Here is a 288,358-nt window from a genome sequence, read left to right on the forward strand (position 1 = left end):
AGACCCCATGCAACATGACCTTCCAAACCAACCTAATTTGTAGAATCTTATCAATACCTTGCTGGAATTATTTATATACAACATCCAGAGCTCTGTCCTTGTCAACCTTCTTGGTTACATCTTCAGAATACTCAATCAGATTTGTGAGACGTGACTTTCCACTTCCAAAACTTCTTTCTAATTAGCCTTTATCCATTCAACTGCATGAATAATGAGTCAATTAGGTACGATTAAAATGGTTTTCAACCTTTTCCTTTCCACCTACATACTACCTTAAGCAATCCCTTACTAATCACAGAACACCTATGGCATAGGGAACATTTAAAGTGGTATGTGAGTGGAAAGAAAAAGGTTGGGAACCACTGGTTTAATACATGTGGCCAATTTCACATTTCAGTCAATGGTAAAGCAATGATAATATTTCTCCCCCTCATTTATAAAGAATCAACCTACCATTGTCCTCAAAATACTCAATGACTATGCTTCCATCGTGAAGTTCTGTCCTTAACTTCACCAGTGGGTGTAGTGGAATGGGACATGTCTCCTGCATGTAACTTCCACAACTGCCCCTTCAGGATATTGTAATAATTCTGCTGGCTTCGACAAAACTGAAAGTGTGGGTCATCATGGATTGTTACCCCATGTTTGCACAGAATTATTTTCAATTTGAGTTTAATTCCAATTCAGAAAGGTTTAGTTAAAATTTAGCTATTGTGGGAGTTGTGTGCAAAATGAGTTTGGAAAGATTCAAAACTCTTTGTTTCATGATAGTGTGCATTGACCAGCTGCCCATAATTGAGAAACAATTTAGCTTTAAATAAGTCATCTCAGATGTTGTAAGAGAGATGTAGTGAAGATTCTTCAGAAAGGCAGATTTTCAGAATTCTTCAAACCACACACATCATAAAAAAAAAGAATATTTTAAGTGATTGTTTTGTGGCAAGTGGGTGTTAATAGCCAGGCCATCATCTATTCTCAATCCTTGCTTGTCTGTGGGGAAATAGTGCTGAGTGTTCTTAAATCCCTGTAATCTATGTGGTGAAGTTGTGCTCACAGTGCCATTGCATTCCATACTCCTGTTTACCCTTGGACTTCCAGGTGAACTAGGTTATGACTTTGGCAATGTTATCAAAGGAGCTACTTTTCAATCCAGACTTTTATTTTGGTTATCCTGTTATAATGATATATTCCAGGATATTGATGGAGGTTGATCTAATGGCAGTAACACTGTTGTAAGTAGGAGAAAAATGTTAAGACTTGTGTTGTAAAATGGCTGTGTCCTAGAAACTCTGTCCTTGAAAGTTACTTTTAAATTATCAACTACAATCTGGGTGTTTTTTTGTCTTGCAACATGCAAGCAAAATTGCTTTGTATCTGAAGAGTTATGAATGGAATCAAAACACTGTGCATTCAATTGGCCTTGAATATTTCCAATACTAACGTTAAGGTAAGAGGAAGGTCTTCAATGAAGCAAATAATAGCGGTTAGGTTGGCGAGAGTATTCTAAGCAATATTGGGGACTTAGATTATTGGTCTGCACCTATTTATTTTTACTTCATGTCACATCTTTAACCAGTGGAGATCTTTGCTCCTATTCTCTATTTACATCTCTTTTGGTTGAACTCCCCTATCAACTACTCTGAACGTTCATTCCCGCCACCATCAGCACACAGTGGCTGCAGTATGTACAATTCACAAAATTCTCTGTAGTTTCTCATCCTGCTTCTGCAACAGCACTTCTCCAAACCCCTTACCTCCACTGCCAGGCAGGTCAGTGGTAGTAGGAGTAAGGTAACAGCATCAACTGTAGATTTCAAACCATTGCAATGAGGAAATATGCCACTGAGCATTGCTCCTTCATCACTGAGCCCAAATCCAAAACTCCATGGCTAATGGCCTCTTGAACCACTGCAAAAGGTGTAGTGTTTCAAGGAGGTGAGCTCACAATCATCTTCTTGAAAGTAGTTATGAATGGGTGAGAAATGCTGGCCTGTAAACAAATCCAGAAAATAAATAAAACTCACTTCTTTTGCAGATCTAGAATCTCTTGTCCATGTTTCAATAAGACTGAGATTAACTGATTCTTACATCACTCAGACCAAATAATTGTGAGCAATAAGTGCTTTATGGTTGAACCATGATGATATCCAAAATCACTTTGATTATGATTGGGTAGAATGGACAGCAATTATCCAGATTTCATTTTTTTTTGCTGGAGAGGACATATTTGGGTTATGATCACATTGTAATTTATGTTCCTGATTTGCATTTTGAGTGCTTGCTAGTGTAGCGAGCTGCACTGATCCGCAAGCAAACCGGGTCATGGAGATGCAGGCTTGCATTGCGCTGACATCACAATAGTCCCGGTGGGAGCGCAAAGGATCATGGGAGTCTTGCTGATAAGCTTTTGGAGAGTTCCTGTAAAGTCATGTGGTTGATTCAACTCACTCATAGCTTCTGTATGGTTTTTGTCTTTTGTTCATTGCATAGCACAATGACCTCAATAGATATTTATAAATATAGTAATAAGTTTGAGTTTTAAAACCAATTCACCAAACTAATATCTGAAATTATGTATCAACAATTACTTTCATTAGAGAGTTGAAATAAAAAACAAACATTTTGAACTGATGATTTCCATTATAGGTTGAATGTTGGAGTGGTTGGTGTCTGGAATGGGCTCGTTGTATTGGTGGAAGCGATATGATGGTAGTGTTTAAAAGACATATGAATGGAGGGATATGGATCATGAGAGGTTTTGCTTAATTTGGTACTGTGGCTGAAAATACTTCCTGTGCTGTTCTGTTATTTGTTCTATCTGCAACCCAATGATAGAATTCTGATGGAGAACACTACTCATCCCATTGTGTCTGTGCCAAACAAAGGGGCACCCCATCTAATCCTTCCTTCCAGGATTGGACTTGTAGCTCTTTAAGTTCAACTTCAAGAACTATTCAAATATGATGAGACTTTCTACTGCTCTCATCTTTTCAGACTGTGAATTCCAAACTTTTGCCACCATTTGGATGAAAAATATTCTCCCCACTTCCTTTCCAGACTTTCTACAATTATTTTAACTTCATAGCAATTTCCAATTTTTATTTACTCTATCGAGGCCACCTAGGACGTTTATACACCTCATTTCAACATAGACTAGCAGTTTAGTGCTGAAATTAGGAGAAATTACTTCACTTAGAGTGTAAACCATACAGTTCCTCAGTATAGTAGGCTGTGGAGGCTCTGTTACTGTGTTCATTCAAAAATTTTGATAGATTTCTGGTCATTAAGAGAATAAAATGATATAGGATAATGCTGGAAAATGCCATTGAGACAGAAGTTTAATCATGATTTTAATGAAGGCCCAGATGACCTATTTCTGCACCTGTTTTTAATGTTGTTATGTGACATTCAAGTCAAAATGATCAATATAACAAAAAGTGGGGGACCAAATACTGAGCCAAGTGGAACCCCATGGATCACAAAATAACCTCTCAGGCATCATCCATGATGAGGGATCCACAGTTATAAGAATGATTCTAGAAATAGTTTTGAATAACCGCTGACCTAAAAGTTGGATGGTAATAAAGAAAGAAAGTTTTCACTAGTGTGAAAGATCCATGTAAGGAAAATTGTGATGCTAGTGGAGGTGGTGGGTGGATTAGATTTTGCATTTAAGACAAGAGTGGATTGGTACATGGATGGGAGGGTCAAGTTAGGGCTACAGATTGATGGGACTCAGCAGAATAAAGTTTGGCACAGACTAGATGGGCCCAGGGGCCTGTTTCTGTGGTGTAGTGGTCAATGTATACTTTCACAGTGGTTCTCAACCTTTTCCTTTCCACTCACATTCGACCTTTAGCAATCTCTAACTAATCATAGAGTGCCTATGGCATAGGGATTCCTTGAAGTGATATGTGAGTGGAAAGAAAAAAGGTTGAGAAGCACTGGCTTAGACCAGTGTCATGAGATTTGTAATATCCAGAATCTGCCTTCTCAGTTCTTTCAGGTCAGTATTAGTTTCCCCCTTCACAATTCAATCTTTGGCAATACCAGTCTTTATATGCTCTTCAACTGTGTGCCTTAGAAGCATAAGAAATCAAGTAAACATTTTCAATCAATCTATTCTATCTCTATTTGTCACCTGTACTGAAATTTTGCTGTTTCTTTTCCTGGCTATTAACAAGTGCACCTTGCTCAGTTAATGGTGCATGTGAATCAATCTTGTAGAATCAAGTTCAGCTGTAACCGGTTATAAAGAGTTATTGTCTCAGTGCCACACAGAAAGTGGCTATTTGGATTGGGTAGAATAATCAAGTGGTATTTATGGTTTGTACACAAAATTAAGCATCTTCACAAAGGGGAAAAAAAATGGAAATAAATTTGGAAAATTAGACATGACTCTAGTAGCCCCTGGATATGATTCTTGGTCTTTGATCATCCACCTGCTTTTGAGCTCAGATGTAAACATTACAGTTTGCCTTTGTGAGGTAAGAAAGAATAATCAATCAGCCCTGTTTTGTTCATGCTGATTATTTCAAGGGTTTTTTTGTTGCTTCAGTGGATGTGGGTGGGGTCAAAATTGCCCTTTTTTTGTGATACTGAATAAAATAACGGTAAGCCATACTTGTAGTTTAAGGATTAAATGTGGGAAAAGTCGATATCTATTTCTTTGTACATTTTGCAGGTTAAGTATCTTAAATATGTAATTCAGGTTATTTTTTAAATGTGACACCACAAGTTTCTGACCCCACTGTTCCTATGTCACTCTCTACAAATCTTTCTACCAATTTAATTAAAACCATTCTCCCAGTTATCAACCACTTCTACTGCCCAATCTATAAGGAGGACGCTGTCTATTCACTATCAGCTAAACCATTAGACCAGGACAGAGTATATATTAGAAAGGTTGTTGCCCATGGTAGGAGAGTCTAGGACAAACGCACACAACCAAGATCAAAGGAGGTCTCCTTAGAACAGAAATGTCTTTAGCCTGAAGTGGTAAACCTGTGGAACTTGTTGCCACAGATGATTGTAGAGGCCAGGTCATTGGGTATATTTAATACAGGTTGATTGATGCCCTGGTTAATCAAGAACCAATGGTTATGGGGAGAAGGCTGGGCAGTGTAGCTGAGTGGGAAAATAGATCAGCTCATGTCTGAATAATGGGACAAATTTTAAGTGCGGAGAAGCCCATTACTGCTCTTAAGTCTTGTGGTCACCAGCATCAGTTGCTTCTCCTTGGAGAATGTTACTTCATTCCTAACTTAGCCAAAAGACTGTTCCTTAAGGAATGGAGGAAAGTCAAGAGCTATTGATATGTTAAATTTAGGCAGTGATTGCTGGATTCTCACAGGTGTGTTTTTTCATGCCCTTGGCATTTTGCAGACAAATTGAAGTCATAAATCAGTGGTTCTCAACCTTTACCTTTCCACTCACATACCATTTTAAGTAATCCCTATGCCATTGGTGTTCTGTGATTAGTAGGGATTGCTTATGGTGGTATGTACGTGGGAAGGGAAGGTTGAGAATAGCTACTCTAGACCCAATTGTTATTTTGTTTGAGAAAATTGTTATTGGCCCACTTCCTTTGGAGTTATGAGACTGGGCACATAATGAGTCAATTAGGTATGATTAAACCAGGGGTTTTTAACCTTTTTCTTTCCACCTACATATCACCTTAAGCAATCCCTTACTAACACAGAGCACATTTGGCATAGAGAATACTTAAAGTGGTACATGAGTGGAAACAAAATGGTTGAGAACCACTGTCCTAAATACAATAAAATGTCAACATCCAATATTTTGCAAATCCTGACAATTCTATGCTTGTTAGACTGGATGTGAGTAGGCCTCAGAGTATGAGGATTTAAACCACATCCAGGGGTCTGATCTGAGGCCTGGACAGACTGTAGGTCAGATGTGGCTGCAGCTCACTTCTGGGTCAGAAACATATGATGTCAGGAATATGGTCAGATGGGGTAGTATTATAGACCACCCAATCGTCAAAAAGAATTGGAGGAGCAAATCTGTAGAGAGACAGCATTCAACTGCAGGAATCTATAAGGTTGTGATAGTAGGAGATTTGATTTTTCCATCTATTGACTCAGACTCCCATACCATAAATGGGCTGGCTGGCTTGGAATTTGTCAAATGTGTTCAGGAAAGTTTCTAAATCAATATATAAAGGTACCAACTGAAGAGAATGTAATACTGGATCTTCTATTAGGGAATGCGATGGGACAGGTGACAGAAGTAAATCTAGGGGAACAGTTTGGGTCCAGTGATCATAATTCCATTATTTTCAAGTTAATTATAGAGAAGGATAGGTCTGGGTCTCAGGTAGAGGTTCTAAATAGGAGAAAGGCCAATTTTGAGGAAATGAGAAAGGATCTAGATTGTGTGAATTGCAATAAGTTGTTTTCTGGCAAGGATGTGTAAGGTAAGTGGAAAACTATCAAAGGTGACATTTTGAGAGTATAGAGTTTGTATGTTCCTGAAAGGATTAAAGGCACAGTTAACTGACATAGGGAACCTCGGTTTTTGAGGGTTATTGGGGATCTGGTTTGGAAGAAGAGAGGGGTATATAACAGGTATAGGCAACACAAGAGTAAATTGGGTACCTGAGGATAAAAAAAAATGCAAGACAAAACTTAATGAAGAAATCAAGAAGGCTAAAAGAAGACATGAGGTTGTTTTACCAGACAAGGTGAAGAAAAATCCAAAAGTTTATACAGGTATATTAAGAGCAAAAGGACAAAAGTGGTCCCTTTGAAGATCAGAGTGGTCAGCTATGTATGGAGAAAAAAGAGATGGTAGAGAACTTAAATGATTTTTTAATATCACTATTTACTCAGGATATTTGCACAGAATCATGGGAATTGATACAGATTAAGGCAAATAAAGGGGGTTAAATTCCCAGGGTCTGGCAAGATATTCCCTTGGTCCTTGAAGGAGGCTTATGTAGAAATTGCAGGGGCTCTGGCAGAAATATTTAAAATGTCCTTAGCCATAAATGTGGTGTCAGAGGTTTGGAGGGTGGATCGTGTTGTTCTGTTGTTTTTTGTAAAAACAAAGTCCAAAATTATAAGCTGGTGAGCCTGTCATCAGTAGCAGGTATATTAGAAGGTGTCATAAGAGATCACATGTACAAGTATTTGGATAGTCAACATGACTTTGTGCATGGTAGGTCATGTTTAACTAATCTGATAGTTTTTCGATGGGTTACCAGGAAGGTTGATAGAGGAAAGTCTGTGCATGATGTCTACATGGATTTTAGTAAGGGCTTTGACAAGGTCCCACATAGGAGGTTAATCAGGAAAGTTCAGCTGCTCAACATTTATGGTAAGATAGTAAACTGGATTAAAATTGGCAATGAAGGAGAAGCCTTCATTTCTTCTCAGACTGGAGGCTGTTACTAGTGATGTTCCTCTGTGATCGGTGCCGGGACAATTGTTGCTTGTCATCTATACCATTGATCTGGATGACAATGTGGTAAATTGGGTCAGAAAGTTTGCAGATGACTCCAAGATAGGAGGCATTGTAGACAGTGAGGAAGCTTTTAAAAACTTGCAGTGGGTTCTGAACAAGCTAGAAAAATGGGAGATGGAATTTATTGTAAACAAGTGTGAGGTCTTGAATTTTGGAAGGACCAACCAAGAAAGGATGTACACAGTAAATCGTAGAGCATGGAAAAGTGAGATAGAACACAGGGAACTGAGAAAGTGAAATCACAGATTGATAGGGTTGTAGAGACCTTTTGGTATATGGGCCTTGTTCTGAAACTGCCAAAATGTTTGGCCTGGAAGTCAGCCTGAAGAAAACTGAGGTCCTCCATCAGCCAGCTCCCCACCATGACTACCAGCCCCCCCACATCTCCATCGGGCACACAAAACTCAAAACGGTCAACCAGTTTACCTATCTCGGCTGCACCATTTCATCAGATGCAAGGATCGACAATGAGATAGACAACAGACTCGCCAAGGCAAATAGCGCCTTTGGAAGACTACACAAAAGAGTCTGGAAAAACAACCAACTGAAAAACCTCACAAAGATAAGCGTATACAGAGCCGTTGTCATACCCACACTCCTGTTCGGCTCCGAATCATGGGTCCTCTACCGGCACCACCTACGGCTCCTAGAACGCTTCCACCAGCGTTGTCTCCGCTCCATCCTCAACATCCATTGGAGCGCTCACACCCCTAACGTCGAGGTACTCGAGATGGCAGAGGTCGACAGCATCGAGTCCACGCTGCTGAAGATCCAGCTGCGCTGGATGGGTCACGTCTCCAGAATGGAGGACCATCGCCTTCCCAAGATCGTATTATATGGCGAGCTCTCCACTGGCCACCGTGACAGAGGTGCACCAAAGAAAAGGTACAAGGACTGCCTAAAGAAATCTCTTGGTGCCTGCCACATTGACCACCGCCAGTGGGCTGATAACGCCTCAAACCGTGCATCTTGGCGCCACACAGTTTGGCGGGCAGCAGCCTCCTTTGAAGAAGACCGCAGAGCCCACCTCACTGACAAAAGGCAAAGGAGGAAAAACCCAACACCCAACCCCAACCAACCAATTTTCCCTTGCAACCGCTGCAATCGTGTCTGCCTGTCCCGCATCGGACTGGTCAGCCACAAACGAGCCTGCAGCTGACGTGGACTTTTTACCCCCTCCATAAATCTTCGTCCGCGAAGCCAAGCCAAAGAGACAAGACTTGACTAACAGAAATTACGTGACACCATTGAAATTCACAAGGGTCTGTGGGGCAAACTCTTTTAAAAATGCTACTTGCCGGCCTTCCTCATTTGAAACTTTAGATACACACACCTACCAGTTAATGGGTGACAGGAGAATCTATTTCCAGTTTAAGAACAGAAAGCCAACGACAATGGAGATTTTCATCCGGCTAGACTATTTTTGTTATCAACAAACCTTTCATTTGCAAAACATCCAATGCTGCTTGTCACAGCAATGTAAAGGTAATTGATGTGTTTATTCATAGTTTACTGCTACGATCCTTTTTTTTCCTGCAGAGTAGAATGGGCATTCCTTTCACAAAACTTTACCATAAAGTACAACTTAGAGGAGACTGAGACAGGGTGTGGTCTGTGCTGTAAACAATGAGGTAAACTTTCTGGTATTCATTCACAAATACCTTTCAATACTCACAAGCCAAGTCTAGCTTCAAGAAGGTGATACTTTTCAATAGAATGTGAGAAAAATTGTAACTTGGGAAATTATTAAAATTATTTGTATTTTATAAGTTTGTTCAGTGGAAATCCTAAGTTAATGTCATCCAAAAGTTTTGCTTATCCTTCCAATGCTATCTTCTGACATACAGATCATAAACAGATATTGTTGAACCAAATACTGACAGGAAGTAACTGAAAAGCAGTTCTGAATGTTTCATACCTTGTGCCAGAAATATTGGTTATGTACCTGCTGAGTTTCTCCAGGATTATGTTTTTACTTCAACCACACTGCCTGCAGACTTCTATGTTTTACTTCTGAATGTTTTGATGTTGCAGTATGTATTCTTCTGATTTTTATCTGTGTAATTCACAATTTGCTTTTAACTTACAAAATAACAAACTTGTGATTATTCTTGAAGCATTGAATATTTCTGAGCCATTTTCCCACCAGCTACTTTAGGCTTGAGACTTGAGGCATAAAATGGTCAGACAGAGATTGTATTACACATAATACTCAAACATGTGTTGATATAAGTATAAATAATGGATTTCATTTGTCAAAATGATTATCAGGGAAGTCTGAATAAATAATAGCAATAACTAATGAATTCCTTTGTTACTCAATGTAGCCCCTTGCCTGCGTAATCTTGATGCTGGTTGGCAATACAAATTACCAGAAGTATGAGGCGATATGTCATAAGTAAAACACAAAAGTCTGCAAACACCATGGTTGAAGTAAAAACACAATGCTGGAGAAACTCAGCTGGTCAAACAACGTACATTATATAGCAAAGCTAAAGTTGAATAATCAACATTTTGCTTGAGCCCTTCATCAAGGTATGGACAAAATGTGGGCGGGAAGAGAACAAAATTGGGAGGGGCAGTGGGAGCAACACAGTATCACAGGCAGGCGGTAATGGATGGATAAGAGAGGGAGGGCACATCTGCAAACAGAGAGGGGGTTGGCTCTGTGAATGGAGAGGGAAGGGGCTGGAGAGCTGGAGGTACGAACACAAAGGGATGGAGAAGAGAGAAGAACAGGGAGTAGGCAAGCAGAAACCAGACAAGTTGACATTAATGAAAACTGACAGGAGAGTTCTGAGATGGAAAATTAGGAGTTGCTCTTCCAGTTTACGGGTGGTCTTGGTTTGACGGTACATGAGGTCATGGATAGACATGTCAGCACAGGAGAGGGGAACAGAAATGAAATAGTTGGCCACTGGGAGATCCTTGTCATTGATGTGAACAAAGCAAAGGTACTCAGTGAAATGATCTACCAGTCTGCATCCAGTCTCTCCAATGTAGAGAGGGCCACAATGGAGCACCAAATGCACTAAAAATATGCCAATAGAAACTGGGCTCTTGAAATCCAAGTGAACAGGGCAAAGATACTTGGGATGGATTTCCAGATTCATATCCTAAGAGAAAAAAAATTGTGATTAAGAGTGCAAAACAATGAGCAGGAAATGTAAGTTTGCAGAAATAAATAGATGCTCCAGTTGTCTGACAGAGTTGTTCGGCTGGGAGTTGGAGGAGGAGCTTGGAGAGAGTCGGACTGTGAGTCAGAGGAGGAGGAGCTTGCTGAAAGTGAGCCAGAGGAGGAGGAGCTTGCTGAAAGTGAGGCAGAGGAGGAGGAGCTTGCTGAAAGTGAGGCAGAGGAGGAGGAGCTTGCTGAGAGTGAGCCAGAGGAGGAGGGGCTTGCAGAGAGTGAGCCAGAGGAGGAGGGGCTTGCAGAGAGTGAGCCAGAGGAGGAGGGGCTTGCAGAGAGTGAGCCAGAGGAGGAGGGGCTTGCTGAGAGTGAGCCAGAGGAGGAGGGGCTTGCGGAGAGTGAGCCAGAGGAGGAGGAGCGGCTTGCGGAGAGTGAGCCAGAGGAGGAGGAGCGGCTTGCGGAGAGTGAGCCAGAGGAGGAGGAGCGGCTTGCGGAGAGTGAGCCAGAGGAGGAGGAGCGGCTTGCGGAGAGTGAGCCAGAGGAGGAGGAGCGGCTTGCGGAGAGTGAGCCAGAGGAGGAGGAGCGGCTTGCGGAGAGTGAGCCAGAGGAGGAGGAGCGGCTTGCGGAGAGTGAGCCAGAGGAGGAGGAGCGGCTTGCGGAGAGTGAGCCAGAGGAGGAGGAGCGGCTTGCGGAGAGTGAGCCAGAGGAGGAGGAGCGGCTTGCGGAGAGTGAGCCAGAGGAGGAGGAGCGGCTTGCGGAGAGTGAGCCAGAGGAGGAGGAGCGGCTTGCGGAGAGTGAGCCAGAGGAGGAGGAGCGGCTTGCGGAGAGTGAGCCAGAGGAGGAGGAGCGGCTTGCGGAGAGTGAGCCAGAGGAGGAGGAGCGGCTTGCGGAGAGTGAGCCAGAGGAGGAGGAGCGGCTTGCGGAGAGTGAGCCAGAGGAGGAGGAGCGGCTTGCGGAGAGTGAGCCAGAGGAGGAGGAGCGGCTTGCGGAGAGTGAGCCAGAGGAGGAGGAGCGGCTTGCGGAGAGTGAGCCAGAGGAGGAGGAGCGGCTTGCGGAGAGTGAGCCAGAGGAGGAGGAGCGGCTTGCGGAGAGTGAGCCAGAGGAGGAGGAGCGGCTTGCGGAGAGTGAGCCAGAGGAGGAGGAGCGGCTTGCGGAGAGTGAGCCAGAGGAGGAGGAGCGGCTTGCGGAGAGTGAGCCAGAGGAGGAGGAGCGGCTTGCGGAGAGTGAGCCAGAGGAGGAGGAGCGGCTTGCGGAGAGTGAGCCAGAGGAGGAGGAGCGGCTTGCGGAGAGTGAGCCAGAGGAGGAGGAGCGGCTTGCGGAGAGTGAGCCAGAGGAGGAGGAGCGGCTTGCGGAGAGTGAGCCAGAGGAGGAGGAGCGGCTTGCGGAGAGTGAGCCAGAGGAGGAGGAGCGGCTTGCGGAGAGTGAGCCAGAGGAGGAGGAGCGGCTTGCGGAGAGTGAGCCAGAGGAGGAGGAGCGGCTTGCGGAGAGTGAGCCAGAGGAGGAGGAGCGGCTTGCGGAGAGTGAGCCAGAGGAGGAGGAGCGGCTTGCGGAGAGTGAGCCAGAGGAGGAGGAGCGGCTTGCGGAGAGTGAGCCAGAGGAGGAGGAGCGGCTTGCGGAGAGTGAGCCAGAGGAGGAGGAGCGGCTTGCGGAGAGTGAGCCAGAGGAGGAGGAGCGGCTTGCGGAGAGTGAGCCAGAGGAGGAGGAGCGGCTTGCGGAGAGTGAGCCAGAGGAGGAGGAGCGGCTTGCGGAGAGTGAGCCAGAGGAGGAGGAGCGGCTTGCGGAGAGTGAGCCAGAGGAGGAGGAGCGGCTTGCGGAGAGTGAGCCAGAGGAGGAGGAGCGGCTTGCGGAGAGTGAGCCAGAGGAGGAGGAGCGGCTTGCGGAGAGTGAGCCAGAGGAGGAGGAGCGGCTTGCGGAGAGTGAGGAGAAGGTAAGCTATTAAAGTCAGGGGCTTACCGGGGCTTGGGCCTACTTGGTTCGGCTAGGAGTCAGAGGAGGAGCTTGGAGAGAGTCGGGCTGTGAGTCAGAGGAGCTTGCTGAAAGTGACAGGGTTAATTGGTCAAGGGGCCAATAAAAGGAGTGAAAGGGGAGGGAGCGGCCAGCGAGACTTCCTGGCTTTGGCTTATCAGGCTTCGTCGAAAGCAGACAAGGAAAAAATGTAAGCTGAGTTATTTGCCTTCATATTCAGAGTCATGCCAATAGGGTTAGTGCTCTGTACTGGGTGTCAGATGTGGGAACAATTGGTGACCTCCACCCTCCCAAATGGCCACATCTGCACCAGGTGTACCGAGAAGCAATTACTAAGGGAGCGAATTAGGGATATGGAGTTGCAGATTGATGACCTGTGGTTTGTAAGGGAGAGTGAGGAGTTAAATGACTCAACTTTCAGGGCGATAAATACTCCAGAACCCGTGTCAGGTAAGTGGGAAACTGTCAGGGGGGGAAAGAAAAAAGCGAGAAAAACGGAGAGCACACCAGTGATTATCCCACTCAGCAACAGTTATGTTGTGTTGGATTCTGTTGAAGGAAATGACCGGACAGAAGATGGCCACGGGCAATGAGCCTGGCAGAGTGGTGCAAAAGAAAAGGAAAAGGAGAAATGCAGTAGTTATTGGGGACTCCATTGTCAGGGGTACAGACAGGAGGTTCTGTGAGCCAGATAATTATACCCACATGGTGTGCTGCCTCCCTGGTGCAAGGGTACGAGGTATCACAAATCGGGTCCAAAATATTCTGAGAGGAGAGGGAGAGTAGCCTGATGTCTTGGTACATGTGGGTACAAACGACATTGACAAGAAAAGGGAGGAGGTAATGAAAAGGGATTACAGTAAGCTGGGACGAAAGCTGAAAGACGAATGCTAGGGTGGTGATCTCGGGATTACTACCTGTTCCAAATGCAAGTGGTGAAAAGAATGTGAGGATAAGGAAAATGAACATGTGGCTGAGGTGCTGGTGTATAAGGCAAGGATTTGGCTTCTTGGATCATTGGGATCTCTTTTGGGGAAGGCATGATCTTTACAAGAGGGTCAGGTTGCACCTAAATCCAAAAGGTGTCAACGTTTTGGCAAGTATGTTTGGTACAGCAGTGGGGCAGGTTTAAACTAATTTGGCAGGGGTATGGGAACTAGAGTGATAGGGAAAAGGGTAGGGAAGATAAAGTAATGGCCAGGAAAAGTAAAATAGGAAAAGTAATGTTGGGAGGAGAAAGTAAAAAATCAGATGGTGCAGTGAGTTTTCAGGTCAATGATAGTGTTAAGAAAATTACAAAGAAAAATAGTGGGCAGAAAAATCAAAAGAAAAGGTTACAGAAGTCACTAGATATTAAAAGGACAAAGAGCATAAGGGCACATTATCTGAATGCCCGCAGTATTAGAAATAAGGTTAGTGAACTTGAGGCGCAAATCGGTACCCATGCCTATGATTTGGTAGCCATCACGGAAACATGGCTACAAGGTGACCCTAAATGGGAATTAAACTTTCAAGGGTATCAGGTGGTGCAAAGAGATAGACAGGATGGTAAGGAAGGTGGAGTTACACTCTTAATCAAAGATGAGCTCCAGGCAGTAGTGAGGGATGATATAAGATCTAAAGAGCATAAATGTTCAGTCCATTTGGGTAGGGATAAAGAATAACAAAGGGACAAAATTATTGGTGGGTGTTGGCTATTGCCAACCAAATAACAATAGATTAGTGGCACAGGAAATAAATAGAGATAAGTGAGGCATGTAATAATGATACGGCAGTAGTCATGGGGGACATAGATTGGGAAAATCAAATTGGTCATGGGAGTCTGGAAGAGGACTTCATAGAATGCATCCACAATAACTTTCTTGAGCAGCATGTTAAGGAACCATATAACCACTTACAGCACAGAACAGGCCAGTTCGGCCCTACTAGTCCATGCCGTTGCAAATCCCCACTCTCCTAGTTCCACTGACCAGCACCCGGTCCATACCCCTCTAGTCCCCTCCTATCCATATAACGATCCAGTCTTTCCTTAAATGTAACCAATGATCCCGCCTCGACCATGTCTGCCGGAAGCTCATTCCACATCCCCACCACCCTCTGCGTAAAGAAATTTCCCCTCATGTTCCCCTTATAATTTTCCCCCTTCAATCTTAAACCATGTCCTCTAGTTTGAATCTCCCCCTTTCTTAATTGAAAAAGCCTATCCACATTTACTCTCTGTCCCTTTTAAAATCTTAAACACCTCTATCAAGTCCCCTTTCAATCTTCTACACTCCAGAGAAAAAAGCCCCAGTCTGCACAACCTTTCCCTGTAACTCAGACCCTGAAATCCTGTCAACATTCTCATGAACCTTCTCTGCACTCTCTCTATTTTGTTTATATCTTTCCTATAATTTGGTGACTAAAACTGTACACAGTACTCCAAATTTGGCCTCACCAATGCCTTGTACAATTTCATCATAACCTCCCTATTCTTGAATTCAATACTCCGATTTATGAAGGCCAACATTCCAAATGCCTTCTTCACCACACCATCTACCTGAGTATCAGCCTTGAGGGTACTATTTTCCATAACTCCTAAATCCCTTTGTTGCTCTGCACTCCTCAATTGTCTACCATTCAATGTATATGACCTATTTAAATTTGCCTTTCCAAAATGTAGCACCTCACGTTTATCTGTATTAAATTCCATCAGCCATTTCTCAGCCCACACCTCCAGCCTTCCTAAATCACCTTTTAATCTACGGTAATCTACCTCACTCTCCACAACACCACCAATCTTTGTGTCATCCGCAAACTTGCTTATCCAATTCTGTACCCCTACGTCCAGATCGTTAATATATATAACAAATAATAGTGGACCCAGGACCGAACCCTGAGGAACTCCACTAGTCACCGGCCTCCAATTGGACAAACAATTTTCTACCACTACTCTCTGACACCTTCCATCCAACCACTGCTGAATCCATTTCACTACCTCCTTATTTATACCTAATGCCTCCACCTTTTTTCCTAACCTCCTGTGGGGAACTTTGTCAAAAGCTTTACTAAAGTCCAAATAGACAACATCCACAGCTTTCCCTTCATCAACCTTTTTTGTAACCCCCTCGAAGAACTCAATCAGGTTTGTCAAGCATGATCTACCCCTGACAAAACCATGCTGATTACTCCCTATCAATCCTTGTACCTCCAAAAATTTGTAAATAGCATCCCTCAGAACACTTTCCATCAACTTGCCCACCACAGACGTCAGACTTACAGGCCTATAATTCCCAGGTTTGCATTTGGACCCTTTCTTAAACAGAGGAACCACATGCGCCACCCTCCAATCCTTTGGTACCCCCCCCTCCCCCGTGGCCAGTGACATCCTAAACATCTCTGTTAATGGCCCCACTAACTGTCCACTAGCCTCCCTGAGTGTCCTAGGGAATATTTTGTCCAGTCCGGGAGATTTATCCACCTTTATTTTTTTTAACACAGCCATCACTACCTCCTCGGTTATCCTTATATGCTTCATGACCTCCCCACTATTTTTCTTTACTTCATCTGGTTCAACATTTTTTTCCCTAGTGAATACAAGAGAAAATGCTCTCCTGGATCGAGTGTTGTGCAATGAGATAGGTAGAGTAAATGATGTAATAATCAGAGACCATCTGGGAAATAGTGATCATAGTTTGATTGAATTTCTCATTCAGATGGAAGGGGAAATAGTTAGATCTAAAACTAATATATTATGCTTAAACAGGGGTGACTACCATAGGATGAGGGAGGAATTGGGCAGAGTGGACTGACAGCACAGGCTAATTGACGAACAGTGGAAGATTTTCAAAGAAATATTTTGTAATGCTCAACAAAAATATATTCCGGTCAGGAAAAAGGGCAGCAAGGGAAGGAAAAATCAACCATGGTTAACAAAGGAAATAAAGGAGAGTATAAAATTGAAGGTGCAGGTGTACAAAGCTGCAAAGAGCAGTGGGAAACTGGAAGATTGGGAAAACTTTAAGAGACAACAAGGGGTTACAAAGCAGGTAATAAGAAATGGGAAAAAGGATTATGAAAGTAAATTGGCACAAAATATAAAAACAGAAAGCAAAAAATCTTATAAAACGGAAGAGGGTGGCCAGAGTTAACATAGGAATGAGAAAGGAAAATTTGTAGGAAAAAATGAGGAAATGGCGAAGGCATTAAACAAATATTTTGTGTCAGTCTTCACGGTGGAAGACACGTCCAGCATGCCCAAGTGCGGAGTTAAGGATGCGAATGTTGGGGAGGGCCTTGATAAAATAGTTGTTACAAAGGAAGTAGTGATGGAGAAACTAATGGGACTAAAGCCAGACAAATCACCTGGTCCTGATGGTATGCATCCAAGGGTCCTGAAGGAAATGGCAGAAATTATAGTTGATGCATTGGTGGTGATATACCAAAATTCCTTGGATTCTGGGCAGGTCCCGGCAGACTGGAAGACAGCAAATGTCACGTCACTTTTTAAGAAGGGATGTAGGCAGAAGAGTGGAAATTATCGGCCAATTAGCTTGATGTCTGTAGTTGGAAAAATGCTTGAAGCTGTCATTAAAGATGAAATAGTGAAACTTTTGGAACGTAAGGGTTCAATCAGGCAGACGCAGCATGGTTTTAGAAAGGGAAGATCTTGTTTGACAAACTTGTTAGGATTCTTTGAGGATAAAATGGGTGCGGCAGATAGAGGGGAACAGGTTGATGTTGTATATTTGGATTTTCAGAAAGCGTTTGATAAGGTTCCGCACAAGAGACTTATCAGTAAGTTACAGGAAAGTGGAGTCCGGGGAAGTATATTGGCCTGGATTGAAAATTGGTTGTCTGACAGGAGGCAGAGAGTCAGGATAAATGGGAGTTTTTCAGGTTGGCAGAGAGTGTTAAGTGGGGTGCCGCAGGGGTCGGTGTTAGACCCACAACTGTTCATCATTTACATTGATAACTTGGAGGAGGGGACAAAATGTGGTGTAGCCAAGTTTGCGGATGACACCAAATTGAGTGGAAGAGCAAATTGTAATGAGGATGTGGAGAGTCTGCAGAGGGATATAGTTAAGCTGGATGAGTGGGCAAAGGTCTGGCAGATGGAGTACAATGTTAGTAAGTATGAGGTTATCCACTTTGGCAAGAAAAATAAAAGAGCTGAATATTTTTTAAAGGGTGAAAAACTACAGCATGCTGTTGTGCAGAGGGAGTGCTTGTTCATGAATCACAAAAAGTTGGGTTGCAGGTGCAGCAGGTTATTAAGAAGGCAAATGGAATGTTGGCCTTCATCGCTAGAGGAATTGAATTCAGGAGTAGGGAGGTAATGTTGCAACTGTAAAAGGTACTGGTGAGATCACACCTGGAGTACTGTGTCCAGTTCTGGTCTCCATATTTGAGGAAGGATATACTGGCTTTGGAGACGGTCCAGAGGAGATTTACTCGGTTGATCCCTGGGATGAAGGGGTTGACTTATGATGAAAGATTAAATCGTCTCGGATTGTATTCGCTCGAGTTCAGAAGAATGAGAGGAGATCTTATAGTAACATATAGGATTATGAAGGGTATGGATAAGATAGATTTAGGAAGGTTTTTTGAGCTGGCTAGGAAAACTAAAATGAAAGGACACAGTCTCAAGATTCGGACAGAGATGAGGAAAAATAGTTTTTCCCAGAGAGTAGTGAATGTTTGGAATTCTCTAACCAGGGAAGTGGTTGAGGCATCCTCATTAAACATATTTAAAATTCGGTTAGATAAATTTTTACATGATAGAGGAATTAGGGGATATGGGGAGAAGGCAGGTAGGTGGAGTTCGGTCATAAATTAGATCAGCCATGATCGTATTGAATGGCGAAGTAGGCTTGATGGGCCATTTTTGGCCTACTCCTGTTCCTACTTCCGATGTTCCTAATACGTTGATGATCATGTATTGCCCCTATTTGACATGGGTGGTAGAATCTGAGTGGCACTGATTGGAATATAAAATAGGATCAAGTATTAATGGGTTCTTGGATGTCACCATGAACTCTGAAGACTCTAGTACCTGTTTCAGAGCTTAAATATTGTGTGTAATTCTATTTACCGCAGTAATGCGATTGCACTGTAGAGAGTACAGAGGAGATTCATTATGATTTTGCTTGTGAGAACAGACAAGATGGGCTGGGTTTGTTTCCTTGGACTTGATGAATATACAAAGTTTGAAGATGCAAAGATAGGATAGATGGTTTTTAAAAAAAACTATGGCAGGATATCTAAGATTAGGCAGAGCATGGGTTTAAGGTGAAGAATAGGAAGTTTAGAGGGGATATGAGGAAGAATTTTATTTAGTTGCAGTTGAAAACTCATTGTGTGTGTGACAATGTGGGGGATACCGGTACTCTCATCGTATTTAAAACACATCTGGATGAGCACTTGAAATGCCAAGGCACAGAGGCACTAGACACAGGGGTAGTAAATAGGATTAATATAGATAGGCACTTGATGGTTGATGGCAATGTGATGAATCTGTTTGTAAGCTCACTCTGTGACTGACTCATTGGCCTGTAACTGATCAAACCAGGGGAATGAATTTAAAAAAATTGTCTTTCTACCCAATATGTCCAGCATCTCCCACCCCAACTATGACACATTCATCAGAGCCCAGTTAGTCTCATTGGCACCCATTGAGTAGGAGTTGCCCTTGTCCCCAAGCAACTAAGTGAGGGGAAAATATGGTGATAGACAGCTTCATGTAGAGACCAATAGGTCTATTGTGTTATTTTGTGGGTGTACAACATGAGTAATTATCTTTGTAAGTCTGGTGGGTTAAAAGGGAATTGCATAAATTTAATTTTTTTAACTAAAAATCTTTTTTATTTAAATGGACATTCCGAAGGTAACAGGCCAGCGCCTCCCAAATACTACCAATGAACCAACAACACCTATATGTTTTGAAGGGTGGGAGGAAACCAGCGCACCTGGAGGAAACCCACATAGACACGGGGAGAATCCTTGTGAACAGTGCTGGATTCTAACCCAGGTCACTGGCACTCTAATAACACTATCCGGTACACTAACCATGCGCATCAGTTATTCAACAGTCCTTGGGAATGTTATTGAAATGATGCATTCTTTTCAGGCCTAGCTCCAGTAGAATCAGGGTGTCATCACACAAATCCCTGGTGAAATTCTGAAGGATTCAACCAATTTTAATGATTTATGATGGAAATTCTAGAGCTAAAATTGTTTTGCTGGTGTTTTTGGTTCTTACTGAATTTTTAGGATATGATTGCAGATACTTGGGATGGATTTCCACAGGGAGCATTGCAAATTAAAACTTGTGAAAGAGTTTTTTGTGTTAAAGATCTTGTGAGAAACTGCTGTTCTGGAATAAGTCGGGTTTGGTTACTTGCAGTTCATTCACAGTATTTTTTTTAAAACAAACATAAAGCTGTGGCTTAGCTAGCCCATTTTATTTTTAAGCATAAGACACAAGGAAAGGTGAATACCAGCTTTCAAAGTTTCAAGGAGTTCAAGAGTTTGATGCTCAAACCCGTGACGTGTATTACTAATCAGGAAAAAAGGTTTCCCTTCAAATCACATTCCATTCCTCTTGAACATCATTCTGTGGAATCAAAATTCTGTGCTCTCAGATAGGACTTCACTGTGGGACTACTGTCCCACCACCTTTAACAAGGATAGTTAAGGTTAGCAGTTAGTATTGACCTTGTGAATGAGCAAAAAAAGGCTTTTGAGCAGCAGGTGACTGATGCTGCACTGAAACATATTTGAAACTGCATTTGATGAATTTATTCATGCCACATAATTAATTATGGGTAAAAAATAATGGGAATACAATTATGACTTAAAAAGTCCAAGTTTTTTTTCATTAAATGCATTTTATTTTGGGGGGCGGGGGGCGGTGGGGGGGGATAGTCAAGGGGAGATGGTGAATAGTCAATGTTTCAAGGCCAAAACTCTTTGTCAAGACTGGGGAAATTATAAAGGTTGACCATTATTTTTCTTTCACTGGTCCTCTGATTGTGGACTTTAGGAGGAAGTAGGAACACAAACAAGCCCTAATCAAGGGGTCAGCAGTGGAGAGGGTCAAGAACTTCAAATTCAACATCTCTGAGGATCTTTTCTGGAGCCTCCATGTTTTTTGCAATCACAAAGAAGGGTTGTCAACGGGCTGCTATCCTTTATAAGGAGATTGAGGAGATTTGGTATGCCAGTGAAGACTCTCGTAAACATCTACATGTATACTGTGGAGAGCATTCTGGCTGCTTGCATCACTGCCTGATATGGAGGTGCCAACTCTCAGGACAAGAATAAATTCCAAAGGATTGTTAACTAGCCTGTGACATCACAGGCACCAGTCTTCACTCCATCGAGAACATCTACAAAGAGTGGGGTCTTCAGATAGCACCTTCTATCCTCCAGGACCCCCACCACCCAGGCCATGCCCTCTTCACTTTGCTACCATCAGGGAAAAAGGTGCAGGAGCCTGCAGATGAGCACTCAGCGGCACAAGAAAAGAAGGATTCTTCCCCCTGCCCGCCATCAGATTCCTGAATAAGCAATGAACAACAGACACTGCATTACTTTGTCTTTTTCTTTTCCTTGCCCTATTTGTATTTATTTTGCAAGGTGGTTTATATAAATGTTTGCACTGTGATGTTGCTGCAAAGCAATGAATTTTGTGACATGTTCATAACAATAAATTCTGATTGATCTGTTGAGTTTCTTCAGCAGATTCTTTTTGGCTTCAGATTCCCACATCTACAATCCCCTGTATGTCTTCAGTAAGCATTCCCTGTCTTGGTAGGCAGGATGATTATAGCTGAGACCAGTTCTGTCCTCTTTTGATGTCCTCGCCTGCATGATTCTAGCAGGGGTATTTGGAATTGTGTATATGAACCCTGCCTGATTTCCAGCCTTCCTAATAGAAGCTCAAAACCTAATACACTTTAACTTTTTTTCCCCTCTGCACCCCAAATAAGATTGGCTATCTCATCTGGAACAAAATGAAACTTCTGTCTTTTTTCCATAAATTTATAAAATGGACCCAATGGGGAAAAACATTTATTTGTTCAGCATTTACTTTTCTTTAAAATGACAGTACACCAAAGTGCTACAGAGCAGAGCTACTGCATTTCATGAATTAGAACATACACAGCTCCTTTATTTGAAAAGACAATTGTCATTAGTAATACGTTGCATGCTGACATTGCGTGGTTTATAGATGTACAAAAAGAAAACCAATCTTGTTCTTTGATATTTCACTGTCCACACTTTTTGCTGCAGGAAACTGAAGCTGTGTAAAACTTGCACCAATGACAAAGACATCACGAGTTCATGTCCATTTTGTACATGGTTTAGATGCCAATTGTGTGTTTCATTGATGCGAAATTTCACAGAATCTCTCACATTTGAGGGAAAACCTTTGCAACATAGACTGTAGAAGTCACGTAAATCGTATATTTCAGAGCAGCTCAGCATGGTCAATAATAAAATAGGTGTCGCATCATTCCAAGAACCTGCAGATTGTGTGGAGCTGCTCATCCTTGAACTTATGATTGTGATGCCAAAGAAATGAGGTCAGTTCCTGGATGGCTTTTGTAGTCATCTAGGTATTGTGTAAGATGCTATTTTTGCCTTTCAATACAGCTAATAGCTTTTGTTATGTTGCAATGGAAATTCTATTTGGGATATGATGTCAGCTAATTGAGAGAGGTCCTGTGAACACTTAATAAATACTAAGAGTGTCTGTGTTATAGACAAGGAGATGGTGATAGAAGATCAGAAAACATATTTATTGTTGCAGGGGCTTTGTTTTGCAAACCTCTCCTATTGATCTACAAAATATTCTAACTTGTGTACTCAAAATGAAACAAATGAATTGTTTCATTGTTATCTATTTTCCAGAAATTTATTTAATTAAAAACCGCTTGATGTGCTGCACAGTAACAGGCCCTTCTGGCCCATGAGGTCATGCTGTCCAATTAACCTTCAACCCCATACATTTTGAAGAATTAGAGGTAACCAGAGCACTCAGAGGAAATCGATGAATAATATTTTAATTGAAACATCGATAGAACGAATTTGTGTATGGGGATTTGTGCTGTTTTTAATGTTCTGCAGATTTAACCAGAGCTTATGGGTTGCTCATAACCTTGTCAAATTTACTAAAGTAGGCTATCATCCTCATATTTGTGAGAAATAGCTGCTTATGCCCTGCAGATAAAGGTGGACAGACACCAACACTATTATAGAGATACATCAATAGTAATGGTGCAAAGAATAAATCTTATTGCATGCTTAGTAAATCTTTCTATTCCTGGTGGTGACTAGAACCAATGATCATTTATAAAAGGGACATAAATATACACAAATCAGATGCAAATTTTAGCAATAAATAAATACATGGTGAAGAAACCTGTAACAGAAGGAAGGATAATGGAGAGGATTGGTTAGTCTGGTCATTTCACCTCTGAAACTTGCTGAAGAATCTAATTCAAACTGTTAGAATAAAATAGCTGATTCACTGATCAGGGGACTCTAGCAAGGAGCCTACTCGCAGGAAACATTAGTTGATAATCACCAGTCTGTAACTCCTGATTTTTCATCCATCTAAATTAGTGGTGAAAAATCGAGGGCTAAGAACTTGTGATTCCCCAGCTAATACTCTTACCAGGAACTGCTTCTCATTTGAAGTATCTGATCAAGGACTAATCATTCAGGTCTGTTCTTTTTGACAGCTGTTCGAAATAAAGCCACAGAATGCAATTTGTGCATGATGGCATCCAGAAATGCCTTACTAACAGCGAGATGAGGGAAAACCTGGGATCATGTGTTCTAATGGACTGTGTATTGATTTATTACCTGTATTTCCCTTGATGTAATGAAATGCAGGCAATAAAAGGTTTTTTTTTTTAAATTTCCATTCTTCGTCTTGTTTTTTATATAATCCAGTTTGTATGTTACATTTAACCTGGAAGAATGCAGTTTGACAATTTATTTTGATTTCACATGCCAGTTGTTTCTGAAACTAGTTTAACTGTGCATTGTTCTGGACCCACTGTAGTACAAGATTGTTATAGCTTAAATTTGATAAATCTGCAGAATGGATAAATAGTATGAGAGGGAAAAAGAGGAAGTGTTCAGGAGCCAATTGGTAGAATGCTGTCCAGTTTCAATGTATTATGGTTTCCTACTTTCTATATTAGCAGGATGTAGTCAGGCAATGGAGGACCAATCAGTACCCTGTTGTAGCCAACAATGACCTGCCACCCTTTCACATGGGCTGGTGGAATGTCAAATGTCTTGAAAGCTGAATAAGACACACATGTGGTGGTGAAGGAAAGAGAACCTGGGGGTAGGTGTGTGTTTTTAGTAAGGCATCCAGCCATTTCTTTTGTTTTGTGTCATCCCATAAAGATGATATTGGTCACGATTGGCTCTATACTATTTATGGCAGTGCAGTGGTAATGTAACTTGACTAATAATTGGGTAAATTTGAGCTCTTCTCCATAAATATTTGATTTTGAGAGTGCTACCTGCCTAGGAAAATTGTTGATGGTTCTCCACAGAAAGGCCAAAAAATGAAATTGTGCTCATTTGATATTTAAGTTTGAATTAAACAATCTATCTGAATAGTCCAGTCTACAGTTGATGTCATTCCACAATGATCTTTGGTGTTATTTTTTTTCTCATTTTTAACAGATTTTTAAAAAAGGGTAGAATTTCTCAAATGTTTTCATGAAATTTTCCTCTGGCAATTTGTAGAGGACCTCACACAGGGGGAGGACATCAGTGGTTGGTAAATTACTAGAGGGTATTCTCAGGAGGTTGTGTGTCTCAAATCTAAAGTTTATTTACGCTATTGACAATCTTTTTGGTCACTTCTATATTTCTCCACCTCATTTGATGAAGGTTCTGCTTGTAGGCTGCTCTGGAATTGGTTTGCCTGCAGAAACCAGAGGCTAGTAGTAGATGGAAAGCATGCTGCCTGGAGGTCAGTGACTAGTGGTGTTTCTCAGGGATTTGTTCTGGGACCGCTTCACTGTGTGATTTTTATAAATGACTTGGAGGAAGAAATGGAAGGGTGGGTCAGTATGTTTGTAGATGATACAAAAGTTGGAAGTGACGTGGAAGGTAGTCATAGATTACAACAGGTTATAGACCTGATGCAGAGTTGGGTAGAGAAGTAGAAAATGGAATTCTATCCAGATAAGTAAAGTGATGCACTTTGGAAAGTTGATGGTGGAATATGTAGTTAATGGCAGAATTCTTGACTGTGTGGATCCCTCAAGTTTGCTATGCAAATTGATAGGGTGGTTAAAAGGGCAGATGATGTTTTGGTCTTTGTTAATTGGGGAATTGAGTTCAAGAAGCAATGTTGCAGCTCTATAAAACCTTGTTTGGAGTATTGGTCACCTTGAAAGCTGAATAAATGTTTCTAGAAATAATGCAGATATTTTGGAGAGGGTGCGGAGGAGATTTACCAGGATGTTAAAGTAATAACACAATGCTGGAAAAACTTAGGAGGTCAAACAATGTACTTTATTTGGCAAAGATAAAGATACATAACCAAAGTTTTGGGCTTCAGCCTTTCATTAAGGTATGAACAAAATGTAGGCAAATGACTGAACAAAATGGTGGAGGGAGGGGCAGGAGATTATCTTTATCATTGTGAGATAAATACACTGTTTGACCTGCTAAATTTCTCCAGTATTGTGTTTTTACTTTAATTGCAGTCCTGTCTACTGTAACACTGTGAAATTTCCTCAAGGGATGCCTACCCTGAAGAAAGTTTTCCTTTGCTCTCCACAGGGAGTTCTGTGGGATTCTTTCACTGCTCCTCATCTGCACTCCCTGCTGCTCTCAAGATCAATGACCATGTACTCACCCAGATTTGCTTCTACAGCCACATTACCTTCCTCTCTACTTGCTTCCGCCACTCCCTGCCCCCCACCATATTGTTTGTTTGGGTGCCTGCACACATTTTGTTCACACCTTGATGAAGGGTTCAAGTTCAATGTTGGTTTTGTATATATCCTTGCTACATAAAATAAACTGTTTGACCTGCTGAGTTTCTCCAACATTCTCATTTTACTTCAACCTTGGTGTCTACAGACTTTCGTGTTTTACTCCTCTTTATCAGGATATTGCCTAGATTGGAGAACATGGAGCAAGGTTGATGGCTTTTGGATGAGAGGTGACTTCATAGAGGTATATAAGATTATGAGGGGCTTAGATAGGGTGGACAGATAGCACTTTTTTTCATGGCACAACAATAGCAAATACAAGAAACATTTATTTACACTGAGTGGAAGAAAGTTGAGGGGAGATGTTAGCAATAAGTTTTTAACATAGAGTGGCACCTGGAGTAAGTTTTTAACACTGAGAGGGTACCTGGAGTGCTTTGCTGGGATGGTGGTGGAAGCTGGTACAAGTGGGACATTCAAAAGACTCCTATACACATGGATGTAAGATAAATAGTGTGTGATGGGTGTAAGGAAGGGAAAAATTACACTGTGAGGTAGGTTTATGCAACATTGTGGCTGAATGGCCTGCACTGTGCTATAATATTCTATGGAGAGAAATTTGGCTTCATGGGAAAAAAGAGGGTGATGGTGGAAGGTTGTTTTTTGGACTGGAGGTCTGTGTCTAATATTATGCCATAGGGTTCAGTGTTGCTGCTTGTCATCTACATCAAAGATTGAGATGAAAGCAGGCATGATTAGCAAGCTTGTGAATGTCACTAAAATGTAAGTTGCACCATGATCTTGTTCACTTGGTCAGGTGAGCAGTGAAATGGTTGATTTGTGTGCTGTTGCATTTTGAGATGTCCAACGTGGCTAGGTCCTACACAGTGAATGGTAGGAATCTGTGGAGTATTGTAGGACAGAAGTACAGGTACATAGGTAGATAGTCATAAAAGCTTTTGGCACACTTAATCAGTTAAAGTATTGATTATAGAAGTTTGGAGGTCACTTTGCAGTTGCATAAGCCATGGTGCATTCCATTCAATATTGTAGATCAGAAGTATAGGTATATAAGTGGATATATTGAGCAGGCTCATGCTCTAATCCTTGGAGTGCAGGAGGATGAGGGATACAAAATCTTGAAAGGAATAGATTGGGGAATGCACAGACCCTTTTGTCCAGAGGAGGGGAATCTGCGGGATTTTCTTTTTACACAGAGAATGATGAGTGTATGCAGTGGACTGTTAGAAGAGGAGGTGGTTGAAGCAGGCACTATTGCAATGTTTAAGAAAATACGAACAGATACATGGATAGGATAAGTTTAGAGGGATGTGCGCCAAATGCAGATAGGTGGGATATTTTGGGCAGAGTTGGCAAGTTGACCTGAAGGGCTGTTTCCATTCTGTATCACCCTATGACTACATTTTTAAAGAACTCGATTCCTGATCTTGTCACATTTTTTACAGTATTATTTTCTGCATAATTTTTAACTGTCATTGTTCTTTAGGTTGAAGTTTTTTTTTCTATTCAGTAATCTCTCTTGTAAATGACCGATTAATACATTTTAAGTGGGGGGGAAAAAATATTTTGTTGAATAAAGTCCACATTTTTTATGACCTAGAATTATATAAATATTGAAGATGAGATGAGAGATTCAGGCCAAAATGTGTCATTTTCTATATTTATAAAAAAGTTATTAAAATCAAATTTGATATTTTTAAATATCTGCATAGGTCATTAAACAAAGGAAGAGATTGGCAGGATCTTACACTAGGTTTTGGTTTCTAAAATTTTTCATAATTATTATGAACTATCTGTGCAACTAAAAAAAAATAGAATAAGGTGAACACAATGTGCCTAATCTACTGACTAGCTGGCTGATCTAAAATGATCTACATTTTATTTTAAAGCACTTAACTGTGCCAAAATTGAGGTGTCTGAAGTGCAATCTTCCATTGTGGGTTAATTGTTACCCGAGAACATCTGGGTTGTGCTGGTAGATTTCTTCTGATGACTGAAGAGTTAATGTACACCTTCTTGATTTTTGTTTTCCCCATTCATGAGCTGGAAAGTTTGCCTGTTAAATGTGTGGCAGGAAGTACAAAGCTCCCTTGCTATCAAATAGCAATAACTATCAACAGATTGGTAGACAACTGTTCCATTAAATTAAGAAAATTAACAGCTTCTGAACATTTGAATCTTTAAGATTGGGGACTGTGGGAACAAACTGCGAGTGAGGGGTGGGATTGGTATGTGTACTTTTGGATCTCTCCATTGGCCAATTAACTCCAACCAATTTTTTTTTAAAAGAGGGGAAGCACAAGTGGAGTGGCCATTGTGAGAGTCACTCATGGTAGAAGTCAGTCTTTGAGGCTTTGGCTTGCAAGGCCTCGGCAAGAAACTGAGGGGGTGGTGCAGGAGTTTAATCAAGCAACAAAAAGGATAAAGCAGATAGGCACAGATAAGGGCAGGCTTTTGTGTATCCTATATTTATTTTCCTTTAGTCATAGACAGTAGGAATGGCACCCAGGAGAGGGAAGCCAGAATTTTCCTGATTATTTCATCTGCGAGAACTGCATTCAGCTCAGCTCCTTCCAAACAGAGTTAAGGAATTGGAGCTGGAATTAGATGAACTCTGGATCATTTAGGAGGATGAGGGGTTCATAGACAGCAGTAACAGGAATGCTATCACACCTTGGTGGCAGGAGGAGGGTAGCTAGGAGAGGGAAAGGGAACCGGCAGTCAGTGCTGGGAACCCCTGTAGCCATTCCCCTCAATAACAAGTTTACCATTTTCCAAACTGATGGAGGGAAGGGTGGGAAACAACCTACCAAGGACATGCCACAGTGATCAGATCTCTGACACAGAGTCTGGTAGCTAAGGAGGAGAAGAGGCAAGCTGCAGTGATGGGTGATTCCAAAGTTGGGGCAGAAATAAATTCTGTGGAAGGGATCGAGATTCTTGGATGGTATTGGTGCCAGAGTCCGAGATCTCCGAGTTCATGGCATTCTCAAGAGGGAGGGTGAGTAGCCAGATATTGTGGTCCATGTAGGGACCAACGAAGCGGGTACAAAGAGTGATGAACTCCTGCAAGGAGAGTTCAGGGAATTGTGTGCTAAGTTGAAGGACAGGACCTTCGGAGTTGTGATCTCAGGATTGCTACCAATGCCACATGCAAGTGAGGTTAGGTATTGGAAGATAAAGTAGCAAAACACATGACTAAATATATGGTGCAGGTTTCTGTATCATTTAGCTCTCTTCCAGGGAAAGTGGGGCCTTTTCCAAAGGAATAGTTTGCATATGAACTGGAGGGGTCTAATATCATTGCAGGATGGCTTTCTAGTGCTGTTTTGGGGAGTTAAACTGGATATGGAGGGGGATGGGAACTAGAGTGCCAGAACAGATCGTGACCTGCAGGAGGTAAAAGATGAAGTGATAATTTTGTGCATGTGGTGGAAACTTTCTCAGGTGTCAATGCAAGACGTGTTGCAGGAAAGGTATATGAGTGTGGATTGGCAAGTGGAATTATGACATTGTGACATTAGTGTAACTTGGTTGCAGGAGGGGTGGGGCTGACGGATCAATGTTATGAGCTTATGCTGCTTTAGACATGATAAAGCAGGGGTTGGGGGGTGAAATGAAAGGAGCAGGGGTGGCATGCATTGCTCATCAGGGAAAATACCACAGCTGTGCTCAGGCAAGATAGACCAGAGGGCTTATCAATTGAGGCTATATGGGTGGAGCTGAGGAATTGGAAAGGTATAACCACACTCTTATATAACCACACTATTATAGACCACCCAAGAGTCAACAAGAATTGGAGGAACAAATCTGTAGAGAGATAGCAGACAGATGCAGGAAACAAAAGCTTATGAGAGCAAGAGATTTTAAATTTCCACATATTGACTGATATTTCCATACTGTTAAAGGGCTGGATGGCTTGGACTTTGCCAAATATGTTGAAAGTTTTCTAAGTCAATATACAGAGGTACTAACTAGAGAGTGTGCAATACTGGATCTCATATTAGGGAACGAGAGAGGACAGGTGACAGAAGTATGTGTAGGGGAACATTTTGGATCCATTGATCATAATGCCATTAATTTCAAGTTAATTATGGAAAAGGACAGGTCTGAGCCTTGGGTTGAGATTCTAAATTGGAGAAAGGCTATATTTTGAGGAAATGAGAAAGGAGTGAGAATACGTGGATTGGTATAAAGTTGTTTTCATGCAAGGTAAGTGGAGGAACCTTCAAAGGTGACATTTTGAGAGTACAGGGTTTGTATGTTCCTGTCAGTATTAATGGCAAGATTAGCAGGCATGGGGGACATTTGTTTTCAAGGGACATTGGGGATCTGGTTCAGAAGAAGAGAGAGAGATATAGACAACATGGAGCAAATTAGGAACTTGATGCTTTTCTTGCATTTATATAAAAAAAAAGCTCCTCAAGAAAGGAACGGGAAGGCTAAAAGAAGATATCAGACTGCTTTGGCAGACAATGTGAAGGAAAATTGTTATGGTTTCTACAGGTATATTAAGAGCAAAAGCATAGTAAGGGACAAAATTGGTCCCTTTGAAGATCAACATGATCAGTTTTGTATGCAGCCAAAAGAGATGGGGGAGATCTTAAATGGTTCTTTTGCATCAGTATTTACTCAGGAAATGGGCAGAGTTGTGGGAAGTAAGGAAAACCAGCAGTGAGGTCATGGAACCTATACAGATTAAAGAGATGCTCGTTGTCTTAAAGAGGGGTGGATAAATCCCAAGGACTGACAAGGTATTCCCTTGGAAATTGAGGGCAGCTAGTGTAGAAATTACAGGGGGTCAGGCAAAAATATTTAAAATGTTCTAAACCACAGTTGTGCTGCTGGAGGATTGGATGGTAGTTCATGTTCTGTGTTTTTTAAAAAAAAAAGGTCCCAAAGGTAACCCTGGAAAGTAAAGGCTGGTGAGCCTGACATCAGTAGTAGGTAAATTATCAGAAGGTGCTCTAAGATCAGATATACATTATTTGGATAGCCAAAACATGATTAGGGATAGTCAACATGACTTCATACATTGTAGGTTGTGTTTAACCAATCTTGTTGAGTTCTTCGAGGTTAACAGGAAAGGCTGTAGATGGATTTCAGTAAGGCCTTCAACAGCATTAGAAAATTCCTGACTAACTTCCCATGTGGAACACTAAGGTGTTTATGGTGAAGTAGTGAACTGGATTCAACAATGGCTGGATGGGAGAAACCAAGAGTAGTGGTGGATGATTGCTTCTCAGACTGGAGGCCTGTGACTAGAGTTATGCCTCGGAGATCAGTGCTGGGACCATTGTTGTTTATCATCCAGATCCCTGATCAAGATGACAATGTGGTAAATTGATTCAGCTAGTTTACAAATGACACTAAGATTGGAGGCATTGTGGATAGCAAAGAAGGTTTTCAAAGCTTGCAGAGGAATCTGGACCAGCTGGAAAATGGGTTAAAAAATGGCAGATGGAATTTAATGCAAGCAAGTGTGAGGTGTTGCAATTTGGAAGGACAAAAGACATGCATTGTAAATGTTAGGGCACTGAGGAATATGTTAGAACAGTGGGATCTGAGAATACAGATACATAATTCCCTGAAAGTGGTGTCACAGGTGGATAGGGTTGTAAAGAGAGCTTTTGGCATTTTGGCCTTCAAAAATCAAAGTATTGAGTATAGGAGTTGAGATGTAATGGTAAAGTGAAAAGACATTGGTGAGGCCAAATTTGGAGTATTGTGTGCAGTTTTGGTCACCTAACTACATGAAAAATTCAATAAGAATGAAAGCATACAGAGGTGATTCAGGAACTGAGTTGCAGGGAAAGGTTAAACAGGTTAGGACTTTATTCTCTGGAGTGAACATGGCTGAGGGGAGATTTGATAGAGGTATTTAAAACTGAGGAATATAGACAGTAAATGTAGGTATTTTTTTCCCCCACTGAGGGTAAGTGAGATACAAACCAGAGGATATGGGTTAAGGGTCAAAGGGGAAAAGTTTGGGGAAACATGGGGGGGTGGGGTGGAACTCCTTCAGACAGAGAGTGGTGGGAGTGTGGAATGAGCTGCAAGCTGAAGTGGTAAATGTGGGCTCAATTTCAACATTTATAAAGAATTTGGACAGGTACATAGATGGGTGGGGTATGGACAGGGTGGAGGTCAGTGGGTCTAGAAAGAATAATAGTTCAGGACTGATTAAAAGGGCCAAAGTACTGTAATCTTTTATTGTTCGACGTAAAGACATTAATAGTGACAGACAAGATGTCAACACCCTACCAGCTGTCAGAAGTTGAATCACAATTCTGGCCCTTGCCAATCACAATACTGGTCATTGCCTCTGCAGAAGACTCTGCCTGGGTTCATACTGGTTAAAAGAGTGAGATCCTAGGACAGGCAGCAGACCAGTTGAGCAGTTTTACCTTTCTTTCAGTGAATAAGTTTGACTCTTGTAGTAGGATACAAAGACCATTAATTTCCTTCTTTACTACATCTGTGCTTTTTTATATAAAAAAAAGCAAGAAATGCTTGCTCAATCTCCTTAACGCTGTCTAACATCTCAAATGTGTTAACAAAAACAGGGCTCATGATTCTGTAGAAATAAAAGAAAAAAAATTCTTCAGAACCAACTCACACCTGTCAGTCAGTGGTTCTCTTTTGTGATTTCCGTTGCTATGATTCATTCTGTGTATGGATTCTTGTGTCTTGTATCTCCTTTTTCCATCTAAGTATCCATTCTTTATGTGTGAATCTAGATGGAGTTTGGCAAATTATTTGGGGGATAGATAATGCTGACTTCTCCACCTATCTTATTATCCATCTATCTTCAAGACGGCATCAATGGATAACAACCAGCAACCAAGAGTGACTGGTGTTCTTTCCCAGAACTAGACCTTGTACAATAAGGTCAAATTGTAGAATTGTCACCTTTGCTTCAGTCAACATGGTCAGTTTTGTATTTGTTTTTAAAATTTTTTAGATTAAAAAATGTTAAGGGGTGAATATAGTCATCTGATCACATTTCTCTTTATAATTTGATGAACAATAATAAATGCTGTGTTTGATTTATACCAGGCATACAGAGTCTGTAATCAAGTATGATGGTTTGGTACATGTCGAAGGCCAGTAATGTTGTGTTTGTCATTCAAATGAGTTCTGTTCATCAAAGATCATTTGCAAGTGCCTGTGCCCTAAGGTAAGATTTATTATACCAGCAACACTGTTAAATAGCTGCCCTCATTTCCTTTGGGGGGAAAAAAAATCTTTTGGTCCATCTACAAGAAGTTTTCAGTTGGAAAATAAGAAACTTTTTAATAAAAATCTCTAGACCTGCAATCTCTGGGAATGCTCTCAGCATTTCTAGTACAATATTTAAGTTGAATAAGCTGCCTTCATAATGGTGCAAGATAATTTCCTGGTTCTGGAAGCACCAAATTAGCTGAACCATCTTTGGGTGACTGAATTTGATTTTTCCACTCTAGCTTTAAAGACGATCATCAGCACTGTTCAATACAGGTCAAGGGAAATTGGGATATTGTCAATTTCTCTCTGAGACAAAATGGAACTGTGGATATAAATACCATTGTCTCTCTGTGAATCAAAAAGCTCCAGGCAGCTAAAGGACTAGATAACATAAAGCGACAAGCACCAAACTTGCTGTTTTTGATGCTTTGAAGGTAGTTGAATAAACCCTTCACTGTGTTGCTGGAAAGTCTGACCCATCAGCATGTAGCAGTTGAAATGAATGGTGAAACGTTCTGATAAAAATACACTGAGGTGTTTCACGTAGTAGAAAAATAATTTTGCAAATTAGCCATGGGCAGGATATTGAACCAGAAATTGTACCCTTTAAAAGTGTGCATTTGGCAAACAAGCATGCTAAGATTAAGATGAAACATTTTGAAAGCATATATTGAATGGTTAAAATATCATGTTACCATAACAGATTTAGAATGGCAATTAGCATGCAATATTTATATACAAAATCTGAATAGTTATTTTAAACTATCCTGCTATCTTGGGTGAAGACATCCTTTGCAGTAGTGATCTTTGCTATTTCCTTGAGAAACAAAGTAGTAAATCACAGGACAGACTGAAACTGTTCATTCTGAAATTTTGAATTGGTCTAGTCTGGGACTGCTCCTCCAGTGCTTTAAATTTTGCCTTCGCTAACATTAAGCACATCAAGTTAACTTTAGAAAGCTACAATCGAATCTGCTTTAATCATCCAGTAAGTGGCTTGCTGAGTGTATAGATATTTTAAAAATTATCAATGAAGGTAAATATTCCAATAATTTTGGTGCACTATATGAAATGGTACTGATCATAAAATATTGATGAAATAGTACTTTGTGTACTGAGATCATTCTCTATCAATGGTGCTTTTTTTTTTGAAACATTTTAAAAGCATGGGAACTGCTCCACTGTATAGCACTTTCTGAAAATAGTTTATTGAACAGATCTGGATTAATTTTGTCATGTTAAGCCAACCTAATTTAACCAATCAGATATTGTGGAAGACTATACAAGTTTATTAACCACACATGCAAAGATGGAATTTGAAGAAGTGGCAACCAGATGTGTTCTGTAGGTTATTGGATACTGCAGAGCAGGTGCCATGGATTATCCATGCAGAAATGAGCCTTCAGAAGGTATGTGGAATCTGATTTAAGTTTTACCTCTGAAATTTTGCTGTTGTAAAGCTTGTAGATAGGGTAACATTGAAACATATGGTAAAAACAAACTTGTTGCATCTTTTCCTTAAACCTATATTATTCAGCCCCATTTCCAGATTGTGACCCTGACACCAACCTGCCCCCAACTTCAGATTTCTCTCACTGTGTATCTGACTCCTTTTAGTTTGCAACACGTTATTTTCTTGCACTTACTCCACTGTGGTAGAAAGGCTTTGAGGATTGTTAGACATGCAAAACCATGCTTCTGTTCGTATTATCTAAACAGATGTTTGCAACTGCAGATGCTTTCAAAGAACACAGACTGCCCTGCATGTACAATGTAATTTTCAGAGCAACGAAGATTTCTGGGCCAAGTTTTGTATCTCTAACATGACTACTAATTCCGGTTTGATAAGTTGTATTAATTCTCAGCAATCCTGCTAAATGAAAGAGCAACTGGAATAAAGGCATGACCATGTAATCTCATGAAGTGGATTTCTACCATTCACTCCAGCTGAATCACTTGGCCTGGCTGAGAGCATCTAACAAAAGTATGGCAGAAAATAAGTTCCTTATAAAGTTGGCCACTTGAAATGTTCTGGGTTTTCCCCACTGTTATGGAGTGCAAGACATGGAAACGTAGCAGAGAGATTAGTTTACTATCTGAACTGCAGTTTCTTGCAGCCTCTTTGTTCTTGTATTTTGCTGAATGGTATTTTGGGGGAAAAATGGTAGAGAGTTTAATTTTGTTGCCAGCAGTTGCATCGTTTGCAACGGTACTTCAGAAAATTTTGTTGGCGATTCATAGGGGAACCTGCCCACCCAAGTCTTGATCCCTTCTGTTGTGCAGCAGGATAAGCTGACATCTGACAAACTGCTTCAGAAACCACTTTCTTTAATATTTTTCACATCTAATAATAGGATTGAAATCCTGCCGCATGATACCATTAATACATTTTCTGGTATATTCTGTATGAAATTCTTGTGCTATTAAAGACATTGTTAACATTTTAGTTTCAATAGAAGACAAGGAATTCCCTACAACCATGTCTAATGTGACATGAATGCTCCTTCCAGATTTGCTGCACATTAAAGTTTAATATCTTTAATTGCTCTCACTTTAGCCCTCTGTCCTAGTGACAAGAAAGCATTTGTGAAAATGAATAGCTTTAAGGCAAAAATTGCCTCCTCAACATTTGTCAAAAGGTTAAAGCTGGGAAGGTAAATCTGCCATAAGAGATAAATGTGTGTCATCCATAAACTGCATACCAATGCCACATGTACCAACAATAAGTTTCATTATTTAATTGTTATATGCCATCATAGAAATGATAACTGTGCAAATAATTTGTCTACAGTATATTTAATTTAGATCAGTAGTGGGGAGGGGAAGATTGCCTTCGCGTTTCAGGAATAACTACTTCTAATGATGTCCTAATGTGATTCTGGTCATGTTTTTACCTGATTTTTTTTTTTCTGATTATGATTGTAAGTGGTGAGGAAGGCCATGAACTGGGAAATACCAGTTTTCCAATGTGTGCTTTCGTTGGTAAGATTCTAGCGGAAAGTGACTCTTAGAGTGCAGCTTGTTCATAATTCCTTGTTCTCACTTGAAGAGAAAAATGGATATGGCTTTTTTTCTTAACTCCTAGTCCTTTTGATGATCGAAGTAACGAAGCCAGTCTTAGGAGGTGGTGCCTTCAGCATTGGAGCTTGGTTCTTGTGATTAATTGTAATCTGTGGGAAACAGAAATAGAGGGAGGAGATTGGATAATGAAATTAATATTCAAGCTGTTACATAAAGTCATAATTGATTGGTGATTCATTTGAGTAATCAGATATTCAAGTCAATCTTTAGAATTGGATTCTTCATTTCAGTCCTTTGGTTATGCTAGATATTCCCTTCCCTTTCTGGGTCACGTGAATAAATGAGGGTTATCAACTGCAGTTGGCATTTTTGAATTATTCAGTTACATATTTATATATTGGCAGAATTATTGACCTGTATGTTATTTATTTAAACAATGCTACAAGGTGTAGGTTTTTCTGAAATAAAAGTAGTTGCTTCAGTAATTTTGCCCAATATTTGAAATGTGTTTTATCTAGTTATTATGGGGGGGAAAAAAAATCAAGGACTAAATCCTTTCCATAATTTTTAATGAAAGGGGATGAATTCCTCCCTATTACAATTTAACTGATATTGAAATTAATCACATCAGTAAAGTGTTTTTCTGATTATTAACTTAATCTTTCTGGACCTGCATTCTACCCTGAAACATCTGGACTGCAGAGACATTTATGGATTATAGCTCTGCCTTCAACACCACTGAACCAAACAAACTCATCCCAAAACTCCAGGACCTTGACATCAACATCATCAATTGGATCCTCCACTTCCTGGCCTGCAGTCCACAAGCTTTGAGGACTGGTGACAACACTGCCTTGCAAGACTACAAAATCAACTCCTTACTCTACTCCCTATACACTCACAACTCTGCTCTAACTCTTTTAGCTTGCATATAACCCCAATGCCGTAGACTGAGCTTTTCATGGCATGATATCAAATTAACCACCTCTCTCTCAATGCCAACACCATGAAGGAGCTGGTCACTGATTTCAGAAAACAGAGGAGCAAATTCATTCAATTCAATTTTTGCCAGCAGGATATAAAAGTGGTTTGTTTCTTCCAGGTTTTCAGCAGATCATTGTTGTGGTCAAGCTTGCTCTTTCACGCCTGGCACTTTAGAAAACTAGCCATCTTTCATATTGTTTATCAGTAGACATATTTTAATGCACATTTCATTTGATTCTGTTTCAATCCATATTATCATTAACCTTCATTGAAATGTTACCCAAATGCTTTGCACATTTTTCTTTATGGAAAAATGAATAATTTATAAGCTTCTTGTGGTCAGATGTCTTAACTATGTTAAGATAATAATTGGAATATTTTCCCTTAATTACTTTTGTTCTTCTTTGGCTTATGTTTAGATAATGATCTTAAGGAACTAAAAGACAAATGGTTGAATTGTCTTCCTTTTCTAGCTCTTTTTGGAAATGGTCACATTACCATGAATCTGCTACTTATTTCATTTTTGTGTTATTTAATGGAGATGATGCTTTATGGGGAAAAGAATCTTGGATGATGATTTTAATTTGTTTTCAAGAACAGTTGCATCAAAATGTGCTAAATCTAATCATATTATCTCTGCAATCAGAAGTAATGAACATCAACTCTAGTTGGAACATAGCAATTAAAGTATTCTTTCACACCATTAGACCAGGGACATTATTGTGTCATTGCAATTCTATAACCTGCTATGAAAATGACAGAAATACAAAATTAAAATAAATGATTAATGGTATTTTTCCATGTTTTGTACTAATAGGTATCCCTGAGCCTTGAAATTAATAGACCTGTCAAGCTTCAGGTTGTTATAGATGGAGTGCTGAACAAAAATGGAAATTAAATATTCTTCAGACACTACGACACGACACTTCTGAATATTTTAAATTTAATTACTAGTTACTGAAATTTTATCTTTTATCACAATTTAAATGTTATAAATTAATTAAAAAATTGACCGTTATTTGTCCAAAGTGTTAAAGCACACATTGTAAATTGCACGTCAATAATTTTGTAAACAACTATTAATATAATTAATAGAACTATTTACCTCCTTTTCTGGTTCTCACCAGAACACAAATTTCATTTGGGTATTTTAATTAATGTGTTTTTTTTTAAACTGATGGTCACTTTAGAACTAATTTCAAAATTTGAAACAAATGGTGGACAACAGTCAGTAAATTGTCTGTTACTAGGACATTTATGTGACTTAAATAAAGTTTCAGGTACAACGAATGAACTTTCAAAGAGTTGGGCAAATAGAAATCCCCAAGATTTTGCCAGGTGTTTTATGTCCTCAGTTCAGCTTTTCACCTTAACCTTTCTTCCAAAATATCACAATCATTAGGATTAATTAGACAATTGAAAATATGCTTTCAGGCTGACAAACTTTCTTTCCAACTTCTTAATCAAAAATGTTACATTAATTCAAGATTACAACATTTTCAATACTAACAACACCTTTGATAAAATAAACATCTATGTTGGGAATATCACATTTTGGACTGAACGTTCTAAAGTTGGTTACATGCACAGGCATATACACTAAAGTTGTGTCAACTGCAGATTCATGCAGCAACACCAGTAATCACTGACAACAAGGTTTTGATTTACGGGTAGACCAGCTATCCTCCGCTAAATCATTTACAGCAATTTGGAAGACTTTGGCTTAATCCCATGTGCAAGTTAAAATGTTTTATGGGATAGAAAACAAACCTCTATCTTGCTACATTAACAAGTATACTTCATTCATCTGCATCTCTTATGGTTAGTATCATATTCAGAGACACCATATACAACACTGGAGAAAGTATTATGCTCAGTTTTTGACTGTTACAATTGTATATTGAGAGGAATTACTGAAATTGTTTTTTTAGGATTGAGGTGTACCAGAATAATTTGTTCAAGTCCCCAGATTAATCCTACTTGTTCACAGGTACTTAAATATCAAAGCTTACTATTAAACTATCAATTCAGATGTATTTTTCACTATAAAAACTGATATTTAATTAAAATAGCTGTAAAATCAAAAAAAATGTTGATTTCTGTGGCATTTTAGAAGTAAAAATCTAGTTTGAGAGCTCTCCATGCACTACTAATCATGCTGACTCACTAGCAGTTGTAGGATATCCAGTGTCCATTTGGAAATGAAAATTGTTAGCAATGTTGATCTCAAATCAACAGAGGGTTGACATTTCATATTCAAGGTTATCTTTCACTTATTTTAGCATTCAGGCTACTAACATTTATAGATTCCCTGAACGTTATATCAAGTGGACCACACTTTACCGTATCATGGATTCCTTCCAAACTTTGCTAATTTTAACTTCATGGCTATCTTATTTTCAGCTGCAAAACCATTGACCATGTTTTGAATTTCTGCCCCGTTATCTCTGTTCAAACTAATCCAGGCTGTAGATTAAATATATGGAATGTTGCAAAGATGATTTAAATCAGTGGTTTGCAAACTTTTTCTTTCCACTCACACATCACCTTAGTAATCCCTAGCCCATAAGTGCAAAAGGCATTGCATCAGGTGGTATGTAAGTGGGGAAAAAAGGTTGAGAACTACTCCTCTAGAACCAATTGTTATTGAAATATTTTACTTGATAGAAATTGTCATTGGCCCATTTCCTTTGCAGTTCTGAAACCGTGCACATAATGAGTCAATGAGGTACAATTAAAACAGTGATTTTCAAACTTATTCTTTCCACTCACATACTTTTAAGCAATCCCTTACTAATCACAGAGAACCTATGGCATAGGGATTGCTCAAGGTCATATGTGAGTGGAAAGAAAAGTTTGAAAACTACTGATTTAAATCATCTTTGCAACATTCCATATATTTAATCTGCAGCCTGGATTAGTTTGACCACTTTATATCTAACACTTACAAAGGAAAAGCAGGGGTTTAGTTACAGTAAGACCTACACTATCTGCTCATTTCTATGAATCATACCCAAGGAAATCTGAGGAATATCTGAATAATTAGGGTCAATGTAAGAATACAAAATCGGACACATTTAAACCATAGCAGCATAAGAGGCATTAAATATGAAAACAAAAATTGACAAATAAACCAAAACATGCTAATAGAAAAAAAACATTAACCAAATACAATTTCAACAAGAATAATGGATTAAATTTTAAAGAAATAATTATGGGGCAATTAACAAAAATAGAGTAATTATAATGCCTCAGAAATTTTAAAGATTTGAGCAGAACTCCATTCAATTCATGGGGACTGAAATATCTATTGGAATTGTGGATGAGAAAATATGTATGATGTGAGTATAGGCATCAAGAATTAAGGTAGATTAATTCCTTTCTCATCTAAAAAACATAACAAAAGCAATCAAGTTCAGTAGCTGAGGAAGTCATCTGATGAAATATTAAGTTTTTCTATCTCCACTTCACAATTAGTTATATCCATTTTATTCTTCACATCATAATGACTTCAAAGAATATCTACAGCAGAAGCTTTGAAAGTGGTCAGTAATGATGACACATGACAAACCATTCCTGTCCAAGTGAAGCTGTGCTAGAACAATTGTAATGCTGGCATCTCCCTGACAATGTGGGGCAGTATCCAGGAATGCCCTGCTCAATCTTGGTCATTACTGACCAATTAATTTCACTCATTTGATGATACTTGCTCAAATAGCACTTAATTGTCTACAAAAACAGTTCAATTTTTTCTGGAACTGCAAAGCTTCAAACCTCATCACAGCTTCAGTCCAAACAAGAGTTAAATTCTAAAGCTGAGGTATATATGAGGTGAAGTGTTGCATTTTGGTAAAAATAACCAGAATAGGATATATTCTGTTAAGGGGAGGTCATTGAGGCATGCAGAGGAGCAAAGGGATCTGGGGGTTTTGGTACAGAGTTCACTGAAGGTGGATTCCCATGTAGACAGGGTGGTTAAGAAGGCATATGGTATGCTGGCTTTCATAAATCATAGTATAGAGTATAGGAGCTGGGAGATGATGCTGCAGCTTTTTAAGGCATTGGTGAGGCCAGGTTTGGAGTACTGTGCTCAGTTCTAGTCTCCAAATTATGGAAAGGATATAGATAAGTTGGAAAGGGTACAGAGAAGATTTACAAAGATGTTGCCTGGCTTACAGCATCTGGATTAAAGAGAGAGAGATTAAGGAGACTGGGACTTTATTCATTGGAACATAGACGACTGAGAGGGGACTTGATAGAGGTATTTAAAATTATGAAAGGAATAGATAGACTAGACATAAACAGACACTTTCCCCTGAGGGCAGGGGAGGTAGGAACAAGAGGCCATGAGTTAAGGGTAAGGGGACCACACTTTAGGAGAAATATTAGAGGTGGCTTTTTCACTCAGAGAGTGGTGGCAGAATGGAATGAAATTCCGAATGAGATTGTTACGTCAGGGTCCTTCTGTCATTTAAGAGAAGGTTAGATGTGTACATAGAGGTGAGGGGGTTGGAGGGTTATTGGCAGTGAGCAGAAAGTTTAAGCTAGTGGAGTTGTTCCAGTGAACAGGTGCAGACTCCAAAGGCTGACATGGCCTGTTTCTGCTTCGTAAATGGTTATATGGTATTGGCATCCCAAAGCTCTGGTAAATCTGTAGTCAATAAGTATCATGGAAAATATTCCAATGATTTTTGGATTTGTATGTTGAAACAGGAAGATGTTGGAGTCAGTCATCACAACTTCTGGAAATTGCAGGAGATCTTTGTGGAAGTGACCCAGACTCATTTATCATCAACCACAATCTTTTTCCCGTCATATGTTAAGAAGTGAAGATAACCAGTGATGTGTGTACAATATTCAGTTCTATTCATAACTCCTCAACAAATTTAGTAGTTCACATCTACATGCATAAAGGCCCAAGATAATGTTCAGGCATGGGCTGATAAGTGACAAGTAACATTTGTCCCACAAAAATGTTGTGACCTTCTCTGACTCACCTTGACATACATAAATCAAATGTGTTTAGTAGCTACAAGAGTACAAGCCAAGTATTCTGAAAGCAAATGACACACCAAAACCTTTCCACTCTCTCTACTGATGAACAAGTCAGGAGAAGAAAAGAATAACTTCTATTTGCCAGAAAGAGTGCAACTTGAACAATTCTCAAAAGCTCAACTATCATCTCAAGGGAAATTATGAATGGGCAACAAATGTTATCCTTGTTGGTAATACCCACTTCCTGATTTTTTTTTTTCTTATGCCAGTTAATCCAGGTCAAAGCAGCCCATTTAATTGGCACCCCATCAACATCATTCATGCCCTTTATTAACATAGAGTAGCAACAAAAATAAACTTTAGTTATCTACCTCAGCTACTCTAACAGTACTCCTTCATGACTTTTCTCACCCAAAAGAACAAAAGCAATGAATGCCTGGAAAGATAACCATTGAAGATTCCCCACTTTGTTGCATATCATCCTGATTTTGGAATACTATACATCACAGAGTGAAAATCCTGGAATTCTCTACCCAACAACAACATGAGAGCACCTTCACCAGAAGGACTACAGCAGTTCATGAAAGTAACTCAACACTACCTTCTCAAGGGTAATATCATCCATGAACATACATAATTTGAAAATATTTTGTGCCAGTTAATAGAAAGAACTGTCATTTTATACATCTACAGACTTATTCAACCTGTAATTTATTTTGCAGCTTCTAACCTCAGATTCTTTTTTTGTAAGGAATATTTTATTATTATCACATTCTGCCATTTAATATGTTTCCCAGTAGGGATTTTTATCTGTGATATGCAAGCTGAATGAAGGGAAGATACAGCAATGCATTACTAAGACTCATTTCTAATGGAGGAAATCTAATTACACAGGTGATCATTAAACAGGGCTTGTTTCAGAAGATAGCACAGAAAAGTGGCACTGAGGCAAAAGATCACCGTGATTCTATTGAATAGGAGAGTAAATATAAGAGAGAGGCCTAAGGATGAAACTAGAATCTGAACCCAAACCTCCTAATGCCAAGGAATTTGGACATAATTGAAACCCAGCAGGGTCACAGTTAACCACTGAAAGAGAAAGATGAAAGGCAAACTGATTAAAGACTTCTATAACATTTGTCCTGATAATAACTTTACAACATATCTGTAATAATCAGTAAATAACAAGATCATCAATCCTTTAGAACATTTGATAAATGCAAAACCAACACAGTTATTTGATATTCAGCATAATATTGCACTTTAAAATATTGTGAATATTATAACCACATACAAAGTCATTTCCTGGGAAGAGAGGCAGTACAATAAGAACAATTTGTATATGTGGTGCGCTATTAGCCAGAATCAGACACACACAAAGATAAAGACTGTACAACAGGCTTTAATCCACAAAGAATTCCATAGAGCCAGGCTGGCTGTGGCTGCAGCAACTCTGAGTGAGGCCTCGGGAGGCCAGCACAGGCTTGTATCCAGGAGGGTGATTGACATCCGACTGGGTGGGGCTTAAACCATTCAAGCTGACTGATTGACAGCCGGCCAGGTGTTGTCCTGTCCCCTTACACTCCTGCAGGTACAGAGGTTGCCCCCTGCAGTAGGCCAGTGGCAGTATAGAATAACCAAAGCCTCTCTGGAATATTGAAAAATAAGATTGACATTGAAATAAACAGAACCCTGATGCTTCCCATCATTTTGAGAACTGATAGAGAACTTGGAGACATGGTCTTAGAATAAGAGCTATACATTTAGGACAAAGGTCATGATAAATTGCTACACTTAGGGAGTAACTCATAAGGATTCCCTCTCTGAGCAGGTTATGAATGCTTAGTTGTTAAATATACAGGTATTCAAGACTATAATTGATAAGACATTGGAAAGTAAGAATCCAAGGGTTTGGGGCTAGGGTGGAAAATTAAAGTAGAAAATCAACACTGATATTTCCTGGTTACACAGTGGATTACAAATGCCTGTTGCTTAGGTTATTTCTGGAAACAAAAATCATATCCTGTAAACTTTAATACTAAAAAGATGATTAAGTTCACAACTATAGATTCCTCATGTGATTTCTATTTTTTCCCCTTTATATACCTGCTTTTAAGTTAAATTTCTCTTAATATTCCAGCAAATATAGAATCAGTCAGTTGATCATAGGACTTTCTGATTTACACTTATCCTAACTTTCACTTTAAAAAAAAAATAGACAAACACATGAATGAGGAAGTTGTAAAGGCCTGACAGATAGACTTTGGGAGGAGGTTCATGAAGACATAAATACTGGCATGCACAGTAGGCTGAAGGGTCCGTTTGTGCAGAGCTCATTCAATGAAATTCTATATAATTAATACTATGTCCTTCCTGCCCCCCTCCAGGAAGTACCAAGCGTAGTGGCATGCCTAAATCTCTCTGCTGGATCTGCCTGCTGTAGTGAGTCATTCTGAGGAATTATGTGGATTATCCCCTGCTTCAGAAATCTTGGACAAGTTATTTAACAGCTGCTAAGGAACTTTCATTTTTGCTTTATGGAGAACCTGTAGTGAAAATGGGAGTTCAAAGGGCATGAAAATAGTGTCAATCTTCAGTCATTTAATATACAGTATCTCTCCCATGTGTGAAGGTCTATTAAAAAGGTTACCTCACTGTTCAAGTTATTAAAGTTTTAAACATATAGATCATCAACTTTTGGATGATATCGGAGAAGTTTGGCCTTTTGCTGTTGGTTGAGGAGCGGGCAGTTACAACATGAACAGCTGAGGGACACCAGGCATCAGGGCGGTCAGCTGAAGGAAAAAAACAGCGGAGAGGAAAGGAGCGAGGAGCCGAACAAGGGTGACCGACAACAAGAGGATCAACAGCAGGAGGCCAGACAGACAGTCTGCAGACCAACAGCAAGAGACCCAGCAAGAGGAGGCCAGACAAAGACATAGAAGTAATTCATCAGGAAAAACAGAAGAGACACAGATACAAAGAAGAGAAGAAGATACAGATACAGAAGAAGAGGAAGAAGAAGACTAAGATCTTCTCAGGGAAATAGAAGGTAAAACAGATGGACAGAATATAGATAAAGCCTTTTTTGAAGAACAAATGAGATCTTTAAAAGAATGGTTATCATTAGAATTTAGTGCAATTAAAAGAAAAATGAAAAGAGCAGAAGACAAAATGCAAAGTTTAGAACTGGTCATGACAGAAATAGGGAAAAGAGTAGAAAATGTGGAGGAGCAGGAAATGGCTGTAGAATTGGAAGTAGATAATTTAAGAGAAAAATTGGAAGAAAGTGACAAAAAAAATTAAAGAGATACAAGAGTTGTTATATCAGAAAACTGATATTTTGGAAAACTATAGTAGGCAAAACAACATAAAAATAGTGAGCCTGAAGGAGGAGGAAGGTGGCGCAGACTTTATATGTCTTTATATAAGGAATTTATAAAAGGATGGATCCCGAAGGTTTTGGAAACGACAGAATTACATCAAGAAATGGAAGTAGAAATGGCATACAGAGCACTAGCTCTGAAACCACAGACACATCAAAAACCAAGATCAATCTTAGTAAAATTTTTAAGATATATGACAAGAGAAAATATACTGGAGCGGGCAAGGAGCAAAGTTAGAGAATATAATAAGCCGTTGGAATATAAGGAACGAAAAATAATTTTTAACCCAGACAAGTTTTGGACTCTTAAAGAAGAGGAAGGAATTTAATACAGCAAAAATGATTTTATGGAAAAAAGGTTATAAATTTATGTTAAGATATCCAGCCGTACTTAAAATATTTATACCTGGGGAGCAAAACAGACTGTTCTCGGATCTGGAAGAAGCACAATAATTCGCAGAGCATTTTCAGCACAGAAGAAGAGAAGAAGAGATGTAACAAGAAAGAAGACCGGCGATAAAGTATAAATAAAGATGTAAAAATAATGTATATGTAAAGATCTAAAAATAGAAAAGAGAAGGAAAGAAGGGGGGGGAGAAAGAGAGAGCTTTGTTATATGTATAAAAAGTGTTTTTTGGGGGTGGAGAGAATAACTGTCACTGCAAAATCAGTTGACGCTTGCGAGCAAGATCACAAACCAAATGGAAAGGGGAGTTGTGGTTGCCCGGCAAGGGATAAGAGGCAACTCAGAGACGGGGGGGGGGGGGTGCATTTGGGGTTAAGGTGTTATTGGGTGTGGAAAATGTTGGAGTATTTTATGTTTTAAATGTGTTGTCATACATTGAGTTTCAAAAGGGAAAACTAAAAGATACAAAGGGGGAAAAAGGGGAATGGAGGTGGTGAGGAGGCGGAAAAGAGGTATAAACAAGATATAAGATGGCCACGTTGAACTATATGATGAAAAACATTAATGGAATACATAACCAAATTAAAAGGAAGAGGCTACTAAATTTACTGAAAAAACATTGATATAGCATTTGTGCAGGAAACACACCTAACTGAAGTGGAACATAATAAATTGAAGAGAGATTGGGTAGGACACATAATGGTAGCATCCTATAACTCAAAAGCTAGAGGTGTAGCCATATTAGTTAACAAAAATGTACCAATCAAGATAGAGGAGGAAATAATAGATTCTGCAAAGATGTATGATAAAAGTGTCAGATATACTCAGAATTTTGGAATTTACTCAATATATATGCATCTAACGAGGAGGATCAAAAGTTTATGCAGGATATATTTTTTTGAAGATTGTAGATACTCAAGGAAATATATTGATAGGAGGGGATTTTAACCTTAATTTGGATCCATTGTTGGATAAAACTGGACAAAAGACAAGCAAAAAGAATAAAGTAGCCAAATGTATGGTTAAATCACTGCAGGAAATGAAACTTATGGATATATGGAGGAGACAGCACCCAAAAGAGAAGGAAAATACATATTATTCGAGAATGCATAAAACATACTCAAGGATTGATATGTTTTTGTTGTCATATTCAAGGAAGAGTAAGGAAAACTGAGTATAAAGCTAGACTACTTTCAGATCATTCATGCCTGTTATTAGCAATAGAACTGGAGGACATCCCACCAAGAACATATAGATGGAGGTTAAACTCCATGCTACTTAAAAGGCAGGAATTTAGAGAGTTTATTGAACTCCAAATTAAAACATATTTTGAAATAAACACAGAATCAGTGAAAAATAACTTTATACTATGGGACACAATGAAAGCTTATATTAGACAAAAGTTAATAAGTTATGTAACAAAGATGAAAAAGGATTGCAATCAGGAAATAGAGCAGCTGGAAATGGAGATAGCATGTATAGAAAAGGAACTAGTGAAAAGGGACGATATAAAGAAAAAGAGAGAATTGACAGACCATAAAATGCAAAACATTACAAATGTACAAGGTGGAGAAGAGCATAATGAAAACAAATCAAAAGTATTACGAATTGGAAGAAAAAACACAAAATATTGGCCTGGCAACTTAAAACAGAACAAGCTAAAACAACCGTATTGGCATCAAGGAAAAAGGACAAACAAATCCTATTAATGAAAACTTTAAGAAATTTTATGAACAATTATACCAAACTGAGAATTAGGGGAAAGGTGATAAAATAGGAGAGCTTTTATCTAAAATTGAACTGCTTAAGTGGAAAAAGAACAAAACAAACTGATAAAACCATTTGAAATAGAGGAAGTACAGGATATATAAAAAAGCTGCCGAACAATAAAACACCAGGAGAGGATGGATTTCCAATAGAATTTTATAAAATATTTAAAGAGTTATTAATTCCTCCTCTCCTGGAAGTAATGAATCAAGTAGAAGAAACACAAAACTTGCCAGACTCATGTACGACAGCAATAATTACAGTAATACCAAAGAAGGGGAAGGATCCATTAACACCAGCATCATATAGACTACTTAACTCAGATTATAAGATAATAGCAAAATTATTAGCAAACAGACTTTGTACCAAAAATAGTTAAACAAGATCAAACTGGATTTATTAAGAAAAGATGAACAGCGGATAATGTCTGTAAACTTATTAATCTAATTCATGCAGCTCAAGGAAATAAGAAACCAATGGTGGCTGTTACCTTAGATGCAGAAAAAGCCTTTGACAGGGTAGAGTGGAACTACTTATTTTAGGTATTACAGAGGTTAAATCTGCCAGAAAAAAATATATTAATTGGCAAAGGTAGCAGTAAATAGACATATATCGAACCAATTCAAATTAAGTAGATCAACTAGGCAGGGTTGTCCATTATTCCCCTCATTGTTTGTCTTAGCAATAGAACCATTAGCAGAGCTGATAAGAATACAAAACAAAATAAAAGGGATAAAAATAAAGGAGAAGGAGTACAAAATCAATTTATTTGCAGATGACATCATAGTATACCTAACAGAACCAGAGATATCAATAAAAGAATTATACAAGAAATTGAAGGAATATGGAGATCTATCAGGGTACAGGGTCAACACAAATAAAAGTGAAGTGATGCCAATGAGTAATGCGGATTACACAGAACTTAACAAAGAATCACCATTTAAATGGGAAGCTCAAGCAATCCGATACCTAGGAATCAGGTTAGACAATAACTTAACCCACTTGTACAAACTAAATTATCAGCCACTAATAAAGAAAGTGCAGGAAGACTTAGAACATTGGAAAGAACTACTGCTAATGTTGATAGGGAGGGTGAACTGCATTAAAATGAATGTGTTCTCAAGGATACAATACTTATTTCAAACATTACCAATTAACAGAGAAATTCTTTGATGAACTAAAGAGAATAATAAGGAAATTCTTGTGGAAAGGAGGGAAACAGAGGGTAGCGTTAGATAAATTAACAAAGAGGTATAACCAGGGTGGTTTGCAGTTACCAAACTTCAGAAATTATTATAAAATCACACAATTAAGGTATTTATCAGATTTTTACCAGACGAGAGAAAAACCAGACTGGACTAAAATAGAACTAGATAAAATAAGGGAGAAGGTACCGGAACATATACATTATAAGTGGGATGAAAAGCTGGTGCAATATAAAAGCTCACCAGCATTGCATCATTTACTTAATATATGGAAGAAGATCCAACTGGAAAGGAAAAAAATGGATTAACAAATACCAAAATTGTTATTGATGCAAAATCCACTAATCACTTTTACAATACATAACCTTTCTTTAGGGAATGAGAGAGAAAAGGAATCAAAATAATAGAAAATTGTTTTTTTGGGAAATAATTTATTGACATTTGAACAGTTGAAGGACAAATATGGAATAAGTCATGGTACAGTGTTTACATACCATCAACTTAAAGCTTATTTAAAGGATAAATTGGGAAACAAATTGAGATTACCAGAAGGAAGCGCTTTGAATATGTGATTACAGATACAAATATAATTAAAAGATTTATAACAAATATGTATATAAAACTGCAAGGTAAGGAAAATGAATAAATAAGCTATAAACCTAAACAAAAGAGGGAAAAGTATTTAAACAAAAGATAAAGAATGAAGCATGGGAAAAGTTACGTTCTGGAACTATGAAGAATACAATAAACACAAGGTTACGCGTGATACAGTATAATTGGTTACACAGGTTATATATCACTCCTCAAAAATTGTGATCCAATATTATCAGATAGATGTTTTCGCTGCAAGAAGGAAATGGGAACAACAATACATGCAATTTGGGTATGTACGAAAGTGAATATGTTTTGGGAAGAACTAAATCAGATAATAAATAAAATCACAAAAAACAATATACCAAAAAATCCAGAGATCTTTCTTTTAAGTAACACAAGAAATAAAGAATTAGGCCTTAAATTGGATAGAGTGCAAAAAAAAATTATGACAGCCTTAGCAATAGCAAAAATATGTATAATGTCATCTTGGAAAATGGAAAAGAGACTGAGAATACAGCAATGGTACATGGAAATGAATAAATGTATTCCATTGGAAAAAAAAATATAATTTAAAAAATAATGTTATATTGTTTGAACAAATTTGGGAACCATACATGGAACATAACAGAGAGCTTGTCTCGAACCTTCATCCTCTAAAATGATAAGACAAAACTATTTGATTTAGTATATAAGAGTAGATGACACATTTTTCTGCCTTATTTTTCCTTTGTATGAAGACATTGTTTTATGGTTTTATTGCATTGTAAATGTTGAATATTTATTGGTCTTGGAGGGGGGTGGGAAGTGGGGGGAAGGGGGAAAATGCCATTGTGTATATTTAATGAAAAACGTTTGTACATATTTTGGTTATTATGGTTCACAGTGTGAAAAATAAACAAATGGATAAAGTAGAATTATAAATGTATTCCTTTGAATCATTTGTCACAGGGTAGCAGCCTTCATGATTGTAAAACTGGATGGTTAAGCTATGATATGTTATAATGGAAAACGAGGGAGCAGTCCAATTACAAGGATCCCACAAAAAAACAATTAAATGTCAACATGGAAACAAGCACTTGCCCAATTTGTCTATTCTGACCAATCTAATCCTATTTGCTTGCCCTTGGCCCGTATCCTTCTAAACCTTTCCTGTCCACATACCTGTTGAAATATCTTCTGAACGTTTCGACCACTTCATCTGGCAGCTCGTTTCATTTACCCACCGTATTCTAGGTACCTCTCAGGTTCCTTTTGAATTATTCCCCCTCACCTTAAATCTATACCCTTGAGTTTTAGATTCTCCTACCCGAGGAAAATGCCATCTATTGTGACTATCTCACTTTACAATTGCTCGGACAGCATGCAGATGATTGTGTTTTGACTCATTAAATGAAAAGTCTGTACTAAAGAAGCATTGAGTTTTTCACTGTTTATTAGAACTTTATGCATTAATAACTTTGATAAAACAATTAAACTATACTTAAAACAATTAATAAAACATTAATACGTTCAAAAATTATCCAGACCATTTTCATGCTCCATGGGCCTAAACAATACAAATCAAAGCTTGAAACTAAATTGTTTATTTTACACACACAAGCTAGCTAACCTTGGAATTAGCTGTTACTAGGCTACAAAGTCATGGAATTCGTAAACAATATTCGCCAGCTGGTTTCTTAAAAAAATGTTTGTAAGTCATTTTAACCTTGCACCATTGACTATTTACCTTATTCCTAATGATTTTATAAACTTATATAATGCCCTCACTTAGCTTCCTATGCCCCAGTGAGAAAAGGCCTATCCAGTCTCTCGTTATAATTCAAGCCCACCAATTGCAACTCTTTTATGCATCATTACCAGCTTAATTATATCCTTCCTATTGCTCGATACTGAAAAAAAATGTGCATAATACTTTCACAATACAAACATCTTGTACAGTTGTTACGTGGTGTCCCTGCTCCTGTACTCAAATGTTTTGTTTGATGAATGAAAGCGTGCTGAACAGCGTCTACACCACATTGTTTATCTGTGTCACGACTTCCATGGAACTATGTATCTGTATTCCCCAAGTTCTTTGTTATACAGCACTCTCCAGGATCCTGCTTGCCCAGGTTTACTCTATCAAAGTGCCAAACCTCACCCTTGCCCAAAGTTAAACTGGTGTCAGCAAGGATGAAAATGTTTGGTGCAAAGCCTGGTGGGAGAGATCCCCTGAGATATCTCAGTGTGAAAAGCACTTGGTGAGCAGAACAGAGCTTTGATTTTAAATCAGATGCCATAGGGAAAAGGGCAAATGAGGTGCTTAAATGAGAAGAAATGTCTGAAGAGGCTTGTTGGGGGTATAGAATGGGCCACATGTCATTTGGGCTGATAAGGACTGCAAAGCCACTCTAATAGTGTGAGCAAGAGAAGAGATGGAGTGTAAATGCTTCATGTAAGAGGGAAGCATCATCATCCATTGATTAGATTTTTGTCAAGGCAGTGATATCATGGAAGATCGTGGATGGCAAGAGCTTCAACTTGAAGTGAATGGCATTCTGGTAGGTTGGGAAAGAGGTAGAGGTGGTGACAGATTTGATCTTGGAAGTGTTGAGAGGAAGGTTGATAAGATTGGTCCCTAAAAAGCAAGTGTAAAGTTACTGAATGCACTCAGAGACAAGTGAGAAGTACAAACAGGCAGTACAAATAGCTTATAATCAATGGCCAGTAGACACAATAGTCCTCAGGTGAATCTGAGGGAAGGCATAAAAACCAAGGTTTACATTGGAGTAGGTGAGGGTGGAGCCAGGGGAAGAGCCAGCCATCTGAACAATACATTGACAGTGAATTCCAGTTCACTGCAGCAGAGAGGTCAGTCAGGACATGGGATGGAGCACTGGAGGTGGTGACTGATCCCTTGGGAATTTCTTTGGAGGACACCAAGAGGGACAATGACAATGTAGGTTCATCAAGAAGAACTGGCAGGAAAATTGGAGGGGTAAGAACTACTGAATGATTGGAAAGTATCTGAGAGAGAATAAATGAAGATAAATGTATCAAGAGAGAAAAGTATGCAAAGAGAAAAATAAGCAAACAAAATTCTAAAAGTGGAAAATTAATGATAGGTCAGAGTGTGCAGCTGCAGTCAAAAGTGCAGGCAGATGAGTTTGGGCTGAGCAAGTTAAAAGAAAATCAAATAACATATAACCATATAACTATTACAGTATTGAAAATGGCCATATTGGCCCTTCCAGTCAGCACCGATTTAAGTGAACTCCATTAGTTCCACCTACCACTCCCTGCCCATAACCCTCCAAACCTCTCACATTCATGTACTCATCAAACCTCCTCTTAAATGACAAAATTGACCCTGCTGCAACCACCTCTTCTGGAAGGTCATTCCAGTCAACCACCACTCTCTTTGTGAAGAAGCTTCCTCTTGTTACTTCTAAAGTTTTGCTCTCTAACCCTTAACTTATGACCCCTCGTTCCAATCTCTCCTAACCTCAAGGGGAATAGCCTATTCACATCTACTCTATCTATTCCCCCCATAATTTTATATACCTATATCAAATTTCCCCCTCAACCTTCTACACTTCATGAATAAATACCCAGTCTATTCAATCTTTCTCCTTATACAAATATCCTGGGAAATAAGGTAAGAGTTTCAAAGCTATAACAGGATTGGTTATTAACGATGACAGCTGAAGTATGGGATGAGAAATAAAAAGGAAATTGAATCAGTTTTATATTTGAGGGATAAGAAAACATTATATGACATAACCTAACAGACAAAAGCAGGCCTCTTGTGTGATAAGAGGGTGACTGAACTGCTCTTTAGATTTAACTCCATTTTTCGGCTTGGTCCTCATAAACTTCTGACTTTAGTAAAAAAAACTATTTCCGCCTTGGAAACTGCATTACGATTAACATCCACAGCTCGCTGAGATCAGGTATTCTAAAGATTCACAACTCAACTCTGAAAGAAGAAACTCCTCATTATTGAAAGCCCTGATTGAAACCATGAACCCCTTTCTCTTGTTCTGTATTTCCCCATCAAGTAAACATTTTCAAAGTGTCTACCAGGTACTAGATAAAGATCTTGCACGTTGCTCTGAGATCACCTCTTTTTCTGAATTCCAGTCACCCTTTGGGCTATTCTTCTTAACATTTCATTGCAAAACAATTCCCTCACCACAGGGGCCAATTCAGTGAACCTCTGCTGCATTACTTCCTAAAAGATACCCTTCCTTAAACATAGGGACCAAACTGAAGAAGAGTCTCTGTGAAATTTTGCATTTGCTTGTAACCAATTATCCTTGCAACAGAATAAAAGTCATGACAGGGTGTAAATAACAGCTAGAACACTATAGATCATGGTATTTCTTAGAAAAAGAAATCACAGTTCCTGTGATGCAGTTTAAATTCTAATTCCTATTCCTGACCCTCCATACCCTTTGTTTTCGTTTGGGCCTGGAATTGCAGGAGAGAAAATGCCAAATTAAGAACCAGGAGATCTGGCCAAGGCCACAGTCTTCGGGAGACATTGCTGCTGGGACTGGGGTCATGACTGATTGCTGGGGAGTAACTCCAAAGAGAACAAAGCAGTGGCAGTCAGTAAGCGGTCTCTCTGTTGGCACAGGAGATCAGGGGAGTCCAGAGGAAAAGCAGGAGGCAAGGGCGAACAGGGAAGGAAAAGCAGGAGGCAAGGGCGAACAGGGAAGGAGGATACCACCAAAGATAGAGGCCCACCTTGATTGAGAAAATCCTGAGACACAAAGACTTTTTCCATTGTGTTGAATTTGGGGTGAATTGATGGAGAACCTCAGGACAATAATCCAACAGCTATGATAAGTTGTTTCCCCTGGTGAAATAGTTGCATCAGAACACATTTTCACTGAAAGAATTACATGGAATGTTAAAAAATAATCTTTATAAATGGTGGTTTGAAAGTTGATTTCTCTTGGGCAAATCAATGAAGACGACTTAGAGGTTAAACTAATTATTTAAAAAGACAATATTTATAGGCAGCATAGAAAAATCACAGTGCATTTAATTGGAGAAAAGTTTTGTTACAACCAAGGATCCTAAATCTTGCCATGTCAGCTGACAGTATCTCCTTCATATCAGCTTTGGATATTTGTAGCCTTCAGTACATTCATGCTAGTTCCTGTGATGCAGTTTAAATTCTAATTCCTATTCCTGACCCTCCGTACCCTTTGATTTTGTTTGGGCCTGGAATTGCAGGATAGACAATGCCAAATTGAGAACCAGGGGATCTGGCCAAGGCCACAGTCTTCGGGAGACATTGCTGCTGGGACTGGGGTCATGACTGATTGCTGGGGAGTAACTCCAAAGAGATCAAAGCAGTGGCAGTCAGTAAGTGGTCTCTCTGTTGGCACGGGAGATCAGGGGAGTCCAGAGGAAAAGCAGGAGGCAAGGGCTAACAGGGAAGGAGGAAAATGAAGTCAAGGAAGCTATAGGAGAGTGACCAAAGGAGAGGAATAAAAATAATGAAGACAATTAGTGGAAGAAGAAGAGCAGTAAGAAAACTGAGGAATATGGTTCTGAGTGAGGGTGAGGTTTGCAAGGGGTTGTTGAGGAAATGTGTTACTGTGTCTCAACCTATACATGTTTTCCATAGAATTACAGCAAACAACTGGGCCCTCCTCCAGTTCTACATGCTAACCATCATGTATCTATTTGTCCAAATCAAGTTTCTCCTTTCGCAATGTCATCACATTTCTGCCCCAACCCACGCTAGGACAATTTAGGGAGAAAATTAACCTATCAACCTGTCCAAGGGAGGAAGTCAGAACACCCAGAGGAAGCCCAAATAACACACAAACTACACAGACAGCACTCCAATTGGCTGGTTGTACCTGTGGCCCCTCCCCACATGTTCCTGTATAAAGGTGACTGTTCCACAGCCCCCTGTTTCCCCTATACTTTTCAATTGCAATCTATGTCCTCTTATTTGAATCTCCTCCACTCTCAATGGAAAAAGCCTGTCCACATTTGACTCTATCTGTCACCCTCATAATTTTTAATACCACTACCAAATCACCCCTCAATCTTCTACGCTCCAGGGAATAAAGTCCCAGCCTGTTCAACCTTTCCCTGTAACTCAAACCCTGAAACCCAGCCATCATTCTTGTAAATCTCTATTTTGTTGATATCCTTTTGAATTGTACATTACAATATATAACAGTACTATTCAATTTTGCATAATATAAACATCAATAAAAATATTTTAAAAAGGAAGAAGATTCACGAATGTGAGAGTATACACCACCAGATTCTTTCCCACCATCATCCAAATTCTGAATGAACACTACACGAGTCAAATAATGTTGCCTTTGCTCTGTTCCAACTGATCTCTGTGATTCTGTACTCTGCACTGTTTTATTGCCATAGCATGTATGTATTGACTAGCTGGATTGCTCACAAACAAACTTTTTCATTGCACCTCAATACACAAGACAACAAACTTAATTCTTGCTAGTGGAACTAAACCTCATTCGGTCAAGATGATACATTAACTGATACAACAGCAACTACTTGTGAAAATAATTAGTGTCCAGGCACCTCATAACTGGAATGAATGTAAATCAGCTTCAATCCTGAAGGATGGCTGAAGAACAGGAGCAGTCTTTTTTCCTCAAGGGAAGGCTTGCCATGGTATCTAGATATCCAAGCCTTCATCTTACCTTTGGGAACATTTTCTGAATGCAGGAAGGGTCACTGGGCAACACCTTGGACTATTTCAAGACTTTCATCAACACCCTGATTTTCAGTCCAGCAGACTTCATGCTCACTGGGGAAAAAAAACAACAATCTATCCCAAGAAAGCTGATTAAATACTGGGATTTCTTTCCCTTCCAATAATCTTCAATAGCCTTAGGCTCCACAGTTGGAGTAAAAATGTGGCCCCCAATTTTCCACCAGTCACATAAGGACCTTCAGAATAACAATTAGTTAATGTCTTTGCTCTCAAGATTTAAAAAAAAAAATTATCTTGTCATTGGGAATGTGAAAGAGATCCGGTTGTTATCGTCATAAATATGGGCAATGCAGCTTCCTTTATCATTTCGTGCATCAGTTTGACATTAAGTATTCCACAGAGATTGGCCACTAGATACAGCAAATCTTTATAATTTTGGAGCTTTTTAAAAAAAAATAACACAGTCATTTCAGTTACATACACATTGCTAATTTTAAATTCACAAAGGCTAAAGATAAAACCTGAACACAAAGTATTCATGGGATTGACACACACTTGGAATAGCCACTGCAATCCTACACTTAGTACTTTGCCACATATTGCAATAGACGTAGTTCATAATTAACAAGTCAAAATAAACTGCATCTCAGAATATTAAAACCAATTTAGAGAAATTAATTCTTGTCTAAAATATTAATTGCAATTAAAAAGAGGTGTTTTCTTTTCATGAATATCAAAACAATCTAGTAGCCTGGTCTACTTTAAATTTCTTTGTTGTAAATTGTAAATGATGTAAATTGTTGTGAAAATCAAAACAATATCATTTAAATAATTCAAAATTTCAAAGACAAATAGACAAGCAGCACTAACCTATTTTGTAAATTGAGTGAGAGTTCTATATTGAATTGGAGAGACCTTTCAAAAAGTGGCCCAGTCTCTGGGGATATTTAATGGAAATTGTTTATTCCTCCAAAACTTTGCTACTGATGAGGAAACCCATGATTATAAAATGCCTGTCAATGTCCATACTCCACTTCCCCAGTGACAAATACTATATTGAGTCCAGAATTTGATTTGTACATGCGTCAATGTGCACTCATATTCCCATTGTTTACGCTTTGTGGTTGATTCATTAAAGAGTTTATTTTTTCCTGTACTGATATACAATTTATACATTTAACATTCCATCTCTGGGAAAAACGTAAATAGAACACACTAGAAATAATACTCCACTCAGTCTTTTAAAAACATTGTCAAATGAAATTTCTCCCACAATCCACTCTGCCTGTATACTGGTAAATACCAAGAAGCACAATTTAATGGCATGCCACCATTATTATTTTTAATATAGATTAATAATGCTTTTAAAAGCTGAAGGGAAAATGCTGATTTCTTTTCATTACACTTGACAACTGCAATATTTTTTTCTGACACAGGAGGTGAATTATTAAATGAATCTGCATATTTGAACCCAAAATGGACCGTAAACTTCAGCTTACATTTGATTAATATTTACTTAATTATGTATGAAGTTGACTGTTGTTACTTACATATTAGCATCAATGACACTTGGCTGTCCCAACACACAATTGCAAACTTCTAGTGCATTTCAACTAAAAATTCTCTATTTATCAACACAGCCGGTAATATCCAGCATGCAAATAACACAATAAAGATTATTGGCCACAAACTGTAAACTTGCTGATTATAATATCATTAAATTCTGCTTATTTCTTGAAGAAGGGCTCAGGCCCAAAACATTGGCAATATATCTTTGTCTCCTATAGACGATGAGAAGACCAGCTGAGTTCCTCCAGCATTTTGGTATGTTTTTATATTAAAAGGTAGATCATTACATCTTAGACTGACACAGCAAAGGGGAGGTCATTTGGCCTGGTATGCTCCATGATGAAACAATCTAATTTCTCTGTTCCCTCTCACCTCTCTGTACGTTTTCCATTGAGGTTTTTTAATCTATTTATTGTTTAAATTAAATTGTGTATCCCAGGTTGCCTCAGTATCCCAGGTTGCCTCAGCTTCCCAAAAATAAATGATTATTCATGTCTCTTCCGATTATTTTGATAATCTCCTTAAATATTTCCCCTAGTTCTTGACTCAATTGATTAGAAAGTTTCTTATTATGTACTCTAACCATTCATAACTTTGAAAGTCGACTGTTCATAGGAGAACAAGAGCAGACTTTCTACAGGAGTCTCCTGCCCATAACCATTCATTGCTGCTAATGTCAAGGTACGAATGCAAAAAAAATCTTAGAGGTACATTAAAATGAAGACAATGACCCACAAGTACCCAGAGCAGATATTTCCAAATATTAACCTTACCCTAGATGTAGGATACAACATACTGGTGAAGCAATGAAATCTATACTTTAATTTGGAAGACTTGAACTTTTTTTATCCCCCATCCATCACAAAATGCAAATGAGCTGCAATTTACTAAAACTCTCAAAGAAACAAAAGGAAATTTCTCTAAATTGAAGACAAATTCTAATGCATGTTCCTGGGCTGCAAGTCTTGTATTCCAGGAATATAAAAGGTGTGCTGTGAGAGTAAATATCAGTTCTGACGAGAACAGAAAAAGGAGATAAAAAAAAACAAATATGCAATGAAAGAGTATAAATATATTGTGTCTCTTCATCCATTCATTAAAAAAAAGGAAAAGACCTCTAATATTTTCTTTCAAACTACTTGCAGTGGTTGAGGATAATGGAGAACTGTCTCAGGGTCTCTCTTAGAGGATGGGTCTTATTGATGATGTGCATGGCAACCCTACAACCTCTGCATGAGTGCATATAATTCCACTATATGCAAGCCGAGGAAGTATTGACAGCTCTGTCATTAAAAAAAACATGAAGAAACTCTGAACTGAAAGAGAATGGGAATCTGAGGATATTACTGCAAAGTCTGATAGCCAAGCAACACTGATGCAAGATCTCAATGCTCCGAAGACTGACTGCCAATAAAGTCCCATATCAATGGAGGCCTCTGCATCTTAGAGGACAGCTGCTGAGCAGACACAATTATATGCAAGACTCCATGACTTGGAGTGAAACACGAAAGTCTGCAGATGCGGTAATTGTAGAAAAAACACACCAAAATGCTGGAGGAACTCAGCCAATCTTTTCAGCATCCAGAGGAGACAAAAATATATTGTCAATATTTCTAGCCTGAGCCCTTCTTCAAGGAATAAGCAGAATGAGCCAGAAGGAGAAAATCTCAGATAATGCCGGCTGGGCTAGGAATCCAGGTATATTGCGGTATGTATGGATTTAAACATAGAAACATAGAAATATAGAAGATAGGAGCAGAAGTAGGTCATTCGACCCTTCGAGCCTGCTCCGCCATTCAACGATATCATGGCTGATCTTAAAGTTCAGTACCCCGACCCGCCTTCTCTCTGTAACCTTTAATACCCTTATACTGAAGAAATATATCTAATTCCCTCTTAAATATATTTAATGAACCTGCCTCTACTGCCCTCTGTGGCAAAGAACCTGCCTCTGCTGCCCTCTGGGTAAAGAAATTCCTCCTCATCTCGGTCCTAAATGGTTTGCCTATTATCCTCAAACAATGGCCCTGGGTTTTAGATTTTCCCATCATTGGAAACATCCCATCTGCATCCATTCTGTCCAGTCCTGCCAGAATTTTATGTCTCTATGAGATCCCCTCTCAATCTTCTAAACTCCAGCGAGTACAATCCCAATTTGCGCAATCTTTCCTCATAAGTTATCCCTGCCATTCCAGGTATCAGCCTGGTGAATCGCCTCTGCACTCCCTCCATTGCAAGAACATCCTTCCTTAGATAAGGTGACCAAAACCGCACACAATACTCCAGGTGTGGTCTCACCAAGGCCCTGTACAGCTGGAGTAAGGTATCCTTGTTCCTATACTCAAACCCTCTTGATATGAAGGCCAACATACCATTTGCCTTTTTAACCGCCTGCTGTACCTGCATGCTCGCCTTCAGAGACTGGTGTATAAGTACCCCTAGGACTCTCTGCACTTCCCCATCTCTTAATCTATTGCCATTCAAATAGTAATCTACCCTCCGGTTTGTATTATCAAAGTGGATAACCTCACATTTATCCACATTGTAGTGCATTTGCCATGTATCTGCCTAGTCCCTCAATTTATCCAAATCACACTGGAGCTTCCTGACCCCCTCTTCCGTGCACACAACCCCTCCTAGCTTAGTGTCATCTGCAAATTTGGAGATATTACATCCAATCCCCTCATCCAGATCATTAATGTAAATTGTGAACAGCTGGGGACCCAGTACAGATCCCTGTGGCACCCCACTGGTCACCGCCTGCCACTCAGAAAACAAGCCATTTATCCCAACTCTCTGTCTTCTACCTGCCAGCCAGTTCTCAATACACATCAATACTTTGCCCCCAATCCCATGAGCCTTGATTTTGGAAGCCAGTCGTTTATGCGGGACCTTATTGAAGGCCTTTTGGAAGTCCAGGTACACCGCATCCATTGGCTCTCCCCCATCTATTTTACCTGTCACCATCTCAAAGAATTCCAATAGATTTGTCAAGCACGATTTACCTTTTGTAAATCCATGTTGACTCTGTCCGATCCCTTCTCTGCTAGTCGTATGCTCCGCTATTACATCCTTAGTAATGGATTCCATCATTTTGCCCACTACTGATGTAAGGCTCACCGGCCTATAATTTCCCGCTTTTTCTCTACCCCCCTTTTTAAAATAGTGGGGTAACATTAGCTACTCTCCAATCCATGGGTACTGATCCTGTGTCTATCGAGTTCTGGAAAATAATTCTTAAAGCATCTGCTATCTGAATGGCCACTTCCTTAAGTACCCTAGGATGTAGATTATCAGGCCCTTGGGATTTATCTGCCTTCAATCCCATCAATTTCCCCAAGACCATGTCCTAGAGATACTGATTTCTTTCAGTTCCTCCCTTGCATTAGTCTCTATGTTTCCCAACATCCTTGGGAGGTCCCTCTATTCATCCACACCCTTAAGTAACTGACCATTAACTCTGTACTGAGCCTTCTGGTTTATCCTTCCAAAGTACATCTCCTCACACTTATCCAGATTGAACTTATTATCCATATTGAACATCTGCCATTTTTCTGCCCAACTCAGTATCCTGTCTCTATCCTCTTGTAACCTTCAACAACCTCCACAACTCCTCCAACCTTCATGCCATCCTCAAACTTACTGACCCATCCTTTTGCCTCTTCATCCAGGTTATATATATATATTTTTTTTTAAATTATTTTTTTTAAATTTATATATAAAATCAAAGGGTAGGGGTTCCAGAACAGATCATTGTGGTACTTCAGTCCTCTCGAACCTCCAGACAGAACACCTTCCTTCCATTACTACTCTCTGCTTTCTTCCTACAAGCCAATTTTTTTTTCCCCCCACACAGTCAAGGTTCTACTCATGAGTTACCAGTTTCACAGCATTGAAACAGGCCCTTGGACCTGACTTGACCATGCCCATAAAGTTGTGCATTGAATCTAGTCCCATGTGGCCTGCATACTTTCTCATCCTTTCCTAACCATACACTTGTGTAAATGTCTTTTAAACATCATGATTTCATCCACCTTTGCAACATCCTCATTCCATTTACCCACTGGCCTCTGTGGAAAAAGGTGTCCCTAGCTCCTTTTTAAGTATTTTCCCTTTCATCTTAAATCTATGCACTCAAGTATTCCATTTCCCAACCCTTGGCAAAACAGTGAGTATTGACCTCTATATTTTATAGACCTCTATAAGGATTCTCCTCAACATCTATGCTTCAGGCAGAAAAGCCTATCCTGTTTCTACTTATTATTCATACCTTTATTCTTGTGAATATTTGCTGCACTCTTTCCAACGTAATGCTATCTTCCCTTTAGTTGGGTGACCAGAACTGTAGATAATGCTCCAAGTGTGGTCTCCCCAACGTTTTGCATAGTTATAACATTACTCCCCTACTCCTGCACTTGGTGCCCTGACTAATGAAATTATCATGCCAAATGCTCTCCTTATGGTCAGTATTTAGTTCATTTCAATGTTTCTGTGGTAATTTTTGCAGTGAAAATGTGAGATTAAGGTTGCATAACTTATTCTGTAGATTCTGCATTGAAATGAAGGTTGGAATAAGTATGCCAGTAAAACACATTGGCTTCCTGGAGATCAGAAATTTAAGCCAACTGGTCCAGATGGAATAAATGGTGCAGAAGGTGAAGGTGACTTTACCAGAAGTGGATAACAAATTCACAGCTGACAGCACATTACTCTGACATTTCAGAAAACTAGCCTCATTTTCCTCAGGATAATGTAATCTGTCCACTCATGTTCACTCACACTTGTGAAAACCTCCAGAAAGATGGACAATTAGAATCATATATCAACTTTATCTGGTTATCTGATATAAATAATTTATACAGATGTAAATTAAGTTATTAATTCATCTTCCTTTATATTAATCGAAGATACTTTTAACGACGTATTCAGAATCAGCAAATAATTAATGCTGAATTACTCTTTAAAGTTATTACTTCTAAAATGATTCAAATCAGGTAATATTTTTTCATCACTTTTGCCATTTATCTTCAATTGTTATCACCATTATCTACAATTTCTATTTTAAACAGCTCAGCCAGAATTGCAAAAATAGCCAGATTATTATTACATCATTTGTTGACGTCCACCTCAGTTACAACCAACACAAGGACTCATCATTTTCAATAGTCAGGTTATACAACTGTTCATCCTATCGTTTGTACCAAGTCCAAGCTTCACCAGTTAGTGGATAATACATGGCAGCACCTAGAATAGAATCTAATCGGCTGCACTTGTTTGAACGTAATGGGAATTATCTTTTGTTTGTAAATTAAATATAAAGAAAATTGTTCAATATTCATTGGATGAAAAATGACCTTCACATTGATAAAACTATTCTCAAGCATGTCGTGATATTATCATACATTATTCCAATATTCAGAGTGCCCTGGAATGCTCCATGTAAATGGCTTACATAACTTACCAGCCTGACTGAAGCAATCCTATTCTGTAGTAAATGACATATAATTAGGTCCACAAAAATTGACTAACACAAGATTGAAGAATATGCTCCCATATTTTAGAGACCTCACTGTACTGCATTGAATCAATTCATCAACAAATTATATTCAGAGGTCAAAGTAAACTTCAGACATCCAATTCAATGTTGTTAAAAAAAAGTTAAAATCAAGTTTTCTTTGTATATGTTGCTTGGAATGCAAATTAACCAGCTCAACCATTGTATTACTGTATATTTGTGTTATTACCCAGGTAGAACACAGTTACGTAACTATCAGAATATAGCTGGCCTACCTTGGGAGCAGTGCACTGCTGCTAAATTATTCTGCTGGATTATTTCAATATATAATTTCATCCTTTCACCCTAAATTATTTTACACATTTTTCCTAAATCTCTCAATATGTTTTTGATGCAGTCAAAGTAGACCAAAATATTTAAATGGATCAAGAAACAAATCAAGTTTTCCAACTCACTGTTCTCAACTGTCTCATTTTACCTTGAACATACAATCCCTCTGCATCTCCATCACACGTTGTCGGCCCTGGGGCCCGCTGCTGCTTCCACAGAGGCCTGTTGAGTTCCCCTCTGCAGAAGATTAGTTCTTTTGATCTTCGACTTCCACCCCAGCTTCTGCATTTAACATGTCCTCCTTTGCTATTTTCAAAAAGATTCCATTATTAGGGACATCTTCTCTTTTAGCAATTTGAAGGGACTGATCTCTATGTTTCTTGTCCATTCTTCCTTCCCAGTCATCACACTCCCTCTTATAGTACTATCCCTTTAACTGAAGATAATGTGATGCCTGTCATTTTATTTCTTCCTTTCTTACAAAATGGGGGCCAAAATAATTCTAATAAGTGAAATAGGGATTCACTTACATGTGGAATTGAAGTCAAAGGAGAAGATCATTATAACAGCCACAAAGATCACTTTCCTCCTTTTCCTCTCTATGTAGAAAGCTGGTCCCATCAGCTGTTCTGCACCTGCTACAATTGCATTTCAGCTACCATACTCGCCACAGCGCTACTGCACATGCGTGAGTCCCCGCAAAGTGCAGCAGTTAAAAAGGAGCTTGGCTGATAGCAGATGCCATTACAAGAAGCTCCCATTATTCATTGTGTTGCTTGAGTTTAACAATAAAGCATTGACTAAGGTTACCACTTGTGTTGTCTGCTTATTCGGTGCAATAACAAACATGGTGTCAGAAGTGGGATGGCGTGCATTCCAGGCCTGAAGCCTTCAAGTGAAAAATGAGTAACCAACGCCATGCTTGCAATATGTTGTAACTGCACTGGTGGATGGATTCAGAAGGCCCAACTTGCTCATGTTTGAGGGCAATGTGGCCGAGAATTTGCACTTATTTGAATGAGAATATGACATTTTTATTGTGGCGGCACATGGTGAAAAGTCTGTCCAAGTCAGAGCATACATTTTACTAAATTTGGCGAGGCCATCAAAAAGAAAAGGTCATTCGTATACACAAAAGAGGTGCGTGAAGGGGGTATCGTCATCAGCCTGGCTGAGTCTAGAGAGGACCCCAAGTGTTTAAAAAGAAAATTGTGAGAAATGTGCAATCCAAAAAAGAACTTAATGATGGAAAGGCACAGATTTAATATCAGAAACCAAAGGCCTGGTGAGTCGATTCACTCATACATCAATTACCTAAAAATCAGGGCAAAGACTTGTGACTTTGGAGCACTCTGTGAAGAGTTGATTTAAGACTGGATAGCCTATGGCATCTGCGACAAAAACATGAGAAAGGCACTGCTACTTGACAGTAAACTAACACTTGCAAAGTCCATCTACACGAGACTGGCCGACGAAGCCATGGAGGAGAATAGCAGAAAGCTGGCCCCTCCACAGCAGCAAGGTGTGAGCATAGACGCAGTCCAGGCAGGACCTGTAAATAGGCAGTGTCCAAAAGCCAGAAGAAGATGAAGCCAACCAACCTCTAATACACCATCACCTAGGACAGATTATGGTAACTGTGGCGGTGACCACGTGGCAAGATGAGAGACGCGCCCGGTATTTAGCCAACAGTACAGAGCCTGCCAGAAATTGAATCATTTTAGCAGATGCTGCAGAGCCAGGCAGCAATTCATCCCAATTGAAACCTGAGCAACAACAAACTAACTCAGATGATAAGTATTACGTTGATGGATTGACTCTGCAGAGACAGGAGACCCAACAAGAATCAGAAGGAATAATGAAGCATTTGTAACAATGAAGATTAATAGTTAAGCAACAGACATAAAAGTTGACACTGGAGCCAAATGCAACATCATGTCACAAAGAATGTTCAACCAACTGAGGGAGTCAGAACAGATCATGCACCAAGTCCATAACCCTGTGGGATTTGGGGGCAACAGAATCAGAACCGATGACACAGTGCAACTGCAGTGCTATGTACAAAGACGGCTGCACATACTAACTTTTTTTATAGTTCATAGCCTCTGTTGGGCCTGAGCGCAAGCATAGACATGGGACTTGTTTTGTTTATCAGAGAAGTACACCTGATAAGCACAGCCGAAGATGATTTGATGCACAGAATATGTTTCTGAGTACAGTGACCTTTTTACAGAGGAACTGGGGAAACTGCTGGTGATGTACTCCATGCAGCTTGACCCAGAAGTGAGGCCTGTTGTTTGACTGGCACACCATATACCAAGAGCAATGATAGATCTGGAATGTCAACCCGGGATAGGTGGAGTTCCCTCAGTAACAACCCATGAAACAAATGGTCGCACCCCTGAGACCACGGATGGCACATCCTCTCAGGCTGAAGCATCCAAAGCAAACAGTTCCACCAGTGGCCACTACATAACACTCACTGGGCGTATTTGTAAGCCCAACACAAAACATCGAGACTAAACTGGACTGGCTGTTCATTGCTGAACTATAACGGTTTTGATGTACAGCACCAACATGGATTGTGATATGTGGGGGGTTGCTCAAGAAAGGGGATGTAGACAGCTGTTCCCATTGGCTGCTCTGAACCTGCTGCAATCGCATTGCAGCCACCGTAGTCACTACTGCGCATACGTGACTCCCCGTGAGGCGTGACAGTTTAAAAAGAGGGCTTGGTTGATAGCAGATGCCATTACAAGAAACTCCTGATGTACATAGTGTTGTTTGAGTTTAACAGTAAAGTATTGACTAGTGTCTGCTTATTCGGTGCACTAACAAACACTCTATTGATGGCATTCACTAGGTCTCAAAAGGATTATCAAGGATTCCTACCATCCATTACATGGGATTTTTCACCTACTACTATCAGGAAGAAGCATCAAAATCAGGTCTGCTAAGCTTGGAAATAAGCTGCGAGATTGATGAGCGACATCCTATAACCTTGGGTTTCATATAAGTGAAACTAGGAAATTATTCCAAAATATTTATTTTATGTTTAAGTATATTTGTGATTATTATGTGCTGTGTATTCTGTGGGTGCACTGTGGTCCAGAGAAATGCTGTTTCATCTGGTTGTACATGAACAATCAGATTATAATATACTTAAACTTGAATTTCCAATCTAGTGTACTGCATTTGCTATTCACTATGTAGTTTCCTCTTCAGTGAGGACTACTGTGCAGAGGAATTGTGTTCAGTCTCAAAGAGCAATTTAAATCTCCCTGCTATCTGTTTCATTAATCTTCATCCCATTCCTACTCTCACTCATCTTGCTGTGATTTCCTGTGCTGATACAGCACCCAATGCAGGCTTGAAGAACAGCACCATATCTTCAGTCTAGGGAATGTTCTAGCATTGCAAGTGTACTGCTATAAGCCCAAAGGACCCCAAAACCCAGCAGCAATAGATATTCACCATGACAAATGGTTACTTAAACAAAAGTTGTTTTTAATTATCTTTAAATATGAAAGCAGAATCAAAGTTTAACTTTACTGCCCCCTTCTAATTCTAAGCGCGGGTGTATGTGATGTATGTGTAAATTTAAGAAAAGTTATTTGGTTCACTGTTCAATCTCACTTTTCATTCTTCCAAGTTCTCTGGTTGCAGGCAATTCTTATATACTGTGCATAGAATTTAACAGGTATAAAGGTCACCAGGCTTTAGTGCTCGAAAGGCAAATGTTTACCACTCATGAAGGTTCTTGTAGGTTTGCAGAGAGAGATGTGTTGTTCCAGGATTTCCATAACCGAGGTACCACCATGAGTCACCTTATTGTCTTGCTGATGAAATTTGCCCCATTAGGGTTCTCCAGATGATAACCTCTTTCTTTTAGGCTACCACAGAGTTCCTTTCTGTACAGATAGCACTTCTAGCAATCTGCCACTCTGTTTCAGTTCCATCTCTCTCTCTCTCTCCCTCCCTCAATCTGAGATTCCAACTGGCAGCCACATGTCCTTCTCTCTCTCACTTGTAACCCCACCCACCTTCTCCACCAAACAATAGAGTTAGTCTTCTTCTCCCATCCGTTGTTTTAGGTTTAAAAAAAAAACTCTCAATGACCTCTGAGTGAGCACTTTGCAGAGAGGTCAGAAGCCTTGCAAAAATGCCCAGCACAGATGACCTGACTCCAGTCCATTCATTTCATGACACCATTTCAATTAGCACCTACTTGTGTGTATGTATGTAACCTATTCTAATTTTACCAATTTATCTCCCAAAAAACATTTCCAAATATTCCAACACAGAACCTTCTCTCTCTATGTCAAAACTCCCTCCTCTACACTATTTCTCCATGGCATCAGCCAATCAGAGATGTTCTGTTTATTGCCCCTTTCATTCACCATCCACTCTTAAGTTTAAAACTGGCTCCCTCTGCTCCTCAGTTCTGACAAGAGTCTTTGCTCTGAAATCTTAACTCCGTTTCTCTTAGCACCACTGCTGCCTGATCTGCTGAGCGTCTCTAGCATTTTCTCTTTTTAGAATGTCTAATCATGTATACAGACACCATGACAAAGTTCCATAACAGAAATTGACACAACAATGCTGTAAATTTTAAATAAATGTTTTGGAATTATATCAAAATGTGGCTGGCCATACCAAATTAAGTAGCACTACAAACAAGATTCTTTGGGTGCAAACTTAAGTCACAAATGACAATGGATAGTAGTTAACCTTATGCAATGCATGATGAGGAAATAAACCAAATTTACCTGAGCAGTTCTCTGTTGTGAAAAGGCAAGTGCAACCAAAGGGCTGACCAAACAGATGCCTGGTATTCAAAGTCAATTCACTTTTGTCAATGATTAAAGCAGTGGTTCTCAACCTTTTTCTTTCCATTCACATACCACTTTAAGTATTCCCTATGCCATAGGTGCTCTGTGATGAGTAGGCCGCTTTTCCTTCTTGGCATGTATGGATGACGTCACGGCGATGGGCGGTGCTACTGCCCCACTAGCCATACCTCCCTTAGCTCTGGGAGAAGGCTCCCAACACTGCTGAGTTGAAAGAAATGCTGGATCTGCCTAATAGGTCTTCTCCATAAAAAAGATAAGTTCGACTTATTTTCTTTTCATTGCACCGCTGCTTTCCACTATAAAAAACACCTCATGAAACAGTCAGAGGAGTTTAGCTGGGTGGTGTTTGGGGAGTTGAAGAAAGCAATGTTGTGTATAGTGAATAATAAAAGAAAGTTAACTTCATGGTGTGCTAAAGGAAATGAGTGAGTGTATTATTTATTTGTTTGTAAGCTGTGGTAAATCAGTGCCATTGCAGATACTCCTGTAACTCTTTCCAGATAGGAGCAGCTAAAATAATGCTGTGTGCGGGGTGGAAAGGATCCTCAATAATTTTTGCTCGCCCTCTTCAGACAATGATCCCAGTAGATCACATCAGTGGAGGAAAGGGAGACTCCATTGATCCTCCTTGCTGCTCTTCTGGTCTTGTGATTGACTTCCTATGTATTTCTCAGCAGCAACTGTACCACACCGTGATGCAGCCGGCCAGAACGCTCTCAATCTAGCTCCTGTAGAAGGAAGACATAATGGTGGTTGGTCGCCTTTTCCCCTTCAGTCTTCTCAAAAAGTGCAGCTGCTATTGCACCTTCCTGAAAAGTGAGGACATGTGTGTCGATGATATGTCAATAGTAAGTGACACCAAGAAACTTGGTGCTCTCCACTGCAGAGTTATTGAAGTGTAGTAGAGGGTGGTTGTTCCTGGTCATTCTGAAGTCCATGATCATCATCTCCATCTTGTCCATGTTGAGACTTAGGCTGTTATTCTCATACCATACCTCATGATTTTTCACCTCTTCTCTGTAGTCCAACTTTTTTTGGTGATAATGAGGTCAACTATTGTTGTGTCATCTGCAAATGTGATGGAGCTGGATCTGGAGATGCTGTCATGGGTCAGTAGTATGAACAGGAACGGGCTGAGGACTCGGATCTGAGATGTGACAGTGGTCTTCATGACGGTGCTTGATGTTCTGCTACTGACCCGGATAGATTGCGGGCTTTCCGTTGATAAGTCCAGAATCCAGTTACAGAGAAGGCTGTTGAGTCCCACCACCAATACTGGTGTGCAGGGACTTTAGTTCCATCTATAGAACACATGGCCTTTACTCAGCCTTGCTCAAACAACACCTCCGATTAAACCATAATCTCTACCATCAAGGACGAAAGCAAAAGAATGCAGGGGAACACCAACATATGCAAATTCACCTCTACATCACACTCCATCCAGTATGCAGAGAAATTGTCTCCTATAATCATGTAGAATTCCTTGGGAAAAGGCAATGCCTGTGTGAGAACATTGTGAAATTCACCCTGATTATGTCACTTCATCACCTGAAAATCAATTTTTGTACTATAATTCACAGCATGTGGCAGGAAAAATATTTCCAATAAACCAATCAATGCAGTGCTAATTAAATCCTTCAAAAGAGTTAGAAAAATTTTAAGTGTAGAAATGTCAAGCTTTGTAAGAATGAATGCTGAAGAGATGATTAAATCTAATTTTTCCAAAACTGACAGTAAGTTGTAAATGTTTTGACAAGAAACTCAATCAGTCAAGGGTGAAGAACAAGTAAGGAACAAATTGAACAATTGTTTCAATATCAAGAAAATAAATCTGTACTTAACCTTTACCCAGGAGATGTGGTGGGATGGTATAGTCATCTACAGGACAGACTGCACATTTTAAACAGCTGCTATTCACAGAGTTTAATACAGATATTATTGGAAGTTTATACGGATGTTATTTTAGATATTTCATTGAATGTTAAAGAAGATCATCAACATTACTTTTCATCAGAAACTATCAAACATAAATGCATTCTAAACATCAACAATAATCAAACCTGACTTGATCAAATTGAACATTTAACAATGTAACAGGAAATGTAGAGAAATAAGCCATAAGTATAAAATAGATTGAAAAGATTTCTGAAGATATGTCCGTCAACCTCCAGGTAAGATATAATCAGAAGTACTCAACATCATGTCAAAAATTCATTTAAAATTTGACTAAAGAATTTTGTGACACTGTATAGGTTGGTATGATTGTTGAAAAGCTGCTTGATTCAGTGGTTTTCAACATTTCCTCACCATTAGACCACTTTAAGTATTCCTTTACTTACCGTGCACCACCTGTAACTAAAAGACCACCAGTGGGGGAAATGGCTGACAAGATTGAGCCCCTTACAAGATCATCAATGGAGTATTTGTTTTCTTTTGGAGGCTACATTTTTTTTTAGAAGTTTTGTTTTATTTGTCATCAAATTTACAACCTTGTTTGTTTATTATATCAGAAGTATGTATCTTCACCGCATTGCCACAGACCAACTATAACAAACCGACGGACCACAGGTTGCAAAATACTTACATAGGAAATAGTCACTGGCTTTATTGAGTTCTGTGAGTCCACCACAAGGAATCTAAATACTGGAGGCCTTTTATTTCTGGTACTAATTGGGAGGCAAGATTTGTTTCTACTCCCAAAATAGGTTATGCAAGTTAAAATCTGATTCGCAGTGGGAGTTTTAGATGTTATTTGGTTCAAATCAGTGTGAGGAAATCCAGGTGGCATTTTCACACTGCTCAATAAGAAAGGATCCTGGGGAAATTGAAGATTGAGGGACAGCTAAAGATCAATATGTCCTGCTTCTGATTTTTCCTCAAAGGGCTCAGGCCTGAAATGACAGGAATATATCTTTGTCTCCTATAGATGATGAAAAGACCAGCTGAGTTCCTCCAGCATTTCGATGTGCTCACAGTTAAAGATCACCATGAATAGTGGCACAGATGCATGAAAAAGACACCATAATTTCCATGCTTTGAGGTAGATATATCCTCATCTTGGTTTCACAAATGTCACCACCAGGCCTGAAATTTGCATTTGGGTTCAAGTTAAAAAACTGTTGGCTTGACTATTCTAGATTATGTCATCATTACCACATTGATGTTTATGGGACCCTCAAGTATCCAAATTGGCTGCCGCACTTCTCACTTTACAGTATTACATTTAATTACTTATAAGTGCTCGGGGGCGTAGTCAGAGAAAAACATCCAAAGGGAAATAGTTCTTACTTCAATCTCAACATCCTTTTTCCACATGAACAGGTCAGTTGGCAAATTTCCTCTAAATATTTTGCAACAATATTTTACTCACTACAATAATTCTAGCATACCTCGAGATTGGTTAATTCTCAATACTCAAACTCTACATGAAAGGACCATTATTCCTTTGTTCATAGAAAATCAGTTTTGAATAATAGTACTTGCACATATGAAGCATTGAACACATTAAAATGTTTCAAAGCATTTTAAATAATGTGTTGGTTTAAGAGTGTTGTATTCATGATATAAATCAAAATAGTTTAAAATGAGAATTATTATTTTGCAATCATCCACATAGCTTAAAGCTGTCACAATTTATCTATCAAATACTTCACTGTTTTAAATGTTTGCCCAATTCTAATAAACTTAGCTCTTTTTTACTCCATCAAACTCATAAAATGCTGTTTGTCAATATGTCAATGGTGTTTGACGTTGTCCAGAAATTTGTAGCCTCAACAGATCTGTTGACTTGCAACACAAAACCTCAAATAATCTCTGGATACGAGTGAAATTGGAAATTTCGGTTATCCCTATAACAATGCTACAGGGGTACAGGCTAATATTGAAACTAGCATTTAAAAACAGTAAATACGCAAAACAAGAATTTGGAACATTATTCCTAAGCCATGCTCTTCTGATGAATTCCAGCAGTGATCTAATGTTGCACCACTCACAGAGGTCCAGTGGAGGAGTGAGAACAGCACTGATGCAGTTAAAGTGATTTTGTTCTTTTGAACAGAGAGGGACAGGTGCTTGGGCTGTGTATGTATATAAGGCTATTTACATATATTTGAATTAACTGGGTTTGTTTAAATGCTTTTAATTTTGTAAACATGTTTTTCCAATATAAATATTTTAATTTTACTAAGTTGTTAAGATTATCTTTATACTTACATTATATTGTTTATGAATGCCTGGGCTGAGCTGTGCAAACTCACTTTTCACCATCTTCATTTAAAAATGAGGTTTTGCACTTTCATTTCTTCTTCTCTTGGACCAGAATTCTACTGGACAAATGAGGGGCCTTCAGCACACCATATCTATCCTACCTTTTCCACCCATCTGCACTTACCCCTTTTTCCTTTCCTGGGTTTGTATACGTCAAATCTTTGCCCACTTAAAAGCCTTTCTAAGATTTTATTAGCACTATTCAACTTCACAACCAACATCCACTTACTGTGCAGGGGGTTTGCATCCAAGGTTCTCCATCAATCTGCATTGGTAGGAACTTGCTAGTTCTGAAAAACAAAGGAGTAAATGACATGGTCACAAGAAAATTATTAAAAACTCCTAGTTATATTACAGTAAAACTTTTTATTGTCTTCACCAATAATATCTCTAGCTTTGACCTTATGTGACCATTGTATTTCTGATTATTTAAATGACTCAAAAACTTTTAATCTGCACCAGTAGACAGGTCAATTTGAAAATCTGCCTGGCATCTTACCCAAGAAGAGATAGCTGTGCATTGGTGCAATTTTTAATTTAAAAAAAATCGTCGACATACAGCATGGTAACAGGCCATTCCGTACTGCCCAATTTACGCCCCCAGTACATTTTGAAGGTGGGAGGAAACCAAAGCCCCCAGAGAAACATACAAACTCCTTACAGACAGTACAGGATTTGAAACTTGGTGTGGTCCCGATAGCTGGCTCTGTAAATGCACTGCGCCAACTGTGCTGCCCTATATTGTTTTAACTTGAAAAGTTGGCAGTACAGAGGGAGAGGAAAATCAAAGTAAAAAGGACATCCCCAAATGCCAGTAATTAAGTCTATCAGCAAACAAGAGAATCAATATTGTACTTGACTTCCTTTGACATTTGCAAAACTGCTGTCGCACAGAATGACATGAAAAGAAGTAGCTTTCAGATTTATTGTCAGAGAAGATCCAGCTGCGCTGGATGGGTCACGTCTCCAGAATGGAGGACCATCGCCTTCCCAAGATCGTGTTCTATGGCGAGCTCTCCACTGGCCACTGTGACAGAGGTGCACCAAAGAAGAGGTACAAGGACTGCCTCAAGAAAGCTCTTGGTGCCTGCCACATTGACCACCGCCAGTGGGCTGATCTCGCCTCAAACTGTGCATCTTGGCGCCTCACGGTTCGGCGGGCAGCAACCTCCTTTGAAGAAGACCGCAGAGCCCACCTCACTGACAAAAGGCAAGGGAGGAAAAACCCAACACCCAACCCCAACCGATCAATTTTCCCTTGCAACCGTGTCTGCCTGTCCCGCATCGGACTTGTCAGCCACCAACGAGCCTGCAGCTGACGTGGACATTACCCCTCCATAAATCTTCGTCCGCAAAGCCAAGCCAAAGAAGAAGACATACATGACATCACAACCTTACACTGAGACTCCTGGTGTCATCTTGATGCAATATTTATTATAATGCTTATTTATAAATTCACAGCCTGTGGGCATGAGGCATTCACTGTTTTCAACCCCATGAATGAATAACTGACAAATAAGTTAAATGCAGGTTCTCAGTGTCATAGTGGCACTGTCAGTGCAGTGCATGGATGGAATCTATACATTGGGATACTCTCAGAAAGCTCAATATCCACAAAATACACAGCTGAGCTCATGCCACCTTTCTACCAGCAAACTGACGTGGCTGTTTGTTTTCATGGACAGCTAAATATATCCAAGATAGTGTTATTGAAAAGATTTGGGAGACTAGTGTCTGTTTAAAATCCAAAGGTCAAATTGGTTAACTGTTACATCAGCTAGAGGCAAGCCAGTGTTGGCCATTTCTGTGAAAATAAGGCAGCAAATACAGATCTTGTACTGCATTCATGTGGCTGTAAAAGGGGCAGTGAACCTGAGGAATTGACAGTGGGGAAAATAGCTTGGTCATGTGCTTTATTATCCTGCAGAGACTTGGCTTTATCTTCAAATACTGCACTTCTATTGAACAATTCTCATGATGTTTCCCAATCACTAATTATCAAGAAATCTCTCGGAATTAATTATCCAGACATTATTTTATTTTTCCCTACTTCACAAACAGACATAAATGAATTCATGCAAAAATATTTTAGCTATTAGTTCATTTAATCTTGACATTATGCCCATTGAAAGCAGGGTGCATGATTCAAATTCAAGCTCGCTCAAGCTGTCCAGAGGAATTGACCTTTTGGGTGATTTAATTATATACATTCTGCTCAAAGTACTTTTTTCAAAACTTTAGTCAGTGACCAGTCATTTTCAATTTTAAAAGAGTTTAAATTCAAATTTGTAGTAAGAACATAGGAAAGAGCAAATGTGAGCTAAATGTCCCTTCCTTCACGATTTGAAAAGATCCTGGCTTTTTAAAAAATTGTGGCCTTAGATAAAGATCAAAAACAAGTAGCTAGTTATTAAAAGTAATTCTAAAAAGATGTTAAAAAATGTGCCGATGTTTGGATTTTTAGCAAACCCTGAGAAACACTGTGTTGAAACACATTTCTAAACATTGAAAAGTCATAAAACAAGGCAAAAAAAAAAAAATTAAATCTTGAAACTTTCTATTTTGGCTCAGGAACCACATATTTTTCATTTAATAATTTTGCATTAATTCTGAGATTTAATGAGCCTGAGTCAGGAATGGGAATAACAAGCAACACAAGAAATTGAGAAGACTTCATTATAGTAGCCAGAAATAACTTGAGCACGACTTCTTCCTGATGCATAGGGTACAATGAAAAAAAAAATCAGCCTTCATCAGGCAACTGAAGACTACAGTTTATATCACTGCTGTATTTAAGACTTTACTTGGAAAAAAAAACTGGTGGAGTTTGCTTTATCAGCATTTAAGCATTGCCCTATTTAATAACATCAATCTACACTGCTATACCTTATAGAGCTGATGAGATCGATTGAACCATACCTGATAGTTACAAACGAGCACTGCGCCAGCCTTTTCCCTGCACTTTTTAACCCAGTGTAGATCTGTCCCATTTCCATGGCCCCTTCCAGGCCGATCACTTCAAGCAACTGGTCACTTACATCTGTAAAAGAGAAGGTAAATTTCAAAATATAGAAATGAAATAGTGGTTGGAACATGTCAAAATCCAGTCTTGTGAAAATGTTCTCCTGATTCCAATTTCCCGGATCATTATTACAAGACATTTCAGAAATTTTCATTGCATAAGGCTTCAACTTCAGTGCTACTCTTGTTGTAGCTACACAAACCTAGGGGGCTCAACTCGTGTTACTGACTGAAAATCACTGGAATTCAATTACAAATTTACCATTAGATTGAATTTGTCACTTTAGTAATTAATTCAAAATTATTTTGAACTCAAATAATTTCTGAAATGAAACACGTTATTCAAAGTTTTGCATTGTTTTCTTTTGGACCGAAATTAATAAAATTGATTGCACTGGGAACACATAGCACACTGTATATGCGCATCTATTTATTTATTTATTTAATATTTTGATGTATATAGGCAATTATTATGTACTGCGTATTGTGTGTGAATCGTATTCAAGAGAAATGCTATTTCATCAGGTTGTATGTTTGTAGTCAGATGTTAAAAAACTTGAACTTGAGTAGAAATACCTGGTTAGATTTTACAAGTTTGGTTGTTCAACCTAGAGTGATTGATTCTAAACCATAAAATATTAGGAGAGAATATTTCTCTATCTAAGCATCATCATATGTGGAAAATGAAATTTAGATCACATTATTGAATATGTCTAGGAAAAGATCATAGCGAAAAAAGTGTGTGTGTATATATCTCAGGTAGAATAATAGCTAACTTAATCACTCACCATGAAGTTGTCTAATAGAATTTGCCAGTCCATAAAGGATGATCATAGCAGGTAATTATCAGACACTCACATATTTAACAGATAAAAGCTGTGTGGTTGAGAGATAAACAGAAGTTAAATTTACAAAATGCTTTTAGGGATGAAAAATAATGAGAATTGTAGGTGCACTGTGTGTAGGGTGAGTGTGGGTAAGATGCAATGATGTGTAGGGTGTAGTGTGTGCGCGCAGTGTGCAGGATGTGATGTGTGTGGTACATCTATTGTGTGCAGTATGTCTAGTGTGGTGGTTATCAACCTGTTTCTTTCCATTCACATACCACTTTATGTATTCCCTATGCCATAGGTGCTCTGTGATTTGTAAGGGATTGCTTAAGGTGGAATGTAGGTGGAAAGAAACAGGTTGAGAATGACTGGTCTAGTGCACTTAGTGTGCTTAGTGTGTGTAGGGTGCATGTGGGGTGTGGTGTGTAGGGTGCAGTCTGTGTGTAGGCTGTGTTTGTGTGTCTATAGGGTGTGTCATGTGTAGTGTGTGCAGGGTGAAGTGTGTGTTGGGTGTATTGTATGTGTAGGGTGTAATGTGTGTGCATGGTGTAGGTGGTGTGTAGGGTATAGCCTGTGGTAAGGTGTAGTGTGTGTGTAAAGTGTAGAGCATGTACCTTCTTTTGGCTTAGCTTCGCGGACGAAGATTTATGGAGGGGTATGTCCACATCTGCTGCAGGCTCGTTGGTTACTGACAAGACCGAAGCGGGACAGGCAGGCACGGTTGCAGCGGTTGCAAGGGAAAATTGGTAGGTTGGGGTTGGGTGTTGGGTTTTTCCTCCTTTGTCTTTTGTCAGTGAGGTGGGCTCTGCGGTCTTCTTCAAAGGAGGTTGCTGCCCGCCGAACTGTGAGGCGCCAAGATGCACGGTTTGAGGCGATATCAGCCCACTGGCGGTGGTCAATGTGGCAGGCACCAAGAGATTTCTTGAGGCAGTCCTTGTACCTCATTGGTGCACCTCTGTCATGGTGGCCAGTGGAGAGCTCGCCATATAACACGATCTTGGGAAGGCGATGGTCCTCCATTCTGGAGACGTGACCCACCCAGCGCAGTTGGATCTTCAGCAGCATGGATTCTATGCTTGCGGACTCCGCCAGCTCGAGTACTTCGATGTTGGTGATGAAGTCACTCCAATGAATGTTGAGTGACAGCGCTGATGGAAGCGTTCTAGGAGCCGTAGGTAATGCCGGTAGAGGACCCATGATTTGGAACCAAACAGAAGTGTGGGTATGACAATGGCTCTGTACACGCTGATCTTTGTGTGTTTCTTCAGGTGGTTGTTTTTCCAGACTCTTTTGTGTAGTCTTCCAGAGGCGCTATTTGCCTTGGCGAGTCTGTAGACTATCTCGTTGTTGATCCTTGCATCAGATGAAATGGTGGCATGTAGAATGCAGTGTGTATGTAGTGTAGTGTGAATGTAGGGTGTGCAGAGTATAGGGTGTGTAGAGGTGTATGTAGTGTGTGTAGGGGTGTGTGTGTGTAGGGGTGTCTGTGTAGGGGTCTTTGTGTGTGCAAGGGTGTGTGTGTTGGGGTGTATATAGAGTTGTGTGTGCAGGGGTGTGTGTGCACGCATGTAAGGTGCATGGGTCTGTGTGGAGGGGTATGGAGTGGTGTGAGTGCGTATGTGTGTGAGGGTGTGTGTCCGGAGATGCACTTTTTTTGTCAGATTGTATATGTATATATAGAATCAGATGACACTAAATTTGCAGAGTGTAGTGTGTGTAGTGTCTAGTGAGGGAGAGTGTGTACATGCAGGTGAGTGTGTAGGGTGTTGGTGTGTGTAATGTGTATCCATAAGGTTTAGTGTGTGTGAAGGGTGTAGTGTGTGTAGGGTTAGTGTATGAGAGTGTATGGTGAAATGTGGATGTAGGGTGCAGTGTGTAGAGTATAGTCTGTATGTAGAGTGTATTGTGCAGGGTTTAGTGTGTTTATACAGTGTAGTGTGTGTAGGGTGTAGTATATGTGTAGGGTATGAATCGTGTATCAGGTGCTGTATGTAGGGTGTAGTGTGTTGGACTGTAAGTATAGAGTGTGTAAATACTTCCTGCAAATGATAAGTAGAGTGTGTTGGTAAATAATTCAACTGATATCACTCTCTGAAACATGCCAGGACTTTATCAAAATCTGACTGGGCAAGGTTGCAAATAATTTGTTGGTCTGTCAACAAAATCAGGAGGATTTAAAAAAAAAAATATCACCCTCAATATGCGGAGAGTGTAAAGGCACCCATATCCATTGGCATCAGGACTGGGCAGTAGTACCCTGTAGCGTTGTGGTGTAGCTCTGCTCTCCCAGGATGCACCAGTAGAATTGCTGCCATTACAGCAATTTCTGCCATTTAAAAAAAAATAATTCAACCACAGTGATCTGTGCCTAAGATGGCGGGATCTGTGCTGGCAGCATACCACAAGGGGTTGTAGGGTTTGGGGGAGCAGCAGACTGGCGCAGGCCACCAGAAACTGGGAGAACACTTCCCATTGAGAAGGAGAAACATGAGAGATGACCCTGCAGGAAAGGTGACCGGAGCAGAGGTCTAACGAGGGCTCAGCAGCTGGGCTTTGGATAGTTGGCAGCATACAGACGATAGACTAAGAAAGAGTGCAGGCTACTAGAGACCACCTCATGGGAACCAGGTATCGGGACCACAAATTCGAGAGAGTGGTGAGGGCAAGAAGGGCTCTTGAAAGGCATTGGGTGCTGAAGGCTTCCTGAACATATTGGAGGTCTGGACCTGGAGTTCGGGCTACCAATGGTGTGAAGAGAAGCCTGTGTGGTTGGAGAGGCTCTGGGAGTGCTAGAAGAGTATCCATAGTCACTCATTGTCTCTGAAAGGATTCTCTTTTTCTTTCTCTTATTGATAGGGGTGCTGGGGAATGCTCATAGCAACTCTGTTTGCCTTACAGCAAATATCATATATATATTATATTTTCATGTATTATTACATGACAATAAAAAAGGGACCTTGAAGCTTCCTTTATAAATTCACTGTATATTTTGTTTCTGCTCTGCAACACAATAGTTTCTTAAAGATTTTTGTTGACTCAGAGCTGCAAGTTGTTGATTCAGGAGAGCAAGTCTGCATCAATGAAGCAAAGTTTTTAGTGCAGAGCAGCTTCTACAACATTCAACACTAGCAGGACCTGAAGTTATGGCTCTTTGACAATTTACTTTTATTTCTATGCATCCAAAAAGCAGGTCTCTTGGACATGCTTCTTCACTTGAAAAAAAAATCTCTGGTTTATCGAATGGTGGGATACTCGTAGAATCCATGAAAACATCGCCAGATTTACTTTTTTCTCTTCAGCTCAGGTGGACACAAGGTCTTTTGGATGCACATATAACTTAGGGTTTTCTAAAAGACACCTATTGTCATTTCAAATCCATTTGCAAAGTTGAAAATGCTCCATATTGTATCTCCAATAAATGTTTGACTCTTTTGACCATTTAATTCCCCTAACAAGCTGGGATTAGTGTACCATTTCAATGCCTAAGTGAAAATTAATATATCAGAAATGTGGCTTTTGTACTAAAAATGTACCAAAATGTGTACCAGTTTTTCTCCCGCATCAAGTTTAAGCTTCTTTAACATTGGGTCAGTGCCATGCTAATGTAGCAACTCTCAATACACATCTGTCTCTTGATTTACCAAAGGTAGAAGCAAACTAAACACATTTTTAAAGTTGTACTAACATATGGCTGAGTAAGGGTGCAGTTCCTAAAAGCAAGTTTTATACAGCCAGAATGATCCCAAAATAAACATACTAGTTTTGTTCTTCCTCACAGACAGACAATTTATTCTAGCATGGTGGGGGGGGGGGGGGACACACTCATGCACCAACGGTCATTTCCCCACTAAAGCCCAAGTCTACACCTCTTTTAATTCAGTCAGACAAGAAGGATCTGTCCTCGTCAGTAAAGCAGAATGAAGTCTTAGCCTGTGTTCTGTTGGAGTCACAGTAGGAGCATCCTTGCTGTCAGCCTGTCAATAACATTTCCTCTTAATAATAAACAACTTAACAAAACGACAGGAAGCAACTTGGTCAGAAGGCTAAGAAACTGGAAATAAAATGAATCCACCCAGTTCAGAGTTGTGAAAACTGATCTAGAAAACTCACCAAAGTAGACTTAAAATTCCAATAATGAAATAGGCTTCCCAGAAATCTCAAGTACAGCCTTGAACTTGCGCCAATAAGTGGAAGCAAAACTTGCACAGAAAGTGCGTTAGGGCAGAAATGATACTGAGCAACGAAAGCTGACAAGTGGATATTGGTACAGTAATATTTTGAATAGTTGATATTCTTTATCACTATCTAGCAGTGCCAGATGGAAAGGAACTCTTCCTTTTTGTGTTACTCCTTTTTATTGTGCTGCATTTATCTACACCATTTCCCTTTTACTACCATTTTTTTCCCCACTATTGATGAAATGTTCACTCTCTTGGACAATCTCTCCATTGCTTCTTTTTACCTTTCACCTACTACTTTTGTTTATCTATCCCCATTTTTGTAATCTTTCTGTTATCCCTACTGGTTCAATCCCTTGCAGGATCCAAACTAATGGTAATGGTTGCAGTAAACCCTCTGCACCAGCAGTGAAGTCTAAATTTTTACAGCCTAAACAGTTATCTTTTCAATGCTAGATTTGGAGCTGTCCACAAGTAATTCACGACAAATGGAAATTGCAAATATTTTCAAATATTGGAAAGAATATTCGAATCAAACCAGCATCAAAATTAATGTATAAATAACAGTGGGATGAACCATGTGACCTCTTTTTTAAATAGGTATTCAATGATTTCAATGTGTGCCCAGAACAGAACTCTAAAAATAGTTGTGTGAGATATTTGATAGAACTTGTGTGGCATTAATTGAGTTTGCATGAAATGTGCAATTGCTTTGCTTGCACAATTTCTGAATGGTAGAGAGTGGATGGGGATTTGGGTGAATAAAAATAGATACAAGGCACAGTAAACTGAACTCATTCTTTTCTCTTGGTCCCACGTTTTGGCACCGGACATTTTGGCCTTCACAATTTGGCGCCCACAATTTACAGCTGACATTTTGGCAGCCACAGTTTGGCGCTGGACATTTTGACCCGCCTATCCCATTCACTGTCTGCTGACCAACTCCATCCGCCGTACTGCCTGAACCCTCGACATTGCAGTCCCTCCCCCCAGAAAACCGCCCCCCTGACAAACAAGGGCATTTCATAGATTATAGAGATATATTTAAATTATTAAGAACAGTCAGAGAACAATGAAAAACAAGGGCTTTTAGCAAATTATAATGATATATTTATTATACTTATTGTACATTTAATTACATATAATGGAATATATAATTAATTGAATTTAAAATTAATTTAAAAATTAAAATCCTCATTAAAACATTCCATTTGTGGTCAAAACAATTATTAATTGAATTATTCAAAATTGTTTATTAAGTAAATTAATCAATTTTGTCAAAATTATGGGCAAGGCCTTGTAAATACCTTGTATAATAATAAATCCCAAATTATTTTAACTGGGGAGCGATTTCCTGGGGGTGAGGGAGTTTCTGAAACGTCGAGAGTTCAGGCAGTGCGGCAGGATGGAGTCAGTCAGCAGACAGTAAATGGAGCAATAGCAGATGGTGAGAGGGGCGGGGAGCCGGGCCAGCGCCAAACTATGGGTGGCAAACTGTCTGAAGGGCTTTACCAAAGTAATTTCTTTTGCCAAAATGTCCAGCGAAAAACATCTGTCGCCAAAATATCCAGCATCAAACTGCATGCTCCAAAATTTTCGATTTTGTTCTCCAACTGCTGCAAACGCTTCTGACTACACAACTAGCTCTTAAAATTAAAAACAGACAACAAAAATTAACCACAATGCAGAAACTTCCACCTTCTTGGCCAGCAGTAACACAAAACTAATGCAGAAAATGATGCTTCTTTCTGTTACAATCTTGCTCATGAGATGTTTTGCTAAATTCCTTTTGTGATTCATTTCTTTACATGATAAGTAATTAAAAAGATGTTAAAAATACAGGTAAAAGGTCCTTTTGGCCCATGAAACCTGTGCCACCCAATTACACTCAATTAACCTACCAACCCTATATGTTTTGGAGGGTGGGAGGAAACTAGAGCTCCTGGAGAAAACCCACGCAGGACACTGGGAGAATGTACAAGCTCCTTATGGACAGTGTCAGATTCAAACCAGAGTCAATGGCACTGTCATATGATCCAATAACTGCTGGGCTAATCATGCTCCCCACTGGCAAAAACTGGCATAAAGAGTTTCAAAGTTGGGTAGCGCAGTAGGGAGTAAAGCAAATCAATAGAAAAACAAATGAATGCATGACAAGCTTCTAATCTACCATCTTAATTTTACCTCATAATTGAATATGAACATACAGAATCTGTAAGCAGTAAGTATAGCATGGCTCCGAACATTTTGGTTGAATCAGGAATCCACAGCATTTAGAAACGAAGGTAAATGCTGAATTGGGTATTTCTGTAGACATGAGACTGAATGTGCTCTAGTCCTGATGAAGAGTTTTGGCTCAAAACAACCACCATCTTTTTTCTCCCACTGCTGCAGTCTGACCCACTGAATTCCTCTAGCAGCTTGTGTTTAGCTTGGGTGTTTTTGTAAATCATTTCTGTTGATTCCTTTGTTTTTCATTTCCTTTCTTTCTCTCTCAGTGACAGCTATTAGAGTCAGTATATATTCTAATTAATATCAATAATTCAAGCTCTCAAAATTCAAATGATTTTGAATATAATTTCAAGCAGAGGAAAGATGTTATGAGCAGCTCTGATATTGTACTGACATCCATTGCAGATATTTAAACTATACTTCCCATGAAATGTATGCTTCGCATGTTGTGGTATTGCAGACCTGGTCAATTCTGCTGTAATATAACCATAACCATATAACCATTTACGGAGCGGAAACAGGCCATGTTGGCCTTTCAAGTCCGCACCGGTTCATTGATTTTGTGCGCCCCCTTCAGGCATTGGTCCCGGTAGATCTTCATTCAATAACGATGTCTGTCCTGAATCAATCAATGTTTTTTTTAAAAAAAGGCAATCACTTCACATCATCTGACAAGCCATACATTTTATTTTTCTTCTCCAAGATTCCCCTTTTTAGTTACAGAGTAAACTATAATTAAAACACTTACATCTACCAAAGAATTAGAAAAATTGTCCAGTACGTCATCGGTAAAAAAAGCTGGACGGATCTAATAGACACAATCAGTCTTCTCTCAGTCACCATGAGGGTAACGGAAGGTGTTGTTGGTCGTGTTATCAAGTGATACTTACACCCAATAGCCTTTTTGCAGATGCACCAGGATCACTTAGCTCCAAACTTGATTACAACTTTGGTCTGAACATGGACCAAATGACTAAATTGCAGAGGTAGAAGCCCCTTTTCCACTGGTACCCTGACCCAGGAATTAATTGGGAATTTACTGAGACAGGGTCCAATGGAAAAGGAATACTGTCCGAATGCTAGCGTCAAATGACATAATTTCATGCCGAGGATTAACTGCCTCTACTCCTACTCATATCCGTGGTGTTTGTTGACGCCAGTGTGCAAATAAAATCAGTGGAAAAGAAAGGGACAGCAGAAAGTCACTCGTTTCCAGTTGAAGGTAGAACATTACAATCCCAGGAATGAGTGTGTTCAGTGGAAAAGCAATTTGTGTCCCAGTTAAGGGTGGCCCAGTGGAAATGGTACAAAGGGCTTCCTATCCCTGGATGCTGCACAGCCAATTAACTGGGATGCCAGTGGAAAAGGGGCTATAGAGAGGAGAGCTAAAACTGCTCTTTTGACTGGCCAAATTTGTCCAAGAATAGTATCAAGGAGTACTGTTAAATTCAATACCAGATGTGAAGTTGAAATGTTTGAAATGTTGGGAGTCGTGCATCAGATAAAGGAAGAAGCTGCGGTTGTTGAATGTTAGTAATCGCAGCCCCAGAACATTGCTGCAGGGGTTCCTTAAGGTCATGCCCTGGGTCCAATCATCTTTAGCTGTTTCTTTAAAGATCTTCCTTCCATCACAAGGTCACAAGTGGAAACATCCAATGTGATGGAACATTATTCAAATTTGATTTACAACTTCTCAGTGAACAACTGTACACAAGACTGAGACAATATTTGAGGATAGGTTGAGTTAGCACGGAACATTTCTATTACCAAGGCACCAGACAATATCCATCTCCAATCTCAAAAGATATTCTCACCACTCATCCTTGACATTAAATGGCATTACCATTGCCGAGTCTCCAAACATCAGAATCTTGTGGATCAAAGTTGACCGTAAACTCAACTGGACCAGCCAGATACATACTGTTGCTACAGGAGCAAGTCAAAAACTGGTTACCCTGCCACAAGTGATTCTCCTCTTGATCTCCAAAAGTCCTTCTTCTTTCTGCGAGGAACAAGGCACAGCAGGGGTACACAAGGGACAGGAGATGCTGGAATCCAGAGCAAATCCCAAACTACTGGTGAAACTCAGCGGGTCGAATAACATCAGTGGGAGAAAAAAAAATGATCAATGGTTCAGGCAGGAACTCTTTATCGAGAATGTCGACCGTTCTTTTTCTCCCACTCAGCTGATTGTTTTCTTTTGCACAGGCCAAAATGCGATGGAATACTTTCTGCTTGCCTGGATGACTGTGGCTCCAACAGCGCTCAACAAGCACAAAACCATTCAGGAGCATGCAGCCCACATTTTTGGAATTTCATCGATTGTCCCAAACATTTAGCCACTCCATTGTTGGTCTATGGTAACTGAAATGTGTACCATCTACAAAAAATACTGTAACATGCAAGATTTCTAGCAAGCCCTTATACTTATTTTTGTGTAGTGGAACTCAATTTCAAGGCCTAAAAATATATTTGACTGTTGGAAAAACCCACCTGATTCATCAGTGCCATCCTTGCCAACAGTACCAGAATGTAGAGAATAAACAATAAAAATAACAAGGTGAAACTCTTGGAATAGTGACAGCTATCAAGGGTTTCTCACATTGAAGCTGGTAAAGAACCCAGAGCTGAGATGAATTTCACTTGCTGATGCACAGGATGGCAACATGTTGGTCACGTGTCTGTTGCTTTGCAGCTGCTCCTCCGATGTGTAAGTTCTGTGCTTATTCAATATGATGGCAGGGCACATAGAGAAAACCTAAGGTAAAGGAGGTTAAAAAATGCTAGCCTCCTTCTCCCTTCAAGATCATTCTTGGCATAGAAACATAGAAAATAGGTGTAGGAGTAGGCCATTTGGCCCTTCAAGCCTACACCGCCATTCATTATGATCATGGCTGATCAGTACCCGGTTCCTGCCTTCTCCCCATACCCCCTAATCCCCTTGGTCACAAGGGCCAAATCTAACCTACACTTAAATATTGACAGGGAACCAGCCTCAACTATTTCCTGTGGCAAAGAATTTCACACATTTACCACTCTCTGAGAGAAGAAATTTTTCCTAATCTCAGTCCTAAAAAAATTCCCCCTTAAATTATGTCCCCGGTTCTGGTTGTTCCCAGCATTGGAAACAACCTTCCTGAATCTAGTCTGTCTAAACTCTTAAGAATTTTATAAGATCCCCCCTCAATCTTCTAAATTCCAGAGAATACAAGCCTTATCTAGCCAACCTTTCTTCTTATGCAAGCCCCTCCATCCCCAGTATCAGCCTAGTGAACCTTCTCTGCACCCCTCCAAGGCAACAATATCCTTCCTCAGATAAGGCGACCAAAACTGCATGCAGTACTCCAGATGTGGTCTCACCAAGGCCTGTATAGCTGCACCAGGATCTCCCTACTCCTGTACGCAAATCCTCTCGCTATGAACATCAACATACCATTCGCCCTTCTCACCGAATGATGCAGAGCAACACCCAAGTCTCGCTGTAGCTCCCCTTTTCCTAAACAGATACCATTTAAATAATAATCTTCTTCCATATTCTTACCTCCAAAGTGAATAACCTCACATTTATCCACATTATACTGCATCTGACATGTCCTGGCCCACTTGCCTAACTTGTCCAAATCACCCTGCACTCTCCTAGCATCCTCCACACAGCTAACCCTACCATGCAACTTTGCATCGTCTGCAAATTTGGAGACACTGCTATCTATTTCCACATCTAAGTCATTGATAAATATCGTAAACATGCACTTCTGCATGTAATTATGAAAATAACTGAAAATAAAACAGAGCCAAATTCTTTGGATGGAAAAAAATTATTCCGCATTGTCATTAGAATTAATTACATAAGTGAATCATGAATTTATATATATATATATATATCAGTTTTTGACTTGAGGAAGTGGATTATTCAAATGTAAGCCTTGCAGATGGTGTTCAGTGCCACCAGATGTGAAGAGCTGTGTATGCTGGCCTCATCCCATTGCATAGCCAATGGTGGATCACAACATTTGAGAGGAACTGTCATCTTTCAACACTGCAGCTGGTTTTGTGAAAAATATTAATTCTGTAATATACATATACATATTATTCTGTAATATACACCATGCGAAGTAAAAGGCAATCAATGTTTCAGGCCTGGGCCCTTCATCAAGAATCTGGAAAAAACAGGTAGATGCCTGAATATGAAGGTGAGGGGAGGTGTGGGGCAGAGGGTGGAAGAGAGGAGAGGATGGAGAAAGGGAAAAGGGATGGAGCAGAAGCTAAGAAGTAATAGGTGGAAACAGGTGAGATGGTAGAAACTGAGAAGTGATAGCAGGAGTGAAGAGAATGCAAAGAAGGGTAGCTCTCTGAAAGAAGGAAGCGGGAGGGTAAACGCTGAAGAAAAGCAGGCAAAAGGCTAGGGAAGATCATGGAGGGGGTTAACAAATTGGAAACATGTGACTTACAGGATTGAATTAAAGCAACATTTTTATTGAAGCTAACCTGATGTAACATTACATCATATGAATATCTCAGGGAAAAAAAACCTTTTAAAACTTGTATTTGGTGGCATTTATGTACATTAAGTTAAGAAAATTTCAAATGAAACTTATTCTGTGATTAAGAAAACAATCAAAATAACTATCCAAAATAGATAGAGTGATTGGCCAAAAATCTGCAAATGGATTTTAATGTTGGGTAGTGTGAGGTCATGCAGTTAAACAAAAGGCAGATTATCTAAATGGAGAGAGACTTTATGAGTGGTTCAGAACCATCTACGCATAAATCACAAAAAGTTAGATGGTTGGTCCAACAAGTAGTTCAGGCAGAAAACAGAATAGGGAAATGTTATTACTGTTGTACAGGGTGTGGGTGGAGCCATTTGGAATACTGTGTACAGTTTTGGTCCTCTTACCCAAGAAAAAAGGCAGACCATAGATGATTTATCTGGCTACCTCCTTGGATGAAGGGGTTATTTTGTCAAGAGAGTTAAATTGTTTAGGTCTATATTTCATGGATTTTGGGTGAATGAGGGATAATTTTATTCAAGCATTAATTTGTAAGGTGGCTTGACAGGGTAGATGTTGAGGTGACTTCCTTCATAGGAGTGATAAGGTGACATTGCTATAAAATAAAGGGCCAGTGAGTTAAAACTGAGATGCATGGAAATCTCTGGAATTCTCTATCCCAGAGAGTAGTGGAGGTCAGTTGACTCGATGTTTAAAATGGGTATAGATAAATATTTGAAAGATTAAGGAATTGAGGGTTATGCAGAACTGGCTTAGAACAGTCTTGTTCTTAAAACTGTAGTTAAATCAGAAGATGAACATCAAGCAATTATGAACATTTTAGAGAAAGAAGGCAGAAATATATTGATATATTGGCAAAAATCAGTAGAGATGGAACTCATAGACTCTGGTAATAGCCAGGAGGGAGGTCAGAAATTGTAGAAGTGACTGAGAAAAAGGCTAGTTACCATGGGAGAAGGAGTCCTGGTGACCTTGTGGAAAACAGTTAAGGTGATTTGGCCCATTGCATTGCATTCCTAGTATTGTAGAATCCAAAATGTCACAATTCAAGTTGGATCTAGTCCTATTAAATACAAGATGTGAATGGTTGGGAGTCCTCTTCATTTTGCCCTTTTATGAATTTATAGTTTGCCTTCAGAACAAACATATCTTTGTAATAAGACAGCTGAGTTATTTAATGTTCATGTCTCTTTATTAACACAAATTTCGCTGCACTGCATGGAAGCTAAGCACAGACTGGTTGGAGGTTTCCAGAAAAGTGTTGCCATATGTCGAACATATTGGCTTTTCCAAGGAAATCGGCCTTCCCCATTGTCTCCTGGCAACACACAAAGCTGAGTAAAAGTATGGACGCACTTTTGTGTGCTGAATCCAGCTGGCCCTCACACTCCTGATGATGAAGGAAATAAAACAGAAAAAAACCCAATAATCTTAAATATGATCATTGTTAATACCTTGAAGCTTCACCATATCCCCAACTCTGATGAAATTCAGCAAATCCTGCCTTTCCTCACTTACAAGGCAATAGTAAAAATCTTCAATAAAATGAGCAATTGAACACATTTCATCCAATATTAAAGGGTAATATTAAAATCACATCTTCAAATAAACCACCCTTTTCCCAAATACATTCTTGAGACACAGTTCCATGCTTGAAAGCAAATATTAAAAAAAAACAGTTGAGGAAAATTTACCTTTTTTTAAAAAAATAAGTTTATTTCATCCCATCTGAATATTGAAAGAAAAAGCATCAGAACCCTCATCGTGTTTCCTCTATTCAAAATAAACGAGAAAGGTTAACTGAAACTAATAGGAAATGTCCCTTTTCTGCTTGTTCACAATGTGTCTGCTGTATTTCAGTCCCATTAGGCTTTGAAGGGTGGTTGTTTCTTTTTCCTCCCTCTGCTTATTTTCAATGTGAATTAGCTTGTGTGGGAATGTGTATATAGTATACAGCAGCTCCTGCCTTTTCTATAAACTCTGCTGCTCACGTGTCTCTTCACATTACTGCAGTCTGAAAACAAGGCCTGGTCTCATGAATGAGTGCTGATGTCAGCAAATTGTGAATGGCACTCACTGAGGGGAGGCTGACCTGTCAAACTCATTCCTAATGATGGGATGCAGTCACCAGGGAGACGCCCTGTTCATTTCCTCTTTAAATTTTGAAAGCCTTGCACAGTCTGCAATCAGTTCAGAAATTAGTTTGAGGCAAAAGACAAGATAAAACTTGTTTTTGGAGAATATGATGCTGAGGATCAGTATTGTTTTTGTTGGCTTCTTTGGCTGGACAGGCAAGCTACATAATGTGCTCTTTCACTTTTATTTCCCTCATCATATTTGTAATATTCAAATATACAGATCGTCAAATAAGAAACTGTTGTTCAGCAAGATCCAAAACATTCCATGGAGCTCTTTTCAAAAATCATTCAGTCATTCACCAGAACTTATCAGACATAAGGGTCGAGAATTTGTATTGCACCTAGCAATAGAGTTTTGTCATAAAATCTCTCAACTTACCATTTGGTTTCGTCTGATGCACAATCACATGAAGGTGTTTCATGATCCGCCTTGATATCCTAGGATGCACACCTTGATATCCCAGGATGCACATGAGCTGGTTGCCACTTCCATGATTTTGAATACACATGTGTGAGAGCAGATGATGTGGATCATTCCTGCATCACAACACCCGCGAGGTCTGTTTTTCTGTAATGTGAAGAGACCTGGCACTAGGACCCCAGCTCAGGTACATCTGCATCTAGTTAACGTACTTTCCCCTTTAAGGTCCTTCAGGTCATTCTTGCATGTAATGATAAAAGTTACTGAAAAGACACACTCACACACTTCTTCTTCAGGTCCTACCAGCACCACATCACCTGATCACAACCCTCATTCAATCCAAATGCAACTTGATCCCATGGCCCTCAAAGTTACCATGTGCTCCTAAAAATATTCCAATTTTTCTGAACCCCACTCACAAACTATAACTTGACACTTAAGCTTGTTGACACTTACTTCATAATTGCCCCACTTTACATACAGCCCTGAGTGTTACTAACCAAAGAAGTTTACAGCAGCTTGCTCCTGAGAAATATGTTGCCAACCTTGCACAGTCATTTAACATACCAAGCAGGCACTGAAGCATGTTTACACCAAGAACTTACACTAAGTACTTTAATTTTGCTTTTAAATGCCACCTGATGATCATTCTCCTGTCATCTCAAAATAGCTTTTTGTCATCTGAACAGTATAAATACATCCATCTTGCAAAATACATTCACATTGCTTTCTTAGTCAACTGAGCAAATGTAACAATAAAAATATAAATAATGTCCTGATCTCTTGCTTAGGATACAGAATTTTCAAAAAGTCATATTTTATGACTGTCACTCTTTTGGAGGGTGTTAACACTGTTTCAAACCGAAAGGATATTCTCTATTACATCTGAGGAACAACACATCCAATGGCTCTCAGTCCTACTTTTGGCAATCATCTGAGAAGTTTAAAAAAAAAATGTTCTATCATTTATCTTGGCAAGCTGACAATTCCACTAAGGATGCTGGATAACTGGGAAGAAAAGGTAGAGATCATTAAAAAAAAGTATTTCAGCACGTCTCTGGGCGTACTGCACGATGATCATTCAAAAATGGTGAGTTCTACTATTGGATGATTAATTAATCCTATTTGTCCAATTGTAATGATTATTTATCCTCCCTAACATAAAGCAGTATAATGTTATAAAAGATATAGACTGAACAATTGGAGTAGGCAAGGCCACTTGAAATGGGATATTATTTTTGGTAGGTACTGTATTTCATTTCTCTCCTCTTTTCTTGAAACAATTATTTCACAGCACAATAGAATAGTCTTGCATGGGAATGCAATCTGAGCCTAGATTTTATTCTCTTCTCTGATAGGTGATGTTTCCTGCTCTCATCTTCATCTAGTCCATTGGTTTTCAAACTGCTCCCCACCCCCAAACTCACATTCTACCTTAAGCCATCCCTTACTAATCACAGAGCACTGATGGTATAGGGATTGCATAAGGTGGAATGTGAGTTTAGGGGGACAGTTTGAAAACCACTGCTCTATGCTCTTACTCCTTTTATCTCTTTAAACCGTTAATTGATTTTTACATATGATCTCACCTGTCCACCACCATATCACAGAACTTTGTTTTTGATCTCTCCTTTATCCCCATTTTTAAATCTCTTTTTCCCAAAATATTCACATTGTTTCCTTCTCCACATATTCTGTCTGATCTATTCAGTATTCCCAGCATTTTTTCTTTTCTTTCATATTTCCAGAATCCATATTATTTTACATTTGCATCTGATCCTAACCAAGTCCATTCAGGTACATGCTAGTTTAAGTTTCTTCGGCGGGCAGCAACCTCCTTTGAAGAAGACCGCAGAGCCCACCTCACTGACAAAAGACAAAGGAGGAAAAACCCAACACCCAACCCCAACCAACCAATTTTCCCTTGCAACCGCTGCAACCATGTCTGCCTGTCCCGCATTGGACTTGTCAGCCACAAACGAGCCTGCAGCTGACGTGGACATTACCCCTCCATAAATCTTCATCCGCGAAGCCAAGCCAAAGAAGAAGAATCATCCAATTGCACAGATACAAGCCAACAAAGCAAAACAGCATTCTCCAAGCCTCAGTGCAACACACTGCAATCACGTATACAGACGAAACACATATCCAGCCAAACAATACATATGTACAGTACTTACATCCAAATATTAAAATAAATAATATATTATTGATAAATAAACAGTTGAGCCATGGAGGGTTTGTAAGAGCAGTTCAACAGTCATTCAGCAGTCTCACTGCCCCTGGGAAGAAGCTGTTTCTCAGCCTGGTGGTTCTAGCTCTGATACATCTGCATCTCTTTCTCGACTGGAGTAGCTAAAAGATTCTGACTGGGGATCCTCATTGATTTTGTGAACCCTCTTTAGACAATGATCGAGATAAATCCCATCAAGGTAGGTGAGTCCCCATCGATCCTCTCTGCCACTCTTATGGTCCTGTGGATTTAACTCCTATTTGATGCTCCGCTGCAATCATACCACACTGTGATGCACCCAGACAGGATACTCTGAATAGAGCTCCTTTGGGTAGTTGACAGGATGCTGGCTGGTAGCCTCACCCGCCACAATCTTTTCAGAAAGTGCAGTCATTGTTGGGCCTTCCTGACAAGGGAGGAGATGTTTTGTGTCCAGGATAGGTCAATTCCCATGAACTTGGTGCTCTTACTCTCTCCACTATGGATTATTAATATGTAGTGGAGGATGTTGACACTCGTCCTCCTGAAGTCCACTTCTCTTCATCTCCTTCATCTTGTTCATGTTGAGATTTGTATTGTTATTCTGGCTCCATTTCACAAAATTTTCCACCTCTTCCCTGGAGTGTGACTCATCATCATTGCTGATAAAGCCAACTACTGTCAATGACGCTGTTGGAGCTGGATCTGGTGTTGCAGTCATGGGTCAGTAACATTGGTCTGATCAAACAGCTCTGAGGTGTGCCAGAGCTCAGTGTGATGGTGCTAGATGTTCTGCTACCAACCTAGACAGACTGTGGTCCTTCTGTTAGGAAGTCCACAATCCAGATAAGGAGAGGGGTGTTTTGACCCAGCAAGGACAGCTTCTTCACAAGATTCTGCAGTATGATTGTATAAAATGCCAAGCTGAAGTCAATGAATAACAGCCTGGAAGGTGGGACAGGATAGAATGGAGGAACAAGGCTGTAGCATCATCAGCGCAACAGTTCTATCTGTAGATGAAATGAAATGGGTCCAGTGTCTCTGGCAGGTGTGCTTTGATGCATTCAATCACCACAAGCTCAAAGCATCTCATAATGGTGGAGGTCAGTGCAACATTTGATGCAAGAAAGTGATCAAAAGCTGATAATTCATTGCAGTTGGCTGGCTACAGACAAGGTGGAGTGCAATATTGTACTTTTCAATGCAGCCACAAATCAATACATTTAGGACTGGCTCAGGGTTACACCTGAATGTCTCAAATTACCCAACACTAATCTTGAGCAGGCAGCATGGATGATACATCCCAGTAAAAACAAATTGGATCAGTCATTGTCTTGGTAATTTTCTCATTTGTTAGTTAAACCTCACAAAGATAAGCGTATACAGAGCCGTTGTCATACCCACACTCCTGTTCGGCTCCGAATCATGAGTCCTCTACCGGCACCACCTACGGCTCCTAGAACGCTTCCACCAGCGTTGTCTCCGCTCCATCCTCAACATCCATTGGAGCGCTCACACCCCTAACGTCGAGGTACTCGAGATGGCAGAGGTCGACAGCATCGAGTCCACGCTGCTGAAGATCCAGCTGCGCTGGATGGGTCACGTCTCCAGAATGGAGGACCATCGCCTTCCCAAGATCGTATTATATGGCGAGCTCTCCACTGGCCACCGTGACAGAGGTGCACCAAAGAAAAGGTACAAGGACTGCCTAAAGAAATCTCTTGGTGCCTGCCACATTGACCACCGCCAGTGGGCTGATAACGCCTCAAACCGTGCATCTTGGCGCCTCACAGTTTGGCGGGCAGCAGCCTCCTTTGAAGAAGACCGCAGAGCCCACCTCACTGACAAAAGGCAAAGGAGGAAAAACCCAACACCCAACCCCAACCAACCAATTTTCCATTGCAACCGCTGCAATCGTGTCTGCCTGTCCCGCATCGGACTGGTCAGCCACAAACGAGCCTGCAGCTGACGTGGACTTTTTACCCCCTCCATAAATCTTCGTCCGCGAAGCCAAGCCAAAGAAAGAGTTAAATGTAGAAAATCTAATATGCCTGCAGTGCACATAAATTACTCTGGCTTATACTGTCACAGTCACATACTTAGCTTCGTTAGGAGCAGTGTAGGACACCACTGATGACATAACCAAAGTGACATACGGGAGTAATTGCACGTATGTGTGGGTGTGTTAAGCGTCAGTATACAGGTAATGGATCTCAGGTGGAGGAAGAAAGTGAGAGCGTCAGGATCACCCATGTAGCAGTGAGCCAACGAGAAGTTCAGAGGGGTTTGACTGGGTAGTGTTTGGGAGTTGAAGAATATAATGTTGTGTCTAGTGGTCAATAAAGAAAGTTGACTTCATGATGTGCTGAAAGAAATGAGTGTGTGTGTTCTTTATTTATTCATAAGCTGTGGTAAATCAGTGCGATTACAATATTTCCATGTGAATTTCTAGCCATTTCAAATAATAGAATATTAAAGGATGTTAAGTTGGATTTTGGAATGATTTAAAAAATGGATTCTTTGCACATAAGGTTCTCAATCATGTGTAAATTTAATCCCTCTTGATATTTGATTTGTTCCACATGGACCAAGGTATATCCCTGAGATAAAGCAGGATGTTGCGTTTAAGATAAAGATGAGGGTCCATCTCCTACTAACTCTGAATGTCCTGCTGTGGCAATTGACTTGGATTCGCTGGTGAGACCTCCTCCCAAGGGAATGTACGTGGCTCATTCTTAGAATTTGCATCATTATTCCCATACAGCAAGAAATAAATTGTTTAAAAGGCAGACAAAAATAATATATTTATTTTGTATTCCCTCTATTGCAAAAAAAAAGCCTTAAGTTGATGAGCTGAACAAAATTGTTGATATGAAATGCAATGTTAAGTTCAGTTGCAACACCTGCAGCCTGGGAAACAAATCATCTTGTATTTTTTTTACCCATTGTAAGTCTCCAAAATAGAATTTTTTTTCTTCATTGCTAATCTCTAACATACTTTAGGACTGGTAACTGTGCCAACCATTCCTTTTGAATCTCTAAGCAGGGACACTGATTCTCTGAATGTCAAACCATTATGGTAGTGGAAGTTTTAGGTTTTCCTGTTTCTAATGAATGTCTTTTTTTCATTATTATTGCAGCTGCTTGCATTGGAACACTAACCCAAATGTCTGCTTTTAGCACACCATTGGCCAGCATCCAGAACTCTAGCAGCGCGTGCATACTGCCCACATTGTATTTGTTTTGTACCACTGTAAACGTGCTGGGAGTATATGCGGAGGGGTGATTGCCTGCTAACTGTAGCCCTGTATGCTGGGAGAGGGTAAATTTCAGTTCATTCATGATCAGCTGCTGATCTAAATGAAAGGGTTTTGCTGTAAAGAGCTCTTGTCGTCATGGATTTCTGGCTTGCAAGGAAAGCTTTCTTTCCTTGGAAATGGTATGCTTGAAATCATCCAAAAGTGTCTTCATTGTAAAAACTGCACCAAATGCAAATTCCCTTCTCCATCTTTGATTCTCTGGACTATTTATGTACTATTTTGCAGACAATGTCCTTTTTAATTGGTGCAAATTAACTTTGAGACTTGTCATCCATTTGATTAAACTTTGGCTCTTTTTACCCATATATAGAATGAAGATTGGACAGGGCTTCAAATGTCTAATGTCTAATGGAAAGTCAACATTCTTTAAGAAATTGAATGGTACATAATAATTAAAAAAAAACTTAATTTCATTTTTATACAATTTGTATTTTCATAGCAGTGTAACAATGAAGAATAAAGAATTAAATTGCTAGTAAATAGAACTTGTTTGGGGTTGACACTCAAATTTCAATGAACAATTAATTAAAATGCATATGTGCTTCAGTGCATGGATACATTTATTCTGTAACTTTAACTGCAGGATGTCACTGAAATGACTCCACCACGCAGTCACTCAGGATTCATTTGGTTAAAAATTCAGAGGTTTCTCAAACTGATGGCAAAGAACATTTGATATCAAGTAAAGCAAAGTATTTTAATCCTCTGATAGTGTTAGGAAATTGTGTGTAAATCTTGAATGAAATTTCGTCCTAACACTAGAAAATATAATGAGAATTATTTTTTTCAATTACAGTAAAACCTCGTTAGAACGCGATAGTTGTAGTCCAAGGTTTCATACCGCGTTACAGCCAAGTCACGGAACAGATGCATATATGTCAGAGTGCCCACAGATAACTAAATATTACCAGTTTTTGAAGGATCCGCTATCCATAACTAACAATTTCAATGAAAGAAAGCAAGCACATTCTTTTAATATTGGTATTCTGAATTTTACTCAACTTATTTTACAGAAATTTGCAAAGTTTAGCTGCTTTCAGGTGGCCAAAATACCCAAATGTAAATCCGCCTAAAATATCTGAATGCGGCTGTTGGGAGGCCACCTGAAAGCAGAAAATCCATCCCCAAGAAGCACTTACTCAACCCACCTCGGGGAGGTATAATCTCTGCTTCTGAGCACTCCCACAGGCACCTGAAAGCAGCAAGGCAAAGCAACTAGCAGCTTTCAGGTGCCTAGCAGGGGGAAGGCTGATGACAGCTAGCGACCCAACTCTCCGCACCTGACAGCCCCTCTGCGCGGGGCTGGAGTGGTTGGCGCTGGACGTCAGGGGAAGGTCATCTCAGCCCTGACATCCTGTGCTGGGGTCTGTCAGGCAGTGGGGAGGGTGGCTGTCGACAGTGGGGAGAGTGTCTGTTGCCACTGCCCTGAATCAGGAGCCGGCGTTTGCTCCGTGGCACATCTTCCCGCTGCGGACCTTTCAGGTGGCAGAACACCGCCTTCAGCGCTACCACCTGAATGTCCCTCACAGACACCCACAGCCGGCTCCACATTCTCCAGGCGATTCCACCTGAAAGCAGCTTTTGGGGTCCACAGACCCGGGCGCAATCTAAACCAGACATAAAGACTGAACAGATCTGAAGGAACATATAAACAGAGGTGAAAGACATCAAAAGAATGAAAATAAACAAGAATAATTGCAAATGATAAAAGAGATATTTTTAGAATCTCCTGCAATTATAGGGTGGCATGGTTAGTGTAGTGGTTAGCACAATGCTGTTACAGTGCCAGCAATAGAGACTGGGGTTCAAATCCCCCACCATCTGTAAGGAGTTTGTACATTTTACCCATGTAGACATGTAGACTGGGTGCTTCGGTTTCCTTGCACCGTTCAAAATTTACTGGGGATGTAGATTAATTGGGTGGCACAGGTTCGTACACTGAAATGGCTTGTTACCATGCTGTATGTTTAAATTTAAACATTAAAAGAAGAAAACTGGAAATCACAACAAATATATATAAACGCAAATATAGGGAATTGTAGACAAAATGCTGGACAATGATATTAAACATGACAGTTCAGTAAGAATGAAAATAGACTTGATGGTTTGTTTGCTGGGCATTTAAATGATTAAAATTGTACACTGTGGCTAGAAGTTTTATACACAGCATTATGATTGAATTCTATGCTACTTAGAGAAATCTGTTTTTGGAGTAATTGCATTCCCCAAGTAATGGATAAAACTCTGCAAAAAGAAATACCTGCTGCATAAACATTCCTGTACCCTGTATGTATTTTTAAATACTTTTCACTCAACTATATTATGGATTAATGGCTAGAGCTGCTACGTCAATATGATTTAACCATCATTTTTTAGCTCCATATTGAATTATTAATGATGCAGGTTTAAAAATAATGACATGCTAGCCGAGTAAAATCGCAATAATAATCATTTACTTTGCTCCAATTAAGGTAATGGAGAAATTTAGTGAAAAAGTGCTGGAAGTTTGTAGGCATTGTTTGTTCATGATGATTCCTCAGGTTAGTTCAGTTACATTATTCAGTAAAACCCTGTTATCCAGAATTCAAGACACTGGCAGCCTCAAGCAATTTGAAAAAAAAAAATATCACAGAAGATTTAAAAACTTGGTGCCCCCAGCAGTCAGTTTGCCAATCCATGCAACACATAATCTCAAGCACCCAGCTAGTTCACTTATCCGGCATCTAACAATCCCATAGGTGCCGATTCCAGGGGTTTTACTGTATTATGTGAAAGTGCCAGCATGAGGGAACTGAAGAAACACCTATAATTCCGTTGATAAAACAGTCAGATGATATTTCACACCCTGCAGGTCTTATTGAATAATGTCTACACAAGTTTTTATTGACTTACTACACAATAAAACTGCTAAGCAGGCATGCCAACCTTAAAAAAATGTAATTGGTAATTATCCAAGATAGAGAATGCAATACAAAACTGCACTGATGAATTTTAAAATTTAAAAATCATATTTTTATTTTAAATATTCATTTCTGCAGCCATCTTAATCTAATAATTGTTCTATTGATTTGAGTTGAATTGTTTAGTATCAGGTGCACCAAGATACAGTGAAAAATATTGTCTTGCACGCTTTTCAGGCAAGTTTACTTAAATACCACAGGTACCAAAAGTATAGTCTACTGTAACAGAGAGAAGTAAAATTAAAACAGTGAAAACATTGCAATACAATGGAGTTATAGAGATAAGGAGATAACCTTTTACCAGTGTGACAGTTTATGTTGAGTTTGTATTGTATATAGATATGTTTTTGGGAGATAAATTGGGGCAGGTTTTTTTTTAAGTGTAGGTCACATACAAACACTTTAAAATAGATCTTATTTAAAATACTGGAGTTCTGCTGATGCTAGACATGTCAGTGTCTAAAGTTTTGCAAAAGCTTTGGAGAGTGCCCATGAGACTTCACTAATGGATTTTTGTTTACAAAAAGGCAACAGATGAAAGAACTTGTCGGAGCCAGAGCCGCAGACTGTCTGGTGTGGAACTTGCGGTTCTAAGATGGTTTGGCAAGCAGAGAGAGTCAAACAGACTTTTTCTCTGAGAGAGAGAGAGAGAGAGAGAGACAGAGACAAAGACAGAGACAGAGACAAAGACAGAGACAGAAACAGAGATCAGTTCTACAATTTTAGAGTCAGCAGCCGTAGCTAGGACTGGAACAGGACAAGCTGGCAGACTTCTGGAAAACCCCATCAAATTCTTATTTGTTTCAGCTAAATGGGTACTTGTAAAAATAAATTGATTTAAAATTAAAAGAGACAATAAATACATAAAATAATAAATATTTACAGTAATCCTAGTGCAAGAAAAACAGGGACTTGTGATTCATCATTTTTGTGCTTTTGGAGCAATCTATGATTAGTGTACCAAGGGAACATTAAAGAATCTTATAACTGTTGGAATGAAACAGTTCTTGGTTCTTGAACCTCCAAACGATTGGGCAACATGGACACATGGGCCAAAATGGTCTATAATATATAAAAAAAATTAAAAATTAATTTGCATTAAAATTTATATTAAAAATAGTTAAATAATTTCAGATTTACTGTATCACATAGGAAGTCAGAGAAACAGTAAACTAACTTTTATTACATTTAGCATGTTTAATTGCATAATGATGCTAACATTAGTTCAGTGACTTAAAAATGTGTTACCATTATTTACATTTGTAATCAGCATCTGATGCCTCTCATGCAAGTGTCTAATAATGGTCAGCCAGAATTAATAGATTCCAGTTGCCCTGATACTGCTTTCCCATGGTCGCAATGTTGTGATGAAACCTTTCACCATGTTCGTCACTGACTGATCAATATCAGCCTAGAAGACGTCCAAGTGTGAACGCAGAAAATTAATTATCAATGACATGTTGCACTTCATGGTTTTGTCTGCTTGAAGTCGACATAAAATATCACAAGAAATCACAAAAACAGGCAATGTATCTAAACAAAAAGGTACATGATAGGAAAATATCAAGGTGATTTTCGAAATCAGCAGCGAAAAATCCATAAAATATACCCAAATATATTTAGGAAACAAAATATTTGTTGCCCAGTGAAATCAATTCTCAATTCATGTCAATATATTCCTCCAATTCTACATACTCTAACCTTGTTAACCCAACCTTGTTGGTTTTCGTGCAGTTGGATAACCATGTTGAGGAACTTTGGGGGGCATCCGAGGCACTCCAGTATTTGCCTGCTCACGGTGTCGAAGGCTTTGGTGAGGTCAACAAAGGTGATGTAGAGTCCTTTGTTTTGTTCTCTGCACTTCTCTTGGAGCTGACAACGAGATAGACAACAGACTCGCCAAGGCAAATAGCGCCTTTGGAGGACTACACAAAAGAGTCTGGAAAAACAACCAACTGAAAAACCTCACAAAGATTAGCGTATACAGAGCCGTTGTCATACCCACACTCCTGTTCGGCTCCGAATCATGGGTCCTCTACCGGCATCACCTACGGCTCCTAGAACACTTCCACCAGCGTTGTCTCCACTCCATCCTCAACATTCATTGGAGCGACTTCATCTCCAACATCGAAGTACTCGAGATGGCAGAGGCCGACAGCATAGAATCCACGCTGCTGAAGATCCAACTGCGCTGGGTAGGTCACGTCTCCAGAATGGAGGACCATCGCCTTCCCAAGATCATGTTATATGGCGAGCTCTCCACTGGCCACTGTGACAGAGCTGCACCAAAGAAGAGATACAAGGACTGCCTAAAGAAATCTCTTGGTGCCTGCCACATTGACCACCGCCAGTGGGCTGATATCGCCTCAAACCGTGCATCTTGGCGCCTCGCAGTTCGGCGGGGAGCAACCTCCTTTGAAGAAGACCGCAGAGCCCACCTCACTGACAAAAGACAAAGGAGGAAAAACCCAACACCCGACCCCAACCCACCAATTTTCCCCTGCAACCGCTGCAACCGTGTCTGCCTGTCCCGCATCGGACTTGTCAGCCACAAACGAGCCTGCAGCTGACGTGGACACTTACCCCTCCATAAATCTTCGTCCGCGAAGCCAAGCCAAAAGAACCTCGTTATGAAACCTCTTATGTAAGACATTGAAAACCCTCTGAAAGTAAAATTCACTGCATCCACCTGTCCTACTACAGTGCCATCAAATCATCTAGCCTGAAACCAGGGACTAAACAGCATGCATTTAATTATTTTGTTTTAATTTTAGATAGGCCTTCTGGTCCATAAACCTATGCTACCCAAATATACTAATTCTTTAGCAAACCCAATATGATTTTGAAAGGTGGGAGGACCCACATTAGTCACGGGAAAAACATACAAACTTCTTTCAGGCAGCGCCAAATTCAAATCCGGGTCACTGATGCTATACTAACTGTGTCATCAAAATTTAAAATGGACTTAGATTAATCCATTTTATTCTCCATACATTAATATCAATAGCCTCTATCCTACCACTCATCTACACAGATGGAACAATTTTGTGATCAGTGACCAATTGAACCACAGTTGCTGGAGTTGTGAGAGAGCAGCTCTGTTAGATCTGTCCTTATCGTCACATCCTTAAAGAATTCCAGGTGATTAGTCAAATATTATTTCTTTTTCATAAATCCACATGGAAGACAGAGCAGAATACAGGAAAAGTATGGGTTATTTCTTTTGCTATTAAGATAATCAAAGTAGATTTTTTTTAATGAGCAAAAACTTGAAAATTATGTGATTCTGGAAATGTTGACAGTTAAAAGACAATAATTAAATATGAAAGTATGTCTTTTGGCTTATACTGGGAAAAAAAAAGAACATTAGAAAAAAGTACTCTGGATGGAACTTGCAGGGATTTGGTGAGACAACATTTGAAATACTGTAAGCAGATTCTAATTACACCCCCAAGGGAAAATAGAAATGTCTGGAGATGAAACTGCAAGGTTTTTCTGGATTGATTCTTCTGAAAGAGGCGTTTCTTGATAAGGAGATATGATAAACCCATTTTCAAAGAAGTACAGAAGAGTCCAACGCAAACTTTGTGGACTTGCAAGACTCCGAGAGGAATTGACAAAATGGATTCTGAGATGTTCCATACTTAGGCATAGAGTCAAACAGATGAAAACCACACCATTCATCCACTGACCATCAAGCACACACTTATAGAATTCTCCATCAATTCTATTTTATTTGTGTTACATGTAAAAACACAGAAATGCTGGAGGAACTCAGCAGGTCTCGCATGTCCATAGGTGGTAAAGATATACAACTGACATTTCAGGTATGATCCTTCTCAAGATATATCTTGAAAAAGGGCTCAGGCCCGAAACATCAGAGAGAGAGAGAGAAAGAGAGAGAGATATTATATATATATTGACCTCCTACAGCATTTCAAGACCTGCTGAGTTCCTCCAACATTATGTTTTCACTAAAATCACAGTGCCTGCAGACTTTCATATTTCACTTTATTCCACCAACTCCCCCAGATTCTACTTAAACACTGCAAATTTAGAGAGATCAATTAACAGGATCTGGGATGTGTGAAGAAACCCAAGTGATCATCGTGAGAAACTTCACACAGATAGCACCGGAGGGAAGGTTTGAACCTGATCTCTCGAGCTGTGGGGCAGCAGGTCTACAAGCATCACGACTGTGCTGTACAGCTGCACCACCTGCTATCAGTCAATTTTCATCTCATGATAAAAGTCAAAATCATCCCAATTAAGATTTGAAAGTATGATCATTTTCTTCCTGTGTGGAGCTTCACTAAATCAAATGTGATTAATTTGTGGCAACCCCTATTTACTATTGATTTTATCTCTAAGAAAATGGCTATTACCATGAACTGAGCACTCAAACTATTGAGGCAATCCTTTTTTTCTGCATTCATTTAAGCAAAACTTCTTTCGCCAAAAGCAGCAATTTTTCAGCTCTGACTATAAAGCAGCAATGACAAGATTTTCTTCTCTGAATGAAATGTACCTTTGGGTCAGTAAAGTTGCAGAGTGTAAGATTTCTACTAACATAAATATGTCTTGTGATTTGTGCTGACTTGTGCATCTGAGCTGTTCCTCATCGAAATCCATTAAAAAAATCTATCCTAATTCTCACTTGTACTCTTAGTTTTTCCTTAAAAAAAACACTTCTCAAATAATGATTATGGCCACAATGGCAACACCTTAAGGCCATTATATATTACTTTTTTTTTAAACAAGCACACATTAGTCAACTTGTCAGATGGCTTCCCTTATAAAAAAGCAGAGAACAGAATCCCTCAGGGCTCTATGGTGAAAAAACTGCAGACAGGAGGGATTTTGATACATTGTCAGACATGTGTAAACTATTACCAGTGCTCCATGTCAGATAAAAACCAGGTCTTCGCTATATTTCAACACCTAGTTTATTCTCCCCCATATATCCTGTCAATGAGTTTCATCTACTGGATTCATTTCTTTAAATGGTAGCAGCACTAATTTGTGACTACAATTTGCAATAAGGGTTTGACATTTCTTCTTGAATTCTTCAGCTCAATGGCCATCCAGAAGTGGTCCAGACCTCAATCCAGAAAAAATCCATTGTCAATAATATGATCAAAGCATTAGTAAAATTGACTTTGGCTTTCTTCATTTCTTACTGATGGGGTTAGATGCTCTGGAAAACACTTACTGTTCCATCAGACCAATTCCCAAATGAGTAATTTTCACATATTCAAATAGACAAATATACTCCCTCCCCAATCACCTTGACCAACATCGTTATGCAATCAAAAATGTTCTCCCTGGGTGATACAATAATTTACATTTTTTTAATATCTAGGATGTTATTATACACAAAAATTATATTGCTGCTTTTTTTGTTAAGGATGTTGTCTACTTAAACTTTAAATAATGTCCTGCATAGGAAATTAGTCAAGAAGGTTCAATTCCTGTAATATTCAGGATGAGGTGGTAAATTGGATTAGATATAGGCTTTGCAAGAGAAACCAGAGAGAGGTAGTAGATGCCTGGAAGCTTGTGCCTAGTGGTGTACCTCACGGATCAACACTGGGTCCAAAGTTGTTTGTCATCTATATCAATGATCAGTATAATAATGTGGTCTGAGTTCTACAGTGTGGAAACAGGACCTTTGGCCCAACTTGGCCCAACTTGGCCATGCAGACCAAAATGTTCCACCCACTCTAGCTCCACCTTCTTGTGTTTGGCCCATATACATCCAAACTATCCTATGCAATAGTACCTTTCTCAATCACCTCTTCTGGCAGCCTGTATCACACACTCACTATCTTCTGTGCAAAAAAAAAGTTATTACTTGGATTCCCATTAAAAAAAGTTATTACTTAGATTCCCATTAAATCTCTCCTCCTCTGGCTGCAGTTTCCACTACTTTGGGTAAAAGATACTGCGTTCACCCGATCTGTTCCTCACACAATTTTGTGTACCTCCATGAGATAGGAACATAGGAAGTAGGAACAGGAGTAGGCCAAAAATGGCCCATCGAGTCTGGTCCACCATTCAATAAGATCATGGCTGATCTAATTTATGACCTGCCTTCTCCCCATATCCCCTAATTCCTCTATCATGTAAAAATTTATCTAACCGAATTTTAAATATGTTTAATGAAGCAGCCTCAACCACTTCCCTGATTAGAGAATTCCAAACATTCACCACTCTCTGAGAAAAACTATTTTTCCTCATCTCTGTCCTAGATCTACTCACCCTTCATAATCCTATATGTTTCTATAAGATCTCCTCTCATTCTTCTGAACTCGAGCGAATACAATCCTAGACGATTTAATCTTTCATCATAAGTCAATCCCTTCATCCCAGGAATCAACCTAGTAAACCTCCTCTGGACCGTCTTCAAAGCCAGTATATCCTTCCTCAAATATGGAGACCAGAACTGGACACAGTACTCCAGGTGCGGTCTCACCCGTACCTTATACAGTTGCAACATTACCTCCCTACTCTTGAATTCAATTCCTCTAGTGATGAAGGCCAACATTCCATTTGCCTTCTTAATAACCTGCTGCACCTGCAACCTAACTTTTTGCGTTTCATGCACAAGCACTTTCAAGTCCCTCTGCACAACAGCATGTTGTAGTTTTTCACCCTTTAAATAATATTCAGCTCTTTTATTTTTCTTGCCAAAGTGGATAACCTCAAACTTACTAACTTTGTACTCTATCTGCCAGACCTTTGCCCACTCATCCAGCTTACTATATCCCTCTGCAGACTCTCCACATCCTCATTACAATTTGCTCTTCCACTCAATTTGGTGTCATCCGCAAACTTGGCTACACCACATTTTGTCCCTTCCTCCAAGTCATCATTGTAAATGATGAACAGTTGTGGGCCTAACACCGACCCCTGCGGCACCCCACTTACCACTCTCTGCCAACCTGAAAAACTCCCACTTGTTCCGACTCTCTGCCTCCTGTCAGACTACCAATTTTCAATCCAGGCCAATAAACTTCCCCAGACTCCACTTTCCTGCATCTTCCTGCTCTCCAAAGAAGAAAGCCCAAGCTGAAATTCCCCACTGTGGATCAGCAACCCCCCCCCCCCCCCAACCCTTGCAACATCCTTGTAAATCTTCTCTGTACCCTCTCCATCTTGACATCTTTCAGTTGCACAGTGTCCAAAACCGAATGCCATGCTCCAAAGGAAGCTTCACCAATACCTTATATATGGCCTTCCAACTTTTATACTCCATACTCTGACTGTTGAAGGCCAACATACCAAAACCCTTGGCTACTTCTGATGCCACTTTCACAGTACAATGTACCTATAATCCTAGATCCTTCAGCTCTACCAGACTTCCCCAGATTCTTGCCATTCCCATGATAGACTTTCCAAAATGCAATACGAGCCATATTTCTGTATAAAATATCATCAACAATTCCTCTCCTCATCTGCTCAACCCATCAAAATACTGCTGCAATTTTTTAGAACCACTAAATTTAAATGTCAGATGATGCACTTTCAGAGGATAAACCAGGGTAAAACTTACATGGTAAGCAGTAGGGGACTGGAGAGTGTGGGAGAGCATGGGTATCTGGGGATTGTTAGGTCTGCTTTGTTCATGAATGAGTGAGACAAACACCAGGCTGAGTCGAAATCAGGGTTCTTTGTTCTTTATTACCGGATTGTAACACTTGCGACCAACAAAGTTAGTCGGAGAATGCATTCTGCCGTTATCAGCAAAATGGTGATTTTTTATACCCTTGGATATGTGCTTAGAACATCATCATATCATTACTTGTCCAATGACTAAAACTGTTGCTATCCTTTCCCTGCTAGCTTCCTGCCTCTCAATCCATCAATGTCTCTCTTATCTTGTAAGTACAAGGATGCATTCTGTTACTCCTTAGTACTGGGTGACTCCTTCTCCGGTCCCATCTCATGATGTTTTACCTAACAGGAGTACAAGGACACCTCCCCTTCTTGTTACTGCCCTGTACAGGGTAACTCCCTACACATTCCCATCTCATGATGTTTTACCTTACAGGATACAGAGACATACTTCATTGAAAGTGGAGTCAGAGGTAAATAGGGTCATAAAGAGAGCTTTTGGCACATTGGCCTTCGTAAATCAAAGTGTTAACTATAGGAGTGGGGATGTTATGCTGAAGCCGTACAAGACATTGGGTAAAAGGTTCTTTTTATTGTTATGTAATAATACATTAAAAGTGTAATATAAAATACACTTCAACTTTTGTCTGCCTTATGACAGAGTTACCATGAGCATTGCCTGGTGTCCCTAACAATAGGAGAACGAGAAGTAAAAGAGAGTCCCACTAGAGTCACTGAAGAGCCAAATTTAGAGTTCTGTGTGCAACTTTGGCCACCTATCTCCAGGAAATGTATCAAAAAGGTTGAAAGAGTGCAGAGATTTACAAGGGTTTGCCGGGGCTTGAGGACACAGGACAATTTTTTTTTTAAAGTTGGCTTCCTGAAAATAAAATTGGGGATGATGATAAAACATTTCATGCTGAACACAGATAGTTTCAGATTTTGTATATCACACAGGTAGTTGGAGAAACATGAACTTTGATTGAATTTCGCATACTTAATGCATAATGATCCTGACACCTTGCATGAGTTCAACTGACCTTAGAATGTTTTGCTTCTGATTTTTGTTTGTATTCAGCACCTGATGCCTCTTGTGCCAGTGTCCAACCAGAGTTGACCAGCACTGATGGATTCCAGTTGCCTTGATACTACGTTTCCATGGTCTCAGTGTCCTTGTGAAGCCTTTCACCATGTTTGTCACTGACTGCAGCAAGATCAACAGGGAAGTATCCAAGTGCAAATGCAGAAAATGAATTCTCAATGACATGTCGCACTTCATGGTTTTGTCTGCTTGAAGTAGACTTAAAGTATGTTAGGAAATTTCAAAAATAGATAATATGTTAAAAAAAGTTCATGTTAGGAACATTTTAAGGTAATTTTGGTGATCAGCTGTCCAAAATACATAAGATACATCCAAAGTGTTCAAGAAGCTAAATCTTAATTGTCCAATGTTATAGGGAAATGTAGAATATGTTAGGATTTCACTCTCTGGAGCATCAGGGAATGACAGTGAATTAGGTATACAAAGATATGAGAAGAAAAGATGAGGTAAATAAAAGCAGGGTGTTTCCACTGAGGTTGGTTGAGACAAGAACGAGAGGATAGGCAAAGTAAAATGTTTACGGGGAATTTTAGGAGGAACTTCTTCACTCAGAGGATAGTGAGTGTGGAATGAGCTGCCAGCTCAGGATGCAGGTTCAATTTCAACATGCAAGAGAAATGAGGACAGGTACAGAGATGGAGGGGTATGAAGAGCAATAGTCAAGGATGAGAGAATAATAGTTCAACCCAGATTAGATGGACTGAAGAGCATTTTTCTGTGCTGTAATGTTGTGTGGAGCCTGCAGGTCACGTAGGACGATCTTTCAACTCTTCTGGAAGTCTGTGTCTTCTTCTTCCAATTGCTAGGACTCTCATGCCCCTTTTTCCATGTTTGCTTTTGCTCTGTGTCGGGTGGTCAGTGACTAAATCAGCTTCCCCACCAGGCTTGTCTTGTGCAGAGGGTGACTAGACACCCTGCAGGATGAAAAACAAGACCTATCTAAGGGCGGATGAACCCTCTTGTAGGTTCAACAGCCATCTAATAAACACATGCCAGGAAGCACAGAAAGAGCATCCCTTTCATCGAAGGTTGGTCTGGCCATTCACTGCAACAGAACATTCCCCAGCCTACTTGAACCTCACCATGCCGGTGGATCCAGGAGGGGATGTTGAGAGGGTGGGTCTGGGCCTGTGCATTCCCTACTCACCTAAATCCATTCACGCACACGCTGTTCCTTTCTGAGGAGTGGGGCATCCTCACATCAAACCCCACAAAGTGACTGAAAGGAACCATCATCATCCTATGGGATGGATGGCTTTGTTAATCTGTATTGCTTTGTCATCTTCTTGGTCCACACACAAAGGAAGTCAATGGCTGAATTTAAATTAAATTCTGAAATTAAAATAAATTTTCCTCAGTAGGTGAATATGGAACTTGACTCAAACTCAACCATTAAAATCCATTTTTTCTGCAGTTAAAATTCAAATCTCTGCTTCAACACTTGAAATTTTATTTTCCGCATTCTATTATCCCTTCATTTTTCTTGTGATACTCCTCAGTTTGCCATCTCTTCCTAATTCATCAATAACTGATGGTAAACTTCAACTTCTTAAAATCTTTGAAGTGCTTTGAGTGATTGGTCATGGAACGTATCAAATTGGGCCAACCAGCAACATTGGTCGCATTCTAGTTTACCTACCATCCAAACTTGTCCATGAATGATGCTTTAGCCTTGTCCTCTATTTCATCCTGACCGCCAAGAAAATGAAGCCTCATATGCCAGACTGTTGTTCATTGTCTTCAGCTCACTGTTCAATATGATCATACCTCAGATGCTGGTAGAAATATTATCCATGTTGGGACTCAAAACCCCCTTCCCCTCCCACCCCACAACTGGATTCTCAACTTCCTGATCAAAACATCATAGTCAGTCTGGGTTGGTAGCAAAATCTTGTCCTATCATGCTTAGCATTAGCACACTCCAGGGCTGAGTGCTCAGTTCACTACTGTTCATGCTGCTGACTCAAGTCTGCACTGCCAGATTCAGTTCAAACAGAATCCTCAAGTTTGCAGATAGCACAATGGTAGTTGGCCTCATCGACAACAATAATGAGTTGGCTTACAGAGAGGAGATTGGGCAGTTCATAAAATGGTACAACCTGAGTGTTCCAAATGAAGGAGATGACTGTGGACTTCAGGAGGACAAAGGTCAACCATTCTCCATTACACATCAATGGTTCGGTTGTGGAGAGAATGGAGACCAAAAAGTTTCTTGGTATGCATATAAAGGACAACCTATCCTAGACCCACATCTCCTCCTTATTAGTCAGCAAGCAACAGCTGCGTCTACGCTTCCAAAGATGATTAAGGAGTACAATTCAAAGTGTCCTGTCTGGATTCACCTTTGCATGGTATGGTATCTGCAAATCACTGGATTGCAAGTCAAAACAGCAGAGCAGATCACTTTCCTCTATTGATGGCATTTACTGGCAGCAATACTGAAATAGGGCTCAAAGAATTATAAAGGACCACTTTCATCCAAAACATAGTATTTTTGACCCACTGCCATCAAGAAGGAGGTACAAGAGCATCAAATTCAGGATTGTCAGGGTAGGAAATAGTTTCTTCCTGCTGGCAGTGAGATTGGTGAACAGTACACCGTAATCATCCAAAATATTTACATTTATTTTAAATATATATAGATATGTCTATATATACATAGATACATCTATCTATCCATCTATAGATAGATGTACTGTATAGTGTAAATATGTGTGCATCATGGTCTGGAGAAACATCTTTTCATCCAGTGGTATATGTTCAATCACATGATAATAAACTTGAATCACAGCATCAAGTATCAAGGCAACTGGAATCCATCAATGCTGGTCAACTATGGTTGGACACTGGCACAAGAGACATCAGGTGCTGAATACAAACAAAAATCACCAGCGTAGTAAATAACTCAAAAGGATGGTTCTTGCAGCTGCATAGAGATCCATTGTTTGGCTCAAGATCTTCAGGACATGGTGCTATGCAGAAACATTAATATTGCATCTTCTGGGAGTCATGCTGCTGAATTTGCACCACACCTCACAGTTCTGACAAAACTGGTCCAGATTAGCCTATGTTGACATTGGTATTTATTTGGTTCATTTACACTCTTCATTTCATGCCGTCAGCTACAAGAACAATAGTACTGTCTAGCTCACCATCTCATTTTGAGTATCTGGAATTTAGTACCAGGTCCAGCTTTTTTTTTTAACTGGCAGCAGGTTGCAGAATACTTTAAGATAAGAGCTTCCTTGAAAATAAGTTATTGTGAAAACAAAAAAAATATCTGAAGGTAAAGAGTTGGTTGATTTCAATGAGTGCATGTTATTAAACCAGGAATAAAGGAGCAAAACTAAAACTTAATGGCCAACTTCCAGACAGCACAATGATTACCATAACACTTTCCCACCCAATATGTAGAATAAATCTGCTATTTTAAAGTTATCTTTTGCTATAATGAAGAATTTCAATAAATATTTGGGTGGCACTTAATTTGTCTCCTTGGAGTTCATTTAACTAATGGCCATATCATGGACACAACATTTCCTCACTTGTCAGCAAGGCGTGACAGTGACTGCACTTCCTGAGAAGACTGAACCTGGCAAGGCTACTGGCAAACATTTTATCAACTTTCTACAGGTGCTTTATCAAGAGTGTCTTGGCCGCCTCCATCACAGTGTGGTATGGTTGCAGCAGAGAAGTGGATTAGAGGTCAATCTACAGGACCATAAGAATGGGAGAGAGGATCCCTGGAGTGCTCTCTCCCTTCCCCAGTCCTTACTGGAATTGTAGTCTGAAGACAGCGCGCAAAATCATTATGCACCCCTTCCACCCAGCACACAGCATCTTTCAGCTGCTCCTGTCGGATAAGAGATAGAGGAGTATCAGAGCCAGCACCATCAGGTTGAGGAACACCTTCCCCCCACGAGCAATAAGAATGCTGAATGACCAAAGGAACTGCTCACACTAGTCATCTAAGACTCTCATATTCATGAAACAATATTTATTTATTTGTATATATGAATGCTTGTCCTGCTTGCTTATTTGTATGTGTGTTATGTCTGGTTGTGTGTCTGTGTGCTTTTCACAGAACGCTGTTTCATTGGGTTGCAATCAGATGACAATAAACTTGACTTTACTTGCCTATAAATGGCACTTTCATCCTTGTATCATCAGCTGAGACTAATGACTGATGTAGTGGATCAGGCATCTGGGAATGTTGTCTAAAGTAGGTTGTAATGGTTTCCTAGCTACAGAAGGAGCTCTTGGGGAAACTAAGTCAGATTGGTAATTTGCTTCCATAAACATTGTGGCAGAGAGCCTGTTAAGGAGGCGGAGTCTATATCGCTACTATAGACCTGCTGAGACTCCTCAGATGAGAAAATTCATTTATATTTTTTTGCGGTTAATGTGAAGGAAGGAATTAACCACAGGTTCCCAATATACATTCCTATTAAACTGTATGGAAACAAAGTGTAAAAGGCGGTAGAGTTAGTGAAAGGGCAGCGCACTTAGTGTAACAGTTAGTACATTGCTGTTTCAGTGCCAGTGATATGGGTTGTCATCTGGAGCTGACTGAAAGGAGTTTGTATGTTATCTCAGTGACTGCCTGGATTTCCTCCAGGTGCTCCAGTTTCCTCCAATGTTCCAAAGATGTACGGAGTTAGTAGGTTAATTAAATGTATTTGGGTGGCGAGAACTCACGGACCAGAAGGGACTGTTATTGTGTGCTGTATTTCTAAATTAAATTAAACATGGAATAAAAAGCACAGTTCATGGATTGTAATTGCAGACACATTGTGCATTAAAGGTCAAAAACCAATGTTTCCTCTTGAAAGTTTAATCCAAACTAGTCATACTTAGTGGCTTTCAAGTATACGCGGTGGCTTAAATATTCTGTTTTATCAGCAGAGAAAACCTGAAAGCTAAGATTATAATTTGAATTAATCTCATTGCAGGCATTGTCCAATTTCTCACAGGAAGGACTTCCAACAGCAAACATGAAAAGTCGACATTAGCCTGAATAATCAGAGCTACTTTGCTGTCATTTGGAACATTATTTGAATATTAACATTGGCTAACATATCATTTTCATATTATGAAAATATTATATAAGAATAAAATACAGGTGTTGAGCTGTTCAGTTGCAAGAAATGGCAATAAACATTTTGGAACCAGTATGTCATCATGTAATGATCAAATTGGTGTTGATGTAAAAATAAGCAAATTTATTTGGCTCCATGAATCAAAATTAGACAGTTCCTTCACAAAACTTCTAAATCAAATTAAAGTGTCATTGTGCAGTTTTAAAGCAAAAAAAAAAAAACAAGGAAATAAGGATTTGAAGTTTCTTTTGGAGCACGTGAGTAGATTTGCCAGTGTTAAAGGAAGGAAAAGAGAAACAGAAGGGATAAATGCTTGGGATAAGATGAGTGGAAATGAATTGAAAATACCAAAAGTTTGTCATTATGTGTCCCATTTATTATAAAAAAAATGGTTCACAATCCAATTGTAATTTATATACAATTAAAATAATAGGTTGGGGTTAGAAATTACTTTAGTTATAGTTCTTTTTATTCTTCTTTGCCTTTTTTTATTGACAACATGGATCATATACATCTTGTTTACTGCTGTTTACTATCTGTGATTTTAATTTACTTTTACCTGAACTTTATATCATATGCATCTATGTATTTGATGTTATTTTCTCAAAAACAAACAAAAAGATTGAAAAGAAAAAAAAAAGAAAAAATTATATATTGAATGGAGGGAATGGCCAATGCCATTAATTTGATGATAGCATTCACATTGATAGATCTTTCAAAAGAAAATAGTAAGTAGGAATAATATTCTTTTACCTACAGGAAACTATGTAGGTCTACCTGCCTGATGCCCTGGGAATTGAGTGAATGGGGGAGAGAGCCCATGTTAGAAAGTAACTGAGGGAGTGCCTGTGAGAGAGTGAGTGTCTGAGAAAGACAGAATGGGATGAGCCTGCACGCAGATGTTTCAAATTTAAATTTAATTAAGAATATTGAATGCTAATCTAACAATAAATTATGCTATTACATGAAGAATGCATTTCCACATGGATTTTGTCCTAAGTCTGAATCTGAGTAAATGCATTCATCAACAAAAAAAAAGATACCGACAGGCCTGGAGTTTAGATTCCAAATTTTATCCCATCTTAATTCAACACAATTCTCTGGAGGTGGATAGCAAGCAGCAGACTTTTTGCCTCTCCTTAGAATTACATACTCAGTTTTGGGCTGGAGATTTAGATGCCTTCTGGTCATTCACGTCAAAATATTAATGCCAAGAACTCCAGAGAGACAGAGCTTCTTCTAGATGAACTTTAGACTTTTTACATTGTATGGACTGCTCCATGTCTATTTTATTTACAGAGTACCTTTGGCATTTAAAGAAAAGCAATCAGAAAACATGAAAATATATTTAAAGATATCAAACATAGATATCATAAAGGATTAAACACCAGCATTTTACCATTAGGAAAATAAGAAAATCTGATATGTGGATTGACTTTAGAATCAGTATCTTATGTTGTCATGGTTAACTAAAGAACATTTCCAGACTGCTTCCTACCTTGAATACAGTATTTCAGCTCTTTGGCATCTAAAACTGTCCGTTTATCTGACATCTTTTTGCTGGTTCGATGATAACTGCATCGTTTTTTGCTCTCTCCCCACAGGTTCGATCCACCGTGTATACTCGGTATATTTAAAACAGCGATGCCTTCTAATGGCATATTGCTTAGGTCCAGTAGAATTCCATCACACTGGAGAGAGGAATCACAATATGGACAAAACAATTAGTTTATTAAAATTAAGATACTCTACATGTGCAATTTTAATAATTAATGTGAATAAATTCCAGTCAATTGTCATGTGGGCAGGGGCCAGGGAAGATTGGAATCATCTATGTTTCCATGCATTTAATATTAAGGGTAAAAATTGAACATAACACAAATTTGTTAATCCCAACTGACAATGTAAAAAAAAATGTGCACATTGAGCTACATTTCTAAAATTCAGCTGAAATGACCTGGAGTTTCATATTTTTGTTGATAGGACTTGTTTCAGTTTGACTCCAAAAGTAGGGCATCAGGGGATCCAAAGTTTCTTCCCAGTCTGAAGCTGATGGCAAACAAAGAAATCTTCAGCTCCAAAGGGAACTTTTTGGTTTATTAAATATCTTCAAGTTTTCATGTGCAGAGTCTGGGTCTTTTTTTCCAGAGGTCAATCAGGAATTTACAGGTGATGAAAGTTCATTTATGACCTAATATAGAACAGGCCCTCTGGCCCACATATCTGTGCTGAACATGATGTCCAAATCAAAATGAAACACCTCTGCTTCCACGTGGTAAGGTATCCTTCCATTTCCTTTACGTTCGTTTGTCTGGGAGAAGCCTTTTGAATGCTATAATTGCTTCTGCTTCCGTCACTACACCTGGCAGCCCAATCTAGACATCTACCAAGTGAAGTCAAGCTATTATCATCTGATTGCACAAGTACAACTCAATGAAACAGCATTTGTTGGTCCTTAATGCAAAACACAACAGAAATAACACACATACAGACAGCAATACATATGCAGGACAAGCATTCATATTCTGTTCAGTATACTTATCTATAAAAAATTAATATAAACCAATCTCTATGTAAAAGGTTTTGCCCCATACATCTCCTTTAAATGACCCTTTCCAGTGCAAGATGCAATTATCCTGGAATAAAGATTTTGACACTCAACTCTATCAACATACTCATAAACTTCTATCAGGGTGCTCCTCAGCCTCTGACACACCCGAGAAAAGAACCCAAGTTTGTCATTTCTCTCCCAATAACTCACACCATCTAAACATAAACATCTTGATAAACTTCTTCTGTACCCTTTCCAAAGTCTCTCCCTATAATGGGGAGACTAGAATTTCATACAATACTCCCAGTGCAGCCTCACTAAAGTTTTATATAGCTGCAGTATGATTTTCTTGCTGTCAAACACAATGCTCCAACCAATGAAGGCAAGAACTCTAGATGCCTTCTTTGCCACCCTATCTACTTACAGAGTCACTTTCAAAGAGCTATGGACCTCAACACTTAGATCCCTCTGTACATTAATATAATAGAGAACGCGACAGCACAGCGCAGGCCATCGACGGTCGATGTTATGCGGACCTATATATTCCTAGCAACAGCTAACCATTCCTACTGCGTAACCCTCTTTTTATTTAATTTCATATGCCTATCTAATAAATGCCCATAATGTTTCAGTCTCTATTACCATCCCTGGCAAGGCATTCCAGCCACCCACAACTCTGTGTATAAAACGTACTCTTGATGCCTCCCCTAAACTTTCCTCACTTCGCTTTGTACAGATGTCTTCTGGTGTTTGCTATTCCTGCCCTGGGGAAAAGGTACTAGCTGTCTATCTTATCTATGGTCTTAGAAGCTAGTAGACCTTTATTAAGTCGCCTTTCATCCTTCTTCACTCCAGAGAGGAAAGTCCTAGCTCTCTTAATGTTGCCTCAGTGTAATGATATGGTTGTATGTACTACAGGCACAGGCTGGCCCGCCCTCCTGATGACGACCTCTACTAGGCTCCTCCCTGGACTCCTCCCCTGTGACCCAGGCCATAAAGGTCGAGTCTCCTCTTCCTCCCCTCATTTCCCTAGCTTGGACCCGGGCCAGCAGTCTCATGTGTAATAAAGCCTATCGTTTCCCTTAGTCTTTGGCTCTGTGATTATTGCGGCAACTGGTAGCGCCCAACACTCAGAAAACATATTTTCCAATCCAGGTAACATCCTGCTAAATCCTCACTGCATCCTCTCCATAGCTTTCCACATCCTTGCTGAAATGAGGTGACCAGAACTGGACACAATACTCCAAATGTGGTCTCACCAGAGATTTGTAAAGTTGCAATATGACCTCTTGCCCCCTGAACTCAATCCCCGACTTATGAAGCCCATCAATGCTCTTAGAAGTCCTGCCATTAACTGCATACTTACCCCTGCATTTGACCTCCCAAGGTGCAACACACCTCTTTTGTCGGGATTAAACTCCTTTGGCCATTTCTCTGCAACTGATCTATATCTTGTTGTATCTTTTGATAGCTCTCTTACAATGTCCACAGCTCCATCAATCTTTGCATCATCTTTAAACTTACTAATCCAACTACATCTTTAATCCAAATAATTTACTATATATTGCAAACAACAAGGATGCCAACACTGAACTCCGTGGAACACCTTGCCAGACACAAATGCCAGTGGAAAGTCTTCTTTATCCCCCACCTTCATGGGTGGCCCATCTATGTGTAGCTTCAAAAAACCCTCCTGAATGGACTGAATAAATGTTGCCCTATCTAAGCCTCTGACAGTAAGAATATCCTAGCCAACGTTGAGGAAATTAAAATCTTCCATGATGACAAATTTTTGCTTTTGCTACTTTCCATTGTTCGTCCACTTCCTGGTGGCTATAGGGAGGCCTCCAGTGTAACTCAATCAGAGTGATTGGACTTTTCTTATTTCTAATCTCTACTCACAATATTTGCATAAATGAGCTCTCCATTTCATCCTCTCTGATTGCAGCTGTGACATTCTCCATAATTAGCAATTCACCTCTTTTACCTTCCTCCTTAACCTATTAAAACAATGAAACCCATGAACACAGATCCCATGCCAGACCCCAATGCAGTCGGACCTCTGAAATGGTCACAACATCAAAATTCTAAGTCTGACCCAGACTCACATCTGATTTACCCACTATATTCCTTGCATTAAAATAAACACACTTCAGCCCATCAGCCTCACGCTGACCATCCTGCCCTTCCTTTCAGGCTTGCTTACTCAAGAATTTGCTATCCCAACTCCTCCACTTGTTGCCTGCTGCTCAGCTCTATCCCACACCACTCTTGTTTAAACCCTCCCACGGAGACAGGTATAACCCATCCCTCTTGCATAATTCCCACCTGCCCTGAAAGAAAGCCCAACAAACTAAATATTTGTGACTTCACCTCTCCTGCATCAGTTCTTTAACTTTGCATGAAACTGCCTCTTTTCTGATCACTAGCATCCCAAGTTTGATTCTGTGGAACTGGGGCTCTGAGATTCATACCACATACTGTAATTGAAATCAAAATTTAGAAGGGGACTATTATCTTCCCCTAAATGGTTTTGGCGCAGAATTCTTACTACAATCTATTAGAGTGGTGCTCTTCAAGATTCAGGGCTTCTGATCTCTTGAAATGTGGTATGTTGAAATTGTTCTTGAATTAATATATTCCTTTCGGACTCTCTATAACTATACTTAAAGTTAACGTGCTGTGTTTAATCTTCATGGAGGGCAATCCTTCTACATAGAAGATCCACAGGGGTTCTTAAATTTCCCTCGGCTTACTGCTGAGTTGAGGCCAGCTGGAACAAAGGTGTACAGGTGCAGACAGCAGCATTTGGTCATCAACAAAATCACACTCAATAGAATGACTGAATGATAATGATGGCAAAAATAAAAACATTGTTGCATTTATTCACAGAATGTGAATTTGAATTTTTTTCTTGCCCTGGAGGTGATCTTTTGCTGAACCAAGTTTTCATAAAATTTAAGTAATCAAATTTCTGTGTACAGACATAAATGCACGCATAATTCCTCAAGGTATCTCTTTAATTCAAGAACCATTTATATTTTTATGTTTATATCTGTGTACACTTCAGGGGAATTTTATCAAAAGTGAATTAAATTTTTGACTTCACCGTGAGGAATAATCTAACAGATCTGCCTGTACTTCTACATAGCATCTGTAAAATATTTCATTTTGGTTTCAAAGGAACGCAAACCTTTCACGGTCTTTAAAATGTACAGTTTTCACCACAAGAGTAATCTCCATATAGAAAAAGAAAAGCCTTTCTTTCTGGATGAGTGAATCTATAGTGTTCTGAATAGAGTTTGAAGACCCTGTTTAAATAGGACATTGAATCATAGGACAGGAATTAAACAAACATAAAATACACTATTTGCAAAATAAAGCAAATGGAATGAACTGTAGGCAAGAACTTTGATGATGCCTATTCTAAGTTGCTGACTGCTCAGCAGATGATCCTGCAGGAGAACAAGATCCAAGCTTTCTCTGGACACCGTGGTTGAAGTAAAAACACAAAATGCTGGAGAAGCTCAGCAGGGAGGAGTCTAGGAGAGGTTGTCAAACAGTGTCCTTATGTTGCAAAGGCAAAGATACAGAACCAATATTTCAGACTTGAGCCCTTCATCAAAGTATGTTTAGAGGATAGGTGAGTGGCTTGGACAGACAGAAAGCCCTTTAATGGAAGATTCAGGCTCATGCATTAAGCAAATTTTAGAAATAATGAAATGACTTTTGGGAACATAATCAGAACAACCATTGATTGTCCTTTGAAAAATCAAGAAAAAAAATTGGAAATTGTGTTGGCAAATAATCTGCCAGCCTCAAGTTTTATACAGTGAAACATAAAAGTCCACAGGTGCTGTGGTTAAAGTAAAAAAAAACAGAATTGCTGGAGGAACTCAGCAGATCTTGCAGCGTCCATAAGAGGTAAAGCTATAACACTGATTTTTCAGGCCTGAGTCCTTCTTCAAGGTATGAATCAAGAGCAGGCAGGGACCTGAATAAAAGGCTGAGGAGGGAAGATTGGGCAGGGGGAGAAGTACAGACAACAGACAAAATGTGTTAATTGGATATAGATGGAACACAGAAGAGAAGGGTGAGAATCGACTGGTGGATGTTATGTGGGAATAAAGGTCCTAATTGCACATTGGGGTGGAAGGTGCAAGGGCAGATCTATTTGCAGATGAGGGCCTAGCGGATGATGGTCAAGGGGAAGCTATGTTGTTTGAAGAAGGAGGACATCTCTGATTATCTGGTATGGAGGTCCTTGTCCTGGGAGCAGCTTTATATAGTTTATATAGAGCTGGCACTAGAGAGTGGGGCGGGTGGGTGGCAGGGAATGTTAGGGATAGGGGATAGGATGTTAGGGAATGTTAGCTGAAGTGCTAAAAAAGAAAGGGAGTTCCTCCAAAACAGATTGAAAATATGAAATGGGGAAGTAATCCTATTGTTGTTAATTTCCACTATATGTAGAGTTGGCATAGATGTATTGCTTGGCTACTAAAGAAAAGGCTGTCGATAAAGTCACAAGAAGGCGGCAACAGGCGACAACATTCTGGAATGCAAGGATATCATCAATGTCAATTGTCACAAGAATGAAATCGGCAAAATTGACCAGCTGGCAGGTAATCAATCTCGTGCATACAAAATTTAGAACATTTGGCAAAAAAGACAAATTTCCACCTGTTTTATGGTGGCTACAGGGGTCCAACACGGACGAGTGGCAAAAGGAAGTTAAAGCACTATGATTTCCAGCTGTCTTTGGCAAAGTCACTGATTGTATCATCCAAGCATTACACCTACTTGACTTGGGGGCAAGGCACGTCGACTTTTACATTCAGTCCAGAAACATCTGGTTGAAACTAAATTGTCTGGAAGGAAAATGTAATGGTGCAAACATTATGGAAAGATCCTGCATTTATTTTTGTACTCGCTCCTTGTTTTAAGAATCTTGGTGCAACTTTATGATATAAGAATTTTGTTTCCTAAAAAACGTCTCCTTTTGTAAACCCTGATCCCATAAGGATTATTAGCTTGTAGTTCTAATCCTTGTCTGACTTATTGCAACAACCATCTGCAAACTAAGCCTCTTTGTATTATTTTTGGACCAAGAAGGTGTAATCAACTAGTTCAAGAAGTTGCTATTCTAAACATTATAAGGATTAAAAATCGAAAGAACATGCTAATTATAGTTCATTCCATACTTGCACAAGTGGAACCAAACTATCATTTTTAATACTATAATTAATCTGTTTTATTTTCTGTCAATGGTTATTTTATCAAAATGAGTCAGGCTTTAATGAAAAGGCAGACACTATAATGTGCAAAGCATTTTCAAAAATTACATGAAATAATGCTAACTGTGGGAGAAGGATAATGGTCATTATGCTGGATCTACAGCATATACGGGATTTGATTATCATATTAATAGAACATAGGTTTGAATTTGCAATTTTTTTTCATCAATAACAGGACAATTTCCTTCAGATCGAGGGCAAATACAGAACCGATCTCCATATGGATGTAATAAAGGGAAATGGATGCAAATGTTACAGTGGACTTATCTTAGACAATTTAGGATAGACAGATTAAAGAGAAATAAAAATGAGCAGGATTTAAAAAGAACAAACGATTCACTGACATAACTTTTCACCATTATACAAAGACAAGATTTACACCGTAATGTCGATACCAGAAAGACGTTGCAATACGTCTGCACTCTTCATATTCCCTGCTTTTTAAAATCACTTTAAAATGCCGGCCACTATTACATTTTGTAAATTACAAATGAATCATTGCAACTTTGCCGGGTTTGAAAATTTGAGTGCCCAGGAATTTGGAAGGGAGTAGAAATTAGCTAGCAAGCCTAGCCAAGTCCATGACAGCCTCTTGTCTATTGAAGACATCCATGTGAGACACTGCTGCAAGAAGGCAGCCAACATCATAAAGGACCCCCATCATCATGGTCACAACAATTTCTTGCTGCTACTTTCATGTCTGATACTTCTGAGTTCAGGAATAGGTTTTTATTTCCTAACTATCAGGTTCACGAACCTCCCCATAAATTACTTTCAGATCACCAAAAGTTCTGTCTGCATTATTAAAAGATTTTTGCACTAATTGCAGCTATGAATATTTATTTTCTCTTTTTATATTTATTACCATTTTTGTCTCATGATGCATTGATGCAATTTAATTTATACTATTTTTGTGGGTGTACCTTGCTTATCTATTTGCCTCAGCGATTAAGATATACATTGTACTTCTGTGAATGACAATAGTCTCTCATAATGCTCAACATACAGAATTAAGAAAAAATATCTGTTGAAAGCCCTGAAGTGATTAATGCTTGAAACAAAATGTGCTTTTGAATAAATGTACATGGGATGTGGAAATCCTGACAGAAACTCATCACAAGTGGCACTGATTTAGTGTAGTGAAAGTACTTTCTTAAATTGCTGTATTTCTTGTGGTGAAGGAAGTTCAACACTGCATTTACGTTGGGAATCCCCAACATCAATAAGGGAACAGTGATATATTTCCGACAGGATGATGTGTGGTTGAGAGGGATTCTGGCAGATGGGTGGGAGCTCTTCTGAATCTGCTGCCCTTGTTCATTTGATTGATGGCTGTTGTCATCTTTAGAAAGCTATCAAAGAAAACTTTCATTGCTCAAATGCATCTTGACGATAAATCTGCTGCAGTGCAGTGTTTTTTTTCTATCCTGAATGATGTTGATCCTCCTGAGTGAGGTGGGAGCTGCCTTCATCCAGACAAGTGAGCAGTGTTCCATTGTACTCACGTATTGTGTCTTTAGATATACAGTAGATCTATAATCTACAAGTAGATCTATAGATCAGCACAGTAACGGGCCCTTTTGGTCCAACAGCCCATGCCACCCAATCACACACAAATGATCTACAACCCAAGTATGTTTTTGAATGGTGGAAGGAAACAGGATCACCCAGAGGAAACCCATGCAGACACAGCGAGAATATCCAAATTCCTTACAGACAGTGCGTGATTTGAACCCTAATTGTTGGCGCTTAACAGCATTGCACTAACTTCTATGCTAACCATGCCACACTTGTGTCTTGCTGATGGTCGAAAAACTTCAGGGTGCTAAGAGGTGAATCACATGCCACCTAGCCTCTGATCTACTCTTGTATCCTCATTCAGTATTTTTTGTTTGTTTTGCTCGGTGAAATATGTTAACTCTTTTTCAGTTGTCATCAACTGACCCAAGAGCAGGATTGCCATGATCATCGAATCTTACAGCTCTCAAGAGGAACATTCGGCCTGTCAAAACTATACTTAAGTATGCAGTGACCTTTGGTAAATGAAATATCAGGACTTCTTCTGTCCTCCAGTGAGGACTTAAGAAGAGATGGGATAATTGGAAACATGCATTTTGCACATGGTTTATATATTGTAACTTTACTATTAAGTAGCAAGTACAGTAAACATCCATTGCCCCTGGGGAACTTCCAGAAAGCAGCTGCAACATCAAATAATTTACAGGCTAAATTAAAATAATTTGATTTTTTTTTACTTGGAAGAAATGTCGAATAGTAAGGGGTCCGTTGCAAAAAAAATGATGCTCAACACTTGAATTCCAACTGATTCATGTCAATCACATCTTTATACATATTACATTATATTTCAAACAAGATATAATAACCAATCTAATACTTTCAGTGGTTAATTTAAAAGAGTACAGAGCCTTCTAAACTAACTAAGGTGACTTAAATTAAAAAAAAGAGGGTTGTGTGAGATAGAAGTTGCTGGGAAGGGCTTCCATTAACACCCAATATCAAACTCAGCAGGTAATTTAATGCTGTCATTATTTGAGCCAGCTTTGGCTTCTCACAGTCTAGTTACAGGATTATAAATAAAAGCTAAAATACATCACTCCATTTTTAAAGTTCATGAAGTAGAATTATTTGTATAACCTTTATTACGAGTGTATTGGCAATATATAAATTCATTTCTGTCAAAGCCTGAATTGCCTTTCCTTGAATTTTCCTTTGACCCTGTCTTTAGAATTTCTTGATGACAATTTGTTGTTGGTTGCTGCAGGCATTTTCCCCCTCTCTACTGATAAGAAACAACACTGGTCTACAGTTCCCATTGCTTTCCTACTTCTGCCACTCCAAAGTGATAATAAATGTTGAAACGGTTTCATTTGTTGCATGGTTTCATAAATCGTATTCGAAATCTATTTAGAGTGTTGAGCTCAGCATTTTCTGATGGCACCTGAAAACTAGGCTAATCCTTTGAGGTTTTCCTCAGCAATCTTTAAAGAAAAACACAACTTTAGAAAATAAGTTAATTCAAAAAGAGTATTTGCAAAATCAAATTTGGAATGAATTTTTCCAAGACTCATCCTAACGATGAAAGGAAAGATTTATGTCTTCTGGACTGGGGAATAAATAATCACTTGGCAGTAAAGATAAAAATCAAGTCAGCAGGGTTATCTTGGAGCCATTGACTTGCGGTCTGTTCACTTTAATTGAAAGAAAATTAGGTATGTGGTCCTTTCCACCTGATATTTTAAAAAATATATAAATATGTGCTTCACTTCGCAGCACAAAGATGAAGATTTACAAATTTATTTACAGCACAGTAGATGATGATTGTGGCCTTTAAAACCTATCTTACCTAACTTCACCCAACTTAACCTCCAACCCCATATGTTTTGGAGGTGGGGGGAAACCAGAGCTCCCAAGGAAAACCAGACACAGGAAGAATGTATAAACTTCTTACAGTCATTGCTGGATTCGAACCCAAATTACTGGCATTGCAATAATGTTGTGCTAAGCACTTCACTAACTGTGCTACCCTAAAATCTGCCCTAGTGTCCTCTGCACAGCGATGAAAATATTTGGCATTAATTGCTTATTTAAAGAATGACATTAAAACACACAATATCCTGTAAAATTCATGATTATGATTTAAAATAAATGGGTTTGGTGATATTTTGCAGTGTCAATGCCTTTAGAACAAGAGTAGAGCAGAGAGCTTGGAGTGCAGGAGAGATGAGTCAGAGAAGCAACAACACAAAGCCCAACAAACACTTTGGGAAAAAAAGCAGTGAACATGAGGGCTCAAGCACTGACTTATGAAAGTCATTAGATCAGCCAAGTAATTCATGTGCTTCCTCTCACCTTTCCAGCAATTATTGTACCATACAAGGCATTCCTTCATCTATTTTGTGGCATGTGACAGTAAAATGTTTCTGTTCTCAGAATACTGGTTTCAGAAATAGGATACAAGATCATTATCACAGAGAAGATGAGAACCAACCCAAAACAAATGAGAAATGGTCGAGATCATGATGAAGTTTAATCTATCTCCATCATCAATAGATCTCCCCATTAAGGAATAATATGGAAGCTTTGGAAAGGGTACAGAAGAGATTTATCAGGATGATGCCTGGATTAGAGGTAATGAGCTACTAGGAATGGTTGGAAATATTTGGGTTGTTTTCTCTAGAGCTTTAGTGATTGAGGGGAGACTTGCTCTTGGGTCCAACTACCTGACTCATTCACAGTTACACCCTCTTGTCCCTGATCATCAGCAAATTTGAAGCAGTTATTCTAATGGGTGTGACTGTCTCTGGAAACAAAATGTCCAGGAACCCCTCCCTGATGTGTAGCAATTTTTGAAGGTCAGGTTCTAGTTCATCAATTTTGAGCCTGAATTTTTTGAGCAACCAACACTTGCTGCAAATGTAGTTCTCAGAAACCACAATGGGGTCCCCCTGCTCCCACATAATGCAGCTACAATACATCAACCAATCCTGTATGCCTACTTTATTTAATTACCTCTAATTTAGTGACTGTTGTGACTATTTCCTTTAGAGTCACTGGCAGGAATTAGAATTTTGTTGTTTAAGTAAATGGTTCATTCAAATAAATGCATACTAAAGTTGAGTTGACTTTTTCACAGTTTATTAGACATTATTAACATTACTACATTATTACAAGCCATTAAAACAGTGATTATACAATTAAATGATTAAATAGTCAAAAAAGTTGTCAGAACAAAACTAATTCTTTCCATTTCATAGAACAAATAAAATCAAAACTTACCGTTTATATCAAATATGAACAGATAGAGAGCTAACTGTAACCTTGAAGCAAGATGTTACTAGGAGAATAGTATGATATATGTCAACCTCTACTGGCTGCTTGCAGAATTTGTTTGCAACTTGCATTTTAACCCTTACAATACTGACCCTTAATTATTATATTAAAAAAATCACTATTACAAAGAAAAAAAATCAAACATAGTTACATTTCAAAAGAAAGTGAAAGTCAATTATCAAAGGTTTCTGCCTCTTGTGAAATATATATTTTGGTAATTGGTCTGTTCAGAAAGCCAATTTTAGTCTTGATCTGAAATTGGCGTACAAGTCCTCTTTTGTCCTGGACGGTATAAACTCTTTTCTCCATCAACCAGAAATTTTGAGGCACTGTGTGGTCTATGATGATCACTACATTCGCAGCTGTGAAATTATGTCTGATCTTAAACCATTTTTATTGCTCCTGCAATAGTAGAAGATATTCTTTCACGCATGTTTTCCAGAACAAATCCAATATAAACTATACCTGCTTCCACCCATGGCATGCATATATGTCTTTCTTCTGAAACTATCCTAGTGGAAACAAAGATTTGCCTTTAAGAAGCAAAAGATAATTTGGGGTAAGTGTTCTCATGATCATTTTTCAGATAAGACTTGACTTTCAAACCTCGGGAAGCCAGATTGGCAGGATGTTAACTGCGTTAACATATCTCTATTGTATTGGACATAAGACTTTATCAATTTCAGTGATTCAGGTAGCCATGAAAGTTTGAAACTTTGTGGTTTTATTGTTGATGTATTTGAGCACAGAAGTGCTATCAGTCCAAATATGGAGTCTGTTAGTTCCATCTGCAACTCTCTTTTCAACATTGTGCCCATTCTGTTTGTAATGGTAGCAGCCATCAACTCCATTTGTGGGATAGTGATTGGTTTCAATGGAGCCACTCTGGTCTTTTCCATTGCAAGTGCACAATATACTTGATCCTTGTTAATACGCAGGAACAGATAGTTCTGTAACTGTCTTCACATGCATCAGCAAGATGATGCAATTGAGCAGATGTTATAGTTCTGGAGCGCTTCCACCAGCGTTGTATCCGCTCCATCCTCGACGTTCATTTGGAGTGACTTCATCTCCAACATCGAAGTACTCGAGATGGCAGAGGCCGACAGCATCTAATCCACGTTGCTGGGGATCCAACTGTGCTGGGTAGGTCGCGTCTCCAGGGTGGAGGACCATTGCCTTCCCAAGATCGTGTTGTATGGCGGGCTCTCCGCTGGCCACCGTGGCGGAGGTGCACCAAAGAAGAGGTGCAAGGACTGCCTAAAGAAATCTCTTGGTGCCTGCCACATTGACCACTGCCAGTGGGCTGATGTCACCTCAAACCGTGCACCTTGGTGCCTCACAGTTCGGTGGGCAGCAAGCTCCTTTGAAGAAGACCGCAGAGCCCACCTCACTGACAAAAGACAAAGGAGGAGAAACCCAACACCCAACCCCGGCCAACCAATTTTCCCTTGCAACTGCTGCAACCATGTCTGGCTGTCCCGCATCGGACTTGTCGGCCACAAACGAGCCTGCAGCTGATATGGACATTTACCCCTCCATAAATCTTTGTCCACGAAGCCAAGCCAAAGAAGAAACAGTTCTGAAATTTGTGGGTTTGAAGCATCTGTCAATCTTGAAGTCTTCCAGCTTATGAAGATCCTATATCTAACACGTCTATTGTTGTACATTGGAATCTTCTATCCCATCATCCCAACCAATCTTCTTCCTACACAAATATTGCAGGGTCTTCTTGGCAGTCAGAACAACTGGAGCCAATATTCTTAGAGAATCAAATATCGAGTGACTTGACAGAATCCCCCTTTTAGTGAGAGGTTAATCCTTCAAAATGATTGTGAACTTAAAAACGTCACACTGAACGCATCATACCAAGCACCCTCTCCAAATTCTTTTTTTTTTGTTGCCTTCTCTCTTTCAGGTATGGCAGCCAATACCTGGGAACTCTTGCTTGTCAATTTGCTAAGAAGAAAGCCTCCTTTGTTTCAGATTGCTCTTAACTCATGATAAAGAGCTATTGCTTCTTTAAGTGTAGCTGCAGAAGTGAGACATTCATCCACATTAAAGTTATTCCTGATGGTGCTTATAGCTTGACAGTTATTGTCCTCAGAACAATTCCTAAGGGTGAAATTTGCACAACTTGGTCATAATGTCACTCCAAATAGATGTTCTGTCATTCTGTATTCTACCATTTTCTGACTGTAGTCTCCATCAGGCCACCACAGGAATTACTGAAAGAAGACCGTGACTTGTTTTTGGTATCTTCACCTGATGGAACATTGCTTCATTGTTTGCAGTAATGATAACAGATTCTTTATGGAATCTAGTTAAGATTCCTATCCACAAACTGATCAAATCAGGACCTTGTAAGAGTTGAGAATTTAGAGAACCCCCCCCCCCACCCCCCAAACAGTTGCTCTGCATTCAAACACTACACAAAGTTTTTTCATCTGTGAATGCAAAACCCCCATGGTGTACTAATTACCATTTGTGGCCATCACCACATTCCAAAATACCATCTGGTACTTTCTCTGCATATCATATCAGACATGCATCTGGTGTAATCTGAATGAAAGAAAGAATCTTTCTTGAACCTTCTCTTTAAATTTGGTGTACGTTGCTCGATAACACTTCAATTATCAGGCATGCCTATTTCCCTTTTCTTTAAAGGTAATCCAATGCAATAATGATCATTAACCAGCTTCGCAGATTTTGACACAGATTCCAAGATCTGCTGGTCTTCCTTTGAATGTTCTTGGTCATCCCTGAGACACTCAGGAGAGTCATTCCTGATCTTCTACTCCCACAGCTCATCATGTTTAACAATCGATATCTTGTTGACATTTATAGCCAATTGATTTTGAACCTCTTCTTTCTCCTAATGGTACATTAATCATCCAATCAAGCATAGTTTTGACTGTGTTAGGTCCATCTCCCACACTCTTTATCATATCTAATGGCTCCAGAGCTTTTGGTACATCTGAACCAATCAGCAACTCAATCTCAGCTTGATTTTGTGTAAACAAACATTTTTTCAAATGCATCCTCAGTTCAATGTTATTTTGATGTCGGATGTTTCCTTTAGGTACACGCTTAATCTTATGAGTATATACGCCTGGGAGATCACAAAGGTCGTTACTATCCAGTCCAGCGATCTCTAGGCCCGAAACAACATTGGTTTCAATGTGTTTAACTTTACCTATGATTCTCAATAGAATTTTTGATCTTCTTCTATGAAGATTGAATTTATTCATTAACCCCACAGTGCAAAATGACACAGAGTTACCTGGATCAAGAAATACATAAGTTGCGCTATTGCACTTCCTTTCTTGGCATTGACCTGCACAGATACTATTAAAAGATTTCAGTTCCAATAAGGCCATTTGTCAATACTGAGGCTTCAGCACTGTTTTGACCTACTCTTTTTTTGTCATTTATTCTTTTTTTCATTTTCTTTTTTTTCCTGGACGATTTGTAGCATTTTGGGATGCTTTCGACAACATATGTCGCAGCTGAATTGCTTTTTGCATTTTTTGCTGATGGCCCTTTACACAGACAGCCAAAACATATTCCATTTTCCTTCAAAATGCAATTTTCTCACTATGCACCTTCTATTCCATCTGTATACACTTTTCCAAAGTATGCTTATCATTACAGAACAAACATTTCTTCTCAACGGGCAAATTTTCATTTTCTTTGATTTCTCTATCCTTCACTGCAGCAAAGTGGCAAATATACATTTTTTTAAATATTGGTTGAGGGTATGATTTGGACCTCTCAACTTCTTTACATACTGTTTGAGTGCCTTTGATATTCCCACACACTGGATCTGTGACAATGTCCACTTGCCCTTCAATGAACTCCACCAAATCCTCAAAAGGAGGTGTCACTTGCTTTATTTTCTGGTATTCAACAACTGAACTTCTCTGTAGTTCTCTCATCCAGTGGGGTAATTTATTTATAATGATTAGCATATTAGTATACATGTCAAGCTCTCATAGATGGCTGATCTCTGTCATGACGTTGCAACATCCTCTAAGAAAGAGGGCTTAAGCTTGTAAACCCTTAGAGTCATCTGGTCTTATTGATGACCATAAAAGAGCCTTCTGTACATAAGATGTAGAAATTTTATGTTAGTTACCAAAATGCTTCTTTAGTAAGAACTTAGCATTTTGGTTTCCTTCATTTAGAGCCATATGGTGGCAACTTTTAAGAAGATCTTGTGGTTGTCCACTTGTGAACTTTTCCATATCATATAGAAAATCCTCTGAGATTTGGCTCTTAATTTCAATACTACATTCAAAGCTTTGTCATAAACACTTGAAATTGAAGTGGGTCACCATCAAAAACTGGAATCTTTCTCTTGGCAGAAAAGGGAGAGTCTCTAACTGAATTAATGATGCATCCAATTCATCTTGCCTTTGTCATGCCTGGGCATGAGTTACTTTGTTCACCCAGGTTTCTATTAACTGCCGGGAACGGAAGGTACTCTTTTTCATATAATGACATTAGGCTCATATTTTTGTCCAATGAGGTCATTATTGTGGTTTGAGATCTGGCAGTACTGGGCCTTAACCCATTTAGTTCAGGACCAAACTCATCTTGTGTACATAGCACTGGCTCACCACCATGTCTTAACCAGTCTAATTCAGGTCCTTGCACATCTTGTAATGGTGGCACTGGCTCAGCTTTGGTATGAAATATTTTCCTTTTCTGAAGTCCTTCCTCCAAACCTAACTCCACAGCATCAGACATTTTAGATCAGTGGTTCTCAACTTTTATTTTCCCCTACTCAAATACTTCATTAAGTAATCCCTATGCCATCAGTGCTCTATGATTAGTAAGGGATTGCTTAAGGTGGGATGTGAATGGGAAGGGAAGGTTGAGAATCACTGCTTTAGACTGAAATATTTTTCTTGAGAAAAATTGTCTTTGGCGCATTTCCTTTGGAGTTATGAAACCATGCACATCATGAGTCAATAGGTGCAATTATAACAGTGGTTTTCAAATGTTCTAAAGCAATCCCTTACTAATCACAGAGTAACTATGGCACAGGGAATACTTCAAGTGGAATGTGAGTGGAAAGAAAAAGGTTGAGAACTTCTGCTTTAGATAATTTGCTTTGTGAACCAGATACCTCTGAACCTTCTAATGCATTTGACCTGGCCTGATTAACAGTAATTTCTATGTCCGGATCAATCAGCTCCTTTTTCCTTCTTAACTGCTCCTCCCACTTTTCAAAGGCATGTCCATCTTGAAGCAATTGCTGCTCCTTTTGCCTCTTTTTAAAATATTTCTGAGTTTAACGTACAAGCATAAATACAGAATTGACAATTAAATAATAGTTAATTTGTATACAAGTAAGTATGCACAAAAGGCCAATAAAAAAAGTAGATCCAAGTTCAATAATTGCTTATAATACCTCAAACACATTTAACTGAAATGATCTATGGAACCATATTAAACCCATTTGTTGAAATAACTTTTTTTAAAATAAAGGGGAAAAAACTAAAAAAAAAACTAAATCTAATCTATCCTCTCCCTCTAATCAAGGTTACCTTATAAATTAATTTTAAAAAATTAATAATGTGGAACAACTGATGAACCCCAGAGAACAGGGAATGAACCACTGGAATGTACAATTATTAAAAACAATCGAAGATTGGACCCCATTGAAATTTTCTACCTTTAATTTTATATCGAATTTTCTCTCAACTTAAATAGAACATTACATCATATGACAACTGTGTAGGAGTAGGGGATGATTCATCTTTCCACTTCAATAAAATTGCTTGTGTAGCTATCAACGTGGTAAAAGCTAAAACTTTTTCGTGCGTCACCAATATAAGTTTATCTGAATCACAAGAAAAACCGAACAAAGCATTTAACAGGCAAGGTTTCAAATTAATCTTAAGAATCATTGATAATATTTGGAAAATGTCTTTCCAGAATCTTTCTAAATTTGGGCACTCCCGAATCATATGGATCAGAGAAGCTTCAAATATTTCACATTTCCCACATATTGCATAAAAACAAGATAATTTAAGTTTGGAGATTCAAGTTCTGTGTATCACCTTAAATCCAATTCCTTCCACTTCGTAGTGAGAGAGAGCACTAGCTATACTTGAAGCAAGGTGTTACTAGGAGATGGCATGATTTATGTCAACACCTACTGGCTGTTTGTAGAATTTGTTTGCAATTTGCATTTTAACCCTTACAGTGACTTTTATATAGCCACTACAAAAGCCTTACATGCCCCTCACCTGTGATTCCTCACTGAACCCTCATGAGCAAAAGCTTCAAAGTCCCCACTCCTACACTGAGCTGCCCACACACTGGCCGCTCTGCTTGAGCATCCACTCTTTTTATTAGCGAGAGCTAATTAATAAATTTAAAACTGCATCTACCCATCCAGCTGCTTTTTAAAGCCTTCTGAGCTTCTCTAATACCCTTCTCTCATAGTCTCGGAATGAGTTTTCCTCATTTGTTTTGATTGCCCAATTTATTATTTTAATAATTTTATTGCTACACTTACCAAAATTCCATAGGTGTTCCATTGTATTAAGTCAGTGGTATCTGTCAATCTTCTTTTGATTACCTGATTTTATCCTAGAGACACTTGGTGATCCTAGATTCAACATGTCATCCTTTTTTAAAAAAAATGCGAATAGCTAATCCTGAGCTTCTCAAATTTCCATCTTAAAAGTTGTCCATTGCTCAATGATCAATTTACCTTCAAATAGTCATTTCCAATTCTATCAAATTTTTCTGTTGATGACATGCAGGAAACATTATGATCAACTATACATTTTATACTAGTTGTTGAATCTAAAGTTAACATGCAACAACAAATTTTGATCTTGTGTTCCAGAACAACATCCCCTTACACCAAAAACCAGGGAATAAATATAGCATCTCAAGTCAAGTCATCTTTGTTTATCATTTATACCCTGCTTGAATGGTAAAGACGAGACTGTTTCTCCAGGATCCCGGAGCATATTTACATAAATATAAGAATACAACTTAGAATAAAAGTCAAACACAATAAAACATTAAAATATTAAGACATATACAGTTAAAGTCCATGGTACCCTATCCACATATGTTCTAGGAATTCAGGAGCCTGATGGAATGGGGAGAAAAACTGTGGCCCAATCTGAATGCAAGGGCCTGAGTACCTCATACCAGATGACAGAAGGGAGAAGAACTGTTTACAGGAGGGGTGTGAGGAGTTCCTCACAATGTTTATTGCCTTTTGTCTGGATCGGGTGTTAGAAATGTCCTTCACGGTAGGAAGAGAGTCTCCAATCAACCTACTTGTGATATGCTCCAGTCTTTTAGTTAATAAAAGCCTTGGTTTAGATTAATAAGCCTTTGGTTCTTTCGACACACATTACACTCAGCCTTCGCAGGATGTGGAGGTGCTGCTGGGCTTTCTTGGCTATGGAGCTGGTATTAAGGGTCCAGGTGAGATTCTTCACCAAGTGCACTCCAAAGAACTTTATACTCTTGATGATCGCAAAGGTGGAGCAGTCGATGGTCAGCGGGCATGGTCCCACTGGGCCCTCCTAATGTCAACCACCATCTCTTTTCTTTTATTAACATTCAGATACAGGTTGTTGGCTCTGCACCAGTCTGTTAGCGACTGCACCTCATCTCTGTACACTGACTCCTCATTCTTACTAATAAGGCCCAGCATGGTCATGTCATCAACAAACTTGATGATGTGATTTAGGCTGTGTTAGTCGCACAGTTGTGGATCAGCAGAATGAACAACAATGAGCTAAGCATACAGCCCTGGGGTGGGTGGTGAGGGGGCTCCCATGCTCAATGTGATGGTCTTGGAAGTGCTGTTACCAATCTGAACTGCTGGTGGTGTCCCCGACAGGAAGTTAAGAATCAAACAACAGACATTATTTTACCTAAGATTAGCAATTCTTCACTGATCCCTAATGATACTGAATTTTCACCCTGATCTCTTGCGCACATGCCAAACTCAAATACGTGAATCCACCGTGCATGCGCCACAGAAGACTCATGCATGCACAAACGAATAAAGATGGCCACGCTGACTAACAAGGTAAGTATGCATATTTTGGCTCCATAGTGCCCTGAATCCCTATTATAGTTTGTCAAATACAACATAATCCATCTAAATTTTATATTTTTTCTTTTAAAAAAAAATTTGGTCCAAAGTGCGGATAGATAAAAGTCGCATAGGTCACAAGTCAGGGAGTGTCTGTAAATGTAATTTCCCACTGACAATTGACATGCATAATGTCATCATTTTACCATATGAATGATCATATACAATAACTGCCACTAATGTTAAGAAAATTTTAAAATTGCACTAAAACTCTTCAATTCATTGATACATTTTCTTTCCATTTATATTTGTAAGACAGAAGAAAATTGACAATTAAATTCATTCTTTATAAAACAGATGCAGTTTTTTTTTTGTCCCTATGATTTTTCCCAGAGGCTTTTGGAAAGCCTAGTTTAATTCCAATGTAAATGGTCAAAAAATAAACAATCATGGAAATCAGACTCCTGATTCTGAATGAAAATATCCTGTTAAGCAATTTTAATCCATTGAAATTGCATGGCAAGTAATATTTTCTCCAAGATACTAATCACCTCTAGCAGTAGGAAAAGTAAAGGGAAAGTTAGTCTCAAATCAAATAACTCTCCATCTTACCTCTATCTCTACATATTCATGTAGTCTCTTGCATGTAGCAGAAAATGTTTCAGATGTCCCAAATTCAAAATACCAGAATTTGTTCTTCATTCTACAAGAAAAAGACAAAACAGATGATTTCGCTCAACTATTTCTCTGAGATCAGACGAAGTCAACAAGTAATTATAGAATTACACAGTATGAAACAGGTGATGGCCATTTTGCCTATTTAGTCAATACAATTCCAGAAAATTGGTCAAACCTTATCCTGCTTTCCAGTGCAGTATACTAAAGTGCTGGAGAAACTCAAAAGGTCACACAGCATTCATAGAAAGTAAAAGGCAGTTGACGTATTGATCCTGAATCCTTTTTCAGGAGAACCTGAAGTATTTGAATTATAGGTTTGCAACTACTTCATTTCAAATGATTATATACATAGGATTGCATACTACACATGCCACAGAACAGGCCATTCAGCTCGACCAGTCCATATTAGTGATCACTTTTCTTAATACATCTATCAGTATATCCCTTTATTTCATTCTGTCTCAAATGTTATCCAAGCTCTCCTTAAATGGATCAAATGTTTGCTTCAACCCTTCCCTGTGGTAGTAAGTTCTTCGACATTACTACTCTTTCATTAGAGAAGTTTCCTCTGGGTCACTATTTTATATTGCTGGTTTCTGGATATGTCCTCCTCCCAACAGTGGAAACATTTATTTTCTGCATCCTTTCTACCAAACCTTTCATAATTTTCAGTCATCCCTCGGCCTCGAGACAATGCACATCGTGTACATTATAAATCTGAGGAGGAATTCTACTTCCACTGTTCTTTCAGGCATTCAGTTCCAGACTCCTACAACATAGAGTGAAAGTGTTCCTCTCCAATACAGCCACCAGTTACATTAAACTCTGATTTTATTTATTGTCCGCTCTGTCAATGAAAACAAATCCTTCTCACTTATGATAGCACGGGTTCTAATTTCATACTCCAAATAAAATCTTGTTGCAGTTTAATTTGTTTTAGAAAAGAGGATAATTTCATTCTCACCATTCTCCTATCATAATCAAGAATCTGCAGTTCTGGCATGACCTCTGTAAGCCTCTACAGCACTCTCTCCAATGTCTATATCAATTGTCTAGTGGGCAGGGAATAAACACAGTTCTCGATTTAAATATGCAATTATTATATTGTAAAATGGATAAAATGATGGCACAGCATACAACATCATAAAGGCCTACTTTTCAGCATACACTCCATTCCTCAGCCATCAACTACGTACTGCAACATCAATTGGTCTTCCCGGAGCTGTTCAAAACATCACTGGATTTGCTGTTCAGTCTCTCAAAGAATTAGCGAAAATACATTATTTAATGACGGGTATAAACAAGCCCTCATAAAAAGAGCTTCAAGGGTGATCATGAATGAAATCCAATAGGTTTAAAACAAAACTACAGTAAGCAAGTTTTGTGGGAAACCATGGATACCAGCTTTTTAAAAAATATTTTGAATACAACCATAGAAACAGGCTAAATGTAATTTATGATCTTCAATTAATGACAAAGTAGTTTCATATCTCTCAACCAAGAATATTTTTTTTATCCTTACATATGGGTATTTGTGGGTAACTTAAGATACTTTCATATCATTATCGGAATCAAAAACATTCAATTCTATTGTTATTTAATTAACTTTTCATGGTGATAAAACATTACTCCTTGTAGATCAGCTGAAGAAGAGGGGGAAATACAGATTAAACTGAATGCTAGAAATAGCAGCTGATATTAAGAAGATTGCCTGGGAAACTCTACAGCATCATTCAACGATGGATCTTCTCTGGTTGAAGCAAATGAGATGGTTCTCTGTTACTGCTACTGTATAGCAGTTGGATTAAAGTGGGATTTCTTTCAAGATGAAGTAGAAATTTGTTTTCCCATCACTATTTTAAAATCTCACCTTGTCAATGTTCAAATATTATGTGATGGAGGCATTAATTGAACAAATTTAAACTGAAAAATTTAGACAGTAACAGGCACTTTTGGCCTGCAAGCCCATGCTGCCCAAGTACACTCAATTTGCCTACAACTCCCAATAAATTTTGAATGGTAGGAGGAAACAGTACTTCCCCCCCCCCCCCCACCCACCCAGGTAGAATGTACAAACTCTGCAGGCAGCATGGGATTTGAACCCTGGTCCCAATCGCTGGCACTGTAACAGCATTGCACAAACCGCTATGCTAACTGTGCCACCCCACCACACTAACTACACTAACTGTGCCACCCCACTATACTAACCATGCCGCCCCATCTTGTGAACAAAGACTTAAAGATAGTAAAATGTGCTGAATTTATGTTTCAAAGATGAAATAAAATCAAAATTCCCTGATTGTTTTGCAGGTAATTATTCCTTTTGGAATCAACAGCAAAGAAATCTTAAATAGCCTGATCTCTCGGGTTTTGTGCCTCTTTTAGAAGGAATCTGATTTGATTGTCACTTCCTCTCCTCAACATGTGACATGCTCTTTCTCTGAACAAGCATTCTGCTCGAGGAACTCAGTGGGTCGAGCAGTATCAGTAGGATAAAAAGAATGGTTGGCATCCCAGGGCATAACTCTTGATCAAGAAATGCCAATTGCCTGACTTACTGAGCATCTCCAGCATTTTCCATTTTTATGAAATCTGCCATATAAGGTGGATTTGATTCTTTTTTATAAAATCTGTGGGTTTGGCCCTGTGCAAAAAAACAATTGTAATAATCTTTTCATTCAGTTGATTTGGTTCAGAGACCTCAATGCCCATCAGAAAGAGAAGCTCAATAGCATCACCATTGACTATATTTTCCTTATTCAAAATTACATTACTGTCAGACCAAGTCTTTAATAGATGATGGCAAAACTGAATGAAAGGCAAAACCTTCCTGACCTCATCCTCAACCGTCGGCCTGAAGCAGTTGAACCTGTATGTAACACAATTTTGTAGGAACAATCACCAAATCCTTCTTCTGCAGGCAAACACTTTTCTTATTAATTTATGGCACCACCACCTAGCTACGTGGGATGGATTTAGAATATAGAACAGGATGGCACAGGAAGATGGCCTTTGGTCCACATGTCTGCACTGAACATGACACCCAAATTAACATAAATCTCTGCTGCCTCCACATGATCCATATTCCTCTAGCTCCTGCATATTTATCTGTCTACCGAAACACTACTATCTTAATTGGAAAATTTAAAAAGTCTGGATGCTCCGGTGATTTTCTGTCTAGTGTCTGAAGGTCACTGTTCCATCCATATCTTTACAATTTTACAAGTTAACCTTGTTTAAAGGGAGGGTTTAGAATAGACAGTAGATTTTAGTTTACTTATCTTTTTTATTCTTTTATCTTTCCTTTTTTTTAGATTAATTAGTCAAATATGGGTTTAATGTGGTTATCATGGATAATATCATTAATTAGGATTGAATGCACCCTTTGTCTATATAAAGGTATTGTCTAATTTAGTCTTAACTATTTTCTATCCAGAGCTATATTGGGATATATAATGAGAAAGGGATAAACTGTTTATTACCAGATTAATAGAATTTGATATCTTAAAGAAACAAGTTAAATAAATAATTACAGATAGATCTTTGACTTACATTATATGTTTAATTTGTGATATGTACATGATATGACTTGTTTGTTATATTAGATGATTTTGTATGTAGGATTTATATGTTAAACTCAAAAATATTTTAAAAAGAAAAAAAACTATAATTTCTGAAGATCTCATGTGTAAAATCCAAAACAATAATTTAGTTTATCCTGCTCAATATTTCCAATATTTCCTAATTTTATTTCAGAATCAAGCTTTTGGTTCCAAGAAGTGCTGTTGGTCATTAGTTGCATCAGTAATGTCTTCCATTACCACTTGCAATGACACATCCCTCACCCCATTGTTACCATCAAGCAGGGGATCCCACCTTGGTTAAATGAATAAGGAAGATCAACATGACTTGCATCAGAAAATTAAAATGTAATTCAGTCAGGTGATATTACCAGATGGTTGGGCTACAGGGTTAGCGTAGCAGTTCGCACAATGCTGTTACATTACAAGCGACCAGGACTGGGATGTCCTTAAGGAGTTTATACATTCTCCTCTTACATGTGCGATTTCTTCTGGGTGCTGCAGTTTCATCCCACTGTTAAAACGTACTGGGGACTTGTAAGTCCATGGGTGTAATGGGCTGAAAGGGTCTGTTACCATGCTGTATGTCTAAATTATAGTAAATTGTCAACACTGTTCTTATCCATAACCCACTTAGAGATGTCCAGTATCCACTCTGTCAGGTCACTTGCATTTTTTTTCCCCCAGAACAGAATTCCATTCATGAGGCACGAGGCATTGCTCTTGATATCAACAATAGCATCAAAGAACCTGAGTCAAGCTGAGGTTCCAGTTATATGAAATATGATTCTAGTCATATCAAGTCCATCAACACATTACCCTATTATTTAAAAATGATCAGGGTAGAAAATGGAAGTAAATAGACTAAAGCAAGTAGGCTTTTTTTCACTGAGGTTAGGAGAGATACAAACTAGAGGACATGGGATAAGGGTGAATTGGGAGAAATTTAGGGGGAATATGTTCAATGTGTTTGTGTCTTGTCTTTTAACTCCATTACATATTCCCTTAACACATACTAAAATGTTCTCACCATTCAACTGAAGTGGTGAATATGGGATCAATTTTAATATTTAATACAAATTAGGACAGGTATATGGATGGGAGGAGCATGGAGGAGCATGGAATAGGTGGAGATCAGTGGGACTAGACAGAATAATAGTTTGGCACAGACTAGAAGGACCAAAGGGCCTAATTTTTTGTGCTGTGAAGTTCTATGGCTCTAAACAAAATCAGAACAATCGATTCATTAACTTTGCCCATTGGAGGGAAAATGCTGGAGTTGATTGTGGATGTGGAAACTGATGCCCTCAAAAAATAGGATCAAGCAGACTTAATTGAGAAACATAAAACCTGCAGATGTTGGAATCTGTAGAGCTATACCTCCAGCAATTCTTTGCCTGCTTAAGCTGAGTCATTTGAACAAATTTGGGAACCGTACATCAAACACAACAGAGAAGTCCTACCGCGGACCTCCACCACCTAAAATGACAGAAGGAGAAGAGGACGAAGTGAACTGACCCAGTGTGTAAAAGTTGAAGACACAAATTTCTTGTTTGTTTTCATTGTGTGATGACATTGTTTGATGGGTTTAATGTATCATATATGTTGAACTTTGAGAGGCTGTGGAGGGAAGGGAGGGGGGAAAAGGGGAGAAAATGACACTGTGTATATTCAAGAGGGAAATGTTTGTGTATATTTTGGTCAGTATGGTTCATAGTGAGAAAAATTTTTTTTTAAAGATGGATATCACAGAAGCAAGTGCTGAAAACAGCTCCTCATGCAACAGGTGGAGAGAGAAACAACATTTCAAGTTGAAGGTCTTCCTTCAGTCTCTTTCACTTTGGATGAACTGGTCAAATTATGGCAACTGCAATGAATAAATTGACCACAGAAGTTAGGCTGACACCCAGGAGTGGTTAAACTGAACAGAGGATACTTGTTTAAGTCCCGTTTTGAAGAAGAGTTTGATCGATTTTCCACCATTTATTGAATATAACAGATTATATGACAAAATATTTGTTGGAAATGATAACACTCGAAATGATAATAGGGTGACTGGTTAGCACAACACTGTTAGAGCACCAGCAATTGGGCCCATGGTTGAAATCCTGGCCGGCTTGTAAGGAGTTTGTACGTTCTTTATGAGTCAGTGTGAATTTTCCCCAGGGTCTCTGGCTTCCTCCCACTGTTTGAAACATACCAGGAATTGAAGGTCAGTTGGGTGTAATTGTGCAGCATGGGGGCAAAATGGCCTGTTACCTCACAAATTTACCTAATAAATTTAACTTAAACTGACTTTTCCTTCCAACAGCTATCAGGCTCTTGAATCTCCAATTAAGCTCTGCTTCAACACCACAAATGCATTATCTGCATTACTGTGGTCACATGGATAACTAAATATTTATTGTCCATCTATCTTTAACATTTGTCTCTTTTTTTAATTCAATTAATCATTCAATTGTAATTATTATTTCAATGTTTTATTTTATTAGTACACACTCAGCTGCAGCAATTAAAAATTTTGGTACATATGGACATTGTACAATGTAAACAACAATAAACATTCTTTGGCTTGGCTTCGCGGACGAAGATTTATGGAGGGGGTAAATGTCCACGTAAACATTATCATTTTATTAACTACATAGTTGCAATGTCATGAGTGGGAACAAAGGCAGCAGACAAGAGAATGAAGAGGTGGTGTAAATGGTTATTAATTTGGATAGGAAGAACCAAATTAAAAGGATTTGATATTCTTGTACAAAAAATGTAGAATATGCAGGATACAACGTGCAAATAAAATGTTTGAAAGTATAGAGCAAGCAGCTGGAGAACAGGAAAAATAAAGTTGCACATGGCCTTGGGAAGGTCAGGCCTCAGGCACTAAAAGCTGTTTTGGTCTTCCTATTTAAAGATATAATTGCCTTTGAGGCAAAGTAGCAATGGGTCATTAGATTTACTTTGTAATGCAACAGTTTGTGTTACTACCTTGTAGCTCCAGTGAGCTAGGTTCAGACTTTTTTGAATAATTTATTTTTGATTTTCGCAGACTCGTAAAAATTCAAACATAAAATATAATCTCTTCCAACACCAGTATAACATCCAGAGTCTGTTTTTATCTCCCACCCCACCCCTTTCCCACTCCCTTGGCCTGATACAACTAAAGAATAAAGTCATATAAATGATACAGATATGGAAAACCCAAATAGTGTCAATGATCCCTACAGAAACCTAGGAAAAAGAAAAAAAAACATACAAGGTAAATGAATAATCAAAGATAATGAAAAAAAATGACTCACCTGCACCACGTCACATATCATCGATCCCAATCATTTCTCTGTTGGGAAGGATTGTTTCATTACCTTTATTCTGAAGGGGGATAGTCATATTTGCAGACCCGTATACTGCAGATAAGGTTTCCACACATTAAAGACTATGTCATATTTCTTCCTTAAATTTTCTCCAGGGGAATGCAACTTTGCATTTTCATATTCCATGGTGTAATATTTAGTTGGGAGTTGGACTTCCATGTGACTCCATGTGACCTGAATTTGGTATTTAGACAGTGTAAAACACAAATCCATAATGTTCCCCAGAAGGTAAAATTCCAGATCTTGTGGAAAATCCAGCTTTGTAATTTTTTTTTTTAAATGTTTCCCCAAGTCCTCCCAGAAGGATCTCACCTTTGTGCACAGCTAAGTTGAATGGATAAAGTTTCCACACCTAAAGCACATTTCCAAAATTTCTGATATAGATTTATGTAATTTTTGTGGTGTGAGGTACAGTTGATGCATGAAATTGTATTGCACTCACCTGTACCTGGCATTAATAACAGCTGTCATGCTGACCAGACACAAATCTGACAGGCACCACTCATGGATAGTTGTGCTTAAGTCCAACTCCCACCTTTCCCTCGACTTGTGTAAGTCCAGCTTTGGGCTCTCACTTTGGAATATAAAATACATAATTGTAATATACTTATGCACATTCCTCCTTTGAATTAGAATTTCCATGTCACTGCACACGGGCAGGGCTCCAATTTGTCTCTCAAAAAAGATCTTAGTTGCAGATAGCAGAAGAATGTTCTATGAGACAAATCATACTTATTCCTCAATTGCTAGAATGACATGAGCTGCCCTCGCTTGTAACAATCCTTGATACACCTGACCCCTTTCCGGCACCAGGATCTTATTGTCCAGAGTCATGGGTATTAAGGTGTTCTGGGTCAAGGGCATTTTGGAAGATATCCCCACCTTCAATCCAATATATTGATTTATTCTTTGCCATGCCAGAAGTTCATGCTTTAGTGTGGGGTTATACTTTTTCTTTGAAATTAATTTTATGTCCCATTTATATATAAGCTCTCCAGCTATTTTTTCACCTACCACATGCAGTCTAATTTGTACCCAGGAAAGTGGGGGGGGGGGGGGGGGGGTCCCTTCCTCAAAGAGTGAAGTGATAAATCTCATCGGAGCCTCTCAATAACTTTTTTTGAAATCTGGCACTTTTAAACACCCCAGTTTATAATCCCAAGTCAATTTTTCAATGGAGATTCATGCCACTTTATCATTCCAGAGGAACTTACTGATACATCCACTAAGCCTCTTAAAGAAGCCCTGGGGCAACAGAATGGGTAATGATTGAAATAGATATTGTATATTTGGCATCACCTTCATTTTGACACAGTTAAGTGTCAACCAACGTTATGGGCAGAGTTTTCTATCTACCAAGGTCCTACTCAATCTTCTAGAGCAAAGGGAGGTAATTAAATTTGTATAAGTTGCATAAATCCTTGTCTATTTTTATCCCCAGATATTTAATGCCTTCTTGTGGCCATTTCAATTTATTTCCCTATTGATATTGTCTATAAATAATCCTCCTTTGCAGAGGCATGTTCTCCCTGTTGTCCAGATTTACCTTATACCCCAAGGCCTTCCCATTATCCTCCAGTGTGGTCCTCAGCCAGGCCAATGACCCTCCCCCCTCCCACATGGTCCATCAAATACACTAACACATCATCAGTGAATAGATTGATTTTTTGTTACACCTGGCCCACTTTGAATCCCTTTATTCCTGGATCACACTGAATGGCCTCTGCCAATGACTCAATGGCCAGTATAAACAACACTGGGGGCCTGTCTCTGGACCTACTCAATGGAAACACTGGAGGCATTTGTCCATTTGTAATAACTTTAGCTTGTTGTTTATAATAGTGTCCAGACCCAATTAATAAATGTTTTTCCCAGCGCAAATTTCTCCAGCACCTTGAACAAAAAATCCTACTCCAGTCTGTCAAAGGCTTTCTCTGCATCCAGAGTGATGGCCCCTCCAGGATCCATCCCTGACTGTGCCAGATGAACTATGTTAAGCAATTTCACTATGTTGTTTACTGCTTGCTTCCTTACTACAAATCCAGCTTGATCTGGATTTGTTAATTTCAGCAAATATACCACAATCCTATTGGCCAATGCTTTTGCTACAATTTTATAGTTTGCATTCATTAACGAGATGGGCCTATAAGAGGAGGGATTCAATGAGTCCCTGTCTTTTTCTGGGATCAACACAATGATTGCTGTTAATAAAGACTCCAGGAGGGTATGTGTTTCATCACCTGATCTACCACCTTCATAAGGAGGGGCATTAAGAGATCCTTGTACCCTATAATATTCCACAAGAAAACAATCTTCCCCTGGTGATTTATTAGGCTGCAATGAGCCTAAGGTCTTTTAAATTTCCTCTCTAGAGAAGGGAGCATTGATCCTTCTGATCTAAATTTGGTAGTTCCAATATCATCAAGAAATCATCTATTTTAGTGGGTTCCCCCTTGACTCTGATTTATTCTGCTCTTGGCAGAACTATCTAAATGTTTTGTTTATTTCCCTCATTTGATCACATTGATTGTTCTTGAGACCTCTTCTGCCCTCACCTGTTAGGACAAGACTTTATGGGCCCTCTTCCCCAGCTCATAATACTGCTGTCGAGATCTAATGATCAACTTTTCATTCTTATATGTTTCAGTATATTATATTTGAGCTTTTTATTCATTTAATTCCTTCATTTTTTATCTGAACCCACTCTTTAATAGTCTTTTTTCAATTAGGCTAAATTACTGTTCCAAACTGTTGATTTCCTCCATGTGCATCTTTTTAATACTTTTGTAATATCCATTTACCTAGACCCTTAAATAAGCCTTCATTGTGTCCCATATCATCAGTAGAGGGGCAGTTCATCTCACAGAACAACTTTATCTGAGCTCTAACAAAGCTACTAAATTCTAGTTTTCCCAACAGCAACAGGTTCAGGCATCATCTATAAGTCATGGTGTGCTTAACTGGCATTATGATGGACAGAGTCAAAGGTGAATGGTCTGACAGAAATCGAGCCATTTACTCAGTCCTTACTGTCCTACTCTCCAACTGGGCTGATACCAAAAATAAATCAATTCTGGTGTAGGAATCGTATTATCTCCAGTAAAAAGAATATCCGTTTCTCTCAGATTCAGCCTTCTCCAGACATCTATTAAATTCAGCTCCTTCATAAAAGCTAAGGAAGGCTTTACCACCCTGGCTCTTGTTACTTTCTTTGCCTACTTGTCCATGAATGGATTCAAGCAAAAACTGAAGTCCCCTCCAATCAAGACATTCTAACTCTCCTCCATTACCTTCAATAATATATCTTGTATAAATTGATCGTGATAAAAATTCATGAGTGTCCATGATTCTGAGTATATTTGACAATGCATCCTCTCAAATCGCCAAGCTGGGTCAGTGACCAAACCCCGGATCACCACTGGAACATTCTTCCCCATCAGGATAGGCACTCACCTGGCCCTGGAACTGAAGGATGACATCACCACCTGGCCACCCACTCCTTCTTTAACTTTATATGCTCTTGCTTTGTAAGGTGGGTCACCTGTAGAAACACTATGTTTGCCTGCACCCTTTTTAGGTGTGCCAAAAATCTTTTTCTCTTTATCAGTCCATTCATGTTAAAACTTACAAACTTAATTGTATTATCCATTACCCCAGAGCCCTTCCAATGTATTCTTCCCCTTCCTTCTATTCCTCTGGTACTCATCTTCCTTCCTATTTATCTTTCATAGACATCTGACACAGATGACCGTGCTCCAAACAAAATCTAAACCAACTAAAAAAAAATAGAAATAATGATTAAAAAAATACAAAAAAGTACTGCCTACTAATCCTTTGCCTTTTCCCACTTAATCTACCCCTCCCTTTCTCAGCACCATGGCTCGAAATATTGTCGCCAATTCCCCTGCCATTTTGGGGGATGTCCAATCCACTCATCTCACACTTACCCTACTCTTTCAGCTCCCCATTTAATTCTTATTTTAACTTAGCCATTCTTTTTTAGACAGTAATGGAGTTAAACACAATGAAATATACCCCTCATAATCATACCACTTATAGTATATACAATCAATAATTCTACCAATTCCCCTTCTTCCATTTTCCCTTATTTATATTTCAACCTGGGAGGGCAAAAGCATTTCCGCATAAACCAATGACTTTTGAGGGTCTGTGAAAAAAAAAATGTCTCTCCCACCCCCCCCACCCTTAATATCTTCAACGGTGCAGGGTGAAGGAGGGTAAATTTAATCCCTTTTTACCCAAGATTTTTTTTTTCATCTGGTCAATTTCCCTCCTGTGCCTTAAAAATGCCACACTTACATCCAAATAAAAGAGGACTCTCACTCCTCCATACTCCACTAGACCTCCTCTCTCCTTTGCTCCCCTCGTAACAGCCCACAAAAATCTCTCTCTGTACTGGTAGCAAAGAAACCAAACCAGGACAGATTGGGATCATTAATTTGGACAAGAGAACAGTGGGCCAACTCTATCTTCAGATCCTTCCCAATTTTCTCCCTCCTCAACACCTCAGATCCCACCAGGTCTCATCCTTTCATACCCTCCTTCACCCCAACGATTTTAGTCTTATTTCTTCTATATTTTTTTCTTTCCTCCATATTTTCATCTCTCCTTCCCTTTTCTCCAGCTTTTCTTCTACTCTTTCTATTCTTTCGTCTGTTACTTCCACCCTATTGGTTAAATTATCCAGTCTCTCTTTGATGGCATTCTAGTCTGCCATCAATTTTTTTTAACATAACGTTCACCTGCTAGATAGCATCGATATGTCCCTGGCAGAGGGCACAGAGCCCTCCTCCTCCCCTTCCGACTCTTCCTCCGAAGTCTTCAAACTAACACTGTCCAAGCCTCTCCTCACTGTCCTCGATGACCCAGTTCACGGTCACCTGATGTCACTCCCGTCTCCATGCTCGTCGGCCAACAACTTTCCCGATGGCGCTCCTGCCACCATGCTCATGGCCCTCTCTAGGCCATGCCGGCCTCACTCCTGGTTCTGCCATGCCGACCTCACTCACCCCATTGGGTACGTTTTTGACCCACAGGATGGTCCAGGGCTCCACTTCCATTGCTGCCGATGTGTGAGTGGGGCCAAGGTCGGCCTCCTTCTCCCTTCCACCGTGAGGCAATCCTCAATTTTCTCGTCTATCTTGATTCTTTACTTTATTTTTTTCTTCCCATCTCTTGATGTCTTTTAATTATTTCTTCAATATTTCCTCTCTTCCATTATGTGGTTTTAGAAGGGGTTCTTCTGAGGAGCTCTGCTCTTCACCTACTACCTCTCCGAAGCCATCTTGAAAATCCAGCTAGGTTAGTCTTGGCTCAGGTGCCGTCTGTGAAAGGTTTTCAGTGATCACATTGGCTTTCGTGAGGTGCTCCACTTTCCTAAAAGCATGCTGATAAATTCATTAACTGCTGAAATTACCCCTTAAAGTAGGCTAACGGCCAGAAAGTATCTCGCGTTCCTGCTGCTAAATATGACTTTAAATGTGCAATTAAAACATATTAGTGGGAAATGCTCAGTTCCAAGATGTGCTTCATCAATGCTGATGCCAAATCAACATTACATATTAATTGGCATCCCAACTTGCCCATTTTGCATGATTTGATCTGGCTTCATTGCACACAAGACAATGCAATTTTCAAAAGACGTTCAAAATGTTGCTGCATAAAAGGGTTACCTTACAAGACAAGAGCCTACAGGCCGCGAGATATAATGCTGTCATGGATAGAGGACTATCTAATACCCAGCAAGCAAAATGTAGATGGTCATTTTTAGATGGGCAACCTGTAAAGAATGGCATGCCACAGTAATTACTTGCAGCTGCATATAAAATATATTGAAAATTTATAAGAAAGAAACAAATATATTGCAGGCTCATTTGTTGATGGTATAAAAGTGGGGGAAGGGAAACTGTGAGGAGGATTCAAATAGTATCTAGAGAGATATTGGTAGACGAGTGGGCAAAAGGTTGCCAAGTAGAGTATAATGTGAGAGAACAATATGATTTTTTACACTTTGGAAGTAAGAATATTGAAACATTATTATTTAACTTGCAAAATATTCCAGTAAGCCACAACATAAGCTGCAACAGAACCCAGAAGCCGAGCACAAGATACAGGAGCAAACACTAAAGTGCTGGAGGATCCCAGCAAAGAGCATTTTAAATCTCAAGGAAGGGCTTAGGCCAAAATATTGACTGTTATTTACTTTCAATGGACGCTATGTGACCTGCTAAGTTTCTCTCTAGCACTTTTGTGCATTGCAGTAGACACCAGCATCTGCTGATTTTCATGTTTACCACATTAAGGTTCAGGAGATAACGAGGCAGGCAAATAGATGCTGGCATTTATTTCAAAATGGTTTCACCATAAACATAAAGAAGTCTTACTCCAACAGCACAAGATACTACTTCGACTACATACTGAGCACTTTTTACAGTTTGGATTCCTTTAATAAGGAGAGATCATTGGAGAAAACAGAGAACATTCACTGGTATGATCTCTAGTAGAAATGGTGAAAATTTTTGTTTAGCATGCTATCCAAGCAAGTCAACTCTTATTTAAGTACCACATGTAGTGTAACAATAAAACAAAGTCAATGAAGTTAACTACCATTTTATTTGTTTTGCTGATATGGATGGAGAGGTGACCATGACACCACAATTCCAGACTCTCCATCTCCTTTTAGTGATTCTTACCATCATTAGCTGAGATCCAGCCTTTGACAGTGGTGTCATCTGCAAACTGGTGAACAAGTTGGGTCAAATAGTTCAGAAAAAATAGAGGTAATTTTATTGGAACAAAAAAAGATTCTTAGAAAGCATATTAGTTTAAATACTGCAAGAATGTTTCTGCTCCTGCAGGAGTCCAGGACCAGATAGCATGGTGTCAGTATGACAGTGAACCTCATTTATGACTGAGATGAGGAAAAACATTCTTCTTTTAAATAGTTGTTTGTCTTTGAAATTTCTTCCCCCTGAAAACTATGGAAGTTGGATTCTTGAAGGTATCGAAATCTGTGAGGGAAAGATTTTTGTTTTGACTTGCAGGGGATTATTAAAGAGATGTGGGGATAGGGTGGAAAATTAGACTTGAGGATCTTATTGAATGATAGAGAAGACAAATCCTGAACAACCTCTTCCTGTCCTTGTTTCTTGTGGTCTTGCAGCCTCAAGTGTGATTCACAGCTGGTTCACATACATGTGCGTGATACACTTCCAAAGCCTAAGCAGCAATCAAAATGGCCAACAACTGGCTCCATCGATCAGATTTTCAACAATCAATTTTAATTCAATATTTTCCTCTTTTCTTACCCTCTTAAGGCAAGTCAAACCCATAAATAGATTTTTGCTCTGATACAATACAAGGGTATCTCAGATAATCAGTTGATGGATTTTCAATAATTCTTAACAAGAGGAACATTTGAATCAAGCTGGAGGAAGTTGGAACACATTTACAACACTTGGCACAAGCTCAACCCACTACAGCTGAAAAGAAAAATGTGATCTTTCATTTACCATCAGCCCCGTGCTAATTATTGTCATTGGCCCATCAGACCTTGTTGATGATGGCTGCGGCTGACAGAACACTGAGACACCCTGTCAAGGCCAGCCCCTCGATGTTTTGTTTTATTGGCATCAGCTCATCTTCCATTTACTTACGTATATTGCAGGCTACACCACCTCATGAACCATATATGGAGCATTGCACAATTACTGCTGTCAGATAAATTAATTTATTTCCGTTTGATTTCACAAACCAGCTGTTTCATCGCAAATATCTCACAATCAACAGAATCAGTGAACTTCTGCTTGAACCTTCTGAACTATCACGATTGAAGCTATTTAAAAAAAGTTACATCTGAAAACTAATCAATGTAACCATGTCAATGTACTATGAACATATATTAAATATTTACAAGATAATTGTCCTTGAATTTGCTACACCTGGTAATCTTCAAACAGAAAGCAACTCATTTTAATGCATGGTGATAGCAAAAGCGGGCATCATTTGTACAGCTTACTACAAAACTTGGCTAAGATGTTCAAATGGTGATCTGAAATTGCCAATAATTAAAATAATCCTCAGTAGGAAATCAAGCTTTAAAGTTAATTCCTTTTGGTTTTCGATTATTTTTATGTTGATGGATAAAACTTTAGAATTCTACACACTCAGCCTTCACCTTTCATTTTAATATTTAAACGATATTAAATAAGATAAATATAATTACTGCATTTGGTCTGCATCAGCCTCACAAACTAGTCAACATTTTCCCAATCAGGCATAATAATCAGAGAACTGTATGTGAGACATACAAACTGTACATTACCATCTTGATAAAAAAATAAAAATGAAAGAAAAAGATCATCAGGACTTCAAAATTCAGCCATTCCTACTGACTTTAACGTTCCCCTGTTGCAGTTGAAAATATTTTATTTACTCCAGGATCCTGTTCTCCATTGCTCCATCCAGAAGCCCATTCTATTCACTTTCTATGGAAAACTTTGGTCACATTACTTCAGAGTTGCCTGAACTTACTTTGAACTAGTGTCACCTCCAGATACACACACAATTGGCATTGTTTTTTTTTATTCCTATTTACCATTTTCCATACATGAATAAATACAGACAACCTCACACTAACTTTCAATTTTTAACCTTCAGTTTTTCTTCATAATGCAAATGTTTGCCACTTTGTGGTTGTTCTCTGAATAATTTCCCTAATTTATGTTTTAGTATGAGAAATAAGACATTAAAGATTCTGCTGGAGCTCGAGATGAAAACCACAGGAAAAAGGAATTATACAAATAACTGAGTAACAAATGAACAAAAATGCAACATAACAGTCAATCAATCCTGTGGATACAGAAGTGAAGAATTGCTTCACTCAAAAGGCCTGTTTGGGGTCCTGGACTGTGATGAAGGAGGAGGTGTTGGCACCTCATGTGGCCACAGGGGAAGGTGCTAGGGTGGGAGGGGGGTGGCTACTGGTGGGGAGGGATGATTACACAAGGGAGTCATGGAGGGAGTGGTCCCTATGGAAGGCAAATAGGGGAGAATTGGGGATCCTGTTGCAAGTGCCGGAAATACCGAAGGATAATGTGTTGAATGTGGAGGCTGGTAGGGTGGTAAGCAGGACCGGATTATGGCCGACTGATTCCCTAAGCAAGGCTCAACACTGGTTCCCCCTTGACCCTTCCATTTTCTAACTGACAAGACATGAAGACTCAATAAGTGCTGAATGTGAAATAACAGACGAAAAACTAAATTAAATATATATGTGTGTATTTTTTATGTTTATTGTGGGGGGGGGGCTTTTTGTGAGGCCTTCGTTCAGCTGCACCATGGTGAATCTGGCACTGGAAAAAGTCTCTGGGGTGACCCCTTCCCTTGGTTCCCTTGCTTATTTTACTTAATGGTTAATCTGGTCTGGTGGTAGGTGAGGACAAAGGGAATCTTGTGTTTGTGGCATCTGTGGGCAGAGAGGGCCAGGGCCAATGAGTGGGAAATAGAGGAGATGCAGGTGAAGTTTAAGTTGATGGTGGTGGATGGTAGTCATCAGAGTTTCCAGAGTTAAAAGGGATTTTGAATGCTTATCTCCACTAGATTTTTAAGAAAAATTATCTTCTTCACAGCAAGCGCAAGCCATTTAAACAATCATCCATCCTCAAAGCATGTGAATGTAGAAATTATGAATGAACACAATAGGACAAGAACAGGCCAATTGGCTATTTACCATTATCATCGTTGATTCAATGTCTTTTAAAAAAATATTTTATTTTTGCTTTTCCAAGACTCACACAAATCCAAACAATGCAATCTCTTTCAACAATAAAACATACAGAGTCTATCTTTTCCCCTACCTCTCTCCTCTCCCACTCCTTAATACAACAAAGAAAATATTATATAAATTGAACAAATACAAAGAACCAAATATTAGTAAAGTCACAAACCATTAAAAGAACTTAAGAAACACCCAAAGAAACAAAATAAAAAAAAAGATAAGGAACAAAATACAAGAGCACATCATCTGTGCCATGATCCATCTCATTGATCTCAATCATTTCACTACTGGCACAGATTGTTGCATTTCCTTTAATCAGAAGAGATATAATTATATCTGCATACCAATATGTAACAAGATAGGATTGTCATACCCTAATTAAGGTGCCATATTTCCTCCTTAAATTGTATGTGATTTTCTCCAGGGGAATTCATCTTCGCATTTCCATATTCCATTATGTAATATTCAGTTGGGAGTCAGACTTCCACACGACCACTATACACTTTCTAGCTACTGACAAGGTGAACTTCACAAACTGAATTTGGTATCTGGATTGTTTAAAACTCATGACCATAATGTTCCCCATAAAGTACAATTCTGGATCCTGTGGAAAATCTACCTTTGCAATTTTTTTCAGAATGTCCTGCAGGTCATCCCCCTAAGGATCTCACCTTTGTACACAGCCAGGTTGAGTGAATAAAGGTTCCAATCTCCAAACCACACCTAAAGCACATTTCTGAAATTTCTGATTTAGATTTGTGTAATTTTTGTTGAATGAGGTATAATTGATGCAAGAAATTATATTGCACCAACCTGTACCTGGCATTAATGGGCACTGTCATGTTGTGCAGGCATAAGTCTGACCAGCACAGTTCATGGATTGTTCTGCCAAAGTCCATCTCTCACCTTTCCCTCAACCTGTGTAAGCTCAGCTTCGGGCCCTCACTTTGGAATAGGAGATACATCATAGAGATGAACTTGCATATATTCCCTTTCAAATTAGATTCTCCAAGTCACCACACACGGGCAGGGCCAGAGACGATCTCAAATTATTTGGTTGATTCAATGTTGACCTCAGCATTACTTCTCTCTCTCTCTCTCCCTATCAGCTTACTTGCAATGTAAACTTCTGTTGATCTCTACCTTGCATACATTAAACAATTCCATATCCTGAACTTTACAGAGTAAATAATTTCAAAGTTTCAAATCTCCCTGAGAGAAGAAATTTCTCATCTCAAACTAAATTTGGCATCATACAGGACATTTATACAGGACTGTTATTAAAACAGAATAAGATGCGGTGAGGGGAAGGCTAATATATTAGAGATACTGGCTGCAGGAAAAAAAATCACCATCCCTCATTCTTTACACAATTTTCTTAATAAACTACAGAAGCCAAATCTTATTGAGGTGGTACCAACTTACCAGTGTTAGTAGCTGCAAATTGTCTTTGATGCTATCAAGAAATAAAATAGCATTGATCTTTTATGACACTTAATGCATTATTTGTTATGATTTACTGCCTTATTTCCACACTGATTTCTCTTCTTTCATAGGTGATAAATATCACATGCATATAACTAGCTTTCTTTAAACATTACAGTTTACCGATTGGTATTTTTGCATTGTGTCTGTAGTGGAATACATTTAAAAGAGCAGTTCAGCAACAAACATTGCTATTCATTGATATGGATTTTAATGTGTTCTGTTATAGCTACAATTAGTTCAATAAGAAGGGAATTTTTCCTTTGCGCACATTCAGCAGTATGTAACCCCCCTCCAGGCCCCACCCCCCCTCCATTTTTGAAAATAACCTACGAATGATTAAAGACACATCACTTCTTCGTTGCTATAGATAAACGTGATGCAGTGATTTTTACTGCTCAAGCTTTGTGAAGGATCTGATATGACCACAGTCTGAATTTAATTTTGCTTTGAAAAGTTGTGCATCTCTAAATTACTTATCCTATCAAGATATTATCACTCCTTTGTTCAAGTTAGGAATGACAGTGTTGCACGAAAATGTGGCTTTGGATGTGTCCTGCGAGCAGCAAGAAAGGAATGCACACAAAGTTTGGCTGATGCCACCAATAAGAGGTGCTATTCACTTTCAAGTTGGGGTCTTATCAGAACAGAATCGGTGAGCCTCCACCACCAAAAGAGCATTTAAAGTTTGGCAACTGCAGTGATGGCAGGGTTTCACTTCAGGGAAGTAAAGGAGGGAACTATGAATTTATGGAGAAGCCAACAAGGGCCAAAAGAATTTTATAGAAGAAATTTTATTTTGCTTTGGTTTTCCCCATAAAAATCATTCACATTGCACGTTATCTTATATGTTAAAAAATAACTCAGGAGAAACCTGTGGTAGTCAATTTGCGGTTTGGCTGTTCAATATCTGAATCCACAATGCACCAAAATAGACAAGAACCAACCGTTATTTTCGAAACATGTTGAAAACCAAGATGGTCTGGCTTTGAGGAGCCAATGAAGAGTAGTTTATTTTAAATTAAGCATTAAATATTTCTTTTAGTATTAAATACAACATGGCAGCAGTCCATCACTGACTCTTGGCAAAGAAAACTTGGATATTTAAAGTGTATTCCTGAAATATAGTTCAGTAAATAAAGGTTTACTGAATCTGGCACTAACCTCAGAACATCACAGACAACACCAATGTTTTGCATTGTTTTAGTTGGTATGGGGGATTGATTAAATCATTTTGAGTGAAGCTGCTATATTTATTACCTTAGAATCTCATACAATACACATACAATTGATTCTCTGATGGTAATGCATGCAGATTTAACCAAGAAAATTCAGTAGGAGATGATTTGTCAATGAACTTGGATCCCTCAACACATTTGTTTTCATTATTTACCACTTGCCCTCCAAATGTTTCATCATTAAATAATTAACCAGAAACTATTTAAATACTGCATCAATTTTTTTTAACCAATCCCTGTGTTGGGCAAGGCCCTTCAAATTCCAATATTCTATTTTCAAACGTATGCTGAGCTTGTCTTGAAATAAAGACCTTTAATTTCATTTTATCTACACCTTTTGCCATAGCTCTGATGTCTGATCAATTTCACAAAATTGTCATCATTTCATCCACGACATTCTAAATAACTTCCTTCTGTATCCTCGTGCCACACCCAAGGTATTCAGGGAATCATGCCTTGGACCACTCTTTTGCACCCATCATCAAAATTACAGCTTGGAGATGTACACAGTCCGCCCAGAAATTATTTGACCAAGTGATATGACAGTTACTATTGTATAACTAAAACAAAACATATTTATGTCAGCCTTCACCTGATTTTAGGATCTCCTAAGTGCTTCTAAACTCGCAGACATTCTCAAAACTCAGACATTTTCAGAAAGTTTTGAAAACAAAAATAAAAACAACTTCAACATGCAAACAATTGTGTCTGTAATCACATATTCAAAATTGATAATTAAAAGATTTATAACAAACATGTACATCAAACTGCAAGAGAAAGAGAACGAGGAAACAAGCTGTAAACCCAAACAAAAATGGGAACAAGATCTAAACATAAAGATAAAGAATGAAACATGGGAAAAGCTATGCTCTGGAACTATGAGAAATACAATAAACACAAGGTTACGCATGATACAATATAATTGGTTACACAGGCTATACACCACGCCCCAAAAGTTAAATAAATGGGACCCAACAGTATCAGACAGATGTTTTCGCTGTAAGAAGGAAATGGGAACAACAGTACATGCAATTTGGGCATGTGAGAAAGTGTTGGGAAGATCTAAACCAGGTATTAAATAAAATCACAAAAAGCAACATACCAAAAAATCCAGAGATCTTTTCTTCTAAGTAATATAAGAAGTAAAGAACTTGGACTTGATTTGGATGGAGCACAAAAAAGATTTATTATGATAGCCTTAGTTGTAGCATAAAAATGTATGATGTCAACCTGGAAATCAGAAGAGAGCCTGAGAATACAGCAATGGTACATAGAAATGAATAAATGTATTCCATTGGAAAAAATAACATAATTTAAGAAATATCATCACAGTATTCGAACAAATTTGGGAACCATACATGGAAGATAACAGAGAAGTCCTACCGCAGATCTCCACCGCCTAAAATGACAGAAGGAGAAGAGGACAAAGTGAACTGACCAAGTATGTAAAAGTAGAAGAGACAAATTTCTTTTTTGTTTTCATTGTGTGATGACATTGTTTAATGGGTTTAATGCATCATATATGTTGAATATTGAGTGTGTGAGGAGGGGGGGGGTGAAGGAGGGAGGGAAGGGAGGGGGAAAAGGGGAGAAAATGACACTGTGTATATTCAAGAGGGAAATGTTTGTGTGTATTTTGGTCAGTATGGTTCATAGTGTTAAAAATAAAAAAAATTAAAAAACATGCGAACAATTGAAAAATCAAATCCATTTTGTATGACTTTGGTGTCTTGTAATTACTCCCATTCAATGCACTCACATTCAATACACACCATGGGATGAATGGGGAAGCACTCTCTATACAGTACTTGGTTCATCCTTGCATAAGATGATCCACCTATTCGCTAGACTCTACGAGGAATGAAGCATCAGAATGCATCTGGCACAATGGCATAGAGTTGCTGACCACACATTGGGATCCTGGCATTCATGTGGAAATTCAGAAGTTGCTCATGGCTAGATGAAGAAGTACTAGCAGATGCACAGGCCATCTATCCCCCTTTCACACTGGCACCTTGCCCAGTAATTCATGGCCAATCTACCAGTTAAGGGTCCAATGTGAAAGCTCTTTAATCGGCACACAGGGATCATATAACCTAGGTAGGTAGGTAGGATCATCTCCAGCATTTGATGACACCTGCGTGCCAATTGGCCCAGTGTGGAAAGGAATATCCAGGGATAAAGTAGAGACATGTTGATTATGTTTTTATGTGATTGCAGGAATGTAAACGAAACAAAAGACTAAAAACGTTAAAAATTTGCCAAACTATATAAACCTTTATAAATATCTAAAGGACCATGGGAAAGTCGCAGTGGGAGAGAGAGAGAGAGAGAGAGAGTGGATTTGCCTTCCCAGGATTCTGTGCTGCAGAGAAACTTCTCCATTAGTGTTCTGTGCGTAAAGCCCTTTCCCTGCCACATAAGATTCTAGGAGGTGTGCCATCACTCTTTACCACGGTCTTTATAAATTGTGCGCTATTGCCACTCGGACTTTCCCACAGTGTTTATAAATTATGTGGCTATACTTTCCCATGGTCTTTTATAAAATTATAAAGGTTTATATATGTCGGCACAACGGCAGGGGCTGAAGGACTCATACCGTGCTGTACATAAGGCTCAATTATGTTAAAATCAGGCATGATTATTTTTTTTCAAATACAAGATCATAACACACTGATCAAGACTTAGGGCAGGACCACCTTCACTTGATGCATCACTCACACGTCACCACCAATGGCGGATAGAATCCCCTATCCTGGGGCATGCCTTGTGATGAGTGTGAAAGGACACCAAGAACCAGTTAACAGTGGTCCATGTGAAAGGCTAAAACAGCTTCCTTAACTGGTTCACTGAACGGCCAATCTACTGGTTAGCCAATGTGAAAAGGGCTATGAATTTACAATTCTTAACATTTTCCTTCAATACATTATTCTTACAATTCAATTAAGAAATGAAAGAAATATTGGTCTGGTCCAAAGCTTCAATAGGTAGATCAATGGGAAAACTGTTCTTCAGTTTCAACATTGGACAGTGCAGCAGAGCACAAGGCCTTCAGCTCTCATATAAACCTACTCCAAAATCAATCTACACCTTCCCTCCCTCAAGTTCATAATCATTCAATACCTTTTACATCTATATGCCTAACTGAGAGCCATTTAGGTATCAGGTTCAACCACTAACCTAGGAAAGGCTTTGCAGGAACCCACCACTCTCCATGAAAAAAAAAACCTCCTTCTGATATCTCCCCAAAACTTTCCACCACTTACCTTCAACCAAAGTCCTCTGGTATTTGCCATTGTCACCTGGGAAAAAAGGATCTGGATGTCCAATCTATCTATCCCCTTCATAATATTATACACCTCAACAGTCCTTTCTCATCACTCCAAAGAAATAAAGCCCAAGCTCATTCAACCTTTCCTTGTAAAGACATGTTCTTTAATCCAGGCATGATCCTGGTGTATTCCTTTTACACATTTTTGAAAGCTTTAATTTCCTTCCTATATGAAGCAACCAGAACTAAAACCAATTCTCCATGTGCGGTTTAACCAGAGTTTATAGGCCTGCAACATGAACTCAATCCCCCAACTCTTGAAGGCCAATGCACCATAATGGGCTTCTTGGCCACCTAATAAACCTTCATCGTAACTTTAAGGAATCTATGGACTTGGACCCCAACATCCTTCTGTTCTTCCACACTATTAAGAATCCTGCCTTTAGTTTCAATCATTGCACACTTATCCCTGCTTAAACTCCATCTGCCACTTCTCTGCTCACCTCTGCATCCTGTCTATACCCCCTTGTACCCTACAACAACCATTCATTTCCTAATCCAAATAATTTGTAAAGATCACAAAGAGCAGGTCCCCAGAACAGATCCACACACAACTTTGCCTTCTGTGGGCCAGCCAATTCTAAATCCACACAACCAAATATCAATGGATCCCATGGTTTTTGGCATTCTGGATGAGCCTACCAATGAGAACTCTGTCAAAGGCCTTACTAAAAAATTCACATGCAGCAAATCCAACTCTCTACCTTCATCAATCTTCCCTGAAAAATTTAATTAGGCTGGTGGTATGACCTGCCCTTCACAAAGCCAAGCTGAATTTGCCTAATAAGACTATGATTCTCCAAATGCTCTTCAATAATTTTCGTCCCACTCAGTGGTCTACATTTCCCAAGATTTTCCACATTACCTTTCTTGAACAATGGAACAACATTTGCCCTTCTCCAATCCTCCAGTACCATTCCTATTGCCTGAGAGAATGCAAAGATCATTGTCAATGGCCCAGCAATCTCTTCCCCCTTTCCTGTCATAACCTATGGGTATATCCCATCTAGCACCAGGGACTCATCTATCCTGATGTTCTAACCTTAAGTTTTAACCTTGAGTAGCCTAATAATAATAAATAATTTATTCTTTATCTAGGTTTTCTGGTTTCAAAATGTTGAAACATAGTTCATAAAATTGTTGTAATTGTGAAATTTTGGCTGGTTCTCAGAAGTATGCAGAACAGCAATGATTTCTGCTACCCAATAGATCATGAGCTTTAAGCCAAAGCTGCAATAGAGTCAAAGGTTTCAATAAAAAGGTCTACATAGCTTAATGCCTTTTGAACAATTATTGAATAAATATAATATACTTATGTCAACCCTTTTTTTTTTAGATACTTACAAATTAGATTTTTTCTGAGTACTTTACTGCCCAACTTTCCAAACATTGGAAACATTTCCAACCTGATTTGATGGATACTTTTTTTCATTTGAACCCTACTCATAAGGAGTGATCTTTTAGAAATTATTTCCACATGACTTACTATTTTCCCTTCTGGACTAAATTTAATGTTATTTCTTTTCTCTTTGTTGGTGATAATCAGATGATTAATTTTTATTCATAAATTCTCAGGATAGGCTGCCCAGTCTTTTTTTTCTTAGATTAGGTGGGATTTTACATAATTTTTTTTCTCTTTATTTTTGAAGATTTCAGTTTGAGGTGATGAGAACATATTTGTTATTTGTGGTATAATGCCATATGTTTTATCATACAGTGATTTTTTTCTTTTTGATTATCTATTCCTATTCTCCTCTTGTATTGTTTACTTATAATATGACGAAATTAAAATAAGAGCCACATAAAGTTGCTGGAGCTATTCTCTGCATTTCTGTTGGATTTGGAATAAATTTCAGAAAGAAAAGGAAAATATTTTTTTTTTCCTGCCGTTACTGACAACTCTACTATGCCATCAATATACCCTCACTTTTCATTTCCACATACTAAAGGGATAATTTCCCATGAAAAAAGCTAATTCACTCATCAATCGCCATCCCTTCACCTCCTCTTCTCATAGCAACTTGCTGCCCAACCACAGAAGAATAGATGGCACATTAGAATAATCAATTTACTATCTCACAATCCCACCATTTCCTGCTCAGAAGACAAATGTTTGAGTGATAATTCTGCTCTTCCTACTTCGAATCCCAAGTCCAGAATAACTTTTGTCTTGCACATTATGTCTTTAGTCATTCCATCTCCCAACCTTCAGATCTTTCAAAGACTTTTCATACTTTCCTCTTATCCCACCTCTCTCTCTCTCTCTCTCTCTCTCTCTCTGTGCATGCTCCCTCTCCAATATTTTCCAGTTCCATTTAAAGGTGATGAACCCAAAATACTAACTCTGTTCTTTCCACAGGTGCTGCTTAACTTGATGAGCAGTTCCAATATTTTTCTTTCCACTTGAAATATCTATCTCCTACAAGTCTTTGGTTTTGGAATTTTATTTGAAGTCTTTATAACCCTTATTATAATCAAAGCAGTTTACACACATTTGTGAGCAGGACATGTAAAGTGATGGAAGATCACCCATCAAATTTGCTATTTTTCTCATCATTTTTCTCTATCATGCTGAAGTTGGAAATGATTCATCTGTGACAGTTGAAAGCCTATGCAAATACACATCCACACACATTCTTAAGGCAAATAAAGGATCTTAAAGCCTCAAGAATCAGTACTGGTTCCATTGTTATTTGCCAGCTACGTGAATGATCTGGATAACAATGTGGCAAGTTTGATCTGCAAGTTTGCAGATGGGGGTGCAGTGGACAGTGAGGAAGCCTTTCAAAGCTATGAACAAGCTACAAAATGGCAGATGGAATTTAATGCAGACAAGTGTGAAGTGTTACAATTTGGAGGGACAAACCAAAGTAGGACATACACTTTAAATTATCAGGTACTGAGGACTGTGGTAGAACAGAGCGATCTGGGAATACAAATGCATAATTCGTTGAAAGTGGCATCACAGGTCATAAAGAGAGCTTTTGGCACAATGGCCTTCATAAATCAAAGCATCAAGTCCAGGAGTTGGGATGTTATGGTGGAATTGGACAAGACATCGCAAGGCCAAATTTGGGGTTTTTTTAGTGCAGTTTTGGTCATTTACCTACAGGAAGGATATTAATAAGTTTGAAAGAGTGCAGAGGAGATTTACAAGGATGTTGCCAGGGCTTGAAGAGCTGAATTACAGGAAAAGATTAAACAAAATTATGATGGGTAAAGATGTATTTAATGCAAGCAAGCTTTTTCCACTGAGGTTAGGTGAGATTAAAAAAAACTAGAGGGGCTGGATTAGCGATGAAACGGGAAAAGTTTAAAGGGAACATTAGGAGGAACCTCTTCACACAGAGAGCGGTGGGAGTGTGGAATGAGCTGCCAGCTGAATTGGTAAATGCAATTTTGATATTTAAGAAAAAATTGAACAGCTACATGGACAAGGGTGGGGGTTATGGAGGGATATGATTCGGATGCAGGTCAGCGGAACGAGGCAGAAAAATAGTTCAGCATAGACTAGAAGGGCCAAAGGCCCTGTTTCTGTGTTGCAGTGTTCTATGGTTCTAATGATTGATATGGAAGAAAATATTGCCTTGTATACTCATACCATCTCAAACCCAATGTGCTCTTGGCTACTAATGTGCAAACTGCTCTTTTCTTTATGGAATAGAAATATCAACAGGTGTTGTGTAAAATGGAAGCTTTTGTCCATTTATTTGCAATTGCCCTTTCACATAGGTTAAGATTTTACATAAATGCAAAGGCTGTTAGTCATAAGCAAACTAGTAATTCCCTGAAATAAACACCCACATCATTATTCTAAAGGGATTAATTAACTTTTATCAACTTAAAATTTTAAATGAATCTCCACAAGTTTTTGATCAAAGCTGTTCAACAAAACCATTACTGAGGTGTATCCAATACCAGTTCTCTAGGAGCTGTTCAGAAAAGAATATAAAAAGGTGTGCCAAGAAGTGGCAAATGGAATTAAGCTCTAACAAAAACTTCCACCATCTAGACCATGCTCTCTTCACACTGCTACTATCAGGAAGGAGGTACAGGAGCCTGAAGGCAAGCACCTAGCAACACAGGGGCACTTTTGTCCCCTCTGCCATTACACACTTTATCCTATTTTCTTGCACTATATCAATATTTGTCCTGTGATGCTGCTGCAAAACAACAAATTTTGTGTCATTTTCATGACAATAAATATGGATTCTGACAAGTGGGAGGTGTTGCTCTTTGGTAAGTCAAACTTGGGCAGATTATTTACAAGAAATGATAGAACCCTGGAAAATATTATAGAAGACACTAAGTATAGATGTCTAGTTCTGTGAAAGTACTGACTCAGGTGGACAGAGTGATGAAGAAGGCATTCGGCAGACCTGCCTTCATTGGGTAGGATGTTGGGTCCAAAATTTAGGACATCATGATATAGCCGTACATGGCGCAATCTCACTTGGAAACTGAGTGCAGTTCTGATCACCCTGTTACAGGAAGAATATAAATAAGTTGGAAGAAATGGACAGGAATTTTGCCAAGATGTTGCCAGGACTGCCAAGCTTGAGGTTGAATAAGCTGGGTCTATATTTCCAAGAACGAAGTGGCTGATGGGTGTCCTTATGGGGGTATATAAAATCATGGCAGGGACAGAGAAGGTGAATACTCTTTTCCTCAGGGCAGAAGATCCTTGAATAAGAGGGGAGAATAAAAAAAGGGCTTGAGTGGCAACTTTCCCACTCACCCAGAAGATAGCTGGTATCTGGAATGAGTAACAGAAGAACCTATAGAAGTGATTACATTTACAATGTTCAAAAGACTTTTGAACAGATATTATAAATAGGAATGGTTTAGAAGGCTGTGGACCAAACATAAATAAGCCCCAAATGCTACCTTAGACAGCATGTACGAGTTAGGCTGAAGGGGCATTTCACCATTTATGTTTCTCATTTTCAACTATGATTTTCAATCACGTCACCTGGTGCTCCATCTGTGGAGCTGGACAGCAAATGCTGGTCAGAGAGTCAGCAATGGAAGGAAGCTCGGCTTTATCCAACCTCCTCAGAATGTTCACTTCTGGGACCTGTGACTCAAATCCTTGTCAGTCACTGAGGCAATTTTCTTTGTGTATCCTATCCCATGGACACCAAAGATAGCTGGAAGATTTCATAGAGAAATATAAATGACTTGAATGTGGTTGCTTAACATCCACTTTTAAATATATCACCATTTCAAGTAGAGTTGTTCTTGTAATAAATCTGACTCTCAATGTTCAACACTCCTTCCCTACTCATAAATTGGAATAGATTCTCTAACACCTCTGTTAATGGGTAAGCTAAAAACTGTAGCTAACACAATATTTATGATTTGTGACTTTTATTGCAAGCTGTCAAAGAAAGTCAGAGGTTAATTACATTACTTCTTTGTTTATGAAGAACTTAAGACAGTTATGGTCAACATATTGGAAATGGTATTCTCGTAGACTCCACTTATTGTTTTTACAGGTCTCTTGAAGGATATTGAGATGCAGTGATTCTATCACTGTCTTGAAGATCACTGTAAAAAAAATGGTCAGATCTTTAAAGATCATCCCTCCTGGTAGCTACAGGTTGCCCCAGAGACGAGAAAAACTATTGCACAGGGTGGAATGAGAGCACAAAGATTACTGAGTGAGCAGCACCTCCAACATGATCATTAGACCTGATGCAGACACTGAGAAATGTCCCCAGATTTCCCAACAATCAGTAAAGCAGGATGCACCAAGATTATAGAATCAAATCTTCTCATTGATGGACTAAACAATTGTGAATTTACAAACATCTTGCCAAAGCAAAATGAGTCTGGAAGATGCTATGTGCAAGACATCAAAGTCAGAATAGAGATTTTTAATTCATGTCTCATCGACCATCATCGACAGGCTTTAAACTTGTATTTATTGTAACTGTCACATAAACAGCCTTCTCTCAAAAAATGATGTTTGACTTTGGCCATTAGTGGTAATAGATGGAGTTCAACAATCTACTCAGGATAAACTTACTTAACTCAACATTTAACAGCTAAAAAGTAGATCGCTATTTGACAAAAGTTTGAAGCAAATAAAGTATCCTGAATAAATTGTTCTTGATGGACTCTCCAGCAATAGTTTCTTGCAGTTGCCAACTTATATTCCCATAAACTGGACTCAAGGATTGAAATCCACTGAAAGATCTCCATTGTAAGAGCATTGTATTTGTTGGCATTGTTCCTAGTGTTAAAATTTCATTCTTGACAACTGGACATTTTAAATTTGCACATAATCATTATGTTCCTCAAGGAATATAAATACAACAGACTTTTCTTCTCAATACCAAAATGTTTGTTGTAAATTTATTTTGATATCTATTCTAATGCCAAATTTATTTATTTTTGCAAGACCAACTTGCAACACAATCTATTGGACATTTTACAACATAGCAATGGATGTAGATAACAATTAATTGCTGTTGAATTGGTTCCCACAAAATGACTACTCATTTATCCAATTTCTCCAAATTGCTTCTGTTGAATCAGTTCTGGAATAATTTAAATTGTAATGGAATAAAAGGCTGCTTTATAAAAAAAAGGATACCTTGTATAGACTCTTAGACAATAAATCTGAAATCTGAATCTATTAATAAGACACAGAAATGACTTAGGGATGTAAAGAAAGGTAAGATATATAATCAAAATAATAAGTTGGAAAATAGTTTGTGATTCAAAGTAATTTAATTCAAATTACCTGACAATTCTAATGTTCTTTTAGCACTAAATTCCCACTTTTCTTTGTTCTTTTCAATGTAGTTAATCATTCAAATTTTAAATTTGTAGAGGTACAAGACTGGAGCAGGATCTCTCTCAGCATTGTTCACCAGCTCAGCTTTTTTGCCTCATCATTTAGCATTTAGCTCAAAATATTTTTGTATTTTAGGTTATTAGTTGAGCCAGAAAGAATCAGAGAAACAAGAGATTGAGAGGCAGACTGAGACAAAGATAGATCATGAAAATAAATTATAATATTACATTTAATAGTAGACATTAGGCATGGTAAAAAGGGTGTAGTTGTTTTGTTTTACCTAGGTTCACTGGTTGGTATTCTCTGAAATGACATAGTCAATAATTATTGATTTATATTAAATAAAATTTCATGTGCCGTTATTTCACTACAATATTTGTTGTCCCCACTTGAAAGCAGAGCAGGCTGCAAAAATATATTAATGATTTGGCTTCAAATCCTACCTAGCCTGAGGTTGTGAGGATAATTATCCGCACAGACACTTGGGTTGGCCACAAAATGGGTACCTGTCTGTCATCTATTCATAGTACCTGCTATGGTGGCATTTGGGAGGTTGCAGCCAGCATCTTTGGAAGAAGTGCTGGAACAAATTGGAGAGTGTAGTAGCCTAGAATGGACAGAAAATTGCTCTTCCTTGTCTGATATCAAATTTAAAAAGATGGACGGCCCTTTCAGCTACACCATTAATGGTCCTGTTGTGGATCTCTTCACGAGCTTCTCAGCTATTGGAACACTTACAAACTGTCATGTGGTCATACGTATGCACCTCAGCCATTTCTCATTGACAAGTTTAACTGCGATTGAACAGCTGGTGTGGACCAGAATTTCATATTTTTCCAAAAATTTGGCTATTTGTTTCAATAATGGCCATCAATAAGGTGGGAAAATGGATGCCCAAGGACAACCTGAGATTCTTTAGGTTTTGATCGGGTGACAGTCAATCATGGAGTATCCAATCATTTGTCACACAGTTGCCCTGTACAAATAATGAGCCAACAGTTTTAGCTAAAACCTATCAAGTGAGTTTGGTCTAAAAACTATCAAGTGAGAGTCGCAGTCTATCAACAGATAAGAAGAAGTGATCCAGTGCAACACATGATCAAAAAAATGTGACAGAAATTAATCCAGTAATCCTGATGACTTCTGGACGTTGCCAGTATGGCTTTTGCCCAATGAGCCTCAAAAATTGACTTGCACATGCTTGGCACTCAAGCTTGTATATTGGCGCAGACCAGAAGAGTAAAGAACTCTTCTTCCAGATATCCCACAGTTTGACCCAGGAGAGTTGGTTTCTTCTTGGAGATCCCTGGATAGCATGACCATTTGCCACTCAACCTCTGACAGGTTTTCAATTACCGTCCACCTGCTTTGCATGTAGCCAATTGGTGTTGGGCAGTTGAAAGCTTTTCCTCTTTAATCAATCACCATTGTGATTACATTGTCACATTGAGAGTGAAATGGGTATTTTTTGGCACAATAAGATTGACAAAATGAAATTTAGCAACTGTGGAGTGCAACAGCTTCAAATGCGAATTCTTCTTCTTCTTCTCACTACTATAAATGGATATTTCTCAAACAGTAAATAGCAGTTATAATTGTATGATGTGTTGAAAATAATACTTTTCAAAGCCCTGAGAGCACATCGTACATTTATACAATGCCCAGATTCTCTCAAGTTTTGCCTGTCACACACAACTGATCCTGCACACATGCTTACAGTGACTTCTGCAAGTTCAATTATTAACCTTAATGAGAACTTAATGGAAACTTAGATTGTAAAGATTCTAAATCAGGAACATGAATCGTTTGAATGGTGAACCATGCAATGCAATTCTCCAGTAATGTGGCTTACATAAAGAATGTGATATCAAAATTGCTAATATATCTTCTTCTTTGGCTTGGCTTCACGGACGAAGATTCATGGAGGGGTAATGTCCACGTCAGCTGCAGGCTCGTTTGTGGCTGACAAGTCCGATGCGGGGCAGGCAGACACGGTTGCAGCAGTTGCAAGGGAAAATCGGTGGGTTGGGGTTGGGTGTTGGGTTTTTCCTCTGTTGTCTTTTGTCAGTGAGGCGGGCTCTGCGGTCTTCTTCAAAGGAGGTTGCTGCCCGCCGAACTGTGAGGCGCCAAGATGCACGGTTTGAGGCGATATCAGCCACCGGCGGTTGTCAATGTGGCAGGCACCAAGAGATTTCTTTAGGCAGTCCTTGTACCTCTTCTTTAGTGCACCTCTGTCATGGTGGCCAGTGGAGTGCTCGCCATATAACACGATAAGTACACAGTGGAGGCATATACTCAACAATTTCGATAATCCTTGTGATTCTCTCCTTTTAAAAAAAAAGTGAAATTTTGCCTAGGTAGGCGTTTTCCATAAAAAGCAGGACCAATTCCTCATAAGTACCACCCAAATTGTCTGTTTACAATGATCAGCAACAAAATGGGAGGCCTCCTTGAAAGAACAATCAAGTAATATGGAAGAGTACAGCACAGGGACAGGCCATTTGGCCCACGATAAACACATGAATAAATTGCTCATTGATACAGAGGTGTGGATTTCACCAGGACCAATTGGCTCCAGACCTCATCACAACTTTGATCCAAACTTGGGCCAAAAAAGACACACATACCAGTGCCTCTACTTCCTTAAATGAATGTCCCCAAAGTCCTTTAACAACTTCAAGTTCTTGAGCCATCAAAAGTATCCTAAGCTGGAGGTATTATAGCTGGAAAAATCTGCAGAATGCAGCTCAGATCATCAGACAACCACACCCCCCCATCCCAAACACCCCAATCAATTCCAGCTATACTTCCTTTACCTCAGAAAGACAGCGAACTGGAAGTACCCATCCCAACTCAGTCACACTCTCATCTCCATATCTTCATCCTCCCATCAGGGAAAAGATTCAAAAGTTTGATATTGCACACCAATGGATTCAAAGACTGTTTCTTCCCCATCTAGATCCTGAATGAACCTCACAATAGAGATTTCATACTGACCTTGCTATGTATGCAGTAATTGATCTTTTCACTGTAACACTATGCACCGTAATATGCTCTTGCTCTTCTATTTTGTGCATGTTGGAGTTTACTTGCTGGACTGCTTGCATAAAGAACCCTTCTCACTGTACCAGGTACAATGTGACAGTACATACTTGAACTTGAAATTGAATTCCAAAATGAAATGATAAAAACAGCCCATCACATCATAATGAGTTTGAAATGAGAGAGCTCCAATAAAGCTGAGGTCAGTGGGCATAAAGTGAAAAACATTCTAATAATTGGAATCATACCTTTCACAAAAGTAAAATGGTTTTGGTTGTCATTTATCCTGGGTAACTAGCATCACCAGCAACAATGAATCTAATGTACCTACAACCTATATAACCATCATGAAACTCGCCTCAACAACCTTCAACACTACAAACACAATCAACCAATGCCATAAAAAATATGGCTTGTGCTGATCAGAGTCTGGATATCCTTTGCCAAGTAACTCACTTCTTGACACCAGCAAGTGTCACTGGTAATAAGGCAAAGGTTAAAAGCACATTGGAACCTTTCCATTTGTCTGCATCAATAATGGCAAAACATACCAAGATCAATACCAGATTGAAGTGGCAGCACGGTCAGCGTAATAATTAGAGCAATGCTATTAGAGTACGAGAGATCTGGGTTTGAATGCGCCACTGGCTGGAATGAGATGGCATACTCTCTCTGTGCCTGTGTGGATTTCTCCCAGGTGCCCTGATTTCCTTCCAGGTTCCAAAGACAAACAGGTTAATTGATTAATGGTCACATGGAGTTATTTGGGTTAATTGATTAATGGTCACATGGAGTTATTTGGGTGGCCTTGACTCATAGGTCAGAAAAACCTGCCACCATGCTTCATCTCCAAATTAAAAAAAAACTAAACTATCCAGGAAGATGGAAGCACCCTGGCTGTAGTGTGTACCATCCATAAAACACAAGAATAATATTAATTGATCACCACCTCCCCAACACATATCCACAAAGGTGGATCAGGGTTTCAAACATATAGGAAACCTTCAGGATCCCCTATAACACCCTCGCTCCAAAACAAGACACCTTCTTCATTATTGATGTACTTAAATTCTTGGAACACCATCCCCCAAAGCACTGCAGGGACAATTTGGGAATGGACAATAAATGCAAGACTTTATATTGATGCCAAGATTTTTTGGCATAAATAAAATAAAAACTGATAACACTGGATTGACTCAAAGAGAACACAATGATCTACTGGCTCTGAAAAAAATTGTTATCCACTTGATTAGTGATTTTCATTTTTTCAAAACTTTATTCAGCAGAGTCCATCTGTGTTTCTTAAAAATTATCATGGAACTTATAACTGAGGCAAATATTTATAACTGGGAGCAGGAATCTAATTTGGCACAGGTACCAGACTGAGTGAAAAGGGAATACTACTTTAAAAAAAAAGTAAAATACATCAAATATTCATGAGGCTGATATGTAATACACCTCAGTAAAGTAAGACACATGCATTAAAAGCTCAGATTTTTTTTAAAAAAGCAACAACGTACATTAAAATAAGATCCTGCTGTGGCAGAGTCTGGGCCACTGGTGATATTTCAATGAATTACACTCATAAGTGGCCATGAATTATAGATGACAGCTTAGTTAGAGAAATTATTTTATCTCAAATTAGGACCAAGCAATTAGGCAACTTGAGGTGTTGTATCCCGCAGCAGTGTGAAAGCTAGTGAGGCAGACTGGGTTGGGTCATATGACATGTCCTTTGAAGAAGCAGATAATTAAGCTAAGTATCTCTTAATGTTCTGGTTTCCCTCTGCCTTTTTCAAAGGTTAAAACAGCATATTTTAAAGACTGGGAGCTTGCAAAAAAAGTCGTAGCATACAGTTTTAGTGACTGAATAGATGTAACCTGTCTACGTGAATGCCCAGATCCAGCTAATTGCAATTTTTTTTTGCCAAATTCAAAAAGTGAATTCTTTTTAAGACATTTTTAATAGGACAGCAATAGAATAATTGTCTATGAATTTTCCCATCATTCTATAAAGGTTTACAAAACATGGAATACAAGTTCAAATATACTCCAGATAAACTCGTTTAGGTTTGGTTTTAACCAATATCAGTTTCAGTACTGAACTGCTACCAGCTAAAAATCACATGGAATTGACAGATCAGAATTATTCCACGCACTCCTCATTAGTCTCAGTCTGTGCAATTGCCTCTTTTTGTTCTCTTAGATAGTGGTTAGATTTTATTTACTGTTCATGTGCGGACACTTCATTCTAAAATTTTATGACCCGTAATTACCAAAGTAACAGAAGCCTAATCCTCAACAATCATTTCAATGGAATTTCCATAACTTCACTACACTACCCATCTTTCAAACCATCTGCTAGTTACGACTGGACATATTGCACTTTAATTTGCCCATTGTACTGCATTATAAACAGACCAAGTGCCCATTAAGGAAATGTGCAATGTATGAATCATTTGTGGTTGTCACCTTTATAAACAACATATTTATTGTGGGCTTGGCATGTCACTAAGGTGTTTCATCCTGGGGTGATGTAAAAAGCCCAACAATTTACAGGATGTGATCATCTGCATCAAATCATTAACTGTGGCACACATCCAGAAACATTGAGAAACTTTCAATACTGTGCTCGATTTCCTGATTACAAAACTCAAAACTAGATTCTCCCTTTGGCACTATGTTTGCTAGACATTTTGGAACAACAGTGACACCACCTGTATTCAACTTGGGATTCATTTTTTTTTCCAAAGTTTATTGAAGGTCTGAATATTCTTCATTTGCGCAAAAATTTGAATGTGAATTAAAAGATAAACAAATTGAGTCAAAGCCAATGAGCATGCAAATCATTGCATTTAAAATTGCAGGTAAAGGTGTTGTACTGATGAAAATAGCATCCAAGATTCCTTCCACTCCAGCAACTAGTAATAACTGCAATCTACAGAATACCAAAACAGAGATGCAGGTTATGAAGACTAGCCCGCACTGTTCCTGCTGAGATCAGTTAAGTCAATGGTCATCATTCACCTCAGTCTCATCAGTTTAGAATAGCCAAATGTTTCAGTTGCAGAGTTGTGCTGCATTTTGACCACCTGCACATCCAGACCAAGCCAAACCACAATGCAATCCGAGCTATCAACAGAAAGGAAGGAAGACTTCATAGGTCGACTGTTCATTCAGACAACAAGGAACTGGTGTCGTCAGGTTGCAATTGCAGCAAACAGGCAGTCTTTCAGTTTAAGGTGCTGATTAACAGCCACTATGTTGACATGTGAATTTGCACAGCAGCTGATTGTTCAGTTATCTACTTCAGTGTGATACAGTTGACAGAAAACGCCATCACTCTGAAAACCTTTCCGTATGAAATTCCAAACCTTAAAGCAAATGGATTGTTTGCTGCAACTCAATGACAGTGAGAGTTGATATTGTCAAAACAAAGAATTAAAACAGGCATATTCTAACAAGCAAGGTATTACTGATATAACTCAACCTTGATTATCATAATGTTTTCAACACCTAATGCCACAAAAACAATATGTGAGAAAGAAATGGCAACATGTTTTGAGATGGCAGTATTTGCATAATAAGGTTGTATGTGCACATTAATATCAGAATGGATGAAAAGCTGATCTAACAAGCCTTGAACAGGTGAATATAAAAACACAATGGTGGAGAAGTTCAGCAGGTCAAACTGTGTCCTTTATATAGCAAAGATAAAGACACATAACTGATGTTTCAGGCTTGAGCCCTTCATCAATGTTTGGAAAAATGTCAGCAGGCGTCCGAATAAAAAAGGTAAGGGGGGGAGGCAGCATGGGGGAAGGAGCATGATTGCAAAGGAAAAAGGTAATAGGTGGAGTAGGAAGGGAGGCCACAACAGCACCAGGGGGGAGGACAGATGCCTAGGTGAATAGAGAGAGAGGAGGGTGGAGAGCTGAGGGAAAGAAGACAGGGGGAAGGGAAGGGAGGAGGAAAGGAGAGCAGGCTAGCAGAAACCAGAAATGTCAATGTTAATGCTATCTGGCTGGAGAATGCCAGATGGAAAATCATGTGTTGTTCCTCCAATTTAAGGGTGGCCTTGGTGCAATAGCACATGAGGCCATGGACAGACAAGTGAGTATGGGAGTGGGATGCAGAACTGAAATGATTGGCCACTGAGAGGTCACTGCCACTGAGGCAGATAGAGTGAAGGTGCTCAGTGAAGCAATCTCCCAGTCTGCGCCTTGTCTCTTCGATGTGGAGAAAGCCATAAAGGGAGCACTGGATGTAGTAAAAAGATCCTGTGGATACACAAGTGAAGTGTTACTTCACTTGAAAGGCCTGTATAGGGTACTGGACTGTGGGGAGGGAGGAGCTGTGGGCACAAGTATTGTGCCTCCTACGACCACGGGGAAAGTTGCCGTGAAACAATTAGTAGGGAGGGGTGAGTACATGAGGGAGTCATGGAGGAATCGGTCCCTATGGAACACAGAGAGGGGAGGAGAGGGGGAGATGCATTTGGTAGTGGGATCCTGTTATAAGTGCTGGAAATTCAAGAGAATAATGTGTTGGATGTGGAGGCTGGTGGGGTAGTAGGTAAGGACAAGGGGAATATTTGTTGTATCCAAGAGCAGAGGGGTCCAGAGCAGATGAGCAGGAAATGGAAGAGATGCAGGTGTGGGCTGAGTTGATGGTGGTAGAGGCGAAGTCACATTTGTGGAAGAAGGCAATCATTTTAGATGATATGGACTGGAAGACCTCATCTTGGGAACATATCCAGCAGAGAAGCAGAAATTGAGAGAAGGGGATAGAATCCTTGCAGAAGAAAGGGTGTGAGAAAATGTAATCGAGGTAGATGTGCGAATTGGTGAGTTTATAAAATATATTAGCAAAAAGCTTGTTTCCTGAGATGGAGACAGAAAGATCCAGAAAGGGGAAGGTGTTTTCGGAGATGGACCAGGTGAGTTATGATCAGGGTGGAAGTTGGCCATGAAGCTGATGAGCTCATCACGGGTGAATGAGTCAGTCCTGATGTAGTCATCAGTATAATGGAGGAAGAGTTGATTGGTCTTGCCTGAGTAGGCTTGAAACATGGATTGCTCCACAAAGCCCACAAAAGGTAGGCGTAGCTGGGACCCAAACGGTTACCCATGGTTACTTCTTTAATTTGGAACAGGTGGGATAAGTCAAAGAAGAAGTTGTTTAGAGTGAGGACATATTCTGCCAGGCAGAGGAGGGTGGTGGTAAGGTCTCTGGTCTAGAAAGAAACAAAGTGCTTTGAGACATTTTACATGGAGGATGGAGCTATAAAGAGATTGGACAGCCATAGTAAAAATGGGGCAGTCCAATTCAGGGATTTTGAAGATTTTGAAGAGATGGGCGCCATGTGAGGTATCGTGGATGTAGGTGGGGAGGGATTGGATCAAGGGAGAAATGATAGAGTCAAGGTATGACAAAACTAGTTTGGTGGTACAAGAGTTAGCAGAAACAATAAGTCTGCCTGGATGCTTAGGTTCATGTATCTTAGGTAAAAGGTAGAAATGACCAGTGCAGGAATGGGAGACAATGAGGTTGGAGGCCATGGAAGGCAGGTGAGTGGAGGTGATGAGGTTGGAGATTGTAGCTTGATGATCTGTGGTGGGGTCTTGTGGAAGAGGAAAGTAGGAGTAAGTGTCTGATATATGTTGTTGGGATTGTTGTGAAAAGAGCGTTCAGTGGTAGTAAGATTGGAATAAGAGTAGGGATTGATGAAGTTGAGACAGTTGATATCTAGGTGGCAATTGGAAATAAAAAGATCCAGAGTGGGCAGCTAGCAAGGACAAGGCATTCAAGAGGAGGAAGAAGGCTTAAAGTGGAAAAAGGGATCTTGAGTTGGGGATGGAGTGTCACAGTCGTCAAAGTAGGCCTGAAGTCAGAAGCAATGGAAGAAGAGTTTGGCATCGTGGCATGTGTAGAACACATTAAGGCATTGCATATGCTTCAAAGAGACAGGACATTGGAGAAGAAAGACCGGCGAGCTTGTGAAAATTATTAAGTAGTGTGAGACACTCCACTGACTTCATTAAAAGGCTTCATTTTATGGGCATACTGTTGTGCCCATTCTGCAAGATGAGTATGGAATTGACAGAATAAAGATGTTTTTAAAAAAATTGACCTTTTGAAACCAATTGATTGCTGATAAATTTGATCAACATGACCTGATCACCACATGCACAAAGACTCAAGACATCAAGATATTCTATTGAGTCAAGTCTTCAACTTTTTTTCAAGTTACACTGGTTAAAATCTTGCAAGCACGTCATTCCTTCTGAAAACAAGGTGATCTGTTGATTGGCAACAGAGAAAGAAAACAGATATCCTGACTTTGCAGAAAATGTTCAGAAGTTTAAATGAGCAGTGTGAGGTTATAGCAAAGAAAACGTGCTTTATTGCAATGCATAGGACTGTGTCACACTTTAGAGATTGATGTCTCTGGTTTCCAATCAATGGGGGGGGGCTGGGGAGTAACAATCACTAACACAGCAAACCTAAAAATATGGCGCAGGGCATTCCTCGAGATATTAGAGCACAAACTGTTCCTTGTGACATGCCCACATTGATGATTCATTCGTTGAAAATTGATGTGAAATGAACATGAGCAACAATGTAAATACAATGACTGCAAATAAAGATTAGCAAGTCAAGCTATCCTTTTTCTATAAACAAGTTATTTTTAATTGATTATTGGTATATGACAATACTATCAAAGTTAACATTTATTGCCCATCTTCTAGTTTACTACTCTTTTGCCTCTGCACTCATAATTCGGTAGCTTCATCTCACTCCAACACAATGCTGAACAATGGAAACAATGAATCAGAATATAGGATAGAGATTGAGAACCTGGTTAAATGGCGCAACAACAACAATTTTTCTCTCAACTTCAAAAAGACCAAGGAACATATTATAAAGGGGACATCAAAGGACCATATCTCTGTCTTCTTTGAAGGGTTAGTGGTGGAGGGGGTTAGTTCTTTCAATTTTCTGGCTGTCCATATATCAGAGGACATCTGAAGTCAGCAAATCAAAACAACAGTGAAGAAGACACACTAATGCTTATATTTTCAAAGTCTAAAGAGATTATGCATGGATATGAATATTTCAAATTTCTACCTGCGTATTGTAGGAAGTATACAGACAGGCTTAATGTGACAGAATTGTGTTATTATTAATCTTTAGTTATAGAATATATATATTTTAGTAAAGCTATTTTTGTGGGTTTGGACACAGACACACACAATTACACTGAGAGAGAGAGTAATTTTCAGTCACAAAATCTGGTAAGCAACCCCAATGAAACTGAAGTGTTTGTTCATTGAAATATCTTGGTCAATGGGGTTGATCAAAGAGGACATCTATTAAACAAAAGGCTCCTTGCTTGTTTACCTATGTTATTAGAAGATTCAGAAGGCATCTGTTTAAACAAAACAGGCTTTTTCTTGCGGTCAGAAGACTTATCGGAGGCATTGGCTCGTAAAACTTTTGGAAGAGATAACCTTCAAAAGACAGGAATGATGCCATGTCATATGGTAAAGACACTTCAAAACAGAAACAATTTTTTTTAATACGAAGGAACTAATTTCAAACTGAAGCCAAAAGACTCCTTACTTGAAGAAGGTGCATGACCATCCCATAAGTCACACAGGATTGAAATGTAGTAACAAAAGGCTGCTTGTGTTCTCCTTATGAAAAGGAGGAACACCCAAAAAAGTGGTTTTGAAGAAAATGGCCACTTCCAAATGTCTCTTTAAAAGAGAGAGGATAGTCTTGTTGTGTCCATTGATTACTTTTGATTAAGAAAGCAAAATTAATCTTGCATCTGAAACAACCATTTTTAAATGGTTACTTTGTGTAACTCTTGTCTGGGTTTGTGAAATACAGATTCCTAAGCATCTGTGCAAAAATGGGGGATTTGTGGAAAAACTTTCGTATAAAGAAAGAATTCTCTGAAAACTACTCCAAGAAATTTGTGAGTTTTGAGAAGTCTGATGCCTCACACCTATTCCATGATTACTGCTGAGCAACAATTTAAAGAATCTGAGTTTCAAAACTCTCTTCAGAATTATGCCTGAACTGTAATGGTTTTGATTTTTCTCTCTCTCTCTCTTTCTCGCACACACACACACACACACACACACACACACACACACACACACACACACACACACACACACACTTGCTCATATTGGGGTTAAGTAAGAAGTGTTATGTAATTAATAGAAATTATTGTTTTAAAGACACCATTGTCTTGGTGGATTTCCATCACTGCTTGTCTCGTATGTAATATGCATCATGGTCTAGTTTGAAAAATCAAGTCCCCAAAGCTGTAGAAAGTGCCAAACCTGGTCAAGTCGATCAGAGGCATTGACGTTTTATCCATAGGAAGTAACTATGTGAGATTAATTATTCCTTGAGAAAGCAGCCATCTTCATAAAGGACCCCCATCAACTGGTCACAATCTCTTGTTGCTGCTCCCCTCAGGCAGAAGGTGCGGAAGCCTGAAGTTCAGCATCTCTAGGTCAAAAACTTTTTAAACCAACAGCTGTGGATCCTCCCTTACTACTCTAACACTAACTATAAACTGGCCTGGAATTACCAAATAAGCTGCTTGCATTGTTGTAACATCACCGATTTTTCTTCCACTAACTGCAACTTCAAATATTTATCTCTATTTTGTCTTGGGATATTGCAGTAATTTAACGTAAACTATTGGAGTTGGTGTATCGTTGGTACCTGCTTGGCTGCAACAAGTAAGAATTTCAGTGAATCTGAACATTGCATTTACAGGTATGTAGATGACAATAAATCTCATTAGATGCCCTTGAGGAGGTAGGTGGTGGTGAACCATTTTGTGAAATATTGCAGGTATCTATCAAATGAATTCTCACAATGTTTCTGGGGAGGGAGTTGAAGGATTTGGACAATGAATCATTGGTGTTATATTTCCAATACACAAAAGTTCAGGAGAATCTCAACAGATCACACATCATTTTTTTATGTAGCAAAGATACACAACTGTTTCAGGCCTTCAAAGTATGAAGAAAAAGCAGGCAGGCACCTGAAATAAACTGGTAGGGGGTACAAGCAGGGGAAGGAGAACAGCCCCACAAGCAAGAGATTATAGGCAGATATGGACGGGAGATCAGAAGAAAAGAAAGCTAAGGTGATGGGGGAGGGAAGGGGTGGAGTGCTAGAGGAAAGGAGACAGAGGGATAGGGAGAGAGAGAAACACAGAGAGACAGACCTTATGGAAGTAAAAGTTGATGTTAATGCCATCTGGTTGGAGAGTACCCAGACAGAATATTAGGTGCTGTTCCTTCAATTTGCAAATGGTCTCGATTTGCCAGTGCAGGAGGCCATGGACAGATATGTTGGCATGGAATTGGGGCATGGAATTTAAATGGATGGCCACTGGGAGATCCCTGCTATTGCAGTGGACAGAGAGAAGATGCTCGATGAAATGATCTCTCAGTTTGCATCCAGTGTCTATGATGTAGTGGAGGCCATAATGGGAGCAGCAGATGCAGTAAATAATCCCTGCAGATGCACAAGTGAAATACTGTTTCACTTTGAAGGTCAGATTGGGGTCCCAAATGGTGATAAGTAAGGAAGTGTGAGTATAAACATAGCACATCATTTGGTCAAAGGGGAAGGTACCAAGAAGGCGATTATTAGGATAGGATGAGAGGACTTGGGAGTCATGCAAGGAGTGGTCCCTGTGGAAGAAGTGTAGTCAACATAACGATGGGTTTAAAGAAAATGTCTGTAGAGGGTTTCCCTCCTGAGATGGAGACAGAGATTGAGAAATGAGAGAATCTTGACAGAGATGTACCGTGAATTTGAGGTCGTTGTAAAAGTTAACAGCAAAATAGATAAAGTTAATGAGCTCCACGAGTGTATGAAGCAACACTAATGTAGTCATCAATGTAGTAGAGGAGGAATTGAAGGGCCTAGCCTTTGTAGGCTCGTAATATGGATTGCTCCATGTAGCCAACAAAAAGGCAAGCATAACAGGGAACAATGCATGTAAACATGGCTACCCTTTGACTTGGAAAAATTGGGATGAATCAAAGAAATTATTGAGAGTGAGAACACATTCCAGCAGGCAGAGAAGGGTGGTAGTGGAGAGGGACTGATGGGGTCTGCTATTGAGAAATAAATGAAGGGCTTTGAGACCTCTGGTTTGGAGGATGGAGATATATAAAGATTTGAAGCCCATAATGTGTAAAAAAAAAAGCAGTAAATTTAAGGGAAATGAAAGTTGTTGAAGTGATGGAGGGCATGTGAGTTATCATAGATGTTGGTAGGAAGGGATTGGACCAGGAGCGATAAAAATGTAGTCGAGGTAAGAAAGTATCAATTTAGTGGGGTAGGAGAATGAGGAAACAATGGATCTATTAGGAAACAACACTTCACTTGTGAATCTGCAGTGGTCATCTGCGATATCTGGTACTCCTGTTGTGGCCACCTCTATATCAGAGAGACTGGACACAGACTGGGAGATCATTTTGTTTAGCACCTTTGCTCTGTTTGCTGCAATAGTGGGGATCTCCTAGAGGCTAACCCTTTAAATTCCATGCACCACTTCCACACTGACACCTGCAAATTGGAGGAGCAACATTGACTTCTCTGGTTTCAATTAAGCCTTCTCCCTCTTTCCTCCAGCTCCACACCCATTTCTCTCTCCATTCTGAGGGCTTGCCCCTCCCCATCACCTCCCAGCTTTCTTCTCTTCTGCCCTCCCACCCATATTTCACCTATGACCTCTTGTCTATACTTCACCCCTTCCCATCCCACCACCATTTTATTCCAGTGTCTGTCTGCTCTTTATTCATACATTGACGAAGGGCTCTGGCCCGAACAGTTGGTTACGTATCTTTGCTACATAAAAAATGCTGCGTAACCTGCTGAGTTTCTCCAGCATTTTTGTATATTAAACTACCATCACAGCATCTGTAGACTTTGTTGTTTAACTGTTATATTGCTAAACCAGGTTCGACTAAGGCCCTTTTATAGTGGGGGCAAAAAGCGATTGTAAATACAGATATTCTCTGTCTTTAAATTGCTTCACTTACCTCATTAAAATGCCAGAAGGAGGAATGACTGGTCAAACTCACTCCATCTTCAGTCTGCCTGGCGTGGGGGGGGGCCTCAACTCAGAGCTTGAGTGAAGTTGCACCATCACCTCCGTGAAAACAATGCAGCTCCAAAGGGGAAGGCAAATGATACTGTCAGCCCTTGACCCAGGAGCCCGAATTTAAAAAAAATGGTTAATAGAGGCTATTATGTTGCATACGAGATTTGCCTGAGTTCTAAGACTGTTTGCATGAATCTCCACTAGCACTCTTACCTGCTCTTCAATTGATATTTTCAAGTACAGGCTGCTCTGCCTTCTTGGCACGTATGTTTGATGTCACGGTGACAGGCAGCACTTCTGAACCACTTGCCCTGCCTCCTTCAGCTCTGGAAACCAGCTCCTGACTCAGCTCTGCATAAAGGCACTGCGGGATGTGCATTATAGGTCATCAGCATAAAAGATAAATTTGCCTTTTTTAAAAAAAAAACGAACCAGCTATAATGCGGGGTTTCAGCATAAAACGGGCAAAATATGAGGGAAATATGCAGACAGAGGTGCTCCCATGTAACTAACATCAAGTCCTCCTTGATGGTAGAGATGACAATTTTGGAAGGCACTGCAGAAATAGCCAAGGTGAGTTTGACTGGGTGCTTTGTCATTGATGTAAATCACAGCCAAGGTGTATCAGTAACAGAGGGACTAAATGTATAGTGCATCGGATAGAGTGATTTGTCCTGAATGCTGTCAAGCTTCTTGAGCTCAAGCAATTTTTTCAGGCAAGCAGAAAGTATCACAATATGCTCCAGACTTGGAAGTTTTCAATCATGGAAAGTTTATGGAATGTCAAAACATGAGTCATTCACTGCAAGATACTCCACTTCTCCATAATTATTTATGTTCTAGTACTTATGTGTCTACTCCATTTGCATTTCCAGTCTTTGGTGGCCTCAACATGATTGATTTGGTGAAAGCATGACCACTTTATATTAAAGGCAAAGGGCCAGCAGTCCCTGGGTTACACAAGGATTTTGCTCCACAAGTTTAACATGATTACTTGATATAGAACCCATATCACATCACTCCACATCCACTTGCTATTATTCATTTCATTGAACAATCACCCTAACACAACACATGAGACCCGCACCGCTAGGTGCCAGAACAGTTTCCTTCCAATGGCTATCAAGATCATGAACTGCCCCTTGTTACATAAATCAGGGACTGCTCTGACACCACAAAAGGGCTGTCTGTACTATTAGAGTCATTTTTTTCTTTGTATGAGGATAATTGTAAACATTTTGTTTTTATTGTCCCTTAAGTATTAAATGAACTATATTTTTTTTAATATAAATGACCCATTCAGCTGTAGCAAGGAAGAATTTTGGTGCATTGTACAATATATATGACAATAAGTTAGAACTATAGAACTTTACAGCAAAGAAATAGGCCCCCTTGACCCTTCTAGCCTGTGGCAAACCATTTTTCTGCCTAGTCTTACTGATCTGCACCCAATCCAAAGATCTCCATACCTCTCCCATCCATGTACCTGCCTAATTTTTTTTTAATGTTAAAATTGAGCCCACATTCACTACTTCAGCTCATTCAACACACCCACCACTGTCTGTGTAAAGAAGTTCCCTCATATTTTTCCCCTACACTTTTCCCCTTTCACCCTAAACCCATCTCATTTGATTTGTATCTCACCTACCCTCAGTGGAAAAGCCTACTATTTACATTTACTCTGCCTATGGCCCTCATAATTTTAAATACCTTTATCAAATCTCCCCAGATTTTATAAGTTCCTGGATATAAAGTCCTATTGTATTAACCTTTCCCTGTAACTCAGTTCATGAAGTCCATGCTACATCCTAGTAAATTTTTTCTGTACTCTTTCTATCTCATTGATATATTTCTTGTAGTTAGGTGACTAAAACTCGATTCAATACTCCAAATTTGGCCTAATCAATGTATTATACAACTTTATTGTAATATCCCAACTTCTAGACTCAAAACTTTGATTTATGAAGGTGATATGACAAATGTTCTCTTTACCACCTTATCCTTCTGTGATGCCACTTTCTGGGAATTATGTATCTGTATTCCAGATCCCTCTGTTATATAACAGTTCTCAGTGCCCTGCCATTTACCATGCATGTCCTTTCTTGGTTTGCCCTTCTGTAATGCCACACCTCACACTTGTCTGCATTAAATTCTATCTGCCATTTTTCATCCCATTTTTCCAGCAGGTCCAGATCCCTCTACAATCATTGAAAAACTTCTTTGCTGTCCATTGTGTACACACCTCCAAATATTGAGTAATCTGCAAACTTGTTGATCCAATTTACCACATTATGATCCAGATCATTGATATTGATGATAAACAACAATGATCCGATCACTGATCCCTGAGGCACACCACTAGTCACAGACCTCCAGTCTGAGAAGGAAATCATCATAAGTTTGGTTAAATACGACCTACCACACATAGAGCCAAGTCAGCTATACTCAATTAGTCTCTGGCTATCCAAGTAATTGTATATCCCATCTCTTAGAACACCTTACAATAATATACCTACTACTGACATCAGGCGTATTGGACTACAATTTCCAGGGTTACTTTTGGAGCCATTTTTAAGCATCAGAACAACATGAGCTACTCTCCAATCCTCTGGCAACACACCTGTCGCTAAGTACATTTTAAATATTTCTGCTAGAGTCCCTGCAATTTATACACTAACCTCCCTCAAGGTCCAAAGGAATATCTTGAAAAGCCCTGGGGATTTAAGACAGCAAGCATCTCCTCCTCTTTAATTTGTACAGGTTCCATGATTTCACTGCTTGTTTTCCTTACTTCCCACAACTCTCTGCCAATTTCCTGAGTAAATACTGATGAAAATAAAATATTTAAGATCTTCCCCATCTCTTTTTGCTCCATACAAAATTAGCTACTCTGACTTTCAAGGGAAAACATTTTTGTCCTATTCTTTTGCTCTTACTATACCTGTAGAAACCCTTAAATTTTCCTTCACATTGTCTGCCAAAGCAATTTCATGTCTTCTTTTAGCCTTCGTGATATCTTTCTTTAGGTTTTTTTTGTACTTTTTATACTCCTCAAGTATCTTATATGCTCCTTATTGCCTCTCTCTTCTTCCACACTAGATCCCCATATCCTGCTAACTTTGCTTTTAATCCTGATGGGAACATATAAACTCTGTACTCTCAAATTTTCACCTTTGAAGATCTTCCACTTACCTCGCACATCCATGCCTGAAAATAACTTATCCCAATCCACACTTTCGAGATCCTTCCTCATGTCCTCAAAATTAGCCTCTCTCCAGTTTAGAATCTCAACCCAAGACTCAAATTTGTCCTTCTCCATAAAACTAATCGCTTAATGATCAATGGATCCAAAATGAGGGTGCTAATAGGGGTGTATTACGGACCACCAAATGGGCCAAGAAAATTAGAGGAACAAATTTGTAGGGAGATAATGTATATGTGTGAGAATCATAAGGTAGTTATCATGGGAGATTTTGATTGGGATACCCATACAGTTAGAGGGCTGGATGGGCTAGAGTTCGTTAAATGTGTTCAAGATTGTTTTCTAAATCAATTAGTAGAAGAACCGACTCGGGACGGTGTAATACTAGATCTCCTGTTAGGGAATGAGCTAGGTCAGGTATCGGACATTAATGTTGGAGAACAAATTGGGTCTAGTGATCATAACTCTGTTAGTTTTTGGGTAGTTTTAGGGAAGAGCAAGGAGGGGCCTAAAGTTGAGGTTCTGGATTGGAGAAGAGCAAATTTTGAAGGAATAAGAAGGGATTTGGGGAGTATTGAGTGGGGCAGGATATTTTCAGGTAAGGATGTAAATGAAAAATGGAGGATATTCAAAAAAGAAATTTTCAGGTTCAGAGTAGATATGTCCCAGTGAGGATCAAGGAAAGGCTGGAAATCATAGGGATGCTTGGATTTCGAGGAATATTGGAAATTTGGTTAGGAGAAAAAGGGAGGTGTACAAGAGGTATAAAGAGCAGGGAGCTGAGAGTTTGAAGGAGGACTACAAGGAGTGTAGAAGGAATCTTAAGAAAGAAATTAGAAAGGCCAAAAAAAGGAACGAAGAGGCTTTGGCAGACAGAGTAAAAATAAATCCAAAGGGTTTCTATAGGTACATTAAAAGTAAAAGATTAGTGAGGGATAAAATTGGACCCCTTGTAGATAGCGAGGGTAGGCTGAGTGAGAAGTCAGAGGAAATGGGGGAAATTTTGAATGATTTCTTTGCCTCGGTATTCACTAGGGAAAAAAAAATATTGAACCAGTTGAAGTAAAGAAAAATAGTGGGGAGGTCATGAAGCATATAAGGATAACCGAGGAGGTAGTGATTGCTATGTTGAAAAATATAAAGGTGGATAAATCTCCAGGACCGGACAAAATATTCCCAAGGACACTCAGGGAGGCTTGTGGACAGATAATGGGGCCTTTAACAGAGATATTTAGGATGTCACTGGTCACGGGGGTAGTTCCAAAGGATTGGAGGGTGGCGGATGTGGTTCCGCTGTTTAAGAAAGGGTCAAAATTTAAACCTGGGAATTATAGGCCCGTGAGTCTGACGTCTGTGGTGGGTAAGTTGATGGAAAGTGTTCTGAGAGATGGTATTTACAAATATTTGGAGGTACAGGGATTGATAGGGAGTAATCAGCATGGTTTTGTCAGGGGTAGATCATGCTTGACAAACCTGATTGAGATTTTCGAGGGGGTTACAAAAAAGGTTGATGAAGGGAAAGCTGTGGATGTTGTCTATTTAGACTTTAGTAAAGCTTTTGACAAAGTTCCCCACAGGAGGTTAGGAAAAAAGGTGGAGGCATTAGGTATAAATAAGGAGGTAGTGAAATAGATTCAGCAATGGTTGGATGGGAGGTGTCAGAGAGTAGTGGTAGAAAATTGTTTGTCCAATTGGAGGCCGGTGACTAGTGGAGTTCCTCAGCGATCTGTCCTCGGTCCACTATTGTTTGTTATATATATTAACGATCTGGATGTAGGGGTGGAGAATTGGATAAGCAAGTTTGCAGATGATACAAAGATTGGTGGTGTTGTGGACAGTGAGGAAGATTACCGTAGATTAAAAGGTGATTTAGGAAGGCTGGAGGTGTGGGCTGAGAAATGGCTGATGGAATTTAATACAGATAAGTATTTAATACAGATGAGGTGTTACATTTTGGAAAGGCAAATCTAAATAGGTCATATGCATTAAATGGTAGGCTATTGAGATGTGCAGAGCAACAAAGGGATTTAGGAGTGATGGTAAATAGTACCCTCAAGGCTGATACTCAGGTAGATGGTGTGGTGAAGAAGGCATTTGGAATGTTGGCCTTCATAAATCGGAGTATTGAATTCAAGAGTAGGGAGGTTATGATGAAATTGTACAAGGCATTGGTGAGGCCAAATTTGGAGTACTGTGTTCAGTTTTGGTCACCAAATTATAGGAAAGATATAAACAAAATAGAGAGAGTACAGAGAAGGTTCACAAGAATGTTGACAGGATTTCAAGGTTTGAGTTACAGGGAAAGGTTGTGCAGACTAGGGCTTTTTTCTCTGGAGCGTAGAAGATTGAGGGGGGGACTTGATAGAGGTGTTTAAGATTTTAAAATGGGCAGACAGAGTAAATGTGGATAGGCTTTTTCAATTAAGAGTGGGGTAGATTCAAACTAGAGGGCATGATTTAAGACTGAAGGGGGAAAATTATAAGGGGAACATGAGGGGAAATTTCTTTATGCAAAGGGTGGTAGGGATGTGGAATGAGCTTCCGGAAGACATAGTTGAGGTGGGATCATTGGTTACATTTAAGGATAGACTGGATAGTTACATGGAGAGGAGAGGACTGGAGGGGTATGGACCGGGTGTTGGTCAGTTGGTCTAGGAGGGTGGGAATTTGTAACAGCATGGACTAGTAGGGCTGAACTGGCCTGTTCTGTGCTGTAAGTGGTTATATGGTTATATGTTCCCATACACATACTTCTCTTACCTGTCCTGTCTCATTCCCAAATAGGAGGTCCAATATTGCACGGTCTCTAGTTAATACCTCTATATATTGATTTAGATGATATATACTATGAAAGTTTGGATTATGATGGCACTGCAAAACACCAAATTTTGTGACTTGTTCATGACAATAAATACTGATTCTGAAAGTTGAAATCTCTTGCTATCACAACCTTATGTTTCCTGCAGTTGTCTGCTATCTCTCTACAGATTTTCTCCTTCAATTCTTGTTGACTATTGGGTGTTCTATAATAAGATCCCATGAGTGTTGTTATACCTTTCCAGTTCGTCAGATCCACCATATAGCCTCAGTAGATGAGCTCTCTGGTCTGTCCTGTCAGACCACAGCTGTGATAATTTTCCCTAATGAGTAAAGCCACTCCTCCCCTTTCACCCTCCAACCCCAAACCCCTGTTCTATCACTTCTGAAGCAACAGAAGCCTGTAACATTGAGCTGCCAGTCCTGTCCCTCCTGCAGCCAAGTTTCACCAATGGCCACATGGTTATAATTCCATGTGCCAATCCACACTCTAAGCTCACTTGCCTTTCCTACAATATTCCTTGCATTGAAATAGATGCACCTGAGAACATTTCCACCACATACAACCCGTTCACTTCTAATGGTAAATTCAATTTTCACATAATAATTTTCCTCCTCCACTCCTCTATCTGCTCTGGCCATCTGGTTCCTGTCTAGTTTTAACCCCCCACTCCGAGCAGCACTAGTAAACCATCTTGCAAAGATATTAGCCCCCTCCAGTTCAGTTGCAAACCATCCCATTGGAACAGGTCACACCTTATCCAATTATTCAATTATCCAGAAACCTGAAGCTCTCCCTACTGCACCATATCTTTAGCCTCATGTTAAGCTGTATTATCCTTCTTTTTCTAACTTCACTAGTACATGGCATGGGTAGTAATACTGAGGTCACAACCCTGGAGGTCCTGTCCTTCAACCTAGCACCTAACTCCTGAACTATCCTTGCAGGACATCCTCACCCTTCATACCCACATCATTGGTCTCTACATGGACCACAAGATCTGGCAGCTCCCCCTCCCTTCTGAGAATGCTGTGAACTCAATCTGAGATGTCTCAGACCCTGGTACCAGGAAGCCAACAACTATCTGGGTTACTTGATCTCTTCCACAGAAACTCTAATTTGTCACTCTAACTATGGAATCCCCTATTCTTACAGCTCACGTCTTTTCCTTCCTTCCCTACTTAGCCATAAGTCAAGACTCCATGCCAAAGACTAAGTGTGGCTTGTCCCCCTTGGTAGGTCGTTCCCCCAACAGTACCCAAAAGGGTATACTTGTAATTAAGGGGAACAACCACAGGGGAGCCATGCACTACCTGGTTGTTCCCTTTCCCTCTCCTAACTATCACCCATCTACCCTCCTCCTGCCACCTAGGTATGATAGTGTCCCTGTAACTCCTGTCTATCATGCCCTCTTCCTCCCGAATGATCTGGAGTTCATCCATCTCCAGCTCCAATTCCTCAACTCAGTTTGTCAGGAGCTGCAGTTGGATGCACCTTGCAGATGAAGTCATCAGGGATGCTACTGGCTTCCCTAACGAGCCACATTCTGCAAGAGGAACATTCTCTTGCTTTGGCTGCCATCTCACTATCTATGACTAGTGTAAAAAAAATATACAAAACCTGCCCTTACCTGTACCTACCTGCTGAATCTTTTTTGTTCCTAGAATAGGATGGTCCTTTCTTACTTCAACTCCTCCACCACCACCTTAGCCTCTTCTTGCTGTAGCCACTTGAACCAAAGCCTTACCACTCTGACGATGACCATTCCATTGCACAATCCTTAGTTTTATAGTCCTGAGTACCCTTCAACTGTTGAACTTGATTCCCCAATCAGCTGCTCCTCTGTTTTCTACAGTTGAACACGATTCCCCAATCAGCTGCTGTCTGCTGCATTCAGCTGCAATATCATCAAACTAATGGCATATATCCTGCATCCAGTCATTAATGAGTACCATGAAATATTTTATTATTATTACTGCCAGCTTGAAAAAAATATATTTTGAAATGAGTGGAGAATTTCCATATTGTTATTTTCAAAAGTTAAAACATTTATAAACTCTATAGTTGTTTAAAATCAAACTTGCTGGAAACCAGATGTGCAAATGTTAGTTGCCACATCATAGTTATCATTTCAGAGTTGCTGTGTACAAGATGATATTAATACATGACACACTAAGTCATGGTATTGATACAAGTGATAAACCAGATCATGGGAGAAGAAGCCCATGTACTCCTTTAACCCACACAAGGAGCTGAAATATTCACAAGTCAACAACAAAGTACTCACAATGATATTTAATGCAAAAAAAAAAAAATTCTACTACTTTTAGCCATGTAAATCCTTCACCTTTCAACTATCTCTGGCATAATAGGTACCTGTCTTCAACCAATTTGATTCACTCCATGTGATATGAATAAATGGTGAAAGGCTATGGATCTTGACAACATTCTGGCAATAGTGCTCAGGACTGGCCTATCTTTGGCAAAGATGTTCCAATGTAGCATCTATGCAGCAACATGGAATGCTGCCTAGGCATGTCCTGTTCGCAAGAAGTAGGACAAATTCAACTCCTTCACGTTCTATCATCCACTGATAGCGTTCAAGGTGTGAACCATTTGAGAACAGTCATCAATTGGAGTAAAAATTATTTTCCCCTTCATATATTTTAAATCATTTTTTCCCCAAAATCCTTTCTGGAGCTTTGTATAGCCTTTTAACTCTCAGTGAAAATAATCCTCATACCGCTATCCACAAAAATGAAGCTCTCAGCAAATTAAATTAGCACATGTAACATTAGAACTATAAACAAGATTATGATAATGGGATTAGGACTATAAGTGGGATGTTTGAAAAAACATATAATGCTCAACCAATAAGTCTGTCCCATCAATTGCTCTTACCCTCATATTCTATGCAATTAATTGCAGAATCTGAAAACTGTATTACTCTAAATGCTGTGAAATATTCTGCAAAGATTGTGATTGAAACTATCACCCTGTTCTACTACCTTCAAGTAGTTTTCATTAAAATAAAAATACTATTCCTTATTTTCATCACAAAATACATCATCTCCCACTTTGCATTATATTGAAAGGAATGAGTCTTAATTTAAGACTCTAACTTGTACACTTTATTGGTTTTCTTGTTCTCTCTGCACAGTTTACATTCATTATCTGATTACAGTCATTTTTATTTGTTTACATGTTTTATGCTGTGCACAGTTTTTTTTTGCACTAGCAATTAGTGGTGATTCTGCTGTGCCCACAGGGGAAAAAAGGAATCTCAGTGTTCTATGTGATGTCATGAATGTAATCTGACAATAAATCGGATAAAAACTAAATAAATCTAAATGCCATACCTTCCATCTGTTTGCAAATCATGAAATATTTTATAATCTTCTTCACAGTATGATAAATCTCCCACTTTGTGTTGTTTGCAAATGTTAATATTGTGCACTCTGTAGAAAACCCAAATAGGTTTTATCGAAAAGAAAAATGGACTCTTACTAATAGTAAGAGCATTACTACTTCTGATCTTGTAAATCAAGCAATAACTTTTAAGTTGAGCACTATTTTTTATTTCTATTCTTGCATTTTATCCATATTTTAGGATGCCCAAATTAAATTAAAATTCCACTGCTTTGCACAAAATGCTACTGCTACCTACACTTTCATGTGTGTATCAGATTTCAGATTTATTGTCAGAGCACATAAATCACATACAACCCTGAGGATCTTTTTCCTATGGCAGGGCAGAATTATAATTTATTCATAGTGCAAAAAAACTGTACACAATGTACACATGTAAACAAACAAATGTAAGTAACTGATTGTGCAATATAGAGAAGAAAAAAAAACCTAATAATAAACTGCAAAAGTAAAGAACCCTTAAATGAGTCCCTAACTGAGTTTGTTGTTGAGGAGTCTGATAGCAGAGGGGTAGCAGCTGTTCCTGAACCTGGTGATGCCAGACTTGTGGCACCTATACCTCTTGCCTGAGGGTAGCAGTGAGAACAGAGCATATGCTGGGTGATCTGGATCTGCTGTCCAATGGCAGCATTCCCCATAGATGCTCTCAATAGTGGGGAGGGTTTTGCCTGTGATGTCCTGGGCTGTGACCACAACAATTTACAGGGCTTTATGCTTGAGGATATTGGTGTCCCCACACCATACCATTATGCAGCCGGTCAGCAAACTTTTATCATACATCTGTAGAAATTTGCCAAGGTTTCCAATGTCATACCAAACCTTTGCAAACTTCTGAGGAAGTAGAGGTGGTGATGTGGTTTCTTCAGGATGCCATAAGATCCTTTCAGATAGTGACTGCCAAGAACTTAAATTTGCTCACCCTCTCCAGCTCTGATATCCCAAAGATCACTGGATTGTACACATCTATTAGAGCACCAGTTGGACAAGTTTTCAATCTCCCTCTTGTATGCTGACTCATCACCCCTTTTTATATAACTCATTACCATGATATCATCAGCAGAATGGTAAACAGATTAATCATAGCAATCCACATAGTCATGGGTGTAACGTGAGAAGAGCAGGGGCTAGCCCTCAGACAGCTCCAAGAAAAGTGCAGAGAACAAAACAAAGGACTCTACATCACCTTTGTTGACCTCACCAAAGCCTTCGACACCGTGAGCAGGAAAGGGCTTTGGCAAATACTAGAGCGCATCGGATGCCCCCCAAAGTTCCTCAACATGGTTATCCAACTGCACGAAAACCAACAAGGTCGGGTCAGATACAGCGATGAGCTCTCTGAACCCTTCTCCATTAACAATGGTGTGAAGCAAGGCTGTGTTCTCGCACCAACCCTCTTTTTAATCTTCTTCAGCATGATGCTGAACCAAGCCATGAAAGACCTCAACAATGAAGACGCTGTTTACATCCAGTACCGCACGGATGGCAGTCTCTTCAATCTGAGGTGCCTGCAAGCTCACACCAAGACACAAGAGCAACTTGTCCGTGAACTACTCTTTGCAGACGATGCCGCTTTAGTTGCCCATTCAGAGCCAGCTCTTCAGCACTTGATGTCCTGTTTTGCGGAAACTGCCAAAATGTTTGGCCTGGAAGTCAGCCTGAAGAAAACTGAGGTCCTCCAACAGCCAGCTCCCCACCATGACTACCAGCCCCCCACACATCTCCATCGGGCACACAAAACTCAAAACGGTCAACCAGTTTACCTATCTCGGCTGCATCATTTCATCCGATGCAAGGATTGACAACGAGATAGACAACAGACTCGCCAAGGCAAATAGCGCCTTTGGAAGACTACACAAAAGAGTCTAGAAAAACAACCAACTGAAAAACCTCACAAAGATAAGTGTATACAGAGCCATTGTCATACCCACACTCCTGTTCGGCTCCGAATCATGGGTCCTCTACCGGCATCACCTATGGCTCCTAGAACGCTTCCACCAGCGTTGTCTCTGCTCCATCCTCAACATTCATTGGAGCGCTTTCATCCCTAACGTCGAAGTACTCGAGATGGCAGAGGTCGACAGCATCGAGTCCACGCTGCTGAAGATCCAGCTGTGCTGGGTGGGTCACGTCTCCAGAATGGAGGACCATCGCCTTCCCAAGATCGTGTTATATGGCGAGCTCTCCACTGGCCACCGTGACAGAGGTGCACCAAAGAAAAGGTACAAGGACTGCCTAAAGAAATCTCTTGGTGCCTGCCACATTGACCACCGCCAGTGGGCTGATATCGCCTCAAAGCGTGCATCTTGGCGTCTCGCAGTTTGGCGGGCAGCAACCTCCTTTGAAGAAGACCGCAGAGCCCACCTCACTGACAAAAGGCAAAGGAGGAAAAACCCAACACCCAACCCCAACCAACCAATTTTCTCCTGCAGCCGCTGCAACCGTGTCTGCCTGTCCCGCATCGGACTTGTCAGCCACAAACGAGCCTGCAGCTGACGTGGACATTTACCCCCTCCATAAATCTTCGTCCGCGAAGCCAAGCCAGAGAAGAGGAATGCAGCCCTTTTGTGCTCTGGTACTGATGGAGATTACAGAGGAGATGTTCTTACCAAGCCTCACTGATTGTGATCTGTAGGTGAGAAAATCCATGATATAATTACACATTGGGATGTTAACTCCCAGGTCTTGGAGTTTGCTGATCAGTTTTGAGGGGATGATTGTGTTAAATGCCTAAATGTAGTCAATAAAGAGCATCCTGATGAATGCATCTTCACTTTCTAGGTGTCCCAGGGTTTCGTGCAGAGCCAATGAGATGCCATCCACTGTAGACTGGTTGATAAGATAGATGAATTGGAAGGGATCCATGTCACTGCTCAGACAGGCACTGATCTTCTTCATCACCAGCCTTTCGAAACAGTTCATCACTGTTGATGTGAGTGCCACTGGACAATAGTCATTTAGTCAGGTTACTACTCTCTTCTTTGGCTCTGGTTCAATTAATGCCTGTTTGAAACAGATGGGTACCATACCAGAGTGAGATGTTGATGATGTCCGTGAATACACTGGTGTTGATCAGCACAGATTTTTAATACTCAGTCCAAACTGGATGCTTTCCTCTGATTCACTCGCTTGAAGGTAGCCAGCATGTCATCCTCGTATACAGATAGGAAAAGATCAACCGGGGACATAAGGGTGTGGAGTGATGGTTCTTTCTTGTTCTTGGTGTCAAATCTGGCATAGAAGGCAGTGAGTTCACCTGGGAATGAAGCTTTGCCATCTCCTACTGCACCAGATTTTGTTTTGTAGCAGGTTATGTTGTTTAGACCTTGCCATAGCTGTCGGGCATCCCTCGTGGTTTTCATTTTGTCCAGAAACTTCACTTTTCCCAGGAGATGGCTTTCCACAGGTTATACATGCTCCTTCTGTAGTGCTCTGGATCTCTGGACTTGAATGCCTGTTGCGTCTCAGCAGGTTCTGGATTTCATTGTTCACCAGGGCTTCTGGTTGGGGAAACCCCTGTATAATTTGGTGGGGACACACTTGTAAACAACTGTTTTGATAGAGTCTGTGACAGCGCTGGTGTAATCACTCAGATTCTCAAGTGAATCCTTGAACACTGCCCAATCTGCAATCGAGAAGCCTCTTAAATGTTACTACTGTATCTGTTTCCTTCAGTATTCCTACTAGTCTGTTCCTGATACCTACTTCCACTCTCGGTGTAAAAATAGAAACATCCCACTCATCAAGATAATCTCAACAAGTAAATTATCCAGCAAATTGCACTCCTGTCAATGGCAGTCCTTTTATTTATATAGTGCTATATTCAGAATTATATGGAAAGATGGAAGGCTGGCTTGAAGAATCTAATTTAATTGTTTAAGTAATTGCAAAACAAATCCTTATCTGAACAAATAAGACACATCAGAAAAGACATCTCACCACTGCCTTCTCAAGAGGTGAGCAATTAAATGTCAACAAAGAAAGATTGGAGTGACTCAATGGGTCAGGTAGCACCCATGGAGAGAAAAGGTCAGTCGATATTTTGGGTCAGGGCCCTTTATTGAGATGTAAATGGGAAGGAGGGGGTATCAAATATATAAAAGGAGAAAAAGAGGGAGGAGAGGAGTACTGTGCAGAAGAAGGTGGGATAGGTGGAAAGGGGGTTAGAAAGACAAGTGAGAACAGGAGTAGGTAAAAAAAAGAAATGGAAACAATGGAACAGGATGGAATGACATTTACCTACAAATGCAACATACCGTTTTGTTGACATTTGGTTTACATTTGTCCGACAGAATATAATGTTGATTTGTAACTAATGTGACAGGCCACAGGAAGCTTTAGTTTGGACTTACAGATAGAGAGCAGGTGCTCAGAAAAGTGTTTGCCCCATCTGTGTTTAGTTTCACTGATCTCGAGGAGGCCACACTGAGTACACTGAATGCATTGGATTAAATTGGATGAACTGGATGTAAAACTTTGCCTTACCTGGAAGGTCCATTTATAGGGTTGAATGGAAGTTAGGAGGGAGATGTAGCAACATATTTTGTACGAGGTCACAGGCCTGCAATCAAAGAAAACAAAACATCCTGCTACTATAACCCTCTGCCTCCTTCCACTAAGCTAGTTTTGAATTGGCTAGCTCACCTTAGATCCCATGTGATTAAATTTGCCATGTGTGACCTTGTCAAAGGCTTTGCTTAATCTCAGAAAAAAAACAATGTCCATTGCCCTGCCCTCATCAACTTTCTTGGTGACCTCTTCAATAAAATTCTATCAGATTTGTGGAGTCACGACCTGCTCTGCATGAATCCATGCTGACCATATCCAGTCATTCCCTGCCCATCCAAATCTTGGTAGATCCCTTCTGTCAAAATCTCCTCCAGCAATTTTCCAACCATTGAAATGAAGGTCATTGACCAGCAGTTGCATGGCTTGTCCTTGCTGATATTTTTAAGTAATGGCATAACATCATCTTCACTCCAGTCTTCTGGCATTTCACCCGAGGCTAACAACAATGAAAATATCTCAGAAAGGGTCTCTGCAATTTCTTCTCTAGTTTCTCATGAGATGCAAGGATACACTTTATCAGGGGCTTTGACCAATTTAATAAGTTTGAAAGCTGCTACGACCTCCTCCCTGGTAGTTTCAATATGGTTCACCGCACCTCCCCACTTGTGTCCTTCTATTTCTTGGTTTTCATGATTACATCTTCCTTACATACCTCGGTATGATAATTTAAATGTGTGTAAAAGCAGAAAGTATATCATAATCCAATTCAGCTATCAAGATGAAAACAGGCAACTAATATTGCAGTGTGCCTGAGTACCCTCATACTGATGGAATTGAAGTGTAATCTTGCTGAATTCAATTATCTTTTTGCTTAAAAAAAAATTATGTTTTTTCTGTACCTGTGCAACAGGTTGTGGCCTTCTCTACATTGTTGGCTAGAAGAGCCATCTTACTCAAATGGAACAACTCTAGACCTCCAATAGTGTTTCAATGGTTCTCTCATATTATGTCCTGTTTGTTTAGAAAAAAGAGATCTTTGATGTATTTGAATCATCGGTGAAATTTCAAGATAGATGACGACCTTTTACGGCTTATTTTCATTTGATGAAAATGTTTTTAATGTGATTAGATGTACTCACTCTTGCAGATGAGATCTAGTCCTACCTTTGTTTTTCGATTCATAGTATGAATCAAAAGCTACAAAATATATGTAACTCTCAGGATAAGCTGCTTAGATTTTTTTTGGTTAGTTTTTTTTAAATAGAACAGGTTAGGTGGGTTTTTAAAATATAATATTTTAGATGTCTTTTCTGTCTTTACCCAGTGCAGTGGAGGGTGGACTGAGTTAACAGTGCTTGTTTCTATTCTGATATATATTGCCATAGTTTCCTCGTACCTTCTTTTAGCTTTCCTAATTCCTCTCTTAAGATTCCTCTTACATTCAATGTATCTTTCAAACATCTCCTTAACTCCATGCTTCTTATATCTAATGTACGCCTCCCTTTTTCTTCGAACCAAGTTTCCAATATTCCTTGAAAACCACGGCTCTCTCAAACCTTTTGCCCCTCCTTTTAACCTAACAGGAACATAAAGCTTTTGCACTCTCAAAATCTGATCTTTAAAAGTCTTCCATCTCTCTACTACATCCTGCCCATAAAACAAATTGTCCCAATGCACACCCTGCAAGTCCTTTCGCATCTCCTCAAATCTAGCTTTTCCACAATCAAAAACCTCAACCCTTGGCCCTGACTTCTCTCTTTCCATAATGACATTGAAGCTGATGGCATTATGATCACTGGACCCGAAGTGCTCGCCAACACTAACCTCCGACACTTGACCCATCCCATTTGCCAACAGTAGATCTAACACTGCTCCTTCTCTGGTTGGCACCTCTACATATTGTTGTAAAAAACTATCTTGCACACATTTCACAAACTCTAACCCATCCAGTCCTTTCACAGAATGTGTTTCCCAATCTATATGTGGAAAATTAAAATCTCCCATAATTACAACCCTGTGCTTATCACAAATATCTACCATCTCCCTACAGATTTGCTCCTCTAGGTCTCGGTCCCCTCCGGGTGGTCTATAATACACCCCTACAAGTGTAACCTCTCCTTTCCTACTCCTCAGTTCCACCCAAATAGCCTCCGTTGATGTGCCCTCTAATCTATCCTTCCTAGGCACCGCTGTAATATTTTCCCTGACAAGCAATGCAACCCCACCTCCTCTTGCCCCTCCGACTCTATCACACCTAAAACAACGAAACCCACGGAACTAATCCAAAAGAGTTCTACAAATATGTTAATAGTAAAAGGAAAGCTAGAGACAAAATTGGTCCCTTAGAGAATCAGAGCGGAAAACTGTGTGTGGAGCCTAGAGAAATGGGGGAGATATTGAACAGTTTCTTTTCTTCGGTATTCACTAAGGAGAAGGATATTGGGAGATGTGAGATAAAAAAAAGCAAATTGGGTAAATATGGGGAATATAGAGATTACAAAAGATGTAGTTTTAGGGCTTTTGAAGAATATAAAGGTGGATAAGTCTCCGGGACAAGACGGGATCTTCCCCAGGACATTGAGAGAAGTGAAGGAGGAAATAGCAGAGGCTCTGGCGGTAATTTTCCAAATGTCATTAGATATGGGGATAGTGCCGGAGGATTGGCGCATTGCGCATGTGGTTCCGTTATATAAAAAGGGTTCAAGGAGGAAGCCTGGCAACTATCGGCCTGTAAGTTTGACGTCTGTGGTAGGTAAATTAATGGAGAAAATTCTTAGAGATAGTACTTATAAACATCTGGATAGACAGGGTCTGATCAGGAGCACTCAACATGGATTTGTGGGAGGAAGGTCATGTTTGACCAATCTGATTGAATTTTTTGAAGAGGTGACTAGGAATGTGGATGAGGGTAGCGCAGTGGATGTTGTCTATATGGACTTCAGTAAGGCCTTCGATAAGGTACCACATGAAAGGTTAGTTAAGAAGGTGCAGTCTTTAGGTATAAATTTTGAGATAGTCAAATGGATTGAACATTGGCTGAAAGGGAGAGGCCAGAGAGTGGTAGTGGATAATTGTCTGTCAGGTTTGAGGCTGGTGACCAGTGGTGTGCCTCAAGGATCTGTATTGGGCCCATTGTTGTTCGTTATATACATTAATGATCTAGATGATGGGGTGGTAAATTGGATTAGTAAATATGCAGACGATACTAAGATAGGTGGAATAGTGGATAATGAAGAAGGTTTTCAAGGATTGCAGAGGGATTTGGGCTGCTTAGAAAAGTGGGCTGAAAAATGGCAGATGGAATTTAATGCTGATAAGTGTGAGGTGCTTCATTTTGGTAAGAAGAATCAGAACAGGACATATGTGGTAAATGGGAGAGCATTGATGAATACAGAAGAGCAGAAAGATTTAGGAGTAACGGTACATCGTTCCCTGAAGGTAGAAACTCACGTGAATAGGGTGGTGAAGAAGGCTTTTAGTATGCTGGCCTTTATCAATCATTGCATGGAATATAGGAGTTGGGAGGTGATGTTGAGACTGTATAAGACGTTGGTGCGGCCTAATTTGGAGTTCTGTGTGCATTTCTGGTCGCCTAATTATAGGAAGGATATAAACAGAGTGGAGAGAGTGCAGAGAAGGTTTACCAGAATGTTACCTGGGTTTAAGCATCTAGAGTATAGGGAGAGATTGGACAGATTAGGTCTTTATTCTTTGGAGCGTAGAAGGTTGAGAGGGGATTTGATAGAAGTATTTAAGATTATGAAAGGGATAGACAGAGTGGATGTGGATAGACTATTTCCGTTAAGAGGAGGAAAGATTAAAACAAGAGGACATGAGTTAAGAATTAAAGGGCAGAGGTTTAGAGGTAACATGAGGGGGAACTTCTTTACTCAGAGAGTGGTAGAAGTGTGGAATGAGCTTCCGGGAGAAATAGTGGCGGCGGAGTCAATTGTATTATTCAAGAAAAGGTTGGACAGGTATATGGATGAGAAGAAGATGGAGGGTTATGGGCATTGTGCAGGGAGGTGGGACTAGAGAGGGGTGTTTGGTTTGGTGCGGACTAGAAGGGCCTAATGGCCTGTTTCCGTGCTGTAAATTGTTATGTTATGTTATATTGCATATTAAAGTTTTGTTCCCTTTTCTTCATTGAATTGTATTTATTATGAAAACCAATAAAGATTGAAAAAGAAAAAAGACTAATTGTCAGGCAGCCTAATGGAAGGGATAACGCCCTGAGCTGGAATGAAAGATCTAGGATATTAACAGCAACCTTTTACAGTTTTTGAAGATGGTTGCTGATGTAAAATGTAGAAAATGAAACAACTGGCAACCAATGTTAAAACAAACCATAATAAAATGTGGAAACACGAGACAAAATCTATGATTTGCTTGCAGTGAGGTGCAATTCTCAGGGGCCATTCTGTGGCATCGTGTAGTAATGGGCAAATTTGTAAACAAGTAAATTATTCAAAATAAATTGCATATACTTATTTTATATTACACATATTTATTTTTGTTACAAAAAAAAGACTGACTATTCACCTTATGATTTTGTAAATCTCTGCAAGTCGCCCTTTCGCCTCCTACATTCTTGGCATAAAAGTCCTAGTCCATCCAGCTTCTCCCATAATTCAAGCCCTCCAATCCCAGTATCATTCTTGTGCATCTTTTTTTGCACCCTCTCCAGTTTCATGACATCTTTCCAAAAGCAAGGTGACTAGTATTGCACTAGTATATCGTATTCTCAATGTGGCCAAATGTCTTGCAACATGCAACTGAAAGCATAACATCCCAACTCCTGTACTCAGTATCCAGACTAACAAAAACAAGCATATCAGATATCTTCTTCACCACCCTTTTTTAGCTATGTCACTAATTTCAGGTAGCTTGCCTCTTCTACAACATTGTCCAGGGCTCTGTCAATTACTATGCAAGTCCCACCCTGGTTTAATTGACCAAAATGCAACACCTTGCACCTATCCAAATTAAACTCTGATGTGTTTGATTTGACCATAAGATCATAAAACATAGGAGCAGAAATAGGCTATTCAGTCTATTGAGTCTGCCTTGCCATTTACTCATGAGCTGATCCATTTTCCCACAGCCCCACTGCCTTCTCCCCATTACCTTTGAGGCCTTCTCCCCATAAATTTTGATGCTCTGGCTAACTAAGAACCTATAAATCTCTGCATTAAATACATCCGATAACCTGACTTGTGGCAAAAAATTTTCCTCAGATTTAAGACCCTCCGGCTGAAGAAATTCCTATGCATCTCTGTTCATAAAGAATGAACTTTAAACCTGAAGTTGTGCCCTCTTTTGCTAGGGGAAACAACCTTTCTATATCTACTCTGTCCATGCCTTTCAACATTCAAAATGCTTCAATGAGATCTACCCTCATTTTCCTAAATTCCAACAAATACAGGCCAAGAGCTGTCAAATGCTCCTTGTATGTTAACCCTTTCATTCTCAGAATCATCCTAGTGAACCCGCTCTGAACCGTCACCAATGTTAGCACATTCATTTTTTTTAAATGAGGAGGCCAAAACTGCTCACTTCAAGTGAGATCTCACTAGTGTCTCACAAAACCTCAACATCATATCCCTCTTCTTATATTCTATTCCTCTTGAAATGAATCCCAGTATTGCATTTGCCTTCTTCACCACCAACTCAAAATGCAAGTTTATCTTCAGGCGATCCTGCACGAGGACTCGCAAGTCCCTTTGCCTCTGAATATTTCCAATTTTCTTCCCATTTAAAAAATAGTCTGTTCATTTTTTTTTCTACCAAAGCGCACAACTGTAGACGTTCCAACATTGTTTATCATTTGCCTGTTGTCCTGGTATTCAGTAGGAATGCCAGTTAAAATGGTGGTCAACTTACCAGTTTGTCCTTATGATCCAGATGGTCATGCTGATAGATATAACTGGCCTGCAGCAAGCTGAGAATGACTGGCAAAGTTTGTAGTAGTCTGCGTGTTGCTTGCTTGCTTCCTGAAATGACTTCATTCACTTTAACTATAAATTACCTTCTTTTACAAAAATAAAATCTCTAACATGCTGACAATTTCAGAAATACTTACAATTAATTGTGAAACAAAAAAGCTTGTAGATATTGTTATTGCATTTAATACACAAAAGTGCTGGAGAAACTCAGCAGATCATGCATGAGACCTTCGTCAAAGGACTGAAACGTTATCTCTATATCATTGCCTCCTATGGAGGCTGCTGGACCTGCCGATTTCTCTAGCCTTCTTCTAATTAATTATGTAATTAGAGAATGCTGTAAACAATACAACAATCTCTTCATGTTTGATTTTGGAGTTCTTGTGCATATGAAACATCTTCATTTCTATTTCAAACATTATGGTGAAGAACTATTCTTACCTTGTCTAAGATCTGGATGTGCCTGAGCAGTAAATGGTTGGAGGTGCCCCAGCACAATAAAAATAATTTGGAAAAAAAAGCCAGTTGCTTTGTACTTCTCTTTCCCTTACACATCTCACATACAGGATAAACAATGCAGCCTTATGCAAACATCTTTTCTACCTTAGTTTAAACTGCAGGTCATTTGTTTATCAAGAAGTAAATATGAAATATGTAGACAACCATCTCTTTGAAGAGAAATCCATTTTCTCCTGCTTCTCCACTGAACACCCGATAGGATAGGAGAGTTTATTATAAGAACAAAGTACAACTACAATGAATTTCATATTTGCTACAGTCATGCTAGTACATAATATAAAGCAACAACCATATAAATTGCTTTATCATATTGTGCCATGAGAGAGAAAAAGATAAAAGGACAGATAAAGAAAGATTCACAGTTGAAGTTAGTGCAAAAAAAAAGAGTCATGTTTGAATAGTGCAGACAGATCTTTTGGTGGTCCCAGATCAGTTTATGGTTAGGATAGTTAAGTGTGGGAAAATACTGTTCTTGAACTGAGAATAGCTGGGCTTGAAGCTTCTGTACCTTCTGCCTGAAGGGTACAAGTCACAGAAAGAATCAGAAGAACTTCCTTGGTTTTAAAGTTAGTAATGCGAAATAAACTTTCCAAGTGCATTAAAACCATGCTGTGAACATAAGCAGCTGTCGGCTTCACAGATCATTTGAAGCTACAGTTTGCAGCTCCTTTATTTCATAAAGATGATGACTGCAATGGAACATCTCCGCAGACATCAGGGACAAAAACTAATATTTAAAGATTTATTACAAGATTTCCACATCTCAAAAGATGAATGTTCATGCTTATTTTGAGTAATTTGGAACCGAAAATTAATTAATGCCCCATTTTAAAATGACAGCAACAGAAAACAATTGGCATTTTATTTTCACATCTTGCAACCACAGACGTTTGTGCCCAAGGTGGTGGCACCTACGCAGGACAGCACACCACAAGGGGTTGTAAACTCTTGGGGAGAAGCAGATCGGTATAGGGCACTGGAAACAGGGAGGACTGACACCAGTCTGTGGGCTGCTGGAGACTGGCTCATGGGAACCAAGATTCAAGAGGGTGCTGAGGGGAAGAAGGGCTCCCAAAGGGCCTTGGGCACTGAAGGTTTCCTGATCTTAGAGATTTGGATCTGGAGCTAGGATTGCCAATGGTTTGAACAGGAATGTGGGTGGCTGCAGAGGCTGCGGGAGTGCTGGAGGTGAATCTGTGGACACTCAATGTCTCTGAAGGGATTCTGTTTTATTTCTCTTATCGTGAGGGGCACTGGGGAATGCTAATGGAAACTCTCTGTTTCCCTTGCACCAGGCAAATATTGAAGGATATTTACATTTTTTTTGCATTATTACATGACAATAAAAAGGAATTTTCAATTATATTCCATTTTTACACATTTTTGGTCCATTAATATAAAAAAAAGTTCAAATATTTTATAGATCAATTAATATAAATTGATTGCCTTCAATATTCAAGTGTAGAAAACATCTATTGATTGGTTTAAAAACTTAAACCATATCTGAACAGACAAATTTATTGTTTATCATGGCAGCAAGCCGGATTTTCAAGTAGGTATAACAAAATAAAATGATGTTTTATCTGAAATACTATTCCCCGTGTCATTGCAGTTTTCATATTTCATTTTTTTGAGTAAAATGAAGTGAGGTAAATAAAACATTATGTGGAGCTATCTTTAGGGGTTTAAATTATTCAATGTGAGTCCAAGAAAAACTTTAGATTATCCACAATTGACATTCTACCGGTTTGTAGGTTATTTATGCTGCTGCCTATAAAATGCGATCATATGGTCATAATTCTATCCCAAAGGATCATGAAACTCCGAGGACTTATATTGATTTCTATAAAAAGGGAAATCAATGATTGGTTATTGTTTCTCTTAAGTCTTTACTGGACTCCTATCCATGAGATTAGGAGACTACCGATATGTTTGAGAAATTTCAATCAAAACTATTCATGCAATCAATTGCTAATTCTGATTTGCTTCATCTAGTTTTAAATTTACCTCAGCAACTCAACAAGGACAGTGTGGTAATCTAGCAGTTGGCGCAACTGCACATTGGCAGCGACTGGGGTTTGAATCCAGCACTGTCTCTAAGGGGTTTGTACATTCTCCCCATGTTGGCGTAGGTTTCCTCCAGGTGTTCTGGTTTCCTTTTACCATTCAAAATGTACCGGGGGTTGTAGACCAATTGGATGGCACAGGTTGGTGAACCAAAAAGGCCTGTTACCAAATTTTAAAAAAAATTAAACATGACTTTTCCACTCCTCACCCTCAAAGTAGGTTCTCATCCTCCTGGGCACAATCACTGGAGTTGCATGTACTTATTTCAATACCCATCAATATTCCACTATCACTGAGGCATTATATGCATAGGAAATATAGAGAAGGAAATGAGCTAAACACAGACAAATGGGACTAGCTTATATGGACAGTTTTATTGGGATGGATGAGTTAGCTCAAATGGTTGGTTTCCATGCTGTCTAGCCCTATGTTTAAAGTTTTCATCTGTTTCACTTGAGTAAAGTTTAGAAGAGATGTCACAGGCAGTTTTTTTTAAAAAAAAACATCGTAGTGAGTGCCCAGAATGGATCACTGAGGGTGATGGTAGAGGCTGATATAATAGGGACACTTAAAAGATCCTTATGCGTGTGGATGTAAGAAGAATGCAAGGGAGGGGCGGGTAAGATTAATGTGGAGGAAGTTTATATAGATCGGAAGGGATCCGTACTGGGCTCTACTGTTCTGTGAATCGATGAGAATCAACATTTGAAACACAAGTTGGGGAAATTCACTTTCAGGGGGGGTTGATGGAAGATTGCTCTTCTTCAATACATAATATAAATGATTATTTCTTCTGAACACTAATATCACAACTTTACTGACAAAAATTATTCCTTCCAAAAGCATAATTAGAATATTTTGATCAATTCATAATAAATAGCACATTCTTAAAGATTGACTTTGAGTTTTAATTAATCATGACAAAGAACAACAGCTCACTCATCACTCAGTAAAGCCCACCCAAGAAAGAAGGTAGTCTATTCCAGCCCTATCAATGTGTGAGTGTCTATCACCACTACTGAAATGCCACAACAAATTTGCGGGGAGATCGATGAATAGTTTTAGCAGATTCTATAGTTGAGCAACAAAAGAAGATTCTCAATCCACTTAAGAGCACACCTGTTAAATGAAATATATGGATAATAAAGGGAAATATATTGATAATAAAGAAAAATATATTGAAGAAGCTTCTATTTATTTTGACAGGAATTACATCTTGAGAATTCAATATTATGCAGGAATATTGTGGGCTTCTGTGAAGTATTTACTGTCATGACTATTCATGGCTCTCACATAAGCTATAGTTTATTCAGTGTGCACATTAAAGTCAATGATGTTCCTGTTACTGGTGTAAAAAAGGCATTTTATAGTTTTAAATGAAATGTTTTCTCTTTGCTCTATTTAAGGGTAAGGGAGGCAACATTTACCTGGAAGTGGAGGAGGTAGTGGAGATCCGAACTTCGATTCAGTATTCACCAGAGAAAAGGATAGTGGTCAAGATAAGGCCAGAATAGAACAAGCTTATCTGCTGGACCACGTTGAGATTAAGAAAGAGGAAGTGCTGGATCTTCTGGAAAGCATTAGGATTGTTGCCTTCAGGTCCTGAAGAGGACCTTGGGGAAGAAGGGAAGAGATTGCTGGGGCATTAGAAATTATCTTTGCATCTTCCTTGGCCACTGGGGAGGTGCCAGAGGATTGGAGAATGGCAAATGTGGCCCCCTTGTTTAAAAGAGACAATAGGGAGAATTGTGGGAATTATAGACCAGTGAGTTTCACATCAGTCGTGGGCAAACAATTAGAGAGTATTCTGCTGTTTGTGATTTTTATAAATGACCTGGACAAAGAAGTTGAGAGATTGGTCAGTAAGCTTGCAAACGATATAAAGGTTGGAGATGTTGTGGATAGTGTTGAATGTTGATGTAGGTTACAGCAGAATATTGACCAGATGCAGAGTGAGGTAGAAAAATGGCAGAATGAGTTCAATATGGAAATATGTGATGTGATGCATTTTGGAAGGTCAAACTTGAAGACAGAATATATTGTTAATGGTAGGAAACTTAACAGTGTGGAAGAACAGAAGTACATTTGGGTCAACATTGATTGGACGGTTAAGAAGGCCGATGTAATGCTGGGCTTCATTACCCCAGGAAATGAGTTTAGGAGTCGTGAGGTAATGTTGCAGCTCTATAAATCTCTGGTGAGAGAAAGCTTAGAATAATGTGTTCAGTTTTGGTCACCTCATTACAGGAGGGATGATGAGGAAACTATGGAAAGGGTGCAGAGGATATTTACCAAGATGTTGCAGATGATGTTAAATCTGTGAATTTTTTTGCCATAGGTTGTAAAGGCCAGGTCATTAGGTCAATTTAAGGTAGTGATTGATAGGTTTTACATTAACCAGAGCATCAAAGGTTATGGGGAGAAGGCCAGCAGTGGGGCTGAGTGGGAAAATGGTGGGGCAGACAATAGGTTGAATAGCCTATTTCTGCTCATATGTCTTATGGCTTTAAAGAAAATTAATGAAAGTGATTTGGTAATTTTATTCCATTGTCTAACCTGTTTGCAGATTAATCTTCAATTTCCATTATCCCAAATCTGAGAAGTTGAAGAGAAACTTCAAAGAGTTAATTCAGGAAAAGAAAATACTCATATCACCAACAAACATTTTGATTTAGTACTCAAGGCCTAAAGTTATGAAACCTGTGTTCTGCTTCCATAACCCTCGGAACAAGAATTTCCCCTTCTAATACATATTTTGGATGCTGATTCTCATAGATTCACAGAAGATTGAACATTCTGACCTAATATAAACCTTCTCCATATCAATCTCACCTGCCCCTATTTCAGAGCCTATAACCCTCCATTTCATTTACATCCATATCCCAATCTAAGGGTCTTTTAAATGCTCCTATTGTATCAGCCTCTACCAGCACCCCCAGTAATGGATTCCAGGCAACTACCACTCTATGTAAAAAAAATTGCTTGGGACATCTCCTCTAAACTTTCTCCACTCTTCTTAAGCAAATGAGCATCTTAAACACAGAGCTAGACAGAATGGAAATGGACCATTTAGGCCAACTCATCCATGCTATTCAAACTGTCCATATAAGATAATCCCATTTGTCTGTATTTAGCCTATTTCCTTCTCAACCTTTCCCATGCATGTAACATCTCCGTGATTATAGAATATTGATGGACATTGAAAAAGGTGCAGGCAGTGCCAGACAGAAGGATCTGTTGCTGTGAAACTCTGCATGCTGATTTGCTGTCTTTGCAGTTTAAACTTAACATACTTAAAATTTAAATTAGATATACACCATAGGGACATGAGCCCATGCCACCCAATAACCTACAGCCCCATACGTTTTGAAGGGTGTAAAGAAATCTGAGCACCCAAGGACATGCACACAGACATCTTCTTCTTCTTCTTTGGCTTGGAATGTATTAACACCTTACAGACAATGCCAGATTTTAACCCAGATTGCTGGCACTCAAATAGTGCTGCGCTAAGCGCTACTTTAAACATGCTGCCTTAACACTGCTTGGACAGAGCTTATCCATGTCTGGGGTCGAATGTTTTAGTTTTGTGGAGAGGAGGTTAAGAGGAGACATGACTGGGTGTAAATTATTAAGGATAGAGTATGGGAAACCATTGGTGAGAGGGTTGAAAGCAACTAGAATGAACTGCGTGAGACAGTGGTGAAAGCAGAATTGTTGAATTTAAGAAATGTTTTGTTGAGCACTTGCATTGCCAAGGCAGAGAGAGTAAGGGCCAAGTGCTTGAAGGTGGTATTGAAATTAATGGATTAACTTGGAGGTGCTGGGCAGAATAACCTATTTAATGCTGCAGAACTCAATGAAGGTAACACAGCAACCTTTTTCACACCAAGAAAACCTAAACGTTATGCACATTTACCATTAAAAACAAGCTACAGGAAGATATCAGCAACAATTTTTGCAGAGATAATCATGATTCTGTGTCCCATTTGAGGATAGGGTCCAGTTCAACAGCCAACATGTGCAATGCAAATTCTCAAACAACATATCAAAGGGTTAAAGTTTCAAATTCTCTGAAAATTATTTAATTGAAATTAAGTGAAATTAAGTGAATTTCTCAAACAGTGGTTTCCTTGGTGGGTGAATAATCTAACCCCATGGGACAAAGAGAAATTGACCATTTCCATTGCTTCTCTGATGGATCGAACGCATCTAAATATTGCACTCATGTTCAGTTCCAGGATATGGTACAAAGTACCCATTTCCAAATGACATCACAATTTCATTGTGGCATGAGATTCATCTGCTATGTTTCTGTTCATAAAACCATCAGTAATGTTGGGTTCATTTTCCTTGCAATATTTTGACACCATGAAGCATACAAGTGTTTCAGCTTTTTAGGCTAAACTTGAAGATAACTCTGATATATATGGGATTAATTGGTAAAATGTATATGAGCATTTTATAACATGCATTGAAAGGATGATTTTAATAGTCCTTTGAAATCTATTTGGATGGATATCTTTTCAAAGTTTTGCATAATAATTTGTATTTTAGAACATATTTAAGTCTAAACTATATATTTTTTCATTTACTCTCTCAGATTTCCCTTTTGATGGGGAGGTGTTAGGATTGGTGGCAGCGACGGGGAGGTATCGGGACTGCTGACAGCTGTGGCGAGGTGTCGGGGACCAGTGGCGACAGTGGGGAGGAGTCAGGACTGCTCGCAGTGGTGGCGAGGTGTCAGGGATAGGTGGTGAGGTGATGGGGACAGGTGGCAGCAGTGGGGAGGTGTCGGGGACTGGCAGCGGTGGTGACGATGTGTCAGGGACTTGCAGCAGCACCGATGAGGAGGTGTCGGGGACTGGCGGTGACAAAAGGCAAAAACCATGAGGCAGATGACACTGGAGGAAACATTTGAAAAAACCGTCGAGGAGAATTTATATTTGGTGCTGCATTTATCTTCGTTTTAAAGCAGAGATTTTTTTTTTGTAAGTACTAAACATAATTACGTGAATTTGTTATGCCTCATGTCTGTGCTCAAATAGCCTGTTGTTATTTGTTGTTTAATCACTGATACAGGTATTCTGCTGATGCTGCTATGCTCCTTAGTTCCATTGTTCTGAAAACCAAAAAAAAACAAAATCCCAAAAACGTCTGGTCCCAAGCATTTTGAATACGAGGTACTCGACTTGTAGTAGCAAGGAGAGGAAGCCAAGTAGATGTAATAGGATAATCAACCTCAAACCAAACATAAGGCATTAGCGCAGGGACAATTTATGGAGAAAGTAGGTAATGGGTGGACAGATTCATTAGAGCATGTGAGTCTACCATGGACATCACTAACAATAAACTGGGCCACTGCAGCTCACTGGATTTAAACAAAAAAATCTGCAGACTCTGTGATTGTGGTTTAAACAAAAATGCTGGAGAAACTCAGCAAGTCGCATGCGTTCTTTATGTAGCAAAGATAGACCCCGAGTGGTGCGGATACTTGAAGATTGCTGTTGCTCACCAACGGCAGCATTCCTTGTAGATGCTTTCAATGGTGGGAAGGTTTTGCTTGTGATGGCCTAGGTTGTGTCCAGTACCTTTTATAAGACTTTCTACTCAGAGATATTGATGCCCCCATATCAGGCAGTGATGCAGTTGATCAGCACATGTTCCATTTCACATCAATAGAAGTTTGCCAAGGTTTTCGGTGGCATACCAAATCTCCACAAACTCCTGTAGAAGAAGAGGCATTGGCATGGTTTCTTCATGATGACATTCATGTGCTGGGTCCAGGAAACGTCCTCCAGGATTGTGAAGACTACTGTGAAACCCTACCCATAATTATAAGCTAATAAAAGTGTTTGTTCTCCCTCTAGTCGTGAGATTTTACTTATGCTACAACTATATTGGAGAGTCTGGGCAAAGACTGGGAGATCACGTTGCTGAGTACCTTCACTTTGTCCACACCGGTGACAGGGACCTCCCAGTGGCCAACCATTTCACTTCTGTGTCACACTCCCATACTCAAATGTTCTCATGTACTATCCCACCAAGACCAATCATAAATTGGAGGACAGACATGAGAGTATGGGAATATGACTCAGAACTGAAATGGTTGGCTCCTGGGAGAATTTTTTTTTTTAAATCTGGTTGCACTCTTGCAAGGATCAAATCATTCAGTAAATTTTAATCAATAAGCATGTCTTGTGAAGTCATCAATTTCAAAATCATAGCAGGATATCATGAGTGCTTTCTATCCAGTAAAATTAATGAATCAGGATGAGTGCAGTCTATTATTTTCTGACATGTGCCACTGATAAGTGAAGTTCCCTAACTGAAGGGGAAGTGCGTGATGGTATTCCTTAAGTACCTACTCCTTTGAATGCTCGTCATAGTATCCTGAGTCTCCCTTTTGATCATGATTAACTGTATAAGTGACAGCCTCATTTAAGTAGCTAGTTGGACATTGGGCAAAGCTCTCATCACCTGAAACCTGATCCAAACACTCAGATAATCTGAATATGTGCTAATCAATGGCAGATCAACCTAATAATAGGTTGCTATTACAGTGCCAGCGACCTGGATTCAAATGTGGAGCCGTCTATAAGGAGTTTGTACATTCTCCCCATGTCTGCATGGGTTTTCCCTGGGTTTCCTCCCACTCTCCAAAATGTACGGAGCTGTAGGCTAATTTGGGTGTAATTGGGCGGCACAGGTTTCAATAGTTGGAATCAGCTTCTACTGTTCTGTAAATAACTTTTTTTAAAAATAAATCCTGGTGGTCCATTTCCTAATCATGACCATTCTTGTGAGCCTGTTGGATGACTCTTTGTCTGAGAGAGTGAGACTTTAGTCAGGTGACCGGTTTGGTCTTCAGCCCTGCTTGGAATCAGCTGGTGGAAAAATGCAACTCTTTACACACTCAAGTTACAATGCAATTTAGAATCCCAATTAGTATAACATGGTTGAGGAATGAATCCATTCCTTCCCAGATTTTGCTTTCTTTACCACTTTCAGGTTTTTGGCTTATGAAGCTCAACGATTGTGTGTGTAAAATCAAGGCAGCCAAGTTAAATTCCAACCTGTTATTTCTCTTGATTTTTAATTCCACTTTCATCAGTCCCATCAACTACTTCCAGGCCAATGTTAACGTGCAATTTTTGTTCCATTAATGCCTGATATATAATACCTGACCAAGTACAGTAAAAGCCCTGGTATCCAGCAAATATGGGGATTGGTGGATGCTGTATAAGCGAGTTTTCTGATTGCTCGAGACTCATGCTTACAATTCATAGCTAATACACCAGCATTAAGAATAAATAGTTGAAAATAACAGGGCAAATTGGAAAGTAATTGTAAAAAAAGTACTGTAGTCCCTAAAGTTCACTTTAATCAGGTATTTCCCGTAACTTAGAAAATTTAAATTCAAACCCCGGTCACTGGCACTAACCACTACACTAATCATGCCACCATCATAATTAACACCCCGCCCCCAGGTTTACAGATAAAGCCTTATTATGATACTAATAAAGAATCTTAATAAGCAGGGATAAGGAGACACTGAGTCATCCCAACTGTGAGCAGCATCAACTCGCTCTTCATCCTGTTCAATGATATTTTATTCAAACACAACTTTATTCAAACAGCTGCTATGAGGAAAGCGCAACCAAGGCACTACGCTGGCTAAATATTTGCTCCCGTCTTCACCTTGATGAAGGGCTCAATCCCTAAATGTTGGTACATAAAGGCACTGTTTGACTGGATGAGTTTCTCCACCATTTGTGTGTTTTTTTCCCCCACTTAACCACAGTGTCAACAGAATCCTGTATTTTACCCCTTCACCAAAGTTTTGTATTACTTTAGAGAACATTTACTTAAATTTTATTTAAATTTTTATTTATTATTCTTTTTTTTTCCTCAATTTATTTTTGTGCCAGTTACTTGAGGTTGCTGCTTGCTAGAATTCTGGAAAACAGGAGTTTTATTGTATTTTGCATTTCCCTGAGGACAACCGTATTTTAACAGCACAATGGTGCAACATTTAGAATATTTGATGTTCAATGCCACATAAAAATGGGTAAATCTGGCATCCACTGAGGGGACAGGTTGAATTAATTTGTGCAGGCATAGCATCCCACTGGACCTCCGGTGAAAATTAAAGGAGAGAAAGCTGCAAGTAACATAATCAAATACTTCAAAACTGTCATTTAAATTCACAAGTAATCTGGGAGGGAGACAACATTTTTCACATTTGTTGAGGCACACAATTTTTTGTAATGTGGCTGCAATGTGGCCCCAAGGCAGAAACTTTTGGTCCAGTCCAAATTTAACCCTGGGAAACCACCATTATCAGGACAAATCCATTGCCATGATCCAGGACGGATCTGCTGACAGGCACACACATAACTGGGCACTTCCCGAGCACAGGCTGCCATTCAGCAGTAAGCTTGGGCATTGCGCCTTAATGGTTACCAAAGCCATCTTGCTGGTGCAGCGGTCTGCTTGTGCCCTGTACTACTCTTGGTCATGACTATGAGCAGCTTTCCAGTGGAAGATTATATCTGGGACCATGATGGATTGAACAACTCAAAGGTGACTGGAAATATCAAGGCAGAAGATTTCATCTATAATTATTCAAACGAGCTGAGTGCCTGTTACACTCCCACAATAAACTCACATCCTAAGATTTGAAAGCCAGTGCTGAGGTGATTGAGTGAGGCTGTGACAAGAAGAAAAAAAATTAAGAGATCATTTCCAGACATCCTTACTCGACAGCACTGATTAAAATGAAATTTAGATTTTCCTAGCAGTTGCCAGTAAATCAACAAGAGCTTCCTCATCATTTGCTCCACTTTGTGATACCCCATTTTTGTCCTGCCTACATAACAAAAATATTCTACGTCTGGTTTAGCCAGTCACTAAGGACGTCTGAAAAAAATGTTACATTTTTTGCAATGTAATAATTTTCCCTAAACTAGGCCCTTATTCTAGCTCTGTGTGAATGGCAGAATGAAACTGATATTCATCAAAGTGAGCATATATGCCTGTCTTTTTCAACTTGTACCTTGAGGAAAGGCTCAGACCCAAAATGTTGGTAATATATATTTTAACCCCTATGGACACTCTGCGAGACCAGTTGACTTCTTCTAGCATCTCTGTGTTTTTACCAGCATATAATTTAATGTAAGGATCAACTCCATTAAAGATGGAATCCCAGTTTAATACTTAAGAAAACAATTCATAAACTTAAAAATGTGTTTTAACATTGAAACTTAAAGGCACAATGCATCATCCCTTTCTGACCTCTAATTAAACTGGCACATCAATGAATAAAATGTAATTGTTTTATTTCAGGTGCTGAGAATAACTGAAACAAAGAAACTGCCAACTTGACATCAGTGAAGGAAAAAGGCAATTGGATGCCATTGACCCCTGCATAAGGACCTGTGGCAAACAGATTGATCTGGAAAGAATGACACAGTTGCATTTGCAGAATGTGCACAGGAGCCCAGGCACTTTGGTTAAATTTCATAATGCGTTAATAATGTGGCGGGTCACTGAACACAATTTTCACTTTCTTAACCTGTCAGCCAGGCCCTCCTGCCGTTCAGTTAATGACACTCTGTAATTTGACAACCAATTATGTTCAGACTAGTTTATTACATTTAGATTTCTACCTGTCAGGTCACCAAGGGGAATGGGGATTGAAAAGAGAGGAAATTCTCAATAATAGCCATAAATGTCCGTGAATGATTTTAAGGATTGGAGAAGTGCAACTTTCTTTGGCACCAAAGTCAATCTGCCACTAAGTGTCCATGGGAATCAAAGAGTGTAGCACAAACAAAAGTGTGGGAATGAATTAAAGGGAGTAGAACATACAGATCATTCAGTGGTCAAGAGGAGAAAAAGGACAGTTGGAAATTGTTCACAAATGAAAAACTTGTGGTCTTGAATACAGACACAGGATTAACAACTGGATCTTTCACCATCCAAAGTGGACATCTGACAACAAAATGAAAAAGGAATTGGTCTACATGACTAGCTATGGTGAACTGAAAAAAACTTTTCATCTTGTCTTCTGAGTAATGAGAATATGATTGCATAAGCAGTAGGAAAACTTGCAACATAAATAGTGTAACAAAATCAGATTTGACAAAAGAGATGGCTGTCCACAACCCTCTTTTCACCTGTCCATCCACCATCTTTCATGGGCAATATTCCAAAGAGGAGCACATGATATCTTGACCAATAATTATTCCTCAAATATCAGCCCTGAGGAGGAGTCACATGATGGAGTAGTGGCCGGACGGTGAACTCCAGCCCTCTCCAGAAAGGTCGGAAAAAACAAAGGAAAACACAAAGGCACAAAAATAAAAATTAAAGAAAAGTGAGTATAAAGGTGGAAAGAAGATGGCGACGAAAAAAGAAAAATCGAAATCAACGGTAAGAAGAGAGGAAGAGAAGACAACGGAAGAAGAAGGAGAAGGCCTTACCTGTTCGAAGAGGCCCGCGGTGGAGAGAGAAACCCGCTCCCTCAGGTCGGTAGAAAGTGGACTACAAAAATGGCTCGCTGAGCCGAGTAAAAGTGCGCAACGCGCATGCAAAAAAACACACCGACGGGAGGGGTGACCAGCTGGGGAGTCGATCTCCACAGCCGGCAATGACAGCTGCAGAACACCTGCAGCAAGAGGAGAACATAGAAGACAACGAAAATAAGAAAGAAGAGAAGAAAAGGGCAATAAAGAAACAACAGATGGCCAACCCAGAGGAAGAAGAAGAGGAAGAGTACAGTGAAATAGAAGAAGAAGGGAAAGGCAAGATAAAGGATATACTTTCTCTTATTAAAGAATACATGGAGTCATTTAAAGAATGGCAAGCGCAAGAATTTAATGATTTAAGAAGAAGAATAAACAATACAGAAGAGAAAATTAATAAAATAGATATGACCTTAACAGAAATGGGAAAGAGAATGGACAAGATGGAAGAGCGGGAAGCAGCAGTAGAAATGGAGGTAGAGGACTTAAAAAAGAAATTAGAGGAATCTAATAAAAAAGTTATAGAGACACAAGAACTGTTAGCTCAGAAAATAGATATAATGGAAAATTATAACAGAAGAAATAACATAAAGATAGTGGGCCTTAAGGAAGATGAAGAAGGCAAGAATATGAGAGAGTTTATAAAAGATTGGATCCCCAGGATCCTAGGATGTCCAGAACTACAGCAAGAAATGGAAATAGAAAGGGCACATAGAGCAGTGGCCTTTAAACCACAACCACAACAAAAGCCAATATCTATTTTAGTAAAATTCCTAAGATATACTACAAGAGAAAAGGTACTGGAGAAGACAATGGAAAAAGTAAGAGAGGGCAACAAGCCACTGGAGTACAAAGGGCAAAAAATCTTCATTTATCCAGATATAAGTTTTGAACTCCTGAAGAAGAGAAAGGAGTTCAATACAGCAAAGGCGATTTTATGGAAGAAAGGGTATAAATTTATACTAAAGCATCCAGCGGTATTGAAAATATTTATTCCAGGACAACAAAACAGACTATTCTTGGATCCAGAGGAAGCATGAAAATTTGCAGAACAATTACAAAACAGACTGAGGGATGAAGACGTGTAACGAGAGTACAAAAGACTGCGAACTAAAAAGACACATAAGTTTTGAACTCCTGAAGAAGAGAAAGGAGTTCAATACATCGAAAACGATCTTATGGAAAAAAAACCTATTCTCGAATCCAGAGGAAGCAAGGAAATTTGCAGAACAACTACAAAACAACCAGAGAGATGAAGATATGTAATAAGAGTAAAAATGACCACGATTTATATGTATGTGGGTAAAGAGGTATATGTGTGTATATGTATAATGTGCATACATGAATGTATCCGTATTTAGAGGAAAACATAGATAGTATAGACAAGAATTAATAAGGGAAGGAAATGGAATAGAGGGAATAAGGAGGGAACTAAAAGAGTGACCTTTGTTACATATGAAAAGTGAAATCTTTTCTGGGGGGGGCTGGGTGGGGAGGAGTTGCAGTCACTGCAAAATCAGCTGATGCTTGCGAGTGAATTCGCAAATCCAAATGGAGAGGGGAGATGTGGTTGTCCGACAAGGGATAAAGGACAACTCAGGAGGGGAAGGGGAGATTGGGGCTAAAAAAGTTTTAAATAGGAGAATAAGGAAAATGTTTGATGTTTTAGGAATGTTGTCTTATAAAGGGTTCAAAACAAGAAAACAGAAATGGATAAGAAGGAAAGGTAATGATGGAGAAACGGAAAGGGAAGTAAACAAAGTATAAAATGGCTACGTTGAACTATATGACTTTAAATATTAATGGAATACATAACCAAATTAAAAGGAAGAAACTGCTAAATTTACTTAAAAAAGAAAACATTGATATAGCATTTGTGCAAGAAACACATTTAACTGAATTGGAGCACAAGAAATTAAAGAGAGATTTCGTAGGACACATAACAGCAGCATCGTATAATTCAAAAGCAAGAGGAGTAGCTATATTAATTAGTAAAAATGTGCCATTTAAAATAGAAGAGGAAATAATAGATCCAGCAGGGAGATATGTAATGATAAAATGTCAGATATATTCGGAGTTTTGGAATCTACTCAATGTATATTCACCTAACGAAGAAGATCAAAAGTTTATGCAAGATATCTTTTTGAAGGTAGCAGATACGCAAGGGAACATATTAATAGGAGGGGATTTCAACCTGAATTTGGATTCAAATATGGACAAAACTGGGAAAAAATTAACAGAAAGAACAAAGTAACCAAATTTATAATTAAATCGATGGAAGAAATGCAACTTTTGGATATATGGAGGAAACAACACCCAAAGGAAAAGGAATATTCATATTACTCGGCTAGACATAAAACATACTCAAGAATAGACCTATTTTTGTCATCAGCTCGTATGCAAGATAGAGTAAAAAAAACAGAATATAAAGCTAGAATACTATCGGACCATTCACCCTTAATATTGACAGTAAAGTTAGAGGACATCCCTCCAAGAATGTATAGATGGAGATTAAACCCCATGTTACTTAAAAGGCAGGATTTTAGAGAATTTATTGAAAAACAAATAAAAATGTATTTTGAAATAAATACGGAATCAGTGGAAGATAAGTTTATACTATGGGATGCAATGAAAGCATTCATTAGAGGGCAAATAATAAGTTATGTAACCAAGATGAAGAAGGACTATAATCAGGAAACAGAGCTGTTGGAAAGGGAAATAGTAAATATAGAAAAAGAATTAGCAATGAAGGAAGATACAACTAAAAGAAGAGAATTGGCAGATAAAAAAATAAAGTATGAAACACTACAAACATATAAGGTGGAGAAGAATATAATGAAGACAAAGCAGAAATATTATGAACTAGGTGAAAAAACGCACAAAATCCTAGCATGGCAGCTTAAGACAGAACAAGCTAAGAAAATGGTATTGGCATCAAGGAAAAAAGACAAACAAATTACATATAATCCAAAAGAAATTAAGGAAAACTTTAGAGAATTCTATGAACAATTATACCGAACTGAAAACTAAGGGAAAGAAGGGAAAATAGATGAATTTCTGACTAAAATTGAACTACCAAAACTACAAATAGAGGAACAAAATAAATTAACAGAGCCATTTGGAATAGTAGAAATACAAGAGATAATAAAAAAATTACCAAATAATAAGACACCAGGAGAGGATGGATTCCCAATAGAATTCTACAAAACATTTAAAGACTTACGCCCCTCCTGGAAGTAATCAACCAGATTTATAAAACACAAAGCTTACCAGATTCATGTAAAACAGCAATAATTACAGTAATACTAAAGCAAGGGAAAGATCCACTCACACCAGCGTCATATAGACCAATATCTTTACTTAACACAGATTATAAGATAATAGCTAAACTATTAGCAAACAGATTAGCAGAGTATGTACAAAAAATGGTAAATTTAGACCAAACTGGATTTATCAAAAAAAGACGCACAACAGACAATATTTGTAAATTTATTAACTTAATTCATGCAGTAAAAGGGAATAAAGCACCTACAGTAGCAGTTGCTTTAGACGCAGAGAAGGCCTTTGACAGAGTAGAATGGAATTATTTCTTCAAAGTATTGCAAAAATTCAGTTTACCGGAGAAGTATATTAATTGGATTAAAGCATTATATAAGGGACCGTTAGCGAAAGTGACAGTAAATGGACATGTATCAAAGCAATTTAACTTAAGCAGGTCAACACGGCAGGGATGCCCACTATCACCTTTATTGTTTGCGTTAGCTATAGAACCACTAGCAGAATTGATAAGAACAGAAAATAATATAAAAGGAATAAAAATAAAAGACAAGGAATATAAAATCAGTTTATTTGCAGATGATGTTATAGTGTACTTAACAGAACCAGAACTATCAATAAAAGAATTATATAATAAATTGAAGGAATATGGAGAAGTGTCGGGTTACAAGATAAACGTAATTAAAAGTTAAGCAATGCCTATGAATAATGCGGATTTCTCAAAATTTAAGAAGGAATCACCATTTAGATGGCAAATGCAAGCAATAAGATACCTAGGTGTAAAAATAAACAAAAATCTCGGCCAACTATATAAACTCAATTATTATCCACTAATGAAAAAATTACAGGACGATTTAGAGCATTGGAAAGATTTACCACTAACACTAATAGGAAGGATAAACTGTATTAAAATGAACATTTTTCCAAGGATATTATACTTATTTCAAGCATTGCCAATACAACTGACAAAGAAATTCTTCAAGGAGTTAAAGAAAATAATAAGGAAATTTTTATGGAGAGGGGGGAAACCGAGGATAGCACTAGATAAATTAACAGAATGGTATAAACAAGGAGGCTTACAACTGCCAAACTTTAAAAATTATTATAGAGCCGCACAATTAAGATACCTATCAGATTTTTATCAAACAAGGGAAAAGCCAGATTGGACGAGATTAGAATTAGATAAAATAGGGGAAAAGATACCTGAACACATATTATATAAATGGGATGAAAAATTGGTACAACATAGAAGTTCTCCAGTATTACATCATCTCCTCAATATTTGGAAGAAGATTCATGTAGAAAGAAATAAAACAAATTATCAATTACCAAAACTAATATTGACGCAAAACAAGTTACTCCCTTTTACAATAGATAACCTTTCCTTTAGAGAATGGGGAAAAAAAGGGATTAAAAGAATAGAAAATTGTTTTTCAGGAAATAGATTCTTATCCTTTGAACAAATGAAAGATAAGTACAATATAACTCAAGATACAGCGCTGGCATATTACCAATTGAGATCCTACTTGAAGGATAAATTATGAAGCAGTTTGAGTTTGCCAGAGGGAAGTAACCTTGAATATGTGATTACAGATACAATGATAATCAAAAGATTTATAACAAATATGTATATTAAACTGCAAGAAAAGGAGAATGAGGAAACAAATGGTAAAACTAAACAAAAATGGGAACAAGATTTAAATATAAAGATAAAAAAGGAAACATTGGAGAAGTTATGCTCCGGAACAATGAGAAATACAATAAATACGAGGTTACGTATGATACAATATAACTGGATACACAGGCTATACATTACACCTCAAAAGTTAAATAAATGGGACCCAACAGTATCTGATAGATGTTTTTGATGTAAAAAAGAAATGGGAACAACAATTAATGCAATCTGGACATGTGAGAAAGTAGAAAAATTTTGGGAAGATCTAAATCAGATATTATATAAAATAACAGAAAACAATATACCAAAGAATCCAGAGATCTTCCTCCTAAGTAACATAAAAAACAAAGAATTTGGAATTGATTTGGAGGATGCACAAAAAATATTTGTTAAGATAGCTCTAGCCATAGCAAAAAAATGTATTATGTCAACCTGAAAATTGGAAGATAATTTGAAAATACAACAATGGTATATAGAAATGAATAAATGTATTCCATTAGAAAAAATAACATATAGTGAAATAATATTGAAATATTCGAACAAATATGGGAGCCTTACATTAAATACAATAGCGAAAACCTACCGGGGACAATCATTACCTAAGTTAACAGAAGGAAAAGGAAATGAAAAGAATGGACTCAGTAGAATTTATGGTGTATTTTTATTGAATGACAATATTGTCTGACTGGTTTAATGTATCCTAGATTTTATACCTTAAATGGACGGGAGGGGGGGAGGGAGGGAGGGAGGGTGGGATGGGAGGAGGGAGGGGGGGGAGAAAATGGCACTGTATATGTGTGAAAAGGAAAAAGTGTGTACCATGGTTAATGTGATTTATGGTGTGAAAAATAAAAAATTAAAAAAATATATATCAGCCCTGAAAATGATAAAGAGTCTAGTTGGAAATAAACTGTTTCCATTGGTCAAAAGGTTGGAATCAGAGCCACAAATTTAATGGGGAAAAAAGTATCAAACCTCAGATGTTAAAAATGTCTCTCACACACAAACACACACACTCACACTCACGTGGAACTGGTTCAGGTCACACTTTAGAAAATAAAGTTTAACCTAAAGTTGAATAAAAGAGGTTTGTGGCTTCAGAAAAAAAAATGGTCTGGATTCTGGATCACAGACATTGCTCTGACAGAACATTGGCACAGACTTGAAGGATTGAATCTCTCCTTCTGTCTTGCCATCCTTCATTCCATGAAAACAGATCACCTCATGATAGGCACATTGCTGTTCACTGGAGCTTGCTGTGTGAAGATTATGCACTACACTTTCCACAACACCACAGCGTTCAAAAGAGTTTATTTGGCTGTAAAACACTGAGGTCCTCTCAGGATGTAAAAGGCACAGCATAAGTGCAAGTCTTATTTTTAAAAGAACCTTTGTGAAGGAGATACTAAGCCAGCTGGACTAAGTTTCACCTGGTGTGCTATGACCCAGGAACCAACCAGCTCTTTATATAAAAATTCCTGATGACTACCACCAGTTGCCATCTCCCCTGGCACAATCTTCTCCCCTTTAGGTTTCACCTGAAGACACTGCCAGTGCTAGGAGTGAGTCAAGGCTTGTTCATACAGTAGAACAAGCAACCCAAAGAGTCATGACAGGTAAAGGCAGCTTGCCCAGGTTTCTTACTGGAAGTCCAGGGACCTCCCATTGTGGGCACATGTAGCGGTCACATCATGCTCAAATTAACTTTGCCAGTAACATTCAGAATGATAAATATCATGGATTCATCCATCTGCAGAGTGCCAGAACAACCAAATATTATTTTGATGACTATTAAAATAATTAAGGAACATAAGTTGAATGTGAAGATATGAAATTTGTCTTCAAGTCCATTTTATTTTTAAATTTTATATGGATTAACATCTGTTTTAAAATTAACTTGGCAGGAATTAAAGGATTTAAGAACTTGATTGCAATATTTTCCCTTGGGGTGCTAAAATTAGCTCCAACTCCACATCCAGTTTGGCAGTCTCAGAAGAATAATAAATTGCCTCCTACTTTGTTTCAACAAAATGTCCCAACTGAAAGAAAGAATTAGGCATGAACCAGGTGGAAAATTTAGTGCAGTTAAGTGACAGGGAATATGGGATTTGATATGGCAAGGACCATCTAGAGCAATAGATCCGGTCATTTATATTCCATGTTCTTCACATCAACCTCCTATGAATATCACTTACAAACAATGTGTGACATTTTCCATAATCAGTCTTGCTGAACTGTATTGCCAATTATTGTCAAATATAACACAGTGTATACCTTGCAGTGACAATGGAAAAAACATTCTCTACATAAGTGCTTGCAATGACCAGAGAAAAAGAAAAAAAAATTAAGGATAATTTTTCAAATTTCCATTGTGGTCTCAGCAACCCATATCTTACAATCATCTAATTTAATGCACAAGCGACTGTCTCACTTTGTCTCAAAAAGTTTACAAAACTAGCAACAACCCTTTGAAGTCCACACATGCGTAGTTCATGTGTATTCTGTGCTCTGTCAGTAATTTCCTTCTCTTATAAAGAAGTATTTTCTGCTACATTTGTTTGGCCAAACGCATTGCTTAGCACTTCACTTATTAAATGGATGCAGTATCTTCTACTCCATGACGTGAAAAAGAATTGTGAATTATCAAATGGTTAATAAGAATCAAGAGTTGTACATTGTTTTGTTTCTGAAAATGCTGATAGATTAATATAGTTGTGTTTTCAAATAATAGGATTAAAAAAAAATTGATTTCTTGCATCTCTGGAGGCATTAATACGGTGGTGATAAATACAGCTATGAAGCAGAGCTGCTAAACAAAGTTAAATGCCTTAAGTACTAATGAACATTTCTAATTTGATATGAAAATAAGCAGACATCTAGTATTCTTCATGATCTCAGGTCATCTCAATGCACTTCACAACCAATCAAGTAAATCTTGCACTTACTATATTTAATATTGTTTTTTTGTCAAGGAGAAGGATATAAATGATACTAATCAGGTGCATAGTATAGGAAATATTAATGTTATCAAGGAGGAGTTGGTGCTGGGTCTTAAGAGCATTGAAGTAGATAAATCCGCAGGGTCTGATGGAATATATCCAAGGTACTGAAAGAGGCAAGTGAGGAGTTTGCTAGGGTCCTGATGAAGCTTTTGCATCCTTACTAACAAAATACAAGGTCCATACACTGACAAAGAGTCAATGTTTGCTCAAAAAGAGATCTAGGGATAATCCAGGAAATTATAAAGTGGTGTGCCTCATATAGGGAAGCTCTGAGGATATATATTGGGATCATATGTTCTCACTTCTAAAGGTTTGGTCACATTAGGGCAAGTCAGCTATGTGGCAGGTCACATTTTACATATATGATAGACTTTTTTTCCCCAAGATGTAAAGGTGGTGGTTGATGGGGTTAGGGAAGTGGATGTTGTCTGCATGGATTTTAGTAAAGCATTTGACAATATTCCTCTCGGTAGGCTGATTCAGGAGATAAAAATGCATGAGATCCATGATGATTTGATAATTTGGATTCAGAATTGGCTAGCCATTAGACATGGGTGGCCAACTTTTTAATTTTTAATTTAGACATACAGCATGGTAACAGGCCATTTTGGCCCACAAGAATGTATGTACTTGGGGTGTAGGTTAATTGGGCGGCACAAACTTGTGGGCCAAAATGGCCTGTTACTGTGCTGTATGTCTATAAAAATTAACAATTAAAAGGTTGGCCATCCCTGCCTTAGAAGATAGCAGTAATTTTTTTTTTTTTAATTTAAATTTAGATATACATCATGGTAACAGGCCCTTCTGACCCATGAGCTCATGCTGCACAATTCCAACCAATTAACCTACAACCCTTTTCTGTATGTTTTGAAGGGTGGAAGGAACTCAGAGGAAACCCATGCAGACACGGATAGAACATACAAATTCCTTACAAACAGCACTGGATTCAAACCCAGATTCCTGGTACTGTAGAAGTGTTGTGCTAAACACTATGCTAACTGTGCCATCCAATAGAAAGGGGCATCATTCTGGCGGGAGGTCTAGTGGTGTTCCACAGGGATTAGTGTTGTGACCCTGTTAACCTGGATAAAAATGTAAATGGATAGATCAGTAAGTTTGAAAATAACAAAGAATGGTGGAATTGTGGAAAGTGTATCAAGGACATACTGGACATAGATCAGTTTCAGTAATGGGCAGTGAAATGACAGGTGAAGTGTATTTGTGAGGTGTTACTCTTTCAGGACTCAACAGTATCACAGTACAGATGGTTTTGAGGGATCAAGTCTATAGTTTCCTGAAAGTGGATGTGGAAGTAGATCACTTCACTGGGTGGGGTATTTTCTTTAATACAAGTGAGGAAGTAATGTTGCAACTAGAAAAAACTTTGGTTGGGCCACATAAAGAGAATTGTTCTCAATTCTGGTCACCCCATTGAAAGAGGGAGTGGGTGTGTGTGGGGATGGGTTGTGAGTGTTCCCGCTTCACTCTTCTTAGGAAGTGCAGTCACTGTTGAAATTCAAGGAACTTGGTGCACCCCACTCTCTCTATTACAGAATTGTTGATGTGTACTGGACGGTGGTCATTCCTGGTCCTTCTGAAGTTCCATGATCATTTCCTTTGTCTTGTCCATGTTGTTACTCTTGCATTATTTCATGATATTTTCCATCACTTCTCTGTAGTGCAACACACTGTCATTGATGCTTAGACCAACTGGTGTTGTGTTATCTTCAAATGATGTTGAAGCTAGATCTGGTGATGCAGACATGGTTAGTAGTGTGAACAGGTTGACGATGAGCACACTGACCTGAGGTGCACCAGTGTTCAGCGTGACAATGCTTGATGTTCTGTTACTGACCTGGATTGAATGTGTTCTTTCCATGAGGAAGTTCTGGATCCAGTAACAGAGAGGGATATTGAGAACCAGCGAGGAGAGCATCTCCACCAGCTTCTGGGAAATGATCATATTAAACGCAGAGCTGAAGTCAATGAACAGCAGCCTGGTGTCATTCCCCAGGTAGGTTTGGATGGAGTGAAGCAACAAGGCTATAGCATTGTCTAAGGAACAGTTTCTTCTGTAGGTGAATTGAAATGGGTCCAGCATCTGTGTAAGGTATACTTTGATGTGTTCCGTCACCAGATGCTGAACACATTTCATAATGGAGGAGGTCAGTGCTACAGGATGGTAATTATTGAGGACCGTTATTGTCACCCTCTTGGGTATCAGGATGATGGTGACTGTCTTAATCCCTGCAGGAACAATGGACTGCTACAGATAGACATTGAAGATGTCCATGTAGACCTCAGTCAATTGGTCTGTGTAGTCCTTCAGTACCCAATCAGGTATGTTGTCTGGCCCTGCCACCTTGTGTGGATTCACCTTGGATTGGGTTTTCCTCAATTCAGCTGCAGCTAGTGTGTAAGGGGCCTGTTTATCAGTGGGACACAGCTTTCTTTGACCTCATCCTGTTCTTCTCATTAAACTATACAAAGAAGATGCCCAGTCAGTCTTTTCACCTATGTCAATTTAATACATTCAGTTTGCTGAAATAAATTAATTCTTAACATTTAATCCTGCATCAATTTTTTTTCTTGGAGTGATGTGTTCAAAAACTTTAGAGGGCTGAGACTGATAGTTTTCCACATCTACACAAGCTCAGTTTTGCCACACATTGTCATCACTCGGCTTCAATTCTGCTATTTTGTATCTCCAGTCACGAAGAAATAAATCCCAAGTATGTTACTTCCTGAAAAAATCTTATGTATAAAACTTACAATAATGAGATGATGGTTTTAAGAAGCTGGAGATAATTTAATTCATGAAAGAAAACATGTCAATGAGTTGAATTTGGTATATATGCCAAGGTGAGTGCAGACAAACTAAAATTTGAACAATATTGACAGGGTGCAAGCAAAAAGAAAACATAAGAAATAGGAGTATGTGTCGACCATCCGACCTGTCGACCTTGCTCTGCCATTCAATGTGATCATGGCTGATCAGATGATAGGCTCATCACCTACCTGCCTTTTCCCCATGTTCCTTATTTCCCTTACTATATAGGAATCTATCCAATCTTGTCTGAAATATATTTACTGAAATTTCCTCCCCAGCTTCAATGGGCCGTGAATTCCACAGATTTACCACCATTTGGAAAATGCAGTTCTTCCTCATCTCTGTCCGAAATTACTTGTGGTGATATGACCACCAGCCTACTGCAGGGGGTGATTTCTGTACTTGCAGAAAGACCACCTAAGGGGCTGACATCACCTGACCGGCTGTCAATCAGCTGACCTGAATATAAACATAAGCAAGCCCCTCCTGAACCAGTCACACGGGGAGCCACAAAGGCTTGAACTGGTTCAGACTTTTACTGGAATAAAGCCTATTGTACAGTCTTTTCTGAGTTTGTGCTTGCTTGCTGCTACCCCAGTGCACCACAATTTATTCCAGTAAAAAATTAAAGAGTTGAAGAGGGCGGGATAGATTCTAGATGTTTTTGGGAGATAAATTGGGGCAGGTTTTTTTTATTGTAGGTCACATACAAACACTTCAAAACAGATCTCATTTAAAATACTAAGCTCTGCTCAAGCCAAACATTCCAGCTCCAAATATCTTTGCAAAACCTTTGCAGAATACCCAAGTGACTTCACTAATGGATTATTGTTTTGAAAAGCAACAGATGAAAGAACTCGAAGGAGTAGGTTCGGAGCCGCAGGCAGTCTGGGAGAACTGTTTACTGTTCTAAGAGCGTCATGCAAAAGCAGAGAGAGTAAAACAGGCTTTTCTCAGAGAGAGAGAGAGAGAGAGAGAGAGAGAGAGATAGTTCAGTTCTGCAATTTTACAGTCAGCAGCATCAGCTAGGACTGGAAGAGGACAAGCTGGAAAGCTTGTGGAAAAACCGCATTTGGAAGACAGGTTGTGAGTACTCAGTTCAGCCTTGACAAAGCCCTTGTGGTTCAGTCGAGGGATGAAGATTGGTTGTCTAATGTTTCACTTGAAATAAGAGAAACAAAAAAGAACTCTGTGGTGACCTGAAAGAAAGAGGTTATCACTGATGGAGCAAGTTTCTTTGGGAAGACACTGAACTGCCTGATTAAAAGGAATCAGTTGTGGATGTCCAGCGAACAATAGATATCTCTCTGAAAATTTACAAGAACCTTCCTGGGCGATAATCATTTACCTTTCAAGCACCAAAGCCTGGTGAATTTTATACATGTTAAATTCTGTGCACAGTATAAGAATTGCCTGCAACCAGTAAACTTGGAGGAATGAGAAGTGAAATTGGACTGTGAACCAAATAACTTTTTAAAAATTTATACACACATTACATACACATGCTCTTAGAATTAGAAAGGGGTTAAATTAGGTTAGTTAAGTTAAAGTGCGATTCTGTTTTCATGTTTAAAGATAATTAAAAGAAACTTTTGTTTAAGTAACCATTTGTTTTGGTGAATATCTATTGCTGCTGGTTCTCTGGGCTCATAACACAATGGAGAAGTTTCTGACAATTGAGAGTCTGGAGATTGACCCCAAACACCCGGATGCCCAGGCACACTTCGATATTTGGAAGCATGCAATTGAAGCGATCATCCTAACACAGGCTAAGGTATAGCTCATGGTTCTTCACACCAAGTTGGGCCCACGCGCTTTCCAGGCCATCAAGGACTGCACGGACTTTGGATCTGTGATGGGTGCCCTGGAGAGTATGTATAAGCCCCCAACAAACATTGTCCACACCCGGTACCTGCTCAACATCAGGTTCCAGCAGCCAGGTGAGATGGCAGATGCCTATCTGGGGGCCCTGCGTGAGCTAGCCTGCCAGTGAGAAACCGAGACCAGGGTGACTGAAGGGGAAGTGGAACAATTGATCCAGGACGCCTGCATGCGAGGGCTGCACTTGAGTAGCTCCCAACAGAAGCTGCTGGAGGAAAACATTGCCTCACTGACCCAGACAATGGAGGTAGTTTGCTCCCTGGAGGCTGCAGTTCATCATGCAGAGGTCTTTGATACCCGACCCACCCAACCCCTGGCCTGGCAGATGCAAACAACCGCCATCACCGAAGGACCCTATGTGGAGCAGACAATCGCAGCCGCCAAAGCATCTTGCCCCTGTAAGTACTGCAGGTCCCATTGTGGGTCAGACCGGCGATCACGCAAAGGGTGCCCAATGAGGAACTCGCATTGATCCTGATGCAGGGAGAAAGGCCTCTTCACCAAGGTCTGCCTTTCCAGACCCGTTGGGAGTGCTGCAGCCCTCCACGACCAGATGGGAGCCCTTCCGAATGCCGCCACGTGTGAGGATGGGGCAACGCCATTGCTCACCCATTCACTTCCACCCTCATCGCCAATGTCACTTCTGTCACAGCCACTGACCCACACCGCTGCAGTGTGTTCACCCCGGGCGCCACCATCTTCCTCCTAAAGACGTCACTTCCACTCGCACGGATGATGTCATCTCCAACTTCACTGCCAGTCAGGTCTCCCAATTGCACCAACATCACATGAATCCACCAGGCACTGCCACCTGGGGCCAGCTGGCCCCAGACTGCTGCAGTGAGTGCACCACATCAACGCGACAACATCTTGGGGAGCAGCGACTCAGACCCCAAGATGGTCCTAGTTTCCACCACCTTAAAAAGGGACATTCCCCATGGACCCAGGTACTCAATGATGGACATCACTGTCAATGGAAAGGTAACAAAATGCCTGTTTGATAGCGGTAGTACTAAGAGCTTCATGAACCCAAACACTAAAACTCAAAATCTAGCCCACAAACTTTTCCATCGCCTTCACTGCCCAGGACCGCTCCTTCATGGCCCTCAGGTGATGCTCAGTGGAATTGACAGTAGTTGGGGGGGAGGAGGAAGAAACATACCAAGGGTTCAGGCTCCTGGTCATGCCCCAGCTCTGTGCCCCAATCCTTTTAGGGCTAGACTTCCAGTGCCAACTCCAAAGCCTTACCTGTGCCTTTGGAGGAACCCTCCCCCCATTCACACAGCACAGGACACAGACCAGTGACTGTCCCCAATCTACCTTCGGCCTCTACACGCTAAGGGTAACCTCTCCTGCCCTCTTCAACTACCTTAGGTCAGACTGCAAGCCCATAGCTGCCAAGGGCAGGCACTATTGCACAGCCAACAGGGCCTTCATTAAGGCAGAAGTGAGGCAGCTTTTGGTGGAAGGCATCATAGAGCCCAGCTCCAGTTCCTGAAGAGCCCAAGTCCTAGTGGTAAAAGGGAGTAGCAAACTGAGGATGGTCGTTGATTATAGCCAGACCATAAACCGGTACACCCAACTGGATGCCTACCACCTACCCTGAATAGCCGATATGGTCAACAAGATAGCCCGCTATAAGGTCTTCTTGACAAATTGACCTAAAGTCAGCCTACCTCCAGCTCCCGATTCACACCTGGGATAAACCATTTATCGCCTTGGAGGCAGACAGGTGCCTCTACCAATTCTGCTGGGTCCCATTTGGGGCTCCTAACGGGGTCACTTTTTTTAGTGGGAGATGGACCCTATGATAGACCCGCACAACCTAACAGCGACCTTCCCATACTTGGAAAATTTCACCCTCTGCAGCCATGACCAGCAGGACTACAATGAAAACCTGGAGAGAGTTGGATGGCTGAGGAGCTGAACCTCACTTACAACAGAGAGAAGTGCATGTTCAGCACCACCTGTCTCGTCATCCTAGGATAGATTGTGGAACATGATGTCATTGGTCCCGACCAAGAAAGCATGCGTCCTCTAATGGTATTGCCTCTCTCCCACATGCTCAAGGTCCTCTGCAGGTGCCTTGGGCTTTTCTCCTATTACTTCCAATGGGTCCCCATTTTTTGGACAAGGTCCACCCACTGGCCCAAGCCACCACCTTTCCTTCCCCCCACCCCCTACCCTGGCACAAGCAGTTTTCGCTCACATCAGGCAAGACATCGCCAATGCCACTCTGTATGCCGTGGATGAGGACACCTCTTTCCAGGTGGAGTGGGATGCCTCTGATGTTGCCCTCGGTGCCACCCTCAACCAAGGGAGCTGACTTTGGCCTTCTTCAGGACTCTCTACAGTTCTGAGCTCAGGCTCTCTGCCATTGAAAAGGAGGCACAGGTGATTGTGGAGACAATCTGCCACTGGGCCATTATCTGGCAGGCTGGAGGTTCACCCTCCTCACCGACCAACACGCAGTGGCTTTCATGTTCAGCACCACCCATAAGGACAAGATCAAGAACGATAAGATCTTGCACTGGAGAGTTGTGCTGGCCTCGTTCAGCTATGACATCCAGTACAGACAGGGGATGTTCAATGACTCTCCTGACGCCCTATCCTGGACCTGCACCAGTGTGCATTTTGATCAACTGCAGGCGCTGCACAACACCCTTTGTCACCCGGATGTCATGCACCCACACCATTTCATCAAGTCCCAGAACCTCCACTTCACTATACAAGAAGTCTAGAACATGACTAGGTTATGCAGGGTTGTGCGGAGTGCAAAACGTGCTTCTCCGCCCGCTACAGGCCCATGTCGTCAAGGCCACTCGGCCCTTTGAATTACTTAGCATTGACTTCAAGGGCCTGTGGTCATGGATGAATACTCCAGTATTCTCTTGGCCATCCCTTGCCCTGACACCTCGACAGCCACCGTTATCAGGACACTGACGCTGATCTTCACCATGTTCGGATGCCCAGCATTCATCCACAGTGATCGGGGGTCCGGCTTCATGAGTGAGAAGCTGTGCCAGTATCTGGTAGCACAAGGCATTGAGACTAATCATACAACTAGTTACAACCTAAGTGGCAACGGGCAAATGGAGCATGAAAACAGGGTGATCTGGCAGCCCTCTTGGTCCTGAGGTCCAAAGGCTGGTCCATCAACTACTGGCAAGATTCCATCCCTGAGGCATTCCATGCCATTAGGTCGTTCTTGTGCATGTCTACTAATCAGACCCCTCGTGAGCGCCTTTTCTCATTCGCTAGGAAATCGGCGACTGGGGTCTCCCTCTCAACTTGGCTCACATTTCTGGGACTGGTGCTCCTCTGCAAACATGTGTGGGCCCACAAGTTCAACCCACTGGTCAAGCAGGTGCTCCTCCTCCACACCAACTAAAACTACACCTACGTCAAGTACCCCAATAGCCATGAGGAAACAGTCTCGACCAAGGATCTGGCACCAGTCAGGGCCCCACCACCCCAGCATTATGACTATCCCCAGCATGGGTACCCTTGGCCCATCCAGGATTCGGGGGCCAACCTCCATCCTCACCTCCTCCAGAGGGTCCCACTCCTAGTGGACCAGACCCACCCAGCGACCCCCCCCCCCCCCCCACCATGGACAGACATACAGATAGACACCACTCTGCCCACACCAACATCCACCACGGCTAAGCTGGACACAGCCAACTCTCAGGTAACCATGCCCTAGCTGACCTTTGACCAGGAGCCAACCCTATGATGGTCCTAGAGACACAGATGGCCTCCGGACTACCTAAATCTGTAAATACTACCTGGCACTGTTTTACATACTGCCCCCACCCCTGGACTTAATTTTAAGAAGGGGGAGAATGTGGTGATACAACCATCAGCCAACTACAGGGGACAATCTCTGTACCTGCAGGAAGACCACCTAAGGGGCTGACTCCACCTGGCCAGCTATCAATCAGCCAACCTGAATATAAATTTGAGCTGACCTCTCTTGAGCCAGTCACATGGGGAGCCATCAAGACAGGAACTGGTATTCAAACTTTTACTGGATTAAAGCCTGTTGTACAGTCTTTTCTGACTTTGTGCTTGCTTGCTGCTACCTCAGTGCACCACATTACTACCTTGAATATTGAGGCTATAAACCCCTAGTTCAGGTCTCCCCTACCAATGTAAATAACTTACCTACCTCAATCTTATTTAAACCTTTCATAATGTTATATGTTTCTATAAGATTCCCTTTTATTCCAGCGAGTACAATCCCATACAATTTGATCTCTCCTCAAATGCCAACCACCTTCATCACTCGTGAACCTCCTCTGCACCACCTCCAAAGCCAGTACAACTTTCTCTAAGTAAGGAGACCAGAACTACACACAGTTTCACCGGTCCTTTGTACCATTGCAGCATAACCTCCCTGCTCTTAAATTCAATACCTCTAGCAATGAAAGCCAAAATTCCATTTATCTTTTTGATAGCCTGTGGCAATTGTAAACCAGCCTTTTGCAATTCATGCACTCTCACTCCCAAGTCCGTCTACATGACTACATGCTGCAATCGATGCCATTTAAATAATAATGTGATCTTGTAGCGGTTACTACAGTAGAGCTACTGAGAAAAAAAGCAATCACTCTAGGTTAGTCAACCAAAGACTGGTTTATTGAAGCTTTACAAGCAGCTTTTATTCCCTGCCTGCCCCGGGCTCCACGGGACAAGGTGGGACCTTGTTAAGGGACAGCTGCTGGTCTAAGGAACCAGCAGGTTTAAATTGAGACTTGTTAACATCCCGTACCTTTCAGCAGGGGACCCAGCTGATCAACATGCCGTCCCTCGGCACTCAGTTCCGCTAGGATGCCAGTCATTAGGTAAGTCCATGCTCTGCATTGATGGTTCGCATGACTGCACTGAGCGCTCGCACGGCCCGCTACACAGCCGCTACATCACCCCCCCTGAATCATCACCATAAATTAAAATACCAGACACGCACATCTTAGGCGGATGCCCACGTCGTCTGGGCTGAGGGCACTGAATAGGTGTAGTAGGGTCCGTATGGGCAGGCTTAAGTCTGTCTATGCTGAATAGGTGTGATTGTCCCCCAATGTCTAAGGTATACATGACTCCGTCTCTCTTAATGACGCAGAATGGTCCTTCGTATGGTCTTTGTAACAGTGTACCTGGGACCTGTCTATGAACGAATACAAAGTCAGCATTCAGGAGTGTTGGGGGCATTTGTTGTTTAGAGTTGCCATGCCAGTTGGTAGAAGTTGGCTTGCTATTAGCAATCCCACTGAGGAGTTGTTGAAGGACATCCAGGTCAGAGTTGGCTGCAAAATGAACATCTCCTGGAACTATAAGGGCCGCACCATACACCAACTCTGCAGATGATGCAGACAAGTCTTCTTTTGGAGCTGTGCAGACCCCCACAGAACCCATGGTAGCTCATCGATCCAGTTGGGGCTGGTGAGTCGGGCCTTAAGCATAGATTTAAGCTATCAGTGGAAATCCTCCACCAGGCCATTTGACTGCGGATGGTAGGCCGTGGTGTGGTGTAGCTGTATGCCACAAAAATGTGCAAAGGTACACCATAATCCGAAGTTAAGTGTGTAGGCACACAGAATCTAACGATCCAATTCAGGATGAACGCTCTAGCACAAGTTTCAGTATTACTGGCTGGTAATGGGATGGCCTCTAGTCAGTATGTGAAGTGGTCTACCACTGCCCTGTGACACTGGTAATGGTCCAACCAGGTCCACGTGTACATGCTCGAACCTCCTGCGTACAGTCAGAAAAGGCTGAAAGGGTGCCTTGATGTGGCGCTGAATCATTGCAGACTGGCAGGAGATGCACGTTCGTGCCCATTGAGTGACGTCTTTCTTCAGTCCATGCCATATGTACTTATTTGGCATGATCTTGACTGATGTCCTGATGGATGGATGTGACAAACTGTGAATGTCATCAAAAAGACATCACCTCCATGACAATGGGATCAATGGTTTAGGATAGCCTAATGATACATCACAAAGGAGTTCTGGTCCGCCGGGCTGCGGTGCCACCTGCTGAATGCCCAGTCCAGTAATGGCTGTACTGTATGCCTGTATATCAGGATCTGTGGTCTGCACTGCAGGCAGTTCAGCAATGATGATTCCACCTTGAATATGGTACACATTTGGTCTAGACAGCATATCCGCAACTAGATTGACTTTTCCTGAAATGTGGCATACGTCCGTAGTGAATTCTGAAATGTAGGACAAATAGTGTTGCTGTCTTGCCGACCATGGATCTGACATTTTTCTAAAGGAAAAATTGAGTGATTTATGGTCTGTAAATGCAATGAAATGTCGACCTTCCAAGATATAATGGAAGTGCCATGTGGCTAGATATAATGCCAACATTTCCCGATCAAAGGTGTTATATTTTACTTCTGCTGGTCTTAAATGGTGACTGAAGGTGGCAAGGGGTTGATTATGGCCATTGATGCACTGTTCAAGAACTGCACCCACAGCTGTACCTGAGGTGTCGGTGCTAAGCGTCAAAGTAGCTTCAGGGTTGGGATGTGCAAGCATTGCTGCTTTGGCAATGCTTCTTTGGCAGACATAAAAATGACCTCTGCCTCAGAGGTCCAGATAATGATCTTGTGTTTGGTGGAGACGATGTTAAACAGGGGTCGCAGGATGTCAGCAGCTCCGGGAATAAACTTGTGATACAAGTGTATCATTCCCAAAAACTTCTGTAGACCTTTGACGGTGGTAGGTTTGGAAAAGGTACGGATGGCATCTACCTTGTTTGATAATGGGAATATACCATCTGCTGTGATTTTGTGCCCTAAGAACTCCATGGTTGATCTGCCAAATTGACATTTGCTCGGGTTGATTGTTAAACCAAAGTCTTGGAGCCCTTAAAAAAGGCAGCGCAAATGCAGGTGGTGATCTTGGTCATTTCAACTTACTACAAGGATGTCATCCAAGTAAATGTATGCAAAGTCCAAATCCCTGCCTAGTGCATCTATAAGCCACTGGAAAGTCTTTAATCCAAATGCCATTCTAAGAAATTTAAAAAGTCCGAACGAGGTAATAATTGCTGTTTTGGAAACGTCAACCTCATGAATCGGCATCTGATGATATCGGTACCCTTTACCAAATCAACCTTGGAGAATATGTGGCAATGATGTAGATGGGCGGAGAAATCTTGTATATTAGGAATTGGGTACATGTCGGATATAGTGACATCATTAAGCCTACGGTAATCACCGCAGGGTCTCCATCCACCTGTTTTCTTGGGTACCATGTGTAATGGCGATGCCCAAGGACTGTTGGAGTGTCGAATGATACCCAGCTCCTCCATTGCCATAAATTCTGCTTTTGCCTGTACCAGTTTATCGGGGGGAAGATGACGAGCCTTGACATGAATAGGTGGTCCTGAAGTGTCTATGTAATGAGACACTCCATGGGTTGTTTTGGAGGCATTGAAATTGGGAGTGAGAATGTGAGGAAACTCACTGAACATGGCAGTATAGGTATTCTTGTCCAGTGTATGCACTCCAAGCTGGAAAACTTTCCTCTTGCTGCATGCCAATGGGTATGTTTGAAAGGTGGTGGCATAAATTAATTTCCTCCATTTCACATCCACTAGCAAGTCATGGAACCGGAAAATGTCAGCACCCAGTATGGGCTGAGCGACAGAAGCCAAGATATAATTCCATGGAATGTGGTCCCTCCTACACCAATGGTGATTCATTGTGTTTCAAAGCTGTTAACGGTAGTTCCATTTGCCGCTCGAAGGGCCAGGTGTTGCTGCTTATGTGTCCTTTCAAAATAGATTGGTGGGAGTAAACTGACCTCAGCACCAGTATCCACAAGAAACTTGCATTTACCTTTGTCGTCTTGAAGAAATAAAAGACCTATATTTGCACCAGCTGCTGAGGCCACTACTGGCAGCTGGCTCTTGGCATTTCCCGCCTTTTTCTTGTGATAGGTGCATGGTTGGACACATTTATGGGCATTTTTTTTCACAACGGCGATGATAAAACACCATTCTGGACGTACGTTGACAAGTTCCTCCTTTTTTGACTGCACTGCAAAGACAGGAGGCTCATAAAGTGAGAGGTATACCCGCTGCCAAAGCAGGCTGTATTTGAGCAGATTCCAGGGCTGGAGTATGATAGAGCTGGTCAGCTTCTCGTGCTATGTCATGAGGATGGCTGAAATCCATGTTAGCAATGAATAAGGCAATACGGGCTGGCATCTTCAATAGGAATATGGTTTCAAAAACAGGTAATGAGAATGACCATCCGCCAACACCAGCATTTCATTCATTAGATCCGATGGATTCCTATCACCCAGACCTTCCATATTCAAAAGTCTCATGCCACGTTCATGTCTCGTCAACTCCAGCGTAACCAGGAGAAACTGGCAGAACCTGGTGTACTGGTTCTCTGCTGGAGGATTGGCAAAGAATTCGCTTACCTGAGCTGCAGTGGTGGCATCTAAGGCACCCACGACATGCCAGAATTTTGTGTCCTCCTCTGTTACACCCTGTAGCTGAAACTGGGTTTCAGCCTGAAGAAGCCAAACCTGAGATTGTTGGGTCCAGAAAGGAGGCAAGTGAGGGCACACTGCATTAACTGCTGCCATGACAGCAGCTGCTGCTGTGGCTATAGTTGCATCAATTATGACTGGATATTCAAGTTTCAGTTGAATCTTGCAGTCGGGGACATCAATTGTAGCAGCTACTATGGTACAGCTATTGAGAAAAAAGCAATCACAGACTAGGCTAGTCAACCAAAGACTGGTTTATTGAAGCTTTACAAGCGGCTTTTATTCCCTGCCTGCCCTGGGCTCCACGGGATGAGGTGGGACCTTGTTAAGGGACAGTTGCTGGTCCATGGAACCATCAGGTTTAAAATGAGACTTGCTAACATCCCATGCCTTTCAGCAGGGGACCCAGCTGATCAACATACTGTCCCTCGGCACTCAGTATCGCTAGCATGCCAGCCATCAAGTCCGTGCATTGCACTGATGGTGGCAGTTCACATTACGGCACTGAGCATCCGCTCGGCCCACTACACAGCTGCTACAATCTTCCATTTTTCCTTCCAAAGTGGATAACCTTACATTTTTCAACATTGTATTCCATCTGCCTACCCTTGCCCATTAAGTTAATCCATTTGCATCCCTCTGCAGACTCTCCGTATCCTCTGCACAATTTGCTTTTCCACTCAATTTAATGTCAAGAGGAAACATAGAAACACTACACTCTGTCTCCACTTCCATATTGTTTATGTATACCCTGAACAGTTGTGGGCCCAGGACCGACACCTGCAGCACCCTACTTACCACCAACTGCCAACCAGAAAAACACCCCTGTACCCAACTCTCGGCTTTCTATTGGTTAACCAATCCTTATCTTCTGCATGTCTTTTACGTAGCATCTTATTGAACATCTTTGGACATCCAGGAAAACAATCTCCATCTGCTTCCCTCTACCATGCTCATTAGATCTTCAAAGAGCTCCAGTAAATTGGTTAAACAGGATCTGCCTTTTCTGAATCCATGCTGTGTTTGCCTGATGGATCCATTTCATTCCAGCTGCCTCGCTATTTCTTCTTTAATGATAGCCTTCAAGCATTTTCCCAAATACAGACTGGCCTACATCCTTTTTTGAATAGTGGTGTGACATTCACTGTCTTCTAATCAGCAAAGACCTGCCTAGAGCCCAAAGAAAATTGGTAAATTATCACCAAAATTTCGAGTTTAACTTCTGTCATTTCTTGAGATACATTCCATCAGGACCAGGGGACTTGTCTATCTTTAGATCCTCTTTAGTGATAGCTATTAAAACTAGGTTTTCACCTCCCACCACATCCATAACATGTATCTTTGGCATGTTCCACTTGTCCTCCACTGTGAATAATGACACAAAATAATTATTCAAAGCTTCAACCTTTTTCTCATTTTCTAATTTTCCTTCTCCCTGCTCATCTTCCCAGGGTCCAACCTTCACTTTCACCATCCTTTTGCATTTTATATAATTATAAAAACTTTTACATCCATTTTTATATTTTGTGCTAATCTATCTTTTTTCTCATAGTTTACCTTCCTTTTCTTTATTGCTTACTTAGGGTTCTTTGTTGATTCTTAAATGTTTCACAATCTTCAAGATTTCCACTGCTCTTGGCAAATTTGAACACACAAGCTTTTGGTTTGATGCCTTCCTTGGTCTCCTTAGTTATCCAAGGCTAGCTGCTCCCATCTTTACTGACCTTGATTTTAACTGGAATTTACTTTTGTTGATCACTGTGAAAAATCTCTTTAAAAGTCCTCCACTGTTCCTCAACCATCCCTCCATATAGTCTATGTTCCTAGTCCACCCTGACCAACTCCTCCCTCATCCCCTTGTAGTTTCCTTTATTCAGACATAACCACTGTTTTTACATCAAAGTATTGTTCCCTCTATTTGTACGATAAACCTAATCATACTGTGATTACTCTTTCCAAGAGAATCCCCATGTACAAGACACTAATTTTACCTGCCTCATTCCACATGACTAGTTCCAAAATAGCATGTTCCCTTGTAGGGTCAGTAGCATGCTGTTGAAGAAAGCCACCACATGTGCATTCTATGAAGTCCTCCTGAAGGTTGCCTCAATCAATATAATTCACTCAATATATGTGCAGTTTAGATTCACCCACGATAATGGCTGTTCCTTCCTTGGATCCCTCCGATATTTCTTGGTTTATTGCCTCTGCTACTGCAATGTATTATTAGTTGGCCTATAGACAACACACACTAGTGATTTCCTTTCCCTTCTACTATTCCTAATCTCTCCCCAAATAGACTCAACATTTTACTTATTAGGTATTACATCATCTCTCACTATTACCTTCATCTCATCCACAACTAAGAATGCTATCCCACCTCCTCTATGTACCTGCCTGCCCTTGCTTACTACCTGATATATTTGGATATTTAAATCCCAATCCTCTCCACCCTTAAACCACATTCCTGTACTGACCACTAAATCATTGCCCTTTGTACTGATTTGTACCACAAGTTCACTGACCATACTTCCAGCACTATGGGGATTCAAATAAAGTGCCCTTATACCCATTGTGCTTTTAAAATCTGGAAATCTTTGCCTCTTTTCCACTTGACTTTCATCCTTCCACCCTTAGTTCTCTCTTTTTAAAAAAAACTTTTTACTTTTTCCACTCTTCTAAAATCTGTTGAACCCACCCATCAAATAATGAATTTAGAGCCCTGTCCACAGTCCTAGTTATGCAATTCACCAAATCCAGGTCCCATCATGGTTTACATGGAGCCCATCCTCTTTGAACAGTTCCTTCCTTCGCCAATATTGGCATTAATTTCCTATGAATTGGAACTATCTTCTCCCACACCAGTCCTTGAGCCACATTTTAATTCTTCTGGACCCTGTGCCAATTTGCACATGGCTCAGGTGTAATCCAGAGATTACTATCTTTTTTGGTTTTTAAGTAAAACACAAAATACGGTAGACTCCGTGGTTGAAGTAAAAACACAAAATGCTGGAGAAGCTCAGCAGGTCAAACAGTGTCCTTTATGTAGCAAGGGCAAAGATACGTAACTGATGTTTCGGGCTTGAGCCCATCATCAAAGTATAAAAAGGTTTCAGCAGACATCCAAACAAAAGAGTGGGGGGGGGGTTGGCAAAGTCCATTCGCAACCATAGCAACCTCCCACTCCCACACTCAAATGTCTGTCCGTGGCCTTGGTACTCTCCCACCCTCATCTCTGGCAGATTGGAGGAACAACACCTTATTTTCTATCTGGGCACTATCCAACCAGATGGCGTGAACATTGAATTTACTGCTTTCCATTCAACTTGTTTGCCTTTTATTTCCCTTCCTCCCCCTTTTCTTGTCTTTCCAGTTCATCTACCCATCTAGTCATCCCCCTCTCCCTCATTGCTGCTGTCCCCTCCCTCCTTTCTCCATCTATCATGTCCCGCCTTTGCCACCCATCTTTCCCGCACCCACCCCACCTTTTAGTTCGGACGTCTCCCGGCATTTTCTCATACTTTGATGAAGGGGTCAAGCCCGAAGCATTGGTTCTGTATCTTTACCTTTGCGATGTAAAGGACACTGTGTGACCTGCTGAGCTTCTCTAGCATTTTGTGTTTTTTACCTTTTTGGTCCTGCTTCATAATTTGGTCCCAAGAGAGCAAGAGTTGTTCAACCTGAGAGTAACAATGTCAATTGGGAGGATTTAAATCTTCAGTGAATGATGATGAATAGAAGGTGGACTTTAATATTGAGAAGAAGATTGAACCACAGTCTTGATCACTTATTTGCCATTCAAAAAATATTGTTTTAATCTGAGGCCTGAAGTAATATTTCATATTGGTCTTGAGATGCCATGTTACGAGGACATAATGGTTCTGACAGTGACAATCTGGTTGAAAAGAGGCTACATCCTTGATAGAAAAAAAAACATCTGCAGACATTGTCATTGTAGTTAATACACAAAAGTGCTGGAGAAACTCAGCAGGTCCCAAGTGTCCATAGGAGGGACCTGCTAAGTTTCTCCAGCACTTTTTTGTATTAACTGCATCCCTGATCATTGTATTAATTGGGAATGAGTGATGTAGAGTTGGTGGCATATTAGATGTTAACTGTCATATTGACAGTAAGGCAAACTCAGATAGGTTTTTTAAGATTGCTCTTATAGGGATTAAAACTTATCAACTGACAGGTCCAGTCTTATAGTCTGTCTTTTTATCCCACAAAGTTTTGTCTTTCTCAGGGCAGAAATCTCAGCAGAATAACCTTTAACTGCTGGAACAACAATAACATAACATATAACATAACAATTACAGCTCGGAAACAGGCCATTAGTCCCTTCTAGTCCGCACCAAACCAAACACCCCTCTCTAGTCCCACTTCCCTGCGCAATGCCCATAACCCTCCATCTTCTTCTCATCCATATACCTGTCCAACCTTTTCTTAAATAATACAATTGACTCCGCCGCCACTATTTCTCCCGAAAGCTCATTCCACACGGCTACCACTCTCTGAGTAAAGAAGTTCCCCCCTCATGTTACCTCTAAACCTCTGCCCTTTAATTCTTAACTCATGTCCTCTTGTTTTAATCTTTCCTCCTCTTAACGGAAATAGTCTATCCACATCCACTCTGTCTATCCCTTTCATAATCTTAAATACTTCTATCAAATCCCCTCTCAACCTTCTACGCTCCAAAGAATAAAGACCTAATCTGTCCAATCTCTCCCTATACTCTAGATGCTTAAACCCAGGTAACATTCTGGTAAACCTTCTCTGCACTCTCTCAACTCCTTCCTATAATTAGGCGCCCAGAACTGCACACAGAACTCCAAATTAGGCCGCACCAACGTCTTATACAATCTCAACATCACCTCCCAACTCCTATATTCCATGCAATGATTGATAAAGGCCAGCATACTAAAAGCCTTCTTCACCACCCTATTCACGTGAGTTTCTACCTTCAGGGAACGATGTACCGTTACTCCTAAATCTTTCTGCTCTTCTGTATTCATCAATGCTCTCCCATTTACCACGTATGTCCTGTTCATTATGTCAAGAAATATTTTCTTGACATAATGCTTAAAAGTAGTTACAAGCATGTAGCACATGTTAAGACACATATTTATATAACTCATTCCAAGATGTTCCAAATTGTTTGAGGGTCACTGAAATAATTTTGATGTACATTCACTGTGCGAATGTTATAATTAGCAAATATGGTGGGTGTTTCATCAGCATCTTAAATCTGTTAATGTGTCCACTTTCACTGATGGGCATAGAATTAACATTTCCATTTGATTGCACCCATTTACCCTGCTCATTACAATGAGTTTGGCTGGCAGCCAGCGTGAACTTCAGCAGGAGGGTCCATTTACATGTGTGGCTTATGCCATTTAAATCGAGCCTCTAAAATGCTGGCTTAAAGTGGAAGATTACTGTGGCTTCAGGAGGTGCTGTCAAGAATTCACAAGTATTTAAGACATTCAAAAATCGTGCCAGATGGGCAGAGTGGTCATCATGATTTGGTGTAGGAGGAACAGAAAGGAGCAGCATTTGAAGCAGAACAGTGCTTTAAAGATCATGATAATTCAAGATTTTTTTTTCAGGTAATAAAACAGAAAATGTGATATTACACAAAATTTCATTGAGTCTACCGTAAGGCGGACAAAGATTTGCTTTGAAGATATTGCCCAGTGCCCCTTGCAGTCAAGAAAGAGAACCAAAAGTGAGTGCCACAGTGTCACTGAGCGTCCGTGGTTTTGCCGCCAGCAACCCCACGGCCTCTGCAGCCACACTACTTTCAGTCCAAACCCTCAGCAACCCGGGCTCCAGATGCAAACCTCTGACACAATTAGGAGGCCTCCAGCACCCCGTGCATAATCTTGTGTCCCAGTTTCAATGGCTGGTACCCCTTAAGCCAGTCTCGAGCCAGTCTCCAGTAGTCCACATCCTGGTGCGAGTCTCTGAGTGTAGTCGCCAGTTGCCCGCAGTCTACAAAGCTTGTTCGCCTCAAGTCACCAACAGCCTGTGTGTTCTTTAGCTTCAGAGCCCCATGTTGGTCCACTGCCATAGTCACCTCCCTATGAGTCATCTCCTCTGTTTCTCCTCCAATATGGGGGTGGTTTCCCTTTTCTTCTGGCGCCCTGCACCCACCCCCTGCTTGCCTGGAGTTTGCAATCCCTTGTGGATGCAGCTGAACACAGGCACTGCCACCTTGGGCCTAGACCCCGCGGTCACGGGCTTTTAAAATAAACTACCATTGGCTCCTTTAACAGGAGATTTAAAGCCTGTGCAGATCCAACGGCAGTCAGACTGGGCGGTTGGACCCAGTGGAGGAGTGTTGTTTCTCCGCCTCCTACTCTCAAAGGTCACCAAGTTCCAAAGATGGCAATAACAGGCTCAGTGACCACACAAGCAGGTTTAAATCTCCATGCACACTTATAGAATTAACATTAGTCTAAGCCTCACACCCACATTTCACAGCTTTCATAGGCAGCCACTGACTGATGAGCCGCAATGTATATTCCAAAAGAAATCCCTACAAATGCACCTAGATCTGGGATCAATTGCTTTGCGCAGTATTTTGGAGTCAAACCAAAGTCCTTCAGCACCTTGAACAACATACCTTTAAACGTTATGGGTTTGTTAGAAAGATTTAGGATACAAGCGGCAAAAGAAGAACTATATCGGAAAGCATTGTGCAAATAGATGATCATCACTTCAGCTAATGTCAGTGGGGTTGGAATTCTTCTTGCTGCTTAATGCCTGTTGAGCAAGTTATAAGAGGAAATTACTTGGAGCATTAAGCCTCAATTTCATAACACTGATGTTGATTAGCATTGTGCATCAGTCACCATCTCAGAATCCATATGAAGATACAATTTAAAATAAATACATAAATATTTTGGAATAATTTACTTGGTTACAGGATACTGTTCATCAACCTCACAGCAAGTGGGAAGAAGCTATTTCCCAGTCTGACAGTCCTGATTTTGAGGTTTCTGTACTACCTTCTTGATGGCAATGGGTCAAAGATGCTGTGTGCTGATGGAAAGGATAATTTGAATGCTCTTTATGCAACACTCCTGGTAAATGTCGTCAATAGAGGAAAGGGAGACCCCAGTGAGATGTGTATGATGTGGAGTGTGGATGATGAGCACCAGGACTGCTACATTTAGCTTAATATTAATGAGTGAGGCAGGATATGTTCCACTTTCTTATATCTAATTGTAGTTCCCAGGAAATAATTAATAGCATGTGGGAAGTATGTTTAAGATTATCTAAAATGCTCGAGACCGGATGAACTGCATTTTCTGGATATCTGAGAAATGCCTTTAAGCAGCCCAGTTTAAGCAGCAGAATGTTTGTATTGGCTGTTGCCGATCCTGACACCTCCCCACTGCCGTCGCGGTACCTGCCCAGGTGCCAGAGATCCCCGCTAAGATCCCCACCACCGTCGCAGAACCTGCCCTGGTGCCTGAGATACCCAACAACTACTCACTGCCAATGTGGAATCTGCCCATGTCCTCGAGGTCCCCACTCGGATTCCCAGCAGCTCGCCACTGCTGTCACGGATCTTGCCCAGAAGCCTGAGGTCCCCGCTCCGATCCCAGCCCAATAGCAAAGCATCAAACAACAACAAAGAACAAGGGAAGGTTTTTCAAGCATGAAATAATGTTTAATGCTTACCTTGAGTACATGAGAGCTCAGTTTGATTTAAAATGGTGCTAACAGTGCATTCAGAGTCCCACTTGAGTACAGCAGGTGAAAAAAAAATCAATTTTTTTTCAACTTGTGACATCATGTCACCACCAAAAATTTTAGTGGATAACTGAGAATTTTTGTTGAGTACTGCAACCATAACAGGCCATATGCAGGTGATTTTCCTGTTGGAGGTGGAGCAATGGTAGGAGGGTGGGGGAGATTGGCTAAGCCAGCCAGCTCATTCAGTAAACCTGTAACATCTCTGAGTGCATGGAGGGTTGAGGGGGGAGGGGTAAGGTTATTAACTGAGACCACAGATAACTTCCATGATCATCATGAAAGAATCTTGTAGCTCTTCCTTTCCTGAAAGTTTAGCATTCCAGAACTGCAATTTCTGGGAATAGAGGCAGCAGGCATATGATTATTTAGTTCAGAGATACAGCATGGTGACAGGCTCTTCTTGTCCATGAGCCTGAGCACCACCCCCCCACCCCACCCCAGTTCACAATGTTGCTAATTAACTTATTATACTCATATGTCTTTGAAACATGGGAGAAAACCCATATGAACATGGGGAGTATGTAAAAACTCCTTATAAGGCAGTGGCGGATGCAAATCCAGCTTGCAGGCACCGCTATACATCATGTTAATGATGACGAAACCATATGGATAATACTGAAACTTAACCATTCAGAACATGAAGCTCCTGCTCGCTGATTGTACAGCCAGTTGGTACTCAAATACACTTCCTACTACACTTCAAACAAACATCCTATGGCTTTTCATGAACTCTTAATTACATTGATCAAATTTACAGAATTACTCTGAACAGAACACAGGAATGCAAAATGGCAGCAAATAACAATCCAATGGTTCCTTGATTGGGACCTCAGATAAAGTTCTCAGCATCTTGTAAATTTTATTCTAATAATTCCCCTTTAGTGGATCTGATTTGATGCAGTGCTCCAAAAGCCCTGATAATAGCCGTCAAATTTTAAGCTCTGGAGCTTGCCTCCTAAATCTCTAGCTCTTTTTATTACCCAGTTGTCTTCTTTGACACTTCTAAATGCTTTTACAAGCTTTTGGTCATCTATCTCACTATCTCCAAATTCTGTTTGGCCAATTTTTCTTGGTAATGTTCTACAAAGTTTACTGGCACATTTTATGATTTTAAAGCTCTGTATGAACAAAAGTTGCTAGAAGCTAAATTACTCAAATTATTGTAAGGCCTGATTAGTTATTCCCATTTATACTTAGATAATAGACACTGTAATGAAAACCACATTCTTCATTTATTTTAAACAGGACTTTAAATGTTGTCTTCTTTTTAACTGACCATTTCCTGACCATATCCTCTCCTTTCTCTGAACCATCATCAGGGTGTGACAGGATCTTTTTTCTGTAATCTTCATCACCAATCTCATTAGCTTCCAGAAGCAGCAAACCTCTCATTTTTTGAATATTTTATATGTTGCAGCAAGCCACAATAATCCAACATACATTTGGAAGGATATTTTTCAATGCTCTACGAGATGTATCCAACATCTCAGTGCAATGCCTGTGATCTGCTCCAGCACAAATATTATAAATCTCTCTTTGCAGGATGACATAAATGAGGATGTCTGACAGATTAGTTGTACGTGATACCTTCAATTCATACTTTTACGTCTGCACCTTTGGTAAAACGTGCACGTTACTCCTTTGTGTGGAGACTTGAGTTCTCCAGAAGCCAATCAGAAGACACGAGTGACTACAATGCTACATTTTGTGAAAGTAATCGAAGTGTTGTTCTCCGGTGGTATCTATAGAACTTTAACATTGCATGTTTTCACTCTTACAACTAAATAATAGGTGGTGATCAGAAAATCACTCTGTGCAATTAGAGGCAGATATACAGTATCTCTTGCTCCGGCCACAAGACTATAAGACCATAAGACATAGGAATAGAAATAGCCCATTGAGTCTACTCTGCCATTTAATCATGAGCTGATCCATTTTCCAACTCAGCCCCAGCCTTCTCCCCATAACCTTTAATGCTATGGTTAATCAAGAACCTATGAATCTCTGCCTTAAATACATCCAATGACCTGGCCTTCACAACTGGTTGTGGCACAAATTCCACAAATTTACAACCCTCCATCTGAAAAAAATCCTATGCATCTTTGTTTTAAGTGGAGACCTTTTGATCCTGAATTTGCATCCTCTTAACCTACCAGTTAAGACTCCCCAACCTTGAAAATCAACCTTTCTGCATCTACTCTGTCCAAGCCTTTCAACATTCAAAATATTCAATAAGATCCACCCCACTCCTTAATTCCAGTGAGATAAGCTAAGAGCTGTCAAACACTCCTAATTTGATAAACTTTTCATTCCCGGAATCATCCTAGAGAACCTCCTCTGAATCCTCTCCAAATTTCAGCACACCTTTTTTTTAAAAACATGGAGCCCAAAACTACTCACAATACTCCAAGTGAGGTCTCACCAGTGCTTCATAAAGCAACAACATCACATCCCTGCTCTTATATTCTATTCCTCTTGAAATGAATGCCAGCATTGTAATTTCCTTCTTCACCACCAACTCGACCTACAAGCTTACCTTCAGGCTATCCTGCACAAGGATTCCCAGGTCCCTTTGCATCTGGGTATTTACAATTTTCTCTCCATTTAGAAAAGTGTCTGCCCATTTATTTTTCTACCAAAGTGCATGATTGTACACTTTCAGACATTTTTATATGTCATTTGCCATCTACACTGGAGAGTTATTTTCAGAAGCTACAGCAAAATACATGTGCAAAATGCAGTTGTTCCATCTGTGGCAATATGTGCAGCTACCAGTGTTGCAAGCATAACAGTTGCACATAATCACTGGCAATAATAATCAGCTACAATCTTCATTTCTGCCTAGTGCCTCTTAATCCCCTGACATTTAGGGCTACTGATGGGCTTCTTCATCTTAACACTTGTCAAGGCTGCAACACTTTTTTTTCTTCAAATGTAAATGCTTGCATCCTTCTAAATTTCACCAGAAGCGCAATTTTCTAACCCCCACTCCCCCAAAGCCCCTTGTGGTCTGGTGTCTGCTCCAGTTTCTCGATGGATGCAACTTCTACCAGAACAGACACAAAAGTACAAAACGGGTGTAATGATGTATGCCGAATTTTAAAAACTCACCCAATTTCTATGCTGTTATTTATGCATTAAATTTTTATAAATGAGTAATCTATCTTCCACCTCAAAATAAATCAAGCTTTCCACCAGAGATTATTAAGGATGTTATAAAATATATTTTTATTTCATAAAGCACACATCTATATTTTTGAAAAAAAAAACAATCACAGAATAAGTAAAAAATCCTTGATATTCAAATTATTCACTTTAGTCAATCGTTTGTGGGACATTAATCATAACATAAATTTTGAATTAACTTACCGACTATTGAATTTCTCAGGATGTTTCTCTCTCATGATGTGGAATCTGTGGGCTATTGATGCATCCTAAAAGAACATTAAAAGAGAAACTGAGCAATTGTTTCGTAGTGCAAAATTATTTGAAACATGAAACTTGATAGCTTTCAAGAAAATTGGGCAGAATTTATAATGGGCAATTGATTCACTATTGTATTGCATACATTTAACCAACTTCCAAGACAAATTTCTCTCCTGCATATATTGCCTTACACTTACACATACATGGCAAACTAATGTTCCTTTTTTTTGCATTTATTTAAGCTACTAAGTATGTACATAGAAGTTCTATGTCATAGAATTTAAATCACTAAATTACTCTATCAATGGTGCTACATTGTGCATGGAAAGAACAAAAATCATATCATATTTTCCTCAGATAGTATTACTGGAGGAAAACTAAATTCTCATGTTCCATGCTATTTCAGGAATTTCATGAAGAATACATTTTGTAAAGTACAAGATATACTGCACTTTATGTGGAAACAACATTATAGTGTTACGAGCCCAGAGGACCCCAAAACCCAGCAGCAATAGAAATTCACAGAGACAAATGGTTACTTAAACAAAAGTTGCTTTTAATCATCCTTAAACATGAAAACAGAATCACTCTTTAACTTAACTAACCTAACTTAACCCCCTTCTAATTCTAAGAGCACGTGTAATATGTGTGTAAGTTCAGAAAAGTTCTTTGGTTCACAGTCCAATCTCTCTTCTCATTTCTCCAAGTTCACTGGTTGCAGGGAATTCTTATACTGTGCACAGAATTTAACATTTATAAAGTTCACCAGGCTTTGGTGCTTCAAAGGTAAATGGTTTTCAAAGAGAGATTTGTTGTTCCAGGACATTCACAACTGATGTACTTCCATCAGCTACTTCAGTGTCTTGCTGACGAAACTTGTCCCTTCAGGGTTCTCCAGATGATAATGTCTTTCTTTCAGGTCACCACAGAGTTCCTTCTTGTTTCTCTTATCCCAAGTGAAACATTAAACAGCCAGTTCTCTCCTCTTGCATGAACTAAGGGTTTTGACCAGGCTAAACAAAGCACTTACAAACCCATCTTCCAAATGGGGCTTTCCACAACCTTGCCAGCTTGTCCTGTTCCAGTCCCAGTTACTGTTACCAACTGTAATACTGTAGAAGTGATATGTCTGTCTGTCTGTCTCTGTCTCTCTCTCTCTCTCTCACTCAGAGAGAAAGCCTGTTTGACTCTCTTTGCTTGCAAACCCACATGTCCCTCTTACAACATCAAACACTCTTCCAGGGAGCACCAGCTCCAACATGCTCTTTCATCTGCTGCCTTTTGTAAACAACAATCCATTGGTTTAGCTAATATGTCTAGCATGGGGAAGAGCTCCAGTATTTCAAACAAGATCTGTTTTAAGTGTTTGTATGTGACCTACTCTAACAAACCTTTCCCATTTTATCTCCCAAAAACATATCTATATGCTCTGTCACAATAGGGATACATTAAAAATTAGGCTAAATGAATCAAAGCTTTCTGGGTGACTGGTCAGAAGATGAAAAAAATGCATTTTTCTTCCAAAAATATTTTCTCTTTATGACATTCCCTCCTGCATCTTCTCTTCCATTGAAAACCAACTTACAAATCCCTCTATCTCAGTTCTGATGAAGGTCGCAGAGTTAAAATGTTGACCATTTCACTTAAAAAAAAATAACAATACAGCACAGTAGAAGCCCCTATGAGCTACTGAAATTCATGCTGCCCAAATACACCCACTTTTCACAGAAACTGCCTGAATTTCTCCAGCATTTCTGTTTTGTTTCGTGGTCCAGCATGAAAGTTCTTTTTATTTCCAAAAGGATGACCTCTCTCTTTTTCCTCTAGGTGGAATTTGGATCTCAATTACCAAAGGTCTGAAGTATAATAAAGCAAGAGTAGCCAGTGTTCTTAGACATCAGTGGAAACTACTTCATTGGGTAATAAACCTGGTCAGGTGATGAACCTCTCAATGGGGGAGCATTGGGTGTGAGTGACCACAACTCCCGGAGCTTCAGAATAGCCGTGGAAAGGAATAAAAGCAGACAAAATGGGGAAAGTGCTTAATTGGGGAAGGGCTAATTATGAAGAGATGAGACAGGAACTAGCAAAAGTAAATTAGAAACAGATGTTTAAGGGAGAGTGCACAGAATTAATATGGTGGAAGTTTAGGGACCACTTGTGCTGGGTTCGGCTTAGTTTTTTCCTCTTGGGACAGGGAAAAATGGTAGGAAAAGGGAACCATGGTTGACACAACAGGTGAGGCAGTTAGTCGAGAGGAAGAAAGAAACACACATTAGATATAGGAAGCAGGAAACAGAAAGGTCTCATGAGAAATATATGGTAGTCAGAAAGAAGCTTAAGAAAGGAATTACAAGAGCTTGAAGGAGACATTTGAAAGCCTTGGCATGAAGGATTAAGAAGAATCCCAAGGTGTTCTATGCTTATGTGAAGAACAGGATGATGAAAGTGAACCCATTAAAGGATAAATGAGGCAACATGTGCCTGGACGCAGAGTAGGTTGGTGAGGGTCTAGTTGAATATTTAGGCCCAAGAATATGAAGTATAATAAAGCAAGAGCAGCCAGAGCAGTCACCTGACCAGGTTTATTACCCAATGAAGTAGTTTCCATTGATATTTATTATTTTGCTTCAGTATTCAAAAGAGAAAAGGGCCTTGATCAGAGTGAGGTCTGATAGAACAGGCTTGTGTGCTGGACAGTGTTGAGATTAAGGAAGAAGAAGTGGGTTGGATCTTCTTCAAAACATTAAGATTGACAAGTCCATGGGACTGGACGTGATATACCCCAGGTTGCTGTGGGAAGCAAAGAAGAGATAGTTGGGACAGTAGCTATGATCTTTGACTCCACTTTAGCTGCAGAGGCCTTACCAGAAGATGGGAGAATGGCAAATGTAGTTCTCTTGTTTAAAAAGATTATAGGGAGAATCCTGGGAATTATAGACCTGTGAGTCTTATGTCAGTGGTGTACAAATTATGAGAGAGGATCTATGAGCCTTTGGAGAACTACAGTCTACTCAAGGATAGTGAAGGGAAGGTCATGCCTCATGATCTTAATTGAGATTTTTTAAGAATGTAACAAAATAAATTGATGAGAATATGGAGTTTAGCGAGGCATTTGACAAGGCATTTCCCCATGAGTGACTCATTCAGTAAGTCTTGAGGTTCAGGGTCCATGGAACCTTGGCTGTGTGGATAAAAAAGTTGGCTTGAAGGTAGAAAGCTGAGGGTAGTAGTGGAAGGAAAGTTTCTTCCTGGAGGTCAGTGAATAGTGGAGTACAGCAGTATCTGTTCTGGGACCCTTGCTCTTTGTGATTTTTATAAATGACCTGGATGAAGAGGTGGAAGAATGGGTAAATTTGCAGATTATACAAAGGTTGGAGGAGTTGTGGATGGAGCTGAAGGTTGTCGAAGATTGCAAAAGGAAATAGACAGGATGCAGAGTTGTGCAGAAATGTGGAAGATGGAGTTCAATCCAGATAAGTGTGAGATGACACATTTTGGAGGGCCAAACCAGAAGGCTGAGTGCAGGATTAATGGTCAGTTACTTAAGAGTGTGGATAACCAGAGAGACCTTGGAGTCCAAATCTATACATCCCTCAAAGTCACTGCAAAGGTTACTAGGATAGTTAAGAAGGCCTCTGAGATGCTGGGCTTCATTAATAAGGGGATTGAGTTCAAGAGTAGAGAGGTCATGTTGCAACTCTACAAATCTCTGCTGAGACCACACTAAGATTATTGTGTTCAGTTCTGGTCACCTCATTACAGGAAGGATGTGGAAGCTATGGAGAGGATGCAGAGGTGATTTACTAGGATGTTACCTGGATTGGAAAATAAGTCTTATGAGGCAAGATTAGTAGAGCTGGGACTTTTTGCTTTGGAGCATTGAAGGATGAGAGGAGACTTAATAGAGGTCTACAAGATTATAAGAGGCACAGTGGAGAGCCATTGCCTGTTTCCCAGGGCAAGAATAGTAAATACCATGAGTACAAAGTGAAGGGAAAGAAGTTCAGGAGAAATATCAGGGGTAAGGTTTTAATGCAGAGAATTGAGGATGCATGCATTTGAGTGACTCCTGGACAGGTATATGGATGGAAAGAAATAGAGGGTTACAGGGTAGGGACGATTTAGTATTTTTTAAAAATAAATATATGGATCAGCACAACATCGAGGGCCAAAGGGTGCTGTGCTGTCACGATCTATGTTCTATATTGGTGTCAGAATTGTATTTTTGAATATTCTGAGGTGGCTCAGTGCCAAAATATACAGATGATCATGAAGAAAATATGATAATGACAAAGACCAATTAATAGAAAGGCAGAATGATCATTGAATTAAAGCACAGATGTGGAAAGGAAAAATTAGACCAATGAACAGCAAAATTTTAAGGAGGACAGAGAGGAATAAGTAAAAGATGAGAGCATAACAGAAGCTGTGCAAGTATTTTTTTAAACCTTCAGATCAAAATACATTTAATAATGAAAATATTAATGACAAGACATTTTGGCTTCTCTTCTATACTAATAACATGATGTAACTGCTGCATATTTATTCTATCTATCTGTGTCTCAATACCTGGCTAGTCCAGTATTGTTTCCAGGGGTTGGTGATATCCTGCATGGTATTGGAGAATTCAGCAATGCCAAAGGCATCCAATGCCCTGGGAAAGTGGTTTAATGCTCTTTTGTCAGATCCCAATCAGTACAGATTGGCAAGAACATTTCCTCCACAATCTCCAGGAGTACTGCAGCACCACAGGGATGCATACTTAGCCCCCTGAACTACTCGCTTTACACCTATTACTGTGTGGCTCGGTATGACAATGCCATCGTTTACAAATTTGCTGATGATGTCACAGTAGTGAGCTGCATAAAAAAGGGGAGAAGTGTCTTCATATTGGAGGGAGATTGGAAACTTGGCTGAATGGTACACCAACAACAACCTAGCACTCAATGTCACCAAAACCAAGAAGCTGATTGTTGACATCAGGAAGGGAAAACAGAGGTATATAATCCAGTGATCATTGAGTGGTCAGAGGTGGAGAGAGTGAGCAAATTTAACTTCCTGGGAGTCACTATTCAAAGGATTTTTCCTGGGCCCAACACACTAATGTCATTGTAGAGAAAGCATGTGATCTCCTCTACTTCATTGTTAATTTGTGGAGGTTTAATATGACATCAGAAACCTTGGCAAATTTCTACATATGTCTAGTGGAAAGTGTGCTGACTGGCTGCATCACAATGTAGAATGGGGATACTAATACTTCTGAGTGGTAAGCCCTGCAAAAGGGAATGAAAAGAACCTAGTATACAACAGTAAAATCTCTCCCACCATCAACAAATTCTACATGGAATACTGCCATAAGAGAACAGCAGCAATCATTAAGGATCCATACCACATAGGACGTGCTCTATTCTTGCTGCTGCCATCAGGAAAGAGATATAGGTGCCTCAAGACTCATATCACCAGGTCAAGGAACAGTTGCTACCCCTCCACCATCAGACTCCTAAACAATAGACTCAATCAGAGATTAATTTAAGGACTCTTTTTTTTCCCCACATTATTTATGAATGATTATTTATCTTTTTCTTTATTGCGCAATCTGTTTATATTTCTCCATTGGTTTACATTACTCTGTTTTGTATACATATCTTTTTTCTTAAGAAAAGTTTACCCTGATCTCTGGAAAAAAGTTTTAGTTTTTACCACATTGAGAGAAAGCGAGCAATTTTACTAAAATGGAAAGATGATTCATCCCCTACTCATACACAATGGTGTGATAGAATATATAGAAATATTTTTGGGAGATAAATTGGGAAAAGTAGAGTGGGTTACATGCATACACACACTTTAAAACAGATCTTATTTGAAATACTGAAGAATTCATATCCACAGTGACTTTGCAGAAATTGTGAAGAATGCCGATGGAGATTTCACAAATAGTTGTGAATTGAATTAACTTGTGGAATGAATGAACTATTGTCTTTAAAGCACAAGCAGGAGACATGAAGCCTATTGATACCTCTTTGCAGAGTTTTAGAGTGCTCACAGAAAGGTCACTAAAGGGTTCTTGTCTACCTAAAAACAACAGATGAACCAGAAGGCTGACTCCTATTGTTTTCTGGAGAAGGTCAGGTTTTTTTTTTGCAAACGAGAGAGAGAGAGAATGAGAGAAGGATCAAGCAAGTGGTCTCAGTCTATGTAGGTGAGACAGGGAAGCTTGCTGAAACTGAAGCAAGGAGAAGCTTGCTGATACTGAAACAGAAGCTCCAGAGTGGCGGATGGCTGAAAGTACTGGCTATCAAATGTTTCTCTTGGAATAAGGGAAACAGAAAGGAACTCTGTGCTAACCTGAAAGAAACAGATTATCATCTGGAAAACCCTGATGGGGAAAGTTTTGTGAGCAAGACATTGAGGTGACTAATGGTGGTACCTCAATTGTGGAAATCCTAGAACCACACATCTCTCTCTACAAAACCTACAAGAACCTTCCTGAGTGGTAAACATTTACCTTTCGAGCACCAAAGCCTGGTGAACTTTATAAATGTTAAATTCTGTGCACAGTATAAGAATTGCCTGCAACTAGAGAACTTGGAAGAATGAGAAGTGAGAATGGATTGGGAACCAAACAACTTTCTTAAATTTACACACACACATTACATGCACATGCACTTAGAATTAGAAGGGGGTTTAAGTTAAGTAAGTTAAAAATAGAGATAAGTTAAAGTTTGATTCTGTTTTCATATTTAAAGATAATTAAAAACAACTTTTGTTTAAGTAACCATTTCTCGTGGTGAATATCTATTGCTGCTGGGTTTTGGGGACCATTGGGCTCGTAACAGTGGTTATAAGATTTAATGTCTTTTTTAAGTTTAGAGAATATAAGATATAATATTAAAGATAGTAAGTTTCTATTTATAAAGTTGTGGGGCCAATTCTTAAAATTTTATTATAATTGGAAGAATTAAGAATTCTAGTGTGCTCCGGAGATCCATGTCCAATGTCTGGGAGGGTCACCATTAGATCCATTTTTTTGTTTTTATTTATTATATAAGGTAACCTTGATTAGTGGGAGGGGGTAGATTAGATGTAGTTTTTAGGATTTTTTTACACTTTTATTTGGCTTAACTCAGCAAATGGGCTTAACACGGTTTTACAGATTAATTCAAATTATTGCTCATGTTGATTAAGGAATTCTTGACTTAGTTTCATCTCTTTTTTGGGGTGCTTACATGTATACAAATGATTTGTTATGTGCTATCTTTTCTAAAACTCTGAATGTAAGCTTATATATTAAACTCAATAAAAATATATTTTTAAAAAGTTTGCAGTTACCGATAAGCAGAAAATCTGCCTGGTCTGCGTGAAAAAAGAAATCTCACTGTTATACGTGATGCCATGTATACACTCAATTTGGTCTTTGCCTTTGCCTGTGAATGGTGAGGCCAAATTCGACTTTGCACTTCAGGTTTTGCTCAAGTGGCCATAGACTACTTCATCATTAAAAAAAAATGTGGATGGAAACAAACTTAAGCAGCAAACTGACTCTGTTTTCACCTTATCATGGAAGGAGGTCACTAATGAGACAAATGAAGATGAATGGATTTATCCTGTGCTTGTGTCCTGGAGATTGAACCTTACCATAGTAATTACAACTTTGTACTTGGTACAACTCAGTCAGTTTCCCCTTTGATTTTCTATGACAAATGCATGATGCCACCTTCATTGAAATGTTGCGATGATATCAAGCAAAAACACTCTTGCATCAATTCTTGTTTAGGCCCTTTTGTCCATATTTGAATCAAGGCTGTAATAAGGCTTGGAGTTAAATGAACCAGGTGAAAGCAAGCAGGAAGGTGTACCAGTACTCATTCATAATGTGGTAACTAACTGCTCTAATGAAGGCACAATAGGGTGCAATGATGAGTCGTGCTCTTTGTGGACAGAGTAAACCAAAGCATTTTCCAACATCGCCAGTTAGAATTGGAACAACACGATGAGACATGTGGCTAGTGGTGGTGCACAGGTCTTCAGAAATATAGAGAGGGTCATCAATTCACAAGTTTACCACCTCACGTTGTGTACACTTGGTGCTGCAGCTTGTTGAATCACAATTTGAGGCAACACTGCTGGCATCGCGGTTAGTACCAGCAACCAGGTTACAAATCTGGGCCTCTCAGTGAGGAGTTTGTACATTTTCCCCATGTCTGCAACCTCATGAAATGGTACGAATCCTTATTCTACTCTTACCAACCAAAAGAGGAAATATATTAAAATGTTAAACTTGGACATAGTGTCATACAGAAGTGCTCCTAGATCAACTCAGAACCTGATTTCAGGCAATAAGAGTGCCATAGAGAATGAAAGATACCCAAGGTGCAAAGGGAGTTGTTCACCATCAGGAGCATATAGGTGATCACTATTGATCCTCTCTGAGAAGGTACATCTGGAGCAGTTGGATCAATTAGGACAAGTTCAAGTAGGTTTTATCCTCATGCAGATTCTCTTGCTACCTGCTCCCAATCTGTTAGCAATGCCATTCATGAACTGGCCAGATCTTTTTGGCCTGAAATCCCTTCCAGCCTGCTGCTCTATCCATTCCTCCACTCCATTCCCTGCAATTAAAATTACCTCTTTTATCTCTTTTTTTTTCCTATTTTTGATTAAAATTCCTGACTTGAAACAGTAAATAAAAAATAATACACAAACATGCTGGAGAAACATTGTGTTTTGTTTTGAACAGATGGGAGAGGTGGGTGTGCATCTGTCTCACCCCAATCCCCCACCTGCTTATCATCCCCTCCCCAATTGGTTCAGTCTATCACCTCCCAGCCTCTCCCTGCTACATACTGGCAATCTTCCCTGTTTCCTTTCAGTGCTGATGCATGGTCTTGATCTGTAATTTCAATTTACACCTTTTGCCTTTACAGACGCTGTTTGACCCATTGAGTTCTTCCAGCATTGACTCCGTGCCCTTTCTTCATATGTTATCTGTTCTGAAGAGCGTTTCCATCATTCTCTGTCCTTTTTGATATTTACAGACTTTTGATTGCTATTTAACTACAATTAGCTTCTGCATTTCTGGCAACACCACTGACCTCCTTGATTAACTCATAATTTGGAATAGGTGACATTCCAATCATCAGTTCATATTGTTAAATGATACTGGTTATGCCACCTCCCCATTTTAAAGCATTATCAGGACAATAAGGTGATGAAACCTAGCACTGATTCATTCAATTCTTTTTATTTGTGCACCTAAATTGGTAGTTATGACTATTAATTCTCCATATAAGAATTGTTTTTGATAATAAACGTGATAAATTGCAAGTGCTTTTTATTTTGCCTTCTATCGATTTTCACTTGTAAATCAGTCAACTACATTAGGAATATATTTTCAAAGTCCCTATAGTGATAGTATTTGCCCCAGCTTCATATTTTCTAATCATTAAAATTAAAATAAATAATCAGAAAATCAAGATCTGCGCAAGACTCTGCAAGACTCCATATGAAACCAAGAGAATTATAGGCAAGTCATTCCAACAGGATAATGTCATCTCATGTTGCATGTTCTAAGCTTCAGTGGTCTCTCACTTTCCATTCTATGAAGTTATTTTTGATTCCTAGTGCTCGTATTCCAGCAATAAACAATCTTTAGCACTTTTGCATCTTTGCAGTTTGACAGGGCAGCAGTCCAACAGTGTTCGCCTTTTGTCTTACAGCTATCATTTGACAGCAGCATGCTCTTTCCTACATCGAAAGGGTTAAAGGAGGAGATACTTAACCATTCAGCAATTTCAGAAAAATGTTAAGGTAATATAACCTTTCTTGCACATAAACTGTTTCAGGATTTACAACACAAAATGAAAATTAAATGAATACATTTCTGAGAATCTATTTTACACTGTAATCCAATTCCTTGGTCAATTCTTTCTTTATAATCAAATGTGCAGTATATTCTTTTCTTTAATAGAGAAGGGTAATTGGTGGGTTCATGATGATGTAAATCAAGTTTTCCAGAAAAAAAAAATACAGGTCAGTTATTTTGAAATGGAACCATTCTCATTGTATAGCTAAGTACATCACAATCGTATGAGAGAAAGACAAACCACAACATCAAAAATCAAAACATTGTTTCTCAAAAAATCACTGACTTTATTTCCTATCTAGTCTCCTGTTTGACATTTCTTTTACCACACACAATGTAATGAATTCTTAACCCTAAGACCCACAAGTATGGAACAGTGTTTTCTTCTTCAATTCTTTTTCACCTTCTTTGTTCATTTATCTGATAACTTTTTCCTTTCTCTTCAAACCCTCTCCCAACACAATAAACCTATTCCTACATTGAACAACTCCTTAGAATCTAATCATTTCCACCAAGTAAAATGGATTGCTGAGTGCATCTTTGTGGAGGTGAACAACACCTGTCAGTTTCAGAGATCTATCCACCTTCTTTAGTTCAGCCCTTCCCAAATCACCTTCCTCACTTCTTTCTTTGGGGTATTTATGATTTTTATATCAGAACTGTTTCCTGCACTCACCATGAACAATGAAACAGCATCATCTTTTGCTTCTCCTTTCCATCCTTCCCTCACCTTCAAATGGTCCATTTCCAACTCTTCGCTTTACCCCCTCGGTCTCTCTAACTCAATTCTAGGAGAGAGCTGGACAATAAACATTCTCACACAGAATTAAACGAGAAAATCTGTCTCTTGTAATAGCTGAAAAACTCATATGCACGAAAGGCTATCAGAACTAACTCGACTGGAGTTCAATTGTTACAGCAACTTCATTTTTCATGTGAAAAAACATGAGTTTTTCTCCTCAACTGAGTATTGCTTTTTACCATAACTGAGATGTCATGTGACCATGTTAATTCCATCTGCACACTCAATTAAAACCACAATGTTCAGTTTTACATGTCCAGATGTCCAATCTCATGAGAAAATGCCGTTACTCGTGTCTTCTTGACTCCAACATGGACCACATATTAATACAAAAAAAAAGTACCATCAAGGATGCTCGATAAAGGACTGCACATGTCATGTTAAAGTGAAGGAAAATATGTACTATATTTTGAGCTTCTGGACTAATAGCTTGAAATGAGCACATGTCAGGGAAGAGTAGCTACACTTCACATTTCTTATTCAGGTGGCCGGTTGATAACCAAGGCAGTCTAACCTGTTAAAGCTAGCTAATGAAGTGTAACGGAGAACTAAAAAGCAGCAAGAATGCTTTATCAAGTTTAATTCTTCAGTGTATAATTTCACATTCACTCTAATGAACTCCATTACACAGGCATAATTGAACTTGAAGCAGACTATGAACTTCATATAATTTAAATATTCTACAGAATTTGTTAAAATATAACTGCAAAAATGCTCTTTAAATATTAATCAAGTAGAATATTGTGTGTTAGTTTGGACTAAAAACAATTCAAAATTTGATCACCACTGCAAGATTAAAGAGGCAGTAAAAAAAAGACAATATTAGTTGGTGCAACAGGGTATGGTGGAGGTCATGGTTATGACAGGAGGAGGCAGTGGTTATGGTACCCACAGGAGAGCTAAGTCCACAGCACTGCTTGCCACTCATGCCTCCCACCAAATCAATCCAGAAGATACAGCGAGAAGTGGTTGGGAAGACGTTGCAGATATGGATGAAGTGGTGCTGACAGAGGAGAGGCAATAGTTACTGAGAGAACTATTATAGCAGTGGAGGGAGGTACAAACAGGAAGAGTGTGATGGCTTCTCAGAGGGGTGGCGAGAAGCCACGAGACAGAACAGCTAGGCCGGCCATAGACATTTCTCTCATCAGGACCAGGCTTTTGAATTTCCTACATGTTAAAATGCAAGCTATCGAGTTTGAATATTGCCATGATTAATCCTTTCACCTGTTTGCATACCATGTGGCCTGCTGTGAATTTTTTAATTCAATATGACATCAGTGTGACATTTTTTTTGTGTGGGCCATTTGGATAGTATACAGAACTAATCTTTTCACTGCATCAGCATACACTTGAATATAAACTGAATACAAAATATTAATGAATGAAATATTATCCAAAAATGCCCTTTATATGATGTTATTGTGATATTATCATGGTACAATAGAGCAACAACAATGCTGAATGCATATCTTACAGTTATTATTCAGTATAAAAAAAACAAGAATACTTGAAGCTTCTTTAATATTTTTTAAATTATTATGCATGCTGAAATGTTGGGCAACTTTCTTAAAAGAACAACAGCCTGAACAGAAATCCAATGTGATGAACTAGTGGTATTTAATCTTCTCCCATGTGTTGCTCGCTATGGTGTTTCAAGGAGAATTTGAATTTATATCCTCCAGCTGCTCGTGCTCTGTGGGTGTGGGGTCAGACAAAATATCAGATGGGTCACTGAAGAGCGAGCTGTTCCTCAAACCAAGTTGTTCCAGTACAGTTACAAGTCCAACATCTACCCAAAATATGCAAACTTTCCCATATAACCAGCTCACAGGAAAGTCAAGACTCATCTAGCAAATTATTTCCATCAATTATCAGCAAATTGATGGAAGTTGTCAATAGCAGTCCTTTCAAGTGTCACAAACACTGTTGTCTGGTTTTGATCGCCAAAAAAGAGCAAACCTCACCACAAACCTGGGCCAAATAATATCCAATGAATTGAATTCCACAAGTGAGATGAAATTGGCAATCCCTGATGTCAAAGCACTATTTGACAATGTACAGCATCAATGAGCCCTGGTAAAACTGATCAACAGATATTTAGCAAAAAAAAACATTTCAATTGGCTAGAGTTACAAGTCACACAATGGAACATGTCAGAACATGGAACATGACAACACTGTGCAGACCCTTCAAATCATGATGTTGTGTCAACCTATGTAAAACCACCCTACAATAATCTAATCCTTCCATACCTTGCATCCATAACTATTTTTCTTGCATCTATGTGTCAATCCAAGAGTTTTTTTTTAATATCCCCATTGCACCAGACTCCATCATCATCCCCAGCAATGTGTTCCAGATACAATAGACAATGGACAATAGGAGCTGGAGTAGGCCCTTCAGCCCGTCAAGCCAGCACAGCCATTTTACAGATCATGGCTGATCACTACCATCAGTACCCCTTTCCAGCCTTATCCCCATAACCCTTAACTCCTTTGCCCACTAGAGTCTTATCTAACTCTCTTTTGAACATAAACAGCGAATCTGCCTCCACCACCCTCTGTGGCAGAGCATTCCACAGATTCACACTTCTCTGTGTGTAAAAATAAAATGGTACCCCTAAACTTTCTTCCACTCACCTTAAACAGATAAGCATCCAGTATTAGCTTTTGTCACTCCGGGAAAAAAAGGTGCTGGCCTCTCACAATCTATTAAGTCACCCCCTGTTCTTTGTGAGAAACAAAATAATTGCTGATACTCCTGTAAATCAATGAGCAAACAGATAAAACCTGAAAGAACTCAGCTGGCCAGACAATATCCAAGGAGGAAAGAAAAGGTCAGTCACCATTGTGTTTGGTCCCTTTATTCTGAAACAATTGGGAAGAGGAGACAGCAAGCATAAAGAAGGGATATTATCCTTTTTATGCTTGCTATATCCCCTTCCCACTTTAATTTCAATAAAGGGTCTTGCCGTGAAGCATTGACGGACCATTGATCTCCATGGATGCTGCCTGACCTGCTGAGTTTCTCCAGTTTCCCATTGTTTTCTGAAAATTCCAAAGTGCAACAAATTCCATAGATTCACCACCCTTTGGTGAAAGAAATTCCTCTGTTCTAAGTGGTCACACTTCAATCCTGAATTTGTATGCTCTTGTTGTAGATTCTCCCATCATGGGAATCAACCTTTCTCCATCTCCTCTGTCCAAGCCTTTCAACATTCAAAATATTTCAATGAGATCTCACCCCCCCCCCTCATTTTCCTAAATTCTAATGAATACATGCCAAGAGCCATCAAATCTCATATGACAACCATTTCATTCCCAGAATCATCCTTGTGAAAGGAAGATGGTTGTGGTTATTGGAGGTCAGTCTTCCCAGCCAGAGGACGTCATAACTGAAGTTTCCAAAGTCGTGTCTAAATCCCAACTACTTTCAATTGCTTCATCAGTGATGTATTCTCTCTTTCAAGGCCAAAATTCACTGAGGATTACACCATGTTCAAAGCCAGTCAATGAAGTACCCTATGTTTACATGCAGAAAAACCTGAACAACATTCAGGCATGGGTGGCAAAGTGACAAGTAACATCCATGCCATAAAATTATCAGGTAATGGTTATCTCAAACAAGAGAGAATTGAACCACCTACTCTTGAAAATCAAGCATGATGTCTTCAGCAAGGTTGTCACTGTTTCATCTTGTATTTGTATGTGTGAGTACTTAGGCAACACATGGATGAAGGAAAAGGTTCTTTATTTAAAGTTGATATAAACAGCACCATGAGGCTGCAGCAACACACCATTACAGATCCAGGATACTGTCCCCTGCTGGCAGCCAAGTCTAATCAAATGGTGAGGCATTGCTAGTTGCATTGCAACCATGATCTCTATCATTACAGTCACCATGAATATCCAGGGATTACCGTTGAAGTGAAATTCAATTGGCACACTGACATGTTGATCACCTTAATCCTCTTTGCAAACTGACTGAAAACATTTTTGGTTACTTGAACCCTTCACAGTTTTCTTTAAACAATGCCAGAGAATTTTCTTTTACAACCTTGCTCATGGGAGGTGGGACTCAGTTCAATCCCTCATCTGGAAAATGTCACTCCCAGAAGTGCAGCATCCACTGACATTTCATTACATTATCAGCTCTTTTATGAGCCATTCTCTAGACCTTCCTGCTTTATTGCATAGTCAAAATTGACATCTTAAAGACATCCAAACATGAAGGCCTATTCAAAGGCTCTATAACAGTAGTTCTCAACCTTTTTCTTTCCACTTACATACCACTTTAAGTATTCCCTATGCCATCGGTGCTCTGTGATTCGTTAGAAATTGCTTAAGGTTATATGTGGGTGGAAAGAAAAAAGGTTGAAAACCACTGTTTTAATCGTACTTAGTTGCCTCATTATGTACACAGTTTTATAGCTCCAAAGGAAATGGGCCAATGACAATTTTTCTCAAGGCAAATATTTCAGTAACAATTGGGTCCAGAGCAGTAATTCTCAAACTTCCCTTCCCACTCTCATACCACCTTAAGCAATCCCTCACTAATCACAGAGCACCGATGACATAGGGATGACTTAAAGTGGTATGTGAGTGGAAAGGCTGAGAACCACTGCTCTAGGATTTTAGGGAGGAGAGGGCAGCAAACATATACTGCTGGAACTCTCCTCAGTTTTAGGACCATTCATAATTCAAGAAAATCATTTTGCAGGAGGTGCACAAATCTTTAACTTGTGTGAGGGAGACCAGCTGATGTGTACGGTGAAAAAGTAAGTGAGAAGTGATATATACACAGTGCTGGATTATCGTAGTAGCATATTATGTGACCCCCCCCCCCCCCATTTTTAAGAGCCCCACACTACATGCTTGGTCTATTACTCTCACACTCCACTTGCTGACTTGCTCTATGGTTGCGTGTACTATACTTCCTTCAACTTTTATGAACGACTGGGTGTTTAACTTAAATATTTTCATTTACATCTTTGGGCAATGGCTATGAGATGCTATACTCCTATTAATTGCTGTGTTAATAACCCCAATTAAGGGTGATAATTGACCAAAATTGCAATCTTGAACAGTAATACTATCTGTGTTATATAATGGGTGTTTGGGATTGGTGGGAAATATGAAAGCTTATCAAGGTGGTAGCAAAAATTATTATAACCTTTCATCAAGGATGTGATAACTGAACATTTAGTGATCTCAGAAAGTTAGCATCATTTTGTTAAGAATATGTTCAATTGTTTTGAAGAGGTAATAAATGAGATTGGCAAGGTTGGGTGAGTAAAAATGTTATCAATGTTGACTCAAAATAAAAATAATTGAGATTCCACACCAATGAATACTTGCAAAAAATAAAGGAATTTAATTGGATGAGTTGCGTTCTAATTCTCTTCCTCACCCCTCACTTGTTTCGAAGCAGCTAAAAAATTACTCAATTCCCTAAGGGAAAACAATTTATCCACCTGCTGCCTAATAAACTTACAGACAATAGATGCAGGAGTAGGCCATTCCACACACGCATACCCCCATTCCGCCATTCTGAAAAAAAAGCAAATAGCACGCGGTTTGTTACGCTGCTGTGTTTAGAATAGACCATGGCAGACTTTCTTTGAGTCGCCAGAAAGCCTGGCCTGTAAGACCTATGTCCTCATGTCACCATCACCATAAGTTTGCATTCATTCATAAAATATGTGAGGCTGTATGGTGCACTGTTAGCCAGAATCAAAGACACACACAAAGATAAAGACTGTACAACAGGCTTTAATCCACAAAGACTTCCACAGAACCAGGCTGTCTGTAGCTGCAGCAACTCTTGAGTGAGGCCTCGGGAGGCCGACGGAGGCTTATATCCCGGAGGGTGATTGACACCCAACCGGGTGGAGCTTGATTCCTTCAGGCCGACTGATTGATAGCCAGCCAGGTGTTGTCCTGTCCCCCTACACTCCTGCAGGTACAGAGGTTGCCCCCTGCAGGAGGCCGGTGTTGTACCACCACAGGCTGCTGGCTGCATTTGCAATGATTTATTGCTTTGAGTTCATCTTGCTCTCTCTCCTTTGAATTTAGCTTCATTTGGTATTTGATGTCTGATTGGCCCCTTTCATTCTCTCTTTTAAACTACTAGATGCTTTAATATTTATGTGTACTTGTTTAAAAATTTTGGGTCCCTTTATAAAATACGTTACAGACCCCGCACTTGGTTAATCAAGCCCTCGGTGAACAAGCAAATCTGCAGATGTTGGGGCTGGGTGCAGCACACACAAGTGCTGGAGAAATTCTGCAGGTCACGCAGCAGGCCTCAGGAAGTTAAAAGGGAGTCAACGTTTTGGGCCCGAGCCTTCCTCAGGAATTGTTAATTTGTTTGACCAGCTGAGGCATCCAAATTGAAATACACATCATTCTTCAAATCACACCACTCCAGATGGATGAGCATAGGTGTTTTACCAATTTGTTTCATTGATTCCATTCTATAGACTTGTTAAATCTTGACTGTTTTATAAAGAGTTGCCAAATACATTCTCCACACTTCCCTGTGCTAAACTAAATGTTAATTAAGCAACAAATTAAATTAAATTCAACCCTTTGTTGTGACAATGCATTGAGTGAATGCTCGTGAACCAGAGGCAGAGTAACATCTTATAACAGGCCATGTCAGCCTTTCGAGTCCACACCGGTTCACGAGAACAACTCCACTATTTCAAACCTCCCACTCACCACCAATAACTCTCCAATCCCCTCACCTCCATGTACACATCCAACCTTATATAACCATATAACCATTTACGGAGCAGAAACAGGCCATGTCAGCCTTTTGAGTCCACACCGGTTCACTAGAACAACTCCACTATTTCAAACCTCCCACTCACCACCAATAACTCTCCAATCCCCTCACCTCCATGTACACATCCAACCTTATATAACCATATAACCATTTACGGAGCAGAAACAGGCCATGTCAGCCTTTTGAGTCCACACCGGTTCACTAGAACAACTCCACTATTTCAAACCTCCCACTCACCACCAATAACTCTCCAATCCCCTCACCTCCATGTACACATCCAACCTTATATAACCATATAACCATTTACGGAGCAGAAACAGGCCATGTCAGCCTTTCAAGTCCACACCGGTTCACTAGAACAACTCCACTAGCTCAAACCTCCCGCTCGCCTCCAATAACTCTCCAATCCCTTCACCTCCATGTACACATTCAACCTTATATAACCATTTACGGAGCAGAAACAGGCCATGTCAGCCTTTCGAATCTGCACCGGTTCACTACAACTCCAGTAGCTCAAACCTCTCCCATATTTTCTGTGTACTCTCTCTCAGAAGCTGGAAACAGACCAGAGACTTCAGACCCTGGAACCTGGAGCACAATCTGCTGGAAGAACTCAATGGGTCATGCAACATCAGTGGAAGAAAATGAATGGTCACGTCTCGAGCCTCAACCCTTCATCGTTTCATTCCTCCCACCGAGTTTCCTTCAGCAGATTGTTGTCCTCTACCAAGCTGTTTGTTTAGGTTGAGTTATTGTTTCTGGCATGTGTGAAAAGCTGTGCCTTTCAATGACTAGCAACTTTAATACTGTTCTTTCATCTAAAACTGATAGATCTCTATAACATCAACTAAATCCACCCGCAACTTTTTCCATACTGACTAAAAGATGAATAGAAATTGAAAGATTTTAAATTTCTGTAAATTATACCCAAACATGCATTTCTGATCCATTCTGACATTGTCTAGCCTATTTGTAGTGTGGAATGAAGTTCTCTACAGTGAAGTAATGATGATCTGTATCCTCCAAGTTACTGTCATAGGGAGTCATAGAATCCACAGCAGGGAAACAGACCCTTCATCTCATCTCATCTATATCAAATAAGTTAGTCCCATTGACCTGCATTTGGCTTAAATATTTCCAATCTCTACACCTGTTGAGAGTAAAACACAAAAGTCTGCAGGCACCATGAATGAAGTAAAAAGACAATACTGAAGGAAGTCAGCATGTCAAACAGTGTACTTTATGTGGCAAAGATAAAGATACATAACTAACCTTTCAGGCTTGAGCCCTTCATCGTGATATGAGCAAAAGCCAGGCAGACAGGTGAATAAAAAGGCTGGGTAGAAGGGAAGAAAGAGTGGGTTATAGGCACAGGCCAAGAATAGGATGACAGGAGAGGAAAGGTGAGCGACAATCAGGCAAGGGGGTGACTGTGAATGAAGAGCTGGAGAAAGGAGACAGAGGTAAGGGGAAAGAGATGGAGATAGAGGAAAGGTGAAATAGGCAAAGGGGGAGAGGAGAGATGGGGGGTGGGGAGGACACTAATAGAAACCAGAGAAGTCAATGTTAATGCCATTCACTTAGAGTGTGCCCAGACAGAATATGTGGTGTTGCTCCTCCAATTTGCAGGTAGCTTCTGTCTGGCAGTCCATGAGACTATGAACAGACATGTCGGCATGGAATGGGGCAGGGAATTGAAATGTGCTGCCACTGGGAGAACCCCACTATCGTGGCAGACAGAGCTAAGGTGCAATTGTAGAGATCTCCCAGGGGCAAAATGGCTTTGTTCAGCACCCTACCTCTGTCCCTCTGCACAACACCATGCACAACATTGCACCATTTAAATAATCATATGATCTATTTTTTTCTTCCAAACTGGATTACTTCACACTTATCAATGTGCTCCATCTGCTAAACTCTTGCCCTCTCACTTAACCTATCCATAACTCTCTGCAAATTCTTCCCATCCTCTGCACAATTTGCTTGTCCACTCAGATCATTGTATTTCATGAAAAGTTTCAGTCTTTGCTACAATTTCTGTGGCACTCCACTCATAACTGATTTTCAACAAGAAAAACACCTATTTATTCCAACTCTCTGCCTTATATTGTTAGCCAATCCTCCATCCATACTCAGCACCAGATTACAGCAGCAGAGGGACATCAGGGATTGCTGTGTGATGTGCATAACCAATGAATGACGGCATTCCAGGCACAGTGTTATGGCCTGAGGGCTTCACCCTCCATTGTGTGGACTAGACAATATATCTGGTCAGGAAGGACTGTAGTGATCAATTAACAGAGGTCTTCATTGATATCTTCAACACCTCACTGCATCGGTCCATTCTTCAAGACAGCCACCATCATCCTAGTATCCAACAGGGTGACAATAACAGACATGTGGCACTGACCACCACCATTATGAAATGCTTTGAGGGTCTGGTGATGGAATGCATCCAAGCACACCTCCCAGAGATGCTGGACCCATTTCAATTCACCAAAAGAAGAAACTGTTCCACATCGTGATAGCCTTGTCCTTTCATTGCATCCTGACCCATCTGGAGAATGATACCTCAAACGCCATGCTGCTGTTCTTCGACTTCAGCTCAGTGTTTAATATGATCATTCACCACAGCCAGGTGAAGCCATCCTTGCTGGGAGAAACATCCTTTTCTGCAACTATATTCTAGACTTCCTAACAGAAAGATCACAGTCTGTCCGGGTCAATAGCAGAACATCGAACACCGACATGTTGAGCACTTGCACACCTCAGGGCTGGATGCTCAGCCCACTCCTGTTTATGCTACTGACCCTCAACTGCATCTCCTGACCCAGCTCCAAAAGTGTCATCAAGTTTGCAGATGTCACAACAATCATCATGCTACAGAGAAGAGATAGAAAATCTTGTGATATGGTGCGAGAGTAACAACGCGAGTCTCAACATGGACAAGAAGGAGATGATGATCGTGAACTTCAAGAGGACCAGGAATGACCACTTCTTGCAACACATCAACAAGTCTGCAGTGGAGAGGATAGAGAGCACCAAGTTCCTAAGAGTTCAATTAACTGGTGACCTAAAAATCTCCTCACACAAAATCTCCTCACTTCTCAAGAAGGTGCAGCAGCAACTTCACTTCTTGAGAAGACTGAAGTGGGCAAGGCTGGTGGCCAACCTTATGTCAGCCTTCTACAGGATCTCTACTGAGAGCATCCTAGCCGACTGCATTAGAGTGTGGTATGACTGCAGCAGAAAAATGGATCGGAGGTCAATCCTCAGGACCATAAAAGTGGCTGAGAGGAATACTGGTGTCTCCCTCCTCTCATCAACATGATCTACCAGGATCATTGTCTGAAGAGAGAGCACAAAATAATTGAAGACCTCTTCCACCCTGCACACAGCTGCTCCCACGGAGGAAGTGATACAGGAGTATCAGAGCCAGCACCACCCGGCTGAGGAACAGCTTCTTCTCACGAACAGTGAGAATGCTAAATGACCAAAGGAACTGCTCACACTAACTATCTGAGATTCCTATATTCATGAAACAACATTTATTTGTATATATAAACACTTGTCCTGCATATGCATTGTTTGTCTGTATGCACGTTTTGTATGGTGTGTGCCTGCGTGTTTTGCACCAAGGACCAGAGAATGTGTTTTGTTGGGTTCTACGTGCGCAATCAGTTGACAATAAACTTGACTTGAGACACTAGCATCAGGAAAAATCAAAGGGGGCATTTTCATCATCAATTCATCGTGATTTTCATCATCAATTCATCTAATGGTTATATCCTAGTCCTGCTCCCTGACCTGGAACATCTGGCTATCAAATGTTGTCTATTCTATCTGGTGAGAGAATTCACTGCCATCATCCTGGTCTCTGTATACATTGTGCTCCAGGTGAACATCAGGCTAGCTGCTGTGATCAGCAGCAATAAGACAGCACACCCTGATGTCTACCCAATTATTGGAGGGGTCTGAAACCAGGCCAACCTGAAGAAGTCTCGAACAAACTGTCACCAGCATGTTACCTGTGATACTAGAGGAGCCAACACACTAGACCACTGCTACACAACCATGAAGTATACCTACTGAGTCATCCCACGTTTGAACTTCGACAAGTCTTATCACTTGACTGTATTTATAATCTTGGCATACAAGATGAAGACAGTGAAAGTATGGTCAAGCGAGATGGAGGACCACCTGCAGGACTGCTTTTAATTGGTGGATTGGACCATATTCAAGGACTCATTTCAAACTTGAATCAATTGGCCACAGCATTCACCAACTTCATTAAGGCCTGTGTGGATGAATGTGTGCCCACATGTACATACTGTGAGTACTCTAAGACTGGTGATCCAGATCTCTTCAGGAAGTTCAGGTACAACCTGCAGAAGGTAATCTCAGGCACAGAGGCAATTCCAAGGGAAGCTAGAGAGAGAGTCAGACACTTGCAAGCTATGGCAGCAATTGCACCCATTACATTCCACAGGGTGAGGCCAAACACACCTTAAATGGCTGTGATGCTTCACTACCTGATGAGTTGAACACCTTTTATGCTGTTTTGAAAAGGAGAACTGGATGGTACCAATTAGAATCCATGGAGAAGCTGATCACCTGGTGTCATGTGTCTCTTAAGCCAATGTCAGAATATTTTACAAGAGGCCCTGATAGCATGGTGAAAATCTGTTCAAACTAACCTGCAGGAGTGTTTATGGACATTTTCAATCTCTCATTGCTGCAGTCAGAGATTCCCAACTGCTTCAAAAGTGCATCAATCATACCAGTGTCCAAGACGACCAGAGCGAGCTGCCTCAATGACTAGCGCCTAGTCTACTAACACTTACATCTACTGTGATTAAATGCTTTGAGAGGTTGATCATGGCCAGAATTAACTCGTAGCTATGCTAAGTAAAGATTTGGACCCACTGCAATTCATCTACTGTCACAGCCTTTCCACAGCAGATGAAATCTGCTCTACAGTTAGCCCTGGATCACCTAGACAAGGGGAAAACTTACATCAGGCTACTTTTAATTAACTATAGCTCAGCTTTGAATGTCATCATTCCCTCAGGACTGATTAGTAAGCTCCAAAACCTGGGCTTCTGCAACACCGCCTCTGGAAATGGATCTTTGATTACTTCATCGGAAGACCACAGCCAGTATGAATTGGAAATGTTTCCTTTTCACTGATAATCAGCACAGACGTACCTCAAGGATGTGTGCTTAGCCTACTGCTCTACACCCATGATTCTGTGGCTTGGCATAATTTAAATACCATCAACAAATTTGGCGATGGCATCACGGTTGTCAGCAAAATAATAGATGGAAATGAGGAAACATACAGGAGAGAGATAGATCAGCTACTTGACTGTTGTAACAACAACCACCACCTTGAATTCAACATTAGCAAAACTAAGAAGCTGATTATAGACTTCAGGAGGGGGAAATCAGGAGAACATGAACCAGTCCTCATCTAGGGGTCAGCAGTGGGAAGGGTTAAGAACTTCAAATTCCTGGATATCAGCATCTCTGAAGATTTGTACTGGGGCCTCCATGTCAACGCAATCACGAGGCAGCTCAGCAGTGGCTATACTTCATGAGGGGTTTGTTGATGAGTCTTGGGTGACGTTCAAAGTATCAACAAGTTTTTACAGGTGTACCATGGAGAGCATTCTGATTGGTTGCATCACTGTCTGGTGTAGAGGTATCAATGCACAGGACAGGAAAAGACTACAGAGTTTTGTGAACTCTTGAATGGTGGAAGCTCACAATGAACCACTTTCACACTTTTTGGGTCTGAATGAACTGCATCATTCCTGTTTGTTCTTTCTAACTGACAAGCTCCAGGAACGATAAGAAACTGTTTTAATAATGAGAGCACTGTTGATAATTTAAGTTTGTTGGAAATCCACCTGAATGTTGCTTGGCCAGCAAACTAGGCTCAGAAGCCTACATCTTCTGAAAGAATGCTGGAAGTAGGAACACACTTTAAAAGTTATGCAAAAATGTGAAATCAACTATTGCAGTGTTTTTGCCACATCTAGTTCAACAGAACATTTTGAGATATATCAAACATCATCATGACAAAAATAATCCAAATGATTACTTCCTTCCAGTATATGGATGGGTTAAGTTTAAGATCCATGTTCAAAATTCACTTTACAATATATAGCAAAAAATATAACAAAAGTTTATCTAAGAATCTTTTAAATGTTCCTGTAGCAACTTTGATTAATAAAATAGACGCTTGGAGGTGAGTGAAGCATTTGCCTGCGACGCGTTTCTTGAATGAATCGGTAACAAAATCCAAATAAATTTGTTTGAAACAATCTTTATTAACAAACACAAAAGGCCTAACATCTGCAGTTTCGTTCAATACTAATAGCAAAAATCTACTGCAGAAAAAAGCAATGTTCGAGCAAATACCGATAAATCATAATATGTAACTTTCTAATATCTGTATAATGTCCATATAATGGTCAATAGAAATTATCAACTCCTAACTCACCCTCCTTGGATCTCCAAACTGATGAAGCAGGCTAATAGACTTGCTTTTCTTTATTTTTTTCACACTATAAACCAGACTGACCAAAATACATACAAACATTTTTCTCTTGAATATATAGTGTCATTTTCTCCCCTTTTCCCCCCTCCCTTCCCTCCCTCTCTCTCCCCCCTTCCCATTTATTCAAAGTTAAATCTATAAGATACATTAAACCCGTTAAACAATGTCGTCACTTAATAAAAATAAACAAGAAATTTTTATCTTTTACTTTTATATACTGAGTCAGTTCATTTCGTTGTCTTCTCCTTCTGTCATTTTAGGTGGTGGAGGTCCATGGTAGGATTTCTCTATTGTATTTCATGTATGGTTCCCATATTTGTTCGAATATTGTGATGTTATTTCTTAAATTATATGTTATTTTTAAGAAATAGACTTACTTTTCAATGCACGCAAAGCCCTGCGCTTGCTCTGTGAAGAATGTGCTGGCCCCAACCACTCGCTGCCACTGCTGAGCCGAACGCACATGCAACAACCTAGTTTATGGCGCACGTCCATGACACTGGCCACGCCTGAAGCTGCTGCCGCTGGGGCTGAGTGAACCGTGCATGGAAGAGGCCCACGGACCCTGGGACATCACTAACGCTCATGGCCAAACTAGAGGTAAGTAATGAGCCTTTGGCTCTTACAGTTCCTATTGTACTAGCCTCTACAACCACCCCAGTAATGCATTCCAGGCACTCACCACTATGAAAAAAAGTAACCTCTGACATTTTCCCCAAACTTTCCTCCACCCACCTTAAACAGATATTCTCTTGCTACTTTCTTTTAAAGTCACTATTTTTAAGTGACTATTAAGTTACCTCTCATCCTTCATTATTCTGAAGAGAAATATCCTTGCTCTGGCAACGTGCTTTTAATATTGAAAAAGCCCATTAATGCTGGAGAAACTCAGCAGCTCAAACAGTGCCTTTATGTAGCAAATGTAAAAATACAGCACCAACGTTCTGGGCTTGAGGCCTTCATCAAGGTGTGGGGGAACATGAGAGATGTCTGAACAAAAGGGGGAAGGGGAGATGATGAGGGTGGGAGATGATAGGTGGAGAAGGGGGAGAAACACCACAGGGGGATGGTAGGAGTCTAGGCTAAGTGGAGAGAGAAAGGAAGTAAGAACTGGAATAACTATTTAGGGGGAGGGAGGAGAAAGGGGGATAAAACAAGCTGATTAATGGAATGCAGTGAACTTAATGTTCATGCCCTGGGGTTGGAGAGTGCCCAGATGAAAAATGAGGAGTTGTTCCTCCAATCTGCGGATGGTCAGGGTTGGGTAGTGTGAAAGGTCATGCACAGACATATGAGCTTGAGAGTGTGACTCAGAATTGAAATGGTTGGTTATGGGGAGATTACTTTTGTTGCAGACAGAGAGGAGGTGCTGGGTGAAGTGATCTCCTAATCTGCGACCCATCTCTCCGATGTAGAGAAGGCCACAGAGGGTGCACCGGATGCAGTAAAAGAGTTATTTGGAGGTACAGGTGAAGTGTTGCTTCACCTGAAAGGTCTGTTTGGGACCTCGGACCATGGTGAGGGAAGAGGTGTGGGTGTAGATATTATACCTCCTACAACCACAGTTGAAGGTGCCGGGGGGCAATGGGTAGGGAGTGAAAAATGCACAAGGGAGTCATGGAGGGACCGGTCGCTATGGAAGGCTGAGAGGGGAGAAGAAGGAAAAATGTGCCTGGTGGTGGGGTCCTGCAGTAAGTACCGGAAATTCTGACAGATAATGTGTTGGATGTGAGGCTGGTGGGGTGGTAGGTGAGGATGAGGGGGATTCTGTGTTTATTGTTTCTAGGGACAGGGGGGCTAGGGAGAATGAGTGGGGAATGGATGAGATGTGGGTAAGGGCCGAGTTAATAGTGGTGGAGGGGAAGCCACATTTGTTGAAGAAGGCAGACATTTCAGAGGCTCTGGATTGGAAGACCTCATCTTGGGAGCAGATGTGGCAGAGACGGAGAAATTGAGAGAAGGTAATGGAGTACTTTTGGGGATAGAGTGTGAGGACAAGTAGTCCAAGTAGTTGTGGGAGTTAGAGGGTTTGTAATAAATGTCAGTGGAGAGTCTTTCTCCTAAGATGGAGACAGAGAGATCCAGAAAATGGACAGTGTCATCAGAGATGGACCAGGTGAGTTTGAGGTCCAGGTGGAAATTGGGCACAAAATTGATGAAATTTATGAGCTCATCATGGGTGCATGAGGCCACCCTAATGTAGTCATTGATGTACCAGAGGAAGAGTTGGGGGGGGGGAGGGGGTCTTGCCTGTGTTGGCTTCGAGCATATTTTGCTCCACAAAACCCACAAACAGGCAGGCATAGCTGGGACCTATGCGGCTATCCATGGCTATTCATGGCCTTTCACAATACCCCAACCTAGCCACCCGCAGATTGGAGGAAGAACACCTCATTTCTCATCAGGGCATTCTCCAACCCCAGGGCATGAACATGGAGTTCACTGCATTCCACTAATCAGCTTGCTTTTTCACCCCTTCCCCCCACCCCTTTTAACTAATTATTCCAGTTCCTACTTCCTTTCTCTCTCCATCAGGCTTAAACTCCTAAACAAAGTGGAAATTTTATGTACTTGTTTCGCGATGAGAAAAATATCGGAAAAGGTAACGGAAATCAAAGAAGTCATGGAAGACTTAACGGAATGAATGACTCATTCGGAGGCTGAGCTGGACAAAATAAAAGACAGGCTAAAGGCACTGGAAAAAAAAGCAAAAGCATTGGACACTGAAAAAAGGATTGATGAACAAGATGGACCATATAGAAAATTTCAGCAGACATAACAAATATTAGAATCATTTGTCTCAAAGAAGGAATAGAGGGACAAGACATGGTGAGTTTCTTTGAAATTTGGATCCCACAAATCCTGGGACAAAACAAATTAAATGAAAAGCTGCAAATGTAAAGGGCTCACCGGACCCTTGGACCCAAAAGAACCAACAAACAGCGACCATGAGCAGTCCTGGTAAGACTTTTAAGTTAACAGGAGAAAGATCTGATCTTGGGAGCAGCATACGAATATTCAAAAAATAATAATGGCTCATTATCGGGGAACAATACAAAAGTTAATGTTTTTCCAGGACTTTAGCCCTGCCTTGGTCAAACAAAGAAAGGAGTTTGAGGAGGTAAAGAGAAAACTACGATCTAAAAACTTTAAATACTCAATATTTACCCAGCAATGTTGAGGGTGAATGTCTCAGAAGGTAATCAACATATATGCAAGAATAAAGAAGAACTGAAAGAATTTTAAATAAACTTATAAAAATATTAAAATCACCAGTACTGAACTGTCTTGTTTTCACTATTGTAGTTTATATGGAGAACTCCGAAAAGAGGAGTGGCTTTAAAAATTAGTACTAAAGGGAGGGTTTCTTAAGAAGAAGAAGAATCGCGGACTTCCGGATACTATTGTCAACATCACCATCAGAGCGCGGGATGTGTGTGTGTTTCTTAAAGGAGAAATTTACATGTTTGAAATGTCAATTAAAAGGGAAATGTTACCACCGTCTGATTACTGGAGTCAAGCCAATTCCAAATCAAAGTATGGTTAATGACTTTCTGAATGAGCCCATCATAAGGGATTTTGTCAGATGCCTTACTGAAATCACATGTTCTTCTGTCACCTCTTCGAAAAGCTCAATTAGGCTTGTGAGGAATGACCTGTCCTTCACTAAGCCATGTGACTATCCCTGGGATTTCTCTAAATCCTCATAAATCCTGTTCATAAGAATCCTGTCCCATTCTATACTTGTCAATTATCCAAGATTCACTGGGTTAATATTCACAGAATTCTCCCTCTGACCTTCCTTAAAGAAGAGAACTATATTTGCCTTATGCTTTAAGGCAGATGTAACTGGAGCTATGAACAGCAGGGAAACTAAGAAAAGGAAAGCAAAGATAAAGAAAGATGGAAAGTAATAATCAAAGGATAGATTCATCTTTGATCACATGGCAAAAATCTATATGGTTAATGCTGTCACTGTTTCTTTGATGGCAAAGAATTAGAACAGTGGTTCTCAACCTTTTTCTTTCCAATCATTACTATGCCATTAGTGCTCTGTGATTATTGAGTGGCAAAGGAAGGTTGAGAATCACTGGTCGAGACCCAAATGTTAGTGAAATATTTTGCTTGAGAAAAATTGTCATTGGCAAATTTCCTTTGGAGTTATGAAACATTGCACATAAGGAGTCAATTAGCTACAATTAAAACAGTGGTTTTCAGACTTTTTCTTTCCACCCACATCCCATCTTAAGCAATCCCTTACTAATTACAAAGCACAGGGAATACTTAAAGTAGTATGTGATTGGAAAGAAAAAAAGGTTGAGAACCTCTGAATTAGAATGTGTGGAGAGAAATATAATCATGGCCAATGTTATTGCCACTTTTTTTTCTCTTTGGCTTGGCTTCGCGGACGAAGATTTATGGAGGGGTAATGTCCACGTCAGCTGCAGGCCACTACTCAGCACCAAACAGATCCTTGAAGAAGTTAATGGCATTGCTAATCAAGGACTGAGAATAATATTCTTCATGAAGAAATTATCTGAAATTAACACAATGTCTCCAGAGGTAAGAAGCAGACAAATAAGTTTCTGCAGAATTTAAACGAATAAGCAATTTTCAGATAAGAAACAAAACAAATTTACACTGAGATACACACAGAGTGTGTGTGACAGAGAGAGGGAGGGAAAGAGATCAACAAGTCTTCAAGCAAAGAAATGCAGCAAGACAGACGGACAATTTGCATCTCCAAAGAAATTATCCAACTTATGCCATATATATTAACCTTGTGGCACACTTGCACACTACATGCACCAGTAAAATGTTACAGAAATTTCAAAATTTAATCGAAAAACAATTCAGAAAATTGAAACTACTTTAAAGCAATACTTTAAAGTGATGGTTGTATTAGGTTTCAAATAATTGAATTTGATTGTCAAGTTAAAAAGTATTATTTTTACAAAATGTACATTTCACAAACACAATGATATTTATGTTGATAGCTTCAACATATATTCTATTGAAATACATGATCATCCATGTCCCCTAAAAATTAAGATTATTTTCAAAAACAATGCCTCTTTAAATGTTCATGCTGTCTTTGTGGGGGAGGGGGAACACAGATATGGCAATCACTGGATGCCTCCTATCTTCCAGAGGGTGGTCTGACAATGTTGGCAATAATGAGCATGAAGTTCATCTTAGATTTCACGCACCACTGTCCATTTGAGCAATTGACGTTCATTTCTTAGCAGATACACACAGTGTGTGTGCTAAAAGCCATGACAAATGTTCACCTGCTTCCACATCAGTGTCCATCTCATGGGCAATTAACTGCCATACAGAGAATGTGACTGTAGTGTGTAACTAGCATTGCACAAAAATAGATTTTTACAAAGGGAAACAAATCTAGGCTCTTTTGCATTTTTTGTCCAATAATTGTATTTATATTATACCCATTCACACATTTTTAATTGGCACATTATAAAAAGACTAATTTCTGCAGATTTGATCAGCTACTTTGTTTTGTCATCTTTCAGTTGCATAACTATTCCAAAGAGCTTTGCAACCAACAAATTAATATTAGCAGAAACATCCAATTTGCATTTGAGGTTGTTGGTACAAACTAAATACAAAGGATCTGACCAGAAAAGTTATTCTCTGTTGATTTTTGGAAGAAAAGTTGTTCATAGCACCAGGAGAATACCTTCCAATCTTTCAGCAAGATAATGTCAGTTTGAGCAAATGAATATACCCTCAAGTTTAACAAAGCAGCTGAAAGATAATGTATCAGACAATCCAGTACTTACGCCATTATACAAGAAAGTATCAGTCTACATACTATAGTAGAAATTGACTGCCAAATTAGGACAATTATGTTGATTATGCAGCACAGAGACGAGCTATTCAGCCCAGATAACACAGACCAGCTTTTAAAATTCATTTAATCTTTCTCCCATCTTTCCTCATCAAACCATCAAATTGAAGGAGAAGGCCTCAAGCCAAAATGTCAGTTCTATACAGTATCTTTCCCTCCTATGGATACTGCGAGACCTGCTGAGTTCCTCTAGAATTTGTGTTTTTAATACATTAACAGCTCCTGCAGATTTGCGTGTTTCACTCCTTCTTTAGCGTTGTTTACCATTAAATGCATCGACCACACATGTGGCATTGAATTACATATTCCTATCACCTTCTGGTACAGGTGTCTAACCTTTTATCTGCGATTCAGAAAACCGACAACCTCCAAAAACCAGCACTTTTTTTCAGTAGATGACATCTGCTCATCAAAGATAGAGTTTGGCGCCAAACATGACCCTTGCTCAACTCCCATGTAATCTCGTTGTGTTCTGCGTCACTAATTAGTGATATAATTACTTTATAAGTACCATATCTCTCGAGCAAGACCCTCACTCAACTCACATTGGAATATACCGCGTTGATCCACTACATTATAAGCACCTCCGATTTGCCGTATACTGATGCCCATCCAGGTCACGGTGCTTTCAGTTGGCCTGGCAGCAGCTCAATGCAGGATCAATAACCATCGTTGATACCAATAATCCCCCATGCAGCCGAAACCACTATACCTGCTGCAGCAAAGGGGAACCGAGAAGGGGACCATTCCCCAACACTGGTACAGTGGTGGGAGGTGGGAGAGGGAGAGGAAGAGACAGCAGTACAACTCGGGCAAGGGGGCAGGGGTGAGAAATGGCAGCATGACTCGGGTGGTCAGGGAAGTGAGAGGGGGTGAGGAGAGAAGGCAGAGTGACTCAGCCAAGTGAACAATCCGGAGTGGGGGGAGAGAGAGATGGCAGCACAATTCAGAGAGGGGGGGGTTGGAAGAAGGACATCAGTGCAACTTATGTGGGCTTAAGGGGACCGCCATTTTAAAATGATTCTGAAATCCAGAAGATTCTGAACAATGGCATATATTGAGTCCTGATGATTCCAGATAAAAGGTTAGACACCTGTACATCATTCTCCCTAGATTTCATGACTCTTTTTAGAGATATCCTGGCATTGATGGCTTCTGGTTTTGTAATTCCCCACCAGTGGCAAGACTTTCTTCATTCCACTAAAAAAGGCCTTTAAAATTCTGAAAATGAGTAGAATGAAACAAAGTGTCTTCTCAAAGAACACACTAAATTGTGCCAAGTTAATATAAGAGACTGTAGCGTGCCGAGCGACTGCGCAGTTAGACAGGTTAAATTGCCACCTCAGTCATCTGACTCACAATGGCACGTGATTCTTCACTCCCGAGAAGGATTTCTATTCCAACACATTTTTTTGAGACCAGACAAAAAAAGGGCCTGTTATGAATAAAAATTATAAAGTATGTTTTCATTATCTTATCCAGCTGCGCTGGGTGGGTCACGTCTCCAGAATGGAGGACCATCGCCTTCCCAAGATCGTGTTATATGGCGAGCTCTCCACTGGCCACCGTGACAGAGGTGCACCAAAGAAAAGGTACAAGGACTGCCTAAAGAAATCTCTTGGTGCCTGCCACATTGACCACCGCCAGTGGGCTGATATCGCCTCAAACCGTGCATCTTGGCGCCTCACAGTTTGGCGGGCAGCAACCTCCTTTGAAGAAGACCGCAGAGCCCACCTCACTGGCAAAAGGCAAAGGAGGAAAAACCCATCACCCAACCCCAACCAACCAATTTTCCCCTGCAGCCGCTGCAACCGTGTCTGCCTGTCCCGCATCGGACTTGTCAGCCACAAACGAGCCTGCAGCTGACGTGGACTTTTTACCCCCTCCATAAATCTTTGTCCGCGAAGCCAAGCCAAAGAAAAGAAGACCACAATCTTTATAGTCAAAAAAGGACTTTTGAAATGTAGTTACAAAGTATTCCTGCATCAGCCCCATCCAAATCATGATTTTCTGAAACAAAACCTTCTCCCTCCCCTCCCCCCAATGAATTCCACATTATTAGTGGAGATGTATTCTTACAAGAATTTTTTTCTCAATAATAATATTGAGAACCCAGCAGCAATAGATATTCACCAAGACAAATTATTAATTAAACAAAAGTTGCTTTTAATTATCTTTAAATATCAAAATATAATCAAACTTTAACTTATCGCTATTGATAAGTTAGTTAAATCTTACCTAACCCCCTTCTAATTCTAAGTATGTATGTGTAAGTTCAGAAAAGTTATTTGGTTCACAGTCCAATCTCACTTCTCATTCCTCCAAGTTCACTGATTGCAGGCAATTCTTATACTGTGCACAGAATTTAACATTTATAAAGTTCATCAAGCTTTGGTGCTTGAAAGGTAAATGGTTACCACTCAGGAAGGTTCTTGTCAGTTTTCAGAGAGAGATTTGTTGTTCCAGGACACCCACAACTGATTTACTACTATCAGCCACTTCAGTGTCTTGCTGATGAAACCTGCCTCTTCAGGGTTCTCCAGATGATAACCTTTTTGTTTTAGGTCACCACAAAGTTCCTTTTTGTTTTTCTTATTGCAAGTGAAACATTAGACAGCCAGTCCTCTCCTCTTGCATGCACCACAAGGGCTTTGACAAGGCCGTCTTTGGAATGGGGCTTTCCACAAGCTTGCAAGCTTGTCCTGTTCTAGTCCCAGCTGCTTCTGCTGGTTGTAACAACATAATGGTCCCCTTCTCTGTCTGAGAGAAAGACTGTTTGACTCTCTTTGGTTGCAAAACCACATGACCCTCTTAGAACAACGTTTTCTTCCAGGCAATCTGCGGCTCCAACAAAATCTTTCATCTGTTACCTTTTGAAAACAACAATCCTTTAGTGAAATCTCTTGAGCATTCTTCAAAGCTCTTGCAAAAGCTGTGGAGCTCCAGTATTTCAAATAAGATCTATTTTAAAGTGTTTGTATGTGACCTATTCTAACAAACCTTTCCCAATTTATCTCCCAAAAACATATCTGTATACTCTGTCACAATATCGCCATTAGTACATAGTCTATAGCCAAGGGAATGCCGATTGTTTTGTAAGCAAAAGGGAAACAACCGATGTTTTAATAGCTGGAAATGAATATTATATTGTTTGATAAAGTACATTTGTACAAAAAACAATAGAAGAGATTCCATGTCAGATTCCAAAGCAAATCCCTTAAGTGGCAAATTGCTGTGAACTAGCAGTCTGTAATGATGGTCCTTCGTCAGTTCAGTACTGTATATAAATATATTTATTCCACAACCCTCCCCCCCAAAAAAGTGAATTTTAATTCCAAATCTCCAATTTTTGGGAGTGTTTTAAGAATTCCTTCAGGGCAAATTCTGTTCTTCAAACCATCAATAATATGGGAGTTCAATGTACCCCTAAAAGTGAAAAAATACAGCCGACAATCTACAAATGGCAAAATTCCATATTAATACAATAAAATACCAAATAATCTGCTTCAGCGTTGTCCAGAATAAAAAGAAAATTCTCCTCTTTGTCAAATAGTACAATGGGAACTTTTACTCATTCAAGGAAACTGACAGGCCTGAGAATAGGGTCCTCCTTTACTCCTGCCCTGCGGATCAGCTGAGATTTTATGCTCAAAATTATGGACATGCATGAAAGGAAAACTTAGTGAGTGCTATAACTGAATCAAACCTACACAGAGCAAGATTTACATCATAAGGTAGATATTTTACTTAAATATCAGTTTGAAAGTAATCACATCTGCCTGCTAATGCTTTATTTTTAGTTGGGTGCTGCCTCACAGCTGTTAAGTCCATAAAGCTACGATGTGGGCATAAGTTTCTCAGGTAATGATAAGTGTTCAGTTAAGGACAACAGGCAACATTATTACAACCATTTTTAATAAATTTTCAATTACTCCCTTTTTATATCCTTGGGTTATCTTTAAAATCTCATCCCCATCATGGTTTGTACTGCACATAAGGATATTTCCAAAACATGGCTGAAACTGTGACGAGAGTGCTCAGAGGAAAGGGGAAAGCATGGATCAAATGTTGCTACCTTTACCCATGGCAAAAGACTGACCCCTTTTCTTACTATCTAAACCAATAGCTACATTATCTCAGCCTATGGACAAAAGAAATCTACATTCTGGGGCTTCAGAATTAAGAGTTATGTTGGCATGGTCCTTTCAGTAAGCTTGTAGCACATTAATGGTGATGCCTATTCTATAGTATTTCATCCAGAGTAGTAAATGACCCTCCTCACCTATGCCCTGACCATTTCTCCTGAGACAAAACAGTGGTTAACTTTTATTCTTCAGTTTAATTCTAAGAATGGATGACGTTTCCTCCTCATCATTGAGGGCTTGATTTAATTTTGTGCTTTTCTGTTTTCAATCATTCTTTCAATATGCAAGCTAATCTACCACACTTGTTGTTGCATTCTTCTTAGAGAAGATATACAAAAGGAAATAAAATCAATCAGCTATATGTATGATCATCATAAATTCTGTTTAATAAGGATCACATATTACTGATTGTCTTGAATCTTATGAGCGAATAATTTAGAGACCAAATATAGTGGCTTACAGTTCCCACAGCTAAACAACACATCTGTTGTCAGAGTGTGTAATGCCTTTATTTTCTCCGCCAGTTCAACAGCTTTTGTTTTTCTTTACCGTCACCCAATTGATCATTTATCTGACAAACATAACTAGATGCCTTGAAGCACCTGTCACAGTAAAGTGTGACAAGTGGCACAGTTGTTATAACATCTCTAATGGTTATTCAAGCCATATTGCACTTGTCTTTCACCAGGTGTGTGAAGCAAAGTGCAATTGAAGCTGAACGAATAAACTCTTTCAACCATTGCTTGGATTCGTAGCTGGAAATGGCCATCATACATTATTGAGGGATTGCTCACCAATAGATAATAGGACGATTAGTTCAGATTTTCCGATTGAGTGGAAACCCTCTGATAATTATGTCAAAACCCTCACTACATTTCCAGGGTCAACTTGATCATTTCCAAAATCAAGACTAGAGTAATTGAGAATTTATAGCATGCTGCCTTTCACCTGCACCAGTTAATTTCCTATGCCAATCAGATCATTAAATGTTATTATTGAATGAATACTTCCCCATTAAAGAAATGAAAAAAAATGTTTCTTGTGAAATAAAATAACACCAGTTATTGCAGAACAAGATGAGAAAGTGCCAACAGTTGCTGGGGAAATAATTGCACATAAAAGGAATATTTGACCATTTGTTGTGATGTTTGTGGGTCTGATGAAAAACATCAAACAATGTTATAGCAACAGTAATTTGGTTGTGGTTGAGATGATGAATAAGAAGAGGAGATACCAGCATTCAACTAGAAATGCAGAAGACGACTGCTTTCCCCCCCCCCCCCCCCCACCTTGCTGTAATATAATGTGAGGGTTGCTCAGAATGCAGGGAGCTTCTGCATAAAAACAAGGGGGCTACCCATTTATGACAGTTTGAAGTGACTATTTTTCTCCAGATCTTTGGAATGCTCCTCCAGAGTCATAGAAGCAGAGGAAAATCGATTTTTGATTGGAAAGGGAATGGAAAGATACTGGGCTAAACAGGGCAGGCCAAAATGAAGTTACAATCAGATTGAATATACATGAAAGTTATGCTACTCTCATTAAACTAGGCCTTGATACCTGCAATCATCCAGGTTCTGATCGGAAGTTTACAGCAAATTAACTTTCAATCCAATTCACAAAAATACTCTGCCTAGGGTTTTAATTAAATCGGAGCAGGTTGTGCGATTGAGCTGTGTACACAAAGAGAGCATTGATTCAAGCAAGCACTTTCTCTAAAGATGTGTTTGCAGCTACACAAGATTGAGCAGCTGCCATAACAGCAAACCATTTGTCCAGTTTTTGCTTTTCCTGAGTTCAACCAAGTAAGAAATAAGAACTCATATAAATTAATGGCACACTCAACCAGAGCTGCAGCTTAACTATTTTGCTGAAGCCCCCAAAACATGCTTTTTATATATGTGGAGAAATGTTCTCATTATTCTCAAAAATATTTCACATTTTACTGCTCCAAGGATCTTCATTTTGTTGGTTAGTAGTTAGAACTTTTTAAATGGCCACTCCTAATCCAGTAAACTATAAACAAACTCAATCCATTTTTTTTTTCCTGATTACCAAGTTGAAATTTCCATTCAGTCATCTTCCATCATTCATTTTAAAAACGGGGACAAGTTAACTTTCCCAACCACATTTATCACTTTGATTTTTGAGTTTTAATATCATTCTCATGGTATTATGAGGCATCTCCAAAGGGTTGATGCATCTTTATGATATGTGGACCCAAAATGCACAGATTACACCAGATCTAATCTGCATCTATTGTCATGAAATAACCAGCTTCCGTTGGGTTTTGTGTGCTCCTAATTAGCTTTCATTTCAGTACTTTATTTGTTTAGGTTAAATTATATTTGCATAAATAATTCCTGCATAGGCTATCATTTCCCTGTGCAAGTGTCAAATTCAGTTCCCAGGAGTGGCTTAAACATCTGAAATATTACTGAAGTGCACTTCCACAACGTCGAAATTGCAAGAGATTAATTGCACAAAATAAAAACCCACAAATAGCAATGCAATAGTGACCGATGAATCGTTCTAGTTCATTTTATTGAGGGATACTTGCTGGTCACCCACTGAATAAATATCCTGGGAATCTTGATTTGCAGTAGTGGCAAGAGATTGCTTTTTCATATATGTAAACTGAGATGGCATACAAAACCAAAGTTCAACATCTCCACTAATGAACAGAAATTTTGACATTGCAGCACTCCAACTGCACTGATACAGACCAGATTTTCTGCATCCTTGACTTGAGGACAGGATTTTCATTCTTGACTCAGAAGCAGGAATTTTACTTACTAAGCTACATTTGGTGATATCAAGAGCTAACCAATAAAATACCAATATAATGTTTCAGTGGATCAGAACAACAGTGATTAATATTGGGATGGATCCCGCGATTTTCAATGGTGAAAAACACGTCTCCAAGTGTCTCATTATTACTTTTATCTCATTTGGAATATATTTAACATCACATAACTGCACAAACCAATGTACACTTTGTTAATAATAACCAATTTATAATATTAGTCTTGTTGAAAGTTTGGATACTGCTGCAGAGAACTTAGGGTATTTAAACAATGAACAATGAAAACAAAAGGTGCAATATAACTGATCTTCTATATCTCACCCCAATCCATTTCCCCTCCTCAAGAACTAAATCTAGAAATGCAAGGGAGATGTTTGTGCTATTATAAGTGGAAAGTAAAATATGATAGAAATAGCAGACCAAATAGCATCTCTAATTGGAGGCAGCCAACTTTGACATTCAAATAATGCACATTTCTCTTCATGTAAAATGCCATCTCCTCAATGATTGGTGGCAAATTTGTAAACATTGTCCAGCTTTAGCTTCAACCATAAACTGTTGCTTATATTTCCCTCAGCAACCACACAGTTATTCTTGATCACTACTTGGCAACAGCCTCAAAGCTTTGTGTCTGACTCTGTTAGCCATTGGTTGCCATAGCAGGTGCTTATATTTAAAGACAGTACAAAGCAACTGGTACATTTCACTATTTAATTTAATGTCAAACATTGCATCTCACTATTTGATTTTGAATCTCATGCTACTTGATTTATGCTGCAGGTCAATGATTTACTGAAAGTAGATGCAGGCTGAGATAGGAAGTCAGATTTTGCATTTCTATTTCAATGTAGTTTGATTTGAATATTTTTGGGTTGCAGTATCAAACTATTTTACTATTAGTATATTCTATAGTTTAGTCTGTCCATTCCTATCCTGTGATTAGAACCATGATTTTACATTCTCCAATTCTGATTTAACTGTGGATTGTTACTTGTTAGTACTGTATTTTATTTTAACTGACGTAAAGTAGTTCATAACATTTAAGTTCTGTTTTCCCTCTCTCAATCTCTCTATTTTATTTCACAAACATATTAATTGAGGGAGAACTACAATGAGAGGAAAACAAGGAACAGGACCAGTGAAGTGGCAATAGTGGAGTACTGTTTGCAATTGTGTGACAGGGACGTCCAAATGGATTCAACAGGAAGGCCCTGCCATCATTATGAAATTAACAAGTCATCTAGGTGGAAAATGTAGAAATTGGCCACTCAACTTCCTGAGGCTGTTAAATCGTTCAATAAGATTATGATGGTTTTCTCAAATCCACATGCACAGAGCACAGAAAAAAAAAGAGGCAATTTTAAAAAAGGTTCAAGAAGCCTCCAGTTCCAGAGATCAAGAAGAGGAGCTGAAAGAAGAAGAAATGTATGTTGAATTGAGAGTTTTGACCAAAAGAGAGAAGAAAATAAAAGATTCTTGTATATCCACAACAGAAATGAAATATATGAATACTTTCCAGCAATCTTTGCTACAATGGAAGTTAAAAAATGCAATGAGAGTATAACTGAAAATAAGGGTTTTACAAAGAAGGGGGAGAGAATGCTGTTGTAAATGGACAAAAAATTTGAAGTGATGGAAGAAAAAATTAAAGGTAATGAATTTTAAATCCAAAATGTTAAAGAACAAATGAAGTTCAAGCTGAAGCGGCCGCAAGAAAAGATCTATTAACTCAAAAAAATGTTAGAAAATTTCAGCAGAAGAAATAATTTAAAAAAAATTGTTGGACTTAAAAAAGGCAATGAAGGGCAAGATATGAAGAGATTTTTACAACGTTGGATTCTGCAAACTTTAGGGGTAACTGAATTTCAAGGGGATATTGAGATTGAAAGAGCTCATCGAGCATTATGACTTAAACTGCAGCCAGATCAAAAGCCACGTTCAATACGCCTCTAGTGGGGGAGGGGAGGAGGGTAGGGATTCTATCTTTTCTTTGTTTCTTTTCTTTTTTTCTCTTTAATACATCTGAATTTAAGAATTGCATTATGAAATATTTAGTTAGCATTTTGAATGCAAGAGGAACGGAGATGGAAAGTTGGATGACAGTTGGATTTTATGAAAGATTAGATGGCAGAGAAACAGAATTTTATTAGTATTAATATCAATGGGAGTCAGAATTAAATAAGGAAGAAATTATTGGTTTATGAAAAAAAAGACAGCTTTTTTTTTTACAGGAAGCATATTTGACAGAAATGGAACATGAAAAATTAAAAAGAGATTGGGTAGGGACAGTAATAGCATAATATTTTAATTCTAAGGCTAGAGGCACAGCAATATTAATTAATAAAATTTCACCACTAGTATTGATGTAGCCGGAAGATACGTTATGGTAAATTGCCAGATTTATTTGGAACAATGGCCCTTTATGAATGCATATGCACCAAATATAGATAATGGCAAATTTATGCAAGTTGTTTCTATGAATTTATCAAATGCCAAGGGGAAAGTTATATTTGGAGGAGATTTCAATTTCGATTTAGACCCTCAATTAGACAGATCAGTAGATAGTGGTGAAAAATAAGGTAACAAATATGTTAATAGATTTAATGAAAGATATGGATTTAGTGGATATTTTGAGAAACATCCATCTAAATGAAAGAGATTAATCCTTTTATTCTTTTCAATTTAAAACATATTCATGGATAGATACGTTTTTAATTTTTTCGCAAGTTCAATACAGATTACAAGGAGTGGAATATCAAGTGCAGGTTCAATCAGATCATTCACTTTTAATTTTTGAGACTGCTGTGGAGCTGTGACCTATAGGGGTGGAGGACGAGGATTGTGTATTTTAGATATATAAATTGGTGGTGGATAATTTAAATTTTGTAATTTATAATGTAAATTAAGAGAAATAATGTTTTGGCTTAAATTTTTTTAAAAATCGAGAGTTGATATTGCATTTTTACAGGAGACTCATTTAACTGAAAAAGAACATCAAAAAATTTTAAAAAATGGAATGGATTGGTCAAGTTATAACTTCATCTTTTAATTCCAAAACAAAAAGAGTTGTTATTTTAATTAATAAGACCTTTTAAATTACCATCTACTAATATTGATTCTGCAGGGAGGTTTGTTTTAGTTAATTGTCAAATTTATTCTGAATTTTGGACTCGTGTATTTTTATGCTCCTAATGTGGATGATGAGAAATGTATTTGGGATTCTTTTCTTAATCTTGTAGAAGCATATGAAGGTGTGATAATTGGTAGTGACTTTCATCATTGATTAGATCCATTATTAGATAAATCTCAACAATCAATAACAAAAAGCGCAAGAAGAATTTTAGCTTTTGCAAAATATTTTAATTTAGTTGATATTTGGAGAAAGTTGAACCCAAAGAAAAAAGATTATTCATTTTACTCCTTCAGGTTTGATTCTTATTCAAGAATAGATTTTTATTTTAAGCTTCAGCTCAATTAAATTCATGCAGATTATAAGGCTAGGATTTTATCAGATGACTCACATTTATTGATTTCATGTTCAGGATCTGAAGAGTATTTCAGTTAATAGATGGAGATTGTTAAGGAATGTTGATTTTTGTAATTATATGAGAAATCAAATTCAGGAATATTTGGATATTAATACTGATTCAGTGGATAATAAATTTGTTTTATGGGATGCCTTAAAAACTTATTTAAGAGGTCCAATAATGTTTTTCTTGTAAAATTTAGAAAGATTATCTTAAAGAAGTAAATAAATTGGAGAAAGAAAGAGAGTTTAGAGAAAGATCTACAGAAAGATTCATCAGAAAAGAAAAAAAAAGATTTGATATATAAAAATGTGTTATAATTAAATACAAACTTAGAGAACAGAGAATTTAATTCACAGAACTAAACAGAAATATTATGAGTTGGGGGAAAGAGCTCATAAGGTTTTAGCTTGGCAATTGAAAACAGAACAGGCTTCTAGAACTATTAATGCTATTAAAAGAAATACAAAAATTATTTATAAACTTCAAGATATAAACAATTCTTTTAGAGATTTTTATGCTAATATATATACATCTCAACTTAATAATGATGAAATAAAGATTGAAACATTTTTTTTAATCTCAAGTTCAACTTCCTTCTCTAAATTTCAAAGATTGTAAAGAATTGGATTCCCAATTTACAGTTAGAGAGGCTATTAGTGTACTTAATTCTATGCAGAATGGTAAGTTTCCAGGTGAAGATGGTTTTCCATCTAAATTCTATAAGAAATTCAAAGATTGATTAATGCTTCCATTAATGGAGGTATTGAAACAAGCAATGGAAGTCCATTCTTTATTGGTGTCTTTTTCTAATGTGATCAAAAGAGTAATACCTAAGAAAGATATAGATCCATTAAAGACAGAATCTTATAGACTAATTTCATTATTAAACATTGATTGTAAGATTGTATCAAAAAATTTAACAAATAGATTGGCTAAATAATTACAAATTTAATTCATTTAGATCAATCTGGATTTTGATAAAAACAGTATTCTGCAGCCAATAATGCTAAATTATTTAGTTTAATTTGTGCTTCTCAGATGAAATCTGATTTAGTGATGGTTTTATCATTGGATGCTGAAAAGGCATTTGATAGATTACAATGGAAATTTTTATTTAAGGTGTTAGAAAAATTTGGATTTAGGTCAGTATTTATTAATTGGATTAAAATTTTATAAAAATCTGTATGCTAAAGTGGTGACACTTTTTCGCTAACTAGTTAAAATAGACAGGGATGTCCTTTGTCTCTGGCTTTATTTGTTTTAGCTATTGAACCTTCAGCACAATTAATAAGATAAGATATTACTGTTAAAGGGATTAAGGTTAATTCTGAAGAATTTAAGATTAATTTATTTGATAATGATTCTTTGATTTTTTTTACAGATTCTGAAAATTCTTTGCTTTCATTGCATATGAGATTAAAAGAATACAGTGAAATATCAGGATACAAGATTCACTGTAAATTATGCCTTTAGTTGAGGGAGGTTATACTCAATGTATAAAAAAAATCAATTAAAATGGTCAGATAATGGAATATGTGGGTATTAAAAATGATAAAAATTTAAATAATTTATATAAATTGAATTATTTATCATTATATTTGAATACATGGAATGATTTACCTGCAACTTTAATTGGTAGAGTAGACTGTATTAAGATGAATATTTTTCAAAGATTCAATATCTTTTTCAATCCATTCTTGCAGTATACCTCAAAAATCCTTTAAGGATTTAAATTTAATAATTAGGCAATTTTTGTGCAAAGGTAAAATGGTAAGAGTATCTTTAGAAAAATTAACTTGGAAATTTGATTTAGGAAGTTTGCAGCTTCCACATTTTCAAAATTGTCATAAAGCTGCTCAATTGAAATTTATTAATGGAATCTTTGACTTAGATAAATCTTTCACATGAATTAGTGAAAAATCTGTAGTCAAATTTATTTATGTGGAATGTTAAATTATTGATTGGTTATCATGACAATATATACTGAAACATATAATTGAATTGTGGAATACAATAGGATTATGAAATGGGGGAAAGGTAAGATTTCTTATAAAAACACCATTATATCAAAATAAACATTTTTCTTTTTACAATGAATAATCAGTTTTTAACGATATGGAGTCAAATGGGAATTGAAGTGATAGAAGATTGTTTTGAAGCAGGTTATTTTATTTCTTTTCATTGAATGAAAGAGAAATATAACATTTCAAATAATACTTTTTTGTTATTATCAAGTTAAAGCTTTTTAAATTAATTAAGTAGGTCAATGTTTACAATCACCTAGACAATCAGAGTTAGAAATTTTCCTTGCAAAAGTGGGTTTTAATAAATTTATTTCAGAAATGTATAAATTACTTCAAAGAAAAATGCCTAAATTAGATATACATAAATCAAGTTTAAAGTGGGAGAATGATTAAGGTAGAATAATAGATCAAGATGATCGGAGAGTATTATGTAAGGATAATATGACTAAAATTATTAATGTAAGATATAAATTGGTACAATATAATGTTCTGCATCAGTTATAGTTAGGACCTCAAAGATTAAAAAGATTTAATTTGAATTTTTCAGGTTTATGTTTTAGATGACAAAGAAATAGGTTCTTTTTTTCCATTCAACTTGGCAGTGTATAAAAGTTAGGCCTTTTTGGTTACAAATTAAATTATTTTTAAGAAAAAAAGTGTTAAAGGTTAAATTTTCAGTAGATCCAATGTTATTTTTATTAGGAAACATGAAAATGTATAGTTTGTAGTGGCAGCTAAACAGAGTTGGGAAGAAAGAGACCAGTAGTTGGTGGGCTCATTTGCACTCCAGTTGTTTATTGAAACTTCCCACACTCCACCTTATAAGGCTACAGGTAAGTCCTCCCCTCGCACCAGAAATGACATCATGATGTTGCCCTACGCAGGTGCAGACCCGACATGGCCGGTGGAAAAGACAATCCCATCTTGATGCGGCTGCTCTTCTGCCACAACCATAACATGCGGAGTCAGTTCGCTTGCCATCAGTGATGAGCACTGCCACACAACTACCACACCCCTCATCAGAACCGGCGAGAGTGTGCTGTGCCCCCAAGTCCTGTGTTGGTTATGCCTTAGGGGGCCTGTCCCTAAGCATGGCTGGCTGTAGGTCGAGATGCAAAGGCTTCAGGCGGTTGGCTGTGAACAGTTCCTCACTGCCTCCAATATCTAATGTGAATGTGTTGCCGCTCCTGCTGACCATCTTATAGGGGCTTTCGTCGGGTTGCTAGAGGGGTGAGGAGGCAGTATGCACCTCGGCGAATGAGCAGTTAGTCAGTTGTCTTTAAGTCTGTGGGCACCAAGGTGAGATGGTGTCCATGGAGTGAGGGTGGCTTTGGTGTAAGGGAGCCCAACCTATCCCCCAGTTTTTGCAGTGCTGCCCCTCTTCTGTGTCTATGCTTTTGCTGGTGGGGAAGGAATTCTCCAGAGAGAGTCAAAGTGGCTCTGTATACTTACTCAGCTGTGGAGGCCGAGAGGTCTTCCTTGGGTGCTGTCCAGATGCCAAGGAGCACTCGAGGAGCTTGTCCACCCAGGTGGGCCATGAGCACAGACCTGAGGTGGCAGTGGAAACATTCTACTTCAGGTCATTGGACTTTGGGTGGTAGGCGGTAGAGTAGTGGAGTTTTGTGCTGAGGAGGGAGTCAAGCTGTGTCCATAAGGTCAAGATGAATTATACTACAGCATACAGTTCAGTAGAAGAGTCCATAATCTGATCCAAAGGAACTACTTCACCTGAATTTCAGCACAACAGCTCTGCACATGAAGAATCCATACAGGTGGAATCAAGAGGATTACTGTGGGATGCTGTGACAAGATCATTTCAATTGTGATGCAGAAGACCAGACTCTTAGTTCTGAGGAGGAATTCAACCAAAAGGATGTTTACCATGCACCACGTCTACATGAACATCCAATCCCAATGCACCTCCATCCACCATACTGAAGGGCTCAACATCCTTTGTTTCTTTCTGGACAATAGACCCAACGAGTCCCCCTCCACCACTAGCCTTCTCCAGCTGGCAGAACTTGTTCTCAACCTCAATAATTTCAACTTTGACATCCCACTCTCTCCAGATCAAAGGGATACTCACATGGGCCACAGCTATGCTTGCCTTTTTATTGGCTATGTGTAGCAATCTATGTTACAAGCCTACACAGGCAAGGCCCCTTAACTCTTCCTCTGCTACATCGATGACTATTCTGGTGCTGCCTCATGTACCCATGAACTCATTGACTTCATGCACTTTGCTGCCATCTTCCACCCTAAGCTCAAATCCACTTGGTCTATCTCTAGCAACACTCCTTTTCCTTGATCTCTCAGTCTCCATCTCAAGAGATAAACTCTCAACAAAATCTTCTATAAACTCTCCAACACCAACCTTGACAAAACCTCTTCCCACACTGACCCGAGAGAATTCCATTTCATTCTCTCAATTCCTCTGTCTCTGTTGCAGCTACACCCAGGATGAGAACTTCCATGCCAGATCATCAGAGAATCCTCCTCCTTCAAACAATGTGGTTTTCCAGCATCAACTCTGTGCTCATCCACATATCCTCCATTACTTGCACATTTCCCCTGGCCCCTCTGCCCCCATTTGCAACAAGGACAGGATTCCTCTGGTCATCACATGCCACCCCACCAGTTTCTGCATGCAGCACATCCTCCACCGCTATTTTTACCACATACCATGCAATCCCACCACTAAACACATATTCCCATCTCCTCCCCACTCTGCCTTCCACAGAGACTGCTCCCTCTGTGACTTCCTTATCCACTCCTCCCTACCCACCAATTGTGTCTTTGGACCTTTCCCTGTGTCCGCAGAAGATGCTCCACTTGCTCCCACACCTCCACCCTGACTGCTCTTTTGGACCCCAAACAGTCCTTCCAAGTCCAGCAACATTTCATTGTGAATCTCCAGGGGTCATCTACTGCATTTGGTGCTCCTGCTGCAGTCTCCTCTACATCGGAAAGACTGGACAAAGACTTGGAGATTGTTTTGTTGAGCACAATAGTCTGTCTGCCACAATAGTCTGAATCTCCCAGTGGCCACCCATTTCAATTCCCCATCCCTCCTTCTTCTGGATTCCAACCCATAGGATGATAATAACTCCTTTCAGTCAGTTTGTCGGGTTTGATATGAAGAACAGCATTATGTGTGAATGGATTTATGTGAGTAGGGGTTGCACAGGCCCAGACCCACTCTCTTGCAATCCACTCCCGGATCCAATGGCAATGATGAGGTCCAAGATGGCTGGGGAAGGTTCTGTGCAATGAATGGCCAGACCAAGCTT

The 288,358-nt window shown here is 39.5% G+C and overlaps 1 protein-coding gene and 1 long non-coding RNA gene across 4 annotated transcripts; one reads left to right on the plus strand and one right to left on the minus strand.

Moving 5' to 3' along the window:
* Window positions 1-4,538: 4,538 nt before the first annotated feature.
* Window positions 4,539-44,444, plus strand: LOC138751466 (uncharacterized). Of its 3 annotated transcripts, XR_011349959.1 has the most exons (6): window positions 4,539-4,613; window positions 9,028-9,119; window positions 32,620-32,740; window positions 34,053-34,196; window positions 42,206-42,398; window positions 44,175-44,444. It is a non-coding gene; the product is annotated as an uncharacterized lncRNA (long non-coding RNA). The 3 variants fall into 3 exon arrangements; XR_011349961.1 differs by lacking the exon at window positions 42,206-42,398; XR_011349960.1 differs by lacking the exons at window positions 42,206-42,398; window positions 44,175-44,444 and adding an exon at window positions 37,610-37,803.
* Window positions 35,515-242,670, minus strand: LOC138751465 (diacylglycerol kinase beta-like). The gene is made up of 6 exons (XM_069913753.1): window positions 242,611-242,670; window positions 133,413-133,503; window positions 113,520-113,712; window positions 75,300-75,420; window positions 72,610-72,670; window positions 35,515-35,957 (listed from the first exon to the last, which is right to left on the minus strand). The coding sequence occupies exons 1-6, from the start codon at window positions 242,643-242,645 to the stop codon at window positions 35,862-35,864; spliced, it is 597 nt and encodes a 198-aa protein (XP_069769854.1). The 5' UTR covers window positions 242,646-242,670; the 3' UTR covers window positions 35,515-35,861.
* Window positions 242,671-288,358: the final 45,688 nt, after the last annotated feature.

Source organism: Narcine bancroftii, chromosome 1, assembly GCF_036971445.1.
Source record: "Narcine bancroftii isolate sNarBan1 chromosome 1, sNarBan1.hap1, whole genome shotgun sequence".
NCBI lineage: Eukaryota > Metazoa > Chordata > Chondrichthyes > Torpediniformes > Narcinidae > Narcine > Narcine bancroftii.

Bases quoted from the DNA above. Each gene is read 5' to 3' on its own strand.
- LOC138751465 (XM_069913753.1), bottom strand. From the start codon at position 242,645: ATGAGAGAGAAACATCCTGAGAAATTCAATAGTCG. The intron at 133,504-242,610 runs GTAAGTTAATTC...TTTTTCTTGTAG, and splicing joins CCTGAGAAATTCAATAGTCG to AATGAAGAACAAATTCTGGT. The intron at 72,671-75,299 runs GTATGGTTCAAT...TTTGTTTTTCAG, and splicing joins TGCTCGTTTGTAACTATCAG to AACTAGCAAGTTCCTACCAA.